Source organism: Urocitellus parryii, chromosome 2 (genome assembly GCF_045843805.1).
Source record: "Urocitellus parryii isolate mUroPar1 chromosome 2, mUroPar1.hap1, whole genome shotgun sequence".
NCBI classification, from domain to species: Eukaryota; Metazoa; Chordata; class Mammalia; order Rodentia; family Sciuridae; genus Urocitellus; species Urocitellus parryii.
In genome coordinates this window covers 80,036,960-80,274,317 of record NC_135532.1, presented here as the reverse complement: position 1 = coordinate 80,274,317, position 237,358 = coordinate 80,036,960, and the positions used below count along the sequence as shown (strand labels likewise).

Genomic DNA, 237,358 nt, shown 5'->3' with positions numbered 1-237,358 from the left:
AGATGACCAAATGATGGTACCTAAGTTATTATGCAATGTCTCCTGGAGCCACTACACTAGTCTGTGAACCGTGGAAGCCCGTTTTCAGTGTAATCCCCGAAAATAATTTTTTTGGTCACCCTATAAAATTGTCCTCAGATGATACCTATGTGGGAAATCTCACCCCCCACCACTTTGTCTTCAATAATTAATTTTTTATTATGTCTTAAGAGGTGTAACTGGGAGATGTAGACATAATCTAAGAAACTGGTAATTAATGCGTTTTAAAAATTAAGCGTTTGGGGAGATACTCTCCATGGGTGTCTCTCGTTTTTGCACGTCTTGTGAACAGAAGTCCTAATGGCTTTTTTTTTATTATTATTGGTTGTTCAAAACCTTACAGAGTTCTTGACATATCATATTTCAAATATTAGTTTCAAGTGAGTTATGAACTCCCATTTTTACCCCAAATACAGATTGCAGAATCACATCGGTTACACATTCACATTTTTACATAATGCCATACTAGTAACTGTTGTATTCTGCTACCTTTCCTATCCTCTACTATCCCCCTCCCCCCCATCTTCTCTTTCTATCCCATCTACTGTAATTCATTTCTCTCCTTGTTTTTTCTTCCAATTCCCCTCACAACCTCTTTTATGTAGTTTTTTATAACAATGAGGCTTTTGTTCTGGACTCTTGTGATGGTTAATTTTATCTGTCAAATGAGCTAGTCTGTGGTATCTGCAGAGTGATTCAATTCCTTAAATTAAAGTTCTGTGTAAATATGCATACTGTTGGTTCTGTTTCTGTGGAGAATCCTAATATAACCATCTTTTCAAGGACATTTGTATAGTGAACAGCTTTAGAACACCGAAATAAGTACTTCCCTTCAGAACAAAAAGCAGGATTATTGCGGTATAACAAAGATAATCCCTCCTCCTCCCCCACTGCCCAAAGGCTTAGCCAGTTGGTTTACAGTCCATTATAGAATATTAATATTTCTTAAACTTGGGGTTTTCTCAGCAAAACACAAACCCACTGCATGCACAGTGGGCACCTGGGCTTCCCCCATGGTATTGTGGTCCTGGTATGTGGTGAGAGGCAGGGGATAGGAGGATAGCAGAACCAAAGGGAATATGGAAACTCACACTGCTTGCTATGCTGCAATGAATAAAGTCCTTTGTCTTTGATCCAGGTGTTTTCTGCCAAAATTCATGAAACTGTTTGGCTAGCTTGTTAGCTTGCAGGTAGGGTGACATTGTACACAATTATCAATAGTATCTAGCTACATAGCTTGAAGCAGATGTTTAATAAATGTGTGCTGAATTAGTGAATGCTGTAGAAGCCTTCTTTCAGGTTACTGTACTTTAATATGTAGAGACAATTTTCATTTTCTTTAGGTCTCCAGGCTGTAAACTTACAGCTCCCTCAATTTTTTCATTGAAAACACATTCAAGTTGGTTTTCTTAGTTGTTCTTTAAGCATGATACAGTAACTTACACAGGGAGTGGTCAGGCATCTTCACTTGAAATGGTGTAATGGACCATTTCATGGTCCTATTAATGCCAGACAAAATGTTAGGTTCACATATCTTGTATTACTAAAATATAAACTCTATAGAAAACAGAGATTTTTGTCTTTTTTGTTCTACACTGTATATCTAGTACTTTAAAAAGTGCCTGAAACATTATGTAAAAATGTGGATGTGTAACCGAAGTGATTCTGCAATCTGTATTTGGGGTAAAAATGGGAGTTCATAACCCACTTGAATCTAATGTATGAAATATGATATGTCAAGAGCTTTGTAATGTTTTGAACAACCAATAAAAAAATAATACTGGAATTAATATACTAGATGGACAAAAAAAAAAGAGAATATTATGCTAAGTGAAATAAGCCAATCCTCCCCCAAACCAAAGGCCTAATGTTTTCTCTGATAAGCAGCTACTGGTGGGAATAGGGAAGAATGAAGAAACTTTGGATTGTGCAGAGGGGACTGAGGGGAGGGGTGGGGCGGTGGGGATGGGAAGGACAGCTGAATGAGACAGACATTATTACTTTATATACATGTATGATTACACTACTGGTGTGATTCAGCCCCATGTACAGCCAGAGGAATGAGAAATTATGCTCCATTTGTGTACTACGTGTCAAAATTCATTCTACTATCAATGTATAACTAATTAGAGCAAATTTTAAAAAATAAAATAAATTTTAAAACCTTGAAAAAAAATAAAAAAATAAAAAGTGCCTGAAAATAGTTGATCTCCTACAATTATTTGTTGAATGAACTGTCAGGCTTGTAATTAGTTAAATACAATGTTCGAAGTTAATGGGTCAAGCAACAGTTTGGCCTGAATAAAAGCTAGTGTCATTTATTAATATGGAGAAGAGTTAGAGGAGAAGCAGATTTGAGAGATAAAATTAGTTTTGAACACACTGGGTTTCAGATGCCTGTAAAATATGATACTCAAATAGAGATGTTGAACAGCCAACTGCATGTAAAGTTACAAAGCTCAGAGAATAAATTCCATCTGGAAACATACATTTGGAATTCACTAAAACAGATGGATTTGAAGCCTGGGGGTGTGTGTGATTGGTTGCAAGGGAGGAGAATATAGAGGGATTTTTAAAATGAACCTAGAACTGAGACTCGGAAAATAATATTGAAAGACTTTGTAGAAGAGGAATCCCTAATAATTCTCTTTTAACGGTTGGACATATTGAAGCAAAGTCAGGAAAGTGAAAGCAATGGAAGCTACCGGAAATAAATGTGTGAAACAGGAGGGAGTGGCTGAGTTTGTTGAATGCTGTTGAAAGGTCAGTAATTAAACCAAATACCTATTCTGTTGATTTAGCAAGAGGTCTTCAAGTGAAAGAGTGCCTGCACTGAGTTGACTGGAAATTGGGCATTGTATTAGACCATTTTGTGTTACTAAAATGAAATATGTGAGGCAAGCTAACTTTACATAGAAAATAGTTTTATTTTACCAATAGTTTTGGAAGCCTGGAAGTTCAAACAGCTTAGCTTTGGCTTTTACAAGGGATCCCTGATAAATGGCAGGAATGTGAGCGAGAATGAGAAATCACATCATCAAATAGGAAGCCAGAAAGGCTGCATAGACCAGGCTTAGGCCTTTATAACCATCCTATTGTGAGAACTAACCAGGGTCCTAAGAGTAAAACCTCAATTTCTTCAGGGCACATCCCTAGTGACCTAAGGACCTCCCAATAGATCTACCTATTAGAGATCCCGTACCACCATACTGGGAACCAAGACTCTAACACATGAACCTTAGAAGATAAATCACAGCCAAACCATAGCAGTGATGAAGTAGTGACTGGATATGAAAACTTAAGAAGCATGACTATGAATCTAAAGAAAAAGATAGGGAGTCCATGGGTGGGAAAGTTTTCATTGATTTGTTTTTTAAAAAAGGAAGATAATAGAACATGTTTTAAAGCTAAGGGAGTTGATCCAATAGAAAGAGGCTGAAGATCAAAGAGAGGTGGATAAAAGTGAGGGGAATGGAGGAGTTTCCAGGTTTGAGAAAAGTAGAAAAGGTCTAGAATAAGCAAATAAAAGGAGAACATGTTAGGTAAAGAAAAGTAGAAACATTTCCTAGTAAGTTTGGGTGCTTGACACCAATGAGCATGAATTTACAGTAATGCTCATCTGCTCTGTTGTCTGATACTCTGACTCCTTTTCTTTATAGCACCTGCAGTAGGTACAGACATGGAAAAGGCAGATAGTAGAATTTATTCAGGGTTGAAATTTGTTGGGCAGTTGCAAAGAAAGGGCAGACGGGAAAGGGAGTTATATGACAGATGTGAAATTTAATGCAAATAATAAAATAACTGAATTAAATTGGAGCTAGTGAATGGGAAGGAAGTGAAGGAGTTGGCTTAAAAATACCGAGGTTAGAAGAACAGTCAAAATAGGATGACTTTAATAAACTAGAGAGGAGGCTTGCTGAATTAGTGATGATGGAAATGGTAGAATTTTAGGTGGCATCTAGATCCAAGGTTTGAAGAGGACATGGTCTAGAGGAAGTCACTTGAGATTAAGGGTCTGAAGTTTGAAATCACTGGGATAAGTGGGAAGGTGCACTATGAGCTAGGTGGCAAACACTAAGGGTGAGCAAGGGGGAAGTTAGAAGATGTTTTAAATCTCAGATGGTATGAGAGTCATAGTTGCAGAAGGTTTGCAAGAGAGTGGAGAAGTCAAGAGGACATTATCAATTCTACCTCCTGACTTGAAGATTCTTGAGCTATAAGAGAATAAATTACTCAAGAGGGCTCTGGAGGGAAGCAGTGTCTGTAGAGATGAGCCAGTTTTCTGTGAAAGCACAGAGGTGGGGAGAATAATGGGAAAAGAGGTGGCAGATGTGGGGAATCTAGTCATTACAAAACAGAAATTCTAGTGGACTTCAGGAAGGGTTGACCCAGAGTGTTCTGACCAGAAAGAATTGAAGCCTGAGTGGTGACCAAGGAAAACAGGGATGTGAGCAGAGGTGTTTTTGGTGCTGACAAATCATTCTAATGGCATCTACTATGACCTGAAAGTGAGGCTTAGTGGCTCTGTCAAGAGGTATGACATTTCCTTTATTCATGGCCAGGTGGTGATGCAACTGTGGGTGGTCTGCAGTGGCTAACAGCTAGGACAAGTGGGCACCAGCATGTGGACTTTTATTCAGCAGAGGATAATGGCACTTGGGTGGGTTCAGTCTTGTTTTCTACATGAGGTTAATACTTTCATAGTTTTAGGGTCAGTGTTTTTAAAGGGCTCAACTGTCAGTCATTCATCATTGATAACCAGCTACATTTCCCTCCAATTGTTCTGCCCTTTCCTTCCTCCTATGACCTGGAGGGTATAAGTAACCATCTTTGTTGCTTATTCTGTTACCACGGTGTTTTGACTTCTGTCACTGCTTTCTCTTTACTCTTCCATCTTCCATTTCAATCTCAATCTATTCTGCACACTACCCAAAGTGATTATCCTTAAGTGAAAATCTGGTCACATTATTTTCTGCTCACATTATTTTCTGCTCATATCTCCCCTCTTTCTTGACTTTTGGGCAGTCTAAACTCTATAATGTACCTTAGAAAACTCTTCACAATCTTAAGGACCTATATGGTCTTACTTGGGATTCTTTGTTGCAGCCAAGAAAAATTAATTTTATGCTATCATAAGCAGAAAAGGAATTTTTTTTTTTAAAAAAGATATAAAGTAACTCATTGAATTGTCAAGAGAGGCTAAGAAACAAGGTTTGGAAAAACAACAGAAGCTCAGGAAGGTAACCAAATTGTGTTACAGCAATGGCCTGCTTCAGTTATGGAAATCAACACTCTCAGTTTGTTCACCCTACTTCACCTGCTGCTGCCCAACTTTCCCACTTGATGCCTGCCGTCCTGCCATTTGGACATTTGTTACTACACAGCTATATTCCATGCTTCTGGTACCTTCTGGACACTGGATTTCTCCATAGGTAAGCTATTTGTCTCCCTGCTGTCTTTGTCTCCCTCCCATCCTGTCCTTTATCTCTCTCCCCTTCAAGTCACAGTGCTATAAGGAAGGATGTACTGGCATGTTTAGGTCAAGACACCATTTCTATAAACCAGAGCGCTCGAAGACAGGTATCTACTGCCCTTTAGCTTCTTCTCACCTATTTAGGGATTCTCCTGAAATGGGAAGGGGCTTTAGATGTTGCACATCTCAAAATGACAAATGTGGGGCTTGGGTTGTAACTTAGTGGTAGAGTGCTTGCCTGGCATGTGTGAGGCAGTGGGTTAACAGCTCAGTACCACATAAAAACAAATAAATAATATAAAGTTATTGTGTCCATCTACAACTAAAAAAGTATATTTTTAAAAAATGACAAATGTGCATGACACCTCCCCATTGCTCTCCTCATTTGGACACTCAGCCCCATCATACTTGAGGTCTTTGAAGTCAGAGGAAAGAACCATGACCTCTCTTACCTCCAGGCTTTCACAATACTAATTTCTTGTCCTAAAATGTGCAGTTCCCTTAGCTTGGCCCTTTCTCCTGGTGGTCTTCCCTAATCCCTGCTTCATTAGTTTGCTTGGGCTTCATTATACACTACTATGGGCGGGGGGGCTTAAACAACAGAAATTTATTTTCTCACAGTTTTACAGCCTGAAAGTCCAGGATGAAGGTGTCAGCAAGTTTGGTTTCTTCTGAGGCCTTTCTTCTTGTTGCCTCTTTACATGGCTGTGCCTCTGTGCAGTGCGCCCTGGTGTCTCTGTGTGTTCTCATCGTCTCTTCTTGTAAGAACCCCAGTGCCATTGGTTTAGGGGCCAACTTAAGGGTCTCATTTTAACTTACTTATCATAGTCTCCTTTCATCTGTGGTTTTGCTTTCTGCAGTTTAAATTACCTTTAGTCAACTGGAGTATGAAAATATTACTGTAGAGCAAAGAGAAATTAATATGTTTTGAGAGAGACCATCTTCACATAACTTTCGTTACACTGTATTGTTATTGTTGTTTTATATTATAGTTACTGTTGTTAATCTCTTACTGTGCCTAATTTACAAATTAGACTTTATAATATGGATAGGAAAAACATATATGTATATATACATATACATATATACATGGTGGTAAGTCTTAGAATGTATCTATCATGAATAGAAGGGACTTACTATACTCTTTAAAGGCCTTATCGCCAAATACAGTCATATGCTGAAGTACCAAGGGTCAGGGCTTTCGATATGAATTTTGGGATGATGGATGTCAGTTCATAACACCTAGTTCATGTTAAATCCTGTATGTTCTTATAGCATGTTGGTCTTCTACTATAATGATACACAATACAGTGTCATCATCATTATTTATCCATTACAGTTTGCTCAAGTGGACCACAAGTTGCTGCTCACTACTGGTGCTAGAGTTTGATTATGGAATGTCCCCCAAAGGCCCATGTGTTAAAGGTTTGGTCTCCAGCCCATGGCACTACTGGGAGGTGATGGAAACATTAAGACATGGGGCCTAGGAGGAGGTTTTGGGTCATTGGGAATGGGCCCTGAAGCAAAGAGTGGGATCTCAGCTCCTTCCTCTTCCTCTCTCTTTCACATCCAAGTGAGCAGCTTGCTCTGTCCCACATTTCTACCATGTTATGCTGCCTCACCATAGACCCAAAGGCAATCAGGGCAACCAACTATATACTGACTGAAACCTCCAAAATTATGAGCCATAATAAACTTTTCCGGTTTGTAAATTGTTTGTCTCAGGTATTTTTTCCAGTAACAAACTGAATTTCCAACATGTAGCATGGCAAAAACTTGGGTTAATGTAATATGTAAGTTTTAGCCACTATGAAAACCATCCACCTATTCTGCCCCCTAAAATACTATGAAATTCAATGATTTCCTGTTAAATATTTAAATTATCATATTTTTAGAACTAAAAGTTAAAAACAAATTAGCCTGAAAATGCCAAATGAATTGGTTTTTTTGTCTTTCAAATAACTGAAACCAGTGCTTTCTTTGGGGCTAAAATTTTTTCTTATACTTGTTATTAGGATAATCCTTACTCAATGTGAAAATATAACCACTGAAGTTCTAAACTCCTTGTTTATTTTAATGTTAGTCTGATGCCCACCTGTATTTACTACTTCAGTGTTTTGTCACAGACTCTCTGCCGCAAACTGCCCGGCCCCGGGCCGGCTGAGTCCCGCTCCTGCTGCCGAGCACTGCCTGCGGCACCCCTGCTGAGCGATCCCCTGCTGAGCTGTCAGTGCACGCGGGCTTGCAATCTTGCAACCCGGTTGGGCACAAAAACACAAGCCAGTCAAACTGAGACAAAGTTTTATTTAGAGAGAGGCCGTGTGCGTTCCCTAACAGGTGGGTCCGCCACGTGTGTGTCTACCTGAGCCGGGGGGGTTTCCACTTCCCCCGGAACACCCTCCTACCATCCTTTTCCAACCAATGGGAACTCTCCCATTACAAGAGTGACATGAGTAACCTGAGTCCTGAAATTGGGCCCAGCTGGACAGCATGAGTCCAATTACCATATGAATGTGAATTGCTGGCTAGCAGTCAATAAAATCCAAAGGTGCCTGTATCAATATTTTTGCTGTGGCTCCTAACATCTGCCCCCTACTGTTTAAATAAACAACAGGCAAATGTGGCTAGGGACCGTGCCTGTTAGGTATGTCCAATTCACATATGGTTCTTACCCGTCATGGGAAAACTGACCTTATTGCGTCAGTCTCCTGGCTTAGGTTGATACCACTGTAACCGAATCATACCCGTCACTGACTACCGGTCCAGTATATAGCCATACCTGTGTAATAGGCCTATGCACCAGTGGGGGGGTGAGGTTCTTGCCTCACCTCTGTTGGCCCCCAAATTTAACCTTGGTGCCAGTGGGGGGGTGAGGTTCTTGCCTCACCTCTGTTGGCCCCCAAATTTAGACCATCACTAGCAGAAGGGAGAAAGACGCAGAATTGCCACGACACCAAGCCAATTGAAGGCTCCTATGGAAACACTGGTGACACATCGGCTAAGATATTTAGCACTACCAGTTCGCTGTATCAACAAATAGAACACAATGCATACAGGTGATACATAGTCCAGACAAGTTGTGTAAGCAGTTCAAAGTGGAGGAGTCTATCAATATGTCCATTTCCTCCCAAGGTAAATTAAGTCCTTGATTGAGCAGTTCAAATTGGAGGAGTCTATCAATATGTCCATTTCCTCCCAAAGTAAATTAAGTCCTTGATTGAGCAGTCTTATTGAGTTATTTTGATTGATGTATCAATTTATATAGTTTATAGTGATAGCTATCATAAAAGTTGTAGTTTGGTCTTAGTCTTCACCGGCACTGGGATGGAGATGGGAATTATGGCCATGTTGCTAAAGAGACATTATCCTGAACAGAATTATGAAATATAATGAAAAGGAAAGGTGAAAGTAAACAAACATATCTGTTAACCACCTTTAAAAACAAAATTTAATAACAGCTGTTTACCTAAAGTAAAATAAACCATATAAGTCACGTGACTAAATTTTTTTTTTTTTTTGAATACTTGTATCTATATATACATGAGCGCTCCTTATAAATGAAATATGGACATACACACATACAACACAAAACAGCATACATAACATAGAACATATAAGACAATAGTAAATAAAGGCCTTGTAGCTATAGCTAGGTGAAATCTCCATTGCAATGTTTAAAAACTTTACAGTTAAAAAAAAATAAATAAATAAATAAAACACAGTCAAAAAAATAAAACTGATCAGAAAAACATTAACCTAGGTTTGTATGAGCTTAAAAAATAAGGTAAAATAAAATAAAATAAAATAGAACTTTATGATGTGGGAAAAATGCAAATAATAAAATAGATATTGAAAAAGGCACCGTGGTAAATCACTGTCGCAGATGCAAGAATAGCCAGGCTGGAACTCTGGATATCAGCTGTTATGGATTTGAGTCAAATCATCTTCTTTTTCTGTAGAAATTGTTTTAGTTAATCTCTCTGGAATCCAAATTGGTTGCTGTTCCTCCTGTGGAAAAACACAGACGGAGCCCCGACTCCAGACTATTACTGGGTCCGGACCTTTCCATTGTCCTGTTAGAATATCTTTCCAAAGTACCTTAGGCTTATGTACATTTTTCGGATACATATGTCTTTCCGCAGCACTAAGTCCTGATGAATCCAAATTTAGAAAGTTTAGAGTAAAAAGGGTTATTTTAAGTTTATCTTTGGGGGATATATACCCCTTACTAATTCCCTCCCTTTGCTTTAATAAGTACATTTTTATAGTTTGATGAGCTCTTTCAACTATGCCTTGTCCCTGTGGGTTGTATGGGATTCCTGTTATATGAGTAATGCCAAATGATGAGCAAAATTGTTTAAAAGACTTGGAGATGTAACCAGGACCGTTATCGGTTTTTAACTGTTTAGGAACACCCACAGTGGCAAAATTTTGTAAGCAATGAGCTATAACATCTTTAGTTTTTTCTCCGGGATGAAGGGAGCCCATCAAAAATCCAGAAGAAGTATCAACTGTAACATGTAAATATTTTAATTTTCCAAATTCTGGCAAGTGTGTGACGTCCATCTGCCAAATATGGTTAGGTATCAGTCCTCTAGGATTGACTCCAAGATTAACTTGTGGCAAAAATGTCACACAATTTTGACATTGTTTTATTATATGTCTGGCTTGTTCTTTAGTTATTTTAAAACGTTTTTGTAAAGTATTAGCATTGACATGGAACCTTTTATGAAAATTTATAGCTTCTTCTATTGTGGAGAAAATATGTATATCATGTGTAGTTTTATCTGCTAGTTCATTACCCAAACTAAGGGCTCCAGGCAATCCTGTATGTGCTCTGATATGTCCTATAAAGAATGGATCCTTTCTATCCCAGATTAGACTTTGTATAGCAGAGAACAAAGAGAAAACAGTAGAGGAAGGAGAAATCCTACCAGCATCTTCAAGAGATACGATAGCATTAACTACATACTGACTATCAGAAAATAAATTAAATGTAGAATCTTTGAACATCATAAAAGCTTGCAATACTGCATTGAGCTCTACCTTTTGAGCTGATTGTTTGGGTACTAAAAATGTAAAAGTTTGATCAGGAGTAACTACTGCTGCTGTACCATTATTTGACCCATCAGTGAATATATTTGGAGCATTTATGATAGGGGTTTTTCTTGTCATTTTTGGAAAAACTACAGGATGCTTAGACCAAAAGGACAACAAAGGATTAGATGGCAAGTGATTATCAAATGCAACACTAGATTTACACATGATTATTGCCCAAGTATTTAACTCATTAGCTAACTCATCAATTTGATCCATAGTATATGGAGTAATAATTTTATTGGGAGAAATCCCAAACACTCCTTTTGCTGCTTTTATTCCTTTGAGTATTAATTGCCCTACAGCCTCAGGATATCTAGTAAGAATAGTATTAGGAGAATAAGATAAATGTATCCATAATAATGGACCTTCTTGCCAAAATACCCCTGTAGGAATATTTTTTGTCGGTAATACAATAAATAATAAAGGCAAACTTATATCAATTCTATCCAAATGCATATTTTCCATATATGTTTCAATGATTTTTAATGCCTTTCTAGCTTCAGGCGTTAACATGCGGGGTGAATTTGGATCTGATGGACCTTTTAAAATATCAAATAAAGGTCCTAATTCTCCTGTTGGTATGCCTAGATAAGGCCTTATCCAATTTATATCTCCCAATAACTTTTGAAAGTCATTAAGTGATTTGAGTTGATCTACTCGTATTTGAATTTTTGGTGGACGGACCATGGTTGAGGATAATAGAACTCCTAAATAATTAATTGGAAGATTTAATTGTACTTTATCTATTGCTATTTCTAGATTATAATTTTTTAATAAGTTTGTAAGCGTGGCATAACATTCTAGCAATGTGTTTTTATCTTTATGTGCCATTAACACATCATCCATATAGTGAAATATCTGTAGTTCAGGGTTTTGATTTCTAAGTGGCTGGATTGCTTTATCAACATAAATTTGGCACAAAGTTGGGCTGTTAGCCATCCCTTGAGGGAGTACTTTCCATTCATATCTCTGATCAGGACCTTCATGATTCAGTGCAGGGATAGTAAATGCAAAATGTGGACTATCCTCGGGGTGAATTGGAATTGAGAAGAAACAATCCTTAATATCTATAGCTAGAACATGCCACGTTTTTGGTAAAGCAGACAGTTGGGGAATCCCTGATTGAGCAGGTCCCATAATAACCATCTCATTATTAATGGCTCTTAAATCTTGTAATAATCTCCATTTACCAGATTTCTTTTTAATAACAAAAATGGGAGTATTATGGGGAGATACGGAAGGTTGTATATGTCCTTCCGCTAATTGCTGTTTGACCAGATCATGGGCTACTTGTATCTTTTCTTTAGTTAGGGGCCACTGAGGAACCCACACTGGTCTTTCTGATTTCCAAGTAATTTTGATTGTCTCAGTGGCCCTTTTTGAAAACCCAATCCATGTTTATCTATCTCTTGATCTACTTGAATTGGTGCTGTTATATCTTGTTCTTGATCTCTTAATCTCTTTTCTTTTTTAAAGCCTTGTTTTGCCCTAGTAGTGGGCGCGTTAGGATTGACGTTATTTGTTAATGTCAATCCTAATTGATCTAGGACGTCTCGTCCCCATAAATTTATGGGGAGATGGTCCAATACATAGGGCTGTATAGTTCCTTCACATCCTTCAGGATCCCTCCAATCTAATACCATTGCACTTCTATGGGGATTAGTTGCCACTCCTAGGCCTCTAAGCGTTTGGGTCGCTTGCTGTAATGGCCAATGCTTAGGCCATTCCTGGCGAGATATGATGCTGAGGTCAGCGCCTGTGTCCAGCAGTCCATTAAAATCATGCCCTTGAATATTTAATTTTAGCATAGGGCGAGAATCTAAATTTAAAGATAGCATAGCCCAATCTACACCTGTGGAGCCTAATCCCTTGGAACCTCTTTCTACATTACAACTGGAAAATTTATCATGTAGGCTTGGTATTATTAATAACTGTGCTATTCTATCTCCTGATGAAATTACTGATATACCTCTTGGAGAACTAGCTATGATTTTTATTTCACCCTCATAATCGGGATCAATTACCCCAGGACTTATCATAAGTCCTTTAAGTGTAGAAGAACTGCGTCCTAATAATAAGCCTACTGTTCCCTGGGGAAGAGGTCCTTTTACTCCTGTGGGAATGATTTGAACTCCCATCTCTGGAGTTAATACTGCTCTGGCAGAGGCACAGATGTCCAACCCTGCGCTCCCTCTAGTCTGTCTGATGAGGGATCTGATGGATAATGCGTCCTGGGCACCACCTTGATGGTGCTGCTGGGTTCCTCCATTGCCCCGTATATTTGTGGTTTTGGGCCCCGGGGCATTGGGCCCTCCAATTCGTTTTTTGACAACGGGGCCTGATGCCTTTCTCCACGATATCGTGGGTAGACACTTGGTCTTTGTCCATTTTTTGATAACGGAATACCCTCTATGGTGGTTTGAGAATGGCATTCATTAGCCCAATGTCTTCCTCTATGGCATCGTGGGCAAATACCCGGGATTCTACTCTTTTGATACCTAGCTTTGTTAAACCCTCCTCCTATGGGGCAATTTCTTTTAAAATGCCCTTCTTGATTGCAATTATAGCATGTTTTTGGCTTGGTACTTAAAGCCTGTTTTACTTCAGCTGCCATGACTTGTCCTTGTTCATTAATGTCTCTACATAATTTAATATATGTGTTTAAATCTTCCTGTTTCCACGGTCTAATGACCTCTTTGCAGCAACGATTTGCTTGATCGTAAGCCAGCTGTTTTATAAATGGCATTGCCTGTTCTGTATTTTCAAATGTCTCAGAGGCTGCTTCAATAAGTCTAGCTACAAAGTCAGCGTAGGGCTCATTAACTCCTTGTATTATCTTAGATAGTTGACCTTGAAAATCCCCTTGTCCCTTCAAAGTTTTCCATGCCTTAATTGCATTTATAGCGATCTGAGCGTATACGCCAGGATCATATCTGAGCTGATGCATCTGCTCTTGAAAATCTTCTTTTCCCAGTAACATCTTCAGGTCTCGTTCAGGGTAACCTGCTTCTGCATTTCGCCTAGCTGTCTCCTTGCAAAATTCTTCATTGGCAATTTTCCATAATAAATACTGTCCTCTATTTAGCACAGAATTACACACGTTAGCCCAATCTGCTGGTGTTAAATTCCAGCCGGTAATAGATTCGACCATACTGACTGTGAAGGGAGCGGCCGGGCCGTAGGCTGCTACAGCTTCCTTTAATTGCTTTATTATTTTGAAATCTAAGGCACGGTAAACTCGTTCTTTTTCTTCTCCCTGCTCAACTACAGGGCATGCTAGTTTTTGGGGTCCTGCCTCAGGATTCCGTTCATCATCTATGGAGGCAGGTAAAGCTGTTGGTTGAACTATGCCCTCTGGTGGTGGAACGGAGTTAGTAGCAGCCTCCCTATCTGATGACCGTTTTTTCCCTGAGCTTGCCTTGTTCAAATTTTCTTCTATCTGACTAGCTTGAGAGACCTTTTGTTTTGCTTGACCTAATATGTTTTCTGCCATGGCCTGGACCTCTAACAATTTACTTAACAGTTTTTCGGTTTGTTTTTTACTAGATTCTAATCTACTATAAAGGTAACGTAACCCAATAAGATAGGATAGAAGAAAGCCAAAACAGAATGAAACAGAAACGGAGAGGAGGAAAATGATTATGTCAATTTTCTCTCTCTCAGGGCCGAATAACTTCAAACCTTGAGCTAGCCATTTATCCCAACTGGTCTGGAAAAATTGTAAGGCTAGAGAGCCTGAAATAAGAGCAGAATAAATCAAAACAGAAATACCCATTCTGTCGCCTTTCCTTAGGGGCGAGCGATATTACTCACCTTTAAGTTTTGGGCGTTCCCAGTACAGGGCCACCAAAATGCCGCAAACTGCCCGGCCCCGGGCCGGCTGAGTCCCGCTCCTGCTGCCGAGCACTGCCTGCGGCACCCCTGCTGAGCGATCCCCTGCTGAGCTGTCAGTGCACGCGGGCTTGCAATCTTGCAACCCGGTTGGGCACAAAAACACAAGCCAGTCAAACTGAGACAAAGTTTTATTTAGAGAGAGGCCGTGTGCGTTCCCTAACAGGTGGGTCCGCCACGTGTGTGTCTACCTGAGCCGGGGGGGTTTCCACTTCCCCCGGAACACCCTCCTACCATCCTTTTCCAACCAATGGGAACTCTCCCATTACAAGAGTGACATGAGTAACCTGAGTCCTGAAATTGGGCCCAGCTGGACAGCATGAGTCCAATTACCATATGAATGTGAATTGCTGGCTAGCAGTCAATAAAATCCAAAGGTGCCTGTATCAATATTTTTGCTGTGGCTCCTAACACTCTCTTTGTGATGAAATGTATAAAATTAGGCATGAGTAGGCCTAATTTTACATATTCTATATCAAATGTACTGTTCTTTCTACCTTCAGAGCCCCTAAATGAGATTCATTTCCTTAATAGAAAAAATATTGTTTTCCCAACTGGTACCAGTAAAGACCAGAAAAATCACCTTTGTGGCCTTTGGCCAGGATCTTCAGGTCCTAAGTTGGTAATAAAGTGAACTCACACTTTAACCCAAAGTATTATACTTTGAGCTCAGATTTACAAAATGTTTTACTTGCAAGTTACAAATTAACTTGAGCCTACCAGTAATTTCAATCTGTTATAAAATAAATGGACATTGAACTGCAATTACTCTAATGAAATGGTCACACCATAAAAAACACAGCCACTAGCTAGTTGAAATTAATAGGTAATATATAATCAGGCATGAGGTGTTGTAAGCTGTAGTCAAAATATCACATGCCCCAATGGCAGCATAGCATATAAACACAAACAAGAGTTTTATCTAAATGATTCTATTTTATGTAAAGGGAGTAACTCACTGAAGTCTAACCATTTATTGTATAGCATATTGTTTGCCAAAGATGAATTAGTCAAGTAAGTCAAGTCATAGATAATGACTAAGGATCATTCAAGATTGAAAAAGACAGGCTACGGGGGGGCTGGGGTTGTGGCTCAGCAGTAGAGTGCTTACCTAGCGCATTTGAGGCTCTGGGTTCGATCCTCAGCACCACATAAAAATAAATAAATAAAGGTATTGGGTCCAACACAACTAAAAAATAAATATTAAAAAAGAAAAGAAAAAGACAGTCTAGGGGTATATAGCTCAGTTGGTAGAGTGCTTGCTTTGCATGTACAAGGCCCTGGGTACAATCCACAGCATCAAAAAAAAAAAAAAAAAAAAGAAAAAAGAAAGAAATAAAGAAAAGAAAAAGAAAAAATTGAAAAAGGTAAGCTCTCAGCTCTCAGCCAGGTAAGGTGTCACATGCTTGTAACCCAGCTACTTGGGAGGCTGAGGCAGGAGGATTGCAAATTTGAGGCCAGCTTGGGCAACTTAGAAAGATCCTGATTCAAAGTAAAATTTAAACAAGGGCAGAGGATGTAGCTCAGTGGTAAAGTACCTTGGCTTCAATACCCAGTAATAAAGAAAAGAAAAAAAAAAAGGCAAGCTCTGGTCCTAATGGCAAGATAACCCAACTCAATGGTACATATAAAAATACAATTATTGATATCAAATACAAATTACCACAATATGCTCCTTACACAGCCAGTGCAAAGAAGTCCATTGCTTTTTCCTGGACTTTGTTTTTTAAATCTTGATTTTTGTCCTGAATCTTTGTTCCCACTTAAATTCAGTTCCCAAATGCCCCATTCATGCTTCTAATCTTATCATTAGCAAAAATTCTTATTGTCTACCACAAAGAGCCCAATAATTAAATTAACTTGCATAAACATTTGGAGTTATCCACATATTTATCTTAACTTTCTCTCTCTCTCTCTCTCTCTCTCTCTCTCTCTCTCTCTCTCTCTCTCTCTCTCTCGTACCAGGGATTGAACCCAGGGACGATTAAATATGGAGCCACATCATCAGCTCTCTTAAAAAATATTTTATTTAGATAACAGGGTCTTGCTGAGTTGCTTAGGGCCTTGCTGAGTTGCTAAGGCTGGCTTTGAACTCTCAATCTTCCTGCCTCAGCCTCTCAAACAGCTGGGATTACAAGAGTACCCCTAGCTCATTTTCTGTTTTATTTGTCACCCCAAATGGTAATTTTTCAGTAAAAAATTAAAAAAAATAAAAATTAAAAAAACACCATTGCAGAGGTGTTTCTAGTGATTCTGTTGAATTTGTCACTTTTTATAAGCAAACTTCAGTCCCTAATCCTGACCATTTTGCCATAATTTTGCAGGTCTGTGCTCAGTCTGCATTTGAAGCTCTCTCTCTGTTTAACTTCACTTGCCTTTCTCACCTTATTTGCTTCTATTAAGGAGAAATAAAGTCTCTGTCAGCAAAGATGAATTTCTGAGAAAAGTTTCAGTATCAAGAAAGAAACCTGATCCAAACCAGAGGTTCAGCTCTGGGGATGAGACTCTGGAATTTCTGATTTCTGCTAGGAATGCAGAGAAGTCTGACTTTTGGAGATATCAGGACCAATTGAGAAGCCATTATGTAAGTGTTTTTGTTCTTTTACTTCTTCTCTTCTTTCTCAGAGCTCGGGTTGGAACCCAGGGCTTTGAGCATGCTCAGCACACTTTCCCGTTGGGCAATACCCCAGACCCACATGAGTAAGTTTCTGTGGTTTGTTGGGAGGCATTGGGTCTATGGACGTAAAGTGCTTGTTTCAGTAGCATTGTGCCTAAATTGTCCTCACTGATTCAGGATTATGCTACCCTAGAGTCATTTCTGAAGACTGCCTGCCTCCTGTTCTCAGGTAACATCATCATCACTAATATTCTCATCATAAGCCTCTAGTGAAAGGTTCCATGGTGTTTATATTTCCCAATATTCTCCATGGATGTGTAGGATAAATTTTCTCTTTCAACTCAACTTTTTCAATGAGACACACACACACACACACACACACACACACACACACACACTGATCTTTAGTTTTCTCCTTGCCAGTCTTGGACTGTTGCTGTGTGACTCTTGTGGAAACCAAACTAAGACAGGTTTATCTGTATGTATACTTATTTAAATAATAAGTAGACCATTGTGGAGATGTAGGTCTCCTTATGTTAAAAATCCTACCACTACAGAAATTCAAGATGTATGCCCAGCAGTTGGACAGTATTCCTTGAGGTCACTCAGAAATGTTTTATGCAACAGAAATGATGCACCTAAAAACAAGGACACAATAAAACAGGAGGTAGCAACCCAAGTTTACATCAAAGAGGGAGGTAAAAATGGAAACGATTTGGTATGAATATCAAGTATATGGTACTTACTGTAAGAGACATGAATGGAGGATTCTTCTGTATCTGAGGGCACAGAAGCTTTTTTGTTTGCATTTCACTGAACTGTGAACTTTTGTGCTTTTCCCATCTTCATCATCAGAGTTGAGAATGAAACACATTTACATCAGACGTTTGCATCTAGCTTTTATACAGTATAAAAGAAAGAATTCCTCTTTGTCTTTCACTGAAGAGATTTTAGGAAAATTTTTTTCTGGTTCTGAGGATCCAACTCAGTGACACACCTGCTAATCACTCAGTCTTCTGAGCTATACCCCAGCCCAAGAATATTTTTAAACAAACAAAAGACTCTACCCTCGATTATTTGAAATCTTGTATTGCTTTGTCTTTAGTGTAAGTATGTTTAAGGTAGGATTAGTAACATTTGAAATACACATTTTTGTTTATCTTTTAAGTTAATGAAATATAAATTTTAAACTGGTAAAAATAATTGAAGTTTTTTTTTTTTTAAAGGCTTCTCAATGAAATGATAAGTTTGGAGGAGTACTCAGCCTTGACTCAAGGAAGGAAGTGAATTCATTCTCCTTCACCACTGGGGTTCTTTCATGGAAAAACAGAAAGATTAGGCAAGGAAAGCTTGCTTTTCTAAGCCAGGGACTTTGATTCTCCTTTCCCTATTGCCACTTAATTATCATGTGACTTTTGGCAAGTGTTTTTCTTCTCTAAGATGTTGTCATTTATGAAAAGAAGGATTGGCTTGGTCTCTTCCAACTCTGACTGCCTTTTTTATTTTCAGTACTAAGGATTGAACCCAGAACCTCCCACATGCTACATCCCCAGCTCTTGTTTAAATTTTATTTTGAGGTAGGGTCTCACTAAGGTGTCCGGGCTGACTTCAACTTGACAATTCTACTGCCTCATCCTTCCAAGTAACTGGGATAAGAAACGTGCCACTATGCCCTGCCTCTAAATATTTTGGAGTATTTGATCTCATCTAATTTCTCTTCACTTTCAGAAGAACTACTCTACGCTAGCATTTTATTGTCTGCTAATTTGATGGATGTTCACAGTGAAAGGGATTTTAACAATTGTTAAAGGGAATTTCCTTAGTATGTATTTATATTTTAGTTCGGGCTGAAAGCAAGATGTTTCTTTCCACAAATCTCTCACTTTTAAGAACCAGTGCGGATGTGCTAGATTTAAGGTAACTGATCTGTATTCAGTGTGAAAGTAGCTTACTAATTAAAACAGAGGAGATTGGGGCACAGGGAAAAATAAAAGTGGAAAAACACTCTCTACTGAATGTTCAGACCACTTTTATAGGTAGAAAACAGTAAAAGCTGACCTATGGTGCCCTCTAATTGCTGTCCATGTGGCCCTGCAAGAGCTTGGAGCAGAGCGAGGCCCAATGGAAGGGTTTCTTCTAACGGAGACACACTCTGTCCCTTCATGAGCCTCACACACTGCACTGTTGTTTTCAGCTGAGGCTTTTGCTCTGCCCCAAGCCTGTTTCTGAAAGGGCAGTCTGTGCAGTGTATGTGCAAAGTGACTTTCCAACTCTCTGGCTTTCCTTTTTCTGCTTTCAGAAGAACTTGCTTATAAAAAGCCTTATTCCCTAGTATAACATGTCCATTTTTTTCTACTTGCTTAAGTCAGTAATTAAATTGGTTTTATAATAACAGATGTGAATTTAGCTTTTCAACTTGAAAGTCAGATTGGTGAAGGCTGGAATGTGGTTTGGAAAGAAACCAGTATGTCCTTTCCAACCTACACCCCTCGTTGTTCGGCATCCAAAATCACCAAAAACTAAGAATATTCAAAGAGCCAAAGGAATATTGTACAAAGATGTTTGATGATAAGAATCAGTGAAGTTGGACTGGGAGTGTAGCTCTGCGGCAGATCACTTGCTTAGCATGGGCAAGACCCAGGGTTTAATGCTCAGTGCCAAATAAAGAAAAACATAAACCAGTGAAATTAAGTGCATATTACTACTTTGCAGCACAAATGATCTTGTCAGCTGTATATACAGCTCTAAAAGGAACATGTTAACTTATTCTTTCATCTATCCATTTATTTATTTGGAGGAGTTTCTCCAACAGATATGCCAGAAATAAGGCAATCCTGGCAGATGGAAGAACATGTATAAGCTGTGCTGCCTAACATGGTTTCTACTAGTCACAGATGGCTATTTCAAAATAAATTTAAATTAAATCAGATTAAAAATTTAGTTCCTCAGTCATATGAACAATATTCAAAGTGCTCAATAGCCACACGGGGATAGTGGCTAATGTATTAGAGATTGTGGTATAGAACATTTCCATTATCACAGAAAGTTCTATTGGACAGTACTGCAAGGTTGGAGAGAGTATTAAAATCATCCAGTTTTACCACCACTTGTAGGTTTGAATAGACTCTTTGTATGCTCCAAATCATGATTTGAAGTATCATTAATGCCATGATAATATTTTTTTAAAGATAGGTGAGGTAATTTCTTCTAAATAGCTATTACATATCAAGGTAAAATGTTGGGGAATGAATTAATGTTATAATTGCATGCATTTTCAAAATTTTTCTTGGGGCTGGGTTTGTGGCTCAGTGGGAGAGCACTTGCCTAGCATGTGTGAGGCGCTGGGTTCAATCCTCAGCACCAGATAAATATAAATAAATAAAATAAAGGTTTTGTGTTCATCTACAACCAAAAGTATCTATTTATTTTTCTGTTGAAGAACTAGATATCACTTCTCTGAAATATTGTTGGTCTCCCAATTTATTCTGATAGAATGAACTTCTTTATGATAGGGCAAAGTGGGAATGGTTTGCCAGAATGGTAGGTGTCTCAGTCTATTTTGTGTTGCTGTAACAGAACACCCGAGACTGAATAATTCATAAAGAATAGAAGTCTATTTGGCTCATTGTTCTGGAGGCTAGGAAGTCCAAGATTGACAGGCTGTATATGGTGAGGACCTTTTTGCTATATCATCCCACAGTGGAAGGTGGAAGGGGAAAAGAGGATGAGATTGGGTTGGGGTTGTAGCTCAGTGGTAGACCACTTGCCTAGCCTGTGTGAGGCACTGGGTTGAATCCTCAGCACTACATAAAATAAATAAATAAACAAGTAAAACAAAGATATTGTGTCCATCCCAAATGAAAAAAAAATTTAAAAAGAGGATGAGAGTGAGTGAGAAAGGGGCCAAGCTTATTCTTTCATCAGGAACTCACACTGGTGATAACTAATCCACTCCCACAATATTAGCATTTATCCATTCCACGAGAGTTCTGCTCTCATGCACTAATCACCTTTCAAAGATCTCAGCTCTTGACACCCGTGCATTGGAGATTGTTTCTAACACATGAACTTTGGGGGACATATTCAAACCATAGCAGTAGGCTTTTCTCTTTTTGAGATGGTTCATTTCCTTTGAGAATCATCATCCTCTATTTTTTAGAACCAAGGCTTAAATATAAAATGAACTATGAGTAAAGGCAATAATAATGTCTTTTTTTCTTTGCAATTGTGTCTATCTATTCATAACTTTGAAAGGGTTATCTAAGTATTTTCTCAGAAACCCCAGTTAAGAGAATCAAAGAAGGTTGGGGATGTAGCTCATTGGTAAGGCATGTACTTTGCATACTTGAGGACCTGGATTCAATCCCCAACATGGAAAAAAAAAAGTCAAAGGTGATGATGTGAATTTATTACATGATTATAGATTTAGCTTATCAACTTCTGCTTTTTGCAGATTTCAGATTCAGGATCTTCATTACCAATTCTCTTGCTCATTTTATTAACCTCAGAATCCAAACCTAGACCTAGATAAAACTCATGGGTGACTTCTTCTTTAACTAAAATCAAAAATAGAAAGAATCTACAGTAATTATAAATGGTTATCTTTAAAAAAAATTTTTAGTTGAAGTTGGACACAATATCTTTATTTTTTAAATTTATTTTTATGTGGTGCTGAGGCTCAAACCCAGCGCCTCACCCATGCTAGGCAAGTGCTCTACCGCTGAGCCACAACCCCAGCTCCATAAATGGTTATTTTTAAAAATAAATTTTCTGACAAGGAGCTACCATCTCTCTGAACATCATTATATTCAAGCACATCAATTTGCCTAGACAATATACTAAACACAGCTTCTGTCTTATATAGTTATATAGGTTGTGCACTCCACAAGGACACACATCTAAGGGGGTCCTATTCCTATCATAAGCATCATAGATTTGGTACTTATAACGATAATAAAAACACTTTTCCAGAAGATGGCAGTAAAGTATCTTATTTTTTTTCTTTTAAAAATAAAAACAAGACAGTTTTCTGCAGATTGGGTTTTACAGTGTCTTGGTGAGGAAGTACCTTTTACTGATTTACACAAACGTATGTTAAGGGCTACCACTGGCTCTAGGGCCTATAAAATTCAAATCCTAATTACTAGCGAAAGTGAGCCAATGTACCTTAATAGGTACAGAAAAGGAAAAGAGGATTATCCATGATCTATATTGAAATTCTGGCTTCTAAAACACTGACTCTTTATTAATATAATAACAATATCAATATGTGTTATATAGTCTCTTGATTCATTCAGGATGCTATAACACAATATTGTAGAGTGGGTTATTACAAGGTGGCCAGCACCTTTCCAGGGTAATTTTTTCTGCTCAGAAGGGGATAAGCCACCTGAGAAAAATATAGTCTGAAGTAATTAGTGAAGGAATAAGAAACAAAGTCAAAGATTATGTTTTAAAAGCAGAGTGCCTGATAGATTCTTCCAGTTCTGATAGGAGCTGGAACAGAACAGTTAAAAAATGGCTCCAATCTTTTATTTAAGGGAAAGCATCAAAAGCAGGGATAAGTCTCAGTGGATGGAGTCTTGTTTCATGGTGTCTTGCAGTCAACAGGTTGATTGGAATCTTGACAAACCACACCCATCTCGGAGAGGCAGTGTTGCTGTGTGGTTGCCGCAGGTCACCCCATCTCCTGTGCTGTGTGGGACCTTTTGGCAGAGCTGAATAGGAGCTCACGTGTATCTGGGCAGTCTCACCAGCAGGATTGCCTCTGGAAATTCCCAGAGACCATATTTTCCTATTAAATGGCTATATGCTGGTTTGTTCCATACATAGTTCATGGATGGCTGTTGACAGTGGGTGGCTTATATATATATATATATATAGACATTTATTTCTCACAGTTACTGAAGCTGGGAAGTCCAAGATTAAGGCGTAGGTAGATTCAGTGACTGGTGAGAGTTGGCTTCCTAGACAACTGTTTTCTCACTGTCTCCTCCCATGTCAGGAAGAGTGAAGGGTATTTCTGTGGCCTCTTTTAAAAGGGCCCAATAATAAAAGTTTCATTCCTGAGGACTCTGCCCCCTGTGGCCTAATCACATCCCAGAAGCCCCACTCTCTAATGATATCATGTTGAGAGGTAGGGTTTCAATATACAAATGGAGGGGGAGACATAAGATTTCAGTCTGTTGCATGCAGTAAAAATAATACAGTCAACCCAAGGTATCTATAGGGGATTTGTTCAGGACCCATGCAGATACCAAAATCTGCAGATGCTCAAGTTACTTAAATGGAGCAGATTTGTATAAAACTTATACACATCCTCCTATATACTTTACACCACATATATATTACATATAATATCTCGTACAATGTAAATGCTGTATAAATTCTGTACGTGTTTGGAACAGACTCAATTTAAATATATATATATATATATATATATATATATATATATATATATATATATATATTAAATCTGTGGTTGAATCTATGTATATGGAACCCAGGGATGTGAAGGGCTAACTATATGGTATAATTCAAGCTTCCCTGGGTCTTGTGGAACCATGGGTTCTAATGTGGTTAAGGTATATAGGAGGAATTCTTCAGGTTTAAGGAACATCTGTCTGGCTTGCCAGAATATACACATGTTTCCCACCTCCAAAGCAAATATATCCAACTGACTATTTTTTTTTCTTTTTTCTTTTTGGTACCAGGGATTGAATCTGGGGTGCTTAAATACTGAGCCATATCCCCAGTCCTTTATTATATTTTATTTAGAGACAGGTCTTGTTGACTTGCTTAGGGCCTCGCTCATTTGCTGAGGCTGGCTTTGAACTCATGATCCTCCTGCCTCAGCCTCTGGAGCCACTGGGATTACAGGCATGTACCACTATGCCTAGCATGACTACCATTTTAAGGAGCAAAAGCTTGTCGCGTATTTAAGGTATTTAATCCCTCATTCAGAACTGAATGTTCTTTCTGGCTTGGGAAACTGAGTGAATGAGAATTCTACAGTTTTTCCTTGTGGAACAGTTTCACAGCAATAATAGTTCTTTCCTTCCTCTACCACCTTCCCCAGGATTGGGGACTGAATCCAGGGCACTTTGCCACAAAGCTACATCCCCAGCCCTTTTTCTTTTTTATTTTAGGACAGTTTTGCTCTGTTCCCAGTCTGGCCTTGAGCTTGTGATCCTCTTGCCTCAGCCTCCTGAGTTATTGGGGTTACAGGCCTCTGTCACCTCAGTCAACATTTTTTTTAATGTTTCATTCATTTCAGAAATTGTTATTTTCCTTCCTTTTTCTTTTCTCTCTTCCGTCCCTCCTTTCTTTTTAAGTGAAATAAATATCAGCAGGGGATGGATGTTGAGAAAGCATTTTGTAAAGTGCTATATTAGTATACAGTGCTCCTCATGATATTTTAAAGGATGCCAAGAAGTGGCAGAGTGGAGAAGGTCATAGGATCAGGATGTTTAGACAGGAGATGAGAATAGAGAGGGACAGCAATGTGTGACTGAGTGGTTTTATGAAATAGTTCTTTATATCCCCACAATGCCTTTGGGTATCCCTGGAAACTTTGAGCTTTCCAGTTTATCTTTTGAGAAATACTCCTTAAGCTTAGGATAAATATAAAATTCAGGATATTTTAACTTGAAAGAAAAGTCTGGTCCAAGGTTTACCAGTCAAGTGGCCCTCATTATCTTTGTCCTCTGAAAGTCTGAGAGCAACCATCTGTTATTGTATTGTTCATGATGTTATTATATTGTGTATTGTGTGCATATATGAATATGTAACAACAAATCCCATCAGTATGTTCAACTATAATGCACCAATAAAAAATGTGGGGAAAAAATAAGTGTAACATTAATCTGCTTTACATAGTGCAAGAAGGTTCTAGGCAGGGTTAAATGAGAGTCTGCATGTGCAAGACTGCAGTGCACAAATAATTACCCAACATGTAATATGGGCCCAGCACATTTTAAAATGGATTTGAAGTGGTTCAGCATTAGAACATGTGCTTAACTTATACAAGGCCCTCCATTCCATCCCCAGCACCCCACCCATGAAAAGGATTTTATCAGTTAGGGTTTATAGTAACACATTAAGTGGGAACTCATGCCCATTTTACTACAGAAGAAACTGTTGATGAATTAATTAACTTGCCTAAGATCATATAACTTGTAAAAGGTGAATTCGAATTTAAATTCTCTAGAACCCACATTTTAACCACTGGGATACTCTGCCTTTCTGATACTGACTTGTACACTGTTACCTGTATAGTGTGAAGTTAAATTGGGAATTATGGCTCATACTCTAAGATGAGACATTGGTTGTAAAAATGACTTACCAGACCAGGGTGCATTTCTCTCTTTCTTTTTTGCATTTTTGTTAAAGTAGATACACAAGAATATTTTAGAACTCTTTGATCCGGTGCTGGTAAAGGGTAAAGGATGGAGAGTTGTCACTTAAAGATGTGTAGAGAGATTTGAGAACTGCTGTCATGTTCTACTCCACCCCATAGAGACTGTGCAGGCACTCATTCCATAACCTTAAGTCTAGAGGCAAAGAGGCTTAAATGGACATTCAGGAAATGAGATTTGGGAGACAAAGGCTTAGTGTTTCCTGCCTATAAAATCTGAAGAGCAGGAAAACTGGAGGGGAAAAAAATGGATTGAAAAACTGCTTGGTTAGCAAAGCCGGGAGATTGTTGTTATGTTGGAATCAGCCAAAACTCAGAATTTGTTTCTTATGAACACAGATGCAGACCAGGTGGGAGAAAGAGCTGCTGAAACCATTTGACTGCAGAGCAAGAGGACTCTGGAAGATCAATAAGAGGCTGCATAGAGAAGACAGGAAACCTTGCCCTGAGGGCTGGGCAGGCAGAGGAGCAGAATGGATCGTCCCCGGTCTTGGGAGTTACAGTCCAAATGGCTGAGAGGGACTTTTCTGAAGATTCCATGAAAGTGCTCAAGAGAGAATGTTTGCTTTAAATATCCATGAGGTCCAGAAATCATGAAGTCATCTTACAACAGAACCAGTGGAGTGAGAATCATCTGCTCCTTTCTGTCCTCTAACCCCCAAGAGAGTAGGAGGACAGTGAGTGAGTGGTGACAAGATGTGAATGAGAAAGAACCTACCACTTTCAAACATCTCCCTCCAACTGCTGTGGGCTGGGAAAGGAAGATTTAACTATCCAATTAAGACTGTATTTGTAATTTACATAACTCCTAGCCTTTTATTCTCTTTTTTTTTTAATTTTTTTTTTATTGGTCGTTCATAACATTACATAGTTCTTAATACATCATATTACACGGTTTGATTCAAGTGGATTATGAACTCCCGCTTTTACCCCGTATACAAATTGCTGTATCACATCAGTTACCCTTCCATTGATTGACATATTGCCTTTCTAGTGTCTGATGTATTCTGCTGTCTGTCCTATTGTCTACTATCCCCCCTCCCCTCCCCTCCCCTCCCCTCCCCTTTTCTCTCTCTACCCCTTCTACTGTAAATCATGTCTTCCATTTGTATTCTCTTGACTTACCCCTCCTTACCTCTTATATGACATTTTGTATAACCCTGAGGATCGCCTTCCATTTCCATGCAATTTCCCTTCTCACTCCCTTTCCCTCCCACCTCTCATCCCTGTTTACTGTAAATATTCTTCTCAAGCTCTTCGTCCCTACCCTGTCCTTGTTTACACCCCTTATATCAAAGGAGTCATTTGGTATTTGTTTTTTAAAGATTGACTAGCTTCACTTAGCATAATCTGCTCTAATGCCATCCATTTCCCTCCAAATTCTATAATTTTGTCATTTTTTAATGCAGAGTAATACTCCATAGTGTATAAATGCCACATTTTTTTTATCCATTCATCTATTGAAGGGCATCTAGGCTGGTTCCACAGTCTTGCTATCGTGAATTGAGCTGCTATGAACATCGATGTAGCAGTGTCCCTGTAGCATGCTCTTGTTAGGGCTTTAGGGAATAGACCGAGAAGGGGAATAGCTGGGTCAAATGGTGGTTCCATTCCCAGCTTTCCGAGAAATCTCCATACTGCTTTCCAAATTGGCTGCACCAATTTGCAGTCCCACCAGCAATGAACAAGAGTGCCCTTTTCCCCGCATCCTCTCCAGCACTTATTGTTGTTTGACTTCCTAATGGCTGCCAGTCTTACTGGAGTGAGATGGTATCTTAGGGTAGTTTTGATTTGCATTTCTCTGACTGCTAGCGATGGTGAGCATTTTTTCATGTACTTGTTGATTGATTGCATGTCCTCCTCTGAGAAGTGTCTGTTCAGGTCCTTGGCCCATTTATTGATTGGGTTATTTGTTATCTTATTGTCTAATTTTTTGAGTTCTTTGTATATTCTGGTTATTAGGGCTCTATCTGAAGTGTGTGGAGTAAAGATTTGTTCCCAGGATGTAGGCTCCCTGTTTATCTCTCTTATTGTTTCTTTTGCTGAGAAAAAACTTTTTAGTTTGAGTAAGTCCCATTTGTTGATTCTATTTGTTAACTCTAGCGCTATGGGTGTCCTATTGAGGAATTTGGAGCCCGATCCCACAGCGTGTAGATCATAACCAACTTTTTCTTCTATCAGAAGCCGTGTCTCTGATTTAATATCAAGCTCCTTGATCCATTTTGAGTTAACTTTTGTGCACGGCGAGAGATAGGGATTCAGATTCATTTTGGTGCAAATGGATTTCCAGTTTTCCCAGCACCATTTGTTGAAGATGCTATCCTTCCTCCATTGCATGCTTTTAGCCCCTTTATCAAAAATAAGATAGTTGTAGTTTTGTGGATTGGTTACTGTGTCCTCTATTCTGTACCATTGGTCCACCCGCCTGTTTTGGTACCAGTACCATGCTGTTTTTGTTACTATTGCTCTGTAGTATAGTTTGAAGTCTGGTATCTCTATACCGCCTGATTCACACTTCCTGCTTAGTATTGTTTTTGCTATTCTGGGTCTTTTATTATTCCATATGAATTTCATGATTCTTTTATCTATTTCTACAAGATATGCTGTTGGGATTTTGATTGGCATTGCATTGAACTTATAGAGAACTTTTGGTAATATCGCCATTTTGATGATGTTAGTTCTGCCTATCCATGAGCAGGGTATGTTTTTCCATCTTCTAAGGTCTTCTTCTATGTCTTTCTTTAGGGTTCTGTAATTTTCATTGTATAAATCTTTCACCTCTTTTGTTAGGTTGATTCCCAAGTATTTTATTTTTTGGGGGGATATTGTGAATGGAGTAGTTGTCCTCATTTCCGTTTCAGAGGATTTGTCGCTGATATACAGGAATGCCTTTGATTTATGCGTGTTGATCTTATATCCTGCCACTTTGCTGAATTCATTTATTAGCTCTAATAGCTTCTTTGTAGACCCTTTTGGGTCTGCTAGGTATAGAATCATATCATCTGCAAATAGTGATAATTTAAGTTCTTCTTTTCCTATTTTTATGCCTTTAATTTCTTTTGACTGTCTAATTGCTCTGGCCAGTGTTTCGAGGACTATGTTGAACAGAAGTGGTGATAGAGGGCATCCCTGTCTTGTACCAGATCTTAGAGGGAATGCCTTCAATTTTTCTCCATTCAGAATGATGCTGGCCTGTGGCTTATCATAGATTGCTTTTACAATGTTGAGGTATGATCCTGTTATCCCTAATTTTTCTAGCGTTTTGAACATAAAGGGATGCTGTACTTTGTCGAATGCTTTTTCTGCATCTATTGAGATGATCATATGGTTCTTATTTTTAAGTCTATTGATGTGGTGAATAACATTTATTGATTTCCGTATATTAAACCAGCCTTGCATCCCAGGGATGAATCCTACTTGATCATGATGTATAATTTTTTTGATATGTATTTGAATCCGATTCGCCAGAATTTTATTGAGGATTTTTGCGTCAAGGTTCATTAGAGATATTGGTCTGTAGTTTTCCTTCTTTGATGTGTCTTTGTCTGGTTTCGGAATCAGGGTGATGTTGGCCTCGTAGAATGAATTTGGAAGTTCTCCCTCTTTTTCTATTTCCTGAAATAGCTTGAAAAGTATTGGTGTTAGTTCCTCTTTAAAGGTTTTGTAAAACTCTGCTGTATACCCATCCGGTCCTGGGCTTTTCTTAGTTGGTAGTCTTTTGATGGTTTCTTCTATTTCCTCTATTGTTATTGGTCTGTTTAGGTTGTCTATATCCTCCTGGCTCAATCTGGGCAGATCATAGGACTCAAGGAATTTATCTATGCCTTCACTATCTTCTATTTTATTGGAGTATAAGGATTCAAAGTAATTTCTGATTATCTTCTGTATTTCTGAAGTGTCTGTTGTGATATTGCCTTTTTCATCCCGTATGCTAGTAATTTGGGTTCTCTCTCTTCTTCTCTTCGTTAGCATGGCTAAGGGTCTGTCAATTTTATTTATTTTTTCAAAGAACCAGCTTTTAGTTTTGTCAATTTTTTCAATTGTTTCTTTTGTTTCAATTTCATTAATTTCAGCTCTGATTTTAATTATTTCTTGCCTTCTACTTCTTTTGCTGTTGTTTTGCTCTTCTTTTTCTAGGATTTTGAGATGAAGTATGAGATCATTTATTTGTTGGTTTTTTCTTTTTTTGAGGAATGAACTCCAAGCAATGAATTTTCCTCTTAGAACTGCTTTCAATGTGTCCCATAGATTCCGATATGTTGTGTCTGTGTTTTCATTTAACTCTAGGAATTTTTAAATTTCCTCCTTGATGTCTTCTAAAACCCATTGATCACTCAGCAACCTATTGTTCATTCTCCAGGTGATGCTTGCTTTTTCCTTTCTTCTTTTATCATTGATTTTCAGTTTCATTCCATTATGATCAGATAAGATGCATGGTATTATCTCTACCCCTTTGTATTGTCTAAGAGTTGCCCTGTGACATAGTATATGGTCTATTTTTGAGAAGGTTCCATGTGCTGCTGAGAAAAAAGTGTAGCTACTTGATGTTGGGTGGTATAGTCTATATATGTCAATTAAGTCTAGGTTGTTAATTGTGTTATTGAGTTCTATAGTTTCCTTATTTAACTTTTGTTTGGAAGATCTGTCCAGTGGTGAGAGAGGTGTGTTGAAGTCTCCCATGATTATTGTATGTTGGTCTATTAGACTCTTGAACTTGAGAAGAGTTTGCTTGATGAACACAGCTGCACCATTATTTGGGGCATATATATTTATGATTGTTATGTCTTGTTGGTGTATGGTTCCCTTGAGCAGTATGAAGTGTCCTTCTATATCCCTTTTGATTAGCTTTGGCTTGAAATCTATTTTATTAGATATGAGTATGGACACTCCTGCTTGTTTCCGCGGTCCATATGAGTGATATGATTTTTCCCAACCTTTCACCTTCAGTCTATGTATATCTTTTCCTATCAAATGCGTCTCCTGTAGACAGCATATTGTTGGGTCTTGTTTTTTGATCCATTCTACTAGCCTGTGTCTCTTAATTGGTGAGTTTAAGCCATTAACATTTAGGGTTATTATTGAGATATGGTTTGTTCTTCTATCCATATTTGTTTACTGATGTTACTAAACCTGATTTGTTATCCTCTTTGACTACTTTCCCCCCTTTACTGTCCTACCTCCCATTGTTGGTTTTCAATGTTGCTTTCCATTTCCTCTTCCTGTAATGTTTTGCCAAGAATTTTTTGAAGAGATGGTTTTCTAGCTGCGAATTCTTTTAAGTTTTGTTTATTGTGGAAGGTTTTAATTTCATCTTCTAACCTGAAGCTTAATTTCGCAGGATACACGATTCTTGGTTGGAGCCCATTGTCTTTCAGTGTTTGAAATATGTTATTCCAGGATCTTCTAGCTTTCAGAGTCTGTGTTGAGAGATCAGCTGTTATCCTGATTGGTTTACCCCTAAATGTAATCTGCTTTCTTTCTCTTGCAGCTTTTAAAATTCTCTCCTTATTCTGTATGTTGGACATCTTCATTATAATGTGTCTAGGTGTGGATCTCTTATGATTTTGCACATTCGGCGTCCTGTAGGCTTCTAGGATTTGGGATTCTGTCTCAATCTTCAATTCTGGGAAGTTTTCTCGTATTATTTCACTGAATAGACTGTTTATTCCTTTGGAATGGAGCTCTGTGCCTTCCTGTATCCCAATGACTCTTAAATTTGGTCTTTTGATATTGTCCCATAATTCTTGGATGTTCTGCTCATGGTTTCTTAGCAGACTTGCTGAGCTGTCTATGTTCTTTTCCAGTTGAAATACTTTGTCTTCATTGTCTGATGTTCTCTCTTCTAAGTGATCTACTCTGCTGGTAGTATTCTCAATTGAGTTTTTAAGTTGGTTTATTGTTTCCTGCATTTCTAGAATTTCAATTTGTTTGTTTTTTATTACCTCTATCTCCCTGTGAAATTGATCTTTTACTTCCTGGATTTGTTTGTCAATGTGATCTTTCATTGTCTGATTTTGCTGTCTCATGTCTTCCTTGAGACTCCAGATCATCTGAAGCATATATATCCTGAACTCTTTATCTGATATTCCATCTGTTGCAGCTATTACCTCTTCTAAAGTTGAGTTGACCTGCATTGCTTGTGGTCCTTTCTTTCCTTGTCTTTTCATACTGCTCGCGTTTCTTTCTGCTTGGTGCAACTGTTGTGTTTTGAAATTTACCCCCTATTTATTTATGTTGCTCTTGTATACTTGAAAAGTCTCCCTTGCAGGTGCGGGCGGCGGCTGTGCCCCTACTCCAATTGGGGTGACGTGTCTACCACGCTGGCGGCTCTCTGGGCCTGTTCCGGGAGTGGAAGGCGGCTCTGCTCTGTCCCTATTCCAATTGGGGTGTTGTGACTACAATGCTGGCAGGTCGCTGGGCCTGTTCCGGGCGTGGGCGGTGGGCTTGGCTGGCGGGATTCCACCTAATGGCAGTCCCTAACCTCCCTGCTTGCTAATTAATGGCTTCTCTGAGGCACCACGCCTTCTGTAGCTGCGGGGCAGGCCGCGTGAATCAGTTGGCCTGGATCTCCGGGGTCCTGCTGCTGGCTGTTTTGATGTTGCAAGCTGTTGGAGAGTGGTGGTGTATTCTTCAGCTTTCCCGGATGGTGGCCGCTGACTGCCTGGATGGAGTGTCCGCTGTTTTGATGTTGCACTCTGAAGGAGAGTGGCGGTGTATCCTTCAGCTTTCCCGGATGGTGGCCGCTGACTGCCTCGGTGGAGTGTCCGCTGTGGGGGATGGGACTGTACCGCTTCCTTCCCCTTCTGAGATCCCGTGCTCGGCCCAAGGGTCCGTGTGGGCTTGGCTGGTGGGATTCCACCTAATGGCCTTCCCTAACCTCCCTGCTTGCCAATTAATGGCTTCACTGAGGCGCCACGCCTTCTGTAGCCGCAGGGCAGGCCACGCGAATCAGTTGGCCTGGATCTCCGGGGCCCTGCTGCAGGCTGCTGGGATCCCTGGCACTCTATCACTTTGATTTTTTCTGCTTGCCCCTCCCCCAGCGCTGGCTAGCCAGGTTTCCTTTTGGCTGCTACTGGGAGGAGGGGTTGGAGGTCAGGTGTCTCTGGTTTCCCCCTAGTCTGTATGGAGGCTCAGCTTGATACTCCCTCTCCCGGCAAGCCTAGGAGAGATTTTATGCGAATTCCCGCTGTCTGGGGGGTGAGCTGAATGACACCGACCTGTTTTGATGTCGCACTCTGAAGGAGAGTGGCGGTGTATCCTTCAGCTTTCCCGGATGGTGGCCGCTGACTGCCTCGGCGGAGTGTCCCTAGCCTTTTATTCTCTATCTCACTCCCAAAAATGATCAGAAAAATCCAAGGATATTTACAATCCAACAGATATTTACCAGAGGCTGAATATATCAGGGTCTTGATCTTGAACTTGCAGAATGTTCTGGAGGCTGAGAAGTTCAAGGTCAAGTGGTACTGAGAAAGGTCTTTTTGCTACACCAATATCTCATGGCAGGAAGATGGAAGATGGGGAGAAAGAAGGAGAGGAGGAAGGGAGGAAATAAGGAGGAGGAAGAGAAAGGAAAAGAGAATAGGGGAGGGATGATTATTTTGCCTTTGTTTTTTGAGGTTTTGATTTTTTTTTTTTTAATATGAGGTCTTGCTGTGTTGCCCTCTCTAGTACTGAACTTTAATGCTCAAGTGATCCTGCAGTTTCAGCATCTCAAGTAACTGGGACAACAGATGCATGTCATTGTGCCCAGTTTGTTCGTTATTCTGAATTTTATTTCATCTCATCTTGTTTGGACTATAACTTTCTTTTTCCTTTTCCTGCCTGTCATCTTTCTGTTTCATATTCTTCCTTGGGGTTCATGGTTTCAGATTTGTATTCTATTGAGTAGGGGGTGCAGTAGACCAATTTAACACCTTGAGATTAAGTTGGAATGCATGCTCTGATCTGCCCAGCATCAATATCAAACTGAGATAGTAAACAAAATAAAAGGATGATATGTTCCTTCTCTTGCTTTTGGAAATAAGCAGAAGAAAGCTTTCAGAAGCCTCATTAAAGAGTAAACCTATTATGTGCTTAGTAAGGGAAAATAAGACATGAGCTTTAACCTTAAGAATTTTACTACTTGATTGAAGACTAAACTTTAAGCACTTCTTAACAAAGTGAGTTGCACAATAATACATTGAGTGAATAAATGACTAATGAATTTGAGGGCTGTACCATACAGGGCTGACAGTAAGCTCAGAGAAAAGAGCAGCTATCATGAATAAAATAGTCATAGCTGCAGAGAGGAAGTGGGGCTGGGCTATTTAAAAGGAGAGGTAATTTCAGATCATTTGTGGTGAATACAGCATAGGTTTTGGAGTAGATATAGGTCAGTAGAATTATCTGAACACCTGAAATATCACCTTCTGTAAGAGGCCTTTCCCAAACACTTTTTTTTCAAAAAACATCTTCCTCACCTCCATCGTTCTCAGTACTCTTATCCTGCTTTATTTCCTACATAGCATGCATAATGACTATAATGATCATTATATATCATGCTATTTCTTTGTCTACTGTTTAGTTTCTCTGTCTTTCACTAGAATATAAATTCCATAAAATTAGAGGTCTTTATCTGTCTTGGTTACCACATTGTCCCCCAGCTGAACTGTCTAATACTGTAACCACTAGCTATATGTGGGTATTTATTTATCAAATCCCCCCTCAAAACAGAAAACAAACAAACCTAACCCAGAAAATAAAAAGTGTTGGTGAGCATGTGGGGAAATGTAAATCCTTATGCATTCCTATTAGGAATGGAAAATTATACATAGCAACCACTATGGAAAACAATATGACAGTTCCTCAAAATATAAAAGATAGAATTACTATATGACCCATCAATTCCATTTTGGGTATATACCCACAATAACTAAAAGCAGAAGAGTCTCAAAGAGATATTCATACATTCATGTCCACAGCTGCATTATTCACAGTGGCAACTCAAATTATAAATAAATGGATAGCAAAATGTGGTGTTTCCATATCATAGAATATTATTCAGCCTTAAAAAGTTCAGCCCTTTTTCTTTCATTCACATCTACCTGCTGGCCATTCTCTTTCTATCATGACTTTTAAAAGGTACTCACCAGGAGCTGAGCAGAAGCAGGGCTATGTTTTTGAACTTCCTAGCCTCCAGAACCATGGGGGTCAAACAAACCTTTCTTCTTTGTTTTCCTTTTTGTTCATTTGAGGGGTGGGGAGAGAGAGAGAGAGAGAGAGAGAGAGAGAGAGAGAGAGAGAGAGAAAGAGAGAGAGAGAAGGCAAGTACACTACCACTGAGTTTCAACCCAGGTCTATAACTTTTTTTAAAATTAATTACCCAGTCTCAGGCTCAGGTGTACTATTATAGCAACAACAACTAAAGCACATCTTTTAAGTATCTAATATAAAGCTTTAGGAGAATAAAAAGTTGGTAATGTTTAATGTTTGAGAAATTCAGCCTCAGAAACAGTCTTATAACTACTATTTAAATTAAAATCTTAACTACTGTTATAAATGTATAACTGAGGGAGGCTGGGGATCTAATTTAGTAGTGAAGTGTGTGCTTAGCATGATCAAGGGTTTGGGTTCAATCCCCAGCACCACCATCCCAAAATGTATAGTTGAGAAACTGATTTGGACAATATTTTAAGATGAGATCTTCCTAATTTCCTGTATAGTTTTGGAACATTTAAAAGAACTTAAGGAGCACATTAGGATGATTTCATTTATTAGATTTATAAAACATTTAGTATTTGGGGGAGTTTTGTGAAGTCCAACTAGTTAGAAACACAGAGGAAATAAAATACAATATATTTATAAATGCAGTTTTAAAATACTGTAAAAATGTTTAATTAATTTCATAAACTCAAAGACCTCTTAAAAGTGATTGTTATTTTTTTCCCTGTACTTTAAAAAATTGATCCAAGGAAAAATGTTGACATTGAAACTCCAACAAATTGAATAATAATCCTTAAATAAAAAGTAAACTCCTAAGTCACCTTTTCTATGTACTAAAACAAGCTCACATTCCTATCACTGGTGGAAAACTGGGATTAGCCTGAAGATAAGGTCTCAAGCTTTGGAGATTGCCTTTAAGATAGAGATAGCTGCAAATCTCTTTGATCACAAAGTGCTGCTTCCTCTAGCCGAAGCAGAGCAGGGTAGAAATAGTCAGGACCTTATAGCAAAGTGGAGGCATTGAACCAGGGTCCAGGCTGCCTCCCCACTACAGGCACTCAGGGTGAGAGTTATATCCAGCTCACTATTATCCAGCCTCAAGAACCAGCACACTTAGGAATGAAGTCCAAGTGAAGACCTGAAGAAATGAGTTAACATCATTTTACTCTGTACCCTTGGTTATTCACGGGTCAGAAAAAGGCCCCAGCACAGTGGAGGTCCAGGTGAAATGAGCTATTACTGAATCCCATTGGTTTGGCTATGACTGAGTCTACAATCTGTAAATACTTCTTTCTTTCAGTAATCGGTATGGGCATAAGAGAATATCAGGGAGGTTTGTGTGAGAGCCCGAGATATAGGGGTTGGGACACAAAGAACTTAGCTTGGTGACCGTTCTCATCTGGCCTGAGTCTTTGTGAGAGGAACTGTAGGTGAAAGCTGGGGGAGGGATGTTCTTGGAGCTCCAGGGTGCAGGGGGCTAATCTCAACTAGGCTTTAGTGCCCGCATGACAAAGCCTGAAAATGAGAGCATTGGAGGAGGTGAATGCGCCTTCTAGTTCCACAAAGAACGTATAATTAAGCAATACTTTGGGTCCCTGAGGGCTTCTGGCACTTTTTTTTGACTTGAAGATTTTTTTTTTTTCCAATTGTGAGTTTGAAGATGTTCCACATTGAGGTCTGATTGTCAAGCTCCTCTCTGGCAGGAGTGGCCAATAAGGGACCTTCAAGAGGCAGGTGTCAAGGAGAAGGAGTCATAAAAGATCCCATGTGTCATGTGGGCCAAGGCAAGTCAGTTAAATTTGAGTCCTTCCTATTTATTTAATCAGCTTTGCACCCATCATTTTATGAGGCCCAGGGAAGCTTGAATTATAATAACAATAATTCACATTAGTGAATGAAGCAATTTTACCTCCTTATCTCATGGAAACCTCACAATCTTTTAACTATCATTTTCCTCATTTTGCAGATGAGAAAACAGGAAGCTAAATGAGGTAAGTTTAACAACTTTCATTTATTTAACACTCATTCATTAAATATTTGTTGAACATATCCTATGTAACAGCACTATCCAAGAGAACCTTCTCTGGTGGTGGAAATGTTTAATATCTGTATTGCCTGCTATAGTTGGATTATTTATTTATTTATTTATTTATTTATTTATTTTTTGGGTGGTAGTGCTGGGGAATTAAATCTAAGGCATCACACATGCTAGGTAAGGGCTCTACCATTGAACTCTATCCCCGGGCTTAGAGGTTGGATCTTCAATGTCCTTCAAATGTCCATTTCAAGACTTTGTCCCCAGCCTGTGGTGGGACCTTTGTGGGGAGGGAGCTACAAAGGAAGTTAGGTCATTGTAGGCATGCCGTTTAAAGGAGATATTGGAACACTGGCCCCTTGTATTCCTCTTTCTTTGTTTCTCAGCCTCCATGAGTTGAACAGGCCTCCTCTACCATATACCCTTGCCAGATATACCATGCCACCACAGGCCCAAAGCAACAAGGCCAAGCAATCATGGGCTGAAACTTATGAAACCATGAGCCAAAATAAACCTTTCATCTCTTTAAGTTGATCATCTCTAGCATTTTGTCTGAATGACAGACAGCTGACTAATACATTGTCCAATACGATAGCCACTAACCCACATGAATAGTAGCATTTGAAATACATCTGAAGTGACTGAGGAAATTGATTTTTATTTTATTTAACTTTAGTTAGTTCTAATTTAAATAAATACCCACATATAGCTAGTGGTTACAGTATTAGACAGTTCAGCTGGGGACAATGTGGTAACCAAGACAGATAAAGACCTCTAATTTTATGGAATTTATATTCTAGTGAAAGACAGAGAAACTAAACAGTAGACAAAGAAATAGCATGATATATAATGATCATTATAGTCATTATGCATGCTATGTAGGAAATTTTTGAGTTTGAGAATTCCTTACATATTCCTATACAAGTCATGCAACAAATACATAATTTGAAAAATTTTTTTAAATTATATATATATATATATTTATTTGTTGATGGATCTTTATTTTATTCATTTTTTATAAGCAGTGCTGAGAATCAAACTCAGTACTTCACACATGCTAGGCAAGTGCTCTACCACTGAGCCACAACCCCTGCCTGAAAATATTTTTTCCAAGTTTGTAGCTTCTATTTTCATTCTTTTAGAATTGTCTTTGAAAATGCAAAAGTTCTTATTTTTGATGAAATCTAATTTATCAACTTTTTCTTTTATTTGTTATGCTTTTATTTATTATCACATCTAAACAGATCTTTGCCTGAGTTAAGGTCACAAAAATGCCTCTTATGTTTCATTTTAGATGTTTTCTAGTTTTATGTTTTACATTTTGGTCTATGATACATTTTGAACAAGTTTTTGTATATGGTAAAAGATAACAGTTAATCTGCTTATTATTGCCTATGCATGTCCCATTACTCCAAGATCATTTGTTGAAAAAACTAGCCTGTTTTCATGGAATTGTCTTTGTGTCTGCTATTATGGTTTAGATATGAGATCTCCCTCAAAAGCTCACATGTGAAACAAAGCAAGAATTTTCAGAGGTGAAATGATGAGATGAGAGGAATGACTTAGTGGATTAATCCACAAATATAGATTAACTAGGGGTTGGCTATAGGTAGGGTGTGACTTTGGGGTTTATATTTTCGTCCTTGGTGAGTGGATCATACGCTCCCTACTTCCCCCTCTCCCTCTCTCCTTCCGGGCTCTCATGTCCTGAGCTGCTTTCCTTCCCCATGCTTTTCTGCCATGATATTCTGCCTCACTCTGTGCCCAGAACTATGGAGTTGGACAATTATGGACAGAACTTCTGAAATTATGAGTCAAAATAAATTTTCCTCCTCAAGTTGGTCTTGTCTGGTCATTCTTGTCTGGTCTTTTGGTCACAGTGACACAAAGCTGTCTAAAACACTGTTTTGGGCTGAGGTTGTGATTCAGTTGTGATTCACATGCCTAGCATGTGTGAGGCACTGTATTCAATTCTCAGCACCACATACAAATAAATAAATAAAATAAAAGTCCATCAACAAGTAAAAAAATGTTTAAGAAAAAAAAAGCTATCTTAATCAGCTCTGGCTGATTCCATGAACTTGTGAACAACAGATATTTATTTCTCATAGTTCTGGAGGCCGGAAGTCTGAGTGTTAGTAAGGTTTGGGTCTGGTGGAGCCCTATTCTAGATGGGAGAAGAGGTGGAAAGAGGGCAAGACAACTCCCTAAGGTCCCTTTTTATAAGTGCATTAATCCCATTTATAAGGATGGACCTTATGGTTAATAACCTCCTAAAGCCAACACACTGAAAGTTCCAGCATATAAACTTTGCAATACTTCATTGAAAATCAGTAGACCATATGCCTGTGGTCCACTTATGGACTCCGTTTTTTCCATTGGTGTATATATGTTTACTGTTCTAATTTGACAAAATACCAAAAACGTTACATTTATCATCTTAACCAGTTTAAAGCATATAGTTCAGTAGTTTCGAGTACATTCATGTTAATGTGCAACTATCACTACTATTCAACTCCAGAATTTTTTTTTTCAACTTTGGAAGGAAACTCCTGTTTCCTCTTACTGCTACTCTCAATACTTCACTTCTGAAAATGGATTTTTCCCCCTATAATAGTTTAATTTAATTCTTCAGGAGACACCTAATGACTGTTGTACAATTTGACTTGATTCTTACACCAAGTGCCTGGAGTTAGTACAAATCCCCATAGATTAAGGTGACGTCCCCAAGATTGACTCCACTCATTTCAGACACCAATTGTAAGTGGTGAGACCGACACCTTCTGTCAAAATTGGGTATGAATTGGAAGTTCCCATGACCTCCTCTTTAAGTTCAATAGTTTACTATAACTGGTTATAGAACTCAGGAAAATACTTTATATGCTGTAACCTATTAATTATAAAGAATATATTAAAGGGTACAAATAGCAGCTTGATGATGAAATACATAGGGTGAATCTGATTGGGTCCTAATTACAGGATCCTCTGTATGTGCTGCATCTTTTGGGGTGTGCCACTCACCTGTCATATGGTTGCATTCTTGTCCATCAACTGGGAAATTTGCGGAACCCCATCCTTTTGAATTTTTGGAAGCTTTATTATATAGGTATGGGTGATTAAATCATCAGCCATTGGTGATTAAATCAATTTCCATTCTCTCTCACTCTCTCCAGGAAATAGGGTGGGGTGAGGTTGAAAGTTCTAATTCTCTACATACTCCAGAAAGCAGTATGGAGATTCCTCAGAAAACTTTGAATGAAACTACCATTTGACTCAGTTATTCTACTCTTTGGTATATACCCACAGGACTTAAAATCAGAATACAACAGTGTCGCAGCCACATCAATTTTTATAGCAGTTCAATCACAATAGCTAACCTATGGAACCAACCTAAGTGCCCTTCAACAGATAAATAGATAAAGAAAATGTGATATATAAAGAAATAATAATAAAGAGGAGACAGATTACAGATGCCGAGGCAGGAAAGTGACAGAGTGGCTCTTTGTCCAAGTGGCCATGTTTATTTATACCAATAGGTTACATTAGGTTATTAATACCTTAACTACATTATTGTTTAGAGTATCAGTAAGGTTGTTTATTTTGTAGTTAATTTTACAGTTATAATACGTAATGTTAAGAGATTTGTGTAGTTTTTAAGAAAGCCCATTGTTTGAAGTTACTGTTAGGCAGGCAGATTTGCTCACCAGGGGAACACTTCCCTGTACATTTTCATGGTCAGAATCCCTACAATATAGGGGCTGGGGTTGTGGCTCAGTGGTAGAGCGCTTGTCTTGCATGTGTGAGGCACTGGGTTCAATTCTCAGCACCACATAAATAAATAAATAAATAAATAAATAAATAAAATAAAGGTACTCTGTTATGTCCACCAAAAAAAGTTTTTAAATGTGATACATACATACACACACATGTATATATAATGAAATATTGCTCAGCCATAAAGAATAATGAAATTATGGCATTTGCTAATAAATAGATGAAACTGGAGACTATCATGCCCAATCCCCCCAAAACCAAAAGCCAAATGTTCTTTCTGATATGCAGATGCTAACTCACAAGAGGCAGGGGGTGGAGGGTGGGGCGTCATGGAGAATAGAAGTTCACTGCAGTAGACAAAGGTGAAAGAAGGGAAGGGAAGGAGGATGGGAATAGAAAAGACAGTAGAATGAATCAGACATAACTTTCCTATGTTCATATACAAATACACGAAGTGTTAACTCCACGTGATGTACAACTACAAAAATGGGAAGTTATACTCCATGTATGTATGATATGTCAAAATACGATCTACTGTCATGTATAACTAAAAAGAACAAATAAAAAATGTTTTAAAAAAGAAAACTTCTGACTCTGTAACCCATGATGGTTTCTTCTGGTCAGTAGCCTCTTCCTCGGGCCTTTCCCAAAAGTCATGTCATTAACATAAACTCGGTTGTAGATGAAAGGGGCTTGTAAGATGCACTTTTCACCTTTGTAGTTCTTATCATTTGGGAAATATCAAGGGTTTTTGGATCTCTGGCCAGAAATAGTAGACAAAGACCAAATAAAGTACTACCCAGTATTAGTTCACTTTCTATTGGTGCAACAAAAAAACCTGAAGCTGTATACTATGCAAAGGAAGGAGACTTATTACCTCAACAGTTTTGGAGGCTGAAGGTCCAAGACTGCAGGGGGTCCATATGTTTGGCCTCTTGTGGGGCCCCATTGGCTGCATCACAACATGATGGAGGAATGAGAAGGAAAATAGCTGCATGCAGAAGGAGCCAAGCATGGCAGGTGGCCTCCATTTGTAACAACCTACTCTTGTGATAAATAACTAGGATCCTTCAAGAACCATATGAATCTCTTCTGCGGGTGATGCCCTTGTTAGTCAGCTTTTCATCACTGGAACAAAATATCTGAGAAAATCAAGTTAGAGGAGAAAATATTTATTTTGTCTTCTAGTTTCAGATCACTGTCAGCCAACTCCATTGTTTTGGGGCCTTTGGTGAGGCAGAACATCATGACAGAAGGGCATGGCGTGGTGGAGAAAAGGTACTCACCTCATGGCAGCTGAGAAGCAGAGAACAAGGAAATGACTGAGGACGAGATGCACCTTTTCAGGGATCTAGTTTCCCCAATGATCTACTTCCTCCAACTAGTTCCTACTCCCTACAGTTTCTACCACCTCCAAATAAAGCCACTATGAACCCATCAATGGATTAACTGATTGATGAAGTTAGAGCCCTCTCCATCCAGTCACTTTCCAGGAGCATTGTTGCACTGGGGACCAAGCCTTCAACAAGTAGCCTTTGGGGGACATTTCAGAACCAAACCATAGCAGCCCCTTGGGACCTCATCACTTCCCACTAGGTCCCATCTCTTAAAGTTTCCACAAACACTGCCCCAGAGATCCAAGCTTCAAGCCTATGAATCTTTGAGGGGCAAATCACATTCAAAACATAGCCCCCTCCCTTACCCTCAGGATATCTTCTGAAACTCCCAGTGGATGCCTGAAACTACAGATAGTACCGAACCCTATATATACTATGTTTTTTCCTATCATACCTATGATAAAATTTAATTTACAAATTAGTCACAATAAGAAAATAGTGGTTGACTACACATAATCTAAACTATAAAAGCAAAATTGTGGATACGGGGGAACTACTCTACATATTTCTTATTATATCACAATAGCACAAAACTGAAACTTTCTACTCCTTAAATGGTAATTCTCTATTTCCCCTTACTCCAAGACTTATGTCTATTTTATTTTTTATATCACACTGTTTTGATGACTTTACTTTATAGAAGTCTTGAAATCAGCTTGAATTCTCCTAAATTTATTCTTTTCCAAAATTTTTTTATTCCTTTAATATTGGAATTTGTTCTAGAGTGCAGTTAACTTGGAATTAGATTGGTCTTTTTGAGGCTTGCTTTTAATCTTTTTCAGGGTGATTCTGGGAGAATTTTCCCACTACTAATGCACGATTTCTGAGGATTTTACTGATGTCCTCTGTATTATGAGGTCTTCCCACTTTGGCTGATGGGAACACAGATCTCCTCAGCCTATGTGAGTTCTGAGGATTATTCTACTCCTTTCTTGGACCACATATGGAAGCTAAAAACTTGAGGGGCCTCTTTTCCAGAGGCCTGGAACATGTTCTCCTCTGTGCATCATCTTCTTCTTTGGTACTATGTCCTGCAAATTCTGCTCATTTTGCTTTTGTTCCTGTTACTCCCTCTTGGTCTTAAGCAGATATTCTTTGAAAATTCCATAATCTTTTTTTTTTTTCCTTTGGTGGTTCTGGGTATTGAACTCAGGGGTGTTTTACCACTGAACTACATCCCCACCCCTTTTTATTTTTTATTTTGAAGCAAAATCTCACTAAGTTGTAGAGGCTGTTCTTGAACTTGCAGTCTTTTTGCCTCAGCCTCCTGAGTCACTGGGATTACAGGTGTGCACCACCATGTCCAGCTAAATACCATAATCTTTAAAACCCTTTCTCATAGATAGATATTTACCATGGAATCAATTAGAAGCTATATGGAAATAATGTTGTCCATCTTCCTCTCCTTTTGCATTTCTGTACAATAAGATTGGCCTCTAGGATTGGCCAAAAGGCACATACATTTTAAATTTTGAAATATCAACAACTGTGAGCAGTCTTTTCACTTAATTGCAAGCTACAAAAGGTTAATTTTCTATAGTTCTGTGGATGCTGACAGAAGAAATGAAATGCCTGGGTTAGAAATTGAAGAACTTTTGACTTATATTGAAACAATAGCCAGTATGTTGGCATACTTACAAAGGATTTTTTCTTAAAATTTTATTTCATTTTAATGTTTTTTGAAACAGGATCTTGCTTTGTTTCCCAGGCTGGCCTCCAACTCCTAGGCTCAGGAGATCTTCCTGCTTCAGCCTGGGGCTACAGCCATATACTATAGGACCTGGCTTTTTACAGGGTTCTTGAGGCTTCAATTCCTATAGTGTTACATGCAGGGATGAATGACCCCTGCATTTGCAATGGGTAAAGGCTCAAAACAAGCAGGGCATGGTGATACATGCCTGTAATCCCAGCACTTTGGAGGCTGAGACAGGAGGATTGCGAGTTCAAAGCCAGCCTCAGCAAAAGTGAGGCACTAAGCAACTCAGTGAAACCCTGTCTCTAAATAAAAAATACAAAAAAAAAAAAAAATAGGGTTGAGAATGTGGCTCAGTAGTCAAGTGCCCCTGAGTTCAATCCCTGGTACTGCCCCCTCAAATAAAAGGCTCAAAAATTTTTGTAGTTTATTTGTTTTTCTAATTTTTTTGAGATGGTGTTTTGCCATACTGGCCTCAAACCCAAGTAGCGGATACATGTAGGCATGACTAGGCCCCTGAGGGCCCAGTGCTTTTTGAGCAAACAACAAACTTTATAATGAGCAGCAACCCCACCCCTAGTAGTGAGCAGTCACAGGGTATTCACTGTGTGCATAGCTTCAGAAACTGCTCAGCATCAGGAGATGGAAGCCTTAGAGTCTGGTACAACTCAATCAGAACACCAGAGATGCCCAAGGGCAGTAGCTGCCAGTTTTCCCAACAATATACTATGACAATTCCTCTAGAAAGACTATGCCAATTTAAGCCTGCCTTAAATTTTGGGAAAGAATTGTAGCTCTGAAATACTTCATTGTCATTCGAAAAGGGGTCTGAGAGAAGAAGAGGATCTCAACTCAATCCTGTTTCTTGGCTTATGCCACAGAAAGGAATTTTAGGATGTGTTAGAAGAGACACAAACACAGGTTTATTTAAGAAAGCAAAGATATTTATTTAGGAAAGCAAACAATAAAGCAGAAAACACAAAGAGAGGGGTGTGTCACTCCATAGTGAGAAATACTTTGAGTGAAATGCCCTGTTGGGGTCTTGGCTCTTCCTTTAAAGAAAATTTATAAATAGCGAATGTGGGAAATGTGTGTGAGTTGACCTCAGTCTAGGGAGCTTAGTTTACTTTGTGGTACCCGGGATTGAACCCAAGGGTGCTTAACCACTGGGCCACATCCCTAGCTTCCCTCATCCCCTTTTAAATTTCTTATTTTGAGACAGGGTCTCACTAGGTTGCTTAAAGCCTCACTAAGTTGCCAAGGCTGGCTTACCAACCTGTGATTCTTGTGACTCAGCCTTTTGAGGATTAGAGGCCTATGCTACTAGGCCTGGCAGTAAGCTTAATTTTCTTAAAAAGCACAGGGTGAATCATAGTGGTCTGGTTTTTCAGGATCTCTTGGTTGATGTCATCCAGTCAACACACAATGTTTGGAATATACCCAAATCATAACTCTCTAACTATATTTTCTCTTTGCTTTATTTAGTCTAAAGAAAATATGCTATAAAAACTAGTAATTTATGTAGGCATTAATCATCTGGATTCACAATACTCTAAGAGTCAAAGACTTTTTATGAATTCAGGCTTGGGGAAAAACAGGCTTGGGGAGTAAAGGTGAGGATGTACATGGAGCTTAGATTTACAATTATAATTTTTTTTTTTTTTTACCTTCCCTGTCTCTTTTCTACCTATCCTTTAGCCAGTTTCATGGGTGAAAGTTGACTTATTGTTGTGTTACTTTTCATTTTTGTTTAATGAAGTTGAATATCTTTTCATATGTTTATTGAAAGTTTGTGAGATTGTTCTTTAAAACCTAATCTCTCTGAGACTTCCATTTCTGTGTTTTCACTTGGGGAAAACAAACTGAAGAAAGACCTCTATTCATCATCTGAACCTGTCAGTGTTGGTCACATTTCCAGCTAGAGTGCTGCCTAATCATTTTTCAACTGGAGGACCGTGGCATTTCCCCTTTCACTTGGGCTGTGTGGACACAAACTTTTGTCATGCAACGTAAGATGCCCTTTCCCGTCATCTGTGCCCGGCTCCAAAAAGAGCCAGGCTTCAGGGCATTAAGAGAGTTCCTTTTTCTTACACATAAACCAAGTTGGCCTCTGGAAGGAGGAAGTACATTTCATAGTCGCCAGTGCACAATATAAGGAATTCAAATATGTCCTCCCGTTTCGCAGAGAAACATATCTGGAGTTTCCCTTTTCTGCTCTCCCAAAGTTCTGGAGCCTCAGAACTTGGAAGCAGAATGAATCACTGGTGTAAACCCAGTGTGTATGTACTGAAAAGGTGGCTACTAGCCTCAAATGGGAAATACTCGCGAACGTTTCTTTAGGATGCTTGAGTGGTCTAGTCCTGTGCCAGCCTGGCAGTCTCTTTCCGTGGACACTGGTTTCACCGTGCACAGTTAGAAACTACAAAATGAACCAATTACTCGCATCAGAAGTGTCTGCTCTTTCCGCTTTCGGTCCTGCGCTCTGGCGTGTTCCTGGGTAATGCCAAGGAATATCCATTTAATAAATGGTGCTCACAACGTAAACGCTCGGTCAGCAGCCGGACAGCTGGAGTCAGCAGCGCCCCCCGGGGCGCTAGGCAGAGGGCTGTGTAGCCCAGTGGGGGCCACCGCACCGCCGGCCCCGCCCGCAGCCTCGGTGCCACCCCACCAGCGCGTGCGCAGCCAATGGGCGCGGGGCACGCCTCCAACCCCACGGCGCCGGGACCTGCCACCCAGCTCCGCGCAGGACAGCCCCGCCCGTGATTTGGTCTTCGCGCTCGCTGTGACCGTCCCTGGCCCCGTTAGGCTCTTGGCCATGGCGTCTTCAGCGGCCGGCGGGGTGGTGATTGTTGGCAGGTAAAGGGTGCCGAAGTGTCGTGCTGTTAACGATGGAGCCTGGGGAGGCGCTGGGGACGCGCTCTCCCGCGTTTGGGCCCACGCGTCGCGTCCATCCGGGTGGGCACCCTCCCTGCGAACGGTGGGGTGCGCCAACTTCCCGCCCTCCCAGGGGCTCTTAGCCCTCGTCTCTCTTCACGGAGCTGACTAGGCTGGGAAAGCGTCTGGGTCAGCGGCGGTGTCAGGTAGAGGCACCCTGCAGAGTGCTAATGTGAAACTTGGTGCTGATTTACCTGAAGGGTCCGAAAGCTGACAGAGCAGGCTGCGATGGCAGTGCAGTTCCTGGGATCCACCAAATGATGCCGGGCCTACCAGCTAGTCCAATAGGCGCGCAAGGCATTGAGCATAAGGAAAATAAATTTTGGCAATAATCCTGCGATAACTGTAATGTTATTCAGTTTTTGAATGAGAAAACGGAAATGAAGCAGTTTGCCCAAGGTCATAGTAAAAGATGAGAGTAGCCCAGAAAGGAGGGTTCAGATGCATGCTTGTCAAGGCGGCCTGCAGGGTGCATTCCTGTCTGCTAGGAGGTAATTGGAAGCCCGAACAGCGAACGCACCTGAACACACCTGGCGCATGAATTGGCGTTTCTGAGGGTGAAGGCCTCATCGGTTTAACAAATAGATTTCTGGTGTGTGCTCCCACGCCCACTTTCTTTTCTTTTTTAAGTTAAGAAGGGGAGGCATATTATATATAACTTTCCATTGGCTAGCTTTCCTTAGCAAGTCTATAAACGTGAAAATACAAACTACAGATGTAATCAAATGTTTTGGTAGTTGTTTTAAAGTAAAAAGTAATAGATAAAACTAGATGCATGCTTATGATCCTAGCTACTTGGGAGGTTGGGGTGAGGGGAGGATTGCTTGAGCTTAGGAATTCAAGGGCAGTTTGGGCAACATAGCAAGACCCTATCTCAAAAAAAAAAAAAGTTGAAAAATTTTATAGCACGTTTTATTCAACATAGTATCTTTAAAGTGTTATTATTTAAACAAGTATTAAATTTTATAAATGAAATAGTTTACTTTTTTAACATTGTTTTCAAAATCCAGCATATATTTAATACTTTCAGTGCATATGTTTTAGTCAGCTTTTTTTGTTTGTTTGTTTGTTTTTTGTTTAAGCCACTGCAACGGAAAGACCTAACAGGAACAATTTTAGAAGAAGAAAAGTTAAATATGGTTTTAGAGCTCTCATCTATAGACAACCAGCTCCATTGCTCTAGCCCCACATGAGGCAGAACCTCATAGTGGAAAGGTATAGTGGAGGAAAGCAGATCAGAACATGGTAATCAGGAAGAAGAGAGAGCTCTCACTCACCAGAGATAAAATTTAAATCCCAAAAGCCTGCATGCCCCAATGACCAACCTTCTCCAGTCATACCCTACCTGCCTACAGTTAATCCCTATCAATGGATTAATGCACTGACAAGGTTAAAGCTTTCATAACCCAATCATTTCACCTGTAAACTTTCTGCATTGTCTCACACATAAGCTTTGGGGCCACTTCATACCTAAACCATAACAGATGGAGCTTAACATTCCCTATGACTAATGGCAATCACACTAGACAAGGTTGGTTTAAGCAATGATAGAATCTTTATTAAGAAAGCAGATATTTAAAAAAAACTTTCTTCTCCCCTCATTTTGTGAAGACTCCTTTAAAAAGTACTTATAGGGCAGGTAGCCTGAGTGGCAAAGTACTTGCCTAGTAGGCATGAGGCCCAGGGTTCTGTTCTGTTAGGGTAGCTTGCACAAATATCCAGGAGAGACATACCTCTGAGTCAAGCAAAAGTTTATTGACAGAGAATATCAGCCAGGCTGCCCTTCTGCAAGGTGCAGCAGTCTGCTGAAAAAACTTCTTAACTATATAGTCATGCACAATGAAGTAGTTAAAAAAATAACCCATCTGGTCCTGTGATTATCACATGGTGTCTTTGTTGTGGTTTGGGTAGTTAGGGACTCTTTGGGGCTGAATGAGAAGGTCAGGCTTGGGTGGGCTTTTCAAAATGGAGTTACTTTGGCCTAAGGACCTAACAGCTTCTATGCCTAGCACTGCAAAACAAAAAACTTCTAATTATTTTCAAAATGCAGGTCAAGCTGTGAGAGGAGGTTTGCTTAATGAGACCAAACTGTGGAAAGTCTTTGACCTTTAGCTGTTGTAGGCCAATCAAGGGTCTCCACTTTTCTAACTTTGTGTAGCCTGAGGCTTACTTCATCCCCTTGCCTGACACCTCCTGTTTCCTTTGATACTTTCACCATGTGGCTGACCTGGGATGTAATAGAACCTAGTACAGAGAGTGGTCTGGTGCCACGCAGGTGAAGGCTTTTACAGCTTGAGATGAGATGGGCCATTTTGTGGGGTTGCATTGTTTTCTTAAATGAAAAAGTGGAAAAAAAGATACTTTTATTTTAGAAAATATCCTTATGGATTACATCATACATATATGCATAATACAAAAATGCTAAATATATAACTCAATGAATTATCACAGAGTGAATATACTGCTGAAACCCCCATGGTGAAAATGTTCTTCAGTCTGAAGTTAGACTCTGTTAAGGATTTCTTTTGTGGTTAAATAATTTATGATAATAGTGACAGGAAAGAAAAGTCTTTAAAGGTGATTACTGACTGGTCAGTTGGAGACAAGCATGAATGTTCATTGGGCTATAGACATCCCTTCGTATCCATGGGAGATTGGCTCCAAGGTTCCTGAGGATGACGATACCAAATCTGCTCATGTTCAAGTCCTTTATATAAAATAGTGTTGGATTTACATAGAACCTATACAACCTTCCTGTACAGATAACTTATAATACTTGATACAATATAAATGCTATGTAAATAGTTGTTATTGATTGGGGACACAACTCAATCATAGAGTATTTGTCTAACATGCTCAGAGCTTCAGGTGAGATCCCCAGCACCCCAAGAAAAGAATAAAAAGTTGTTATGTTGTATTTTTTTGGGGTAAAATTGGGAGTTCATAACCCACTTCAATCTAATGTATGAAATATGATATGTCAAGAGCTTTGTAATGTTGTGAACAACCAATAAAAATTAAAAAAAAAGAAAAAAAAAGAAAATAACAGTAAGAAAAAAAGTCTGTACATGTTCAATATTGATGCAATTTTTCCCTGAATATTTCAATCCATAGGTATGGATGGCTGTCTGTATATTCTTGGTAGTCACTATCACATTTTGATAGTGAGCACTTGAACTTGTCTAGCTTTAGTACTGCTGATTTCCTGAGTTTTAACATTTATTTGACTTTAATTCTAATGTAAATAGCTACATGTGGCTAGAGTATACTGTATTTATCAGTACATGTCTAGAATCCTGAGAGTGTCACTAATAATTCACATGTATATAATATGCACATTTTATATTAATTACAAAAGGTTTCATATTATAGAAGAATATGGAGTAAATGGGGATATAATATCCTATTCCTTTATCCAGAGCTCCAGTGAAAGTGATTTTAATTGTGTGTGCAACAAATGGCTTCACATAAGATACTTTGTAATAAGATGGTGACCTTCTCTGTGACCCCTTTAATGTACTTGAGGCTTAGCTCAAGTGAGTATTGTGTGAGAGCTTTGAAGCTTGGCAAGCACTTCTGTGGCATTAGAGGATTTTCAAGTCTATACAAGGCATGCCAGGGTCTTCCCTTCACCAGTTTGGGCCAGTTCTAACAGAAGCTGTTAGTCTCTGCTGTGAGACATCTCCTATGTTCACAGTGCCACTGTATAGATGGGAGATGGAGTAGGGAGAATACTTCTGGATCCTACCCTAAGACTGCTCTTGAAGGCCCCCTGCCACCAAACTGCTTTTAGGTTTGAGACAAGCTTGCCCTCCCCTCTCTGCTCTCATGTGTTCCATCTGTTGGAGTGCTAATAACTTAGTCTGCTACTGTTTCATGGATGCTGGCTGAGGACATCAGTCTTCTGGATCAGTGACAAAGGACTTCACTAATCGTGGTGTAGCAGGTGGCTTTGAGTATCATATAGACATACTTTATTGTGCTTTTCTTTATTGTTCTTCACAGATATTGTTTTAAGCAATAAAATGTCTTTTAATTAAGGGATATACATTGGGTTTTTTTTTTTTTTTAGACACAATGTAAGACTGAAGTAAACACAACCTCTTTTTTTGTGTCTGGTGGTGGGGATTTAACCCAGGGCCTTGAGCATTTTAGGCAAGTGCTCTACCACTGAGCCACATCTTCCTAAACATAACTTTGAAATGGGAAACTCATGTGACTTGCTTTATTGTGAAATTAGCTTATTTGTGGTGGTCTGGGACTGAACCTATAATATCTCTGAAGTATGCCTATATTTTCATTGGTTTCCCTTCTCTTAGAATCACATAGGGGTGCATGAAGGGCCTGTGTGGATTTCAAGAGAATACTGAGTTTAGGGACACCTACATTTTATAGTAAGCAATAAACGATTCTGCTCTTTGTCCTCTCTCAAGGTTTCTTGCTACATATATAACTCTGAGAAGTAGTCCTGGTGAAGAATGGCCAGAGCCTTGTAGTCTTAGCATACCCAGCAAGACATGTAAGAGCTCATGGAAGAAGTCTTCCAATACCGAATCCTTGGCTCTGTCTACACATCCCCTTGACACCTCTGAAATGGAGGATATATTGCTGCTATGGCATTTATTAGATTAGGACCTGATGCCTGCTTCACATTTTCAGGAGCTTTCAATTTAGAGAAACCCTAGAGAACTTTTTTGATTTGTCTTTGAATTGTCTGAGGAGTACTCAGGACAGCTTGTGGATGAAATGCAACTTGATTTTGATATTATAAGTAGAATTTGAAAATTTCAGGATTGGGGGCTGGGGATGGGGCTCAAGTGGTAGCGCACTTGCCTGGCATGTGTGTGGCCCGGGTTCAATCCTCAGCACCACATACCAACAAAGATGTTGTGTCCACCGAAAACTGAAAAATGAATATTAAAAATTAAAAAAAAAGAAAGTTAAAAAAAAGAAAATTTCAGGATTGGAAGAGAGGTGGGGCCCAATCCACACATTCAATGAACATTTGATGTCATTGTCTCTGCCCGTGATTATCCTGCTTCTGTTTGGGTACCTTTAGTTTCAAGGATTTTTTCTGTCTCAGTGTTTGATTACGGGGACTGACTTTTCCTGGCCAACAGCAAGCATCAGTATAAGACTCAAGCAATGGAAATAGGTGCAGTAACCCCAAATCAGCCTTGTGCTTCCTCAAGCTTATCAGTTTCCCTTACCCAGAGGATCAGACCCTTCAACATGAAAATATATAGTTTTTCTTCTAAATTGATCCCATTTCTCGCCCTGGTTACCACCACATTTTCTGTCTAAACTTAGTAAAATGATCTGTATTCTGTCTCCAGTTTCTTTCTTCCCATTATCTATCTCTTGACTTTGTACTATGGAAAAATTTCAAACCATATTAAAGTTGAGAATAATATAGTGAACCCTTATGTACCTGTACCCTGCCCCCAACATCAACAGTTACTAACACAGAGGTAATCTAGTTTCTTTTATACTCTCCTCTCTGGATTCTTTTGAAATAAATTCCAGACATATCATTTCATCTATGACTATATCAGCATGTATATCTAAAGGTACAGACTCTTTTACAAATACATAATAGCAATGCTATCATCATAGGCAAAATTTTAACAGAATTCCTTAACATCTTTAAGCATTTCCTCTGCATTCAAAATTTCCCTTATTATCTTTTAACACCTAGTTTGATTGATTCAGATGCCAAATAAGGCCCACATGTTATATTTGATGCTATTGTTTATTGATGTTTTTAAGCTATAGATTTCTCAGCTCTCTTTTTTTTAATATTTATTTTTTAGTTATAGCTGGACAAAATTTCTTTATTTTTATGTGGTGCTGAGGATTGAACCCAGTGCCTCACGCATGCTAGACGAGCATGCTAGGCAAGTGCTCTGCCTCTGAGCCACAACCACAGCCCCATCTCATCCCTCTTTTTTAAAAACAAGTTTATTGAAGTTTATTTGTTGAAGAACATGAATCATTTGTCCTGTATAATCTTCCATGTAGGATGTGAAAAGTAAAAGAATTGAGGATGATGCTAAGTTATTTTTGGAGAGCAAGAAAGGATGAAGGTGTCATTAATTCTATAGGAAAAGATTTTAAGAGAGATAATCAGGAGTTCAATATAGGGTATTTTAATTATGAGATGTTTAACAAATAGATCAAGCAAAACAACAGAGTAAAGTCTTTAGTTCAGGGCCAACGTCTGGGCTGGAATAAGAATGTGGGGTATTTAGTAGTGCAAGACGTGAGATCTCTAAGAAACAGAGACTTAGGACACTCCAACTTTAATGGGGAAAGATAACCCAGTGAGATTTTGTTGAATGTGTCCCTATAGTGTTATTTACCATGTTCCTCTATTTTTCATTCTTGAGACTGGAGTTAGATCCAGGGGTTCATTTTATCTTTCACCCACCTAAGGCAAGCTTTCCTTGCCATCAGGTCACAAAAAGTTCTCTTATCATGGTTTCCCACTCCCATTCATCCTGCTAAACCCAATAGCCAATTCTCAGTCCAAATTCTACTTGATTACTGGGTTTTGACCCAGATGGACAATCTCTTCTCCTTGAGGCTCTCTTCACTTCCTAACCCTCTCATCTGGTTATCTGTCCCCATTAAATTGGAGTGTCCTAAGTCTCCATTCCTTAGAGATCTCACATATCACACATGACTAAATACCCCACATTCATGTTCCAGCCCAGATACTGGCCCTGAACTGAGGACTTTATCCAGTTGTTTTGCTTGATCTATTTGTTAGACATCTCACAATTAAAATACCCTATATTGAACTCCTGAATGTCTCCTAAAATCTTCTCCTATAGAATTAATGACATCTTCATCCTTTCTTGCTCTCCAAAAATAACTTGGCATCATCCTCAATTCTTTCAGTTTTCATACCCTACATGGAACCCACTAGCAATTCTTTTTGGCTATACCTTGAATATATTATATATTCAAAACTCAGATAACCACCAATCTTCTGCTTCTGTCTTCTTCCAACCTACCGTCATATCCTGCAACAGGCTCTGGACTCTGAACTGGTCTTTTTATTTCCATCTTTGCCTTTCTTCAGTACATATGCTGCTTGACTTACAATGGGGTCATAATCCAATGAACCATCATAAGGTGAAAATATCAGAAGTGTAAAATGCACTTACTACTTCCAGCCTACTAAACCTCATAACATAGCAGCACAGCACTGTAGACTGTTGGTTGTTTCCCTCTTGTGATCACGGGACTGATTGGTAATTGCTGCCACCCAGCATCATGAAAGAGGTTTGGACTTTTTTTTTCCCAGGCACTAGCCTGGGAAGAGATCCAAATTCAGACTTCCAAGTTTGATTTCAACTGAATGCCTTTTGCTTTTGTACCATCACAAAGTCAAGCCATCATAAATCGTGTATTTTTAAGAAAACAACTAGAAAGTTCCTTTTAAAACTTAAATCAATTCATGTCTTTCATATAAAACATTCTGTCAGTACTCATCTCATACATATGAGTAAATATCTAAATCCCTCTATGGTCTCTGAGACACTATGTATGTAACCAGTTCACCTTCCCTTCCAACCTTTGGACTTCATCCCTTACCCGCCTTCTCCTTCCACCTCCACTGCAGCTGCCCATCAGACTTAGTCATTCTCTCCCTGCCAAGAACACTTTTCTTACAGATATACTCATGGCTTGGCCCTTTACCTTCTTCAACTCTGCTAAAATGTTACCTTGCCAGTGAGTCATTCCCTGGTAGTGCTTATAAAATTTCTCTGCCTCCCAGTTTCTACTTCCTACTTTTATCCCTCTTGTCATTTTCTTTTTTTCCCTTAGCACTTTTACTTATTTACAATAAACTAGGCTTACAGCCCACTCTAAGCTCCTGGCATCCGGCTATAGAATAGTGCCTGACACATAGTAGGCACTCTTTACCTAGCTCCGGAGTAAATCACTGTTGCCTTCATCTTCACTCCATGGGAAGAGCTTGCTGACCATTATCTAGTGTTTGTCATTAAGGCATGTCAGCGTTTTTGTTGTCAACAACTAACATTTATCAAGCTGTACAATGTGCCAGGAATACAAAGGTGAGCAAGATAGTTCCCAGTGCATAGAGCTTACCTTATTGAATGAACAAAAAACAAGTTCATATTGTGGACAAGTGTTGCTTTGCCCCCACTTCCCTGTACAAAACTTACTGTGATTTTTACTCATGCACTTAGATATCCTTTATGAAATATCTAACAATTCACAACGAAAAAGAGGAGTGTTCAATCTCCCAGACCTGGAGATTAAGATGGAAGTGAGATCTTGCACTGGTCATTTTCTCCCTGTATCTTCATTCAGTCCTACATATGCCTATACATGTCCTGCTTCACCCAGCTTCCCTACATTAATATGGTACAATGTGTTACAATTAACGAACCATTACATTATCACCCACTAATAGTGTTTATTAATAGTTAATTAAAAGTAATATCTTTTTAAATTCTGATCTCCATAGTTTTTACCTGATGTCCTTTTTCTGTTCCAGGATGCCAAATCACATTTACAGTTTTCTCTCTATAAACTTGAGTTCCACATCTGTTGATTCAACCAACCATGGATTGATAATATTTGCAAAAAAAAATTGTGCCTACACTGAACATGTAACAATAACATTCCTTGTCATTGTTTTCTAAACAATATAGTATAACAACTATTTACATAGCATTCACATTGTGTTAAGTATTATAAGTCATCTAGAGATGATTCCTGAAGATGCACATAGATTGTATGAAAATATTATTCCATTTTTTGTAAGGAATTTGAGCATTCTCTGAGCTGGGAGAAAGGGATCCTAGAACCTATCCCTCATTCATACCAAGTGACATCTGTACTTGTCATTTCCCTTTTGACTCCTCTGTGACATTTCCTTAGACTTTCCTTGCTTTTGATGACCTTGACAGTTTTGAGGAATACTAGTCATGTAGTTGTCGAATGTCCCTCTGTTGAGATTTGCCTAATATTTTTCTCATGACTAAGCTGGGGTTGTGGTAGGAAGACCACAGAAGTAAATTTTCATTCTCATCACATATCAAGGTATCACAACATACTTTCATTATGATTCATTGCTGTTGATATTAACCTTGACCACCTGGCTGAGCTAGTGGTTCAGTTTCCTCCACGGCTAAGTTATTCTTTTGTTTCCTCTTTCCATACTGTACTCTTGGGAAAGAAGTTGGTTTGCATAGGGTGGAAAATGATGTTCCATTTCTCTGAGGACAGTGTAGCTAAATATATTATTTGGAATTCTTCCGCAAGGGAAATGTGACTTTTCTAACATTTATTTATTTATTCAAACATTTATTTTTATCAGTATGAACTTTTGAATATTCTATAGTTTGTATTATAATAAAAAAAACTGGCTCAATTTATTCCAGTTTTAGCCATTGGGAGCTCTTCTAGTGGTTTCTTGTATCCCTTTGATGTATCTTATCAATGTAGATTTTTTTTGTTTTTGTTTTTTAACATTTACTTGCTGGTGCTACAGACTGCTCCAGGCTTATCTTATATGGCTCAGCTCTAGAATTTGTCATTTCTTCAAGGAGTACTGCTTTCTTTTATTGGAGAATAGTATTAGAAATCAAGAATTGGACTCTAGATGTGTTCTGTACATTTGTCTTTAACCCTTTGAACAATCCCATATGTGCTCTTTATGATTCTTTTATCTTTTTATTTTCCAATAAGTCTGAAGCAGTGGGTGAAGAGTAGGGGTTAAGTGTAAGGACTCAAGAGACCTCTTGGCTTCATCTCTTAGCTCCAGCATGGATAAGTAATTCTTCTGTGCCTCAGAGGAAATAATGATAGTACATACATTGTAAGGTGTTATAAAGACTAAGAGAGGTAAGACCTGAGTGTTTAATGGTGCCGGCACCTAAATCCATACTCATGCTGTTGTGGTGGCAGTTAATTATTTGAAGACGACAGCAAATACACTCATCTTTCTACATTTATGGGAGATTGATTCTAGGACGCCCATGGTAACAAAATCTGCATATGTTCAAGTTGTTTTTATACAGTGGTATAATACTTACATAAAACCTAAATGAATTTAAATGCCTAGTAAAATGTAATGTAACTTGTGGTTGTACAGCATTGTTTAGAGAATAATGAGAAGAAAAATGTCTACATGTTTAGTACAGATGTAGTTTTCTTTTTTTTTTTTTTCCTCTAAGTATTTTCAATCCGTGGTTGGTTGAATCCTCAGATGTAGAACCTAGGGATACAATGGCTGGCTGTATTCTCTCTCTTGTTCAAGTTAGGTGACTTGCCTAAGACAGTGGTCAAATGGGGGTTCAACTAAGGACCTTTTGCCTCATGTCACCCTGCTACCTCCCGACTGTAATTTTTTGTTTCAGTGCACGAGTACATGATGAATACTTGACATACCGCCACATTCCCTGTGGAATACTGATCTTGGCACTTGTGTTGGGGGCTCAGGAGTTCCTGGGTAGAAACAGATAACATTTTAAACAAATACAGTTATCAAGATGTGCACTTTAAAGAGATTTATCAAATATTGTAGGAATGGGGTGCTGTATAATTTTGAAAAGTTTCTTCTGGATTAAGAATGAAAAGATGTTCAGTTATTAAATTAATTTTAATCATTTCTTAATTTTCTCTCCCCGTAGTGGACTCATTGGACGAAGCTGGGCTATGTTGTTTGCCAGTGGAGGCTTCGAGGTGAAACTCTATGATATTGAGCAAGAACAGATAACAAATGCCCTGGAAAACATCAGGTAGGCGAGCTGACGCTTTCTGGGAGGAGTTGGAATGGTCCTGTTTCTTTTAGCTGGTCTTGTTTATCAGATTCTCAAGGTTATAAATATCTGTGATTGTACATTTTTCATTTGATAACAGCTTTTGGAGTGCCTCTGAACCAACAGAGGTCAGGTGTAAAGTGGCTAGAATGTGAAGTTAGACTGGAAAGGAGACTTCCATTGTTAGGAAAGGCCCATTCAGATTGAAAAGATTTAAGAGGGGGGGGGGAAGAGGAGCTGAATGTAAATGTCAGGACTTAATCCCAATTGAGTTGGGGACTTCCTTACTATGTCACACAGGGGTAGAGAGCTGGGACTTTTTCCTGTTCCCTCTATAGGATAAGCCAGGGTCCAGCAGGTCAGAGCTTCATGGGCATTACCTTTTAGGAACAGAGATTCTAAGCATTGTTTTGACCTATTGATCTAAAAATGGTGGTAGGCCCCAGATGAAAACATCCTGAATTTTAATTAGGGTTTAAAACTCAGGTGAGAGGACAGAACTGTAGTCACTCTTGTGGGTGCTAGTAATTGTGACAACTGTACTAGTTAAAGGCATGAGAGTGGATGAACTTACCAAAAACTGAGGACTGAGTTCGAGGAGTAGAAGTCACAGTGGGCAGAAGAAGTATAGGAACCAAAGACAAAGGCCAAGAATAAGGGAGGTCAAAGATACAGGAACCAAACTAATGCAACCTGCCAGGAGAACTCCCTCGCTGCTTGGCTCATCTCCCTGCGATGACCTTCACTGAATGAATCTGACCATTTCAGACATAGTTTGGTTTAGCTAGTTATTATCCCTCTTTTTAGGATATTTATGAATATGTAACTTGAATTTGCCTTTTTGTGTAACCAAAATATGCTTGCTTTATCTAAGGTTACCTTTGAAAAGATTAATGTACGACATGATATCAGGTTATAAGAATTAAGAAATCATATATGCTGCCCGGCTTTATTGTGTTACAGACTCAGAACCTGAACCCAGAGAAGTACCTTCTTTTTAAAAAAATATTTATTTTTTAGTCATAGGTGGACACAGTGTCTTTATTTTATATTTATGTGATGCTGAGGATTGAACCCAGTGCCTCACACATGCTAGGCGAGTGCTCTACCTCTGAGCCACAATCAGCCTGAGAAGTACCTTCTTATGTATAGTTATAAAGAGTCCATGCCAAGATAAAATACCAATCCAAAAAATAAAAATCAGACAAACAAAAACCAAAAAGTAAAGCAGCCAGCACAAAACCACTCACACAAACTACTGTTTTGGAAGGAAAGTTGCTTGGCATTTCAGTGCCTATTACTTGTCAGGGATGTGCTATTTACTAGGGATATGTAGGCAGATGATGTATACATAGCCATGGAACTTACATCCTAGTAATCCTTTTTGTTCTGTTTTGAGGCACTGGGAATCAAACCCAGGACCTCGTATGTACTAGACAAGCGATTTACCACTGAGCCACATCCCCTACCCATACTCAATAATCTCAATCTTAAAATAAACTCTAGGAGACATGTTATTGCCATAATTTTATGAGAAAATATAGGTTATATGAGAGATTAGGAACCTGTTCCATAGACATAGGATTCACTCTAAGACATGATTCCAGCCCTGGTCTGTCTGACTTCAAAGACATGTTAAGCATCTTCAACATCCATTTATACCATATGCTTTATAGAGATTCTTCAAACAATACTTTTAATATAATATTTGGCACATGCAAAAGAATAGATCATGTAAATAAGTTTAGGAAGAAGAATAATGAAATAATTATCCATGACCCTCCACCCAACTTAAAATTTAGAACATTACCAATACCTTGTATGTACCTTTTGGATCTCATCCCTCTGACCTCCTATCAGAGGTAAAAAATATTATTTATTTGTATTTACCATTTTCCTTGTCCTAAAAACACTTATATACATGTCTCTCAATAACAAACTGTTTAGTTTTGCTTTCTTTTGTGTTTTATATGAATATTGCTGAGATCCACCCAAGTTTTTGCTTATAGCTCTAGTGCATGTATTTTTACTGCTATACCATATTCTGTTGTGTGCATTTTCTATAAATTTTTTGTTTGTTATCCTCTTGGAATATTATAGCTTTTCCAAGTTTAGGCTATTGTAAATAATGTTAACTATTAATATTCTTATATTTTTGTATATTCTATGTTTCTTATTATTTTTCTTGTATATTCTGTGTTTCCTAATGTATAAGTGCAGGAGTTTCTATAAGTACATACCTAGCAGGGAGACTACTGGGTCTGTTTTACCTGAAGGAGTTCTGATAACCTAGATATCGGACCATCTCTTTCTACCTTCATTTTTTTTATGTTATAGTAGTATCTTTATTGACTTGGAAAGACATTTATGCTGTATCTTCTTTTGGGGAGGGGTATGAATTCTTATTTTTCCACTTGTACAGATTGCAGTATCACATTGGTTGTACAGCCATGTTTATACATACAGCCACACTAGTGTCTACCTTCATTTTTAAAAACTTTTATTTCACATTTTCTCTCTCCCTATGTACACAGTTGTTACACTGTATTACTTAGGGAAATTTATACCATGACAAGGAAAATGTATGTGTTCAGTGACAGGCAAAAAAATTTTTTTTTCCAGTTACTTTCCATCTGCAGTTGATTGAGTTCAAGGTTGCAGAATCCACAGCAGGGAGGAACAACTAGGCTTTGTTAAATTCGTCTTTGAATTTTGCATTAAGTATATAAGAACTTTATAAGCTCCCATTAAGAAATGGTTAGTTGGTGAAACTGCTTGTGCCTTGTATACTTGGGTGAAAACCCTGGCTTTTCTGTAGGCCTGGACTTGATACTGTTTTTTTGGTGATGCTGTTTGCGGTTGATGGGTCTGAAGCTGATCGACATTAGATTAAGCCCAGTGTTGGAGAGAGGGTAACCTAGGGAAGAGGAGACCAGGAGTCTCTCCTTAAGCCAGGCTTTAAGCAACCCCATGTGGCCTCCAGGCCAAGACTGGGTAAGCTTTTTTTTTTTTTTTTTTTAGAAAGCAGGTAGTAAACCTGTTAGGCTTGGGGGGGAGGGTCACATGGTCTCTACCTCAACTTCTGATTGTGGAGTAAAAGCACTCAGAGATAATCTCTAAACAAATAGGTCTGGCTGTATCCAAATAAAACTTTATGAGTTAATATTGACCTTAGGAATTCATTTACTCTTCATATGTCACAAATTATTATTATTATTTTGTTTTTCCTTTAAGAATTTAAAAATGCAAAAACCACCCTCTTTTTATAGGCCATAGGAAAACAGGTGGAGAACCAGACTTTTCTTGCAGGCTAATAGGCTTTTCAGTTCTATTATCATTTCATCTTATGCTTTGTCAGTTCGGTTTTAACTCACTTGTAACTAAGGGAAAGCCAAAGGTTCCTAATTGAAAAGTTATTTGTTTTATTTCTTGGTATATTTGTATGTTAGGCTTTATTTTTTAGGTGTATCATTAAAGGTTTTTGTTATTTTTAAAGACCTTTCAGGTATCACAGAGTACATGATAGGTTGTGGGAAAGGTTTTTTTTGTTGTTGTTGTTTGTTTGTTTTACCCCCTTTTTTCAGAGCTGAGGATGGAAACCAGGGCCTCATACTTGCTAGGTAAGTGGTGTATCACTGAGCCATACACCCAAACCCCTGTTTTGCTTTTAAAACCTGATTTAAGGCTTATATAGTATTCTACTACTTTGCTTAGTTAAGAACTGTTTCTTAATATTTCTAGTGCTCAATTAGAGTAAACTTTTAGATATCTGTAAAATATTTGAACCAGAAAAACCAAAACAATTATTACTATATCAGCCATGTTGTAGAAGGAGCAAAAGTACTGAATTCCTGTGCATATATAACTCTTTCCTCAAGAAAAGGGCCTTATTTATTTACTTTTTTATAACTCACATTTGAGTTTAATTGGCTTAAATATGTAGAACTGGTTGTACTTCTTTGGTAGGGATCTTATGTTATCTTGTGACCCACTACCTTTCTCCTCAAATTATAGTTAGCAAATACCTTCAGGGAAATCAGATTGAGTTGTATTGTATTGCACCCTTAGAGAACATTGAATTTTCAGTTTTTGACTTTTAAGCAAAGCTACCTGCTTTCCTCTTTGAATCACATGATTATCAAATGAGCCATTTCTGTATGGAGAGATCAAGTTGAGAAGACAGAGATCAAACCACAGTTTTGTGAATATTTTGGTCAATGTGATGAGTTCTGTAATTCAAAAACATTTTTTTTTCAGACACAAAATATTATCACTGCTTTTCTCAGTAAACAAACTGTGTCATCCTGCAGGTTACTGATAACTATGAGCCAATAATCACATTATGCCGGTGGTCTTGGATATTAAAGAACTGAAGGTTAAAATGTCTCTGACTACATGTTGGGCCAAAAGAATGTAAGGTGGACCAAATTTATCCTTTTGTCAAGCAGTATAGTAGTCTCCCCTTATCTGTGGGGGTATATCCCAAGACCCCTAGTGGATGTGAGATTAACAATAACTATTAGTAAAATAGAATAAACATAACAAAATACTGTAATAAAAATTGGGTGAATGTGGTTTCCCTTGAAGGAGTGAAGATGAGTATTAATATTTTGGATCACTGTTGACTCTGGGTAATGGTAACCACAGAACACAGATCTTCAGATAAGGGAGGACAATTGTATAAATGATGTATCCTCAGGGGTTGAATGAACTGGAAAAAAAAAAGTTTGTGGCCAATGGACATCTTTCCTGACACCCTGTTTTGTGGTCTCTGTCCACTACTATGGGTGGTGGTGCCATTAGGACAGAGCCCGTGCATTCTATTCTCAGTGCCCTTGATAGGAGGTATTGGATGTCACAAGATTTGTGTACTAGCTATTATTAATGCAAAAGCAATGTGCACACTTATGGTTACCATAGCCTGGGATATTATAGGTTCTAGCCCAATAATTGTTTTAGCTGAATTATGGTGACATTTTGTAGAGTCTCAAAAGGTAATTCTCCTGGCCATCTGTCCCACCCTTGTGGTTTTGTTTACTTCTCATATTCTGATTCTTCTTAACATTTTATCGCAGAGAATATCATGTAGTTGAAATTTCAGTACTTCTAGAAAATCCTATGGATGTTAGACCTATTAAAAATGAATCTTCTTAACTAGAAATGATACCTCTTGATTCTGAACTTATAAAAATGAATTTAACTTAGGGAAGTTGATTTTTTAAAAATATTAAGATGTTAGAAGAGTAGGGAAATTATTGTCACAACTCGTACCATGCCAAGGGATCTCAGTGAATTAAAAAATTTAAGAAGCTGTCATCCAAGACTAATCTTCCCCTAATAGGAGAGCTCAATGAGAAACTTAAAACTTGGCATGTTTACATCTCTCACTGGAAGGGTATCTTGACTGTGGAAAACCGTATTAGCAGATGCTTCACTACTTGGTCTTTATTTTCCACTGTGTGCCCAGTACTTGGCACCTATTAAGTCTCATGACAGAATTTCAGAGGATAAAAGAAGAATTTTAGGGAGAAAAACAGGAATCAGGTAAACAAAGACCTAATATGACAGAGTATTTTACTTCATATGGTTTGGAGAGGGTCTCATGTCCACATAGCAGATGGGCCATACGCTCTCAAGGGACCAGGACACCCTGGCAGAGGCCATGTGAACATCTCAGTGACCAACTACCCCCACTCCAGGGAGGAACAAGCTGCCTTATCTGACTTGAGTCCCAATCTGACATTGCTGTCTTTGGGAATCCCTACACTTCTATCCCAGTTTCTCTCCTGGAGTCACTCCAGTGTCTGTAGATGGCAGCTGTGGTACTTAGATCTGTTTAAAAATGACTCAGCTTTTTACGTTGGGGAGTTAATATACGACCAGAATGATCTCTGAAACAGGGTAGCTGCCCTGTACTCTGCTGCTTAAGTAACTGAACTTGTTCATGAACTCAGGCATTGCCAATGCCTGGATCTTTTGTTTTTAATTTGCTGTTCTTTGCTCTGTCCTGATCTGAACTTTATTTTGAACTCTGTTTGAATCTGGCTGGATTCTTCTGGATTAGTCTGTTCTCTTCTCTTGATTTGAAACTTACTTTTATTTTTCCCACATACCTTGGGTGGATCACAAAATGACCACAAACGGCTCCCCTCTCTGTCTGCCAACCCCCTGGCAATGTGGTTTTTCTTCTCTTACCCCCAACTCCAACCTGGCTATGGGCTTGCACTGGCCCAGGGGACATTAGGAAATGTGACTCATCAGGGAACTGAAAATATCCCATGTTTTGAGACATCCCACTTCCTGTTAGGAACCCTTCTTCCCATCCCCATCCTGTCCATCAGCTCAGCCAGCTAGAGGTGTCAGCCCAAGCTGGCCAGCACTTAGCAGCAGCACCAACTGCCAGACAAATAAATGAAGCCAGCCTAGGCCATCGGTCACAAACCAACCTTCGTCTGACAGCAGCCACATAATTAAGCCCAGGCAGAATTATTAACCCCAAGGATTGTGACAGTGGTAACTGATACAAAGAACCTTGACAGAATTCCTGAGGTTAGGAACTATCACCACTGGTTCTAGGATTTGAGAGCTTCCTTTTTGTCTTTTCATAGCCATCCTGCTGACAGAGGAGTTCCACTTTTGTGGGAAATGATGCAGGGCTTTTGATCCCAGTTGCTGCCTGAAAGGAACATGCCACAAATAAAGTTTTATTGAAACACAGTCATGCCTATTTGTTTACAGATTGTCTACGGCTGCTTTTAGTCCACAATAAGTAGGTATGGCCAAGACTGTATGACCCACAAAACCTAAAATACTTACAGTTAGGGGAAATAGGGCAGTGATAAATGAGTAATAGTGAACATACTCTGAGAATTCAGGAAAAGTTGAATAGTTCCAGCCAAACTGATCATGAATGTATAGAAAAGACAAAATTTGAACATGGACTTTGCAGATAAAATCCCAAGGGTGATGAAAACACATCAGGTAGAAGAAAAATAAGGGAAATGAAACAATTATTTGAATTGTCTAATGACAGCTGAATGGGAGCAGGATCTGTGAGCACAGAGCTAAGTTCACTTCTATATGCTGGCAACACACAGTTAGGAAACAATAAAAAATTTACAGATGTAACAAATGTAAGCAATCTAGGTATAATTATAAGAAAAACATAGAAGACATACATGGAGAAATTTCTTTCAATTTGATTGAGAGACAGTAAAGAAAACCTAAGTAAATGGAGAGGCAATACCCTATGCTTGGGCAAGAGCCTGTCACTTGCTAGTTTAATTACTGAAAAGTAGGGTGTAGGGGGGCGGTTGATGAAACCTATTGAGAATGAAAAGTTCAGGAGTAATCTGAGTTCACGGCAATGGGCTGTGGGTTCAGCCAGGTCATTCACCTTGATTTATCTGTGTGTTCACAGATCCTGCTTTCACTTGGCTGTCATTAGGACAGTTCAAATGATTGCTTCATTTCTCTTATTTATTTTTCTTCCAAAACCAGAAATAACTTTGCTTTATCTGACTTGTAAAAGTCATATATGCTAATTGTATATTAAAAAACTTGCAGAGGGCTAGGGATGTATCTCAGTGTCGTGCCTGTATAACCTGTGTGAGGCCTTGGGTTCTATCCCCAGAATTGCAAAACATACAAGACAAAATGAAAAAACAAAACAAAACAAAAACAACAACAAAACATTTGGGGAAGAGGTCAGAATACTTTGATTTTTCTCTAAATGGTAGGATTATAAGTGACTTTTGCTAGACAAAAGGATGCATGCTTCTGACATGACCTTGTTGCTTCCTTGTACGTGAACACCCACACATTGACAGTAAGTTAGGGCTGTGAAGGATGTGGGCTTAATGGTGTGAATCCTGTCTCATCACTGTCTTTGTCTTAGTCTGTTTTGTGTTGTTATAACATAATACATGAGATGGGGTACTTCTACAAAGAAAAGAGGTTTATTCAGCTCACAATTTTAGAGGCTGAAAGTCTGGTTGGACAGTCCCATCTGCTTAGGCTTTGGTGAAGGCTTTCTGGCTGTGTCTCAAGGAGTGATGATGTCATGTGGTGGGAGCACTCCAGCACAAGAGGGAGGTATGTATCACATGATGAGACAGGAAGCAAAAGCAAACAACAAACAACAACAACAACAACAACAACAAAAACAACCCCCCAAACAAACAAAATCTCAACAAAACAAAAAAAGGGGAGAGGTCAGGCTTTTTCTTTTATAACAACCTGCTCTCATGAGAACTAAGTCACTCCTGTGAGACCTAGCTTATTTCCCTAGACCAGCATTAATTCCTTCACAAGGTGCTCAGTCACCTCCCAATAGGCCCCACCTTCCAATAGGCCCCACCTCTTAAAGGTCCCATAGCCTCAATACTGCCACACTGGGGATCAAGCCTCCAGCACAGGAATCTTTAGGGAACTAACTGCATCCAAACTCTTCTCCCTGTGAGATGTCTGACAATGACAAACAAGAAACCAAAGTACCACTTTTATGGACTTGGCTTATGGACTTGGACAGTGCTTGATGATCTGGTGCAAACTTTGGTAAATGATTGCCTTGAGGCTTAAGCAGACCTGTCCTCCCATTTTTCCTAGCCCTCCAAATCCCTATGTTACCGCTGTCCTGGAAGGAGGGACTTCTAGGTGCCCACTAGAAAAAGGGGAGAAGGCAGGAGGGCAGGAGGGCAGGACTGCTGCCACAGTTAGACCCACAGCCCTCCTCTGGGGCCGATGGAGGCAGCTGACTTTCTATAGCATACTTCAGTTTAGATGCCTCACCAAGGACATTTCAGATTCTGAAGGTAGAGTGTACTGGGCAGGTAACAGTGTGAATAATTTGATGGGATAAAACCCGAGCAAACTGTAGATAGTCTTTGGTGGAAGGCATTGAAGATTTTAAAAAGTTATGGTGCTGTCAAACAAAGCAGGTCAGGGGTTAATTGTTTTTAGAAACTTTGATACTCTGCCCTTTTCCCCAAACTTCGAAATTTTTAATGTGATATTTAGTGTTCATATGCTGCCCCACCACAGTGAATGTACCTCGCTGGCATGATAGGGATCAGAACAGGAGCTGGGAAGTAACAGCACCAACATCATCAAAGTAGATAACGTGACACAGATGTCCCCTGCAGAAGAGATGCTTGGCCTTGTCCTTTTCTCATTCTGCTACTTGCCTCTGATATTCTAGGGTTTTTGTGACTGGGGACCAAGCAGACTCATTTCCTCAAGGTTAATCTTACCTAGTGCTCTACATCTCTCTCTTTTTCCCTAAAGGAAATCTTTAGCTTCCTTGGATTCTCACACCTTATGGAATAGGTGTGGGGCAAAATACTTGCCAAAAATTCCCTTGGGAATTCATTATAGACTGACCCTGAGATTTCTAAAAGAAATGTAAACCATGACTTTTATTCCCCCAGGAGCTTGTGTAATCTGTGTAACCATTACTGTAAATGGGAAGTTGTCAATAAATTATGAAAAGAAATGAGGGGTGCAGGGCCAGCAGGGTCAGTGTGGTGGCTGCTGGGATACTGGTTTGTAAGATTACTCTGGGAGCAGAGGAGAGGAGGATGGGAGGGAACAGGCATGAGCTATGATAAGTGCCACATGTCTGTGTGTACTGAGCATTGGTCATTTTTCTTGAGTGAGCATTCACTGGATTACTGCAAGCCTTCAGTTAATTTTCTAGAGTTCTAAAAGTTGAACTTGAAAGTTTTTGTCCCTATGTTCTCTTTACTTTTATGGAGGGGTGGGGTTTTAAAGGTCCTTGTTTTGCCATTCCAGAGATGCTTCTCAGCTCTGGATTATTTTTTAAACAAATCCCAGACACATCTCTATACAGTTTTCTGATGCCACACAACAGAATTAGGTAGGCCCCCCACCCCCATCTCCCTTGAAGGACCATGGAGAAAGATATAACCTCCAAAGTCAAACTCACCAATCAGATAGATTCTTCCTCCTGTCCAGGAGAGGAATGAAGGGGTGGAGTAAGAGGCAGGTGTGGTCTTCCAGCAGATGTTTATCTGGGAGAATAACAAGATAAAAGGTGTTTCCATCTAAGAGTTTCAACTTAATGGTATCATTACATTGCAGGAATAATTAGCATTAGGTGAAGAAATAAAAATCGAAGAAAAACATTCTGCATGGCAAGAAGCAACCATGTTGTGGAAAGAAATAGTATGTAAAGGAAGGTAGCATGGATAGAGTAGTTAATTTAGACTGTGGGAAACAAGGCAGGAAAATTTGGATGCAGAGTTTAAAGGATGGTGAGATTGTGTGCTTGTTCAAAGAAAAAACAGGCCAGTCAAGAAAAAGCCATAGAAGACGATCATGGAAGAAATGAGATTCAGAGCTAAATGAAAGTGTCAACTTTAGAATAGAAGGAGGCTTTTTTTTTTTTTTTTAATAGGTATCCGGGATTGAACTCAGAGGTACTGGACCACCGAGCCACATCTCTCCAGCCCTATTTTGTATTTTATTTTAGAGACAGCGTCTCATTGAGTTGCTTAGCACCTCTCTGTTGCTGAGGGTGGCTTTGAACCCACGATCCTCCTGTCTCAGCCTCCTGAGCCTGGGGGGTTACAGGCATGTGCCCCCATACCCAGCCAGAAGGAGCCTCTTTATTATCTAACATCCTTGTCTCGGTTGTATTTTAATGCTGAATTGATAATGATTTAAGATATGCATCTAAGTTTTGGTTCATGTATTCAATTTGAACTCTTATTCCTCTCTGTGTTTTTTTTTTTTTCTTAACGAACTTTCTTAATTTTAGGTGATAGGCCAGAGTTGTTTTACCTCCCTGTCCCAAGAGTTAGTTTTCTGCCAGAGACATGGAAGAAAAGAGGCCATACAACATTGTAGATAGAGTATTAGAACTACTGTGAGATAGGAGGTTCTCTGGATGTGCTAAAAACCTGGACTGTTACACAGGTCGAATTTCCCTTAACTGAAATTCTTGGAATTCAGAATTTTTGGATTTTGGAATATTTATATGTAATGAGATATTTGGGGATGGGACTCAAAAGTTCAAAATATGAAATCCATTTATGTTTCATTTACATCTTATACACATAGCCTGAAGGTGTTTTATATAGTATTCTAAATGATTTTTGTGCGTGAAACAAAGTTTCATGGTGTGAAATTTTACGTGTGTCGCATTATGGCCGTACCCAAAGTTTTTTTGTTTTGTTTTTGCAATGCTAAGTATTTTGCATCGTAGGATTTCGCTGACCTCTAGCGGTAGAATTGGTACATTGCAGCCATTTTCTAGCACAAACGTTTAGCAAACAAAAATTACAGATTCCCTCCAAAACCAAAAAACAAAACATAAGATGCTAGCATCAATGTGCATACTCTTTTGGAGGTAGAATAAATTAGAACAATCATTATCGAGAATGGTCTGGAAATGGAACTATCATATAATCCAGCTATCCCACTTTTGAGTATACATTAATAGGAAACAAAATCAGCATACTAAAGAGATAACCTGCATATCCATGTTTATTGTGGAATTATTCAAAAGAGCTAGGATATGGAATCAACCTAGGTGGACATCAACAGATGAACAGATAAGAAAGTGAAGTATTTATACATGATGGATTATTATTCAGCCATAAATAAGAGTGAAATTATGTTATTACAGCAAAATGGATGGAACTGGAGGATAGTTTGTTAAATGAATAAACCAGATATGGAAAGACAAATATTTCATGTTTTATCTCATTTATGGACAAATGCTGACCGGTATGTAAAACAGAGGTCACTAGAGATTGGGAAAGGGAGAGAAAGGTGGGAAAAGGTGATTGGATGTGATCAGTGTGCACTGTATGCATGAATGGAAGTAATACACTGAACCCCATTAATATGAACAATTGGTCATGTTAATAAGATAAATAAATAAATCCCAGTTGATAGGCATATATTTTCCAAGTGATTATGTATATCTTCTACAAAAGCTCAAGACAAAAGATCTTCTAAAATACTCAATCAAAAATTGGAATTAATCTACCCGTGACAAAATATTGTCAATGACTGGATTTGATGAATGGTAGATATATTTTCTGTACTCAGAATATGAGGGCTCTGTCTGGACATGTCTGAAAGCCCCTATGAAGCGTGCATTTGATTTTTCCCTTGGGACACTATTCAGCAGGGTCCTGAAGTTTGCAGCCATTTCATGGGTCGATTTGTAACCATGTCTCTTGGCTCACGTTCAAATTTGTCTCTGTTCTACCCATGTCCTGCACAGTGGAGGGAGGGACTTGAGGCCAAATCATTTCTGTAGAATCTTTATCCTGAGCATGATCTGCAGGAGGCCAGTGTTTGTGGCTACTTCTTCCTACTGCTTTATTTCTCCACATAACTCCTCCTGACTCCATGGGGATGATCCTGGGAGGAACTAAGAATTAAGAGACTCTGGTACCCATTTACTTATCTAATCTAACTCAGAGATTTTGGAAGCCTAAAGTTTGCTTTGGATTAATTAAAAGGTTTGAAAACACAGGACTGGTGTCCAAAAACTTGGAGCAAGCATTTTTGAGCACTTTAGACCCTCAGACCTAATTTCCTAAAGGATGAAGTGGTTACCAGGCTTAGACATTTAAAGATGCTCTGTGGGTCTGGAGGTATAGCTCAGTGGTAAAGCGCTTGCATGAATCCCTGGGTTACATCCCCAGTTCTGCATAAATAAATAAAACAAGTAAAAATAAAAATAAAGATGCTATATGAGTTCAATAGAAAGATGGTTTTGTGTTATGGGGGTGGCAGCTCAAAGAACTTTGTGTTTTATATACTTAAAAAATGACAGCAAATGTGGCAGGATTAATGATGGTTAGTTCTGAATGGTATAAATATGGAGATGTTTCTTTCAATCTTTTTAGTTCTTAAAATTATAAACAGAAAATAGTTCTAGCAGAGCAATGGGTACTGTATTATATCTTTCACTACTCTGCAACACAGCTCTTAGAGTTAAGCCAAGTGCATTTTTGTTTGGTAGCCACAAGCAGCTCTTCAGAGATGTGAGTGTTTTAATTCTGGTTGTGTTTATGGGCAATGTGGTTGACTTTCACCCGTGTTGTGGATTCCTAGACTTGGCCATTGCTGTAGGTCTGATGTATATAAATTGTATGCGTAGTTCAAAGCTGAGTAATTCAACTAGGAGCCCATCCAATCTCCTAATAAAGTAGGTTCTAGGCCCTTTTGAGTCATAAAGGATGGAGGTACTCTGGTTTTCTCTCTCCGTGAGCACTGATTGTGAGGCTCCATGAGGGAGAGAGGAGGACATCTGCATGGCAGAAGTGGGACATTGTTCAGGGGACACCCAAGTTGTGATAGTCAGATGATGGCTCTGGCAATGTGCTGTGGTTCTGAGGGTGGTTGTTTCACGAGCAGGTCATTTTCTAAATTCCTGCCTTATAAGGTCCACCTTTGTGGTGACTTCAGTACTGACTCGCTGGGTTTATATTTCCAGTGAGCACAGGGTGGGTCTCCCTACATTGTCACATGCCCAGTTGCCAGATGTCTGGTGGGACTATAGAATCTGACTTTGGGATAGCTGTCATCTTGGGCCTAGTCTGTGGAAGCTCATCAGGGACCCAACATGGCAAGCCTGTTAGTAATGAATTCCTGAAAGGAGACCGTTTTCCAGGTATAGAGGCACACCTCAAAGAGAAAAGAGGAGCCCCATAGCCTAAGTACAAGATCAACAGTCTGGACCAGAGGGTTAACAGCATTCTTAAGGGAGGAAATACATGTGGACTCCTCTCTCGGTGTTCTCCTTATTACATTCCTTAGTACATTGGGTACCTTAAATTTTCAGATCTTAATCCAATAGGTTATGCTGATTAGCTCTATAAGTAAATTTCATTGACAGGGTTTCCTTTTCTTTTTTTTTTCAGCATAGGTAGTTTATTGTATGTTTCTTTTAGAAGTTGATTTTTAAAAAATAATGTATAGAAATGAATATCTTAAAACTGCATAAATATGTTATACCAAGTTACCTATCAATCCACAAAATCAAAAGCAACTGCCAAGCTGAATAATAAATTACAAAGAAATAATAATTCTGGCTTATTCAGGAATGTGCAGTGTTTTCAAAGCTCTTAACAGTTATCCACTAATACAAATCTCTAAAGCTGAACTTAGAGTTGGAAGATGATTTTAACAGTAACATAATTTTAACCTATTTACATTCATTTTAATATATGACTTAGATGTTTATTCTGTGTCACAATGGTGCTTTCAAGTATTTGCAATTTACAGTTTCAGTTTGTACCTATATAATTCACTAACATGAGGGACAGTTCTTCCTGTTACAAACTATCCCTGAGAATAAAAATAAAACTCCATCCTACATTAGAACTTAAAACAGATTAATGCAACATGGTTTTTAATATTTAGCCATTTTCTAAATATCAGCATGTAAATTTGCCTATTTAATACATGACATCTACAATTTTATTCACTGAGAAATTCTGCATTAATTTTATTCAACCATCTTTATCACCTTATCCTAAAAATTTCTTGACTTGCTGTTTCTGTTTCAGTGAATTCCAAACTGTGTGTATAGTATTTTTTTTTTTTTTGAGAAGAGGAAGGAAGCAAGGTGATAAATACACTGTAAACAGAAAACAGTTCCCCCCAAATTAAACCTTTATAAAACTTTTCTCTTTATTTCTATACTATTTAACACTTTTTAAAAGTCAGTTACAGCGTTTCATCTTTAACAGTAAACACATATATTACTGGAGGGTCAGTCTGCCCCACCTTTCTGGGACCTAAAATTCTGAGTGTGTGAACAGAAGAGTAAAATACTTCAACATTAAATTACCAAGTGTATAACTGTTATATGATTTGACTGGACTAGTTAAAGCATATAGAAACATACAATTCAGTAGGTGTTTGGTGATTTTGCTTTTAGGGGTAGATTGTCAAAAAACAAAGAGTAACAAATGAAGCAACAAAAAAGTTTTGTTTCCCATCTTAAAGCGGGAGGGCAGTGGATCACAGGGCAGTGTAATCCTCTGAAATCCATTTGACCTATCACTTCAGGTCCAAGATGAAATTTGGGATTTTTTTGAATAGACCCTATTCTTTCCTGGAGTATCAAACTGATTGGTAGTTGTATCTCCAAGTACAATCAGACCTTAACAGTCTGTTGAATGAAATATTAGTAAAATCGAAAAGAAGAGACTAAATTTCAAATTAGAATAAAAATCTACTCAGTTTTCAAATCACTGACTAACACGACAACAGATTTGGCTTAATCACTCCTGTACACGCTGACACCCACAGATGCCCCAGTCACTGATTTGCTCTGCAACAAAAGGCCATATAATCAGAGATGACATTCTCCAAGCCCAACTTTAAATAGATTTTAAAAAGTCACTTCTAATTTTTACAGAAATTGTTTCTTCAAAAACTATTTTCTCTCATTCCCTCATCTCCTAAACTAAAAGATGTATACTGTGTTGTTTTGTTGTAATTTCTCAACCTAAATCTGAACCCTCAAAATCGATTCCAGGCAGAAACTCTTTGTAAATTAAAATCAAAAGCAAAAATAGAAAAATTATATTTTATATATTATATGTGTGTGTATACACACACACACGTATGTATTAATACTGATTGGAATCCTCTAGCATTTTAAAATCACTTTAGAGATGAATTTTGGGATTTTATTCTCCACAACTCCAAAATCCATAATTTAAGGACATAATTTATTTCCTTCCTAGCTACCCACTCCCCTCTAGAACAGTTCAAGTTTAATAGAAAGAGAGCAAGTTTTTGAATAGTTTTGTTTTTTTGATTTCTTTGGTGATCTGGGTGGTATATGTTGCTCTTTGCCATTATGTCAAGTCACTCCCTGAGGTATAGCCCTATGGCTAAACTGGTGTCTCTAGTCCCTGATTTTTCCAGCAAACGTTCCCCTGGGAATGGTATTGCCTTGGAAGCCAGAATATCCTTACTAGCCCTTGCTTCTGGCTTCTCATGTGATTTCTCAATGGACTTCTCAGGAGCTCCAGTCTCTTCATTTTTGGTGGGAGATACAACTTTGGAACAAAGTTCCCGTAGTGGCCGAACAAGAACTGAAACTGGCTCTCAGGGAGGTTCTGGCACACTTCAGCATGACTTTTCAAGGTTCCTGTAGGGTTACAGCTCCAGATGCGTTTATGTTACTATAACTTGGTGAAGCAGTACTTGCCTGTGATGTCTTTGCAGTGCTTGGGGGAAGAAATTGGGATAGTCATCTGATTGAGAACAATCTTCTGAACAGCGAAATCTTCTATTAGATCCTTTTCTTGCTGAGTTGTGCTTAATGCAGGAAGCTCAGCTGTACATGGAGGACTGGAACTCAAGATATTGAGTTGCTGCGCAGAAGTGCAATCTGTTTGCTCATCCTCTGCAGGCACTGGGGGATGAACTCTCAAGTCTTCATTATCCTTTCTTTAATGACAAACATTCTATTCTCCAAAACGAATTCACCTGGCATTCTTTTCTTTCTCTCCTTCCTTCCTTCCTTCTCTCTTTCTCTCCTTCCTTCCTTCCTTCTTTTCTTTTCTTTTCTTTTCTTTTCTTTTCTTTCTGATTCAACTCAGGCACACTCGGCCACTTAGCCATATCCCCAGCCCTATTTTGTATTTTATTTACAGACAGGGTCTCACTAAGTTGCTTAGTGTCTCACTTTTGCTGGGGCTGGCTTTGAACTCTTGATTCTCCTGCCTCAGCCTCTTAAGCTACTGAGATTCAGGCGTGTGCCACCATGCGTGGCTTAAATAAGTCTTACGTTTAAGGCTAGTTTTCTTTATTTTTAAATTAAATTAAATTACCATCTCACTCCAGTAAGATTGGCAGCCATCAGGAAGTCAAACAACAACAAGTGCTGGAGAGGATGTGGGGAAAAGGGTACTCTTGTACATTGCTGGTGGGACTGCAAATTGGTTCAGCCAATTTGGAAAGCAGTATGGAGATTCCTGGGAAAGCTGGGAATGGAACCACCATTTGACCCAGTTATTGCCCTTCTTGGTCTATTCCCTGAAGACCTTAAGAGAGCGTACTACAGGGATACTGCCACATCGATGTTCATAGCAGCACAATTCACAATAGCTAGACTGTGGAACCAACCCAGATGCCCTTCAATGGATGAATGGATTAAAAAAATGTGGCAGTTATACACCATGGAGTATTACGCAGCTCTAAAAAATGACAATTTCATGGAATTTGCAGGGAAATGAATGGCACTAGAGCAGATTATGCTTAGTGAAGCCAGCCAATCCCTAAAAAACAAATACCAAATGTCTTCTTTGATATAATGAGAGCAACTAAGAATAGAGCAGGGAGAGAGAGCAGGAAGAAAAGATTGATATTAAACAGAGACACGAGATGGGAGGGAAAGAGAGAGAAAAGGGGAATTGCATGGAAATGGAAAGAGACCCTCATTGTTATAAAAAACTACATAAAAGAGGTTGTGAGGGGAATTGGAAGAAAAAACAAGGAGAGAAATGAATTACAGTAGATGGGATAGAGAGAGAAGATGGGAGGGGAGGGGAGGGGGGATAGTAGAGGATAGGAAAGGTAGCAGAAAACAACAGTTACTAATAGGGCATTATGTAAAAAGGTGAATGTGTAACTGATGTGATTCTGCAATCTGTATTTTGGGTAAAAATGGGAGTTCATAACTCACTTGAAACTAATGTCTGAAATATGATATGTCAAGAGCCATGTAAGGTTTTGAACAACCAATAAAAAAATAAATTAAATTAATTTTTTTTTTTTTTACTGGGGATTGAACTTAGGGGCACTTGATCACTGAGCTACCACCTGGCTTTCTTGATGAACTTCCAGGTAATGGAGGAAAATTTGAAGCTAGTAAGTCAAACTTTGTTTTTTTGAGTCTTTGTTTCAACTGTTGAAGGATGGGGTCTTGGGATTCTGTCATCTTGTGGTCTTTGACCTCTGGAAACAGTTCTTCTGCTCCTACCATAGTCCCCATTCTGTTGCATCTGTAAAACAGGAGTCTCCTTGGGAAGGTGAGTTTGCTCCTGATGCCCTGGTACTGGAGGGTTATGCCATCCGGGTGGAAAGTTCCTTGAACTAGATCTATTCAATGGTCCATCCTCAAATGACACAGAGCCCTCTGTTGAATCTTCTGAACCACTGGATGACCTAAAATGAGGCTTCACATGATTCTTTTTTGGAAGGGTCGACCAACATCACAGCAGCAGCATTTGTTTTATAAGATCCTGGTGAATTAAAGCCATTCACAAACTACCACTGGGAAAGGAAGCTAGTGGTGTTTCAAAGTAAGGTGCAGGACTTGGAGACCAAGACTGAGGCACAATACTATAGACTGAGTACTGTTGGTGAGGATTATATACAGGCTGCATAAAGACTGGTGAGGCATACTGTGCTGAAGTTTGAATACATACTAGAATCAATAACCATTCTTAGCAAAAAAGGTATTGATGGCCCTTATCTTTGTCATGATTGACTTGCCCTGAAATGTTATAACTTAAGTATTTGAAAGTCTGTTGTGCATCTGTGTCTGGCTGAAAAGTGATATACCAGTTGCTATTATGTGCAAGCTCACAGCTTATCACTTTGGGGAATTTTTCACTTTTAAGCAAAGCTTTCACTTCCTCTACTGGTGTTATTTCAGGAATCTCTCTAAGAATCACAATACAACACTAATGACTTGGTCTCACCTTCTCACCCTTCTCATCAACTTGTACTATAGGAGAAGATCTCAACACTTTAAGATCAGGATTTGTGGTCAACTTTTTAAAAAAATCTCTTTTCTGTTGGCAATTGTCCAGTTGGGATGAACTGATCACTATCCATCTGGGCTATCAAACAATGATCCTTTGACAAGTTTTCTTGTGAAAAACAGAATTCTAATGTTTTCTTTAGACATTCTTTTAGGTCTTCTGTAGAAATTGCTGAACTACCTTCTCCAGAAACATGTATTTGGCAACTCAGTTGTTCAGGTCCTAACATCATTTCATCAGTTGATTCAATGCCTGTAGTGTTTCTTGTGGTTTCACAAGATGGAGAATATATTACTTCATGTTCCTTACACATACCTTTTGAAAGCTCGCATCTCCTTCAGGATGAGACCCTGATGTGCTGCTGTTTCACGCCAAGGGCTTTCAGTTCCTTGAGTAGCATCAGGAGTTCTAGGAGGAATTTCTTGCCATACTCTTTGGCATTAGATTTAAACCAGTTCCTTTAGGTGTAACCTGCTTCTCCCTCCACCATCCCCCATGTTCTCTCCTCCCTCCTAGATTGTGCCTCCCTCCTGACCCTTTTCTCCATCCGACTCCACCCGCCCCCCCCCCACCTGTTTGCCTCCTTTAGGAGGTCCATATGGGACCAGGGTTTCCTTTCCTTTCTTTTTTTCCCTACTTTTCTTTTTTCAAATGAGAGAGACAGTGTGACTCAGTAGAAAGCATAAGGAAGAAGTTGTTCTTATTAATTATGACTTAAAAGACAAAGGCAGAGGTCTGGTATCAGCCGCATCATGCTTCTAACAGGTCTGGCCCTTGGGAAACTCTGTACCATCCTGGATATTTGATTTGGGCACCAAAATGAATGGGCAGGACTAAAAAAAATACAAAAAGAAGCATTTTTCTTTATTTTGATACCTTAATAGATATCTTTAGTTATTTTAAAGGCAAAATTGATTCAAAGGTGAACTCATGCATTATTCATATTCTTTTTTTTCAAGTGGCAAAATGGGACTTCAAAAGAGTAGGCCTTAGCATTGATATCCCTAAAAATCAGTAATGTTTTCCTTCTCTATATACATGAAAAAGAACCATGACGTAATTAGTTAATCATGTGATAAACTGATCTGTGTAGTACGTATCATAGTCACATTGAATAACTTATCATCATTATTAAAATGAAGTTGAATATTTTCCTGTTCTTGTGAGTGTAAAATATGCACAGCATCTAGGAATACAGGATTTAAAAGTGGTGGTTGAGAGTTCTGTTTCTGTCAACATGGCAAATGTCAATATGGTAAGTCTCTTGAAAATTTTTTTCACTTCAAGATGCTGAAGAATATTGGGTAACTGTGTGTCTTTGAGGCTTTTAAGAGTCATGCAGAGCTAATGGTAGCTAATAATATTTTTTTCCACATATTTGCTGACCATTTGTATTTATTATTTTGAGAACTGTCTATTCAGGTCATTTCCCCAACTTAGAAAGAGGAAAGGTTTATTCTGGCTTGCTTTCAGAGGTTTCAGTCTGATTGATCCCCTTGCTTTGGGCCTGAGGCAGTACAGTACATCATGGTGGTAGCACATGGTGGAGGAAGCTCATTCACCTCAGGGCAGGTGGGTAGCAAAAGAGAGGGGTAGGGGTTAGGTTCCCATTATCCCCTTTGAGGGAACGTCCCCAGTGACCAAAGACCTCTACCTTAAATGTTGAACATAAGCAACCTGTGAGAGCATGGTCCTTTGACAAGGTCATTCTTAACTATGATGGGATGAGACAAAAAGACTGCTTCATAAATTTGTCTAAAAAAGAACAGCTGAAAACAAGATCACTGTGCGACCCACAAATACTGAGCATCTCTTTCTTGGCTAAAATGAGTGCCCACTTCTCTTGAAATCATTATAGCTTTGTCTTTAGTGTACTTTCCTTTCCATCTGGGTAAGATCTATTGAGATACCCAATCTTCTAACTGCCCTCACTTTTTATAGCATCTCAATTAGTGAGTTCTACTTCTGAGACTTCCTCCAAACCACCCAAGCAAAGCCTGAATCCTTTGATAAGTTCCCTCTATTACCTTCTTTCTAGATCCCGTGGCTCCCCTGCTGTTCCAGTATAGGTGTGCTCCTGTTGGCTTTAAAAATTTTTTTTTTTGGTTGTTAATGGATCTTTGTTCTTTTATATGTGGTGCTGAGAATCAAACCCAGTGTCCCACACCTGCCAGACAAGCGCTCTACCAATGAGCCACAACCCCAGTCCTCCTGTTGGCTTTAACTGTAGGATATCAACAGCTTAAAGATTAAAACTGTCACGAGAAGACAAGTACCACATAAAAAAATCTCACTCATATGTGGAATTTACAAGGTCAATTTCAGAAGTTGCCACTAGGGTGTTGGTTTCAGGAGGCTGGGGAGAGCAGGAGGGAAGGAGGGATGGGAAGAAACTGGTCCAAAGGTACTAAGTTATAGTTAGAGCGGAGTTAGAAGTCCTGGATGTGCTATTAAACAGCATGGGTATGCCCATTGAATGGTAACTCCCCATTCTCTCTAGCCCCCTGGCAACCATCATTCCACTTTATGTCTCCATGAATTTGGTTGCTCTTGGTACCTTATATAAATGTAATAACCCAATTTTTGTCCTTTTGTGTCTGATTTATTTCATCTAATTTGTGTAATATCACCCAGGTTCATCCACATTGTAGCAAGTGTCAGAACTCCCTTCTTCTTTAAGTCTGAAAAATACTCCATTGTGTGTATCACAATATCTTGGTTTTGTATTCATCTATCAATGGACCCTTAAGTTGCTTTCAACTCTTGGCTATTGTGAATAGTGCTTCTGTGAACATGGGTGTATAAAAATCTCTAAAAATCTGCTTTCAATTCCTTTGGGTATATACCTGGAAATGGAATTGCTGAATCATGTGGTGATCCTATTTTTAATTTTTTGAGACTCTCTGGACTGTTCTCTATAGCAGCTACTCCATTTACAATCTCACCAACAGTGTACTAGGGTCCCAGTTTCTCCACATCCTCACCAGCCCTTGTTATTTTCCTTTTTTGACAGCCATCCTAATGGGTGAGGTGGTATCTCATTGTGACTCTGATTTACATTCCTGATGACTAGTGTTGTTGAGCTTTATTTTTATATTGGGTTTTGATTACAGTGACCACTCTCTACTTCTTTCCAGAAAGGAGTTGAAGATGCTGGAGCAGTCTGATTCTCTGAAAGGTTCTCTAAGCGCAGAACAGCAGCTGTCACTCATCAGTGGCTGCTCCAACATTGCAGAAGCAGTAGAGGGCGCCATGCACATTCAGGTGAGTTAAGGACACTGGCAACCCGGGTCTGCAGAGTCCCAGGAGAACTTAAAACCTCTCCAGAATGGAGGAACTTTGGGGAGGGAGTAGAAGGAAGGAGCAGGGGGCAGGAAAGATGGTGGAACCAGACAGACATCATTACCCTAGGTACATGTATGACGACATGAATGGTGTAACTCTATCTTGTGTACAACCAGAGAAATAAAAAATTGTACTCCATTTGTGTTCTATGAATTGAAATGCATTCTGCTGTCATGTATAACAAATTAGAGTAAATAAATAAATAAATTAATTAAAAAACCTCTCTGGAAGAACAAAGAAAAATAATAGGCAGTGAAAGGCATGAATATTTTGTAACTTTAAAATCAGAATACTGTTTATGTGACAGCAAACAGGTCATCAAAACTTCCCTTGTACAGATTCTCATCAAACTAGCATGATAATGCTAACCTTACAGATATTACAATTTTGAGCTAAACTAGGTATTCTGAACTGCTAACACTGTTTTATCAGCCTTTTAAATGACAGATTATATTCTTGTTTTCATGCATAATGAAGTAAACCCTTTAAAGAAATCCTCTCAAAAAAAAATCTTTCATTTGCATTTATCGTTTCCAACAACTTCACTTAAAAAAATAGTCCTCACAGGCACTGATTGTTCCTTAGCTGAAAGAGTCTGGAGAGAGGAAGCAGTCCCTTCAGGTAGAGCTGGGGCAGCCTCAGGGGCTGGGTGAGGTGACCTATCTCTCCTGTAGCTCAAGTGCCTACAGGTAGATCCTGCCCATGTTTAAGAACCTGAGGTCTAACATTATCTTTTGAAAGGTCATACTTAAATTGCTACAGAGTTTAGGTAATTATTCCAGATACCCCTTTTCTATATTTTGTGTTCTGAGATTTGCACATATCATGTTGTTTCCATGATGATATTCTAACTGAGAATTTGGGAACAAACCAAAAAGGCTGCATGTGTTTTATAGTCAGCTGTTGCTCTGAGATTCAGATCACGTACAGAAGATGGAGGTTCTAGGTCTTTGTGGCTCTCAAGTTTCTCCAGTTCCTTTAACAAACGTGTATCAAAACAGAGCATAAGGAGAGGATCATTTTTCAATTCCTTTTCTCTTTCTTGTATACAACAGACTGCTCTTATCCTTTGTTTATTTTCTGTAGTTTTAGTCACCTGTGGTCAATAGTAGTCCAAAAGTATTTGGAGGTGGGGGAGGAGAGAGAGACAGACAAAAAGAGACTGACACACTCCACATGCACATAATTGATTACAGTATGTTGTTATAATTGTTCTGTTTTTATTAGTTATTGGTATTAATCTCTTACTGTGCTACTTTATAAATTAAACTTTGTCATAGGTGTATATATATATATAGGATAAACATAGTAGGTACAGGGTTTGGTGCTGTGGTTTCAGGCATTTACTGGGGGGCTTGGAACATGTCCGGTGTGGATGAGGGGGCTAGTATGTTTGTCCCTATCTCTTGATATAATTAGGGTTGTATGAAGTTTAGGTGCTATAGGGGATCAGAGGGCTCCTGTGGTGAGCCTTCAGATGTCCTGTTTCATGGGTGCGTGTGGTAGGAGGACTTGCTTCTGGAGAACACAGAAGCTTTCCATGCCTGGTCTGGGAAGAGAAGCGTCTTCACCTGGATTTAGTTTTTGAGGACAGTGTATGCTTCTTATATTGGTTCTACCAGGGAGGGTCTTGTTGCTCTTTGTAGTGGCTAGGATGGGTTTCTCCTGTCATGGCATGTATAGTTCACATATGGGTTGGGTGGGCTTGCAGTCAGTTGTGACATTTGCACTTAGCATAGGTGTGACTTTGGCAAGTTTTTTTTTTTTTAACTTCTAAATTCCATTTCTTCATCAGTAAAATGAGGATGATTCCTTGAGCTCTGGAGAATTTCCATCTGGGCTCATACTTAAGGTGACTATCCTGAAGGCAAGGTTTCATTTTCCCAACGAGATGTTTAAGAACTACTTTTATGATTAATTTGATGTAGTTGTCCCTCAGTATGTTGAGAGGATTGGTTCCAGGAACCTTATTGATATCAAAATCTGTGAATGCTCAAGTCTATCATATAAAATAGTGTAGTATTTGCATTGTAGATATGCACATCCTTTCCTATACTTCAAATTGTCTCTAGATGACTTATAATGCCTAATATGATGTAAATGTTATGTACGTAGTTGTTATACTATATTGTTTATGGAATAAATATAAAGAAAAAAGTCTGTACATGTTCAATCAGATGCAATTGTAACAGGGACTTAGAGAGGCTGCCTTTGCTAAAAGCAGTGACTCTTCATTTGGGTCCATTCATACCCAGTGGGTAATGAAAGCAGGATAAAGCTTGACAATCTCTGCCTTCATTTTTGTCTGTCTCCTTTATTACCTTAAACTTTGGTTCAGGTCCCTCCCCAGCTCTGCGTGTAGACGTGTTAATCATTTAAGTAGTGTTCATCTAAAAACTGGTAATACAAGAGTTATCAGCCCTAAATTTACCTAACCTATTTCATCCCCCTTCAAGACTGTAGGATTTGCAGTCACCCATTTCAGATCCCTGGAATGACACTAGAAGTCTTTAGCCATTGTCCTGTACCTTCCAGGAAATCACCCCATGATGAGACTGCTCCCCATTGCCTAAGCTGAAGCAGTCATCTCATGGCAGCTGAATTGCCCCCTTCCAGAATCACAGGCCTGATAAACATCCCGAGCAACAGGTGGAAATTATCCCCCTCAAGCAAAATAAGGACTTCTCTGGAGTTTCCTTGCAGAACCAGAACCGAAATAACGATCAACTGACCCACAGTTTGACCAAGAGCGCTTCATTATGCATATCTCACCCCGTACACCAGTTCTTTCTCTGTTTAAACTCAAGCTTCTTTCAGCATGGTGAAGAAAGGGCTTAGATGCTGGATCTTGCTTTGCCTTTCCAGTGTGGCCATATTGATTAAAGTTCTTATCCTGCTTTTTACAAATATAGCATTTTACAAAATCAGCATTTTACAAATATATGTTTAACAGTCATAGAATGTGATCTGCAATATGAATATGTAATAAATTTTTTGTAATATTTCTTGTTTCTCATTTCACAAAATTTTTTAGTTCAGACTCTGGCATCTTTAACTCCTACGTGTTCATCTTCATTAGCGTTTCTTCTTTTTTTTTCTTTTTTTTATTGGTTGTTCAAAACATTACAAAGCTCTTGACATATCATATTTCATACATTAGATTCAAGTGGGTTATGAACTCCCATTTTTACCCCAAATACAGATTGCAGAATCATATCGGTTACACTTCCACATTTTTACATAATGCCCTATTTGTAACTGTTGTATTCTGCTACCTTTCCTATCCTCTACTATCCTCCCTCCCCTCCCCTCCCATCTTTTCTCTCTACCTCATCTACCGTAATTCATTTCTCTCCTTGTTTATTTTCCCATTCCCCTAACAACCTCTTATATGTAATTTTGTATAACAATGAGGGTCAGCGTTTCTTCTTAAGTTTCTCTAACTAGTTTCCCAGAGCATATCATTGGTATTGATTTCTTACTGTGCCTACTTTATAAATTAAACTTTATCATAGGTGTGTATATATAGGATAAACATAGTGTGTGTTTTTAAGAGGTTCAATAGGCTCATAGTGTGTTTGAGGTTCAATAGGAAGAGTTTTTTTGAATCCATCTGTAATATTGGAAATTTCTCTCTAGCCTCAATGACTAATTCTCAAACATTTAGTTATTTTACCTCCTGTAGTGGGATACTTGTGGCTCTACAACATGATAACTTGCTGTGTTGTCTGTTTTAAATGTTTAAAGTCATTTTAATAAAGCTTATTCACAAATTTTCTAGCACTAGCACTAAAGTTATGCCTCAGGGAATAATGAACATATTTATGTTCAGTTTTTTTTTTTTTTTAATGAGTCTTGCTGTGTTTCCCAGACAGATTTCAAACTCTTTGGCTCAAGCAATCTTCCTGCCTCTGTCTCTCCAGTGCTGGGACTAAAGTAACATGTTCAACATTTTTTTGCCTGGAATATGTTAAACATTTTTGTTTTCCCTTTCCATTTTTGAAATATAGTCTATCAGATGATTTCTATGCAGATCTGAAACTAGAATGATTGAATTAGTTCAAGCTAATGTGTCTTTATTAAATACTATATTGTTTTTCAAAACATAAAGAATTCTCCATAATATGAGAACTTATAATGACTTGGATATAAGGCGAATCTTTCTTCTAAGGGATAATTTTAGCTAGGTGCAGTGGCTCACACCTGTAATCCCAATGACTTGAGAGGCTGAGGCAGGAGGATTGCAAGTTTTAGGCCAGCCTGGGCAACTTAGTGAGACCCTGCTTCAAAATAAAAAAAAAAAAAATTAAAAACTACTGGAAATGTAGTTCAGTGGCAAAGCTTCCTGGGGTTCAATCTCTAATACTAAAAGCAAACAACAACAAAAGGGGTAATTTTAGAGAGGACATATTCTACCTTATAAAAAAAAAGTGCTTAGCACAGTATTTGACACATAGAAAATGCTCGATAAATGGCAATTGTTTTATAAATTGGCCCTTTGTATAGAATTTTGGTAAGCAAATGATAGGGAGCAATACATGATATTTTATGCATAGTAGGTACTGAAAATTGTTGTTTAGTTAAGGTCTGTCTCTATTTTATAGGTCAAATGAATGTATTTACATGTTGAGCAGCCTCTATTATACAGAGCACTGAGCCAAGCAGTAGGAGAAGAAAATAGAGAAAGATGATCAAATTCTGCTAACTTTAATTCCTGTAAGAGATTGCATTCTTCAGAAATTCTTCCCCCTTGCTGGGTGTGGTGGTGCACACCTGTCCTGTAATCCCAGCTACTCAGGAGGCTGAGGAAGGAGGATCACAAAGTTTGAACCAAAATGTTTCAGAGTCAATGGTTGAAAATAAAAGTTTATTTGGAACTTTATATTGAACAAAAGAAAAAGTTTATTTATTTTTGGTACTGGAAATTGAACCCAGGGGTGCTTTACCACTAAGCCTCATCCCTAGCCTTTTTCTTTATTTTTTATTTTGAGACAAGGTCTTGCTAAGTTGTTGAGACTGATTGAACTTGACATCTTCTTGCCTCAGCCTGCCAAGTTTCTGGGATTACAGGGGTGGACCACTATACCTGGATAACCTGGGCAATTTCACAGGACCCTGTTTGAAATGAAATGACGTGAAATAAAAAAAAATAAAATAAAAAAGAAATTGTTCCTCTAGTGTCATGGAGAGGAATGGGGGAAGGGAATAGTTCTGACCTACAAGATTGGGAAAGTTTAAGAAGGTAGGATTTGAACTTGCTTTGGCTTTTTGACAGGTGAATTTTGGAGAGTTGTGTTTCAGAAAGACATGAACAGGTGCCTGGAACATACACACAGTATGGGGGGTGGGAAGGCTGAGATTCAGGACCAATGGAGAGGAGAAAAAAAGGCTAGAAATAAAAGAATGCCAATTTGGGATGCTTTGAATGCTGACCTGAAGAGTTTGTTAGATGAAATGAGTTAATATTTCTAGAGTTATTAGAGTAATGCATGACACATAGAAACACTATTTGTTTCCTGAAATAAAAAGTTTGGATTTCAATCTGTATCCTGATTAGAATCCTCCAAGGAAAGTGTCAGTAGGAGACTGAAGCTAAGCAGAAGGAAAGATGGATATGACCAAAAAGAATTGGAGATATCACTTTTATTAGATGACTGATTCTCTTGGGTATGTATATACAATTTTTATATATGATTAATTTGATAGTCCAAATTTTGTAACTAGTTTATACTGGCTTCTTGTCTTATGTTTGTCAAACAGTAAAATAAATAAAGCCCCAAAGAGAACCTAGTGATATATCACATATTTAAAAAATTATGTTAGTGTTTCTAATAATTCAGGAATGTTAAAGATATTTCTTAAAGAATCAAACATCTCTATTATAAAGGAAGCTTAGGCCTATTATTCCAAAAAATTTTAATAATTTGGTTATGTATTTCTATTTCTCCTGTTTATTTTTTCTTCCTTTAATATATTTGAGATTATACTATGAATAGAATTTTGTATCATGACTTTTATTTAAAACTGATTTGCTCAAGACTGTATTGATAGAAAAAGTATAATTTTTAGATTTAAAAAAATATCTTGAGGGGCTGGGGTTGTGGCTCAGGAATAAAGCGCTTGCCTAGTACGGGTGAGGCCCTGGGTTAAATCCCCAGCACCACATAAAAATAAATAAGTAAAATAAAGGTATTGTGTCCAACTACAACTAAAAAATAAATATTAAAAAAATCTTGCTATTTATTTTATCACTGATGTCAAATCTGAAGAACCTTTCATGTAAGAATGCCATTAAAGCTGAAATTCCAAAAACCCTTGGCTTTCTACTTACGTGGCCCCATGGCACTTTACAATCTTAGTGCTCATAGAATTTTTTTTTTAGATACTGGGGATTGAATTCAGGGCCTGACACATGGTAGGCAAGCACTCTACCACTGAACTCCATCCCCAGCCCCCTGAAGGCTTCTTAGGACTATACCCTCTTATCAGTTCTCACAACTTGTTTTCTGATTTATACAAGGAAAAATTCTGGTAGAAAAATTCCTCTAGGTTACTTGGAAACAGTAGTGTTACTTTAGGGATTTGTTCAAAAGTAGAAGGCAGAGTGTAAGGATAACCCCGTGCCCCCAACACCCCCCCCCCAAGATAGCTTGTCATAAGTTCTTCAACTAAAAATAATCCCACTGTAGGATTTGCTTAGTCCTGGCAGGTTAAAGCCCCAGCAATGTGAGTGTAATTCTCCCCTGGAGATTTTCTTCTAATAACCCCAGAGGGCAGAGCATGGGTCATAAGGTTTCTTAACACTCTGGTGAAATGTGGGAGTATGCAAGAAGGAAACTTGAATTTCTAGAACTTTAGTGCAATTTTGAAATCAAATCTTGCCTGGCAAGAAAATCTACTGTGACGGAAAAATAAGTTTATTCTCAAAGGCCTGTCTAAAAGCATTGACTTTTAAAGAACATTAAGGCCCATTAGTTGTGAAATGGAGGCATTATCTAATCTCTGGAACTCAAGACTTGAGATCACAGCAACTGGTAGGAGCCTTTGTGGGAATGGTTTTTTGGAGTTATAAAGTTTACATGGAGTTTCCTGCCACAAAATCAGGACTACAGCAATCTAGAAATAAAAGTCATATTATCCATACAAATGATCGGAATTTGCATCTAAATTTCACTTTCACAGTTTGGAAAATGCTAGTCTTTCTGATCAGGGCTTTCAGACACTGTTAGGAATTACAAGAAACTGTATTCATAAATAGCACCATTTTCAAAATATATGTGTCCTTTGAATAATAGAAGCTTAGTGGATATTCATTTGGTCTTAGTCACTGAGGCTTACAGTAAACCTTTTGGAAGGGATGGGGCAGGGGTAAGGGAGCGGGGTGGTTCACGTAGCCTAGGTTATGGAATGGCGAGTGCTGAGAACATACAGGTGTGGGCATGAAGACTGGCATTTCACTTTTCCTATTGTGTGGGTTTTAAATTTTTTTTTCAAAAAATCAGATTTACTAAGGTATAATTTATACGATAAAATACATATGTTTCAGTGTTTAATGCTATTTGTGTTTGACAAATGCATATGTTCCTTGGTACTTTTGTGTGTTTCATCTATGGATCCAAGCAACCATGAATCAAAAATATTTAGAAAAAAATTACATCTGTACTCAACAAGTGCAGATGTTTTCCCCCTGTGGTTATTCCCTAAACAGTATAGTATAGCAGCTATTTCCATTGCATTAGAGATGATTTAAAGCCTGTGAAAGGATGTGTGTAAGTTCTATGCAAATATTATTTTGTATACAAATCTAGAGCATCTGTGGATTTTGGTATTTGATATTTGTGTAGCTGTATGACAGTGTCTGTCCATTTACCAGTTGAAGAGCTGTTAGCTTGTGTCCCATTTATAGCAATTATGTATGAAGTTGGAATAAACATGGGAATACATTTGTTTTTATTTCTCTTGGGTAAGTACCAAAGAGTGGAATTGCTAGGTCATATGGCAAGTACATGTTCATCTTTTAAGAAGCTACAGAACTACTTCCTAAAATGGCTATAACATTTTGCATTTCCATAAACAATAACAAAGTGACAGTTTTTTACATCCTTGTCAGTCCTTCATTTTTTCAGGGTGAGTTTTCTTATCCCATTCTAATTTTGTGTAAAAATGTATCTTATTGTGGTTTTAATTTGCATTTTCCTAGTGATGATATCAAATATCTATTCCTGTGTTTATTTGCCAACCACATAATTGTCTTTGGTGTAGTGTCCACACCTTTTGCTTACTGTTTAAAAAGTGATTATTTCTTATTGAGTTTTAAGACTTCTTCATATATCATGGATAAAAATCCTTTGTTATGTATTTTGCAAACATTTTTCCTCAATGTTTTTCTTTTCTTTCTTTTTTTTAAAAATAATTGATGTTGGTTTCTTTCATTGTTGTTTTTTATTTATTTTTATGTGGTGCTGAGGATCGAATCCAGAGTCTCATACATGCGAGGCGAGCACTCTACCACTGAGCCACAACCCCAGCCCCTGTTTTTATTTTCTTAACAATGACTTTTAAAAAGCAACAGTTTTATAATTTGTTGATGCCCAATTTAAATTTTTTTCTCTTTTGAATTATGCATTTTTCTTCCGATCTCTGGAATCCTTATCTAACCCAGAAAGATTTTTCTCTTATTTTCTTCTAGAGATTAAAGTCATAAATTTGGATTTTATATAGGGTAAAAGGCCATTCAGTTTTTCCTGTATCATTTTTTGAAAAGGCTATCATTTTTCCATTGAAATGTCTTGAACCCTTATCAAAAATCAGTTGGTAATATATTTGAGGCTTATTTATAGACTGAGCTACATGTCTATAATATTTTGTTCATAGAAAATTTTGAAATCAGATTCTCCAAATTTGATCTTTTTCAAAATCATTATGGCTATTCTAGTTCCTTTGTTTTGCATTTTAGAACCAGCTTGTCAGTTTTGGGAAAAAAAATCCTACTGAGATTTTGGTGGTACCTATAGATCAATTTGGGCATGAATGTATGAGTGTACCTTTTCCCTCACCCCCTTGCCAACACTTACTGTTGTTTGTATTCTTAATAGATGCCATTCTGACTGGAGTGAGATGATACCTTAGAGTAGTTTTGATTTGCATTTCTCTAATTGCTAGAGATGTTGAACATTTTTTTCATATATTTGTTGATTGATATTTTCTTCTGAGAAGTGTCTGTCCATTTATTGATTGGGTTGTTTTTTGGTGTTAAGTGTTTTGAGTTCTTTATATATCCTGGAGATTAGTGCTCTATCTGAGGTGCGAGTGGTAAAGATTTTTTCCCATTCTGTAGGCTCTCTCATCATGTTATTGATTGTTTCCTTTGCTGAAGAGAAGTTTTTTAGTTTGATAGATTACATAGTTTCTGACCGAAGTTTGCTTTAATTATTATCTTTACTCTCCTGTATATAATTTATCCTTTTTCCTCTGCCTCATGTCAAGATGTTCATATCTTTGGTGTTCAGCAATTTGAATGTGATGTGAGCGTGTGTGTGTATGTTGTGTTTGGTATTTGTCCTGCTTGGTGTTTTCTGATACTCTTGTTTTGTAGTTTTGTTTATTTGGAAATATCTTCTCCTAATGGGTCTTTAAATATTTTTCTGCCTCATTTTCTCTTCTCCTGAGATTGCAAATTCATACATATTTGAATATTTTGTGTTTGCATGCTTTGGATTTCTCCCTTTTTTTCCTTTCTCTATTCTTTGTTTTTCAGTTGGGTAATTTCTACTGACAGTTTCACTGAAGCTTTCCTCACTTCTGTAGAGTCTACCTGTCTGTGTTTTCATTGCTGTATAATACAATATCCCCAAACTTAATGACTTAGTGCAACAATAAACACCTAGAACATTCGGAATACCTTGGCTGAGTGGCTCTGTTTTCAGTCCTTCTTGACATTGATATTTGCTAGGACTGCTATTATCCAAGGCTTGGTTGGGCCCAAAGGGATCATTTTCAAGATGCATCATTTGCATACTGTCAAATTAATGGATAGTAGATTATGGTTCCATTCCTGGTGGGTCTCTTCATAAGTCTTTTGAATGTCTTCATGCCATGGTTGCAGATGAGTGATCTCAGAGAGCACATGGCAAACGCTATAACATCTTTCATGATTATGTCTCAGAAGTCACACATCATTGTTGCTACAGGTTCCTGTAAATTGTGCAAGTCCAGCCTATTCAGTGTGCGTGAGGATGTACAAAGGCATGAATTCCAGGAGGCAAGGACATTGGGGCCATCTTGGAGGCTGGCCATCATGCTATCAAAGGAAGTTTTATCTTTGTTATTGTCATTTTTATTTGACTTTTTCTTATAGGATACACCTCTCTGATGAAATTCCCCATTTGTTCACTTTGCCACTAGAACATTTAATATATCTATTCATAGCCATTTTAAATTCCTGGATATAATGCATATAATACTATATGCATTATCCCTGAATCTAATTTTGTTCATTGCTTTGTTTCCTGACATGGGATAGTTTTTCTTCCTTTCTTGTGTTATAATTTTTCAGGGCATGTTGCATGTTTTTTTTTTTTTTCCCAGTAGGTGGTTGGTATGGAAGATTGAATCAATCTAATCAAAAAGTCAGCTGCCCTTGTGTTTTGTGGTTTCCATGTTTACCTTAGGTTCACCACTAGTTTCAAAGGCTTCTGCATTATCTGTACTTTGGGGAGACGGGATTGCTGGAGTCTCCTCAATGTTCCTGCTTCCTCAGCTTCTAGTCTCACCTTTCCCCCTGTGCCACAGATAGGATCTTTTCCATCTTTTCTCCCTCTCCAGACAGAGGGTGCTGCTCTTTGTTGGCCTAGCTCCTGTCTTTGGCAGTCTCAGAATGCCCTGACCTCTGCGGTGGAGCCTTCTTAGTGATCCTGCCTTCCCTCCCCATGGCAGACGAGTTCTACCTTGTTGTTGGGTAAGTCTTGTACAACAGGGAGCCTCATGCCTCTTCCTCAGTGTTTAGATTTCAGGGCTGGATTTATCAACCAGGCACTATTGACGCTTTGAGCAGGTAATTCTTTGTCATGGGAGCTTTCTTGTGCATTATAGGATGTTGAGGAGCATCCCTGACCCATCAGTTGCCAATAGCACCCTTGTCTTGTTTCCCTAATAACAACCAAAATATCTTTTGACCTTGTCCAATGAACCCTGCCTGGGACCAGTCCTCTAATGATATTGGTATAGATATGATTCTGGACTTTGGGCATTTTCTGTCCCTCCCTCAGGGTGGAGGGTTTTTTCCTTCTGTCCTTTCTCCCGTGCAGTGAGTCTTCACCCATGCCCTGGTGGGGGAGGATAGAGTTCATTACCCCTCCTTAAGGCTTCTGCTCAGTGAGGGAGATGGGCTGGTGGCTTTGTGCTTCTCCCATAGCAGTGGTCACTTTGTTCCAGACCATCTGCACCACTGCCTTCGAGGATGCTGGCTGCTGTCCTCCTGTGTCCCAGATTTTTTGGGAACCCCTGCTAGAAAAGAGGCTTAATGAGTGTGAACTCTACTTAGTATCTGGGTCCCCTAGTGATTCTGTGCCCTCACACTAGCCACACTCAGCCTTCGGTGATCTGTTAAACATTTCAGCCAGCTTCTTGTCTGCCCGCTTGGTGCCTGATGAATCTTTCCCAGGTGATCTGCTGCAGGTGACCCACTCATCTGTCCTTCCCTTGGATTTCAGGTTGCAATGGTTCCCCCTTATCCGTGGTTCTTCTTTTTGTTTTCAGCTACTCACGGTCAACCAGTCTGAAAATATTAATATTTATATTGACTTTTTCAAGAGTGAGACCACACACATTCACATAATTTTTATTACAGTATATTGTTATGACTTTTCACTGTACCTAATTTATAATTAAACTTAAATTTATGCTTAGTAATATCATGACCATTTTTTCACATCCTTACATATTGTTCTACCTATGTATTTCTATAGGTTGGGAAATTGTTTACATGTATATCTTACAGTTATTAGCTAAATTGAATGATTATTAGCTAATATTCCATTTACAGTTGAATATTAATGCTTAGGAAATAAAATAGTTTTAACATATTGAGATCATATTTACAGTTTAAAGTCTAAAAAAATTAAGACAATATATGCATAGTATATGTTGGCCTCTGAAAGTTGTGTGTTCAAATAACTTAAGGGGAACCCATTAGACTGAAGTGGTTCCAGCACCTTGGATTCCTATTGAAGCAAAATGAAACAATTTTAGCCAATCATGAAGGGCCATCGAGCATCAGTTGTAATCCAAATAGTCAACTGCTCAAACTTTAACTGATCAACTGATCAGATTATACACACTCACACACACAGACACACACAGACATACACAGACACACTCTGTTCTACATTCATTCTGTAAAAGATTTCCCTTCAAACTCCTCCGGCACAGCCTTGAATCTCTTTTGCTTTGGTGCCGTTTGACTCATGAATTGCTGTTTGCTCAAATAAACTGTTAAAAATATTAATGTGCCTCAGTTTAATCTTTTAAAGTGTTAATAAAGCTTACTGTAATGCAAGGGTAAGCAAATTTTTCCTTTAAAGGGCTGGATAGTAAATACTTTAGGCTTAGAGAGGTGCTTTGAAATATGCAGTCTCTTTTGCATATTTTTATTTGTTTTTGTTTGTGTTTTATAGTCTTTTAAAGATATTAAAACCATTGATAACTTGTGGACTGTACAAAAATGTTGGGCATGGAAAGGCTTTGATCCAGGGTCCATGGTTTGCTGAACGCCTCTGTAGAACGTTGGAAGACATTTTGTTCCCCAGTATTCTCTTTACTCTGCCATGTCCTCAACAACCCTCCCCAATTTACCCCTTTTAGTATAGATTGTCCTTCAAGTAAGTATAAGCTCTGGAATTCAGGTCTCAGCTGTACCAATAAAGAGTGGCCTTTGGCTGGAAACTAACATCTCTGTTCTTCAATTGTATCCTCTATAAAATGAAGATAATGATACCTATCTCATCATGATGTTGTGAGAATTATCCTTTCAGTTACCAAGAATGTTCTTGAGAACTTATTATAATCATCCCTAAGCGTCTCTGGGAGATTGGCTCCAAGACTCTGCAGACACCAAAATTCGAGAATGCTCAAGTCCTTTACATAGAATGGCATATCCCCATATCTGCATAGAACTTACTTATATTCTCCCATATTTATTAAATCCTCTCTAGATCACGTTTAATAGCTAATATCATGTGTGTGCAATATAAGTAGTAGTTATAATATTGACAAAATGACAAGAAAAGTCTTTTATGCTGGCAGTTGAATCCAGTGCTCTACCCCCAAGCTACATCCCCAGCCCTTGAATACTTTTGATCTGTGGTCGGTTGAATCTACTGATGGGAAGTTTAGGGACATGTGATTATATGTGTCAGTCTCTATTAGATATTGGGGTATACTTGTCTCATGAAGCCCATAGTCCAATGTAAGGTATATATTGGTTAGAGTATTTTTGGTTGCAAGTAACAAATTGCTTTAGGGAAAAAGTATTTTTTTTAAGTTATTTTGGCTTTCTTTGTTTCTTTCCCCTCTCTCTTTTTTTCCCATATGTAACTGAAAAATACAGGGATAGGCCTGGCTTCTGCAGAGCCTAGATTCTATGCTCAGATGGTTTGCCTTGGAAATTCTTCCCAGTGCTAGGCATTGCTTTCTTCTTTGGTAGATTGCCACGATTAGGTGTTCAGAAGACAAATGACAGCTCCAAACTAAGCCATCAGAAAGACCTTCCCACTCCCTTATTTATTTATTTATTGTACCAGGGATTGAACCCAGGGGTGCTTTACCACTGAGCCACATCTCTGCCCCCACTTTTAAATATTTTTTTAATTGTAGTTGAACACAATACCTTTATTTTTAAATTTATTTTTATGTGTGCTGAGGATTGAACCCAGAGCTTCCCACGTTGCTAGGCGAGCGCTCTACTGATGAGCAAAACCCCAGCCCTCCCTGGCCCTTTTTTAATATTTTATTTTGAGACAGAGTCTTGCTTAGGGCCTCACTGAGTTGCTGAGGCTGGCTTTGAACTTGTGATCCTCCTGCCTCAGCCTCCTAAGCCACTGAGATTGCAAGTGTACACCACCACTCCCTGACTGCTTCCCCGTTTTACTGAGGCATAGTTGACAAATACAAAGAACATTTCCTTCTAACATCCATATTAAAAGTTCTGAAATTAACTCTCTCCTCTGACTTGTACCCCTATCCTGGTTGCTCAGGGCATAGGAAGTATTACTCTGTTGGCCAGGATTTGATCTGCTCCCATCCCTGGGAACAGGGTCAGCCCCATCTGAGTAGCATGTACCAAATTAGAAGAATGGGAAGCTGAATAATGGGCAAACAAAAATATGCCACTAGAAACTTAACCAGAGCAGCACACAGGTCTATAATCATTAACTGTAATATTTGCAAGGAAGGTAAAATTCTATAATGGTGGTCCATGGAGCCCTGATCCGGTTGGAATGTGGATAGGAAAAGAGGCTCTGGCACAGGGATAGCAGATACATCATTTGCTCACTTACATGTAGCCATTTTAAAGGAATTAATGTTTTATTTAAATCCATTTTAAAGGACTTACTGATCTGTCATGGAAAAGGAATACCTATATTTTGGCTGTAGAATCCCCCTTTAAACCCATGCAAAGTAAAAGGAGTAATTTGATTGGAAAGGAAAGGTCTTAGTAACATACATATAGAACTTTAATTTCTCCCTTTTAAAAATAGTCTGAACCAATTAAAACAACAACAACAACAACAAATCTGAGAAGAAACCAAACAAGGTATTATTCATGGAAATGTGTATGTTTGGGCTGTGAAAACATGTACTGTGATCTAGTAAATAGTTGGTGGAGGGACTGATTTTCTTTAGCTAAAGGAAAATGTAAAAACATTTGTAACTATTTGACTTTTTGTGGGGATTGGCAGCCCTGCCTACTGAGTATTTTGCTTTGTTACTTGAGATAATCTAGTAAATCCATAAAAAGAGGAAGAGAGTGATCTCTTAGATAATATGATTAAATATAGGATTTAGTCGAATGTCACAACAAAGCAGCAAACTATCTCCCCTGGGCCTTGCCTTCCAAGTTCTTCATGCTGAATTTTGATTCCTTGAGATCCTTTTGATTACTGGGTGAAGCTTAATTTTCTTAGCCATGTCCTTCATGTATCTTTTGTTTTGCTTGACCCTCTACAATTTTATTTCCTCCAGATTTAGGAATAGGTCTGGTCTACAAAGACCTAGTGGAACGGATGTGTGCAGGATATGTCCAAGGAGGTAGGAGGGCACTTCTCTGGTTAGAAAGTGTGGAAATTAAAAAGAAACATCAGAAAAAGTATCTCCAAGTATTGTGAATTTATTAGGAAATGAGAAAAAGGATTATAATCCAGAACACACACTTTGGTAAGTCACAGGTTCTTCTAAAGAAGGAAGGGGTAGGAAGAGGAAGATTTCATTAGCAAAAGGGATGAATTCCTGTAAGCTATGTGGATAGTTGGATATAAAGTTCATTGGTCTTAGAGAAGCAGGAATTGATGGCAGTTTATAGGTGGAGGTGATACTAGGAGAGCATCTGGTCTGAATTGTTGCAGTCTTACAGAATGTTAAACTTTGTCATTACAGAATCTTTTTTTAAATTTTTTTTATTTATTTTTTTATTGGTTGTTCAAAACATTACAAAGCTCTTGACATATCATATTTCATACATTAGATTCAAGTGGGTTATGAACTCCCATTTTTACCCCAAATACAGATTGCGGAATCACATCGGTTACACATCCACATTTTTACATAATGCCATATTAGTAACTGTTGTATTCTGCTACCTTTCCTATCCCCTACTATCCCCCCTCCCCTCCCCTCCCATCTTCTCTCTCTACCCCGTCTACTGTAGTTCATTTCTCTCCTTGTTTATTTTCCCATTCCCCTCGCAACCTCTTATGTGTGATTTTGTATAACAATGTGGGTCTCCCTCCATTACCATGCAATTTTCCTTTTCTCTCCCTTTCCCTCCCACCTAGTGTATCTGTTTAATGTTGATCTTTTCTTCCTGCTCTTCCTCCTTGCTCTGTTCTTGGTTGTTCTCATTATATCAAAGAAGACATTTGGTATTTGTTTTTTAGGGATTGGCTAGCTTCACTAAGCATAATCTGCTCTAGTGACATCCATTTCCCTGCAAATTCCATGATTTTGTCACTTTTTAGTGCTGCGTAATATTCCATGGTGTATAAATGCCACATTTTTTTTTTATCAATTCATCTATTGAAGGGCATCTGGGTTGGTTCCACAGTCTAGCAATTGTGAATTGTGCCGCTATGAACATCGATGTGGCAGTATCCCTGTAGTAAGCTCTTTTAAGGTCTTCAGGGAATAGTCTTAGAAGGGCAATAGCTGGGTCAAATGGTGGTTCCATTCCCAGCTTTCCCAGGAATCTCCATACTGCTTTCCAAATTGGCCGCACTAGTTTGCAGTCCCACCAGCAATGTAGAAGAGTACCCTTTTCCCCACATCCTCGCCAGCACTTGTTGTTGTTTGACTTCATAGTGGCTGCCAATCTTACTGGAGTGAGATGGTATCTTAGGGTGGTTTTGATTTGCATTTCTCTGACTGCTAGAGATGGTGAGCATTTTTTCATGTACTTGTTGATTGATTGTATGTCCTCCTCTGAGAAGTGTCTGTTCAGGTCTTTGGCCCATTTGTTGATTGGGTTATTTGTTTTCTTATTGTTTAATTTTTTGAGTTCTTTGTATACTCTGGATATTAGGGCTCTATCTGAGGTGTGAGGAGTAAAAATTTGTTCCCATGATGTAGGCTTCCTATTTACCTCTCTTATTGTTTCTCTTGCTGAGAAAAAACTTTTCAGTTTAAGTAAGTCCCATTTATTGATTCTTGTTATTAACTCTTGTGCTATGGGTGTCCTGTTAAGGAATTTGGAACCCGACCCCACAATATGTAGATCGGAGCCAACTTTTTCTTCTATCAGTCTCTGATTTGATATCTAGCTCCTTGATCCACTTTGAGTTAACTTTTGTGCATGGCGAGAGGAGGGGATTCAGATTCATTTTGTTGCAAATGGATTTCCAGTTTTCCCAGCACCATTTGTTGAAGATGCTATCCTTCCTCCATCGCATGCTTTTAGCTCCTTTATCAAATATAAGATAGTTGTAGCTTTGTGGATTAGTCTCTGTGTCCTCTATTCTGTACCATTGGTCCACCCGCCTGTTTTGGTACCAGTACCATGCTGTCTTTGTTACTATTGCTCTGTAATATAGTTTGAAATCTGGTATCACTATACCGCCTGATTCACGCTTCCTGCTTAGAATTGCTTTTGCTATTCTGGGTCTTTTATTTTTCCATATGAATTTCATGATTGCTTTATCTATTTCTACAAGAAATGCCTTTGGGATTTTGATTGGTATTGCATTAAACCTATAGAGAACTTTTGGTAATATCGCCATTTTGATGATGTTAGTTCTGCCTATCCATGAACAGGGTATATTTTTCCATCTTCTAAGATCTTCTTCTACTTCTCTCTTTAGGGTTTTGTAGTTTTCATTGTATAGATCTTTCACCTCTTTTGTTAGGTTGATTCCCAAGTATTTTATTTTTTTTGAGGATATTGTGAATGGAGTGTTTTTCCTCATTTCCATTTCAGAAGTTTTGTCGCTGATATACAGAAATGTCTTTGATTTATGCGTGTTAATTTTATATCCTGCCACTTTGCTGAATTCATTTATTAGTTCTAATAGTTTTTTTGTAGACCCTTTTGGTTCTTCTAGGTATAGAATCATGTCATCCGCAAATAGTGATAATTTAAGTTCTTCTTTTCCTATTTTTATGCCTTTAATTTCTTTCGTCTGTCTAATTGCTCTGGCCAGTGTTTTGAGAACTATATTGAATAGAAGTGGTGATAGAGGGCATCCCTGTCTTGTTCCATATTTTAGAGGGAATGCCTTCAATTTTTCTCCATTGAGAATGATGCTAGCCTGAGGCTTGGCATAAATAGCTTTTACAATGTCGAGGAAAGTTCCTGTTATCCCTATTTTTCTAGTGTTTTGAACATAAAGGGATGCTGTACTTTGTCGAATGCTTTTTCTGCGTCTATTGAGATGATCATATGGTTCTTATCTTTAAGTCGATTGATGTGGTGAATAACATTTATTGATTTCCATATATTGAACCATCCTTGCATCCCAGGGATGAATCCTACTTGATCATGGTGTACAATTTTTTTGATGTGCCTTTGTATCCGATTCGCCAGAATTTTATTGAGGATTTTTGCATCTAGGTTCATTAGAGATATTGGTCTGTAGTTTTCTTTCTTTGAGGTGTCTTTGTCTGGTTTCGGAATCAGGGTGATGTTGGCCTCATAGAATGAATTTGGCAGAGCTCCCTCTTTTTCTATTTCCTGAAATAACTTGAAGATTATTGGTATTAATTCTTCTTTAAAGGTTTTGTAAAACTCCGCTGTATACCCATCCGGTCCTGGGCTTTTCTTGGTTGGAAGTCTTTTGATTGCTTCTTCTATTTCATCTATTGATATTGGTCTGTTTAAGTTGTGGGTATCCTCCTGACTCAGTCTGGGCAAATCATGACTTAAGGAATTTATCGATGTCTTCACTATCCTCTATTTTATTGGAATATAGGTTTTCAAAATAATTTCTAATTGTCTTCTGTATTTCTGTAGTGTCTGTTGTAATATTGCCTTTTTCATCCCGTATGTTAGTAATTTGAGTTCTCTCTCTTCTTCTCTTCGTTAGCATGGCTAGGGGTCTGTCGATCTTATTTATTTTTTCAAAGAACCAACTTTTAGTTTTGTTAATTTTTTCAATAGTTTCTTTTGTTTCAATTTCATTGATTTCCGCTCTGATTTTAATTATTTCTTGCCTTCTGCTACATTTGCTGTTGTTTTGCTCTTCCTTTTCTAGGTCTTTGAGATGGAGTGTGAGCTCATTTATTTGTTGGTTTTTCCTTTTTTTTTGAGGTATGACCTCCAGGCGATGAATTTCCCTCTTAAAACTGCTTTCATTGTGTCCCATAGATTCCGATATGTTGTGTCTGTATTTTCATTTATCTCTAAGAATTTTTTGATTTCCTCCTTTATGTCTTCTGTAACCCATTGATCATTCAGTAACATATTGTTCATTTTCCATGTGATGTAGGATTCTTCCTTTCTTCTTTTATCATTGATTTCCATTTTCATTGCATTATGATCAGATAAAATGCATGGTATTATCTCCACCCCTGTATATTTACTGAGGGATGCCCTATGGCTTAATATATGGTCTATTTTTGAGAAGGATCCATGTGCTGTTGAAAAAAAAGTATAGCCACTTGATGTTGGATGATATATTCTATATATGTCAGTTAAGTCTAGGTTGTTGATTGTGATATTGAGTTCTATAGTTTCTTTATTCAACTTTTGTTTGGAAGATCTGTCCAATGGTGAGAGAGGTGTGTTGAAGTCACCCATAATTATTGTATTGTGGTCTATTTGATTCTTGAACTTGAGGAGAATTTCTTTCATGAACGTCGCAGCACCATTATTTGGTGCATAAATATTGATAATTGTTATGTCTTGTTGGTGAATGGTTCCTTTTAACAGTATATAATGACCTTCCTTATCCCTTTTGATTAATTTAGTCTTGAAGTCGATTTTATTCGATATGAGGATGGCCACTCCTGCCTGCTTACAAGGACCGTGTGCGTGGTATATTTTTTCCCAACCTTTCACCTTCAGCCTGTGTATGTCTTTTCCAATCAGATGTGTCTCTTGGAGGCAGCATATTGTTGGATTTGTTTTTTTAATCCATGTTACCAGTCTATGTCGCTTTATTGGAGAGTTTAAGCCATTAACGTTTAGAGTTACTATTGATGTATGGTTTGTACTTCCAGCCATGTTTGATTATTTATCTTCTTTTAGTTTGTTTCTCCAAGATTAGCTTTCTCCCCGCCCTCTGACTTTATAGAGGCACTTCCCACTGATGGTTTTGGTTATTGTTTTTCATTTCTTCCTCATGTAATGTTTTGCTCAAGATGCTTTGCAATGCTGGTTTTCTGGCTATGAATTCTTTTAGCTTTTGTTTATCCTGAAAGATTTTTATTTCGTTGTCGTACCTGAAGCTTAATTTTGCTGGATACAAAATTCTTGGTTGGCATCCATTGTCTTTCAGTGTTTGAAATACGTTGTCCCAGGATCTTCTCTCTTTCAGTGTCTGTGATGAAAAATCCGTTGTTAACCTTATTGGTTTACCCGTAAATGTAATCTGCCTCTTTTCTCTTGTAGCTTTTAGTATTTTCTCTTTGTTCTGTATGTTGGATATCTTCATAACAATGTGTCTTGGCGTTGGTCTACTGTGATTTTGTGTGCTCGGTGTCCTGTATGCATCTACAATTTGTATATCTGTTTCCTTTTTTATTTCTGGAAAGTTTTCTGTGATTATTTCATTCAGCAGGTTACTCATTCCCTTGGTATTAATCTCTGTGCCTTCTTCTATCCTGATGACTCGTAAGTTTGGTTTTTTTATGTTATCCCAAATCTCTTGGATGTTTTTCTCGTGGTTTTTTTACCAGCCTCTCTGAGTTGGCTAGACTCCTTTCAAGATGATATATTTTGTCTTCATTATCTGACGTTCTGGCTTCTACTTGCTCCACTCTGTTGGTGATACTCTCGATTGAGCTTTTAATTTGGTTTATCGTTTCCTTCATTTCTAGAATTATTGTTTGATTTTTTTTAATAATCTCTATCTCCTGATAAAGATGCTTAACTTCTTCTTTTATCTGTTTATGTAATTCATTTTCAATGTGATCTTTAAGGTTCCTTTCCATCTGTCTAAGGTGTTCCATGAGTTCTTTATATGGCCATTTTTCTGATGACTCTAGGTCCTCCTGTATATTTAGGCTGTCCTTCATTGTTTGTACTCCTTTTCTTCCTTGCTTTTTTATGCTCATGTTACTTCTTGTTCTGTTTGACTGCTGAGTTACTGTTTACTCTTATAGATTTATTTGATGCTTGGGAGGAAAGATATTAGAAGGGAAGGGAAGAAGTCACTAAAGAGAATGAGTGTAGGCAGGTAGAATTCAGGAAAGGGGAAGTAAGAAAATTGAAAAGAAATGAAAAGACAGAAGAAAAAAGTGAAAAGAAAGAAAGAAAAAATGAAAAAATAAAAATTTAAAACAAACAAAAAATTATAATGATAATAAAAAATGGAAATTAAAGTTTAAAACATAATAGTAACCATAATAGAATAAAAAGAATTAAAAAATTGAAACCATTAATAAGCAAGTTAAAGAACAACAACTACATCAACAACAAAAAGTAAAAATAAAATTAAAAAAGTACTAATAATAATCATTAAAAAAATAATAATAAATGCAGTCATAGAGCTCGATTAACTTCTCTTCCAGTAGGTGGAGCTATGCCCACTGGGCCAGGCTTCTCTTCTTGATAGGTGGGAACCAATCACTGTGTCTCAGCTCTTCTTCCCAGACTGTGCGGGTCTCCAATCCTGAGTGCCTAGGGCCTTCTCTTGTGGTTCCTCAATCCAGGCCCCGCTCACCTGTGATGCTTACCACAATACTGGCTACACGCTGGGTCTGCTGCTCCTGGGAGCTCTGTTTTCATGGATGCCTGGCCACACCCTTTCTGTTTGCATCCCTCAGACCCTAAGTTTGTATGGCTTGGGGCTGAGGGCCCCCAGCGAACTTGTTTGCCCTCAGGTAGCAACTCCCCTGGTAGCTGGTGCAAGGGACCTCTGTTGTCAGCACTGGTGGAAGCAATAGCCGGGAGTTCTGCGCTGCAGGTCCCATGTCCCTCCTGATTCCCTGGGTCCGGCTATGGTGCTCAGTTGGCTTTTACCTCTGTGAGTTCAGGTGGGCCAACTAGTTATTTCAGTGGGATCGTTAGTGCTGAGACACGAGAAGCAGGCGAACCAGAGCTTGAATGCAGCTGATTCGTGCTCAGTGTGTTTTCTGAGGGGCCCAGGCTGTGCGCCCTAGCTCCACGTCAGCTCAACTTTGCCTAGTGATCCTGAGCAAGCAGGCTTTAGATAATTTACAGCTCCCTATGTCCACACAATTGAAGAGGTCAGAGACTTGATCTCTCCACGCCTGCCGCCATGTTAGACCACCTCAATGATATTCATGTTACCCTTACAGTTTCCTGGCATAAGCAAGATCTTGGGATTATACAAACTGCTGCTTCTGTTTCCAGTCCAGTTTTCTAGAACTGAAACCCTGCTGCCGTCGTCTCCACCTCTGGGCCGCGCTCAGGCGCCGCGCTTGGGCGCCGCGCTTGTCTGCGGCCTTAGCAGTGCCGCTGGGACCTCCATCGCTCCTCGGCTAGGTGCCTGGCTCCCGGGGTCCAAGCGGCTGCCGCCGCGGCTCTCCGGCCCCCACCTCTGGAGCATGGGTCCCCTCTCAGGGGGATGCCGAACGACCCCAGAACAGGCTCTGCTCAAAGGTGCAGCAGGGAACAAGCAACCGTGGTCTCTCGCGGCGCTCGAGGTCGTGGTCCTGCCTTCAGAGGATAGGACTCGGCACGCAGCCCAGTTCCAGTCTCTAGGTGCGGCAGCTGGACCATGTAGACAGAGCCATTAAGACAGCATGCAGAAAGCAAATGGCGGCTCCCGCGGAGTGGATTTTCCGCCCCGAAACCACAGCCCAGCCAACAATCCCACTCCACTAACTCTCCCTGTATAGAAAATATTCAAAAAAAAAAAAAAAAAGGAGGGAGTGTACTGAGCTTTCTTTGACTCAGGTACTTACAATCCACTGCTGATTACGCATTCAGCTTCTCTGCCGGGAGCGAAGTGAAAGAGGCAGCAGATGGGCGCAAAGCGCCCGCGGCTCTGAGCAGAAAAACGTCTCTCTTTCAATTTCTTTGTTTTTTCTGCTGCTTGGCAAGGTGGTCCGCTACAGATTAATGGTGAAAGGTGCTCTAACAAGCTGCGTGAAATCTCGATTAAAGCCGCTGCTCAGAGCCCCACGCTCAGCACTTCAGCGACCCCCAGTACGCAGCGGCCATCCTCATTACAGAATCTTAAGATAAACTTTGTGCAGAAGTCTGTGCATACCTGGGAGGCCAGCAGAGCATGAGTGTGAAGGACTTTCTATTGGGGCTTTTAAGAAAGTCCTTGAGACAGTTGTTATCTTAGATAGGCAGAACATGATCTCCCTACCTTATTATTATTTCTTTTTGTGGTGCTGGGGACTGAACCCAGGACCTTATGCAAACTAGATAAGTGTTCTACCCCTGAGCTAAACTCCCAGCCCAGCACACATATTTAATGCTTGGAAAACAGCAAATGTGTTAGTAACTAGAACATTTATTTCTAGCTAAAGAAATTAATGTGTGTTTTCACTTTTTGCTGTTGGTGATAGGTGGTCATTATTGACTGAGACCATTAGACACTGTGGACTATACCAAATTCATCATGGAGCCTGCCTTTTAAAGGCATGTGAGAGAATCTGTCTGGGAATTTAATACTGATTAAAAAAAAAAAAAGGAACACTGGGGAGAAACTCTATGCTGGTACAAGTCCAGGGGACCCTGGTGTTCGGGTGTGTGCTGTGGAAAGTGTGCATCCCACTATTGTTTGTTTGCTTTTCCTGGCTCCCAGGGCTTCCCACTGCTCACCTATTGCTTTGGCGCCCAGTTTGCTGACTTGGCACTGCCTTGGTTGTTTATTTTCATTTGAAAGTTTTCAGAGACTTATTGCCCAGTGTATCTATTTGAACCACGGTGGGTGGGGGAATCAAAAAAAGCTTCTTTTGAGTTGGTGACTTTCACCTTTTAGGAGTGGGGCTGGGCCTTCCTGTCATTTAGAAACCCTGGCCATTAGCAAGTGTGGAGTTGCACATTTGGATATGTCTGGGGTATGGGTGGCAGTTACTGTCATTTTGGCAAAGGGGACAGCTACATCCCATGTCTTTTGAGTGAGTGTGAGTGAGGTGGGGAGATGATACCCCAGTTTGCCCTTGACCATGCCAGGTAATGCCATGTGCACAGTGCAGATAATACAGGCCAGGTTGGGGATTTTCTGCAAAATACCTGTTTCCTTATATCTTTTCCACTGACTGAGCACATTTACACAAGCCTTCCTTTAATAGGATCCTTGCTTGTGGTTAGTTCACATGCTATAGGGACTTGCCTGAGGGCTTTTATATTTTCTTGCTTTGCTTTTTTTTTTTTGTACTAACTAATGAACCCAGGGGTGCTTAACCACTGAGTTACATCCTCAGCCCTTTTAAAAATATTTTATTTAGAGACAGGGCCTTGCTGAGTTGCTAAGTGCCTTCATAAGTTACTAAGGGTGGCTTTGAACTGATGATCCTCTTGTCTCAGTCTCTTGAGCTGCTGGGATTACAGGCATGTGCCACCACACCCAGCTTGCTTGGCTTTTAAGTTTTAATGAATGCCCTATCTTGCCATCTATTGGTAAGTGGTAGATGGAGATCTCTCCCCTCCTAGAGTCCTGATTTCTCCCCATAACTCCGAGGCTTGCTATACATGCTATACTCGGCATGCTATACAACCCAGTGTGACTCCCCTGTGTACCCAGACTCCTCCAGGAGCAGCATGGCTCTTCTTTTATCCTTACCAATGACTCACTGCTGATGGTAACCAGAGTAGTCCATCCCTCACCATTTACTAGGCCCTGCATAATGTGTTATATGCTTATGATCCAATTCAGTCCTCACTGTGACTATGTAAAGTGGTTCTTGTTCTCTTATTTATTCTGTTCCTATCTGTCCCACCCGCCCCACCACAAAAAATTGTCACCTTTATACCTACAAAGGTATTTTTGATTGTTTTGTTTACTGTTGTTTTCTCAGCACTGAAGATAGAACCTGGCATATGACAGGGATCTCATAAGCATTTGCTGGTGGCTGAATGGATTATCTGTTCACAAATGAGAAGATGAAGCCCAATACTCAGGAACCCATGAAGAGTACATGGTGGAAACAGTCTTTGCACTCAAGCCTTTAGGATGCCAGTTGGAGCCTTTATCTCCACTACCCCTTCCAGGGAAAGGAGAGATGGGAAAGGATGTAGTGGGGCCTAGGAATACTGAGGGACCCTTTCCTGGCCCTTTCTTTCTCCTGTGTGGGTCTCTGTTTTTCCCCCAGCCACTTAGCCCAGTGCTAGCTGCCCTGGCTTCCAGGTAGAATTTTTGACTTGTCACTTTGTGAATAGACACTGTGAGAGGATTTTGCTGCCTCCTGCCTCCTTGTTCTCTGTTGGAACAAGAAGCAGCTGGAGAAGACGGACCAGGGGTCTCAGCTGAAGCAAGATAACGTAGGAAGCTTTCCCTCTCAAGGTTGGTAGTTGAGTCTGCTGAAACAGATAGATTAATAGGAGAAAAGGCATACAAGTTTATTGATGCACACATGTGCATGGGAGCCACATAAAACATGAAAGTCACAGAAAGAATCATGTGGGTGAAGCTTAAATATCACAGGAAGTGGGAAATGAAGGAGCCTGGAGGCAATTTCAGATGGGTAGTAAATGATTTTCAGGAGAAACAAATGAACCTAAAGAATAGACTGGGGCCTGGGATAGGGTTCCTTTTAGCAGGGAGAGGTGGTGACAAATTACAAAAAGGTAAGGAACAGAGCTGCACCAAAGCTGTTTTCTTGCTGTGGGAGCTGCCTTCAGAAGAATAGGTGAAAACATGACTCTTTCCTGGTTATTCGATGAGATTCCTAGGGGAGAGAATTTAAGTTAATTGCTTTTCTTTTGGAAGAGTTTCCTTCAGTCAGATAAGCAAACTTCAGAGAGATCTCCTTGTACTTGAAGGAGAAACAAGGGAAGGTTGGAGAGACCTTGGTTACGAGGCAGCTTCTAAGCCCTTTCAGCTTCCTTTAATTCTAAGTGTGCAGAATGTCAAGGCACCGTACTTTGAGGTATCATTTTCTAAGCTCAAATAGCTTTATACCCCAGCCTGTGGGAGCTGAATAATGCACTCTCAAAGTTGAGAAGATGAAGGTTGTTGAAGCCAAGCTGTCTCCTTCCCTTTACTGAAAGGACAGGAAGTTAGGCAAGCCTAGGCAGGAGAGTTTCTTCTGCAAACCTCTCTTGTCTGGGGTGTTGGCTGTGAGTGGTTTGGGAGAGGCCGAGAGGGTTGTGTGTATGTCCCTCTCCTGGCACAGCTGAGCCACAGCTACTCCTGGTCTCAGCAGCTTAGGGTTCCCTGTAGCATCTGAGAGACAAGAACTACTTATTTCTTTCCAAGTGTAAATTTCTCTTGTTGTTTCCTCAAACCAACCCTTGATATCCTTGGCTTGGCTGTGGAGAAATATTACTAATTAAGTCACTTCTATGAATGGGAATTTCATGCAATGACTATGTGTAATGCCAAATATGGCTAGACTGGCTCGTGGCAAATCTTTTTGGATTGCCACATAGAACTTTTTGTGTGCTTATTGCTTTATTAAAGTCATTGCTTGTGGAACATGTACTGTCCTTATAACTCAGATATTAGAAGAAAGTTCACAGCTCATGTCTTGTGCAGTCTGGGGAGAGGGAGGTTAGGTGGGCGCTGTTAAGACCCTGCGCTGGACTTGAGGTGTGCTCTGAGATACCGAGTGAGCACTTTAAAAGCCACTGTTATGACTGAAAGTGAAAAGAATTGTGAAAAATACATTCATCGCCTTAAAACTCTGACTATTATTTGTCTTTAAGTAGAGCAGTTTTCAGTAGTTACAGTTGACATCCAGCTGCTGTGCTTTGTAGAGTGTAGGACCAAATATTTGTCCTTTTCTATTTGTACCAAATATTTTTGTTCAGTGTCTGCTTTCCCCTCACCCACAAGTAGGGAACCCCCTTCTTTAGAGATTAAGAAATGGAAGCTAATACCTTTTATTAATAGCCATGATGGCTGATCCACACAAAAAAATTACCCTGCTATTTATACTCAATTAACTTGGTATATTTTTGGTACTTTCCTGAGAAGATGTTAGACTAGGTGAGAGTCATTGTTTTATTATATAAACAGTAATAAAATGATAAATAAAAAATGAGCTCTTTTGAGTCTCGTCACCCTCACATATTACCTTTTTATGGTTTTCTTATTTTCTTTCTAATCTTTGTAGAATTTTAAGGAAAGTTTTATAGCATGCTTCCCCAGCCCCACCTTAACCAGGGTCCTGTTCTATGGCATATTTGTTCTTTTATAACAGAGATCATGTTATTGTGCTGGGAAGGAGGCTCTGCAGGTCCTGGGACAGTGACCTTGGCATCCAGTCACACTCTTTATTTCACCATGAGCTTTGACCCCTCATACAGGCTCGATCCCTAAGAAAACAAGGACTCTTGTTAGCTCTTTCAGTTTAAGATCAGCTCAGAGGCCTCAGGCTGATACCAGGAGCTGCATTTGGGAATGTACAACTTTAAAATATATGCATTTTGTTTGTTTGATGGAATGATTCATTGAGGTTCAAAAGTATGGAAATGACGACATAAATTATACCTTCTAGTGGTTCCTTAAAATCCTCTATGCTCTGGCAACAGTGCCAATGATAGACAACTGTGAAGCTTTGCTGTTTCCTCAATTCCAAGGCCTAGTGTCCACTGCTGTATATCACTGTTGTTTTTTTTTTTGCATTGTGGAGCAAAAATAGTGAGAGGAAAGTGAAATATTTCTTATTTTTATATTTCAACTGAAAGTGGAAAAACAAGAATTATATTAAAGACAATTTTTACTCCCTTAATTCACTTACTCCCTTAATTCACTTGCTTCCTCTATGAAAAATGTAGACACTTGAGTTTGCTCCCTGCCACTTTCCCAGGGAGCCTGGGTCTGGGCACCACCAAATCTGAACATCCTGACAGCAAGGAGAGGTCTAGGGGAGAGTCCCACTAGGGGTTTCACCTCTTAAATGCTAAGAACACAGTGGGCTCCCTTTGTTGCCCAGTCTCCTCCGCCTTCCCCTACCTTACCTGACCCCAGCCAAAGTGCTGAGATTTCCTGGGTTTCCACATTTTCCCCAACAAGTCAGGATCCACATGCTCTACTGTCTGATTGGGACTGGGAGACCCAGAAAGTATTCTAGTACAGTCACCATGAATATATATATCAGTTTCCTTTTCTTCGCTGAATGGTCTACCTAAGTGAGCCAAAAACATGCCTTGGAGGAACCCATTCTGTCCTTAGCACCTCAGAATCCCCTCTTTAGATGTGCAGGCAGCTGTCGGGAAGGGAGCTTTGTCTCCTGACTCTAACTTGCCACCCTCTTACTTTTGGAGGTAGATCACTGCCAACTCTATTATAGGAAGTTTAGAAAACACTAATTTTTCTCACCTATAAAATGGAGATAATATTAGATACCACCCCATAAGGCTGTAGGGAGGAGGAAATAGTGATTACATGTTCAGTGTTTAGAAGAATACGTATGTATAATAAGTGTTAGCTATGAATGTCATCGTTACTAATAGGAATGGGAAGGAGCACCAAGTGCACTGGTTTTTCTAATATAGGTTGAGCATCTCTAATCCCAAAATCCCCAAATCTAAAATGCTTCAAAATCCAAATCTCGAATTTTCTGAAATCTGAGATTTTGGAGCATTTCACATTTTTGGATTTTCAGATTAGAGATGCTATGCAAATATTCCAAACCCTAAAAAACTCTGAAATCTGAAATACTTCTGATCCCAAGCATTTAGAATAAGAGATATTCAACCTATGGAGCCACTACTATCAGTTTTGGATTTCTTTTGTCTTTTTAAATTACATTTAAAAATTTGTATGCAGTTGTCACCAAACAGAACAAATTATTGAAGCGTTCCATGTTGCTCTAAAATTTTTGTGACCATTTTTGTATTGGCCATATATATTCTTTCACAGTATTTACCCAAACTTATACAACCATTCCAGTACTGTGTTACATTTGGCTTGGTATTATTTCACAATTATGACACCTTTTGATGTCTGTATATTGACTTTTGGACCAGATGATATGAGCTCTTGTTTGGGGGAAAAAAAAAAAGACTCTTTAATTTTGCTTTCCAAAAGAGTATGTGTGTGTGAGATAGTTTTATTGTTTTAGTCTTAAGGTTCTGGGAGAAATGACGTTTGGAGTTTAAATGTAACCATTCAAAATGCTTTCCTCTCTCTTTCTGTTCTTATCTGTTAGTAAGAACAATGAATTGGTTTTTTGTGTCAGTCTCTGGAAAAGTAGAAAATCCCCAGGGGGCTGGCCGATGCCACTGCTCATGTGGTACCGAGCCTGTGGAGGGCTGGACACAGTCCACTGTGGTTTTCAGTCCCGGCCTCCGGGGATCTTGACTTGCTCTTACCTTCCACTTGGCAGCTGCCTGGGCTCTGTGGAGGCATACATCTGCATACTAGAGTAGACCCGTGCTTCAGCCTGCACTTGAACTTGCATTCAGAGCTGAGTCTGAGTGGTGGGAGCAGGAGAGGTTTTTCAAGTGCCAGAAGGGACATCCTAATGCCTCTCCGGAAGCCTTTCTCTTCCATTTTGCCACGACTTTGATTTTGGCCACAATGGACTGCTGAATGTATTTCTGTTCTTGGGATAGAGGAAGAGACTTCATTACTAGGGAAGATGGTTTTAGCTATCTTCCCAGACTCAGGCTATCTTGTCCATAGTCTTTTTAAGGACCATTAGGTGTAAAAGATGAAATTCGATCCTAAACTTCCACGATATTGCTTTGTCCTCTTGTTGTGCTTTGAACATGGTTTGTCCCCTCTGAAACTCCTGTTGAAATTTAATCCCCCTTATGAGATATTAAGGAGCGGGACCTCTAAGAGGTGATTAGGGTTCAGGCCTTCGGAGTAGACGAATCCATTTATGTGATTAATGGGTTCACGGAATGTCCCAAGAGTGGATCTGCTGTAAGAGTGGGCTTAGCTAGGTCTCTCATACACTCCACCTCTCACTGTGTGTTGACTGTGCTGCTTTGGACTTTGCCAGGAAGAGGGCCATCACCAGATGCAGCCCCTCCACCTTGGACCAGACTATGAGCTAAGATAAAACACTTTCCTTTAACTTAGCCAGTCTATGGTATTGTTATTAGCCACAAGACAGATGAATATGCCCGCCAATGTTCATTTTACCTTGCTTTTGTGTTCCGTTTGGGATAAAGGAGTCACTTCAGCTTCAGGAAGTGGCCTTCACTGGTCTACGCCCATCAGGGGATCCACTGCCTTGTCAGCAACAGCCATCTCTCCTCTGGAACCAAGTCTCGGTACGAGGAAGAACAAATGGCTCAGCCCAGACCTTGACAAGTTTCGTGGTACTCTGGGTTCTTTTTTCTCCTAAGAAAGCCATGGAAGAAACAAAACATTGTCATGCTTGGCCATGAGGACAAGGAATGGTGCAGCCATTTTGCTCTCAGTCTGCAGATGACACAGATATAAGAAGGAGTACCTAGCTAATCAAAGTCTCAGCCACTGTGTGAACTGACCCCTGAGTCTCACCCCACTTCTGGCCTTTCTTCGATGTGAGCCAAATCATTTCTTTGTTGATTAAGGCAGGTTGAATTAGGTGTTTGATTACTTCTAGCTGAAAACATCCTGACTGGTAAATATGATAAATTACATGTTGACCCAGACTTGAACTTTTGAAAAGGCTTCCTGGTACTTTCAAAACCTGATTGTAGGTTTGGAGGTATAAAAAACATTGCTTGTTTTGTCCGAAGGTTCATATAAAGAAGATTAAAGTTGTATTTATAAAGGACTGTTGGGCCTGGACTTGAATGACGTAAATAAAGGAATTGAAAATAAAGCTTCTAAATTTGAACGTGACTTTCTCCTTAACATCTTACTATATATGTTTTATCTCTTGAAGGAAATAACATATGTGTTTTAAGACTTTTGCAACTAATTTTAGGCACAGGGCTCTCAAAAACTTTCAGAAAGTAAATTGTGTTTTTTTTTTTTATCTCTGGCAGACAAATTTTTAAAAAATATTATATTGTATGTAATTTCCTTCTGTAATAATACCCCCTTTGGAAATCATAACTTACTGGTATGATTTGGATATAGTTTGAGTGTATCCCTAAAGTGTTCATGCATTGGGTGGGGACTTCGTCCCCTGTGTGGTGATATTGGGAGGTGGTGGGCTTTTTAAGAGGTAGAGATGAGTGGGTGGTCCTTAGGGTAGGGGGTGATCTGTGCTTCTAAGGGATTAAGGAAGCTCTCATGAACAGTGATCCTGATCCATGAGTCACTCTCTGGCTTCCTGTTTTGATGTGATCTATTCTTCCTTCCTCAAATATTCCTGCTATTTACTATAGTGCTCTTGCCAGAGTCAGCACTATGTTGCTTTGACTTTCAACTCCTCAAAGGGAGCTTAAAACCTCTTTTCTTTATAAAGTTAGGTTGTCTCAAGCATCTTGTTATAGTAATGAAAAGTGGATAATAAACTTAATAAACTTATCTTGCTAAACATAACTTCATATTAAAGCACTTTGTGTACTTGTTTACATGTAATAATAACATGAATATTTAAGTAAGACCACCATATGTGAAATTAAAACATTTCTTTTGAATGGGCATTAAAAATAATGTAATACTTTGAATACTGATTTTAGTTATTTTACTTAATTTGAACCGAACTTTATTTAGCTACAAATACCCACTGACCTATTTCTTTTCTGACATGTCAGATAAATCAGGGACAATGTAATTCTAAGTAAATGCAGATTTGTGAATTGCCTCTAATATAACAGTGACATTCCATAATTTTTTTTTTAGTTGGAGATGGATACACAATATCTTTATTTATTTATATGTGGTGCTAAGGATCGAACCCAGTGCCTTATACATGCCAGGCAAGTGCACTACCGCTGAGCTACAGCCCCAGCCCACAACTTTTTAACTATCACTTCTAAAAACATATGGTAACTATCCACACTTACTTGAATTTCTAAGTCTTTTTAAAAATTTTATTCTTTAGGTTATACATGACAGTAGAATGTATTTTTTTTAGTTGTAGATGGACACAATAATTTTATTTTGTTTATTTAATTTGTTTATGTGGTGCTGAGACTCAAACCCAGTGCCTCACACATACTAGGCAAGTGCTCTACCACTGAGCCACAACCCCAGCCCCAGTAGAATGTATTTTGACATATTATATAGAAGTGGAGTATAACTTCCTATTCTCGTGGTTGTACATGATGTGAAGTTACACTGGTCGAGTATTCACATATGAAGATAGGAAAGTTACGTCCGATTCATTCTACTGTGGTAGACAGCTTTGTTGAGAAACCTGACTGGGTATGAAATAAGAATAGGGATGCTGTCCATAGGCTAGAGCTTGCAGTTCACACTCTGCATTTTTTTTACATCCCATTAAAGCTTCCAGAAGCCCTGGATTTAGGTCTGTGATTCATAGAACACTAGAAATTGGGAAAAACAGTACAGGGAGAAGGTGATATTGGTGTTCCTAGAAAGATGCTTTAGCAGCTAACTTCTTTTTTACTCCATTGATGGAGTGAATCCTTCCAGTGGTCTTGGTTTATACTGCAGTTAGTTGAATGGCTAAGGCATGACTTCAGCCTAAAGTAAGTTTTGAGGAGAAACTGGAATCAAAGAATGCTCACAGATTACAAAACTGGAAAATGATAGACATCTTTAGCTCCTTTTACAAAATTTAAATAGTTAACATGTTTCGTTGTAGATAAAAGAGAACCAACCACCCTCTCAGAGGTGATGTCTGTCTTTCCAGGTATTTTAAAGGTGGGCCTTGTAGCATTTAAAATGATTCCTTTTAGACATATAAAAAGATACAGAATAATATAACGAAGATCCCTGAATATCTACCCAATTTAAAGGGAAAAAAAGCCCAAACTTCACAAATACAGTTCTCTATTGTAGCTCTCCTTTGCCCCCAAGACATTGATGTATGAAATTTATCATTTACTGCATGTAGGAGTTGATCAAGTCTGGGGCCTTGCATGTGCTAGGTAAGTGCTCTAATACTGAGCTATGCCCCCACCCCAGGTGTAATTTTACTACATGTAATAATGTGTAGTGATTTTGAACTTTAAATGTTTTCTTTTTGAGTGATCTTTTCTTCCACTTGTCTTCCATCATTGCTATGTTTAAAACATATATTCTACAATTTATGTATCTGTTCCTCTGTTAATAGATGTTTAAACATTATCAATAATGTTTAATTACAAAGATTGCTGCTTGGGGCTGGGGTTGTGGCTCAGTGGTAGCACACTTGCCTAGCATGTGTGAGGCACTGGATTCGATTCTTAGCACCACATATAAACAAATAAAATAAAGATCCATCAACAACTAAAAAATAATTTTAAAAACTGAATGCTGCAGTGAGTATTCTTATGTATATCTTCTTATGTTCATGTGCATAATTAGGGTATGTGATTAAGCACAGACCCTCTGTCTTGTATATCAAGTGCAATTTCGACCTCACAATGTGAATGTGTGTATATGCACACACACACACACACACAGTTTTCCAGAGTAGTATACGAAAATTCTAAACAGAATTTTCTGAGAACATTTAAATTTTTGCCAGTCTGATCATTATGCAGTGCTAACTCATGACTTTAATTTGAATATCCTTGATTACTGAAGAGGTTTAATATTTTGGCTTCTTTTTCTTTCTTTACGGCGCCTGTTTTATACCTTTAAATGGGCACATTTAAATGGTTTTTAACTTTTCTTTAATTGACTTATAGCAATTCTTTTTAAATTTTATATTCTAAATCCTATGTTTTAATATTTGACCATATAAAAACTGCAAGCTGTTTGCTTTGTTTATGGTGTCTTTTTACACACATATTTTTTTAAATTTCAAAATAGTCAAATTTTTCAATCTTTTATCTCTGTGCTTTATTTTTATTTAGTTGTAAATGAACACAATATCCTTATTTTATTTATTTATTTATTTTTATGTGGTGCTGAGGATCGAACCCAGGGCCTCATGCATGCAAGTGCTCTACCACTGAGCTACAACCCCAGCTGTATCTCTGTGCTTTTTAATACATTTTAAAAGAATTCCTTGCCCCCAGACATTTCGATGTTTATGGAAGCACAATTCACAATAGCTAAATTGTGAAACCAACCCAGATACCCTTCAGTAGATGAATGAATAGGGAAACTTTGGTATATACAATGAAACATTACTCGGCATTAAAAGAGGAATAAAATCATGGAATCTGTAGGTAAATGGATGGAGTTGGAGACTATAATGCTAAGTGAAGTTAGCCAATCCTCCCAAACCAAAGGCTGAATGTTTTCTTTGATATGAGGATGCTGACTCATAATGGCAATGGGGGTGGGGGAACATGGAAGGAATGGAAGAACTTTAGATAGGGCAAAGAGGAGGGAGGGCGGTGTGGGGGGGTAATGGGGGTATGGGGGTAGGAATGATGGTGGAATGAGTTAAACATCATTACCCTAAGTACATGTATGAGGACATGAATGGTGTGAAAAATACTTTGTGTACAACCAGTGACTTGAAAAATTGTGCTCTATATGTGTAATATGAAAGGAATTGCATTCTGTCATCATGTATAACAAATTAGAATAAATAAATAATTTAATAAAGAAAAAAAAAGTGTGTGGGGGAAAGAATTCCTTGTCCCCTCTACAGAAGGGGCATCTTTGCTGGGCTATACCTATACCTATAGCTTTGCTTGGCATGTCATGTCATGGCTCCTGGTATTCTGGTAAACTCCATGGACTGATGCCAGGTCTTTGCTGAGAAGAGGATATTCAAAATAACGCTGCAAAATAGGGAGTTGTAGGAATATGCCCTCTTAGAAACTGTAAAACTGCAACGTGATTGGTACCTGCCTCTGTTTTCTCTGACTCTTGGTCAGGGATTGTTATTTTCTTCCAAGGCCCAACAATGCTATTCTCTAACTGCTTGCTTGTGACTCTTTCTTTTCATAAGAGAGAAAATGAAACCCAACCTCCAGGTTACTCCTGAGGAGTTCCTAGGAACTTTTTTACCCAAGCCCATCCCCAGAAAACCTTTGACACCTCTGTGTTTTGGTTCCTTGCTAAATCACTCCATGTTTGTTTCTCTGATGTTCAAGGGTGCAAAGAGGTCGAGTGACTTGCCTGAGACCACGCAGCAGGCCAGCAGGGAGTGGGGCGTAGTTGTGGGTTTTCGTGACTCCCATATTAGGTTTTGGTTTCATTCAAGCAGTATCCTGCTGTGAAACTTTGTTTATGTGTCCTTTAAGCCACTAAGCTTAGTGAAAAGTCGGGGGTATTTGGAAGTCTGATATTCTTTAAGTTGTGGATATTGTTCAGCCTTAAAATGTTTGTCAGGGAATATTAAAGAACTCACTGTGCTTTTCTACATAGCCTATTAAGTTGTTGGTACAGGTTGAACATACCCTAATCCGAAAATCTAAAATGCAGAATTCTCCAAACCCCCCCCCCCCAAAAAAAAAAAACTTTTTGAGTGCTTGCATGATGCCACAAATGGAAAATTCCACACTATGAAACTTCATTTTTTTTTACATTTTTTAATTTGTTTTAATTAGTTACACTTGACAGTACAATGACCTTGACATATCATATATTTGAATCAGATGGGATATAATTTCTCATTATTCATTTTTATGAACAAAATTATTAAAAACCTTGTAGAGAACTACCTTTAGCTATGCATAGAAAATGTGTGTTAGCTTTCTTTTTTTTTTTTTTTTTAAGAGACAGGAGAGAGAGAGAGAGAGAGAGAGAGAGAGAGAGAGAGAGAGAGAGAGAGAATTTTTAATATTTATTTTTTAGTTCTCGGCGGACACAACATCTTTGTTGGTATGTGGTGCTGAGGATCGAACCCGGGCCGCACGCATGCCAGGCGAGCACGCTACCGCTTGAGCCACATCCCCAGCCCCGTGTGTTAGCTTTCTGTCAGTGTGACAAAATACTGAGGATAATCAACTTAGCAGGAGGAAAGGTTTATTTTGGCTAATTATTTTAGTCTCTGCTCACTTAGCCCTGTTGCTTTGGGCCTGTGGTGGCACAGTCCATCATGGTGGGAATATGTAGCAGAGGAAACCTGTTCACCTCATAGCAGTCAGGAAGCAAAAATAGAGACAGGAAGGGGCTGGAGTCCCAATATCCCCTTCAAGGGCATGTGCCCAGTGACCTAACTCCCCCCACTAGGTCCTACCTTCTGAAGATTCCACCACTTCCCAATAGTGCCACAGGCTGGGGACCAAGATTTGAACACAGTGCCTTTGAGGGACTTTGCAGATCCAAACTATAGTGAGGTATATATGCAACATAAATGAATTTTATGTTTAGACTTGTGTTCCATCCCCAGGATATCTCATTATGCATCTAGAAATATTCCCAAATCTAAAAAAAAACAAAAAAACAAAAACCACAAAACCAAACCCAAAATACTTCTGCTCCCAAGAATTTTAAATAAGGGCTTCTCAACCTGCATATCTTTCCTTTCTTGTTTTAAAATTTGTTCTTTTTAATTATACATGACAGTAGAGGACATCTTGACATACTTATACAAATGTGGAGTACATCTTATTCTAATTAGGATCCCAGTCTTGTGCTTGTACATGATGCGGAGTTTCACTTGGTGTATTCATATATGAACATAGGAAAGTTATGTCAGATCCACTCCACTGTCTTTCCTATTCCTGTCTCCCCTCACTTCCCTTTATTCTCCTTTGTCTAATCCAATGAACTTCAATTTTCTCCTCCCTGCCTTGTTGTGTGTTAGCATCTACATATCAGAAAGAAACAGTCAACCTTTGCTTTTTTTTAGGATTGGCTTATTTCACTTAGCAAATAAGAATAAATTTAACATGAAATAAACATTAAAATGCTTTTTTATTGATTAAAGGATTCCTATGAAGGGACTTCATAGTCCCAATGATGTTGGACTGAAAGCATTATAATAGTTGCTTTGAAAAAGGTGAAGAAGTTTTCTTTCATGACTCTGGTGAACATGTCTGTGCATTGGGAATTTTTGTCCTAAAGGAATGCTATTATATTCTTGAAAAGCTATCTGGGCTTTCTTCACATGAAGAGAGCTCTAGAACAAAAGTGACAAGTCTGCACCAGAGTAAAGCACCTCTGGTAAGACGGTGCTAAGCAAAATCAGACAGTGAATGGCAGATTGGAAGAACATATATTGCAATGAAATATATTTCAAGAGGCTGATTACAGAAAGAACTGCTACCAATCAAGAAGCCCATTGTTAAAAAGCCACACAATGTCAATGACTGGTTCATTCACACAAAATATATGCAAGGTCAAAAATGGTGAAAGTCTATAAGTATTTTTTGCCTTAACAAAGTGGAAAAATCAAAGATAGATAAAACAACCTTGGTGAGTGTGTATTTGGACTCTCTTCATGGCTGTGCATAATTAGTCCAGCAGGGATTAGGACTGATTCCCCCCTCTGTCAGCTTCCTAGGGCTGCCATGACAGATTACTACTTAAAATAAATAATGAAAATGAATTATCTCAGTTCTTGAGGCTACATACTGTAAATCAAGGTGTCAGCAGAGACATACGCCTGCTACAGGTTAAAGAAGAATTCCTCCTGCCCCATCTGGCTTCTGGTGTGACCATCAGTCTTTGCATTATGGGGTTTACTGTGACAACATTCTAATTTCTGCCTCTGCCTTTGTGAGATCTCCTTTCCTGTGTGTTTCCTCTATGCCCAAATCTCCCTCTCTTTTCTCTTATAAAGTTATCAGTCATTGGGTTTAGGGCCCACTCTAAAACCATAATCCCATGGTTCCTCTATAAAATCTTAATTTGATTTTATTCACATGACACTATATCTAAATAAAGTACATTGGCAGAAATCAAGGGTAAAGTCTTAAGTATAGTTTGAAGGGCTCACAGAACCCCATTTGTTTTAAATGGACTCTCACTGTAATTCCAGCCTTAGAATTCTGCCCTATAGAAATAGTCTCCATTTTCACAAGAGCATACATTCTAGGATGTTTATTACAGCATTATTTGTAATGATAAAAACCTGAAATTAACTTAAATGTTTTTTAAAAGGAGAGTAGGAAGCTATGAGATATTCATGTGCTGGTATATTACATAATTTTTAAGAAAGAGGTAGTTCCATCAGTACTATTTAGAAAAAAATGCTACTGTAAGGCAAGAGAACACATTGTAGATTTCTCTCTGTATCTCCGTGTTGGTCTTACTAATATGTTATTGTTTTGTAAGTCTGGACCAACTATGTACGTATTACCTCTACTACCAATAATAGATAATAGAATAAGAACAAGGACCAGCTCTTGTGATGCTCTTGACTGGCTTTGTAAGAGGCTTACTTTGTAGAATATGTTCAGAAGTTTTCTCTTTCTGCTCTGAAATACTGATATGATATGGAAATTATATGCCTTTTCAAGGTATGTTAATACTCATTTTTCCTACCTTCTGTCTTATTTTTCACTAATTTTGAAAAAATTCAAAACCAGAAAAGTATAGAGAATGATTTCCACTCATACACCCACAACTCCTCTTCCTCCTTTTCCTCTTCCTCCTCTTCTTGAAGTACTAGGGATTGAATCCAGGGGCACTCTACCACTGAGCTTTATCTCCAGCCCTTTTTATTTTTTTATTTTGAGACAGGGTCTTGTCAAGTTGTCCAGGCTGGACTCAAACTTGCAATTCTCCTGCTTCAGTCTCTCTAGTTGCTGGGATTACAGGTGTGTACCATCACACTTGGTATTTGTTTTTTTTCCTTGAATCTTTCCTTTATTTATTTGAACAAAACACTGTAAATATAATAAATTCCCAGTGGACCCCCTCCCCATTGTTATTTCTCTTTCTTCCTTCTCCTTGAAGGTCACCATTACCACAAATTTGAATTAAAAGATAGGGAAGTGCCAAACTTTTTCAAGGAAAGGGTAGGTATAGGCTCTCAATTTAGCAAGCACCTGGGTAACTTTTGCCTTTAAGAAATGCTCACCCTCTTTGGAAATAAATGGGGTCTGAGGTCCTTTTAATATCTGACTCAAAAAGTGGATTGATAAAATGCTACCTGTTGGAGACTGAGGAAAAATGCTCATTCAACATATGTTATTGAGATTTTTATACTTGTTGGCTTCCTTCAGAGTGACATACAAGAAGGGATCTTATATTTTTTTTCCCTTGAGTAAAATCAAGTACTTCATGTCTTAATTAAACTTCACTTGGAGTGAGCCATTCATACTACAATAATGGGAAAGTAGCAGATTGCAAGCTCATATGTATAAGGAAAAACACTTGGAAAAAAACACAAGTGTCCATGATTAATATCTCTTAGAGGTGAAATCTGAATGAGATTTTTCTAAAATTTTAACAGTGAACATATTTTACTTTTGTAGAGATAAAGCATACTTGATTTTTAAGAAACTTCATGTGCAGGTAGCTGGCAGGTATGCCTGACATGTGGCTCATTGCAGTGCTGGCTGCAGAAGAGCTGGGGAATGCAGTCATCCAGTTGGAGGACTGGACAGACGTGGCTGAAGGGCCCACTCCTGTTTCTACCTTAGTTCTAGGGGCCTTGTGAAATTCTCATTTACAAAGTGTGGATAATATATGATTTGTGTTAGTCAACTTTCTGTTACTGAAACACCTGAGATAAATCAACTTATAAAGAAGAAAGATTTATTTTGATTCAGTTTACAAATTTCAGTCCATGCTTAGTTGGCCTGTTGCCTTTGGGCCTGTAGCAAGGCAGCACATCATGGGGGAATCATGTGGTAGAGGGAGCTGCCTACTTTACAGCATCTAGGAAGCCAAGAGGAAGAGACCTTCATCCCACAATCCACTCTGAGCGCATGCCCCCAGTTACCTAAAACTTCCCCCCCCCCCCGCCCACCTTTTAGAGGTTCCCCACTTCCCAATATCATTATAGGCTGGGGGCCAAGTGTTCACCACATGGGCCTTTGGGGGACATTTCAGAACCAAACCATAAGATGATTCTTCTAAGAATTAAATAGGAAGGTATATAAAGTAATTACTGCATACCAGGTACTCTTTGCTTGGAATATTGGTAATGATAATTTTACCAGCGTTTTTACTTATGTCTTTTCATATGTAAGTACAATTTAGGCACCTTTGACTAAATTTCTAATTATGAATACTACATTTCCTACAAATATTAGAAAAACCACCTCATAAATGTATTACTTTAGGAAGGAATAAACCCAGTAACTGCCTCTAGTTCACCAGAATTAAGTGAACTGCCAAACTTGAGACTCCCTTGAAATGAGAGCCTTGGATTTAGACAGTAGCTACAGGCCTAAACAAAGACAAGTGGATTTAATGTGTGATCTCTTTTTGAAAATATGGCCAAGAGTGAAACAACTACTTAGTTATTATTTTAAATGTAGGCTGTTAAATGGCTTGTGCTGGTATGTAATGGCTTACCAGAAGATGGAGGCTGCCAAGAAAATATTCATATTGGCAAGTCACTGAAAATATTCTCTTCCTAAGAGTACTGGCTGGATTCCAGAACTTTCTCTAGGGCAGTGCTCAAACCTGTCATCGTTTATTTTGTTGCTTTGTTTTCAAGCAACAGATTTGGTCATTGCTTTTATTTTGTGAGCGTTGAAAGCATTCCCTAATATCCACCTACTCAAAGATAGTCATCTGTATCCTGAGTCTCTAAAGGATTTCATAGGCAGCACTGTCTGCCAGTTTATGTGAGCCAAATGCTTGGGAATCATCCTCAGCTGCAGACCCCCCACATCCAACCTGCCACCATGGAATGATTCTACTTCCTGGACCAGTTCTGGATTCAGTTCTTCTTTCTCTCCTTTGCCATTGCTTTAGATTTTCTAAATGGACATTCTGATCAGTCCTCCACTATTTCAAACCTTTACATCATTTCCTCCTATTGACAGGATGCAGGGCTTGCTCCTTGGTGGGGTACTCTTATCAAACCCTTTGGGAACCCCGTGTCCCTCTCACCTCATCTCTTTCACTCTTACTTCCCACAGAATATGACACTGCAGAGTCCAGTGAGCGTGCCTGTGCTTGGGGACTCTGCCTTATTCTTTTACATACGTTAGTTGTTACCTACATTTCCCAGGAGGAAGGAATGTGTTCTTGGAGGCCTTCCTTTTACAAATCCATTTATTAAATATTAGTAAGTGGCTTTTATACACCATCCTGTACTAAAAAACAAAACCAAAACCTGCTCTCCTTAGAGACTTGGAGAAGGTCTATTATTGTGTTCACATACTTTTAAAACAGTCAGATTCTGTTCCATCACTGAACTCTGTCCACAATCCTATAATGGATGGATCTTGCTATGTTGTGGTAGTTTGTTTACCTGGATGTTTCTCTACCTGATACTGAGACGCTTGAGGACAAGCGTATGTCCACTTGGTGGTAGTAATACCCACATTTTCTTTCACTTTTTTTTTTTTTTTTTGAGGGGGAACATCTTGTTTCTGCCTGGTTTTGGACTGGGGACTTTCATGTGTGAGGTGAAAGTGATAACCACTACACTACAGAGACCAACTTTATACCCACATTTTCCCTATGTGTCAAGGAAGATGTCTAAAGAAATATGGGTATCCAGAACTTCCAAGTCTTCTTTAGTAAAGAGTGAACATACAAAGATCATAAACTTTATTAGTAGGGAAATTAAAAATAAAACACCAGCAGACTGTGAAGGTCAAGACAGTGGCTACCCTTGATGGTGGTGGGCAGTGCATGTCTGCATGAGGCAGGGGCGCACTGGTGTTCAGGAAAGGATTCTGTGCTGGTCCCACAGCGCGTCCACTTTATGAAAATGCATAGAGCTATATGCTCATTGTACGCTTTCCTATATGTATATAACCCTTCAATAAATTATTGAATTACTGATCTCTTAGAAAAGAACAGCTGCTTATTATTTTTACCTCTGACATTGGCAAAGATTAAAGAGCTAACACCAATTGTGGATGAAGACATGGTGAAATGGATATTCTAATAGTCCTTAGGAGGGTAAATTGGTAGACACCAATTATTATTATTGGTAGTCACTTTCTGATATTTGAATTATAGCTAAAAATTCTTTGCCTAATAACCAGCTTAATGCTTCACATATTTTCTTCTATATTTTATCCTATAAATGTATAATTTTTAAATTTTGCACTCACAACTGATTCACTTGAATTAATGAGTCCTTGATCTCATTAACTCAGTATTACCTTGGGCAACGTGAGTAACTGTTCTAGGTCTATTAGTTTTCCAGTCTCTAAAATGAGGACCACATTCAGTATTGGTACATTTAAGGTGGTTCTCAAAGCTTTGTGTATAGCACACAAGTAAAGTGGAATGATTTACTGTCCTTGGTCGGGGGATTGATTATCCAGTCCTTGTCTTTAGTTTTCACTGTATAGATAGTTTAAGAAGAGTTGGATCATGATAAAGAATCATTTGTTCCCTTTCTCTCTGTTCTCCATTGTAAAGCTTAAAGATTTGAAACAATGTCTGGCAAAAAAAGTATCTCTTAAATATTATCTATCCAGAATTGTCCTGAGGCCATTCCTTTCTAAAATCAGAAGGCACAATCCCAGAAAAGGACCAGTTTGTCTCTTCATTTTATTAACAGTCATAGAGCAAAAGTTTTTAGTTTCAGTAATCTATTTTATCAGGTTTTTTTTTGCTTTCTGATATTTGAATTATAGCTAAAAATTCTTTGCCTAATGACCAGCTTAATGCTGCACATATTTTCTCTATATTTTATCCTGTAAATTTATAATTTTTAAATTTTACATTCACAACTGATTCACTTGAATTAATTTCATGTAAGGTATAAGGTATAAATCAAATTTCATTTCTTTTTGTTTTTTCCACTGACTTGTCTTTGCATCTTTGTCAAAAAAATAAAGTCAACTGACTAGTTTGTGTGTATTTCTCTTATCTCTCTTTATATCAGACTGATCCATGTGTCATTGTAACAGTATATTCCAAAACTACTTTCTTTCAATTGGTACAAGTCAGTCTTGAAATTAGATAATGTGTCATCCAAATTTGTTATTTCTCAAATTTTTTTTGACTAATTCTGGCTTCTTTGTATTTTCATTTTTTAAATGTAAAATGTAAAATTTAAATTTATCTTATAAATGTGTGTATATTATATGTATATTGTGTATTGTGTGTGTGTGTTAGTGTGTGTGTGTGTGTGTGTGTGTGTGTTAGTATGGGGGATTGAACCCTGGGCCTCACACATGCTAGGTAAGCACTTTCTACCATGGAGCCATATCCCCAACCCAACTGATACAAAAAAATACGAAAATTTTACATATTTATGAGGTGACATGTTTAGATATATGTATACACTTGTGTAAGCTTTAGTCAGGATAAACAAATGTATCGGGACTTTTTATATAACTTTTAGAAATAAGCCTCTTGTTATCTATAAAATAAACTCCTTGGATTTTTATTGGCATTTCAATGTGTGAGTAGATCAAATTGAGGACAACTGACATCTTGAGTATTCCAATTCATGAACATGATACACTTGTCCCTTGGTATGTATGTAGGGTTGGTTCTAGGATTCCTGCAGATACCAAAATCTGCAGATGTTCAAGTTCCTTATATAAAATGGTGTAGTATTTACATAAAACTCACATATGTCCTCCATTATACTTTAAATTATCTTTAGACTACTTATAATACCTAATACAATGTAAATGGTTAGTATTCTGTATTAGGGAATAATAATAAGAAAATTCTGTAAATGTTTAGTACAGATGCATTTTTATTTCTGAATATTTTCAATCTGTGGCTGTGTGAGTCCATGGATGTGGAACCCACAGATGTGGTGGGTCAGCTATGTAGTATAGCTTTCCACTCTCCTTAGGTCTCCTTTGACTTGTTTCATGAGTGTTTTGTAGTTTTCAGAATACAGATACTTAAGATATTTTATTAGATTTATGCCTAAATAATTCATTTTGTTTGTGCTATTGTACATGATGTTTAATTTTTTAAAACTTTTATTACTTATGGCTACTATATAGAATTACAATTGGGTTTTTATATTGACCTAATTGGCCTGTTTTCTGCAGTATTGCTGAACTCTGTAGTCCTATTTTTTAAAAAAATATTCTTTAGTTGTAGATGGACATAATACCTTTATTTTTATTTATTTATTTTTATGTGGTGCTGAGGATTGAACCCAGTGCCTCACACGTGCCAGGCAAGTGCTCTACCACTGGACTACAACCCCAGCCTCCTTGGGGGTTTTTCATAGATTCTTTGGAGTTTTCTATGTAAATATTTATGTCTTATGTGGATAGAGACAGTTTATTTTTAAATCTATATGCTTTTAACATCTTTTCCTTGCCTTAATGCACTGGCTGGTACATCCAATATGTGAAATAAACTGGTAAGACAGGACATGTTGCCTTGTTTCCAACCTTAAGGGGAAAACTTTCAGTCTTTCACCATTAAGTATAATGTTTGAATAGGATTTTATGACTCATTTTAAAGGAATTCCTTTCTATTCTTGATTTCAAAGAGTTCTGACTTTTAATATCATGAATGGATATTGAATTTTGTCATATTATTTTTTTATATCTCCTGGGATGATCACGTGATTATTCTTTTTAAATCTGTTTATAGCATGATTTACAACTGATTGATTTTAAAAGTCTGAGCCAACCTTGCATTCTTGGGATAAAATCTAGTTGGTCATGATGTAGTTTTCTTTTTGTTGAGAATTTTTGCATCTGTTTTCAAGATGGATATTGTGATTTTCTTGTAATGTCTTTGGTATTTTGGTATTAGGATGGTTCTGGTTTCATAAAATGAATTGGGAATTGCTTTCTCCTCATCAGTTTTCTGAAAGAGATTGTGTATATTTGGTAGTAGTTCTTTTTAAATGCAAAATTGGGCAGTGAAACCTTCTGAGGCTGGAGTTTTCTATGCTGGCAGGTTTTAGACTACAAATTTAATTTCTTTATTACTTACAAACTAATAAAGCTTTCTATCAAGTAATCAGTCCATGTGATCTAAGTTGTAGGATTTCTTGGTATAAAGAATTGTTCCTAATACCCCTTTGTTATTCTTTTTTTTTAATTTTATTTTTTAGTTGTAGATGGACACAATATCTTTATTTTATTTTTATGTGGTGCTGAGGATCGAACCCAGGGCCTCGCCCATGCTAGGCGAGCACTCTACCACTGAGCCACGATCCCAGCCCCGCCTTATTAGTCTTTTAATGACTATGGGATATGTCCCCTCTTTCATTTCTGATATTGGCAGTTTGTGTCTTTCTTCATGTGGTCAGTCTGCCTCGAAATTTACCCATTCTATTGTCCCCACATCAAGGTCCCAGCTTGAATTTTTTAAAAAAATTTCTCTATCATTTCTCTGCTTTCAGTTTCATTCATTATTCCCTTCCTTCTCCTTTCTTTTCTTCTTTCTTTCTTTTCTTTTTTTGTGGAGCTAGGGATTGAACTCAGGTCCTTGTGCATGCAAGACAAGCACTCTTCCAACTGAGTTATATCCCCAGCCCTCCTTCTGCTTTTTAAAAAAATATTTAATTTACTTTCATTTTTCCAGATTTTTAAGGTAAAGACTTGAATTAAAGATTTGAGGTCTTTCTTCTTCCTTACTATAAACACACAAGACTATAAATTCCTCTCAGTGCTGCTTTAGTTGAAATCAATTATTTTGTATGTCTTTTTTTTCATTTTAATCAGATTCAAAATATTCTAATTTTAATGAGATTTCCACTTTGACCCTGGATTATTCAGAAGTGTCTTATTTAATTCTAAATATTTGGGGACTCCCCAATCATTCTGATATATATTTATACTTTAATTAAATTATGGCCAGAGAACATACTTGTATGATTTCTGTTCTTTTAAATTTGAGGCCAGAATATGATCTGTCTTGGTGAATATTCCATTGTGCACTGGAAAAAGTATATATTCTTCTGTTGTTAGGGGAGTGCTCTATAAAGTCAAGTAGATCAAGTTGGCTGATAATGTTATTCAGATCTGCTATAATTTTATTGATTTTTTTTGTCGTCTTGTTCCTAGGGATATTTTTGAGGTCTCCAGCAGAAATTGTGTATTTGTCTATTTCTCTTTTCAGTTCTTGGTTTTTACTTCACATATTTTTTTTTAATTGTGAATCTGTGTTTATCCAACATATTTATTTTTTAAAGCAGCTTTAGTTTCCCAGCAAAATTAAGAAGGTAAAGAGATTTCTGATAAACTCCCTGTTCCCATAGATGCATAACCTCTTCCATTATCAACATCCCTAACCAGAGTGATTGGTCTGCCTTGAAGTTTATCAATTTAATTACCACTCCCCCCAAAAAACCCCAGCATCAACATTACTGATTTTCTCTACTGTTTTTTTTGTTGTCCATTTCATATGTTTTGTTTCCTGTCTTCTGCTTGTACCTCTTGTTACAATTGATGAACTTCATTGATACATCATAATCATCCACCAGTTAATTATAGTTTATGTTGGGATTCACTCTTGATGGTAGGTATCCTATGGTTTGGATAAATGCATATTGATATGTATCAATAATTATAATATCACACTGAATATTTTCACTGCCCTAAAAATTATCTGTGCCCTGACTATTCATCTCTTACCCCTAACTTTATGTATTTTGTAGTTTTATTGATAGGTACATAAACACTTAGGATTGTCATATCTTTTTGCACTACTGAACCTATCATTGTATTTGATCCTCTTTATCTCTGGTAGTATTTATTGTTCTTAGGTCTTTTTCAGCTGTTAATATAACTACTTTCAGTGTCTTTATAGTGTTTACAAGGAATATTTTGTATTATTTTGTTTTTCATTGCTATAATAAAATACCTGAAACTGAGAACCTTATAAAGAAAAACCATTTATTTAGTTTGCAAGTTTTGGAGTCTGAAAGTCCAAACAGAATTATATTGACCTTCTTGACTATGTCATGTCATGGTGGGTAGCAACGTGGCAGGAGTGTGTACAAGAAGGAGAAAGATCAATCACATGGAAAAAGACAGGAAGCTAAAGAGAAACCAGAAAAGGATCACATTTACTCTTTTATAACAAACCTCTCTTGAGACCTAACCATTGGGAGCATCCCTTATAACTGATGTAGTTCTCATGGGAGTGCCCCCAATGACCCAATTACTTTGTACTAGACTACACCACTTGCCATGTTCTACAATCTCCTAAATGTGTCCACACCAAACCCTTCAGAGACAAACTACATCCAAACCATAGTAGTTTTCCTATTCTTTTACTTTGAGCCTAAGACTATATATTTAAAAGATTTTTTTTCTCTAGGGAGTCTTACCTTTCTTATTCTATCAAAAACCTCTGCCTTTTCATTGATGTATTTAGACCATAGATATGTAATATTATTATTGATACAGATGGCTTATGTATAAAATCTTAACTGTTTTTTATTTATCTTTCTGTTCTTTGTTTCTTTTCACTGCATTCATGTTAATTAAACATTTCCATTATTCTCTTTTATCATTACTTTTCATTCATTATTTATGCTTTTTTTAAAAAAAACCTTTACTAGTGTTTAAAGTATGCATCTTTAATCAATCAGAGATCGCCTTCTAATATTTCTATACTACTTCACATTATTAGTATTATTACTGCACTGGGGATTGAACCCAGGGGAACCCTATTACTGAACTATACCCCAGGATCTTTTACTTTTTATTTTGAGACAGGGTCTCGCTAAGTTGCTGAGGATGGCCTTGAACTTGGAATCCTCTTGCCTCAGCCTCCTGAGGAGCTGGGATTTCAGGCATGCATCGTTGCACCTTGCTCCTTCACATTCTTTGTGCTATCATTATATTATGTTTACTTTTACATGTGAATTTATAATGCACTTTTACTATTTTTGGTTTGGTTAGTTGGTTATATTTTAGAGCAATTGACAACATGAAAACATTTGTTTTACCTTCAGTTATTCTATTTCTAGTGTTCCTTATTTCTTTGTATAGATCCACTTTTCTGTCTAGTATCTTTTTCATTCTGCCTATAGACTTCCTTATGGATGCATTAGATATGCTAAAAATGAATTCCCTAAGTTGTTTTCCCCAGACACATTTTTTCTTTATTATTGAAAGTTATTTTTACTGGGTATAGAGTTCTAAATTGACAAATTCTTCTTTCTTTCATCCCTTAAAGATGTCACACCAATTTTATCTATCTTGCATTATTTCCAACAAAAAGTCTATTGTAATTCTTACCTTTGTTCTATAAGAACACGTGTGATCCCTCCCCTCCCCCGCCAACTGCCTTCAATATTTCTCTTTGTCTTCTTTTCTCAATAATATCAATATAATATATCTAGGTGTGTAGGAGTTTTATGGAAGGGCTGGGCAATACTTCATGTCCTCTGAGCTTCTTGGGTCTGGGATTTGTTACTTTCATTAGTTTTACAATATCCTTAATTTTTTACAATATCTTAATTTTTCACCTGTTCCATTCTCTGTCTCTTCTCCTGGGATCCCAATTACACATATGTTAGATCATTTGGTATTTTTGCTGGAGCTCTTGGGTGCTCTGTTCTTTTCAGGCTTTCTGCTCTTTGTTTTTCATTTTGCATGATTTCAACTGACAATCTAACATTTAAGTTGATAGATTCTTTCCTAAACTTCATGTCGTGTATGGATGATCTGGTTAAAGACATTCTTTATCTTTACTTCTTTGTTTTTCCATTTTAGCATTCTCTTTGGTACTTTCTTATAGTTTCTATTTCTGTACTGAAATTACTCCCATGAATTTGTATATTGTCCGCATTTTTCATTAGTGCCTTTAGCATATTAATCATAGCTATTTAAAATTTGCTGTCAGATTATTTTAATACCTGAGTCATATTTAAGTCTGATTCTAATTGACCATTATTCTTCTGGGTATGAGTTGTCCTTTCTTGTCTTTTTCTATGCCTCACAACTTTTGTGTCTTGGAAGCTAGCCATCTTGAGTAGGAGAGTAGATGCTGAGGTCAACAGTTTTTAGTGTCTGGTAACTGGCACACCTCTCCTTCTGCTAGACTTTCATTGTGGGGATTTGAGTTAATCTAGTTAGTAGTTGGGCAGGGTTTAAGTCTTGCAGTTGCTGTGGTCACTGTTGTTGGGTTAAAGGCTTCCAATTCCTCTGGTAACATTGGGTGCTTAAGATAAGGATTGGTTATCCAGAGGATCTTGTGGGATTTCCCCCCTCTATATGTAGTCCAACCTCAGTCTTTTTAAATATCTTTATTTTTTAGTTGTAGATGGATAATACCTTTATTTATTTATCTTTATGTGGCGCTGAGGCTTGAACCCAGTGCCTTACACATACTAGGCGAGTGCTCTACCACTGAGCCTGAGTCCCAGCCCCCCAACCTCAGTTTTCATTCTTCCCTCTGTATGTACTCACAGAGGGTCTCATTCCATTTCTTGTTCTGTCCTCCCTTCTCCCAGAACTATGCTTTTGTTACTTGCTACTTAATACTTCTCAGTCTAGGGAGGGTTCTGGTTTAGTCTTAGGCTGAGGTAGGCTTTCTGTCCCTGGGGCTTAGAGGAGGACCTCCTAGGTGCTCCTGGATCTCCCTGGGGTGGGCAGCATCTTTTAATGCTCCTCCCCCAGGGATAAGGGATTTTAATTCAACTTCTTTTATTTTAATTTGGTAATGGAAGTTTTGGGGTTACAGTCTCCAGTCTCTTCAGTATATTAAAACATATTCATATCACACATGGAAAAGCCAGATGTTGGGTTGATCCTTAATGTTACAAAGAACCACAGTCATGTTTCCCTTAGTTTTTTATTTGGACAATCAAACTTGAAGGAATTTATGTCCATTGACAGTAGTCCTAAGTGGTTTGGGAAATTGGTGGGCCTCCTTCTGTAATAGAAAGTTTTTCTGTCAGGCTGTCTTGTGGCCAGGAGTAATTTTGTTGGTCTGTCCTCAGCACCAAAAGCTGTTGCAATGTGAAACATTTTAGCCACAGATTAATTTTTTTCCTGGCATATGTATAGGCCTAAAAAGTTTTCAAACTAGATTATAAATGGTTTTGCTATGAAGGAAAGATTCCTTTCTTTTTAGTACTTAGTTAATTTTTATCTGGCTTATCCTGGGAGTGTCAAGGGATTTTCTTGACACTGTTCTTGGATTAACAAATGGACAGATGTGTGGAACTTATTAGGCAGTTCAATTGGTTCTGTCTTGAGCTCACTTTCCAGAGATCTTTAGCCAAGACTATTATTCAAGTGGATACAATGGCGAGGTACATATTGCTATATACTAAACTGCTTTGAGGGTGCAAACAGAATACAAGGTTAAAATGGCTGGAAGGCAGAGCTAGTGTCTCCCTGTGGGGTAAAGGGCAGGCAGTTTTGCTTGTAGTCAGTTATTAATTCTAAGCTCAGGTTCCTCTGCTGTTATACAAACCCCGAATCTACCTGGGCTCCTTTGCATCACCCCCACAGGACTTGAGGTGAGGAATACTAGTGTGAATGGGAAACTCATGTTGCTCCATATCCTGTTTGTGAAACAGTCCATTGTCTCCAACCCAAAGTCTCAGAGTTTCTTCCAGCACCCATGAAACTGCAGGTTAACTGCAGGTAGGGCAGAATCTCAGATCCTTCATAGTTTTTGAAAATTGTCCAGCTTGAAGAGAAAACCCAGGAAAATAGAGGGAAAATATCACTTTTCATATTATCATTCAAAGGTCATAATTTTGTATACTGCTTTCCATTCTTCCAAATATGCTCAGCTCTCTTATCTTTGGATTCACAGCCAAGGATTCACCTGACTGCAGGTTAAAAATATTAGGAGGAAAAATGAAGTCTGTATCAAACATGTCCAAACTTTTTTCTATCATTATTCCCTAAGCAATACAGTATAACAACTGTTGACATTGCATTGACAATGTATTAGATACTATAAGTAATCTAGAGATGATTTAAAGTGTACAGGAATATGTATGTAGGTTCTATGCAAATACTACGTCATTTTATTTAACAGACTTGAGCATCTATGGATATCAGTATCTGTGGACAGTCCTGGAACCAATCCCCCATGGATACTGAGGGTTACTATGCATTTTAACACAAGTTTCATCTTTATAAAAATCATATCCTGCTTTCAAAAATCAATAGTATTCTGATTCTACAAGCAATTCAAGATAATTGTAGAAAAATGGAAAATTTAGTAAGAATATTTATTCGTATGCTTAATGCCCAGAGATGGAGTCTCTACTATTATATTGTGTATCTGCTTCTAATATTTTATATACTTTTAAAGAAAAATATAATATTTTTTTCACCTAACATTGTATCTTATGTACATTCCCATTCTGTTAAATATTGAATACTCTTTCTTGCTTTAGTGAATACAGTATCTCATTTTCTGGATGCCCATGTTATCATCTGGACATCATTTGGATGTCCATATAATCAACTTAAAATAATTCTTTTAATCAATTTTGGAAATTATCTCTTTTTTGTTTCTGTTTCATTCTCATTCATGCATTCATGTTCTCTCAGGATTGCACTTTTATATTAGAAATTTTTAACATTTCTAAGTGTTTCTTAGGATCTTTCCTGTATTTTTCATTCCTATAAAATTTTTTTTAGTCATAGATGGACACAATACTTTCATTTTATTTATTTAGTTTTATGTGGGATTGAGGATCGGATGCAGTACCTCACACATGCTAGGCAAATGCACTACCACTGAGCCACAACCTCAACCCCTTGTCTCTCCATTCTTCAGTCTGGATATTTTATTTTGATTTATCTTTCAGTTTATTAGTATTTCTTCAGCTAAGTCTAATGTGATTTTAAATTCATCCTTTAAATTAATTTTTTTAGTTACTGAATTTTCATTTGATTCTTTTTATAGTTTTATTATATGCTGATATTGTTTTATATCTTTTAGTTCCTTAAACGTATTAATGGTTATTTCATGTCTGATAACATACTTATCTGGATGTCCTATGGGTCTCTTTCTGAAGTCTGTTTTTTCTCTTGGTTTTCAGTCATGTCTTCCCTAATACTTATTTTGTTTCTTTGTTTAAGTGTGAGACATTGCCTATGAAAAACCAAGGCTCTGATTGATGCTCTCTTTCTCCAGAGACCATTTACTGGAAGGCAGGTGGGCTAGGAACAGTGCTCCCTAATTTAATCATGGATGAGACTGGGCTCAGACCTTATAAGGACAGATCTGTTCCTTGTTACTGTTTTTCCTAGGATAAAGCTCATGAATGTCCCAACTGAAAGACTGGAACAACTCCCCCAATACTCTATGTTAAAAACTCTGCTTATTATTTCAGATGAACATTTCAGTCTGCATCTTTGAAATGAGAAATTGCCTCAAAGGGAAAAATGAAGCCCAGTGTAAGGCTTATTCATCTTTGGGTTTCCCTACTACTCAGGTATTGGCTCTGCAATTTTTCACTGCTTTGGTTGCTTTCCAGTACCTTCAAACAGATTTATTTTTACATTTTTAGTTTTTTCAGTTTTTCTCAGCAGAAATATTTATCCATAACAGTCTAGTTCATCATTGCCAAACAGAGAACTCTGTCTATAAGTAATTTATTATAATATACTACTACATACAGTGCTTGGCCCTGGGGTGTGGTGGTAAATAAGACTTTTGGAGATGTTTATATTCCTTATGTTATTATCAGTGTTTTTTCCTCCCAGTAATTCAACTTGAGTAATTTGTGATGCTAGAAAACTTATAAATGTTGGTAGTATTAAGTCTGACCAGAGATATGCATGGAAGTCTGCTTTGGTGTTGTATTTTTATTTATTTTTTAAAAATTTCTTACATACATGACAATAGTGGAATGCATTACAATCATAAGTATCCATTCACAACACCGTTTTTCATAACTCTGTATATAAAGTATGTTCACGGCAAATTATGCCATTATACATGAGCTCTCTTATTATTATTATTTTCATTACAATTGTCTTTTTATTTTTCCTATTTTTGTTATAGCACATGTTGCCAGCCCTGTTATAGTTACTTGCATTTGTGTCTATTATCTGTGCACACCCCCCCCCCCCCGCCCACCACTCCTATCTCAAGCACACTGCACCTATTTGGTCTGTTTACCTGGTGAAGTTCCTTGCCAAGGCCAATTCCTTAATGGATGTTTTGAATTCACATGTTAGTGCTAAGGTCGGGGCCCTGTTGGTCTATTTTGGACTTCAACTTCCTAAGGTCCCCTCAGTGGATCCACTTCATGTATTACCATCATCATGATTCCAAAAATACTCTTCAACATTCTTCTAAAGGGACAGGTGCTAATACCAAGGCTTCCAATAGTCAACTTGATTCTGAAGAAACGTAGAGTGAAAGAACAGACTTTGTGTCCAAGATTGGCTGGGATTACCTCATGGGATGAAGGCAGGGATATATCTTGTTTTCTTTCTTTCTTTTTTTTTTTTTTTGACTGTCCCCATCACATTGTTTTCTTTCCTATAGCCAGAGTTAGACATTTCCTCTAAAATGATGTAGTTAATAGTGGAAAGTAGGTAATTAAAGTGATCAAACCTTTCATTGATTAATTCATTAATTGATTCAACAAGTGTTTACTGAGTGCTTTGTGACACTTTTCTTGGAACTGAAAAACAGACATAAATAAAGGATAAAAATATAATTTACATCTTTGAGTCTTTGAGTTTTGTTTTATAGTATTTTGATATTTATCTAAATGAAACTTTTTCCCCCTCCATATCAGTTCTAAAGATGAGTAGTATTCTGCTAATAGATTTTGTTTTTGTTTTTGTGGTTCTGATGCTTGAACCCAGGGCCTCGTGCATGCTAGCCAAATGCTCTACCACTGAGCAACACCCCAAGCCTTTTGCTGATATATTTATCTTTTCCCATCAAGTAAAATGTAGTCTTTTAAAATACAGAAATATAAGATATCTCCTTCTCCAATCTTGGAATATGCACCCTAGTATATCCTAGATGTGGTCATACTCTTATTGGTAGGTGGTGGGGTGGTGATGGCTTTGTGATATCATTAAGTGTAGCTGGTAAAAATTTATTATTTGTCATTAGAATGCTAAAAATTAATATTACTTGTAAACTTTTATTGCATAAATAGAGTATATAAACATTTTACAAAATAATGAGACTTACTAGTATAGGTAGAGGATTGGAATCATGGTATTACTTTCCTGTAAATCACTAAATTAATGGAATATTTAAGATTATACTTTCTATATTGGCAAATTTATATGCCATCCGGCACTAGAAGTGGTGACCAGATTAGGTAATTGTGAAGTATCCTTATGAAGATGATCTGAGAAGGAGAAATAGATGTGTGAGTTGTGCATAGACAGCTAGGTCAGTGACTTAAGCCATGGGCTTGGTTGAGATTTTATAGAGACAGAAGATGGTAGTGGTGAAAGAAGAGAGCCTGAGCCTGAATTTTGTGGAACTCTAATTCTTAATTGTTAGTTAAAAGACACTATTCCAGAGATTTGTCAGTCTTATTAGTTAGTCCCTTTAAAGAACAAATTTTGGTTTTGATCAACTGAATTTGGCCTATCCTCTGTATTATTGATTTCGGCTCTTCATTATTCTCTTTTTATTTCTTTGGATTTATAATGTTCTGATTTCTTAAATTAGATACTTGGTTTTACTTATTTAAAGAAAATATTTGCAGTATAAATCTCTCTTAATGAACGTATCACTTTTATGTATAACTATAATGACCAATTTAAAAATAAGTCAATAAAAAGATTTCATTACAGATTTCTACAGGTTTCAAATATAAGAAAAGCACATAAACTATCCATAATCAATTTAAACATAGAAAATTAGGTAACTGTGTAAAATATTTATATTGCAGTTTTTAGAAATAAATTTTTTTTGGGGGGGTAAAAGTATCTGACTTTCTTCAGCAACTATGAAAATGACTATGAGTAATTTTATTAACTATTACAATCAAGAGCTCATGAAGGACAATAAATGTTTCTACTGTGGAATTATTACTAAAATTTAAAAAATAAAAATGACATGAAAAAGGAATGCTTTACATGAACTCCACAAATTTTCATAAGGAATATTTTTGTTATTGTCCAGTTATAAGCATATTTTAATTTCCATAGGATTTCATTTCATTCATGAACTATTTAGAAGCTATTTTAAATTTCCAAGTCTATGGGATAATTTTTGTTTATTGATTTGTCTTAATTGCATTTTGTTTAGAGAACATTGTATAATATGAATCTTCTGAAATTATTGCAGCCTTCGTCATTATCTAGTATAATCACCTTTAAATGTTTTTATTTGTACATTATAGTTATACATACTGGTAAAGTTTCTTTGGACATCCTCATAAATACATATCATGTAATTTGCTCCATTTCAATCCCTAGTACTTCCCTGTTTCCTTCCCTTTTCCCTTCCCCTGATCCCTTTTCTCTATTGGTCTTCCTGTTCTTTATTTCTTTTAAAAACTGGTGCATTATAGTTATACAAAAAAGTGGAATTCATTGTGATGTATTCATACATGCATATAGCATAATTTCGTCAATTTTAAGTACTTTCCCTTTTCCATCCTTCCTCATTTCCCTTTGATCTCCTTCATCTATTTCACTGTTCTACTTTCTATTTTCATGAGAATCCCCTGTTTTTAATTTCCATTTTTTCTTTCTAGCTTCTGCATATGAGAGAGAACATTCAACCATTGATTTTCTGAGTCTGCCTTATTTCACTTAGCACGATATTTCCCAGTTCCATCTGTTTACCAGCAAATGACATAACTTCATTCTTCTTTATGGAGAAAACTCCACTGTGTGTATATATTCTATTTTTTTTTAATCCACTGTGTGTATATATCCTATTTTTTTAATCTGTTGATGGGCACTTAGGCTGGCTCTATAACTTGGTTATTGTGAACTGCATTGGTATAAATATTGGTTTTCACGTATCATCACAGTATGCTGATTTTAGTTCTTTTGGACAAATACCAAGGAGTGGGATAGCTAGGTCATATGTATGGTTTCATTCCCAGTCCTTTGAGCAATGTCCATACTGCTTTCCACATTCGTTATACTAATTCACAGTCCCGCCAACAATGCATGAATATACCTTTTCCCCCACATCCTCACCAACAATTAATGTTATTTGTATTCTTGATGATTACCATTCTAACTGGAATGAGATGAAATCTCAGTGTTGTTTTTAACTTGTATTTCCCTGATTGACAAGAACGTTGAACATTTTTTCACATATTTGTTGGCCATTTGTATTTCTTCTTTTGAGAAATGTCTATTTAGATAATTTGCCTATTTATTGATTGAGTTTTTTTGGTGTTAAGTTTTTGAGTTCTTTATATATTTTGAATATTAATCCCTTGTCTAAAAAGTAGTTAGCAAAGATTTTCTCCCATTCTGTAGGTTTTCTCTTCATACTCTTGTTTCCTTTACTGTACAGAGCTTTATAATTTGAGGTCATCCCACTTATTGATTCTTGGTTTTATTTCTTGAGCTTTAGAACTCTTATTAAGGAGTTGGTACCTGAGCCAATATGTTGGAGTGTTGACTGAATGTTTTCTTCCAATAGTTATAGTTTTGTTGGTCTAATTGGTAGGTCTTTGGTCCACTTTGAGTTGATTTTTGTGCAGGGTAAGAGACAAGGATCTAGTTTCACTCTTCTACATATAGACATCCAGTTCCTTGCATCTTATCTGATAATAATGGCATGAAATTAGAAATCAATGACAAGATAAAAATGAGAAACAATTTAACACATAGAGATTAAATTTGATATTTTTGAACAAGGTATGAATAATAGAAACAATTGGGAGAAATAAAAAAATTCTTATAAAGAGGCTGATTCATAGTGGGATAGGGAGAGGGAGCATGGGAAGAATAGTCAAACTCTATATGGGGCAGAGGGGTTGGAGGAAAAGGGAGGGGGCATGGGGTTATTAATGATGGTGGAATGTGATGATCATTATTATCCAAAGTACAGGTATGAAGATATGAATTGTTGTGAATATACTTTGTATACAACCAGAGATATGAAAAATTATGCTCTATGTGTGTAATAAGAATTGTAATGCATTCTGTTGTCATATATAAATAAAAAACATAATGGAAGATGGAAGCAAAAATAAAATAAAATAAAATAAAATAATTCTTAGGAACAAACGAGAACAGAGCTACAACCAGTCAAAATCTCTGGCACTCTATGAAAGCAGTTCTAAGAGGAAAGTTTATAGCTCTAAATGCCTACACTAAAAACAAACAAACAAACAGAAATATTCCAGATAAACAATCTAATGCTGCATCTCAAGATCCTAGGGAAGCAAGAAAAACCTAATTAAAAAACCAGTAAAATATAGGAAATGATTGAAATCTGAGCTGAAATTAATGAAATTGAGAATCAAAAATTATGTAAAGGATCAATGCAATAAAGAATTGGTTCTTTGAAAAGAAAAACAAGATTGATAAATCCTTAGTCAAACTAACCAAAAGAAAAAGACCCAAATCAACAAAATTGGATCAAAAAATGAGATAGTACCGCAGATATTGCTGAAATCCAGAGGATTATTAGGAGCTATTTTGAAAACTTATATTCCAGTAAGTTGAGAAATCTTGAAGGTGATTTTTTAGACACATAAGAGCTACCCAAATTGAACCAAAAGATTATAGAAAACCTAAACGACCAATATCAAGCAATAAAATTGAAGCAATAATTAAAAGCTTTCCAATGGAGAAAAGCCTGGGATCAGGTAGATTCTCAGCTGAGTTCTACCAGACCATTAAAAAAGAAACAATGCCAATCCTTCTCAAACTATTCAATGAAACAGAAAGAGATGGAAATCTCCCGAGTTCATTCTGTGAAGCCAGTATCAACCTGATAACAAAACCAGATAAAGACACATCAAGGAAATAAAACCATAGACAAATATGCCTGATGAACCTAGATGCAAAACTTCTTAATAAATTATTATCAAGGTGCATTCAAAAATACTTTAAGAAGATATCAAGAATGGATAAATGGATGAGCAAGGGGAGGATCAGTGGAGTGGAAGAGGGATTGGTGGGGAGAGAAAGGGAGGAACAGGGACTGAAATAGAGTGATTCATGTATGAATTGGTCAGAATGAACCCAACTAATATATATAGCTATAATGTGCTAATAGAAAAAAAAAAGTACACTATTTTTCAAGTTGGTTTCACCCAGGGATGCAAGGCTGGATCAACATATGCAAGTGAATATTTTAGACACTTTTGATAAATATTTCACATGTGCTTAAAAAGAATATGTATGTTTCAGTAAATAGTTACAGGCCTCTTGATCTATTCAGTAGTCATTGTTTTTTTTCTTCCCCCCATGTATTTACTGAATTTTTGTATGTTTACACAATTGGTAATCAACAGAGGTGTATTAAAATGTTACATTATAACAGTGGGTTTGTCAGAATGTCCTTTATGATGGCAATTTTTGCTTTCTAGATTTTGTCTTTCTGTATAGCATTCTGGGTAATATCTTTAACTGTATCTTCTAGTTTACTAATTTGTTCTTTAGCTGTGTTTATTCTGTTGCTTAACCTATTAAGTTTTTATTTTTTTCCTACAATGGCTTTCTTTTAATTTTAAGATGTCTGCTTAGTGTTTATTTTTTCTAATCTGCCTTATCTGGGCCTGATCATTTCTTAGTCTATTAGACTCTCCTTTTCTTTAGCTATGTGAGGTTCTTTGTTATCTGATTCTAATCTTTGTTTTCTGTATAGGTGGTTTTATAATTTTGGGTTATGACTTTCTTCCTTGGGGCTCTTACTATATGAAACTAAAGAAAGATATGACCTCTTTTAGCAAGTATTCCTCTAGATTTTTTTTTTTTGGGGGTGTGCATGTGTGTTTCTACCAGGCTTATTGTTACCTGGAAGAAATTGTTGTGTTGTTATGTTGGCTTGGGAGAGTTCAGACCAAGTGTGTAGTTCAACTTTGAACCCTGCACCTGGATGAAATTCAGACTTGTAAATATGAGTTCACATGTTAATTTATCCTTTCTTTGCCCTAAGACCTTTCTGACTGGAGCCCAGATCTATACCAATTTCTCTGTATTCATCCTCAGCAGATAGGCTGTCTTTTTTGTTTAGACTAATCAACTAGTTCAATGAAAATACAGCCTTTTGAAGAGCCAGGATTTACTCTAGGGGTTTTGGTTTTAGTTCCCTGAGTCATGTGGCCTGTGGTTTCAATCCTTTGTGCAGGCATATGTGATGTAGGACAGGAAAGTTGGACACCCAAGGAATTTTTATAAAGCATGTTTATTGGCTGCAGGGTTCAGAGGTACTGTTGCCTAAAAGATTCTCTGAACCTCAAGTCTGGAAATTCTTGGAACTTTATGCCCAAGTAGGAAGGGAGTCTTAGAGATTTACATTTTTGTAGGAGTCTAGAAGAAAGTATTTTTTTTTAAATTTCTTGAGTTCACAGAAAGTGCTTCTTGTCCCATTTTTTTTTTTTAGATTAGTCAGAGGTTTTACAATGAAAGCTGAAGTGACATCATCAAGTCTGCAGCCAAACTTACTTTTTGTAAGACAGAGTAACTTAGTCCTCACAAGAAATAGGAAGTACCATCCCATATTGAATTTTATGTAGCAAGTTTGCTGATATTTGGTTATAAAGCTTTCTGACAAGAAACTTGTATGTTACAAATATATTGCGGGTTTCTGCTTAGTTATGATAAGGGTCTTCTTGGTAGGGGTCTCTGGTCTGCTTCATTCCCCCCCTTTGATGATTGTTACTTAATTACTTAAATCATAGATCATCGTCATCCTCTTGGCTTAAAGCTTTATATAATGGTATAACCTTAGTTGTTGTTCTTTCTTTTAACAGCTGTTTCTATAATAGACCCAATAGTTCCAAGGGGGAGCCAAACATGGGGGAAATAAACAGGTAAATAGCACAATACCTATTATGCCAATTAAGCTTTTGCATCTACCAAGAGTAGAAAACCATAGGAGGTCAAAGGCTGTAACAGTTTGATTAGTAATAATTTCCAGTAGAGTTTGTAAGTGAACAATCCAGTTTAGCAAATAAACTGGAGTTCTATAGCTCCAATTGCCATTATTCCCAGGTAGCAGGACCATAAGTGGCAATAATCTTCTGGGGTAGCAGTCATCTTTCCCCCAAGTTTGTTGACCTAGATTAAGTCCTTTCCCAGTTGATCTCTTTTTACTTGGCTCTAGATCCTCACATAAGGGGATTACTAGATGTTTTCCAGAGACAAATAGTCATTTCAATTATAGTATTCTTCCAGTGGGGCAGGTCCTATATATACATTCATATTTATGTATTTTTTTTATAATCCCCTAATCATAAAAGATTGACTTGACATATAGTTCACATGATTTCTACCATTGGGTCAGGGGTAGGGTAGAGCCCCCAAGATTATCAAAGGAAACCAAACTAAGTGATAGACCAATATTTTGGTTAAACACACTATAAGTTAACAAAGCCAAACTAACAGCACCAATCAAACCCTAGAAAACCTATATGAGCAAGATAAAAACTATAAGTGAAATTTTGTTGCCAAGAGGAATTACTATTGTCAAACCTGTATAAAAATAAAACACAGAGAGAATTATATATATGGCTAGAAGTAAGGGGTGTACATGCATTACAGAATAAGAACTACCTTATAGGATAAAAGGGTCCATTTGTCCTGGTGATAAGTTTATCTTGCACCCTGTGTTGATCAGCCAGCCCCCAAGCAGGGCTGTTGTTTCTTTAAGCTTTGGCCTTGTGCAGGTCAGTCAGCTTCCAGAGTGACTAGAGCAGGGCTGTTGTCCTTCTGATCCTCAAACTTCTCTGATGTTTCCTTCCTCTGGATGGTTAACCGAAGGGGTGCAATGGGGTCTAGAGTGCATTTCCAGCCCATGGCTCTGGGCTTGATCCTGGTGTAATGAATCTAGGAACCTAACTTCTACTGCAGTTGGAGTGGATAAAATAACAGTGAAAGGGTTCTTCCAAAGAGATTTCAGGGGTTGAATATTCTATTCTTTGACCCAGATTGAGTCTCCAAGCTTGAAGGAGTGTGCATCTGTGGTCAGATTTACAAATTTACTGGCAACTTTTCCCTGACTCATTGGTTGAGAGTCTGTAAGGTTTTCCTTAAAGCTAGAAGCTGTTGTCTCAATGTTAATTTTCCTATTTCCTTTAAGTCTCTCTGTAATCCCCTGATAAGTAGCAGAGGCCTCTCATATATTATCTCATAAGGAGAGAATCTAGTCCTCTTAGTGGGAGTGGGTCTAATCCTCAACAGTATAATAGGGAGGAGTTTGTCCCATGCAGGTGAATTTCCTGACACAGTTTACCTAATTGAGCCTTTAAAGTCTTATTCATCCTTTCTACTTTGCCAGAACTCTGTGGCCTGTAGGTACTATATAACTTTCATCTGATTTTTAAATTCTTGGCCAATAAGTATATCATTCCTGCCACAAAAACTGGTCTGTTGTTTGAATCAGCGGTTATTAGGATGCCAAATCCGGGAATAATTTCCTAGAGAAGCACCCTGGCTACCTCTTGAGCCTTTTCAGTGTGGGTTGGAAAGGTTTCTATCTAGCCAGGATAAAAGTACGCAAAAACCAAAAGACTCAGAACTGTCTCAAGTGCTGTTTGGCCAATATGTGTTCCTCTGTGAAACTGCCTGATGAAGGCAGGGCTGGAGTCTCAGGGATGGCTATTTGGCCATCAGAAAATCTCCACCATCCTGTTCTGTATTTTTGTAAGCTGCAAATTTTGTTTACTGGTCTGTTCTTTAGATTCCCTGACCATCCACAGTGTCCCCTTTTGGTGACTCCAGCAATGCATAACTGCAACTTTTCTGAGTGCCCATACTACATCTAGAAGATGCCTTTTCCTCCTGCGTTGATTAGCTCCTTTTCTTCATATAAGTTCTTGTGAACATGCAGAGTGGCAAAGGCATATTTTTGAATCTGTGTAAATATTGACACAGATTTCACTTGTCAATTGGAGTGCTCAGGTCAGAGCGGTAAGTTCTGCCTTTTGTGCTGAAGTTCCCTGAGGCACAGAGTTTGACTCAATGGTGGAGTCCAGAGCAACCACTGTGTATCCAGCAAGATGTATTCGTCTTCTTTGCAACTGCTACCATCTGTGAAGTATTCCACATCAGGGTCCTTGAGGGACTGGTCTGCCAGGTGTGGTCTACTGGAGAACATTTTATCTGTGACCTCAGTGCAGTTGTGATTAGGTTGCCCAGTTCCAGTGCGCAGCAGAGTTGCTGGGTTTAGAGTCCAGATGACTTCAATGTGGATATGTGGATTTTCACATAACATGCTCTGGTATCTGACCATCCTCACATTAGTCAGCCAGTATTGCCAGTACAGTGTTAGTCCCTGTCCCACAGTCAGCTTGTCAACCTGTAACACCAGAAGGGCCGCGACTGCAAGGGCCCATACGCAACATGGCCAGCTTTGATCATAGAATCTAGCTGTTTAGAAAGATAGGCTGCTGGATGGTGCCATGTCCCCAGCATTAGGACTCCTACAGCTTAGACCATGCATGGACATACAGAGAGAAAGGCTTTGTGAGGCCAAGGAGTCCTAGCCCAGGTGCACTGGTGAGTACTTGTTGAATGTCCTCAAAGGCTTTTTTGTTGTGTTGGTTCCCACATCAGAGGATCCTGTTTTCCCCCCTTTGTGGATTCATAGAGGGGTTGGCCATAACTGAAAAGTTAGGGATCCATATACAGCCGAATGGGGCAGCATGAGGAACTCTCAGATCTGGTGGTGGGTAGAAGGGACCAGAGTTGAGCAGACTACCTGTTTGCACTTGGAGCCCAGATGCCATTGTCCCTGAGTCAGATAGAAACCGGGGTACTTGACTCTTTCTTGACAGATTTGGGCTTTGTTCTTTGAGACTTTGTATTCAGTTTCACATAGGAAAGTAAGAAGCGGTTGTGTCCCCTTTACGCAGTTTTCTCAGGTTGCCAGCAATAGATCATCTACATATTGGAGCAATGTGCATCCATATCAAAGGCCAGCATCCATGTCGTTTTGCAGGAAAGGCTTTCAAATCAGAAGCTAGTGCTGTTCCGAAGAAGATGGTTGGTGAGTTTTTGAAGCCCGGTGGCAGCCTGGTTCAGGTCAATTGGCCTTCAATTGGGGGCATTCTGTTTTCCAGTGGCCCTTTAGATGGCAGTAGGCATATCAGTTTAGTTTCAGCCTTGTCCCCAGATATGGTGGTCCTTCTATTCAGATCTTCCTTTGGCCCTGCATTTGGCCCTGATTTTGATATTTGTTTTGACTTGGTCCTGGTGGAACCCCTTTGGGTGACCTCTGGTTTTGTGGTGAGGGCAGCTACAAAGAGACCCATCTCCTCTTCATCTTTTGGTCTGCCTCTCGTTGGGCGTCTTGGTCTCAGTTGATGAACACTGTGGTGGCCACTTCAGTCAGCTTATTGGCATTCTTTTCAGCACAGTCCAGCAAAGGTTTTGGAGTTTTCAGTGAATGTCTATCTGGGCTTGTCTCGTAAAGGCTGTGTTGATCATTTGCTTGTTACATGGTGCCTCAGGATCAAAAAGGAGCCAAGAGTTGGAAGGTTTTATACAGTCATTGGTAGAAATAGCTGAGACTTTCATCAGGCTTTTGGAATACTTCTGATATATCTTGTTCATATTTAGGGCTATTCTTTCCCCTTCTTTTAGGCTGCCTATGAGGGCCTCTTGACATCTCTTTATCGTTAGGAGGTCTTCCTCTTTGTTGGGGTCCCACCCTGGGTATGTGTCAGGGAAATGGGTCTGCGCATAGGCTTGAATGTTACCTTGTGTGTCCGGAGCATGTTCCTTTATCTGTTTTAAAGCTGTTTGGGTCACCTGTCTGCATTCCTCCATCAACCCAGGTGCACTGGGAGGTCTGGATAATGGATTACACCAGATCAATCATGGCCTGGGGCTTCTCCATGTAGGAGGGAGTAAGATATTTCCAATTCAAGAGAGCAGTGAAAGGCTGGCACACAAAAAATGCAGTGTGCCCTTCGGGTGTTTCCCTTCTGGTCAACATAGGCAGGTTCTCTAGTCTCTTGTAGAGGCACCTGGCGATCCCTCATCTGGGTTACGCCTTTGGTCTGGGGACAAGTTTTCTGCCTTGGTCTTGTGGGGTGGAGGAGTCTTTGGCTCTGGGGAAGCCTCTAGCACTGAGGACATCCATAGGAAGGAACAGTCAGTGTGGAGGGGCCACGGTCTGCTGCCTCTGGGGACAAGAAAGCTGAGGGGACAGCCTATTGTCTCAGTGGCCTTGGCAAAGTTGGGTAGAGTGGCACATAGGGTGGTGGGTTCTCTTCTGGCTCACAGGGAAAACTGGCTTCCTTTCTGTCATTTGTCAGATATTTCTCTCTGTTTAGTTCCCTTTAGTTAGATCTTAGAGACTCCTATAGTCTGAGCTAATATCAACTTGGTCTGTCCTTCCAGATAGGCTCCCAACCCAGCGGAATGTTTCTGTATTATTTCTGGCTAGCAGTCAATATATCAATATAAGGGAATTGATATGAGTGTCTAGGGGTTCTGACAACCATTAAAAGGACCTCACCAATGACATTTTTGTCTAAAGGTCTTTCGATGGTTATCCCATATCAAAGGTTGGGAGTTTGCAGAGAATATATAACCTTTGTGGAGTAAGTTTCACTCCATAGTTACTATTAAAACCTTTCTTAAAGTTTTCTAACATAAATTTCAAAAGGCTTATTTTACTTTGTGTACCTCCCATGTTCCATCCTGCATTGGTGTCATACATTAAGGACAAAACTCGCTTCCTCAGAACGTCTCTCGCCATTCCCCCATTGGGGATTTAGGGTCCTCTTAGTCTTGCAGGTCAGTGTCAACCCACAACCTGGAGCTTCCACCTAGATGTTGGTTGGTGGAACTCTACCTCAGACTGTGATGTATCACAAACTGTGGATTGGGACCCTGCATTTGCTTTGGCCCATGGGTTGGAACCCTTCCACTGTCCGTCTCATTCACTCACTTTCACTCAGACGTGGTCAGAGCAAAATTTCTATACTGCCCCAATCCCCCAAATCCCCAAAATTCTAAAACCAAAGAAGGAGTCATGGTTTCCCCTCTGCTCACTGACCCTGAACAGGGACCACTCCCTGAACAGGGTGACTCCCTGGGTTCTTTTCAACTTCAACTCCTTTTGGAGGTTATACAGGGACCCTCAAAAGATTGAAACCTCTCTTCCATCTGCATAGGCCTCTATGGGGAAGTCAGGTGGAATACCACTAATGGACCCAGGACCTGCCTGTTCAGTTGGGCAGTGCTCCAAGTTCCCTATTCCTGGTTCCTGCTCCTCGTGGGTTCCCCTGTGCTTTGGGACTGCCATTGGGGCACTGGGTGAATCATTTTGCCTTCAGGCAAAGAGTCACCTGTGGTGCACCAAGGAGAAGCATTGTCCTTTAAGGTCCAAGGGAAGCCAGACCCCAGAGATGAGAGGCAGAAAGGCCATCTTCACCTCCATGATCCCATCTGGGGTGCCAAATGATGTAAGATAGAAGAGGCTGGACACCCAAAGAATTTTCAGGAAGCAGGTTTATTGGCTGCAGGGTCCAGAGGGGCTAATTACCTGAAAGATTCTTGAGTCTGGAAATTCTCGGAACTTTATACCCAGCAGGGCAGAGCTTGGAGATCTACATTTTTGTAGGAGTCTACATGAAAGTTTTTTTTTTCCCCTTGAGTTCACAGAAAGTGCTTCATGTCCCATGTTTTAGATTAGTGAGAGGTTTTACAACAAAAGCAGAAGTGACATTATCAAGTCTGCGGCCAAACTTAGTTTTTGCAAGACAGAATAACCTAGTCCTTACAAGAAATAGGAAGTCCTAACCCATATTGAGTAGAATTTTTTGCTGATATTTTGTTATAAAGCTTTCTGACAAGAAGAGGAACTTATATGTTACCAATATGTTAGGGGAGCTGGGGTTGTAGCTTAGTGGTAGAGCGCTCACCTTGCATGTGGAAGACTCTGGGTTCAATCCTCAGCACCACATAAAAATAAAATAAAGGTATTGTGTCCACCTACAACTAAAAAAAAAGTATTTTTTAAAAAAACAAATATGTTTGGGGTTTCTGCTTAATTATTATAAGGGTCTTCTTGGTAGGGATCTCTGGTTTATATGAACCAATCCTCATCTCAAACCACTGAAATCTACTCCACATCCCAGTAGCCCCAAATTTGTCTCTAATACTGGCTGCTTTGATTTTAATGGGGTGATTCTCTTGCTTTCCTAAGAGCTCAGCTCTTATTTAAAAGGAGGATTGTTTTATATAGAATTTTCCATTATTTAAACTGAAGGTAAGACAAAGTTTTCTGAGTCATCATATCACTAGAACCAGAAGTCCTCTAGCATACACATACTCTCTCTCTTAATTTTTAAAAAACTTAGCATGAAATTCTCTATCCACCTTTGTTTTTAGGGTCATATGCATTTCCTTCCTTCCTTCCTTTCTTCTTTTTTTTTTTTCCATAGCCACTATGGTACCTATTGGGGAAATCTGGTAAAGGGATATTTTTAGTTGATTCTATCATAGGCCAAAGGTCAACTTTCAGTAAAACACACAAACCAATAAACGATAAACATATATGCATTTATATTAACTCTGTTTTTTAATTTCTCTATTGTCTTTCCTGATGGGAGAAGGTACAATATCAGGACTATTGTTACACAGAGTACATGTCAGTCACAAAGTGTCTGTTTTCCTCTACTCTCTCATGGCAAACAACACTGAGTTCAGATGTGTGCCTGTCGGGGAGGGGATTGGGAGTTCCTTTTACACCAAGCTGTCAGTTCTGTAGCTGTGGACACCAGTTCAGTGTCCTTTTATCTAAGTCAGACTGACACTACCTACTTGGAGGCAGTGTCCAGTCCCCACTTGTTGAGGACTTATTCCTCAAGACTGTTACTCACCCTTACGCTTATGATCACACGTGTCAGGTTGAGCTTTTGATTAATGGCTATAAATCAGGGTTCTTACAGCCCCCTTTTGGGGTTTGATTAACTTGCTTGAACAGCTCACAGAGCTGCTACATTCACTGGGCAAACATATTTACTGGTTTTTTATCGAGGATATTACAAAGGCTACAGATGAAGAGATGCATAGGGTGAGGTGTGGGCGAAGGGATGCAGAGCTTCCATGCCCTCTCTGGGCATGCCGCCCTCCAGGACTCTCCACCTGTTCAGCTATCCAAAAACTCATCTGAACCCCTTCCTTTGGGTTTTTATGAAGACTTCATTGCATAGGCATCATTAAAGCATAAATGACTGTGTCAAAATGTGATGGGACAAGAGGGGTCTGATCTAATGCTAAGAGGCTGGGTGGGGAGATCCATAAAGGTCTGACTGTTTCAGCATTCTGCATGGCTTCTGTGCAACATTCCTCCTCCAGGATCTGGGGCAGGGTCTCTCTGGAATGAGGAGGGTCTTAGGACCTATTATTAAATAAGAGAATTTTTTGTCCAGCTGAAGGCAGGGGAAGATTAGGGTTTCTGTGACTTGCCTTGAGGAAGGAGTCACAACTCCTTCCAGGAACCACAGTCAAAACCAAAAAAAAAAAAAAAGTATCATAACATCACACAGAGCCGTGCCGTAGCATTCCAAGTACATTCCAAAGGGAGATCATTGATTTCACCAAGAGGGTGACCTCACTGTCTTGCCCTCGACTCTGATATTTCCCAGGGATCTTTATAGTGTTGGTGAGGGGAGGCAGTAGGCCATGCAGCTTTACATTGTGCCTGGCCTAGAGCCTTCTGCTTGGTGACTTTCTGAATGCTTTAGAGAACAGGCAGGGGCAATCATATTTCCCAATAATTCACACACAACCCCATGAATGTGTATTCATATTGCCACAGGCCAGAATTATAGCAACACAGAGGGCTAAATTAATTGAATTTGTTATTAGAAGTTCTTGATCCACAGAAAAGATCAAATAAGGATATTAAAGAAAATGAAATTTAATTTCATTTTTAAAGTATTTTTTTAGTTGTAGTTGGACATAATACCTTTACTTAATTTATTTATTTTTAATGTGGTGCTGAGGATCGAACCCAGCATCTTACACATGCTAGGCGAGCAATCTACCGCTGAGCCACAACCCTGGTCCTTAATCTCATTTTTAAAAGAGGAAAACTTTACATAAGCTGAAACAAATGTTTTTTTTTTTTTTTTTTAAGAGAGTAAGAGTTTGGTTCTTTTCTGTGACATAGATAAGGAAGAGAGAGATTCAGTGAATAAAAAAGAAATCAGGAAAAAAGAGGCAAATATAATTTGCTAATAATTATATTTGGATTTTTATGAAGACTAAAGCTAAATAAAACAAATGTGGTTAAAGGATAATTGTATTACTAAAATAATGGAAATAGCCAGAATGTCTTCTTTAAAAAGCCATAAAATTCCTACCTGAAGCTTGTAAATCCAGTTATTCTTGAAAATCTCTATTTTTAGTTTAAGTATTTTCCCTTATTGCAAACTTCTTGTCCCAGCAACTAGAGAGAGTGTATCAATTTAAGATGAGAAAACTGCCTTTAAAATAACTTTTTAAAGCTCTGTTGCATTTTTGCCACTATAGGCATAAATAACTTTACTTCTTGGTTCCTACTGTAGACAGATGGATTAATGAGAATTGCCACATCACAGACTGAGGTCACTGATGGGTATGAGTTAATGTTAATCCATAGACAGAGAAAACGAATTAAATAAAAAAATAACTTGTGTAGTCCTCACAAAGCCTCATTTGTCAACTGGAATTTAATGCTCTTCCTCTTTGATCATAAATAGACCTAGTGTTTGCCAGCTACTGTCACTTACTGAAGTCCCTCAAAACTGACATATTTATTTACCATTTTTCATCTTAAAAATTCATTCCTTACACCTCACTTGAAGAATCTTTCTTCAGTTTTGTGTTTTATGCTATTCCCAGCACTTTGTTTAAAAAAACAAACAAACTCGATTTTTCCTCATGAGAAATATTATAAGTATGGTCAAACTATAGGATAATTGCAGTCTTAAATAGTTTTTTAAATTGTGGGGTTTTTTTTCATGTCAAGCATTTAAGTTCTAAGTAAATGATTTATAAATAGTGCCAAAATATTACTGGAATGAGGATGGGAATAGACACATAGCAGGAGAACAACGAAGCCCATGCCAGGCTCTCCTCCTGTGGGTTTGTGGCAACCCTGAGAAAGGACTGATCTTTAGATTAAAGCAAACAACAATGATCCTTGCAAGTGGAACACCTAAGCCCCAGGAAGTTAATTCCTAAACATACTCGACACAGATTCTTACTTTGAAAAGTTCTCTCTTGATTGCGTGTGGTTTGTCCTAGATGACTGTAGAAATCTGTACATTACTTAAAGTAGTTTACAGAGAAATTCTAGTAGCAATTTTAAAGTGAGAAAGAGACATGGCTAGAAATCTCTACAGTCACATGCAACTTTGAACTTGATTTTTAAGGGGGAAAAAATGAGCTACTGGTTAGGGCAGTGCCATAGATTGCCTGTGATGTTGAAACTAATTTACCCTTTGCCTTTCTTTCTTTCTCTCTCTCTTTAAAAAACATATTATACTACTTCTTCTAGAACAGGAAACCTCCTCCCCTCTTCCTCTCCCTTTTCCCCTCCTCCTGTTCACCTCTTGAGAAGTATGGTCATAACAGTCTATTAATCTGAGAGAATTGAGATTGTACTCTTGGAAGAAACTTGGAAGAGAAGCTGGGGGTGTTAATTAGACAGATTGAAGCAGGAGATTCAGCTGATGTTAGCAGAAAGATAGTGATGTAGATTGCTTTCATCTTCAGCCTAAGCGTGAATTCCCTTCTGCTGCCATGATTACAGCAAGACTTTGGCTCCTCTGTCTTTTCTAGCCATGTCTCTTTCTCACTTTAAAATTGCTACTAGAACTTCTTTGTAAACTACTTTAAGTACAGAAGTCCTTTAATTTGGTTTTTCTTTCTGGAAAACATATTGAAGATTGCTTCCAGATATTTGTCACAAGCAAATGTAGATTTTCTAGTGACAGACTGTCTATTTAAAATGCCTCAGTTGATTGGGGAAAAATCAACAACATTTCCATTTTACTATTCATTTCATACATTTTTAGAAAGTATATGTTGCATAGCAAGTGAATAAATCTTCAAAAGTGCATGTTTACTAGCACTCCCTTCCCTGGGAGTTATCCAGGAAGCTGATTTGCTATGGCTGTTCTGATTTTCCAAAGTAGAATACGTGGGAATTAAATGAAATACCCAGGTGGCTTTTACTACTAAGAAAATCCTAACATTTATGTGTGATCTACTTTTATAACACACACACACACACACACACACACACACACACTTAGAAAAAATTATACCTGTAATACCATCATTCAGTTTCTTTGGGAAGGGCAAAAGGACAGCCAGTGAGACTGAAGAGTGAGTAAGAGGAAGCTCTTTTTGATGTACCACCAATAATTGTAATAAGTGGGAAATTCTGTTGAATTTTACTTCCTAGCGTTTTGTTCTGTTTATCAAAACCTAGGTAGTCTATGGTGGTGTTTGTGCATGACAATATTATTTCTTAAATATCTCTGTCCCTCAAAACAAACAAAAAGCAAACAAGCAAACAAAAACCAGTGCTTCCTCTCCTTTTTAAGAGATGCTGCCAACCTTTAATTAGGCCAAGGCAAGCTGATTATCTGTGGTAGTGATAGTAGTGAGTACCAACATTCACATTTGGTGACTTTCTCTAGAAAGGGCCCCTCAAAGACAGGGTGGAGCTGAGAAGGCATAGACAGTGAATTTTCCAATGCATGCTTTAAGGTAGGCAGTGCAGCTCCATGGGGTCCCATGTAGTGTGGCAGACCAGGGGTACCTGAATAAATAGAAAGTGATGAACTCAGGGTATGACATGGATAGAGGCCCAGCACATCTCATGCAATTGGGTTGCCTTTAGAAACAGCAACAAGAACAACCCAACTTCAAGCCAACGTGCCACTGGAAACCCTTACATAATTGTAGCAGGTTTGGGTTTCCTCTGGTTCAAGTTTTCTTGCCTCTTTGATAATCAGACGATCTGAAGAAAGGCATAGGATTTCAGGGGAGAATCTGCATGACAGGCGTACAATGAAGCCATTCACCACTGCTCTTTTTTATTAGCTTACACGGGATCTACATCATTCTTAGTCTCTGGCTTGGCTACAAGGCTCCATTTAAACTTAACCCAACTTGCAGACTTAACTGATCCAGGAATTACTCAATACGACTAGCCAGCTACTGTAGCTCTTTTTCCTCTTTTGATAAGGGGATTTAACACAATGGGCTTTACAGTTCTTAAATGACTCAGTTTTTTTCTTCTGTCTTTGAGTTGTGGTGCTTATATGACCTTTTGTTCTTAATAAAATTTCACGTGGCTTGATTATATTTTTAAAAAGTATAAACAAATACAATATTGACTCCCTCCCCTTTGAACAAAACTCTTTAAATCATATGTAGATGATATAGAAGTGAAATGAACATTCCAAATATTTACATAGTTGATTTCAATGTTAGATACTACTATGTTATTAAATATTTTATATTATTAAATCAAATTTGAAAAGATTTCCTTTATTTTTAAAGAGTAATTGTGATATAATTTTTAGCAGTATTCCAACTCTGAATTTCTATTGTTGCACACTTCTGGTTAATTTCACTATGATGTTCACCACATTGGACGGTATTTAACATTTAGTGAAGTTAGCCAGGTGGTTAGAGGCCCATGAAATGACCACAGTACCAATATACTTCTGTTTTCTGTCAGGACATTCTTGGTTGTCCCTGAGTAGCTAGGGAAGGGGGAATCCCAACATAAAGGTGGCCAAGAGATGCCACTCACTACCCTTTTTTTTAAGGGTAGTAAGTACCCACACTTTGGATCCACATTTCTCAGAATAGTGGTTCCCAAATATTAGTCAGAAGAGGAATCCTCAGAGTGGTTGGTAACAATGCAGATGCCTGGATGCCACCCCTAGTCATTCTGATTCAGTGGGCCTGAGAATTTGCATTTTTAACAAGAACTCAGTTGATACTGACTGGCAGTTTTTTGGAACATAGTTAGATTAGTGGTGCTAAAGTCACCATGAATGTTGGGAGTCCATGCGTCCTTTCTTAGAGTATCTGTTGCCCCCAGGTGAGCAGGGACCCACCTTGGGTAGGAGTGAACCCCAGTGTGATCCCTTGAGGGGCAGGTGGCAGGAGGGACAGAACAGCTGCAGTCTTTCCAGAGTGTCAGAGCAGCTCACACATCCTCCTCCTGTTCACCTCCACCACAGGACCCCATGGTCCACCTCATCCTGCGTTCCCAGGAACGTGCATCATCCGTGGGTCAACACTGGTTTGTGGGGATGTCATCTCACCCTCACTTAAGCTTTGTGATGACAGTTTCAGAGTGGTTGTTATGTACAATAATGAACCTAAATTTACTTCTCTATCACCCCTCCCTGCCCCTACTAAAGCAATTTTCAGTTGTTAAAACAAAGTTCTTTTTTCAGAATTAGAAATGAATTCTCAAGAAGACTTTTGGGAATCGTGGATGTAACATGTTTGTTCATTTCATGAGAATGAGATTTTTCCTTGAAGATAGGTTGAGCTGATGCTCAGAACAGATAGGGGAAGTAAGTGGTAATGACACTGTTGAGGTTTACAGCCGTTTGCTGGAGGTGCTATTATGGGTTATGTTGTACTATCCACCCCTGTTTAGCTGGCAGACTTTTTCTGATGAGAATTTTCAGTTGGCAGACTTTACCCGCTTCCATTGCTCTTCTCTCTCCTTTCTTCCCCTCCTTTCTTTTCTCCCCTCTCTCGCCCTCCCTCCTTTGTGTGTCTGTTTCTCTTTCTTTCTGTGCAGCTGGGGATCAAACCCAGGGCTTTGTGCCTGCTAGGCAAACACTCTATCACTGAGCTGCGCCCCCCAGGCCCCTGATGGATTTTTTTTTCTTATAAGAATTTTCAGGACTATTCCCTGAAGACCTTAAAAGAGCACACTACAGGGATACTGCCACATTGATGTTCATAGCAGCACAATTCACAATTGCTAGACTGTGGAATCAACCCAGATGCCCTTCAATAGATGAATGGATAAAAAAAATGTGGCATTTATACACCATGGAGTATTACGCAGCACTAAAAAAATGACAAAATCACGGAATTTGCAGGGAAATGGATGGCACTAGAGCAGATTATGCTCAGTGAAGCTAGCCAATCCCTAAAAAACAAATACCAAATGTCTTCTTTGATATAGTGAGAGCAACTAAGAACAGAACAGGGAGGAAGAGCAGGAAGAAAAGATTAACATTAAACAGAGACATGAGGTGGGAGGGAAAGGGAGAAAAAAAGGGAAATTGCATGGAAATGGAGGGAGACGCTCATTGTTATACAAAATTACATATAAGAGGTTGTGAGGGGAATGGGATAACAAACATGGAGGGAAATGAATTACAGTAGATGGGGTAGAGAGAGAAGATGGGAGGGGAGGGGAGGGGGGATAGTAGAGGATAGGAAAGGTAGCAGAATACAACAGCCACTAATATGGCAGTATGTAAAAATATAAATGTGGATGTGTAACCAATGTGATTCTGCAATCTGTATTTGGGGTAAAAATGGGAGTTCATAACCCACTTGATTCTAATGTATGAAATATGAGATATCAAGAGCTTTGTAATGTTGTGAACAACCAATAAAAAAAAAAGAATTTTCAGACCTACACAAAACTAAGAAAGTACAACAAACTCCCGCATATTCATCACTCCCTTTCCAGAGTTCTCAAGATTTCTCACAAATCTTTAACAGCCTTTTCCATTTTTAAATTTTGCTTGTGGTTTTTGTAGGGGATAAAAAAAGTACTCTTCCTCACCTATCACAAGATTCAAGGCTGAGACCCCTGTAACAAAATATGGATTAATAAAAGTACACAATATATTTCTAATAGAATTTTTATATGACATGGGAGCTTTCAGAAATGAAGACACTCATTGCCCTCCCAACCCCCCCAAAACAAACAAACAAACAAAAAAACAGGGAAACCTGTGTATTTTTGTGCTCAGTTTAGATGAAGAGTGGACAGTCCTGTAGAGTGTGACTGGACAAAGAGGGATGTCCTAGTGTTCACAAAGTGGGGGACTCAGCAAGACCTGTTTGTTCAGATTCTTCTGTATGTCCTTGTCTTCAGAGATAAGGACATTCCTTTCCCAGGTACAGAGAGGGCACCTCTGGAATGATCATCTTATGACCTGCCTTAGGGGAAGGCAGAGAACTTTTTACAGTCTGCTTTAGGAGAGAAGGGTGGGAAAAGGTTATGGAGATCGCTCCGCCTCAGTTTCAAATGCCAAGGTACTACACGATGGGGTAGTGTGCCCAGAACACTAGCATTTCCAGATTAATTCACTTTCAGAACGAAGCAAACATACAATGCCTTGCTTGGGGCCTGTGTTTGGCAATCATGAGCTGTCATTAAATGTGTCCTTTCTAGGAATGTGTTCCTGAAAATCTAGACCTGAAGAAGAAGATTTTTGCTCAGCTAGATCGCATTGTCGACGATAGAGTCGTCTTGAGCAGTTCCACCTCTTGCCTGATGCCTTCCAAGCTGTTTGCCGGTTTGGTGCACGTGAAGCAATGTATCGTGGCTCATCCTGTGAGTATTTTAAACCTGGGAGCCAGGTGCGGTGTATGTGCCTGTGGTTCCAGCTACTCAGGACAATGAGGCAGGAGAATCACTCAATCCTAGGAGTTTGAGGCCTGCCTGGGCAACATAGCAGACTCTGTCTCAAAAAAAAAAAAAAAAAATCAGAAATTGGGAGAATTGATTGTATCTCATTCCATTCATTCCATTTTTGGAGGGGGATACAATAAATTCCAACAAATCTACTAGTATTTTAAACTGCTTTATTGGCATATAATTCACATGCCATGCAATCTGCTGATTAAAATCATATAGTTCATTAGTTTTTAGTATATTTAGACTTGTGAAATACTAGCATTTAAAAAAAGAATGTCTAAAAATCCGTTGGATTTTTATCTGTGTGCCTAAGGCGTCAAGGCATAGAATGAGCAATGTTTGAGGTTTTAGCCCCCGAGTAACTCATCATGTAGCTGAGGAGGCTGACAACTAAACAAGTAATTTCACCCCTGAAGTCAAACTGCTATGATAAAAATGCCTATGTTGAGTAGGATTTTGTAGATAAGTAACTTTTCTACTCAACCAATTCAGAATGAGGTCATTTTTGTTTAAGTACAGATCCTGGCCCACTTCTGAGATTGTGAGAGTCAGGTTTGGCTTTAAATCCTTCTTTTCCTATTGTTCCCTTTCACCATCCATTGTAACCTACTAGGCAAACTTCCTTACTATGAGTATGTTATGAGATTGATTGAGTTATGGGTTCCAAATTGGCATGTGAGCACTCAAGGAATCTTTTTTGAGGTTAAGGTATTAATACTGGGAAAGATATAAGGATCACTCAGTGAATGACATTTGAGTCCTGACAGTGAGCTCAGCATGACCTTGGAGAACCAGGGCAGCCTGTTAGAGCAGGAAAGTTAACTTGGCTAAGCCATGATAAATGTGATAGTACATAATGGTGGTCACACCCTTGGTGTCACCCAGTCATCAGAGGTTAAGGGTAGGAAGAAGCTACACAGAGCAGCTGGGCCAGCCTGGATAGGATCTGGTTGGGCTGATGATGGAAAGAGTGTTTGACACTTGGGAACGGCATAAGCAAAGACCCTAGACCAAGAACACACATAGGCATGTAGGATGTTAAGGAGACCAGTATGGCTGAGAGAGCCAACGTACTTGGGGATCAGTAGGAGAAAGTTGGAAGGCTCTAGAATATAGGTTAAGTATCCCTTATCTGAAATGCCTGGGACAAGAACATTCCAAATTTTGAAGTGTTTTAGATTTTGGAATATTTGCATTGACTTTATCAGTTGAGTATGCCTAATCCCCAAAATGCCAAATCTGAAGTGCCTCTAAAACTCAGAACTTTTTAAGCTTCACATTTGTGCTCAAAAAATTTCAGATTTCTCCTAGGCATAGTGATTCACACCTGTAATCACCGTGACTCCATAGGCAGAGAGGCAGGAGAATCACAAGTTTAAGGCCATCATTGGCAAATTACCAAGAACTTGTCTCAAAATAAGAAAAAAAAAAGGGCTGGGGATGTGGCTCAGTGATAGTGCTCCTGAGTTCCATTCCAAGTATCACCAAAAAAAAAAAAAAAGCTTCAGATTTCTGGAGCAAGTTTGAATTTCAGATTTTAGGGTCAGGGATGCTCAACTTATAGTTGGTTTATAGAGAACTGTGTTACTCTGAAGAACTGAATCCAGTGAAGATGGGTCAGAGAGGGGAGCAATGACAGCATAGGACATGTAGCTGAACATGCGAGACAGGGCCTAGGATTGAGTGCAGGGAAATTCCTCTTTTGAGCAACAGCAGTTGAGAGTGGGAGGTACCAGATTTGCTCAGAGAGGTAGATATCCATCAAATTTTATATGCCCAGAAGAGGAACTGCCTGGAATACCACTGAGCTGCTTAGTTACCATGCAAATGTAAGTGAGGTTTGAACCAGGAGGGAGCCTATCTGAAAGCACCCAAATCAAGTCCCACGAAGCCTGTGACATCTTTCCTTCTATGGCATAGATGTGTCCACAAAAGGGCTCTTGGAACCTGTAAGCCACTATTTAGATTGTTAAACTGCTTGCTTCAGTGGAGGGTCTTTGCTTGTTAGAAAATTCCCAATTTCTAACCAGTATTTTTGCTTTTAAATTAGTTTTAAAAAATTAAAAAGAAAATCTAAACTAAATCAAATTGTCCAGAAATTACTTCTTATATTCTTTGACAAGACTTTCCCCACATCTGTTCAATTTTAAACTATCCAATGGGTAAGATTACTCCTGATTCACTTTCTTCTGTGCTACACACAGCAAAATCCTCTGACTAGCAGGATGATCAGTAACTTGAATAATGACATTTTTTCCATCATCCCTATTGTCTCATCCAGGTACTGTTTGCTTTTACTTGTTTAATCGAAGACAAAGAGCATAGTTAAAGCAAATCCAAACCTTATTGCCAAAATTAATCTCTTGTTGCTTTTATGAAGTATTTTTAATCAAAACTAATGTTAATTAAAAGCAAATCAGATAATCCAAGTTAACCATCTTCAGAATTTTATTTCTTCATTTTTCAGTCATTCCACTGGCATCTACGTGAATGGGGGGAAATAATCTTGAATAAGTTGGACAGGTAGTCCTAAGTAATCAAGAACCATCGATAAACTTTGAGGATCCAGAGTTTCCCAGGCCAGAAAGGAGAAGTTGAGTGCCTAGCTCCCATCCTCAGTCCTTCAGGTGTCAGTTATCTTTGTCTGGACAGGAAATAGGATGAAAGAGGAGGCGGCTTCATGCTCCTGAAAGGCCCTGGCAAAAGGGGGACATTCAGCAATTGCAAAAGACTCCATCTCCACCCCAGCACAGAGAAGTCACTAGCCAGCATGTTGTGACATCCACATGTTCTCTCAGGCACCTTTTATAGGAGTTAAAGCACCTTCTGCTCACCTTCCTCAGCACTGGGAGGTGAGTGGAAGGTGCTCACAGGGTAGGCATGTGGTGTCAGTGCAGAGTAGTTTAGTGTGGGCTTCCTAAAGTCAACAAAAGGGGCTGTGGGTGGACATCACACATGAAAGGCCCAGGAAGATGGGTATTAACACAGCCATTCTCTCTATTCTGAACATTCTTCCTTTCATTTTTTTTTTTTTTGTGTGTGTGTGACTTTCTTCATCTACTTCATCTCTCTGAGGTGATGACTCCAGAATTCTGGTGGACAGGAGTTTAGATATAACAGTATGGCTCCTAGGGCATGTTAGTAAAGGACTGTCTGGAAGTTGCATTTCATCTCAAAACCTACTGTTACTTAGAATCTGTGTCAGCCATCAGTCAAAGCAGGAGAGGGTTCTACTGATACTTTAGCCACACTCTACAAAATCTTCCCTTCTTTTTCCTTCCTGAGCTCAGTTTGGGGAGCATGATGGACTGGTGGATGTGATGGAGGTCTCCTTAGCCCCCCAGTGCTCTGCTCTGTGAATGATGCTCTCTGGAAGGGGGCAGCCTGCCTGCAGACAGTACAGCCAGAAAAAGAGGCATTTGTTTTTAGGATGCATGGCCCCAAACATGTATCTGGTCCACCACTGAGCTCCAGTGCTGTCTAGAATTAGATCAGGGCCTGCTTCCTTCTGTAAAGTACCAGGAGGCTCCCCCAGCCGCCTTTGCCCACACTTGTGTCTTTTCTGATGCACCCTTCTGTCTGACACACAAACCATTTGCCCTTGTGTTGGCTGTCATGTACATATTTGGTTTATGGGCTTGCCGCTTGTAAGAGCAGGTGTGTTTCTGTGCATTTCTTTGTATATCTGTATGGTACCGCTTGGTCCAAGCTTGGTGCTGCTGCTGCCCAGAGGATGCCTTTTAGCCCTCTCTGTGAGATGAGAGGACCAACTACAGAAAGTAGCAAAACACAGAGGTATTCAATACTCTCCACCACTCATCTTTAGCCTGCGTTTTCATCCTGGGAAGGAGAAAAGGAATCTGCCCCCTCCTCTGCTGTATGTGGATGAATTGTCAATGGTCTGGCTGTCTCCTGGGAGGGCTGGCTGCCTCTCCTATGGGGCTGACTGGTTCCATGTGCCCAGAGAGGGTGAAGGAAGCCTGTGTTGGCGCGCTGTGCTATCTGCAATCACATGCACCAGGCTCTGTTTCAGATACCCGACAGGAGGAAGAATGCTCCCCTTGTGCCTGGCCCAGCCTAGGCTCCTACAGAGCCTGGCAGCTGCAGCCCCTCTCTGTACCTCCGGCCACGCGCACCCTGCCTGGGCTGAGCACAGGGACCATCCCCGGAAACTTTGGAGAAACTGCCTCCTTTTCTGAGTGTTTGTCTTCCAAATTCCTGGGGGATGTGTCTCCTAGTCTGCCTCGCAGTCTTATAGCAGAAGGGCCCATCAGAAAGGAAAGTGTTGAAGACAGTGTGTTTGTCCCTTAACCTTTCTAAGCAGGAGCCCTTTGACTCACTCCTCTCCTCTCTCTCTATTGCTTGAAACACAAGGGGCCCCATCACTGTTGATAGCTATGCAGTTCTGTGCTCAAATTCTCTTTTCTCTCTTCTTATGAATGCATTTCTTTTTCAAGTGTTTTGTTATTAGATACTGAATCTAAGGCCTTTCCAAAGATACACCCCCTCCCCCACCCAGACCATTTGGGATAGGTGGGCCCAATCAGCCAGAGCAACACTCCCCAGAGCATCTCCTTGACCCTTCTTCTCTCTCCCTCTCCCAAGGTGAATCCTCCATATTATGTCCCACTGGTCGAGCTGGTCCCTCACCCAGAGACGGCCCCTGCAACAATGGACAGAACCCACGCCTTGATGAAGAAGATTGGACAGTCCCCCGTGAGAGTCCTGAAGGAGATTGACGGCTTTGTCCTGAACCGCTTACAGTATGCAATCATCAGTGAGGCCTGGAGGCTGGTGGAGGTGCATGTGCCCTGCCCCCCTACCCCCCACTTTCCACAGTTGAGCAGGACAGCAGAAGTGACTTCCTCAGACACCCTGGGAGCTGGGAAAGTCAAAGGGCACTCGATGCTGCTTGCTCTATTCCAGAGACGCAGGGCAAGCTTTGGAAATCAAATGTCACGTTACAGTTCATTGTCTGTTCAAAAGATTCCTCTCTTACAGTCAGTCATTTGATATCGGGACACGATGAAAGACCTCTCTCCTGCCCTTTCATAGCATTTCCACATAATGACCCGGGTGAGACACACTGCATTTTCCCACAGACTCATGTTTTATCCCCTCACTGAGTGTTAAAATTTTTCAGGAGGAAAAAAAAATGATATTTTGCGCAAGGTAAACTTGTACTCCCTGAAGAAACTCAACTTATTTCAAGAATTTGGAGAAGAAATTAAATAAGCATAAAACTTTTTAGTAATAGGAAATATATATATTATATGTGTTGACCACATCCATCCACTGGTCCTATATTTGTGGACTCAAGTAACCTTGGATCAAAAATATTCAAAAACTAGGTCTGTTTTGAACATGTATAGTTTTTTTCCTTGTAATTATTCCCTCAACAATGAAGTCGAACATCTGTTTATATAGTATTTACATGGAATTACAAATCACTTAGAGATAGTTTAAAGTATGCAGGAGGATGTTTGTAAGTTCTATGCAAATACTATGCCATTTTATATCTGAGACTCAGATTTTGGTATCTGCACAGGTCCTGGAACAGTCCCCCATGGATACTGAGGGACAACTGAACATTGTTTAATAAAAGGTTTTTTACATGTGAGTCCCTACACACCTAGCTGTGTACATTACCATGCCCATTTATGTGAGGATCCATGATCCCTGGCAGGGGAGAGTCAGGCCATCTGGCTTTTGCCTAGCTTCTACATGGATCAAGCAAACTGTGCCCACACCGGTTTCTTAGAACATGGTAGAATATGTAAGGGTTTGCCCAATCCTCAGGCAGGGAGGGCTGTGCTCGGCTTGAACCATCTGCACCTGGCTTGGCCCCTCAGTTCCTTGTTGTGACTTGCAGGGCTGCACACCAAACCTCACCTGAGACAGGAACCAGGAAGCCACCTGTGTCTCAGCTTCCTTGGGTGTTGTTTTTTAGCTTCCCAGCAGTTCCTTCAGATTTCAGCAGAGGTGCATGTTGTACGTGACCCTCCCACTCCTTGCTCCTGGTGTTTGGTCAGATCCCTGAGACATTCATCATCTGACAGCCCCATGCACCTGGCACACAATGGGATCAGTGCTGCAACTCACTGAGTAAATTTGCTTAATGCTCCCACACCTGGAAGGTACAGTGCTGGGATTTCCACTGCTACATTGGCTATTTTAATTTCTTAGTACTTGTAGAATATTCTCAGATATCAGTCAGTGTTAGGGCATTTTAAAGAAACACTGAACTTCAAGTACCCACTTTGAGATCTATTTAAAATATCCCCACTTACCTAGAATAGGACAACAATTTATTTTTTATTTATTTTTTTTTTAAGAGAGAGTGAGAGAGGAGAGAGGAGAGAGAGAGAGAGAGAGAGAGAGAGAGAGAGAGAGAGAGAGAGAAAGAATTTTTAATATTTATTTTTTTTAGTTTTTTTTTTGGCGGACACAACATCTTTGTTGGTATGTGGTGCTGAGGATCGAACCCGGGCCGCATGAATGCCAGGCAGGCGTGCTACCGCTTGAGCCACATCCTCAGCCCAGGACAACAATTTAATGGACCACAAGAAGAGTTCAATACTGTAGTAAAACATCTGCATGGTGGGGCAGCAGTTTAAAATTTTTACTTGCAAGGTATTTTAATGTCTTGCTGTCTCCCATCTGAAAGATGAACTAACTCTAGGAGGAATTTGGAGACTCTGGTCAGAGAACTAGGCAGGAGGCATACACAAAGATTTTTTTAAATTTTTTAATTTTAACAAGAACTGGTTTCAGTTTGGAAGTTCCCAGAAAAATTTTGGTGTCTCCTTTTACTGTTGGAGGAGGGCAGACTGGAGGGGCTGTTGAGTTTGCTGTTTTGGAAGTTCTTGTTGGTTTGTGTTGTCCACCATTCATTGAATTGTCCTGTTTCCATGGGTTCATGGCAGACTGCATATAGTTGTATTATTGGCTTGTAGAATGTTCTCACCCTTAGTTTTCAGGGATGATATAACTCCTGAGAAAGTAAATTCAGCATGTGGCTCTGCATTGCCTGCTATGGGGACTCATGCCTGGAGTCCACATAAGGAAGTAAGTGTTATATCTGACAGGATATAGTTGGTTCCAATATAAGACACAGCCAACAAAAATGAGAAAGTTAAGGAAGTGTGAATAAAACCCAAAGACTTGCTTTTCAGGAAAGTCTAGAAGATAATCTTTTTTTCAAAAACAAAAATGATTTGCAGATAGTTAGGATTAAGGCCGATTTAGAAACTATAGGTGCATCTCTCCAGGATGTGGGGAGGGGTAGGTTGGGAGTATAGCATGGGCAGCTTTCAGCTTCCATGGGGGTAGGTGCACAGAGAAGGGTATGGAAGAAGACTGGGACCTCTGATATTATACCTACTTTGATCATCTGTGCACAGTGGCAGCTCCCTGGCTGGCTATCCAAGAACTCTAGCAGATATGGGAAGACATGTTTACCTACTCCTGAAGCAGCTGCTGATATGGGCTTCTGAGGGTCCACGTGGATGCCTTCTTTTCTGTAAGGCTCCAGGGTTTTGAAACATGCCAGGGCAATGTTTCATCTCAAGGTTGCCCAAGATAAATCTTCTCCATAATTATTGTGCCAGCTTCAGAGTGTCTTTCACTTAGAAGGCAGCAGTGTACCTAGTGTTGTACCCATTAGGTGGATTGATATAAGTATGATTGACTACTGTGTGAATTTCTTGCCAGAAAATCCATGCTGCTTATCTTCAGATTCTGCAAAGCAACAAAGGTTAGAAAATTTATCCAGAGCTACACCCTTCCCTGCTGCAAATCTGCATACGTGCTCTGAGCCAGGTCTAGGTGAGAGTTAAATGACACTCCTCTGACTCACAACTTCGGAGCCAGTTGAACTTGAATTTATGTTTTGGTATTTGTCAACAATTGAATTTGAACTTAGATTTGAGTTTTTCCCAACTTACTTCAAAACTTTTAAAAGCAACTTTAATATCAAAAAGTAGACCTAGGAATAGTTTTATAGTACACATTTAAGTTCATAAGATCCATAAGCCTTGCAGACCCCCTCTACCCTCTGTACTAAGGATGGAACCCAGGGCCTCATGCATGCTGGGCAAACACTCTACCACTGAACTGTACCTCAAGCCCCTTTGCAGAGCTGCTTCTTTTTGCAAGCAAGAACTGGGCTGAGTCCACTTGTAGCCAAAATTGCCTGACACTTGATACTGGACTGCAGAGAACAGAATGAGCTTTCAGATTGGGGAGTTGCCCCTCCAGGACTCCACATGGATGCTGTCTCATTATTTCATAAAGCAAGTTAAAAATGCACAGGGTCTTTTATACTTGACCCAAGCTTGGTGCATCCATCAGTTAGAGCTAGGGTGCTTTTCAAGGTAAGAAAGGTACCAGGTGACTTAGCTAGGGCGTAAAGGGAGTCAGTTAGAAATGGGCCTGTGAGCCTTTGGGAGGAATGTTGTTCTCTGACATCTTTGTGTGAACAGCTCTTAGCAAATCAAACTCAAGTGTGAATTTCCCAGGGTCTGACCCTAAGTTGGGATCTGGGCTCGAGGAGGACAGGCAGTAGGCTTGGATTAAATGAGAGTTTGCATTTCCACCCATCATGGTCTTGTCTTTGTGTTGATGTGGAAGGAGCAGAGGAAGATGCATTGCCGTTCACTCACAGGGAATTACATTGATTGATTAATGTTGAATCAGCCTTGTCCAGAATAAATCTCACTTGCTCATGGTATATCATTCTTTTCTTAAATCTAAGTGTTTGGTTTTAATTGACAATAATTGTGTACACTTATGTGGTACACTATGATGGTTTGATACATGTTTGATACATTTTGGAATAATGATATCAAGCTATCACATCCATCACTTCACACACATCTTTTTGTAATGAGAACGTATGACTTCTATTCTTTTAGCAGTTTTGAAATACATAATACAATGTTAATAGCTATGATCATCATGCTGTACAGTAGGTTTTGAAAACTTATTCCTCTTAATTGAAACTTCATGCCTTGAACAGTGTCTCTACATCCCTCCTCCCTAGGTAACTTACCTTTCTACTCTCTGCTTTATGAGTTCATCTCTTTTATTTGTGTTGGGGGTTTTTTTAACATTTTTTTTTTTTAGTTGTTGATAGAAATTTTCGAACCCAGTGCCTCACACATACTAGGCAAGTGCCCCACCACTGAGCCACAAGCCCAGCCCCTGTGTTTGGTTTTTGGGTACTGGAGATTGAGCCAAGGGGCACATATCCACTGAGTCACATCCCCAGATCATTTTTATTTTGAGACAAGTTCTCACTAAGTTGATCAGGAGCTCACTAAGATACCGAGGCTTGTTTTGAATTTGTGATCCTCCTTCCTTGGCCTCCTGAGCTGCTGGGATTAGACGTGCACCACTGTGCCTGGCAGTTCACCACATGTAAGTGAGATTATATGGTGTTTTTTGTGCCCAGCTTATTTCCTTTAGCATAATGTCCTCCAGGTCTCTACATGTATGCATATGATTGCAGAGACAGAATTTTTTTTTAAGTCTGGATAATAGTCCATCATGAACATATACCACATTTTCTTTATCCATTCATCTACTGATGACACTTAAGTTGATTTGAATCTTGATTATTGTGCATATGCTGCAATGAACATGAGAACACGGATATATTTTCAACATACTGAATTCAGTTCTTTTGGTTATGTGCCCAGAAGTGGGATTGTGGGTTCTATTTTTTAATTTTTTGAGGCACCTCCATCCTGTTCTTCATAATGGCTATATTAATTTACATTCTCACATGGTATGTCATTTGTTTTAGTCATTGCTGGGTTCAATTTGCTTATGTTTTGTTGAGAATTTGTTTGCATCCAAACTCATAGGAGATGTTATCTATAGGGATTTGTTTGTTTGTTTGTTTTTGGTACTATCTTTTTTTTTTTTTTACTTTAATATTAAGGAAGCACTGGCTGCATAAAATGAGTTGGGAAACTTTCTTGTCTTTTCCGGAAGAGATTACACAGATTAATTTTCCTTAATTATTTCTTAATTTATCTTGTTTGGTAGACTTCTGCAGTGAAACCCCATGGCCCTGGAGAATTATTTTTTGGGAACTTTTAAATTAAAAACTCAACTTCTTTAATTACTATAGAACTATTCAGCTTGTCTGTTTCATTTTGATTAAATTTGAATTGGTTCATTTCTTCTAAGGTATTGAATTTATGAGTATAATGTTGCTGGTAGTACTCCTTTTTATCCATTTAATGGATATATGGTCTGTAGTGATATCCTTAGTTTTGTTCCTGAAATTGGTGATTTTTGTCTGTTTTTTTTGTTTTTGTTTTGTTGGGGTTTTTTTGTCATATTGCTAGAAATTTATCAATTTTATTGATTTTTTTTTTAAGAATAACAACTGCATTAGTCAGCTTACATTACTGTAACAAAATACCCAAGATTACCAACTTAAAAAGAGGAAAGGTTTATTTTATTTATTTTTTATCTTTTATTGATTTTAAGGAAAGGTTTATTTTAGCTCACAGTTTTGGAGGTTTCAGACCACAGTTGATGGGTGCTATTGCTTTTGGTCCTATGGCAAGGTAGCATATCACAACAAGAGCATATAGCAGAGGAGGTCCATTCACTTCATACTGGTTGAGTGCAAAAAAGAGGAAGAGCAAGGTGTAGGGTCCTGATACTCCCATATGAGGCCACCTCCAGTGACCAGAAGACCTCCCACTTGGCTTCACCTCTTAAAGGTTCCACCACCTTCCAATAGCAGCAAATTGTGGACTAAGTTTTTACCACATGGGCCTTTGGGGATCATTTAAGATCCAAAGTACAGCAAAAATCTTTTTTATTTCATTGATTTTTTTCTCACTTTTTCCCCTCTGTTTTAAATCTCAGGGACTAACTTAGGGCATATTTGAATCCTGGCAGTCAAGCATCAAACAGAAATTTCAAGGAAGACAGGGGTGGAAGGGAGGACTTCCCATTGTCACATCCATGTGGGGGATCATGAAAGTGACACCAAATTGCAGCATCATTTCTAGATCAGAAAGAGAGGAATAAGAAGCACTATCCTACTATCCTGTCTGATCTTTGTGCATCCTAGGCTATGATATACTGACTTGCCATCACCCATTCACTATCCATCCCTATCCGCACAGCCCTGTCAGCACTTCAGATCTTCTGGAGTAAAATGAGCACCCAGTGTCCAAGGGAATGAAGGATGTAGGGTCTGTTGTATTGTCTCATAGGTGTTTGGTCCCTTTTCTCCTCTTTAGTTTGTCATCAGATTTGAGATAGGGCATCCCTTTGCACACTGGGAAATGCCAGCTAGGCATGTCTGAGTATTGTCTAGTAGCACTTATTCCCCTGAAAAAGTCAGAGTCACTAGGTCATAAGGTCCTGCTGGTCAGGAGTACAATTTCAAGTTCATATTCCTAAGACATTAACACAGTGAGGGAAATTGTGTTATGATGAAAAACCTGGATAAAAGCTGAGTTGTCTATAAATTCTTACCCTGTTGGGATGGATAGGTGGAGGAACAGGAACAGGTGAACAGGAGACAAACGTATACAGATTTATTACCATGCACAGGAAAATCACAGGACAGTGTGTGCCCAATACTTCCATGAGGTTAGGATGCCGAATACCCTTCTTCACAGGAGAGAGGGAAAAGGGGGAATATGGGCCATTTTTGAGGTACAGTAAGTGATTTGTAGAGGAATGAATGGCCTGGGAGACAAATAGTGATCTGTAAACAATCCTCTTTGAAAGCTGACTAGGCACAGGAGACAGATAATAGCTTGTGACAGTCTCTCCAGGTGCAGTCTCTCCATCTTTGTTCCTGTGATGAGTCTAGTTAATGAAAAAATGTGTGTGGGTTGCAGGGAAGAGGGGCTATTGACCAAAGGCAGTTGTTTTCTTCTTTAGCAACCCAGTTTTCAGGCAGATAAGGGAATATCAGAGTGAAGCCTCTTCTGGCATCTACTGATATCCAGGACCAATACCAGGGTAGCATATTGTGAGATGTTCCCTGTGCCCCTTTATCCCTGAGCTGCAGAAATTCAGTTCTTAGCTTTTTGACCTGCCAGGGAGGGTGTAGTCTGCACTATCTGGATAAGACTCCTAGAGATTCAAGAATTTTGTCTGTGAGTTTCATTTCAGACACAAATGTCAACGTTGAAGGAATTATTCCAGTTTATTTATTTTTTTTATTTTTTTTTTATTGGTCGTTCATAACATTACATAGTTCTTAATACATCATATTACACGGTTTGATTCAAGTGGATTATGAACTCCCGCTTTTACCCCGTATACAGATTGCTGTATCACATCAGTTACCCTTCCATTGATTGACATATTGCCTTTCTAGTGTCTGATGTATTCTGCTGTCTGTCCTATTCTCTACTATCCCCCCTCCCCTCCCCTCCCCTCCCCTCCCCTCCCCTCCCCTTTTCTCTCTCTACCCCTTCTACTGTAAATCATTTCTTCCATTTGTATTATCTTGTCTTACCCCTCCTTTCCTCTTATATGACATTTTGTATAACCCTGAGGATCGCCTTCCATTTCCATGCAATTTCCCTTCTCACTCCCTTTCCCTCCCACCTCTCATCCCTGTTTAATGTAAATCTTCTTCTCAAGCTCTTCGTCCCTACCCTGTCCTTGTTTACTCCCCTTATATCAAAGGAGTCATTTGGTATTTGTTTTTTAAAGATTGACTAGCTTCACTTAGCATAATCTGCTCTAATGCCATCCATTTCCCTCCAAATTCTATGATTTTGTCATTTTTTAATGCAGAATAATACTCCATAGTATATAAATGCCACATTTTTTTTTATCCATTCATCTATTGAAGGGCATCTAGGCTGGTTCCACAGTCTTGCTATCGTGAATTGAGCTGCTATGAACATCGATGTAGCAGTGTCCCTGTAGCATGCTCTTGTTAGGGCTTTAGGTAATAGACCGAGAAGAGGAATAGCTGGGTCGAATGGTGGTTCCATTCCCAGCTTTCCGAGAAATCTCCATACTGCTTTCCAAATTGGCTGCACCAATTTGCAGTCCCACCAGCAATGAACAAGAGTGCCCTTTTCCCCGCATCCTCTCCAGCACTTATTGTTGTTTGACTTCCTAATGGCTGCCAGTCTTACTGGAGTGAGATGGTATCTTAGGGTAGTTTTGATTTGCATTTCTCTGACTGCTAGAGATGGTGAGCATTTTTTCATGTACTTGTTGATTGATTGTATGTCCTCCTCTGAGAAGTGTCTGTTCAGGTCCTTGGCCCATTTATTGATTGGGTTATTTGTTATCTTATTGTCTAATTTTTTGAGTTCTTTGTATATTCTGGTTATTAGGGCTCTATCTGAAGTGTGTGGAGTAAAGATTTGTTCCCAGGATGTAGGCTCCCTGTTTATCTCTCTTATTGTTTCTTTTGCTGAGAAAAAACTTTTTAGTTTGAGTAAGTCCCATTTGTTGATTCTATTTGTTAACTCTAGCGCTATGGGTGTCCTATTGAAGAATTTGGAGCCTGATCCCACAGCGTGTAGATCATAACCAACTTTTTCTTCTATCAGATGTCTCTGATTTAATATCAAGCTCCTTGATCCATTTTGAGTTAACTTTTGTGCACGGCGAGAGATAGGGATTCAGATTCATTTTGGTGCAAATGGATTTCCAGTTTTCCCAGCACCATTTGTTGAAGATGCTATCCTTCCTCCATTGCATGCTTTTAGCCCCTTTATCAAATATAAGATAGTTGTAGTTTTGTGGATTGGTTACTGTGTCCTCTATTCTGTACCATTGGTCCACCCGCCTGTTTTGGTACCAGTACCATGCTGTTTTTGTTACTATTGCTCTGTAGTATAGTTTGAAGTCTGGTATCGCTATACCGCCTGATTCACACTTCCTGCTTAGTATTGTTTTTGCTATTCTGGGTCTTTTATTATTCCATATGAATTTCATGATTCTTTTATCGATTTCTACAAGATATGCTGTTGGGATTTTGATTGGCATTGCATTGAACTTATATAGGACTTTTGGTAATATCGCCATTTTGATGATGTTAGTTCTGCCTATCCATGAGCAGGGTATATTTTTCCATCTTCTAAGGTCTTCTTCTATGTCTTTCTTTAGGGTTCTGTAATTTTCATTGTATAAATCTTTCACCTCTTTTGTTAGGTTGATTCCCAAGTATTTTATTTTTTTGGGGGATATTGTGAATGGAGTAGTTGTCCTCATTTCCGTTTCAGAGGATTTGTCGCTGATATACAGGAATGCCTTTGATTTATGCGTGTTGATCTTATATCCTGCCACTTTGCTGAATTCATTTATTAGCTCTAATAGCTTCTTTGTAGACCCTTTTGGGTCTGCTAGGTATAGAATCATATCATCTGTAAATAGTGATAATTTAAGTTCTTCTTTTCCTATTTTTATGCCTTTAATTTCTTTCGTCTGCCTAATTGCTCTAGCCAGTGTTTCGAGGACTATGTTGAACAGAAGTGGTGAGAGAGGGCATCCCTGTCTTGTACCAGATCTTAGAGGGAATGCCTTCAATTTTTCTCCATTCAGAATGATGCTGGCCTGTGGCTTATCATAGATTGCTTTTACAATGTTGAGGTATGATCCAGTTATCCCTAATTTTTCTAGAGTTTTGAACATAAAGGGATGCTGTACTTTGTCGAATGCTTTTTCTGCATCTATCGAGATGATCATATGGTTCTTATTTTTAAGTCTATTGATGTGGTGGATAACATTTATTGATTTCCGTATATTGAACCAACCTTGCATACCGGGGATGAATCCTACTTGATCATGGTGTATAATTTTTTTGATATGTATTTGAATCCGATTCGCCAGAATTTTATTGAGGATTTTTGCATCAAGGTTCATTAGAGATATTGGTCTGTAGTTTTCTTTCTTTGAAGTGTCTTTGTCTGGTTTCGGAATCAGGGTGATGTTGGCCTCGTAGAATGAATTTGGAAGTTCTCCCTCTTTTTCTATTTCCTGAAATAGCTTGAAAAGTATTGGTGTTAGTTCCTCTTTAAAGGTTTTGTAAAACTCTGCTGTATACCCATCCGGTCCTGGGCTTTTCTTAGTTGGTAGTCTTTTGATGGTTTCTTCTATTTCCTCTATTGTTATTGGTCTGTTTAGGTTGTCTATATCCTCCTGGCTCAATCTGGGCAGATCATAAGACTCAAGGAATTTATCTATGCCTTCACTATCTTCTATTTTATTGGAGTATAAGGATTCAAAATAATTTCTGATTATCTTCTGTATTTCTGAAGTGTCTGTTGTGATATTGCCTTTTTCATCCCGTATGCTAGTAATTTGGGTTCTCTCTCTTCTTCTCTTCGTTAGCATGGCTAAGGGTCTGTCAATTTTATTTATTTTTTCAAAGAACCAGCTTTTAGTTTTGTCAATTTTTTCAATTGTTTCTTTTGTTTCAATTTCATTAATTTCAGCTCTGATTTTAATTATTTCTTGCCTTCTACTTCTTTTGCTGTTGTTTTGCTCTTCTTTTTCTAGGATTTTGAGATGAAGTATGAGATCATTTATTTGTTGGTTTTTTCTTTTTTTGAGGAATGAACTCCAAGCAATGAATTTTCCTCTTAGAACTGCTTTCAATGTGTCCCATAGATTCCGATATGTTGTGTCTGTGTTTTCATTTAACTCTAGGAATTTTTTAATTTCCTCCTTGATGTCTTCTAAAACCCATTGATCACTCAGCAACCTATTGTTCATTCTCCAGGTGATGCTTGATTTTTCCTTTCTTCTTTTATCATTGATTTTCAGTTTCATTCCATTATGATCAGATAAGATGCATGGTATTATCTCTACCCCTTTGTATTGTCTAAGAGTTGCCCTGTGACATAGTATATGGTCTATTTTTGAGAAGGTTCCATGTGCTGCTGAGAAAAAAGTGTAGCTACTTGATGTTGGGTGGTATAGTCTATATATGTCAATTAAGTCTAGGTTGTTAATTGTGTTATTGAGTTCTATAGTTTCCTTATTTAACTTTTGTTTGGAAGATCTGTCCAGTGGTGAGAGAGGTGTGTTGAAGTCTCCCATGATTATTGTATGGTGGTCTATTAGACTCTTGAACTTGTGAAGAGTTTGCTTGATGAACACAGCTGCCCCATTATTTGGGGCATATATATTTATGATTGTTATGTCTTGTTGGTGTATGGTTCCCTTGAGCAGTATGAAGTGTCCTTCTTTATCCCTTTTGATTAGCTTTGGCTTGAAATCTATTTTATTAGATATGAGTATGGACACTCCTGCTTGTTTCCGCGGTCCATATGAGTGATATGATTTTTCCCAACCTTTCACCTTCAGTCTATGTATATCTTTTCCTATCAAATGCGTCTCCTGTAGACAGCATATTGTTGGGTCTTGTTTTGTGATCCATTCTACTAGCCTGTGTCTCTTAATTGGTGAGTTTAAGCCATTAACATTTAGGGTTATTATTGAGATATGGTTTGTTCTTCTATCCATATTTGTTTATTGATGTTACTAAACCTGATTTGTTATCCTCTTTGACTACTTTCCCCCCTTTACTGTCCTACCTCCCATTGTTGGTTATCAATGTTATTTTCCATTTCCTCTTCCTGTAATGTTTTGCCAAGGATTTTTTGAAGAGATGGTTTTCTAGCTGCGAATTCTTTTAACTTTTGTTAATCGTGGAAGGTTTTAATTTCATCTTCTAACCTGAAGCTTAATTTCGCCGGATACACGATTCTTGGTTGGAGCCCATTGTCTTTCAGTGTTTGAAATATGTTATTCCAGGATCTTCTAGCTTTCAGAGTCTGTGTTGAGAGATCAGCTGTTATCCTGATTGGTTTACCCCTAAATGTAATCTGCTTTCTTTCTCTTGCAGCTTTTAAAATTCTCTCCTTATTCTGTATGTTGGACATCTTCATTATAATGTGTCTAGGTGTGGATCTCTTATGATTTTGCACATTCGGCGTCCTGTAGGCTTCTAGGATTTGGGATTCTGTCTCATTCTTCAATTCTGGGAAGTTTTCTCGTATTATTTCACTGAATAGACTGTTTATTCCTTTGGAATGGAGCTCTGTGCCTTCCTGTATCCCAATGACTCTTAAATTTGGTCTTTTGATATTGTCCCATAATTCTTGGATGTTCTGCTCATGGTTTCTTAGCAGACTTGCTGAGCTGTCTATGTTCTTTTCCAGCTGAAATACTTTGTCTTCATTGTCTGATGTTCTCTCTTCTAAGTTATCTACTCTGCTGGTAGTATTCTCAATTGAGTTTTTAAGTTAGTTTATTGTTTCCTGTATTTCTAGAATTTCTATTTGTTTGTTTTTTATTACCTCTATCTCCCTGTGAAATTGATCTTTTACTTCCTGGATTTGTTTGTCAATGTGATCTTTCATTGTCTGATTTTGCTGTCTCATGTCTTCCTTGAGACTCCAGATCATCTGAAGCATATATATCCTGAACTCTTTATCTGATATTCCATCTTTTGCAGCTATTACCTCTTCTAAAGTTGAGTTGACCTGCATTGCTTGTGGTCCTTTCTTTCCTTGTCTTTTCATACTGCTCGTGTTTCTTTCTGCTTGGTGCAACTGTTGTGTTTTTGAAATTTACCCCCTATTTATTTATGTTGCTCTTGTATAGTTGGAAAGTCTCCCTTGCAGGGCGGGTAATGGCTGTGCTCCTCCTCTAATTATGGTGGTCTGTCTACCCCGCTGATTGGTCGCAGGTCTGCCCCCGCTGCGGGCACGGGTGGTGGCTTTGCTCTGCCCCCACTCCAATTGTGGTAACATAACTACCACGCCCTGGGGTCGTAGGTCCTGATCTGGATGTGGGTGGCGGCTCTGCTGGGTCCCCACTCCAATTGGTGTGACGTGTCTACCACGCTGGCAGACCTCTAGGCCGGTGGGTCGCAGTTCTGCACAGCCCCCACTCCCAATGGGGGTACCTGACTACCTCTCCAACAGGCCACTGAGCCCCCTCCGGACTCAGGCGGCGACCCTGCTCCACCCCCACTCCAACCAGTGTGACTCGACTGCCTCGGTGTTACGTGTCCCCCACGCTGGCAAGCTACCTGGCCTGACTTGCCAGTGGGCGGCAGGTCTGCCTGCCCTGTTTGCTCAGATAGCAGCTCTGCACAGCCCCTACTCCAAATGAGGTAACTTGACTACCGCGCCTCGGGGTCGCTGGTCCTATTCTAGGCGTGGGCGGCTGCTCTCTTCAGCTCCAGCTGCGTTTGGGATGTCATGATACCACGCCGGCGGGTCACTTGGCCTGCTCTGGGCGCAGGTGGAAGTTCCACTGTGCCCCCACAGCACCCAGCAGGAACCTGATTGAGAAGCAGTCACCGCCGGTTCCCTAGCCTTGGGCCAAAGCAGCTTAGGTAGCCGGAACCCCACCTCTCCGATCTCGATACACTCTCCGCTGGGAGCTGGCTCCAGTGAGCGACCCCCACGGGTTCCCCAACCCCAGGCCAAAAACTGTTCCGGGAGTCAGAACCCAGTCGCCCCAAGCTCAGCGCACGCTCAACTTGGAGCTGGCCTCCACCGGCAGTCTCCGAAGTTTCCTCAGACCTGTGCCAGGTTAGCCCCGGGAACCAGAATCCAGCTGCTCAGTGCCCGGCGCACGCCTTGCCCGGCACGAGCCTCTAGGAATATTCTCCACAAGATCCCCAGTCCAGAGCCTGAGCAAGAAATCTGTCTGCTAGACACAGGCAACTACCAGCCTGAAATCACCTGTTTTATTCCAGTTTAATAAAGTGTGCCTCTAGGGTCATGTAGTCATATTGGCAGATGAAGCTTCTCTGGAAACTTCTTCATGGGCTTCTGTTTAATGTCATTGATGTGATGTTGCAGAAACTAGGAGTCAGCACAGGACACCATGGAGAATCATCTGCTCATCATGGTCACCTCAGTCTGTGTAGTGTTTCAAAATTTGAAAAGTACTTTCCTTTTCATTTCACATGATTTCCAGACATTTTAAAATTAGCTCTTAACAAAGAGAGACACATTGTTATTTTTTCCTTTACATATTTATTTATAAAAAATAAAATCACAGGAACAAAGATGCCCAAGAAGTTAAGTGCCTTGGTCTGCTCTCCACAGACTGGTAGGGAATTCAGACCTGTTCTGCTGCATGTCTGCATTCATGAAATCAGGATGATAACAAGCCTGTTTTTTATGGGGGAAATGATGAGGATTAGGGAGGTTGTGTGTTCAAAGAGCTCAGCCCAATGCCAGGCACAACATTTATAATAATGTTGTTTTTTGAACCCATTATTCTTTTTTGTATGCAACAGCCATCACCAGTAGCACTCTGAGCTGAAATACTTTTTTAGTTGTAGATGGACACAATACCTTTATTTAATTAATTTATTTATTTTTATGTGGTGCTGAGAATTGAACCCAGTGCCTCACACATGCTAGGCAAGCACTCTACCACTGGACCACAACCCCAGCCCTCTTCTTTCTTTATATAAAACAATATTAGTCTGGGCTTCATTTTCTACATTCACACAAATCCCCAGAAGTTTCCTTCTCATAAACCCAGCATTCTGATCAGGAAGCTGTCTCAGTAAGCAGCCTGCATGCTCTGTCCTTTTGGACCATCTGGGTTTTACTGGACATGGGGACTTTGCCTTGGTGACAGAAGAAATAAAACCAAATTAGTTGAGCAAATAAACAGACAAAGCTTTTATGATGGCTTCTACCTGAGAAGAGACACTGCACTGACAGGACAGTGTCAGGCTGACTCTAAGGATAGAAGATAGTTAGTTTTATTCATTTGTGTGAAAGTGTGGTAGAAGCGAGCTAGAGTATAGGAATGTTAATTGGCTGTAGGTACATTTCAAAAGGGGTTTTTTGTTTCCTGGGTGAAAACTTTAACCTTGAAGGAGTTTTCTGGTCATACTGGTGATAATTATCCCATCTCATGTGGATGTGGCACCCTGTGTAAACACGTCTGTCTTGTGATGAGGATGAGTTGGGTAGCTGTTAAGAGAATACACAGGTGGAAGTGAAGAAAACAAATCCTGGCAAATACCAAGTCAAGGGCCCTGAGAATCTTCTGTTTTGCTGACTCCTCAACAGTATGATCCTGTGGGTTGTTTGTCCTTGGAGAGTAACGGTGAGAGTGACCTGGTTTCAATGGTAAATCTGATTTCTAAGGCTGGTAGACCTTTGAGAGTGAGTGAAAGGGTCAGGAGTTAAGGTGGGATAGTGGGGAAGAGTACATGCCATGCTTGCAGTAGCTATGAGTTGAGGCCCAGGAATGCGTTTGCCCTTTGTCCCCATGGTGGTCCCTGACTGTTAGATGGAGAGGCTTTTTCTATAAACCAACCAGGACAGGAGGCGCGTGACATTTGCCAGTTACTCAGACATTTACTCTCTGGAATAACCACAGTACAAATCAAGACTTCTGAGGGGGGGAAACCAGGCAGCAGGGCAGACGAGGCTAAATCCCCTTGTTTTTCAGACTTTGGGGTCAACAAAAGTGAGAGCAGCCTTGTGGCTTGAGGCAGCAGAGGCTTAACAAGAGAAAGCTTGTTCCAGGTAGCCGTCTACAGGCCCTGGAAGGTGGGATGATGCTAGAAATGTTTCTTCAGAGGGAATACTTGGGGAATGCCATGGGGTGCTTTGGGCTGTGGCTCACCTGGAATGTGCCCAGTGGGAAAAAGTTGAGGCTTGAGTAAAATATTTCCACACGGACATGGATGACATCTGCCTGTGTGCTTGGCAAGAAGAGTCATGTAGAGTGATGGGCCGGTATGTAAAGGGAAGTCAGAGGAGCCGAGAAAGACCCAAGCCCCAGCCTGTCACACCACACCCTCAGCTGGAGCGTTTTTCTGATTTTTTTTTAATCCAATTACAAGCTTTTTTTTCTTTAATAATATATAGAGTGAAGTGAAAAAATGATAATAAAAAAAGTGGCTGAGTAAGCCTCCATGGTTGCTTCGAGAGTTCTGGTTTTCTCTCTCAGAGCAGCTCTGAGCTTTACTTCCTCCCAGAAACAACCTTTGTTCCTGGTCTGTTCCTCCTTCCAGGCTCTGCAGGAGGGCTTTCCTCTGCTTCTTGCTCAACTGGCCCCTTGCATGCCCATCCTGCTTTCCTTCCTGCCCATCTGTCTGTTCCTTCTCTTCTGTGTGTCTGCCCACTGTTCCCAGTGCAGGTGCACCAGAGTTGCAACCTCCCACTTCCAATGTGTCTGAAATTACCATGCCTTCCTTTTTTCTTTCTCACCCAGACAAAATCCACCCAGCAAAATATTTCCTAAGTTGTTTTTCTGCCTCTGCTGCATTACTTATTCCATCTCCTGAAAATACAACCCAGGAACTAATAGTCATGGGACTGTGGGAACCTAGGCACACTCACCTCTCCACCTCCTTCACACTCTTGGGACCATTATTCCTTCCGTCCCAAGTATTTGTCTTGCTCATCTCCTAGAGTCAGAGTAGTCAGTGTGTCTGTGGCAGCAAGAGGGTATCATGGGATTTTCTTGGGTTTAACTCTTCTCACTCTCACCTCATGAAGTTTGCTGATGACTGTCCTGGGTTTATAATGTCTGTGTTTTTTCTTAGCTCTATCGCAATAGAATCCATATGCTGCTTCTTAGCCCAGTGATGCAGCAGTACATTTGTTAGGACCATAGAGCTATTAGGGCCAATGTAGCGTCTATTCACTAGGACCAGTTGCTAGCTAACTGAAACCGTTTTCTTTTTGGATTCACATGCAGAGAGCTCCTTGCGCATGACCTGCTATCCTCGGCTCAGAAGCATTAAGAGAAGAGAATGCACTAAAAGGGCATTTCAGGGTTCCCAGAACCATGTCAGAGTCCACATTCGGGAGTCAGGGATTGTCCAGTGTTCAACACTAATCCTGGGAGAGGCTTCATTAAATAGAGAGGTCATTCATAGATGAATGTAATCTGGCATCCTGAAAAGCTCAATGAAATACTTCACAAACTGAGTACTGGCAATGACATATTAAGAGGATATCCACCGTGATCAGGTGGTGTTTTTCCTAGGAATGCAAGGATAGTTCAACATACACAAATTTATAAATATGATAACATCACATTAAGAACATGAAGCATAAACCCATGTGATATCTCAGTAGATGCCAAAAAAAAGCACTTGGCAAAATTCAACATCCCTCCATGATAAAAACTTTAAATGAATTATATGTGGAAGAAATGTGTTCTAATGCAAGAAAGGTCACATATGACAAAACCACAACTAACATAATAACTTATATAGCATATGTCAACTCAAATCTCCACTGAGTAATTATGAAAGAAGGGGCTGGCAGAGACAAGGCTTGTGTTGTGCCCTGTTTTTATTTTGTGGGGAAGGAGTCGGGGCTTATACATTTTGATTCAAATCTCTTTGTAAAAAGTTTTATTCCCAAAGGACACCTCAGTTAAGGTACAGATTGAGCATCCCAATCTAAAATTCAAAGTGCTACAAATTCTGAAACTTTTTGAGAGTCGAGTTCAAAATGTTTCAGATTTCATATTGGCTTTTGGATTTCTGGGTTAGGCATACTCAGCTGCTAAAGTCTGTGCAAATACTCCAAAATCTGAAAACCTCTGAAATCTAAAGTACTTCTGGTCCTCAGCATTTTGGATAAGGGATACTCAGTCTAAACCACTACCTTTGCTGAAAGGTAGTAAACTTACTCACATTCATGCAAAAGAGTGGATTATTTTTGTTGTGTTTGCTTTTAAGGTCAAGGCCTTGCTTCACTTTCTTTCAGACTCTGCAATGCTGCTGTTTTTCTCCCTGGAAGCATTGTCATAACCACAGCATACAGAGAAAAAAGAACACCAGAGAATTATCACTGGAGCCCAAAGAGCTCTGGAACACCCCTTTTACTGGGACAAAGGCTTTCTTTTTTTTCTCTTCCATTTTTTTTGTCTGTTCCCATTTTAAAATTTTGAAGGAAGTTTAAAGAGTAAAATACCTATGCTTGCCCTTCCCCAAATCAAATGGCTTTCCTCTGAGTTTTTGTCTAGTTTTTATTATGAACACTTAGTTTTCATCATTTGTAGTGGTCTCATGATATGTAACTTATTTTAAAAAATTCTTTTGGGGGGCTTGTTTTGAGGTGGCTTCAGGTTTTCTGTGATGATGGTTCTGCCATGACCTCTGCATATGTAGGCTGTTTCCTCTGAAGTCTTTTCATGGAATAATTCCCAGGGGACAGCTTGGCCTATCAGAGAGTAGCATTTTTATGACTTGATAGATGTGGCCAAAATGCCTCCTGGAGGGTGAGACCTGCCTCTTCTGCCACCCACAGGGTGCGTGGGCAGCTCAACCAGAAGGGTCTACTTTGTGTTTCTTACCTTCTTTCTCCCGAGCGCTGGTCTGACTCCTGAGCGTCCTCTCGGAAGGCTCTTGACAGGATGAGTGTTTTATGAGCATGATTCAGTGCCCTGTTGCTTCACTTAAATGTGGTGTTCAATCAACTCTTCTAGAGTTAGCAGAATCTTCCCGAGTCATTCTGTTGGAATGTCTGTGTCCCGCTTCCAAGAAAACTTGTAGGTATTGGCAAGAGGCCGGCTGCTCACAAACCCGACCACAAGCCTGTGAGTAACAGTGGGGTAGCACTTAGCCATCTTTTATTTTCTCCTTATTAAGATCTATTTGCCTCATCTTCTCCATGGTAGAGGCGTGGGTGGGGATGGCTAGGTCAGGTCTTTATTGCTCAAAGCCAGTGGCATATTGCATGGCAAGGAAGCAATGTGTGGCAAAGAGAATAGAAAACAAAAATATGTAAGACTGTATCAGTGGAGGGAACTAACTCATGGTTCTCGGTCATTTCCCACGAGAACCTCATGAATCATTGTGATAGTTCTCAATTTAAATTTCCAGATCTTGAATTCTCTTCCTCTCTAGACTGTTTGCAAGACCTCCAATCATGGGATGTTTCCAAAAGGGACAGTCCAGAACCCTTGGCTCATGTCTTGAGTTTTTCTACACCAGTAACTATTCTCATCTGGCTGACCCTTGAATATTCTGGAGACAGGAAGATTGTCCAAGTTTCCATCTATTCCATCCTTGCTTTCAGTGGAGATTGAGGTGGACCCTATGTAATCCCTTCTCCTTGGACTCTGACCTTGGGTGATACAAAATAAGCCCAGTGCTTCTTTCCTGTCCGCCTTAGGTGACTGAAGATGGCAGAGTGAGTCCCCTCCATCTCACTGTTGTATTTCACTTTCTAAAACTAACCTGAAATAAATCCTTTAGTGACTCTTCACTTTTCTCAGTTAAGGTGATGATTGAGGAGGGTTGGAAGGACTAGTTGGTTCCTGATCCACATTCCCAGGTAGCTCTCTGTTCCTAGTGGTGAGGCTGGTGGTAAAGTTAAAGGAGTATTTGCACAGAAAAGTTTGACAATACAGGAACCAGTGTGTGGAAACAGAGCAAACAAAACACAAGATCAACAACTGGGAATTAGGCAAGGGAAGAGGCATGAAGAAAAATGAGAAAAGCCCATGAAAATGAAGGCATGCAAAATACACATGTATTAAATCAAACAAAAAACAACTAGATATAAGGATGGGATGTTTAGAGAGAAGGAAAAATAATTCCATGTAGCTGGCAGGCCCATAGAGGCAATAGTCACAGGGAATTCATTTATCAAATACTTCAAGTACACCTCAGCCATGCGAGACCCCACCTGTCTTCCCTGTCTTCTAGATCTATCAAAGGACCATATCATGCGTCAGGACATATAAACCTTTTGCCTATTGTTAATAATTTGATATGTCTTTCCCTTTCCTCTCCCCCCACCCCACATAACAAATGAAAGCACTAGATCCTAGATACCTGAAAGTGAGGATCATGCTTTGAATTATGGTCCCCCAAGAGGGTGGGCTTGGCTAGTCAAGAGCACCCAATTGTTTAAACAAAGTTTAGGTGTGGCTGTACAGATTTTGTAGATTAATTGATTTTGAGCAAGGAGATTATCCTCTATAATCTGGGTGGGCTATATCCAATCTGTTGAAAGGCCTTAAAAGCAGAACTGAGATTCCCTGAGAAAGAAGAAATTCCACCTGTGGACTGCAAGGTTAACTCCTGCCCCACAGTAGCCAGTCTGGCCTTATGATGGTTTGTCCTATGGATTTCAGACTCACTGGCCTCATGACCATATAAACTAATTCCTTGAAGTAAATCAATCAAAATCTCTCCCCCTCTCCCTCCCTCCCTCCCTCCCTTCCTCTCTCTTTCTCTCTCTCTTTATTCCCATAATACATGCATTCATAGGTCTCTCTGTATCTGTGGGTTCTGCATTTGTAGATTCAATTTGTAGGTTGAAAATATTCAGAAAAAAATGGCATCTGTACTGAGTATGTATAGACTTTTTTCCTGTTATTATTCCCTAAATAATGCAGTATAACAACTATTTGCATAGCATTTACACTACATTAGTTATTTAGAGGTAATATAAAGTATATAGTCATCTAGAGGTAATATAAAGTATATAGGAGGATATGTGTAGATTTTCTGGAAACACTATACCACTTTATTTAAGGAACTTTAGCATCTATGAAACTTGGTATCTCAGATGGAAGGGCTGTCCTAGAACCAATCTCCCACAGATGCCAAGAGATGATTTGTGTGTGTGTGTGTGTGTGTGTGTGTACGTGCGTGCACATGTATGTCTCCTACCAATTCTGTCTCTCTGATAGAATCCTGACACATTTCTAAATTTTAATTATACTTAAAATATGTACCATAGTAATCAAGAACTTCATTTGGTATCTTGTGTTTTTTTTTTTTTTTTTCCTTCATGGTGATTATCTTGTTACCCTCCCACACAAGCCTGGGCATTATTCCCAGCACCCCGGGTATAAAACCTGTGCCTGGGCCATGTATATATGTCAGTTGATCGTGGTAAATCTCAGATTTTAACTAAAGAAAGTAGAGGCGAGAAGTATTTCAATAAATGGAGTTCCTTTCCACTCTCTATGGGTCCTACTCGCCTGTGATTCTCAGCACATGGTTATAAAAGCCAGGTTTTGAACAGTGATCTTACTGTTCAATTTTCTGTATGAGTTTTTTGGAATCTTTTAACCACTTGGGGCTCTTCCTTTGTACATGTGACTTGAGAATTTTACCACAAAATGAAGGAAGTACTGATAGATGTTAAAACTGACCTGGGGTCAGGTTCCATTATCCAAACAAAAGTGCTGTGCTCCATCTATTTTCCAGGAATCATGTGTCAGTTCAGTGTTTTCAGCATAAGCACTTGTTTCTGCCTATTCTGCACCATGGTTACTTATTGTAATTGTTATGATAATTTTAGGTCACAAATGTCACAAGGCTTTGGGTGGAATTGAACTCAAAAGAGCAAAACTGAGCTGAACTGAAACATATCCTAAATATGAAACCTGTAGTTTAATGCTGAGTGCAATAGGGAGAAACTCAAATGTTTGCCTCAGCAATGTGAAATTTCAGCCGGCAAGAAACTGAATTGAATTGAATTACCTGCAATTATTTTCTTTCTCTGGATTCTGCTTCTTGGTTAAAAATAGACTTTGATAAATCGACTTTAGAAATTCCACAGGGGACACAAAGGAGTAAGGGAATGAAGATAGCTAAAGGTTCTTCACTATTCTAACTTGTTCTACTGATATATAGTGACTAATAAAAAATAGACAGCCTTACTCTAGATGAAATGGGAAGGAGAAGGGAATATTTGGGAATCAGAGGGCATGAAGTTCCCCCAAATGATGATGCTGTTCATATCATCCCTCTCAGGCTTTAGTTGGGGTACAGTAAGTTCAGATGATAGGAATCAAAATTTAACTACTCTTGTGCTGGGGGTGTAGCTCAGTGGTAGAGTGCTTGTCCATCATTCATGAGGCTCTGGATTGGATCCCCCAGTACAAATAAAACTTAACTACTCTGGTAGCTCACCTTTTGTATATTTTGAAATCCTTTAAAGATCAATTCTAAAAATACTAACCCCAATTGTAGAAGAAAAGAGCCAAGCCAAACAGCAGAGCAAGCGTAGAGTGGCTTCCATATTTGCATCCTTCACAGTTTGAAGGCTAAAATGAAAACTTTAGGCTTTTTTGGAATGTTGATCTGAAAACCAAGGCTCAGGGAGGGTCTTCAGGGCCCCACCTGGATGCCTTTCACCTCCTTCCCAAGCCTACAGGGTGCAGGAAAGCACAGCCAAGGCCGTCAGACAGCCTGGGGAGAACCCCAGAGCACTCCTTCCGCCCCAGTGCTGGTCACAGGGAGGGGCAAGCAGGCAAGCAGGAGTGACAGTTCACATCAGATGAGTTACTTGATGGTTCTGGTCATTACCACAGCCACAGGCCTTCTGTGGATTATTTCCTCCTCATTGCGGCCCCTCCCTCCTTACAGCTTAGTTATTAAAAGTGAAAGGAGGTGATACTTGTCAGCATTTGAGTGAACTGGAAAAATTACTTTGCTCTCCTTAGTGGTCCAAATGAACACATGGTAGGATGATTTAGAATGAATAGAAAACCCAATGAGATAACCATTGTTCCCTCCCAGATCAGCAGAAATGTGCAGGTATGATGACATTCAGCATTGGAAAAGACACAGGGAGATGGGAACCCTTCTGACGTGGTGCCAGAGGCAGGCAGTAAACATGATGCAATGCTTTGGGGAACAGCTTGGCATTGTCCAGTAAGGAGCAGGATGAAGAACTACCTGCTGTAGGCTTCAGCAGTTCTATTTGGACATGGGCCAGAGTCATGTACAAGAATATTCTGTCTCCCTATATACAGGAACCGTATATTAGAAACAATCCAGATGCTCATGAGCAGTAGGATGGATAAGTAAACTGATTTATTTTCTTTGTACCAGGAATTGAACTCAGGGGCACTTAACTGCTGAGCCACATCCCCAAGACCCTTTTTATTTTAAGATAGGGTCTTACTAAGTTGCTTAGGGCTTTGCTAAGTGGCTGAGGCTGGCTTTGAACTTGCAATCTTCCTGTCTCAGTGTCTCAAGCCACTGGGATTACAGGTGTGCACTACTACATAGGCATAAACTGTGATTTCTATACATCAACAAGTGTGGACAGATGACAAACTATAGCTATATATAACATAGGGGTGTGTGTGTGTGTGTGTGTGTGTGTGTGTTTTCCCCCACTCTTTCTTTCGGTATTGAGAGTAAAACCCAGGGGCGATCTCCCTCTGAGTCACATCCCTTCTTATTATTTTATTTTATCTTGAGAGGGGGGTCTCAGTAAGTTGCCCAGGCTAGCCTTGAAATTGTGATTCCCCTGCCTCAGCCTCCCAAGTAGCTACGATTATAGGAGTGTACCACCAGACTCAACTGGTGCATCTTTTTTTATTTTGTTTTTGCAACCTAGGGCGTCATGCATGCTGGGTAAGCACTTTGTCACTGAGTTATGCCTCACAGCCCTAGGTACATTTTAAAAACATAATATTTAGAGATAGAAGCAAGTCACTCAAGAATGCATACCATATAATTTCATCAACTAGAAGATTTGACACAGGCAAAACCCAAACTCCCCCGTTGAGGAATGTAAACATAGATGTACAATCTCAAAAACCAAGAGTGGTTATTATTAATGTTAGGATGTTTACCTCCAGGAAGGAGTGGATAGGATGAACTGAGGAAGATGGGTGTGGTGGTTTAAGGGGGTTTCCTTCATACTTATTCTCTACACCATAAACTTGTGCATGTCTTTATATGTTTATGTCTTGCACATGTGCATAGACATCCAACTAGATGGGAAGTGGTTCTTTGAAGTGGAGTTGCTCAGTCAGACATGGCTTGTACTTGCCCCTTGTGGGTGGCTGGGCTATGTCTTCATGTTGGTTCTTTGACTCCATAGTTCTCTCAGATGAACTGGTGGTCCAGACACCCACACAGATGTGAGATCCCCTGTGTGTCTTCCTCAGCAGTGGAGATGTGGGTGGTGGTGGTAGGGTATTGCAAATCCCCCACCCATCCGCTGTCTTGGAATTCTGGGAAGTGTCAAGTCCCAGCAGCCCCCAATGACAGGGGGTGCTCCAGTCTCTGGGGCCCCAGACCTACTCAGGATGATTAGAGGGCAAAGGGTGCTACCCTAGACCATGGGCCACCAAGGACTACTACAAAACCTCAGAACCTTCCCTTAAACTGACAAAGGCTTTCTTCTCAAGTAGAACCTCAGACAACTCTTTCAGGAAAAGGCAAAGGATTACCCATAACCCACAGTGAAGGGAATGTGCCTGGTGGGCTGCTTGCCTGAACCTATCACTGAGAGTCAGGTGTATTCTAGTGTGTGGATATGCCTCTTGGACACAGGAACCAGACCCACAGCCAAGGGCTGGCAGGGACCAGCAAAGCTGTCAGTAGAAAAGGTAGCATGGTCAGTGGTCTCTTAAGATGGCAGACCCTACAGTGCTCTGTCTGTGAAAGAAACTACTCAGGAAAGAAGACCCAGAGCTGCTGATTCCATAGTAATGCTACTAATCTGACCCCTGAAGATTTAGGGGAAAATGTTAATTTCTCTCACGTTGAAATGCCCAAGGTACAAAGATTCTTGGTGGGAGTGAAAGGGCAGTGAATTGCTGGATCATGCAGATATTTATTTATGCATCCCTGCCTGGTTCCTAAAGTCATTGTAGGCAGCAGCTGTATGAAGAATGAGCCAAGAAATACACTGGTTGCTTGCACATCTAAGCTAAGCATACAACAACTCGCCTCTTGCTTTGCAATTAACATTTGCAGAAGATTCTAGGGCCCCACCTTGGTGAACAAACCCTTAGTTCTAAACTGAATTTCATCAAATAATGACATTTCTTATAAACTCATTAAAAGCAGAACAAGGCCAGACTTGCAGGCAGGTAAAACCTGAAGCACCTTCCAGTTCTTTGGATGGCACTTACCTTATTCCTCACCTCCTAGGCAAATATCCAGAAAGTCTGTCTTGCCCTTCTCCTCTGATACTTAGTCCTCATTCTTCCCTTGCCCTTCACCCTCTCCCTTCTCTAAAGCACATGGTCCATTGGCTGTAGGGTGTGGATGATGATCATACAGATTGATTGCTGGTATGGAATAAGTGAATGGGTATTTCAGGATTGTGTGTGTGTGTGTGTGTGTGTGTGTATCCTTTCCAGAGAACTCATCCCTGTGCTGTCCCCTTTTCCCCATGTAGGAAGGAGTAGTGACTCCCTGCGACCTGGACCTTGTCATGTCAGATGGGCTGGGCATGCGATATGCATTCATTGGACCCTTGGAAACCATGCACCTCAATGCAGAAGGTACGCATCCAGGTCTAGGATGGGAATTTTGTGCTGTTGAGTATTTCCATGGGTTTTATGAACAGTTGAATTTTGCTGCTTCTCTTCCTCTTCCTCCTCCTCCCAAACCCCTGCTCCCAACAATTGAATAGAAACAGTGGCATCTGTGGGAGACAATGACCATTCCTGGTAATTCACAGATCTGGGCTGGGACGGGGAGCACTGTGCACTGAGATGTAAATCCACATGAAATCTGGGAACCACAGGGCTTTGAGTGGTGAAGACCACTTGGGTGGAAACTAAGAGAGGGACATGATGTGATAGGGACTTTGCTATGGAAGAAAAAGTGGTATTTTTCTAAGGTGATAGAATTTTTTACAAAGACAAGAAAAAAAATGGTGAAAAAGATGAAAAAATAGGAGTACAAACAACCCAGAGGAGCCTCTACTAGAGGTATCTTCTGCCTAAACATGGGGGGGCTACAGGTGTATTTCCCTTCCAGAAGGCTGCAGAGCCATGAGGCTGCCACAGGGCAGGACCTAGGATAGGCATATAGAAAACGGGCAGGCCAGATGTCTGCCCTGAAGCTGACTTCAGAACCCTGGGGGCGGGGAGGGGGGGAGTCCTTACAGCTTGTGATCTGAAGGACAAGAATGAATTCTATCAACAAGATTTGAAAACAACCAATAAAACCTATATGAAATTAAAATTCATTAAAAAAGCTACTTATCAAATCTGAAAATAAGCCACCTAGATGTTGTGGCTATCTCTTGGTATTAAAATGAGAAGTAACTTTTATTTTTGCTTTTCTTGTGTTGTCATAAATTTATACAATAGCTATGTATGACTTCAACAGAGAGAGGGAATATTGTATGCAGCTTCATGGTCTAGATTTAGCAAAGGACATTGAGAAACTGGGGCTTGTCCAGGAAAAGGTGACCAGAGCTGTTGTGCTGGGGCTTAACCAGGAAAAGGTGACCAGAGCTGTACCTGCATGTGTGTTCCTGTCTTTTGAAGGGGTAGAATCAGAATAAAAGACTAGAAATGGCAGGCAGTCAGATTTGAGCTTCCCACCTTGTGCTGGCAGTAACTGGAACCAGCATCCTTGCAGGGACTATGCTGAGTGGGTGAGTTGAGAATTCATGTTTAAATACTGGGAGGACATTCCTGCAGTGAAGTGGGAAGTTCGAGTTGGTGACCTCTTAGAGTCCGTTTGACTTCAGTTCTATAATCACATGATGCTTTGCAATAGTTCAGTCAATTTTCACTACAGTAGTGATGAAATATACTTTCCAATAAATAATTCAAGGCATCTTTACAGGACATATTCTTGTATATAGCAGATGCACATGTGTTTTTGTGAGTGGCCTGGCCATATGTAGCATGCAAAATGCAGTCCAATAGCTTCCTTAAAGTCAAGCATTGCTAAGAGCATCTGAAGGAAAAAAGGGACCTTCCTAGCCATTGGCATGCCAATTTTGTAAAAGGATAACCATCGAACATAGGGAGATAATGTAAAGAATGATATCTTTATACAAGGGAAATAAGTGCAATAATTTTGAAGTATCATTAAAATGGTCTTGGATAATTTCAAATGTTTTTTTTTCAACCAGACTTTATAAGTGGTGAACATATTGAAGCATTTGAAAGGTATACACACACTGTCTGATAACCACCATAATTTCCTTTCTTTTTTTTCTTGTGAAAAATAAGATAATTGAAGTATCATGAGAAATTGATAGGGAGAGAACTGAGAACAGCTTTGAGTCTCAAACAAATAGAAACAGAAGCCAATTACATCAGAAACTCAAGAATCAAGTGGGGTAGCAGACAGGAAGGAGGCCCACAACAATTTTTCAAACAAAGCCGATATGATAAGAAGACCTAATTGGCTTAATATGATAATGGGAGACGGATGTAGTTTTCAACTTCAGAGCATTCCAAAGCCCAGAGTTAGACAGTTATAAGATCTGGCTGGGAACCAATGGAAATGTTCATTATTCTTCATAGTGTCACCCAGAATATATCAAGATTGGAAAGGGGAGGCTTTTTCTGTTTTTTGCTGATATTGTTTTCATAAAGCTAAGCATCTCAGGTGAACGAGAGTTCTTAGTCTTAAAAGCTACCATTTATCTATAACTAGTGCAAATATTTTAGGGATTTGTTTTTAATCTAATAAAATTGTACTTGAAAAACAGGAGGGCAGCATACTTACTCTGCCTTTTTGACTGCTTTTTAAAAGCATCACCCATGAAGTTGACGAGCTTTCAGAATAGTGGTTCTGGCCTGTGGAGCCAGTTGGCTGGTGCTACATTGGCTTTCCCACTTTCTATCTGTGTAATACTGGGTAAGTCAACAAGTTCAGTGCACCTCAGTCTTCCCACCTATAAAATGGAACTGACAACAGTAAGGAATTCCCAGGGATGGGTAACCAGATGAGCCTGGTACAGTGGTGCAAGCCTGTAAGGCCAATGATTCAGAAGGCTGAAGCAGGAGTATCTTAAGTTGAGGCCAGCCTCAGCATTTTAGTTAGACCCTCAGCAATTTAGTTAGACCCTGCCTCAAAAAATAAAAAGGGCTGGGGAAGTAGCTCAGGGGTTTAATCCCTAATACCAAAAGAGAAAGAGGAAGAAGGAAGAAGATGATGAAGAAGTGGGGGGAAGGGAGGGAGAAGAAGAGGGAAAGGGGGAGGAAGGGGAAGAAAGAAGATAAAGAAATAAAGGAAATTAGAAGCACTGAGCTGAGTGGTTGGCACAGATTAGGTCCTTAACAAATGTTGTCTTCATACAGTTTTGTCTTGTTTGCTTAATTTATTGGTCTTCCACTATTTTTGTTTTTAATTATTATTTTCATCCTCCTGAAAATATTTACACAAGCATAAGAGAGAAATACAGAATAAATACGGCTTAGAACTTTTTTTTTTCCCTGTGGAAGAGAGAAATCTCAGAATCAGGTGCCTGGTTTAAATGTCTGGTTTGTTTCTTGGCTGAGTTTTACAGTCCCACTTTGTCCCTGTTGGCTGTTTGGGTCATCCTTGCGTTTTCTTCTTTCTGTGAAAGGACAGTATCTCAGGATTTGGTAATTCCTGGAGTTTACCTCCAGGGTAAGTAAGTGATTGTTTACCATCTTGCCTCATAAATAAATTTCCTCTTTTGTGTAGACACCTATCGTTTTTTTCTTCTTCTTCCTTTTTAAAAATACAATAATCCTGTTTTAAAAATTTTTTTTAGTTGTGGATGGACACAGTATCTTTATTAATTTATGTGGTGCTGAGGATCGAACTCAGTGCCCCATGCATGCAAAGCAAGCACTCTACCACTGAGCCACAACCCTAGCCCCTCTTTTTTTTTTTTTTTTGAGTGGAGGATGCATGTCTGGTGGGTCTGGTCCATTTATGTGGAGCTGTCATTTGCCAATACAAACAGCTGAGCTGATGGGGACCACAGGGGCTTGGTGACACTAAATGGGCCTCAGGTTGGCTCTGCCTCCCTGATCTGGGGTGAGTCCTCACTCAGGTTTGGTAATTTGATCCTGAGAGGAGACATTAGATAATATCACTTGGTGTTTTCGGGCCCTTTTTGATCTGCTTTAATAAGCTCTGTGAAATTCTGTCTCTTAAAAAACAGGTGAATTTACGTAGGTGTGGGTTCATAAACTGGGTGAAAACCAGACTCCTCCAGTGAGGGTAGTAATTGAGCGGTCTCCAAGAAACTGAACACCTAGAGCCGCCTATTTGGCTGCCCAGTATATGTCAGCTGTGTGTAGCTATGTCCCAGATCTTATTCCAGGGCCCACTCCTGCCCCTTAAAGACAAGCAGAAAGGCTTCCTGCCTGGGCAGCTCCAGGTAGTTGGTTCAGAATAACCCACAGCCTCGCCCTAGGAATCTAACAGCTGAAGAATCCCAAGTTCACATGAAAAGCTAAATCTAATCTAATGTGAATCAATTATTTTTTTTCTTTTTTTTTCTCTTTTTCTGAATAAGAAATTTGGTTCAGAGGTCTTTGAAAAGCTAAGTTCTCCAAGGATTTTGGAAGATCGGAGCTCAAGAGAACAGAGGATGTGGAAGCATAGGAAGAAAAATATAGGCGAAGGCTAGATTAAGTAGGAATAGAAGGTGAGGATGAAATAGTGGGATGAAAGGGGGGTTGTGTTGTGCTTTTCTCATTTCTGATGAAATTGGCATTTTAGAGTAATTTCCACTCAATTCTCCTCTCATGGTGTACATAAGCCAAAATTTTGTTGAAAATAAGTAAAAGCCCCCTTTTAGTTTTGTCTAAAGTGGAAGGAGAGATGTTGCAAACTCTAGTAACCATCTTGACGTACTGGGACATTGTTGTTCATGGTAGCCATGATGTGGGTCATTATGAACTCCTTGTATTGGGAGACCCAGGTGAGCCTTGACAGGGTGCTGGGTGCTCTGTGGATGAAGGCGTGGGGGGGGGCACACACACACGTGGTATTGGCCCCTTAGTTTTGCCACAAATATGGGACTCTTCATCTCAAGAGATTGGAGTACATGTCACAGAAAGGGTTTGAAGAAATGAATGTCCCTTTAAACCTTACAAATTTTACAAAAGGCAGTGGGGGGAAGTTCTAGAAAGTCTCTGGGGTATTTGAATGATTTCAGGGATAGTGAAAGGTGAACACTTTTTCAAGGAATGTAAAGTAACTCAGAGACGATATGCGGCACATGAACTGAATCTCCTGGCATTGCTGCTCATGTGGGAGTAGGAGATGGAGTTGATGCCTGAGCGGATCTCGGGGGCTTCTTCCCTCCCTATAAGTGGGTGAATAAGCAGCCACAGCAAATTTTCTGTTAGGGTTTGGATCTTAAATGTCCCTCAGAGGCCCATGTGTGAAATGCTTGGTCACCAGCCTGTGGTGCTGATGGGAGATGGCAGGATCTTTAGGATCTGGGGCCTAGTGGAAGGAAGGGCGGTCACTGACGGGTGTACCCTTGAAGGGGATGTTGGGGCTCAGCCCTGCTTCTCTCTTTGCCTCTTGGCCAGCATGGACTGAACAGCATTGCTCCAACAAACGCTCTACACCATGACAACACTTTCTCACCACAGGGCCAAATCAGCAGAGCCAAATGGCCATGTACTGAAACCTCTAAAACTGTGAGCCAAAATAAACCTTTCCTCTTTTTTTAGGTTGATTCTCTTAGGTATTTTATCACAGTGAGAAAAGCTAATTAGCAAATCATCTCATTTAATATCTTTCCAACTTACTCAATTCTTTTGTCCCTGATTTGTGTTTAGATTTTATCATCTTTTGTTTGAATAAATAAGTAGAAAAAATAAAGTAAATACTTCCTTTGTGAAAGGAAATGAATATATAGCTTGTTTTCTGGTCTCTAGAAACATTAAACCCTCGGAGATTACTGGTCAGTCCTGGAACATTTACAGAAGCTTCCAGAATTCTGAATTGCCAAGTGAATACTTATGTGAAATGAAATAAAACCCCTTCTTTAAAAAATTATCCATCAGTTAATGTAGTTTCTGATGTCAGAAAAGTTGGCAAGTTTGACTATTTTACCCTTCAAAACACTGTCTCTTCTCAGGGACTTTAGCACACTGAGAGAGAAGGAAAATTATTTGAAGCAAACAAAATGGAAACCCAGAGAATTTTGGCTTACACATCAATGCAAGTCAATCAAAATTAAATCCCAAAGAAGCTTTTTATTTGTCTTTTTTTTTAAAATAGTATCTAGCACTAATCTTTTTTTAAAAAAAAAAAATCCTACACAGTTTTCACAGGGTAGGTGAGAGCCAGGCATTAGGGTCTCTGCATTTTCATTTGTACCCTCATTATCTTTTTAGCCCTCATGACCCACTGCTAAGGCTTTGTAGTTTTAAAAGATGTTGGAAATGGGCCTGAGGTCTTAGTGGTTGACCTCAGGTTTAGCAGGCACAAGGCTCTGGGTTTGATGTCCAGCACCACAAAAAAGAAAAAATAAAGAAATGGGGTGAATGATGGAACAGCCAGGACTTAGAGACACCTCAATCTTCAGGATCCTAGGCCTGACTTCTAATACCTCTTGTCTCTAAGCACATGCCGTAGCAGCCCTGGGTGAGGAGGAAGCTGGTGCTGAGTGGACCAGGGCAGGTGCCATGGGTGGACCAGACTTGTGCTATCTTCTCTGTGGATGTCTGATTCTCAAATAGAGCCTTGGCTTTAGTCCACATAGACCCATAGTGATTGTGCTTGTTCCTCCTTATCCTTAAAAGATAAACCTCATCTTTGTTTCTCCACCAAAATTCTAGGGCTACATGTTAGAATCCAAGAAATTGTTCAGCTTTTGGAGGGCTGGGTCAGCTCTGCCTACATGCTTCAGGGCTCAGGCCTACCTGACCAAAGCTTAAGCAAGTGGTATTACAACCTATCTGCATGGTACCTACCACCTCGTAAATGCTTGCTGAAGTGATAATTGAAGTGTAAGTGATAATGACTTATGACCAAGGTGAATGAGACCTTGACTTGAACTTTGACATCTTTGGTTCATAGACAATGTATTTAAGCCCTGCACATAAGTAGCCTTAAGTGATCTGTAGTTGGAAATGTTTTCTGAGAAGTGAGGGCTTACTCTGATATTCAGCAAATCAGTGTGAATATCAGCCAACTGAGTGTCTGTGGGATATGCCAATGAAGGTGACATACCAGGCCCGAGGGACCCAGGATTTTAAGGTTCAAGAGAAAGCACAAGATAATAACTAATGGGAAGGGTCTTCCTTGCCCAGGGCTAACAGGTGATGCATCTCCTACCTCTGTTTTTCTTTATCACCAGGGGAAGAAGAATGTAGCTAACTTGTCCCCAGGCAAAACCCTCTGACCAGGTGTTTCAGTTTGGAGTGGTAGAATATTCTTGCTGATACCATGGATCTTTTTTCATATCATTTCAGGATTTCTAAGCTACTGTGACAGGTACAGTGAAGGCATGAATCGTGTCCTGAAGACTTTTGGACCTGTTCCAGAGTTTTCCAGGGCCACAGTTGAGAAAGTTCATCAGGTATGTAGACTCACTGCAGAAAAGTGGGCTGGCCTTTCCCTTCCCTCCGCCTGGGTTGGAGCTTTTAGCTGGAATCCTGGCCCTTGATTTTTTTTTCTTAATTTTAGTTGTAATACCTTTATTTTATTTATTTTTATGTGATGCTGAGGATAAACCCAGTGCCTCGTGTGTGCTGGGCAAGCGCTCGACCACTGAGCCACAACCCCAGGCCCATTGGACCTTGATTAAAAAAAAAAAAAATACACACACGCACACACACACACACGAATTTAGTTGTAGATAGACATAATACCTTTATTTTATTTATTTAGTTTTATGTGGTGCTGAGGATCAAACCCAGTGCCTCATTCATTCGTGCTAGATGAGTACTCTATCCCTGAGCCCCAACCCCCAAATCAGCCCTTGATTTTTTGTTTTTTTTTTTTTTAGTTGTAGTTGGACACAATACCTTTATTTTATTTATTTATTTATTTTTATGTGGTGCTGAGGCTTGAACCCAATTCCTCTCACGTGCTAGGCGAATGTTCTACCGCTGAGTCACAACCCCAGCCCGCCTCACCCCCCACCCCCAGCCCTTGATTTTGATGGTTCCTTTTTCTTGACTTTGTTCATGTTGCATGCTGTCACTAGAAGACCTTAAGAGCAAGATTTGGAAAGCTTGTGTTGATGGAGGGTTTTCTACGCTTTTTGTCTTTGAAAGCAATGTATGCACAGTTTACATAAATAGGTAAAGCATTTATACTCGTGGCAAAGTATTTCCTCTTCATGCTGCATTTCTTCCTACCGCTTTTCCCCTTGCCAGGCCATGCGCATGAAGGTTCCTGATGACCCAGGGCACCTGGCTGCCAGAAGGCAGTGGAGGGATGACTGCCTCATGAGACTGGCCAAACTGAAGAGTCAGCTGCAGCCCCAGTAAATTTCTTGTAATCTACTGTCACTCCTCCATTAAAAGTTGTGTTCGGGAAAATTAAAAGCACTTGATCCAATTTCTCTAAAGCAATGAGAAGCCCTAAAGATCTAGCACTTACTCCTCTGCATTTAACCACAGATGGCAACAGAGGCCAAATATCTCCCAGTCATATGAAGACATAACCCTGGACTTGGATGTCACAATAGCTCTTTGGCTCTGAGGTGTGGGTTTCCTGCCACCTGGGCAAATAGTCTAAAGATTTTTCACCTTTTCAATGCAATTATATGTGTCTATATTTTACAGCCAGTGATTGTGGTTTCCAGCTATTTTAATCTATTAAAATATTTTTGTAATCATTTTCTAATCCCTTTATGAGTGGTCTGTGGCCCTGCATTTGTGAGACAATTACCTTCATTTTGATGCTTATTCTGAATAAAAGTTTTTGATTCCATAATGACATCCCTTTCTGCATGCTTTTTCCAAGAACAACAGTGTTCAATCTTGATGCTTGGCATATTTTGGAAAAATCACAATGAATGAGTAATAAACAAATACTTTGTTCTGGGTACTTTATCATTCAGTCAAAATCCACCACTTTAGGCCAGGGTTGCCCAAAGTTGGTTCCATAGGGCCCTGTGGTTCTCTGGTCAGATACATTTGAGGAACAATGATTGTCTAGCTCATTGGGACTCCTATTTTGGTAGCAAATGAAAGGATGCAAAGGTCCAAAAAGGATGTCTGTTAATTTTAATCCATCATTCCATTATTTTCTTCAAAAGAATAAAACAGAATTAGTGCTCCAGAGGGATCACATACACAGGGGAGCTTGTCCTGGAGAGGTGTACCCTGGAAAGTTTCAAGAAGTTGGCTTGTGAGCCTGGGTTTGGGTCACAGGTAAGAGTCAGCCGCCCCTCCCAGGAGAGGGAGAGGGTGGGGAAGGGCCCAGTGCTCTGGGAGCGAAGGCAGCTCTCTGTTGCCAGAAAGGAGCTCTGGAGGGAGGCTGGCTGGACCTGATGGTGAACAACCCTAGCGGCTCTGCCAGTAGTTATTCATTCACCCACTCAGACCAAAACAATCTGGGTAGGGTCAGGATCCCAGCAAGTGCCTTCTGTCAGCATGAAGGGACCCGATTGGAAATGGAGCTTGCTGTGGTCCTGGTGAGGGCTATAAAGGCAGGGGATGGATAAAGATGCTAGCAGAGTCAGGCGCCCGTGTTGTGCCAGGTAAGAAAAGAGGAAGGAAATCTGAATGTCCCAGGTATTAAAACTTTACTGAAAAAAAAAAATAATGTGGCAAGATGGGAGGAGGATTTCAGCCTAGAGAGGGCTCCTCCTTCTCTTCATCTGATTAAGCTTCAAGCTCCCCTTCAACTCTTATGACTCAGCCCCTCATTCTTCCTGGCTGCCTACTTTATGGAGCAGCAGGCAAGCCCTTGCATTTCCCTACAGCTTTTGGCTCCCGCCACCCTCCCTGGTCTTGTTTGCTGAATCACTGTGCTATTCTCAGTGCCTCTCTGATTCCGAAGGCTGTGTAGTCCCCCAGATGCAGGCATGGGGCCCTGATGTGAGGGTGCCCTTGTGGGGCAGTGGGGCACACGGGGAACCCCTCACATGGTCTGTCTGGCTCATAGCATCAATGAAGGACTGGCCACAGGGCTATTGGGCCCAGGTATGCAGAGGCAAGGCCCTGGGAGAGCCAGGCAGCCACAGCTAAGGGGCAGTGTGATGGTGCTTTGTGGCAAACAGCTGTGTGGGAGCAAACTCATTTATATCTAAGTTCTTTTTACCCACTTTTGTTGTCAAGCATTTTTGTGTGATTTTTAGGCATGTTCTGAAATAGAGTTGGTCTTCAGTATCTGAGGACTCAATCAACTGAGGATCAAAGATATCCAGGGGGAGAAAGTTCCAGAAAGTCCCAAAAAGTAATATGTACAATTTTTCCTCCTTCTCATTACTCTGTAAGCCACATAGTCTAACAGCTATTTAGACAGCATTTACATTGTCTTATGTATTATAAGTCATCTAGAGATGATTTAGAATATACAGGAGGATATGCTTAGATTCATGCAAATGCTACATTATTTTAAGTAAGGGATTTGACCATCCTTAGATTTTGATGTCCACAGGGATCCTGGAACCAATCCCCCAAAGATACAAAGGGATGATTGTATACAGCTGTGGAAATGCCTCTTGGTCTTGCTTTTAGCAATATATGATGAGGAGTCGTCAAAGAAGAGATGTGATATGAAAATGCTGAGAGATTCTCATCTAAAAGTTGAAAAACAAAATGAGACTTTTCAAACTTGAGAACACATTTGTGGTTTAGGACTCATTTTCAGAAAGATGATTCTGGAAACAACTGGGTAGTCAGAAATTGCTCTGACACGGAGCTGTAAGGAAAGCCAGGGATGTAACAAAAACCCAAGCCATCTTGACTTTTACAGAAAGATCATCAGTCAGAAAAATGAGCAAATCTGCTTGTGAGGAGGCCTTTCTGCTTTTCAGCTTCTTACTGCTAGGGCTGCTACTGATGGGCTTGGTGACTCTGATGAGTTCAGCAACTGTGTAAGTCCATGTTCTTGTTTCCTCATTCATATCCTCTTTCTGTCCAGAGTTTTGTCCAGGACACCACTGTGCACATGATGGTCATGTCTGCCCACCCCTCTGGTCTGTGCTGGTTTCTCAGTCTATCTTGCTTTTCATGACTGTGAGAGTTTTGATGAGTCCCAGCTCCCTGAGGACCCTGTCACCAGTCTGATGTTTTTCCCATGGGGAGACTGGGATCAGGTTTGTGAGTAGGTCAAGTGCCCTTCTCATCACATCCCATCTGGGGCAAGCCATCCCCAGGAGACGTTACTGGGAATATTGATCTTCAGTGCATTCGTTTGCCGGGTGACTATTTAGAAAACTGAACGTTAATTAGAAAAAAATAGCCTACTCCGACATCGTCCTGATGACTTTCTGAATTATTTTCTCGGCATAGCAAAGCTATAAGTGTCCATCCGCACAGTGTAATGCACACTCAGTTCTTCTTCTCGTGTTGGTCTCTGAGTCCAGTTGTCTTTCCAAAGTACCCACAGTGATCCATGTGCACCAGGATCTGTTGTTTCATTCTGCATGCTTAGCTTAGAGATGAGCAGTGGAGTCTAGTTTAAAAGGTCCAGAGACCTTTTTAAATGAAGACTGCACTGTGTGGCTAGGTTTAGCTTATTGAACAAAGACAATGACCCTGTACCCTGAATAAGTGACAACAACCTTGAGACTCTAACCAGTGGCTTAAGAAGGTCTCAAAAGTCTGATATCAATTTGCCAGGAGTAAATGAGAGCATCACCTCCTGTGTTGTAACCTCCCTCACCACAAAACAAGTGGGCTAGTCTTTGGCACGCCACAAGCCTGGTTGGCAGTGATGGCTTTCATATCAGAAACTTGGCTTGACTCCCAGCTTATAATGTTGGAGGTACTGTCACATCATATGCTATGACGGTTCCAGGTGGCAGTGATGTCCATTTGGTGGCATGGGCTTGGTTCTATTTAGTTCTATCAGAGAATAGGCCCTAATCAGGAACCACATTGTCACATTAATAGTCATGATTTGTTTCCACAGTTCCTGGCCCCACAGAGTGTTGTCTGTAGTCTGTGGTTTTCTTCCAAATGGCTCATCAGGTAGCTAGGTCATCCAGGGAAAGTTTGTACATGTGCAGTTGATGAATGACTGGGGGATTTTCTCATGATGATAAAACTTGAAATATTGATATCAGAACCATAATGGCAGTTTTACTAATTTTAAATGGATTAATATAATCATGGGCCAGGCACTGCTGCAAGTCTTAAGGACAGAGAAATAAACAAAACAAGCCAAAAAAAAAAAAAAAAAAAAAAGCCTGTGCTCTTGGACCTTATCTTTAGCTCCAGGGGGGAAAAGAAAACATAAATCAATTGGCAAAGTATAGGCTATATCAGAAGGTAAGTAGTTATGTAGAAAAAAGTAAAGCAGGGCAGAGTGATAGGGAGTACAGGTGATATGTGTTTGTGTATGCATGTGCGTGTGCACAATTTGAAAGAAGTAATTATCGAATGCTTGATGAGAAGAGAACATTTCAGCAGAAAGAAAGTGAGGGAAAAAGCCATGTTGAGATATGCAAAGGCCCTAAGGTAGGATCTGAATTAGGGTGTCCAAGGAGCTGCTAAGGGTCCATGTGACTGAGTGACAGGAGGGAGGGAGGAAGTAGTCAGGGGAGATAGAGTTGAGGCTGGGCCTTGAAAGCCAATTTGAAGACTGATTCTTATACCTTGCAAGGAATATTTCAAGCAGGGTTTTCAAGGCAATCTCTGGCTTGCTTTGAGAAGGGACTATCTGGAGGTCTGGGTAGAGGCAGCTGGGGCTCTCTCGTCATCGTCTCTCTCAGTCAGAGACGACAGCAGAGGTTTTAAGGAGGTGGGTGGCCATGTTTGAGGTAAGAAGTGGCTGGACTCTGGAGCTGTCTTGTAAGTCACTTGGAAAGGCTGGGCTGATAGATTGGGTGGGAGAAGGGGAGAGAAAGGAAGTCCAGGAAGACTGCAAGATCTGTGGCTAGTGCAACCAGAAGAATGGAGAGCTGCCATTTACTGGGATGGGGAAGATGGGTGGGGCAGAGAGCAAGACCCAAGTATACTTAGAAAGTTCTCAGTAGCTTGGATTCTGATCAAGAAGAGTGGTAGATGCTTCTGGGCTGTTATTGTCCACATGTGGCCCCTCTCATCCTCAGGTGCCACCTGCTGAGTGGAATGAGTCAGGCAGGAAGGAAATGCTTTGTCCTGCATGAAAATGATGGAAACAAAACCCTGGGGCAGGGCTCAGTGGTGCATGCCTGTAATCCCAGTGGCTTGGGAGGCTGAGGGAGGATATGAGTTCAAAGCCAGCCTTGGCAATTTAGCGAGGCCCTAAGCAACTCAGCAAGACCCTATCTCAAAGGGCTGGGGATATGGCTCGGTGATTAAGCGCCCCTGGGTTTAATTCATTGTACAAAATAAAAATAAAAATTTTTAAAAACCCCAAAAGCAAACACACACACACACACACACACAACAACAACAACAACAACAACAACAAACAAAAAACCAAAAACCAAAACCACACATAAAACCTCACAAAAATCTAAAATTATAAAACAAAGCCCTGGCTCCCCAGCTCCCCTCCAGATTCTCTTACCATTTTGTCTTCAGAAAGGTGAATACACTGATTTCCTTGCAGTTCCCTGGTCATAAATGCGTTTCAAGCAACAGCTCTATGTTTAGGAATTGTGTAGGGTCTAGGTTATAGCAATGAGTTGACCTGAACCTTGATGAGTGCACTGTCTGAGACAAGAGGGATGGATGAAGAGACAAGCATCAAGATGCAAGTGCAACTATAGACCTATGCACAGGGTGTCCTAGGAGCACATAAGAAGCCCTGACAGCCTGGTGAGGGGACAAGGGATGTCAGTGGGTGTTTCCTAAAGCAAGTGATGTCTGAATTGTTAGAAATAAAGTGAGAGGAAATGAGGCTAGCATAGGCTAATCCTTACCCCCTAGAAGAGCATTAGCTACATAGAAGGCACTAAAGAAATAACTATTGAAAGAAAGAATGAATGAAAGGGGGTTGGAGGAGGAGCTGCATGCAGCAGAATGACCGCATTGTGAACTGGAGTGGCCTGGACCTGCAGATCCAGCTCCTTACAAACATCCTCTTTGTGCATGTTTGGAAGATGCCCTGCACCCACACACTTATGCAGCTGGTTTACTCTCATTTCATTTCATCAGTTTGCCATCATCGTACGCCTCCCTCTGAGAGTAACCTCATGTTCAAGTTCAAGAGACAACTTATTATACACCGATTAAATCACCATGCCGCGTGGCCATCTAACATTTTCTAGTTCTGGTGCCTTCCTCCTACCCTGGCTGACATCCAGAGGGTTTAGTACACAGTCTGTGGGTTGAACTGAAAGGAGGATTACAGTCACTTGGGTTCAGTGTCTGTCAACATGTCATTTTCTCTTTAGATTTTTATCTGTCCTCTTTTGCTTGTATTACCTTCAATTTTGAAAAAATAAAAAAACACAAGCTTGAGGGCTGGGAATGTGGCTCAGTGGTAGAGGGTAAATGTAGCATGCATGAGGCCCTGGGTTCAAACCCTAACACCAGGAAAAAAAAAAAACTGAAACAAAGCTGGAAACTTCTGTAAATATGATGCCAAATATCTTGTATGTAAAAATGGTGCAAATAGCACCATTTGTGAAGCATATGCATGCAGCAAAGATGTCTATAAAAAACAAGCAATTTCCAAATGCGGGTCATGGACATAGAGTGTCAGGCAGGAAGACTGACAAAAAGAACTGAGTCCAAGGACTCTTTGTTTTTCCTCTTTACATCCCTGGCACTAGGCCCTGGGGCTAGTATGTAGCATGTGCTCCATAGTATTTGAGTTTGAGGTCAGGTGAGTGGAGCATGTTTTGCCAGGCAGAGTGGGCACAGTAGGGGGCTGCCCAACTGCAGTACCATGGAGGTTCAACCTGCCCACTGAGTTTATAGATGGCATGAAAAGGTGTTTTGTCAAGTGGTAAAAATTGATCACAGTGGGGCTTCTTATAGAAAGAAGACACATATCTATCTCCCAGGACCTTTAAAATAGGTCAGTCCATAGCAGCACAATTCACAATAGCTAAACTGTGGAACCAACATAGATGCCCTTCAATAGATGAATGGATAAAAAAAAAATGTGGCATATATACACAATGGAATATTACTCAGCAATAAAAGATAATAAAATCATGGCATTTGCAGGTAAATGGATGGAGTTAGAGAAGATAATGCTAAGTGAAGTTAGCCAATCCCAAAAAACCAAATGCCGAATGTTTTCTTTGATATAAGGAGGCTGATTCATGGTGGGATAGGGAGAGGGAACATGGGATGAATGGATGAACTCTAGATAGGGCAGAAGGGTGGGAGGGGAAAGAAGGGGGCATGGGGTTAGAAATGATAGTGGAATATGATAATCATTATTATCCAAAGTACATGTATGAAGACACGAATTGGTGTGAATATACTATGTATACAACCAGAGATATGAAAAATTGGTGCTCTAAGTATGTAATAAAATCATAATGCATTCCGCTGTCATATATAAATTTAAAAAAGAGTTTCTTATTCAGGAATTCTCAAATGTTATAAAGCTATAGAATAACAAAAAAAATATCAGTTAATGTTTTTCCTTAACTTTCCACAAAAATAAAAGGATATTATCTGATCATATAAGATACTCCCCAACCAATAAAAAATAATGGCCAATCAAAAAATAAAAAAAAAAGGTCAGTCCAGATCTATATAATCTCGAAAGAGGATCTGGATCTATCAAGAACAAAACATATGCATATTTACATGGAAAACACCTGGAAGAAAGGATATCAAAATGTTAAGCTTGCTCATTTTGGTTGGTTCTAATTTTCTTCTTCAAGATTTTCTTTATCTTCTATTTTTCACCATAAACATATTATTTTTACATTTAAAACCTTGATGCTTTTAATTTTGAATTCTCTCTGCTGTGAGGATGACCAAGTAGCCATCAAGTCCAGAGTATAGAGGAGATAACTTCTGGCACCCTCTACCAATTTGTTTCACGTTTGATAGGTCTCAGCATTGATAACATGTCCAATGGTCCAATAGACCTGGAGTCTGTTGTATGCCACAGACAGCCCAAGCATCTTGGTGTACAGAGGTGTGGGTCTCGTCACAAGATCTGATTGCACATCTGCTAACTCATCATCTTTTTTTTTCTTTCATTTTCCCCATTCTCTTTTTAAAAATTTGTTCTAATTAGTTATATATGATAGTAGAATGCATTTTGACACATCATACATAATTGGAGTATAACTTCTCATTCTTTGTATATGATATAAGTTATACCAATTGTATAATCATATATGCACATACAGTAATAATGTCCAATTCATTCTACTATCCTTTCTCCCTCCCTTCACTCTCCTCTGTCTAATCCAAAGTACCTCTATTCTTCCCTAGCTCCTCACCCCTTATTGTGAATTAGCATCTTCATATCTTTGGTTCTTTAGAATTGGCTTATTTTGCTGAGCATGATATTCTCCAGCTCCATCTATTTACTGGCAAATGCCATAATTTTATTCTTCTTTAAGGCTGAGTAATATTTGTTGTTTTTCTATGCCATATTTTCTTTATCCATTCATCTGTGAAGGGCACCTAGGTTGGTTCCATGGTTTAGCTATTATAAGTTGAGCTGCTTAAATATAAACATTGATGTGGCTGCATAGGTATAATATGCTGATTTTAAGTCCTTTGGGTATAAACCATGGAGCGGGAAAACTGTCAAAATGGTTGCATTCTAGTTTTCTGAGGAATCTCCATACTGCTTTCCATACTGGTTGCATCAATTTGCAGTCCCACCAGTAATGTATGAGTGTATCTTTTTCCACATTCTTACCAACATTTATTGTTGCTTGTATTCTTGATGATTGCCATTCTGACTGGACTGAGACGGAATCTCAGTGTAGTTTTGATTTGCATTTCTCTAATTGAGGTTGAACTTTTTTTTCATATATTTGTTGATCAATTGTATTCCTTCTTCTGTGAAGTTTCTGTTCAGTTCCTTAGTTCCTATTTATTGATTGGTTATTTGGTTTTTTGGTGTTAAGTTTTTTGAGTTTTTTATGTATATTCTGGAGATTAATGCTCTATCTGACCTCATTTAGTTAGTGTGTGTGTGGTAAAGATTTTTTTCTCAATCTGTAGGATTTCTCTTCATGTTATTGTTTTCTTTGCTGTGAAGAAGCTTTTTAGTTTGATTCCATCCCATTCTTTGATTCTTGATTTTACTTCTTGGGCTTTGGGAGTCTTATTAAGGAAGTCAGTTCCTACGCCTACATGGTAGAGATTTCAGCCTACTTTTTCTTCTATTAGGCACAGGATCTCTGTTCTAGAACCTAAGTCATTGATCCACTTTAATCTGTGCTAACTCATCATCTTACTACCACCATCACCACATACCATCATCACCACCACCATCACTACCCTAACAATCACCTTGGCCATCATGTATTCTTTAACAGATACTGAGGTTCTGCTGCCCCAGTTTCTAGGGAAAGTGTGGAATAGCATTAGGTTTCTTCTTTCATGGAATTTTTGTTCTAATGATGGAGGTAGTAAATAAGAATAACTAAATAGATAAACCAGTGAAATATTGGAAAGTGATCGGTGCTGATCAGAGAGTCTAATCCATGGTGTGAAATCCATGGTGTGGTAGTTTGGGTTAGGAATGTCGCCCCAAGAATTGTGTGTTGAAGGCTTGGTCTCCAGTGCAGCCATGTTCAGAGGCAGGGGTTTGGGGAAGTGATTGGATTGCAAGGGCCCTGACCCCGTCGGTGGATCCACCCACTGAGGGATTTAGCACTGCATGGACTATTGGGAGGTGGTGGAAACCCTAGGAAGTAGAACCAGTTTGGGGGAAGTGGGTCTGTGCGGGTGTGCCTTTGGGAACTCCACCTTGTCCCTGACTCCTTCCTCTCTCCCTCCGCTTCCTGGCTGCCATGAGGTAAGCAGCTCTCCTCCAGCACAGCCTTCTGCCATGATGTCCTGCCTCACCTCGGACCCAACGAAATGGAGTCAGATAACCGTGGACTGAAACCTCTGAAACCATGAGCCAAAATAAATCTCTCCTCTTCCAAGTTGTTATTCTCAGGTGTTCTGTCTCCATGACAAAAAGCTGACTGACGCCATCGGGAAGACCTCTTTTGGATGTGAACACCAAGGAGGATCCAGCCCTGTGCCACTCTGAGAAAGCACATTGCAGCTAGAGCCCAGGCTGGGAAGGGACAATCTCAGTAGGAACAGGAGCAGCCAGAAGGCAGCATGAGTATGGGGAGAACAAATGGAGGGAAGGTTAGAGAGGAAGATAGGGCTAGCTTTTATATATATATATATATATATATATATATATGTACTGGGGATTGAACTCAGGGGCACTCAACTACTGAGCCACACCCCCAGCCCTATTTTGTATTTATTTACAGACAGGGTCTCACTGAGTTGCTGAGTGCCTCACTTTTGCTGAGGCTGGCTTTGAACTTGCCATCCTCCTGTCTCAGCCTCCTGAGCCACTGGGATTACAGGCCTGCACCACCACACCCAGCTCATGTGGGTTTTCTTATATTCTCCTTCATTTTAGAATTTAATTTAAGTGCCCTGGAAATGGTAAGTAAATTGCCTTTGTTGTTGTTGTTTTGGGGTAACAAGGATTGAACTCAGGGGCACTTGACCATTGAGCCACATCCCCAGTCCTTTTTTATTTAGAGACAGGGTCTTACTGAGTTGCTCAGAGCCTCATCGTTGCTAAGGGTGGCTTTGAACTCTCAATCCTCCTGCTTCAGCCTCCTGAGACACTGGTATTATAGGTGTGTGCCACCACGGCCGAATGTGAATTGCATTTTGAAAAGATCACAGTCTATTGTGTGGAGTCAGACATCAGCAAAGTTTTCCTGTAAAGGACCAGATCGTAAACATTTTCATATGTGGGTCATACTGTGTCTCTGGTGACACAATAACACAAGGCTCCCTTGTAGCCTGAGAGCAGCCACAGGTAATGCCTGTGAATGAATGTGGGCACGTGCCAGTAAAACTTGTTTTGGGACAATGAAATTTGAAGTTCATACAATTTCTGTACATCATGAAATCTCCTTTTGATTTTTCTCCCTACCCATTCAAGTGTGAAGCACAATCTTAGCTCACTGGATGTGCAGGCAGGCAGCAAGTGGAATGGACTCAAGGGAGGCAGGTGGGGCCCAGGGAGGAGGTCAGAGGTGCAGTGTTCCAGGCCAGATGCTGGTGGAATGGAGTCAGCGCACAAAGGTGATGCACATGGAGGAAGAGACAATAGGAGACGCTGGTGATTCCCATGTGTGTGTGAGAGGGTGGAGTGAAACACCTTGTAGAGCCTTTGTCATCCAAGTCACAGACCAGACCTGTGTGCTGTCACTGTGCAGCATTTGGAGAGGGTGAAAGTTTAAACGACTCCCTTGAGCTTTATGACAAACCAGAGCTTCTGGCCTGCAGGAGTTAGACCACCAGGGACACACTGGGGCTGGTCATCCTTGTGTAGTGTGACACTTAGTTCAAGCAAGTCCTATTCTTCTCATCACACACCTGGGATCGGATGAGAGAACACAGTTCCATCAGTTCCCCTCTAAGTCAGGAGCAGAGAGATGGTCCCCTTCCAAAGAGTGGGAAATAGGCTGCTGCCCAAGAGACACAAGATCATGGGCTCCATGAAAAGGACTGAAAATAAATATTATCCAGCTCCTAGTGACTGGGATGGTTCTGAGAAGCAGCAGGACATAGCATTTAAGAGCTTGGGCTGAACTCAGATCCTGGGGTGGCCTTATCATTCAGTGGCCCTGTGCCAGTTAACCTTGGGACTCAGTTCCTGTGATCTTGTACTTGATGGTGTTGGAGTGAGAGAAGGATAGTGTCTTTGTTACAGTGTCTGGGCTCATGACCTGGTAAGGAGCAGTTATGGATAGTGGGTTAACCACAGAGCCCCAGAAGTGGGAGAACACCCTGGGAGGTATGGAGCTCCCCAGTACATGGCGGTGAGGTGGGCATTTCCCATCTTGGTTCATGCTGGCAGGGGCACTCACTGTGTGCACATCCTTGTCCAAGCAGGGTTTCCCCTGGGGAGCATGTGTGGACCCTTCATGTCTCTCAGGATCCAATAAAGGATGCCAAAGAGTGAACGAGACTCCAAGTAAGGACGCCAGCAGTCTCTGCCCACCGATGAAGTGGTGTAGCTGTGAATTTATTGTTATTTAATAAGTTATGGCACTGAGGAAAGACACAGCCCTGTTTGGTCTGTGTTAATGACACAGTTTGCTCAGGAAAGCTGACACTAGACAAAGGGTGTAAAAAAGAAAGAGAAATTCTGATTGTGACTTCCATCGAAGACCTTAGCCTGCTTGAACTGCTGCAAATAAGAACCACAGACTGGATGATGGAATCGGCGTTTATTTCTCATAGTGCTAGGGACTGGGAGTCAGAGTTTTCTACAGTTAAATTCAATGAAGTTAGAAGCCACACCTTTGCTTTAAGGCAAATGGAGAATGTATAAACCACCTTGCCTTTAAACACGACCTGCCCAAGGCTGTGCACAGGTGGGACTCCAGGGTCCCAAAGACACCTGGCACTCTGTTTGAACATCCTTCCTGTCCTTCAAAGCACATCAGCAGAGGAACCCAGGAGGTCAGTAGAGGGGACAAAAGCCAGGTTCTTGTAACCGGGCATCCGTCAAGTTCATGGTGGTGACCCTTTGTGTTCTTCCTTGATGAAAAGATCCTCAAACCTGAAAGGAGGCTGCGGTGAGCCTTCTTCTGTTCCCTTCACTTTGTCCTTGGCATTTCTACCTTTTTTAGACATTGAGGCCCAGAGTTTTGAGTCACTACCTTCCCTCCAACCCCCAGCACACTGACTTGGAATTCACTTTCCCATCCAGCATTTCCGCTCCATCTGCCCCTCAGTGTGCTCTGGCCCTGCAGCTCCCACAGCAGAACCCTGGGAACGGGTGTGTTGGGGTGGGGGGGGGGGGTTCTAGTCAGCCAGGCCTCTGGGACTCTGGCCCTTCTTTTTCACCCATGAGGATCTGAAATGATTCTTTTACCTTGGTTGGAAAAATTGCTCTTTAATTTTGTGTCCTTGAATAAACCATGCTACTTTTTCTGGGTTGTTTTGTTGTTGTTTGTTTGTTTGGGTTTTCACCTGAATACTTCCCCAAATAACTCCACTTCTCCTCTCTGTACTTGACTGTAGAAAAATTATACCAAAATTTGTCTCCTATGACTCAGTGCTCTGGTGAGGATTAATATTCAAGAGGTCCCCGTGGAGAGGGAATCGTGGATAGAAAAGGTTTCTCTGTGGCACTTTGCATTTTTCTGTAAAGGCTAGTTTACTTGCTCAAATTGTGAGAGGAGAAATCCAAGGCTCTCAGGTGGGGTCCACAACCCCTTCTTAGAGGCAGTCTTGCATTTGGGATGGCTTGAGCAAGAGGAGGCTCCTGGTACATGCTCTGCTGAGTGGATGTAAAGGCAGAGAAGGTAACGCTTTCCCTTGTCTCATCGTGTCCAAGCCGTGCTCAAACTTTCAGGTATCACCTCCTCCTGGAAGCCCACCTATTACTTTGAAATTCTGCTAGAACTTACAGGCTTCATGTCTTTTATTTTGCCCAGAAATCATGGTATTCATCAACTTCCCCAGGGGACTGCAAATTCTTTGAGGGTGGTGAAAGTGTCTGATTCATCTTCGTATTCCACCATAGAATCTATCACAAAGTAGGTTCTCAATGCAGACTTGTTATATAAACCAACGAATGGGTCTCATTGCTGCTTCTGGTCACTTCTAGTAAGGACTGTCTAGGTAAATTTGGAACAAGCGTCTCCTGAGGACAGATTAGAAAGATGACTATATAAAATCATAAGACATAGAAAAATTGAAACAAGACAGGAAATACTGGGCTACAAGCTGAAGAAAACCAGAAAGGACATACATTTAACAAGGAAGCTGCTGAACCACTGGACCAGGTCGAAACAACTTGGGAGCCAGCAGTAAGCGGGTCTCACTGACCAAAGATGGAAGGATATCGGCGTACATAAGAAAAATAACTGCAATGCTTAAAAGGATGATTAATGTGTTAGCATTCTTGAGTTTATAATGATAGTAATAAATTTCAAAGCTTCGTTGGTTACCTTTTTTTTTTTAAGAGAGAGTGAGAGAGGAGAGAGAGAGAGAGAATTTTTAATATTTATTGTTTAGTTCTTGGCAGACACAGCATCTTTGTTGGTATGTGGTGCTGAGGATCGAACCCGGGTCACATGCATGCCAGGCGAGCGCGCTACCGCTTGAGCCACATCCCCAGCCCCGTTGGTTACCTTTAGGACAGTTACAGACAAACTCATTATTCTGAAACCTAGCAAATAAGGGAAAGAGTTTAAACATTTAGCCTGCTTTTCTTATATGAAGCATGCCTCAGGGTAACCAGGTTAAGGAGGGTACATTTTCTCTATTTCTTTCAAAATAATAAATTAAGAGTGATAGGCAGGAGCCTGGGGTGTAACTCAGCAGTAGAGCACATTCTTAGCACATGCAAGGACCTGAATTCAATCCCTAGAACCAAAAAAATAAAAAATAAATAAGTAAAACAAATCAAAATAAAAAGAATGATGGAATTAAATATCATTTTACCAAAAAAATATCCTATACACAAATAGATGTAAGCAATGATGAGGAGGGACCCACTTGCATCACACCCTCCCAAACCAATCAGTACAGATTTTGCAGTCATTAAAAAGTTAAGAAAATATTATGAGGAATGTATAATATGATAACAAACTAGAACATTTGGGGAAAAAAAACAGTTTCCTAAAAAAACATTTTATTGAAATTTAAAACACACACCACACACACACACACACACACACACACACACACACACCAAGATGGTTCTCTTAATGATTAAAAAAAACTGACTCAGTCATCAAAAATTTTCCCAAATGAGAAAGACCAGACCTGGATGAGTTTTAGGGGAATCATATCAACATTCATGAAAGGATTAATTTCAATCTTATATAAACCTTTCTGGTACAATTTTATAAGGTTAGATAACATTCATACCAAAACCTGGTAAAAACAGTCTGAGAAAATAAAGTTTTCTGCCAATCCCAGCATGAAAATATTAGTAAACCAAAGCAGTGCTACAAGAAAAGGGTAATACACCATGATCAAATTGATTTTATGCCACAGATGTAAGATTAGTTAATATTAGAAAATCAACATGTATGATTTACCATTGTTTTAGTCCATTTTATGTTGCTTTAACAAAGTGCTAGAGACTAGGTAATTTTTAAAGAATGGAAGTTTATTTGGCCCACTGTTCTGGAGGCTGAGAAGTCTAAGAGTATGGTGTCAGCATCTGGTGAGGGCTTTCCTACTGCATCATAACATGTTGGAGCATATCACAGGGGAGAAAGAGTAAATGTACCAGCTTGGGTCTCTCTCTCTCTCTCTCTCTCTCTCTCTCTCTCTCTCTCTCTCTCTCTCTCTCTCTTTTCTCTAGCTCCATACTGGGAACTCTGCCCTCATGAACTTCATCTAAGTCCTCATCTCTGAAAGGCCCCATTTACAAATACCATTAATGCATTAATTTGGGGATTAAGATTCAAACGCATGGATTTTTTCAAACTATAGTAACCACCTAAGCACTTACAAGAGGAATAAAATCCTTTTGATTGTTGCAGAAATGTATTTAATAAAATTATTTTTAGCAAAGAAGGAGTAGACAAGAACTTACATTAAGAGATCCTCAAAAATCCAGAGCAAGTATCCTACAACAGGGTTGTTATGGTTTAGATGTGCAGTGTCCCCCAAAAGCTCACGTGAGACAATGCAAGAAAGTTCCGAGAAGAAATAATTGGGTTGTGAGAGCCTTAATCCATTCACTCAATTAATCCCCTGATGGCATTTACCGAGCGATAACTGGAGGAGGTGGGGTATAGGGGGCATGGCTTTGGGGCATATATTTGTACCTGGTGAGTGGAGTTTCAATCTCTGCTTTCTGATCATCATGTGAGCTGCTTCCCTCTGCCACACTCTTCCTCCACGATGTTTAGTCTCACCCTGAGCCTGGAGGAATGGAGTCTGATGTCTATGGATTGAGACCTCTGAAACCATAAACTTTACTTCTCTAAAATTGTTTTGGTTAGATCTTTGAGTCACAGCAGCAAAACAAGGGTGATGTGTGGGAAGCATTCCTTCTGAAATTTATGAAGAGACAAGACCATTACATTTTCCTATCCAGTGACCCTAACAAATACAATTAGTTAAGAGGAACAAATAAGAGATATCAGAAGTAGAACAGAAAAAAGAAAAACTTCACTATTTACACAGACCATGATTCTCTATATAGAAAAATATTAAGAATTTATAGAGATATTTTTATCTATTTACCTTCTGTATTTTTGCAGTGTTGGTAATTGAACTAGGACCTTGTGCATGCTAGGCAAATGCACTACCATGAAGCCTCATCCCCAGCCATATAGATACATTTTTAGAATTGATATGAATGTTTAGTAAGTTTGATGGATATAAAACAAATCATTTCATACTTATGTAAACATCCATAAATGGACAATTAAACGGAAAATAAATTATTTGTCATAGCATTGATAAAAAGGGTGAAGTTTCTAGGAAAAGCAAAATTAGTGAATTACCTCTATTGTTACAATTATAGGCCATTCCTGACAGATATTAAAGATCTTAATATATGGCCATGTAGGCTATGTCCATGTGGTAAAAATGAACATAGCCTACATGGCCATATGTCTGTTATCCCTATGTTAGTCAGCTCTCATCACTATAAGACCTAAGCTAACTCAACTTATGAAGAGAAAAGGTTTATTTTGGAGGTTTCATCTATGATAAATTGGCCCTATTACTATTAGGTCTGTGGTAAGACAGTGCACCATGGTGGGGAACATGTGGCACCTCAGGTCATGTCCAGGAAGTGAAAAAAGAGAGAGTAAGAGACTGGGGTCCTGTAGTCCCCTTCGAGGGCATGCCCCCAACTACCTAACTTCCTCTCCTACAATCCCATATCTACAGGTTCCACCACCTCTCAATAGTGCCACTGAGGGATCTGACTTTAACACATGGGCCTTTAAGGGACAGTCCAAATCCAAAATAGAGCACTCTTCAAATCCCTGTTACAGACTTGATGCCATCCCCCAATGTGTGTGTGTGTGTTTGTGTGTGTATAGCTGGATAAGTTGTTTAAAAATTTATTCAGAGATGCAAAGGGAAAGAAAAGCCAAGGAATTCTTATTAAAAATCAAAAGATAGGATTTGCTCAACCACATACCAAGATTTATTATAACTTTGTGAAAATAGTATAGTTTTGGCACAAAGATAAATCACTGGAACATAATAAGGGGTCTAGAAACAAACTGAAGCAGACAGAGACAACTTGATTTCTAGTAAAGATTACATAAAGAAATGAGTGTCTGGGTATCTACATGGAAAAAAGGGTGAATTTTTCCCCCTGTCATACACAAAACTAGTTAGGGTAGGCTATAGATCTCAGTGTGAAAGAAAAACAACAAAGTATTGAGAAGGAAATATGGGCTTGGGTATAACTCACTAGTAGATTTTATATACTTACTACTCAGAGGAGATCTTTCGATCTTCAGGATAACAAGCTTCTTAATCAAGATACCAAAAGCTTTAACAATAAAGAAAAAGACTCATGGAGCTGGGCAGTGATCCCAATCTCCTCACAACACAGAAAGGAGGCAGTGAAAGAAAAACTGACCCAAAAGAACACCAGAACACCGCTACAAGTTTATACCTCAATTAGAGAAACTGTGGAGAACAGCATCAACAAGTTTTTCCTTTTTCATAAATTTGAATAGTACATGGTTTTTCTCTGAAGTGACTGTAGTAAATACAGTTCAGTGACAAAGTGGTGTTGGTTCCGGGAAAGGCAGAGGTCACACATTGAGTTAAAGTATCAGTACCTGGATGTTTACCCAGTCCAGGGCTCCTAGGAGAAAGAAGGTTAAGAAATAGTTTCTTGCATAAAAGAAGTACTAAAATGGTACTAGATGAGTAATAAGAAGAGGTATAGGATGGTCAAATTGATCATACAAGTGATATGAAAAAGCAAAGGAATAAACCACTCAAAATAGCCCATGACACTTCAATAAGAGACTCCACTGACAGCACAGTGGACAAAACGTCAGATAAAGTTCATAGTTAAAATGTTCAACAAGTTAAAAACATGATGTAAGAGGTGGAATGAGAGAAACGAAAAGACTATTTCAAAAAGGAGAGAGAGAGAGAGAGAGAGAGAGAGAGAGAGAGAGAGAGAGATTGTGAAAAGAAAACAAATGAAAATCCTGGAAATGAAAGACTCAATAAGTCAAATTAAAAATTCAATGGAAAGCATCACAATAGATTAGACTACTTTGAAGATCAATTTTGATCCCTTGAAGACAAAGTATATAATCTTGAAAATAAAGTTGACCATAAAGAAAAGATGTTAAGAGACCAGGACCAGAATATTTAAGAAATTTGTAAAAACATCAAGAGACCAAATTTAAGAATCACTCAGGTAAATGAAGGCTCTGAAATACAAACTAAAAGGGATATACAATCTTTTTATTGAAATAATATTAAAAAATTTCCAAATGTTAGGAATGAGATGGAATATTCAAATATAAGAGGCATATAGAACTCCAAGCAAGCAAGATCAAGAAAGATCTCCAAGACATATTAGAATGAAATGCCTAACATACAAAATAAGGATAGAATTTTAAAAGCTGCAAGAGAAAAATGGCAGGTCACAATTAGAGATAAACTAATTCAGATTTTCAACCCAGACCCTAAAGCCAGGAGAGCTTGAGATAATATATACCAAGCTCTGAAAGAAAATGAGAACCAACCGAGATCATTATACCCAGCAAAATTGTTCTTCAAATTGACGATGAAATAAAAACCTTCCATGATAAGGAAAAACTAAAAGAATTCATAACCACAAAGCCTGTACTACAAAATGACAAATGGATAGCAGAAGAAATTGGGAAGAAATAAAAAAATTCTAAGAAAAAAATGAGAATAATGATACAATATGTCAAAATTTCTGGGATAGCATGAAAACAGTTCTAAGAGGAAAACTGATAGCACTGAGTTCATACATTTAAAAAAATAAGATACCAAATAAATAATCTAAAATGATACCTCAAGTCCTCAGAAAAAGAAGAACAAAATCCAAACCAATAGAAGAGAGGAAATTAATAAAGTCAGAGCCAAAATAAATGAAATTGAGAGTTGAAAACCAACATAAAGGATCAATGAAACAAAGAGTTGGTTTTTTGAAAGAAAAAACAAGATTGATAAACTCTTAGCTAAACTATCCAAAATACTAGAATTGAAAAAATTAGACATGAAAAAAGAAATATCATCACAGACACTAATCATTAGAAACTATTGTGAAAATTTATACTCCAATAAGCTACATAATCGTGGAGATATTGACAGATTTCTTGAGACATATGACCTATTCAAATGAATCACAAGGATATAGAAAACTTAAATAGATTAATACTAAGAAATAAAATTGAAGCCAGGATCAAAAGTCTTCCAACAAAGAAAAGCCCTGGGCTGGATGGATTCTCAACTGAATTCTACCAGACCTTTAAACAAGAACTAATACTAATTCTCCTCAAAATATTACATGAAATAGAAAAGAAGGTAACACTGCTAAGCTCATTCCATGAATCCAATATCACCCTGATACCAGAATCAAAGACATCAAGGAAAAAACCTTCAGACAAGGGCTGGGGTTGTGGCTCAGTGGTACAGCACTTGCCTAGCATGTGTGAGGCAGTGGGTTTAATTCTCAGCACAACATAAAAATCAATAAATAAAATAAAGGAATTGTGTCCATCTACAACTAAAAATATTTTAATAAAAAACTTCAGGTAAACATCCTCAATGAACATAGATGCAAAAATTCTTAATAAAATATTGGCAAACCATATTTAACAAAGCACATTATGAAAATAGTACACCATGATCAAGTGGGATTCATTCCAGGGAGGCAAGGTTGATTCAACATTTGCAAATCAATAAATGTAATTTATCACATAAATAGTGTTAAGGACAAGAATTATTATGGGAATGGTGGTGCATGCCTGTAATCCAGCAACTCAGGAGGCTGAGGTAGGAGGATTGCAAGTTCGAGGCTGGCAATTTAGTGAGGCCTTAAGAAACTTAACAAGACCCTGTCTCAAAATATAATTTAAAAAGGCTGGGGAAGTGGCTCAGTGGTTAAGTGCCCCTGGTTTAAATCCTGGTACCAAAAAAAAATTTAAAAAAATTAAAAAGACAAGATTCACATGGTTATCTCCCTAGAAAAAGCATTTGGCAAAGTCCAGCACTCATTCATGTTTAAAGCACTAGAGAAACTAGGGAAAGAAGGAACCTACCTCATTTCTCTCCTTGTTTATTTTTACAGTAGATGGGGTAGAGAGAGAAGATGTAAGGGAAGGAGAGGGGGGATAGTAGGGGATAGGAAAGGTAGCAGAATACAACAATTACTAATAGGGCATTATGTAAAATTGTGGATGTGTAACTGACGTGATTCTGCAATCTGCATTTGGGGTAAAATTGGGAGTTCATAACCCACTTCAATCTAATGTATGATATATGATATGTCAAGAGCTTTGAAATGTTGTGAACAACCAATAAATAAATAAATAAATAAATAAAAAATAAAAAGAACAAATGAAAAATTAAAAATAAAATAAAATAAAATAATTCTTGTTATGTGATGGGAAAATTGTCATTTGTATAAAATTCAGAAAGATATCTTGTTTAAGAACAATATATTGAAATGTAAATGCATTTTAAATAAAACTTAAGCAAATTGGCAAATAAAATTAAAGCAGATAACAAAAAAAAAAGAAGGAACCTACCTCAACATTATAAAGGTTGTGTATGACAAACCCAAGGCCAACATCATACTGAATGGAGAAAAATGGGAACTGTTTCCTTTAAGAACAGGAACAAGACAAGGATGCCCACTCTCTCCACTCTGATTCAACATAGTCCTTGAAACTCTAGCCAGAGCAATCAGGCAAGAGAAGGAAATAAAAGGACTACAAAGAAGAGGTCTGTTTGTTGATAACAGGATCTTACATTTAGAAGATCCCCAAAATTCCACCAGATTTCTAGAGCTGATAAACAAATTTAGCAAAAATACAAGATCAACATACATAAATCAATTGCTTTCCTATACTCCAATAATGCATATGATGAAAAAGAAATTAGGAAAACTATCCCATTCATAAAAACCTTAAGAGAATAAGATAATATACTTGGGAATTAATCTAATGAAGGTGGTAAAGAACCTCTGCAATTAAAACTATAGAAAATGGAAAAAAAAGTAATTGAAGAATACCTTAGAAGATGGAAAGACCTTCCATGTTCTTGAATTGACAGAGTTAATATTGTCAACATGGCCATACCACCAAAAGCATTATACGGATTCAATGAAATCCTCATCAAAATACCAATGACATTCTTTACAGGAATTCATTAAAAACTGAGAGACCCTAAATAAACAAAATAATCCTGAGCAAAAAGAGCAATGCTGGAGACATCATACACCGGACCTCAAACTATACTACAGAGGTATAGTAACATAAACAGCATGGTATCGGCACCAAAATGGACATGAAGACCAATCAAACAGAATAGAAGACACAGAGACAAACCCACACAGATACAGTCATCTGCTCCTTCAAAGGTGCCGAAAAACCTGTGTTGGAGAAAAGACAGTGTTTCTAAACAAATGATACTGGGGCAATTAGATAGCCACATGTAGAAGAATGGAACTTGACCCCATCTCTCACTCTGCACTAAAGACAGCTCAAAATGAATCAAGACCTAAAAATTATACCAGAAACTCTGCAACTGCCAGAATAAAAAGGTTAGGCCCAATATTTCAATATATTGGCACATACAGCAACTTCCTTAACAAGACTCCTAAAGCTCAAGAAATAAAACCAAAATCTAATCAAATTGAAAAAAAATTTTTACACAGCAAAGAAAACAATGAAGAGCATGAATATAGAACCTATGGAATGAAATATCTTTGTCACCTCTGCCTCAGATATGATATTAGTATCCAGGATATATAAAGAACTCAAAAAATTTAACACCAAAACCACAAATAACCCAATTAATAAAAAGGCAGAAGAAATAAGCAAACAATTCTCAAAAGAAGAAATAGTCAACAAATATATGAAAAAATGATCAACGCGTAATAATTGGGGAAATGCAAATCAAAACTACATTGAGATTTCATCTTACTCCAGTAAGATTGGCAATTATTAAGAATACAAATAATAATAAATGTTGGCAAAGATGTGGGGGGAAAGGAACACTCATACATTGCTGATGAAACTGCAAATTAATGCAATCTCTTTGAAAGCAATATGGAGATTCCTCAAAAAAATAGAAATGCGGGGGCTGGGGTTGTGGCTCAGTGGTAGAGTGCTTACCTACCCTGGGTTTGATCTTTAGCACCACATAAATATAAAATAAAGATATTGTGTCCACCTAAAACAAAAAAAAATATTAAAAAAATAGAAATAGAACCACCCTATATCCCAGTATCCCACTGATCAGTGTATAGCCAAGATCTAAAATCAACATACTATAAGGATACAGCACATTTCACAATAGCCAAGCCATGTAACTTACAATCTAGGTGTCCATCAACAGATGAATGGATAAAGAAAATGTAATTATGGCATTTGCTGGTAAGTAGATGGAACTGGGGAACATCATACTAACCAGATGCAGAAAGTCAAAGGTCAAGTATTTTCTCTGATATGCAAAAGCTAGTCCAAAATAAGGAAGAAGAAAAATAAAAAAGAAAGAAAAAAAGGGGGGAAGGAATTCCATCAAAATCAAGGAAAAATCAGTGGAGAGAAGAAGGAGATCAAGGGGGAGGAAGGGAGGACAGGATAAGAGAAGAACAGTGGAATGCATCTGAACTAACTTCTATGCACATATTCTATGTACATTCTATGTACTCTTCTTCACCTGTCTTCCTCTTTCTCTTTCTGAATAGTGCATTTTTGTGAGAGTAAATGGAGCTCTTTTTAAAACCTTGAGTCATATCTTGTATACCACAATGAATCTCACCATATATATATTCACAAGGCACTCATTTTAAAAAAACTATAAATAAACAGTAAGATCAGTAAAGGGAACAGGAGGAAGGAGAAGAGGAGGGAAAGGAAGGTACCTGGGACTGAATTAGAGCAAATTATAGTCCATGCTTGTATAATTATGTTAAAATGAACCTAATACTATGCATAACTGAAAGGAGCTAATAAAAAATAAAAAAGACTCAATGAGCTTGATTATGTTAACATTTTGAAATTCTATCAGGATGTATCAGAGAGAGAGTAAAAAGACAAACCCCAAATTGTAAATTATTTACAGTTAAAACAACTGACACAGGACTTGTACTCAGAATTCTATAAATAACTTCTGTAAGTCATCTTATCTAGAAGGGGAGTGCATCTACAGAATCACTGTCCCGTCTCTTGACCTGGGTGGTAGATTCCTAGCTGTGTTTACTTTTCAGGTTTTAGTTACACTAAATAGGCATTTATGTTTTGTGGACTTTTCTGTGTGTTATAATTCACACGAAAATGAAAAGCAATTTCAAATGTACATAAAATAGAAAGAATCTCATGACCATCTCTGTGTACACCCTCATTTGATACCTAACTTGAATAATTATTGACATTTCTGAGTGTCCTTACTCTTCTTCACCTGCCTTTCTCTTTCTCTTTCTGAATAGTGCATTTTTGTGAGAGTAAATGGAACTCTTTTTAAAACTTTGAGTTATATCTTGTTACATTGACCATAGAAAGACTTAGCCAATTGAACCTGTTTCAAAATTTGGTATTTACAGAGTTCAGAGACCTTCCACTATGACGCATCACTTTAGAAGGGAAGTAAGCCAGACTCAGAAAGTCAAAGGTCAAATGTTTTCTCTGATAAGTAGAAACCAGCACAAAACAAGGGGCGGGGCGGGGGAGAGCAGAACAGTGGGGTGACTCTAACCTAACTTTCCTATGTACATATATGAATATGCCACAGTGAATCTCACTGTCGTGTACATCTATAAGACACTTCATAAGACAAAAAAACAAAAACCAAACAAACTAAAAGTAAATAGATTAGAGAGAAGGGAACAGTGGGAAGGAAGTACTGGGGAGTGAATAAGAACAAATTATATTTCGTGCCTTTATAATTATGTCAGAATGGATCCTGATATTAGTGTAAATAACAAGAACCAATAAAAAGAAGGAAAAAAGATGTACTAAAAAAAGAAGAGAAATATTTATTATAAAGAAGTATTTATTTATTGGTCTTCTATCTGAAAATGAATGTCCATGTGTTTTGCTAAGAAAATGATCTGAACAAAGTGAGAAAGTTCACCTTTTACAAAAAAGATTATATTTGATATTAGTTGATTTTTGCAAATTCAACCAATAATTCTTGTACAATATCAAGAATTGAGAAAACCGTTTCTGATATAATGTAGGAAAATTCAATCTGTCTAAACTAGGCATCCTTCCAAGTATTTGGGCCACTGTTATTATTGTTCTTAGAATAATAATAACAAGCTTTTAGAAAAATGCTTATTCCACTCAAATATTCTCTACAGCTGAGTAAATTCCTCCCTGCTGGATACTTTGGGAAGGTGCTTAACTCTTTCAGGCAGATGAGGTAATATTTTATTCTATTTTATAAATAATTGATTCTTTTTGGTGGTAGGAGATACTGGGCATTGAACCCAGAGGTATCCACTGAGCTACATTCACAGCCTTTTTTATTTTTTATTTTGAGACAGGGTCTCACTAAATTGCTTAGGGCCTTCCTAAATTGCTGAGACTGGCCTCAAACTTGCAATCCTCCTGCCTCAGCCTCCTACGCTGCTGGGATTACAGGAGTGTGCCACTGTTCCTGACTTCAAAATTTCTTTATATTTAATGACACCCCCTCTCTCTTCAACCACTCAGAAGTAGCTTAATAGAACAACTTTTCCAATCTATAGTGGAAAGAACTCCCTGCTTGTAATGAGGGGTTCATCAGATTGGAAAAAAGCATATTTTGATAATACCTGACATTTTTCTACAAAGAATGCCTTAAATTGTAGTACCTAAAGTTAAATTATATTATCTAAAGTTATTTTTTTTCTAGTTTAACAGAGTATCAGTTGCATTACAACATTAGCTTTGATCCTAAATGCAGCATTGTCTTACCTGTCTTTACAATTGAAAACAAAGTGGGATGTTATAGAAGATATGTATCTCAACATATCTCTTCTTTAAAAATAACATATGACTTGTTCTGGAAAGTATTCATTCACAAATCTCTTCTCATTCTGTACCATAGCACAACCATGACCACCCCTTCATCAGATCATAAATTATAGACTACTGTAGTTAGAAGAAATTTCAAAGGTAAGAATACTATTCTATGATGAATAGTGCTTTACAATGTTATCATCTAGGATACAATGTCTCTTTTCCATTACCATTCCTACTTTACAAATGGAACCAAGATGTGCATCATAGGGATAGTATGTGATAGAGCTTTAATCTAATCTCTGGTTTCTTTGCTTCCATCTTAGTCCATTTTCCATTTCTATAATAAAATACCTGAGGCTGGCTCTTATCAAGAAAAGAAGTTTATTTAGCCCACAGTTTTGGAAGCTCAAGAGCATGGCCTGGCTTCTACTTAGTTCTGAAGAAGATCTCATGGCAAATGGCATTACAGTAGTGGGAGTGTATGCAAAAAGAAGAGATCATAGAGCAAGTCAGGAACTCAAAGAGCCGAGAGGACCAGACTGGGTGCTTTATAACAACCCTCTTCAACTCTCTTCAAGAACCTTCCAAAAGCAGTGTCCTCAATGACCTATTTACCTTGCATTAAACTCCTTGAAGGTTTATCATCTCTCAATATCACCACATGGGGACCAAGTTTCCAACACATGAACCTTTGGGGGACACACCAAAATCATAAAACCCCTAATAATAGTAATATTTACTATTATTGAACACCTACTATGTTGTGACACCATGATGGGGCATTTTGTGCATTATTCTTTGATCCATAAGAATGAGGTACCGGCTGTGGCTGTGGCTCAGCAGTAGTGCAATTGCCTGGCATGTGAGAGGCACTGGGTTCGATTCTCAGCACCAAGTATGAATAAATAAAAAATAAAGGTCTATCAACAACTACAAAAATATTTTTTTAAAAAAGAATGAGGTACTGTCATGATCAGTTTACAGACGAGATCATAACCTAGAACCCAGGTCTTCAAAGCCAGTTTTCTAACCCCACTCCCTGTTGTTTCCTGACCTTCTCCTCACTTTTAGAAAAAATACAAATTGTTTCCATTATAAATAACCAGGCAGCCCAAGGGAGGGTTAGCAGCAAAGCATTGAAGAACTCTCAGAATAGTGTCCAGTGTTCTCAAGTTGTCTTTTACTTACAAATAAACTAATCAAAAATTGGCTTTCTCCTTTCTCTCAGTGAAGCCTGGATTTCTGTGAACATATTCTTCACTAGGAACAGGTAACATCCCAGTAACTCATTCTTTTTTTAAAAAAAAATATTTTTATTAAATTCCTAGCTTTTAGGAATTTCTTTCAGAAATTCAGTGTCTCTTTTACTGTAGATACAACATTCTTAGCCAGATTCCTAAAATCAAGCCTTGTCAAGTAAAAGACGGTGAGATCAGGAAAGACTGAATTGATGTAGCATCAGAATTTGTTTCAACATAGCTAGTTCAAAGACGACTGGATTTAAGTCGGCTGTAGAATTTTTAAAAGGATAAACATTTTTTGAAATTCGTGTTCCTACTCTGGAAATTGCCATACTTTGTTTTAATAGAACTTTATATTTTAGTTCTCACCAATACGTTCATTAAAGGAACCATTCTCAGCATCATGGGGATAAGTTGTTGGAAAGATGGTTTTGATCGAGGATCAAAACTAAAAAAGCTTTGCACATCATAAGATTATTAAGATTGTAGCTTTCTTAGGAACTGAGGCATCACCATGACTGTAAGGATGAACTCAGTGGACAAATCTTCAGAGAAAAGCATCCCCACCCATGGCACTATCTGCCTTTTGTTGCAGGCAGAGTTTGCCAGATAGGTTTTGTAGTCCAGGTATAATTGAGTTTGGCAGGAATAGAGCTTGGTAGGGCAGTTACACTCCAAATGTAAGTCTTCCTGCCGAAACACATGATATGAAATGTGGCTGTGAAAGATCAGAAATGAATGCTCTAGACCGTAAGTGACTTCATGTTGTTGGGTGTGGTAGCCACACCTGCCAGTGATTTGGGAGGATGAGGCAGGAGGATCGCAAATTCGAAGCTGGCCTGGGCAACTTAATGAGACCCTGTCTCAAAATAAAAAATAGAAGTCTTGGGATGTGGCTAAATTGTAGAGTGCCCCTGGGTTCAATTCCCAATATGCAAAAAACAAACAAACAAATGAAAATCTTTGTGTTTCAAGAAACAGTACAGCAAAGGAATCCCTTGGTGGGGGTTCATGTCTAGTTTAAACTCAGAGCTTTGGCAACTGGGTTAGATTCCTAGGACTGCCGTCACGGATGACCTAAAACTGGGTGGCTTAAAGCAATAGACTGATTCTCTCACAACCCTGGGGACCAGACATACAAGATCAGGTGTCAGCAGGACACACATGAGCTCTAGGGAAGAATCCTTGATGCTTCTGGCTTCTGGAAGCTCCAGGTGTCCTTGGCCTGTGGAAGGATCACTCTGTCTGTCCTCAGTCTTCACATGGCCTTCTGTCTCTCTAATCTCCGTCCACCTCACTCTTATAAGGATGCCTGTCTTTGGATTTAAAGTCCACTAGGTAATCCAGGGTGATCTCATTAAGTACACCTGCAATGATCCTTTTCCCAAAGGTCACACTCACAGGTTCTGAAGATTAGGACATGAACATTTATTTGGGGAAGCCAATACTTAACCCAGTACAGTTTCAGACAAACTTGAGCACAGGTTCTGCTTTGCCACCTATGGAACTGTGTGATTACCAGCTTACAGATGTATTGCCTCTGTATGGCTCAGTTTCCTTGGGTGTAAAATGGAGATATTGCTAGGACGTGCATTCTAGAACTGCGAGTGGAGGCATTCGGCACCTAAGGGAGTTGCATCTTAGAGATTATTATCATCCTTACACAATCTGTGTATTATTCGATTGTAAAAAAAACATTTTGTTTTCAAATTTTTGATAAGTTGAATGGTCTTAATCACCAATTTATGGCAAGGCAGCTGTGAAATGTTTTATATACTTTTTTTTTTTCTGTAGTTGCCCTATCAACCTTTCAGAATAGGCCATATTATCCTCATTGCCCCAGGGTAAAGTTGTGGCCCTGAGACGTTGGGCAACTTGTTAGAAATCTAGAAAAATAGCACCTTGGAATACTTTCATTTTCAAACCATTGGTGACTTGAAGCTGCCGGGGAAGCAGTCATGCAACAAATTCTAAGGCCAGACTGTCAGACTTCCTCCCAGATAGGTGACACCTGAAGCCAGAATCTGCCCAGAAAGATCCCCAGAGAGGAGGATGGTGTCCTTTAACTTCTAGTGCCCCACACAGAGCATCCCCTGATAGTTGCTGGGTGACCCCAGCACAAACCTGGGGTATCAGGTGGGCTCCAGATGGACTGAGAGGTCCAATTTGGATGAGGGTTTCTTTGCACTAGGATCAATGGGGGCCCATAACTCACTCCTGGTGGGAGCAGGTGAAGACCAGCCTATGGACATTGGGGAGCCCCAAACCCATGCTAAGTAGACACAAGCTGGAGGGTGTATGGGTAATTAGAAGTTTGTTGCATAAAATTTGATATCAATATTCATTATTTTCTCTGATTCTCTCCTACATGTTCATTATAGAAAATCTGGATTATTTTCATACAATAAAGTATGAGTAATACAGAGTAAAAAATCTCACTGCTTCCAGATAACCAATGTACATGTGGTATCTTTCTTTCTGGTGTGTGTGTGTGTGTGTGTGCAATACATGTGTGTTTTTTTCTTTCAAACTGAAATAAGCACTAGGTTCACTGCATATTAAAATTTGAAAAAGCCTTAATGTCCATTAAGAGGAGAATGGATAAAATAATACATTCATAAAATGGAATGCTACTTAGTAATAAAAAGAAACAAATTACTAATATATGTAGTAAACTGCTGAGACATTATGTTGAGAGGAAGTAGCCAAATAGAAGAATATGAGTACTATGTGATTATGTTTATATGAAACTAAAGAACACATAAGAACAATCTATAGTGATAGAAATCATAACAATAGTTGTATTGACTGGGGAGGGATTTTCAGAGGTTAATTATAAACATTTTAAACAAAAGTATAAAGAAATGTTCTATATCTTGATTTAGCTTGTAGTTAAAAGACTGTATACATTTTTCAAAATTTATCTAACTAAACACTTAGGATCTGAGGCCTTTTACTATATTTTATAATATACGTTAATTTAAAAATAGAAAACCAAAGAAGGAAGGGTTAGTATCTCTGTCATAAGGTAGATTGGATTGGCTAAACATATTTTGTAGAATTACTGCATCACTGTTCATGAGGGATATTGGTATATAGGTTTGTTTTTGTTTTCTTTTTTGTAATATTTTTGTCTGCTTTTGTAATACTGGCCTCATAGGCTAAAACAGGAAATTGTCCTCCTCTTTGGTCTTCTGAGACAGTTTGTATAGAACTAGTATTTTTTCTTCCTTAAATGTTTGGTATAACTCACCCTGGAAGCCATGCAGGCCTAGAGTCTTCATAGTGGGAAGGTTTTTTTAAATGAACAATTCAGTCTCTTTAATAAGAAATCGATTCTTTCTTTTTTTTTTTTTTGAGGTAGCTTTGACAGTTTGCCCTTTTCAAGAGATTTGCTCATCTCCCTTAAGCTCTCCAATTCATTGGCATAAAGTTGTTCATAATATTCCCTTATTATACTCGAAAGTTCTGTAGAATCCATAATAATACTATCTCTCTAATTCCTGCTGTTATACGTTGTTTCTTTGCTCCTTTTCCTGTATCATTCTGGCTAGAGGGTTATTTGTTTTTATTGATTTCATTAAATAATCAGATTCGGGTTTTATTGATTTTCTTTACAGTTTTTCTGTTGTTGTCATCAATTTTCAGTGTGAGCTTTATTAATTTCCTGTGTTCCACTTACTTCAGGTTTAACTTGCTTTTCTTTTTCTACTTTCCTAAGATGAAAGTCATATAGGAAAGCTGTGTTCCACTGTGGTAAGGTCCGCTCCAGGAGCTCAGATTTTTGACTGTCTCTCAGCCCTGCAAGGTGTCTGAGAATTGCTTTGAGGACAACTCCCTGTTGGTTCTTTCTCTTGTAATTTTGCTTTGACTGGCCTTGTGGAGTGGCACTCTATTCACTTTCTGTATAGTATTCAGCCTAATACTTAAGGTCTCTTCTACATAGATGTCTACATCTTTGGCTCTGAGCTCCCTCCTCATGAAAGGATGCCCTGCAACTTGGAGCTGCCCCCAATCTCTCTGAACCCCAACCACTATCTTCTCAGTTCATTCAGACTGTGATCCTCCTAAGCCATTCAATGAGATGACGTGTGATTCTAGGCAGAAAGCTGTAGCAACCTTGTTTGTTTCTTTTCTGAGGTCACAGTCTTGAGCTGACTGTCATTCAATGTGCAAAAACATTTGCCAAATGATTTGTACAGTTTTCTCTTTGCTTATCCCAAGATGACAAATTGGGAAAGTTATCCTATCATAGCAGGAAAAAGAAGTTCAGTTCACTTGCATCTAATATAATTAATGATAGAGTTGAATATAAGTTGACCTCCTTTCCAGTTCTCTATTTGTCCTATTAATACTCCTTTCTGGCCTTCTTTCCATTTATTCAAGTCATTTTTATTATTCTGCTTCCTTAGTGGACTTTCAATCTGTTTCATATATTTTAATGGTTGCTCTACAGATTACACTATCTACTCTCAAATTAATATTAAGTTGATATTATGCCACTTCATGGACAAGAACCTAATAACATCATAATTTTATTTACCACCCCAGACCTTTGTGCTCTACTTGTCATATATTCTAACTTCTACATATAAACCCTGCAATAAATAAATACACTTTTATTATGTTTGTACTTTAAAGATGATAGTCTCTTAATGAACTGTAGAAAAACAACCTTTTTTATATACCCATAGACTTACCATTTGTAGAGATTTTCAGTCTTTCTTGTGTAGACTCAGACTTATTATATCTGGAATAACTTCCCTTTGGCCCAAAGAATTTCTTTAGCATTGTATGCAGTTAGGATTTACTAGTAATGAATTCTCTCAGTTTTTGTTTATCTTAATATGTCTTTATTTTACCTGCATTTTAAAGGGCAGAGAATTCTAGATTGGTATTGAGTTTTTTTCCCCTCCCAGCATTTTAAAAAGGTTTTTCAAAGGTGTTCCTTTGGTGGGGATGCTAGCCGTCATTATTTTGCATTATTTCGTCATTTCCCTGAATATAATGTGGCTTTTTTTTTTCTGGCGAGTTTTGTTTTCAATTTTCTTTCTTTTCATTTTTCATAAGTTTGACAATAGGATATGTCCTATTGTGTTTATCATGCTTGGGGGTTGCTGAGCTTCTTGGATTTGGAGTTGTCTCATCTCAATTTGGGGGGAAAATGACAATTATCTCATTAGGTATTTCTTCTATGCCATTTTCTGCCCTCTCCTCTGGGCCTCCAGTTGTGTATATGTTAGACCAACTCTATGTTATTGTTCCACAGGACTCAGATGTTCTTTTCAGTTCTTTGTGCTTTGCAAAGTGGATGACGTCTATTGACATTTGTGAACCTTGTGTCTGCTGTGTGGAGTCTTCGGTGAAGTTTAGCCAATTAACTTTTCCATCTACCACTGTATTTTTCTAGTTTAGAATTTACATTTGTTTCCTTTTTTTAGCATTTCTGTTTCTCTATTGTGATGATCTTTTTGCCCCTTCTTCCATCCCTTCTTGTAAACTCCCAATGTATTTATAATAGCTGATTTAAATTGCTTGTCTAGTAAATTCAGGTTATTGATACATCTGTTGCTATCATCTTGATTATGGGTCTCATTTCCTGTTTTTGTTTTTAGCCTGTCTATTGTCTTTTTTTAAAAAAGTTATTATGGTTTAGGGAGTTGTAGATACATTGTAGAGATCTCAAATTATATTATTTTCCTCTAAAATGTGCTAGAAAGCACTTAAATTGCTTGTGGATCCTGTCATCTTGTGAAAGCTCAGTTTTAGCCTTTGCTATTTTGGTTCTGTCATTATCCTGGGTCATAACCTTTAGTCTTGGGACGTGGTTCTTACTCCTAAGATGTGGTTTTTCAGGAAGAGCCTGTAGTGTTTACCAGATCTAAGTAGAATTTGAACTTGGAATCATGTACTCAATACCTGCTCCCAAGTTGCTGTTTTCTGCTGGGCTCCTAGGCATCTCTTCATGCACATGCACTATTCATAAATTAGCCAAGGATTAAAGGGGAGTTTTACTCTGATTTTGTGATTTCCGCCTCTATTCATTCTGCTTTCTGAAATGTTTTTTCTTCTATTTTCTACTCAATTGGCAGCTCTGAACTTTAACCTCTGTCTCTTTAGCACAATATATGGATGCTCTCTGCTGCAGCTGGATAGTGTCCTTGAGGCAAAGCTGGTTAAATGTGGAACTCATGAGCATGATTCTCTTTTCTCAAGGAAGAAGGCTCTGCCTGTTTTGGGTGGATCTTCTATAATGTCAAACTTGGATTTATATTCTGACCACAGTTTGAAATTGTTATTAGCAGCACACTTAGTCCAAGACAAGCTATTCTTTCATGACTGAAATCAATCCATATAAGGAGCTTCAAAAATTCTAGAAGTTGAGTTCTACCACAGACCAAGCATATTCCTGGGTATGGAAACCAAGCAGCAATATTTCTTAAAAACAAAAACAAAACTCTAGGTAGTTTCTGTGAGGATCCAAAGTAGCAACTAGCAGTGTTTGCCAAGTCCTTATTATATCAGCACTTTTTATTAATTATTTTATTAATTCTATGGTAGCATTATTATTTACATCCAAGAAAACTAAAACCTTAGGTATATGTTGAGTGCATAATTTAATGTTATCCAATTTGTTTTAAAGTTAAGATTTGAATGCAGCCAGTCTGACTTCAGACTTCAACTTAAATGTTATGCTTTATTGAAAGGTTTTGGGGAAAACAGGTTCACAAAGAAGACCATAAATTTTGTTTTGTATGAATAATATTCCATCATATTGCCATAAAAATTCCCTGTACTGTTGGATAGTTAGATGTTGTCTATAGTCTTACTATTATAAACTCCTTTGCATGGACTACAAAGGTAGGTAAATCTCTAATTGTTGATTTAGGGTAGGTTATTTAGAAGAGGAAGTTTTGATCTGTAGATAGGAACTTTAAAAATTCTTGGCTCAGATTGGCTCACTGGGTAATAAAACAATGGGATTGTTTTTATTGAACTCTCCTATCTGGACTTGAATATTTGATTTTTATTGTATCTTTCTAGTGATTATCATTTATTGAGCCTTCTATCTTTCCTTGGGATGTGCTTGGTCCATTTGTCTGTTGGGTTCCTGTTTAGGGACAGTGACTACTAGAGAAGGAGAGGGGATGTCACTGTCCACGTTGCACAGACATGCCTGTCGTGGAGTGAAACAGGTATGTCTACCGCTGAAGCTGAGTCACAGCCACTGCCCAGTTGTCTCTTACACCACCTAAGAGTTTCCTTGCTGTGTTTACCTTTTCAAAATTACCTTTCCATGATTCCTTGCCATGTTTACCTTTGAAGTGATTTGTGAAGGTTGATGGAGAAATAAAATGAGTTTGTTTTTTAAAAAAACCAAACATGTGACACCCTTTCTGGATGGACTGCCTTTTTGTTTAATGGTGAAAGGGCAGGGACAGAGAGGTGAACATATGGAAGGAGATGCTAGAGTCTGATTTGGCTGGAGCAGAATCCAGAGAAGTCAATTGATGTTCTTAACTTTTTCTTTTTCAAAAAATAAAAGACATTTTAAATGGCTGATATCTTGGTATTTGCAAATATTTTCAAAGCATTGTTGCAAATAGAAAATACAGTATATATGGAGGCAAAATACACACAACACTACAATGCAATGTCCTGGGTTTTTCTTTATGTAGAATACCCTTTTCTGAAGAATTATAATAGTGAATCAGCATTTCCTCTAAGGCATAGCAGTGTTGCATGGAAAATTTAAAGTCATGCTTGAAGTTAGTACTTTTGACGTTAAATCCAGAAACTATTGAACAATCAAAGTAACTTCCTGACTTCCAAGATGAGTATGCTAAAACCAAATAAAAATGAATCTTGTTTAATATTATTATGATATATGCTAAATCTCAGAACCAATTTCTGTCTAGTCCACATGAAAACCTGCCACTTGAGGAGAGAGCATCCTGCACGGGATTGATTCTGAAGACTTTGTTTTGTGTTAACCAATTAATTGGGATTCAATGAAATGCACACATTTTAAGAACATGCTTCAGTGATTTTTTTTAATGTGTTCACCCTTATGACCACCTTTCCAATCCAGATATAGATAATTTCCTTCACAATGGGAGGTTCACTTGGGCTGTCTGCACAGAATTCCTCCTCCCCCCAGCCCCAGACCTGATTTCCATCACGAGAGGTGAGTTCTGCCAATTCTAGAACTTCATGCAAATGGAGTCATATGGTATGAACTCTTTTGTGTCTGGCTTCTTTTGCTTTCCTCATAATGTTTTTGAAACGGTGTCAGGAGGGTTTGTTTTGTTTTGTTTTTAATTGCTGAGCAATTAAAATAAATAAATAGTTTCCATTGTGTGAATGTTCCAGTTTCTTCATTTGCCTGTTGATGTCCACTTGGATTGTTATTTTCCTCCCCGACAAAGTGGTGGCTTTTTAAAATAAAGCTTCTGTGAACATTTGCATACATATTTTTTGTGAAAATATGTTTTTATTTCTATGTCTAGAAATGGAATTGATGAGTCGTAATTGTACTAGTCAGTTTTTTATCACTGTGACAAAATACTTGAGATAAACAACTTATAAAGAGGGAAGGTTTACAGTTTCAGAGGTTTCAGTCTATGTTTGGGCCTGGGATAAAGTAGTACATCACAGTTTAGAATGTATGGTAGAGGAAACTGCTTACCTCATTGCTGGGAAACAAAGAGACAAAGAGGGGTTGGGCCCCAATCTCTCCTTCAAGGGCCTACCCCTATTGACCTAACTTCCTTTCACTAGGCCCACCTGCCAATAGCACCACAAGCTGGGGACCAAGCCTTCAACATGTGGGCAACACCATAGAAATATTGTAAGTCTATGTCTAACTTCATGAGAGAAGACCAGTCTAATTTTTCAATGTTGTTATGCCTTTTTTTATTCTATCAGCATCTTTGTCAGAATTCAATATAGTTGATCTTTTCACTTTTAGCCATCCTACTGAATATGAAGAGAGCTTAATGTGTAACTTTAACTTTTGGGATAATGTTGAATATTTTTCCTGTGCTTTTGGCCATACATGAAATTCTGATTTTGAAATTCCAATTTTAAACAGATTGCTTATTATCACAGATTTATAGGAGTTTGCATTTTGCATAGAATTCCTTTGGAAGATAATGTGTAACTACAAATATTTTCTCTCAGTCTTTGGCTTATCTCATTTTCTTAATAGCTTCTGGAAGAGCCTTTCTTTATTTATTATCTGGGTTTAGCTTTTCTATGTTTGTAGTTGACCAGTTTATATCTGGATTTAACTTTTCTATGTTTGTCAACTACGACAACTCTAGGACTTTTAGGAAGTATACAAAAGCCATGATGGTCAGGAAATCTTGGTCTTTCCTCTACCCCATGACATCTTGTCATTTTAATTAAGTCAGGATCTGGGATTACATACCTGTAATCCCAGCAACTTGGGAGACTGAGGCAGGAGGATTTCAAGTTCAAGGGCAACATCAGCAATTTAGTGAGGCCCTAAGCAACTTGTTGGGACCTTGTCTCAAAATTTAAAAACAAATAAAAAAGAGTTGGGGATGTGGCTCTGTGGTAAAGTGCCCCTGGGCTCAATCCCCAGTACAAAAGTTTCAAAATAAATTAATTAATTAAGCCAATGCAGAGCTGTGGATTATCTATTATACTACTTTTTTGGAGGGAAGAAACTTTCCTGCTTTGGGCAGCTTGTGACTTATTTGCAACTGCTTTGTATTTACTGAGACTGAAATATGTAAAAACTACCTGTAAAAACCATGTGTAGGGATGGGACTTTAATTGGGAAGGCGAAAAGAGGATATGACTCAGATGAAACCTAAGAATTCACATCAACAGAAAACCAACTTTTTCCTTCATATCAAACCCTGAGCCAAGTAGAGAAGACTGCAATTGCCACCTATTTTGTGACTCAGTAGTAATCCTTCCAAGTACACAAATGCCTGATTTGGTCGAGGTGTATCCTGAAGTTCTCACATCATCCACGGGACAATTTTGGATATGTAACATTTTTACTAAACTACCTAACTCTACATAGCCTCAAGGATCATTCTTATACCTCAAATACCAGAACTGAATAAATCATGGAGAAAACTTACCTTATTACTTTTCTGAAAAAATGTCATCTCCCTAGCAAGGGTCTTTTTCTTGAATAACCAATTAATAGCTCCTCTCTGGTTATTGTCTATCCTTTGGATTTTAATATTTGGGGACACTCCTAAGTGCTTTCATCACATTTTGTTTCAATGAATCACACATAGGGTTTGAAAAACAGCTATGTATGCAAGTAAGAATTTGCATAGAGGCCGGGGGTGCAGCTCAGTGGTAGAGCACTTGCCTAATGGGGTAAGGTACTGGGTTCCATCTCTAGCACCGAAGGCTGGGGGTGGGATGTGCATAGAAAAGGTAGGAATGAGCAGTTAATAGAAACAGATTTTTTTAAAGTTGGCTCTTTTATCTCAAATTCATGGTGAATCACAATTTTATCCTCATGAATTTAAATCAATGATGGGCTGGATGGACAAAAGGACTAGTGGATCTGGTTCTTCTCTTGTACTTAGCCTGCACGAGGAACCCAGACCTAGGCACAAAATTATCCCAAGCTTCAGTCATCTCACTATTGTGCAACTCTATTTTTATTTCAGTGTTCTCAATGTGTTTTTATTGTACATATTTCAGTCGTACTTTCTTCAGCGACACCACACTGACTTTTCTAGGGAAAGTATTTTCTGTTGAAATGCAGAACAGACCTCGATGATTTTGAGCAAAGTTGGGTTTAGGTTAGAAATAGATGTCCAACACTCATTGAACTCTGTTTCCCTTCTGCTTTGGTTTGGGTGTGGTTTGTCCCCGCCACAACTCATGTTGAGTGTTGGTCTCCTAAGTGGTTGTCTTGAGAGGTGGTAAGGCCTTTAAGAGGCAAGAGGGCTCCACCTTCATGAAAGGATTAATGTAGTTTCCCTGAGAGTGGGCTGGTTATTGTGAGAATGAGTCTGACACTTTCCCTCTTCTCTCTCACACACATGCTCCCAACATACTATGCCATCTGCCGTGAGGCTTTCATCAGATGCTGGCCCATGCCTTTGGATCCCCAGAACTGTGACCTAAATAACCTTTTTTTCTTTAACTAATTCAGCCTCAGGTACTTTGTCGTAACAATAGAAAATGGACTAAGCCATCTTTTCTTTCTTTCTTCCAGGTGTGAGAAGAGTGATCTTGGGAAACTGCTGAAGCTTCCTAATAGTTTTTGTCTCTCTTCTCTGAACCCATCAATCAGCACATAAGCGTGGCTTCACCATCCACATAGTTAGCCTGGTCTCCCTTTGATAGTGGTTAAGATCATGTCTGCCAGGACTGACTGCCTTTATGGCTGCCTCATCAATCTCCCTAAAGAGGAAGCAAAGGAGAACTCAACTTCAAGATGTTGAAGGAAGGCCCTCTTAGCCAACTCTTATTTGTTTTGGAAAAGCACAGAAACAAGAAGTTTGCATTCACGCCAACTCTAATTAATTCCTGCAGTCAAGCCCAAACCACATGTTAGGTGTCTCGTCTCCGGTCTTCATGCTTCATGCATCACTTGCTTCACTTCAGCTGTTTACCTGAGAGGTGCAGGCCAATCATGTCTCCACAGAGCAGACGGAGCCCTTGAGGTGAGACCCAAGGCCCTGGGCTGGATGGGGCAATTTCTCAGGCTCATTTGCAGCATTATTAGGGAGTGAGAACTTCTACTCAGCAGCAGTTACGAGTAAAGATCATAGCACCTTTTCCTGCACATTAACTGCTCTTATCTTGAGTTCAGCAAATCATGCACACACAGAGACAGGGCTGGTATTATTATCCTTTTTGTAACATAGGAAACAGACTTTCCTGGGTATAAGAACTGAACAACTTTTCTGATTTTTAGCACTGAGCTACAAAACTGTCAGGAATACAAAAAGAGCAATGGATTTGATCCCATTTCTTTCTACAGGACTCTGGATCTAACTGGAGTTCAAGATTATTATACAGGGCTCAATTAGAGGGTGATCAATGACCTTTCACACTAAACTTACATACTCACTAAGGCCTTTGGATGAGGTGATAAGGACATGGTGCTCAGGTAGACAGAGGCCTCACGAGGACGGTACAGTGGGATTCTTCAATAAGTCTTGTATTTTGAAGGCTGAGTGAGGCTCTACTAAATAAAGGCAGTGAGGAGGACGTCAGTTGAGAGTACTTGGATGGGAGTAGAATATAGACACGCCTATGTCTCTGCGAGATAGTCAGTCCAGGCTGCCAGAGAGAAGTGGTGAGACAGGACTGCCATGGCTCCTGAGTCTGGGAACCGGTCTGAAGGTCTCTATGGCCTCCCTGACCTACAGGGGCCCAAGCATAGAGATGTGCCCTGGGGTTAGCATTCATTCCACTTTTCCTCCTGTTTTGTAGAAACCAGATGAGAAACTCTCCATTTCCAGACTTGCTGCAGTTAGGGACCTGAGTATGACTCATGTTCTGCTGAACCCTCAAGTGAGAAGTGGGAGGCCTCAGGGGGGCAGAGGTGGCAGCCCTGCTGCTCCAGCTGAGCAGAGTTTGCTGAGTGGAGGTCCCAAGCCGAGCCAGTAAATAAAAGGGAGCAGAGAAGTGGGCTCCAGGGTGTCCACTTGCTGCTGCAGATGGAAGCAGGTGGGATTTGGTTGTGGGACCAGGGGAGAAGCTTGACTCCTGATCAGACGGAGGCAGAGATTAGGTGGTTCTGGGGTTGGAAGTTTCCAGATCCAGGGAGGGACAGCAGCTTTTTTGGTGGCCTCGTTCTGAGGTCTGGCTTCGGGAGATATTTCTGAACCTTGAGTCTGTTTCTTTAACCCTCACATAATACAGGTCAAGTGAGCATCCCTAATCTGAAAATCGGAAATTGGAAATGTTCCAAAATGAGACTTTTTGAGTGTCAACAAGACACAGCAAGTAGAAAATTCCACATCTGACCTCATCATGGTTGCAGTCAAACTTCAGGTGCACTAAGATATTGCAAAAAATTACCTCAGGCTGTGTGTATAGGTGAATATGAAACGTAAGTGGATTTCATGTTATGACATGGGTACCCTTCCAAAGAGATCTCATTGTATGTATGCGAATATTGCAAACATTTTTTAAAAATCCAAAATCTGAAACACTTGTGTGCGGTACTAAGCATTTTAGATAAGGTATACTCAACCTGTACTGTTAGCTCTGACTATCCTGTAGTGATTCTCTTTTGGCTAAAACCTACCTACTGTGGATTCATTTTCTGTGACTAGACCCCTCACTGAAGTCGCCTCATGATTGTCTTACACAAATATGTGATCAAAAATATTTGTCAAAATGTGATCACACATATTTTGGGCAATTGAGGATAAATGAAGTCCTAGATGGTACATGTTGCTTGGGAAGGAAAAGCCATTTTAGTCACATGTTCCTGATTGGATTCATCATGGGATCCAAGCCCTGACCACCTTGGCTAAGACCCCCGCATACTCAGATGGGCCTTGCAGGTGCGTGATCTGGAGCTCTCGTGGAATCAAAGGATGATCTGCCCACTCTTGATTTCTCATGACTGGTTTAGGCCAAGACAATTATACACACCTCAGAAGGCACCCTCCTTGGAGGGATGGAAGAGCCACCTCCTTCTGGTAACTAGCCATATCTATTACACTTACCTAATCACAGAAGAAATCACTTTCATTCTCACTCTATCTCTACCTGTGCACCTGTGCACAGCTGCGTTTGACACCACCCCTGCCACTCAGCAGCATCACCGGAATTGTGCAGTGGGGCTGGGTGAGGACATCATGATACTTAAAGAACATTCCACAGCACAGGGAACATGATGGCTATCTTTAAACACTCGAGGGGTTATCTCCATTATGCCTCCCACTTTATACATAGTAGGTTTCCAATTCTTGCTGAAACAAATTGTAAGTTAAAGTCTCCTTACCACAGTTGCTGCCCTAGTCAGAGTGTCCTTAAGGCTCTTGGTCTGGACTGTGGCAGTAGCCTCTCACGGTCTCCAGCCTCTCTTCCCCACCATCTCTTAGGAATATGGACAATCATGGCACTGTTCTGCTCATGACCTTCAACACCCTGCAGTGGCCCACAGAGGAAAGCAGGATCTCCTTTGATCTCAGCCTCCTTCTCTATTTGCCTCCACTCATTGTTCCTACCACTACAAACACCTGTACCTAATGTCCCAGACCTCCAGGCCAAATTCCTTTCCTTCTTCCCTAGGCCTCCACGGTGTATTATTTTTAGTGTTTTGTAGAATTGATCACTGTTTGGGATCTGTCTACACCTTTAGGCTATAAGCTCCCTGCAGCCAGGACCATCTCTCCAAATATCTCTCACAAAGCACATTATATGAAATAGGTGTGTTGAAAAGTGAGCCCCATGTTCCTCTAGTTAGCAGAACAGGATCACAGGAAGCTGGGGACAAATGCAACCTTAATTTTTAAAAATCTCACCTTTGTCTTTTTCTTTGATCATTTGATTTATAAACATTGGCATCCTAAGTTGGAAAATCTATCTCATCTCACCAAATAGACTTTCTCTGTTTAAGGTACTTGCCAGCCCGCGGTCCTGGATATTATAAAAAGAGTCTCTTTAATTTCAGTTCTGTGATCTACAACTACTTGGCTCTCTGCGTGAATCACACATCCAGAGGTGATGAAGTGACCATCCTCAGGTGGGTCACCTCAAGGGACACTCTGTGAACTCAGCCCAGAGGCTCCTAATCTTTGCTGTGTATTTAAAAAATCCCCGGCAAGCTTAAAAAATCTGAAGCCCAGGTCACACCAGTTGTTATGGGGTGGGAATCAGGCAACAGTATTTTTTTGAGACCTCCAGATGATCTCTTGTGCAGAAAGATTTGAGAACAACTGGCAGATGAATGGATGAATTCTCTAATGGCAGAGAATTTAGTGGGACCACCTGTGTGAAATTGGAAGTGGAAACAGCTGTACGAGGAGCCAGCATATTCCAGAGGTCAGATGATGTATGGAGGCTCAAATCATAATGGACCAGCAGGGCCTGTGTGTCCTTTGGTCGGTGGAAGGGGGAGGTCTGAGGGCTCGGTATGGGGAAGAAGAGACCACCCAGAAAGCAGACCAGTTGGAGGTGGGTAGAAACCAAGTGTTTCTCAGGTGTCTGAATGTGGCCCATATGTGAACCAATCATTCTTTCTTTGTGTCTGGGATCATCCTGCCTGATACTAGGAGAAACATAGAGCTGCCCAGTGGAGTGAGATTTGATCTCTGCCTCTCAGGGGGGTAATTAAGATAATAAGTGGAAGGCAAACCAATGATTTACTTTCAGGTAATGTGCCAGGAACAAAGGATTCCAAAGTTAACAAATAATTACAGTCCTTGGGAATCTCTTAGATTGGTGGGAGAGGAAAAACGTGTAAATAAATAGTAGTACAATGTGACAACACAACTGGAAAAGTTAGTATATTCATGCTCAGGCAGTGGCAAAAATAAATGTGAGCTTCATAAAGGCTTGCTGGGATGAACCAGAAATTGTGCTGCACACTTCTCATGCCCCTTTGTGTATTCTACAAGGAGGAGGTTGCAGTTCAGAGGCTGCATAACTTGCTAAAATCTTATAGCTCATTAGAGGTGGAGGTGGGATCTGAACCTAGCTTTATCTGTCTCTGAACAGAAGGGCTCATCTGCCATCTGCCACTCTCTTGCCTCCTCCTGCAATATCTAAGCCGAGAGGTGTGTCCACCAGTTCATGGAAGGTTCCAGAAGGAAGGCAAGCTTTGATGTACTCTACAAGGCCCTGAGTAGAAGGATGATTTCTGGAAGAAAGACAGTGAGGATGGGAATTGCATCTGACTCATTTACTGACAATCCTGGTGTCTGGTGCAGGGTAGGAAATGGATGTGCAGTTGGTTGAGTAAATGGAAAGGGAGTCCACAGGACTAACACAGCAAGGAGTAATCTAAGAACTATAAGTTACTCCATTGCAGGTGGGAATTCCAGTTTGGGGGTGCTGGAGTCTAGGTTCAACTGGTCAGGGCCATAACGTTCCTGGCTTATGTGGGCCCCAACAAGTACAGGTTTTGTCATATAAGTGAATAGGCTACACTGTGGGGGCTTAGGTAGAGGGATGACATGTCATTGCTAGCATTTTAGATAGACCACCCTGATATCTGATTGAACTGAAGGGAATCAGAATGGGGGTTGGGGTGCGACAGGTGACTCATTAGGAGCAGAGCCCCAGGCCAACCCGGGACTTTCCTTAGACTAATGAGAGAGAAAGAAACTTTTGTCTTCTTTAAATTTCTGTGTTCTTGGGTCTCTTTATTATAGCAACTTAGCTTTGTACCTTGACTAATAAAGTCCTTTGTCACACAAAAAAAAATTAAAAAGAGAGAGAGAGAAAGAGAAGATTTAGTTACACCCTGGGCTTCACCAAGGCAGAGCAGAGGGGACAGAGCAGGATAAGGGAGATGTAGTGTAGGAGTCAACAAGGGTAGGGTTTTTATCTTGCTCATCAGTATATCTCTAGTACATAGAAGAGAATCTGGCATGTAGAAGGTGTTCAGGAACAGTGCACAATTCATCACTCCAATTCAGAGCATGGAAGAGACTGGGTCACATTTCTAGAATATTCAGATATAACCATACTTGTGAAAATTGGTGACATGGCCCCTCATTTAAAAGGAAACCTAATAGACCCCATTTAAAAAAAAAACCATAAATCTGTACACCTATGTTAACTGCAGCATGATACCCAACGGCTCAAAAATGGAAATAACTCATGTATCCATCATCAGACAAATGAATACACTCAACTGGCATATCCACACAACAGAATATTATTCAGCCTTAAAAAGGAGTGAAGTACAAGGCACAATATAAAGCACCATTCTGTAAAGGGAAAGAAGCCAGATCCTAAAGCCCACATACTATATGATTCCATTTGTATGAAATGCCCAGAAAAAAACAAATTCATAGAGACAGAAAATAGATTAATGGTTGCCAGGGGCTGGGACAGGGGTGATGTGTACAGAGTTTCTTTTTTTGGAGTCATGAAAATATTCTGAAATTAGGTGGTGGCAATGGTGGCACAACTCCATGAATATCTGAAAATCCTAAGTGGTACACTTTAAAAGGATGAGTTTTAAGGCAAGTGATGTATATCTGAATAAAGCTCTTATTTAAAAACAAGGTGAAAATCCTTTTTTATGGTTAAAATTATGTGAACTGATTCTCTTTGATGGCAAGGGGAAACATGTCCTCAGCTTTCTTTTCTGTTACATTCAGGGCTTGTGTCCTGGTGGCTTTTAGTAACTGGGTATAGGCAGAGAGCGCAAAGGGTCAGTTCCCTGTGGTCTCTTCCATCTTCGGAAGGCAGACAGCATGTCACTGGAGTGGGACAAGTCACCACCTAGGGAGGGGAGGTTCCCAAAGGCACACTTTATTCTTGCATAGCCAGCCCTTCACCATTGGGGACTTAGCACCCACTGAGCACCTCATGATTTTTTGAGTCTGTAACCTCAGCGGGTTTCGTTGCCTTGTGATATGGATGCTGATGGGTGACTCTCAGCAACCATGGTAACTACAATTCTCTGAATGATCCTCTTTCCATCTGTGAAATGAGAGGTCCTGTAAGATGCTCCTGCCCAGCTGCACAAGACTCTGAGTCTGAGAATCGGAGGCTGCTGAGACGTCCCTCAGCAGTGGGCAATGGCCACCAGGGGGGGGGGTGCACATTGCACCAGGTCCCTGCAGTGGCTGCAGACTGGTTTTGGACTTGGTAAACCTGCTGGGGCAAAATCGTCTCCCCCGGGGAGCCCAGCTCATGCCAACCTTCTGGGATACCTGAGTCATGGTCTAGTTCATAGGTGTGATCTCGGCCAGTGGATTTGTCATCTACTGTCTCTGCTGTGTCAGGAAAATTGTCACAAAAGACCTCTGGCCACATCAGCCAGGCCAGAGCCTGCGGGTACACTCTAGCATCACCCAAACGATGCCTAGGCAGGAGTTCTTGGAATTAGCCCACAGGAAAAAAAAAAAAAAGGAGTTCTTGGAATTAGCCTACAGGGAAAAAAAAAAAAAAAAGACGGTAGTGTCCTGGTTTTGGCTGGGTGGTACATCATGTCAAGTTGGATCTCAGCAGAGAGTGAGAGGACACACTGAAGGAGGGAGAACCAGCTAGGTCTCAGTAGAGCACAAATAGAATGAAACAGACACTAAGCACCATTGTTAGTGTGGGGAAAAAATGCTCACAAGTTCCCTCCAGCTAACTTCTTCTTTTTTTTTTTTGGTACAGGGATTGAACCCAGGTGTGCTTAATCACTGAGCCACATCCTTAGCACTCCTACTTTTTTTTTTTTTTTTTAATTCTGAAACTGGATCTCACTGAGTTGCTTAGGGCATTGCTAAATTGCTGAGTCTGATTTTGAACTCATGATCCTTCTGCCTCAGCCTCCCGAGACATCAGGATTACAGGCATGTGCCACCATGTCCTGTTAATTTACTATTTCTTTATTCGGTCTTTTTCTATTAAAAAAATTAAACATGCCCATAGGTTTCAAAGTATCAGTATGATCTGAAACTTGAAAGTCATCTTCTCTTTTCTTCTCTTCCTTCTTGCTGGTAGCTAACATCCACAGTGACTTCACAATCAAATCTGGTCAGATTCTTTATCCAGGAGCAAAGACAACTCATCTGTCTCTTATACGGTTGATTATAAAAATGGTCGTAGGAACCAGGTGTAGTGGCACACACCTGTAATCCCAGTGGCTTGGGAGACTGAGG

The 237,358-nt window shown here is 39.3% G+C and overlaps 1 protein-coding gene and 1 pseudogene across 1 annotated transcript; one reads left to right on the top strand and one right to left on the bottom strand.

The window, feature by feature from the left end:
• Positions 1 to 46,382: 46,382 nt before the first annotated feature.
• On the top strand, positions 46,383 to 192,746 carry Cryl1 (crystallin lambda 1). The gene is made up of 8 exons (XM_026394923.2): positions 46,383 to 46,492; positions 57,244 to 57,351; positions 79,283 to 79,409; positions 153,953 to 154,114; positions 158,804 to 158,998; positions 184,336 to 184,441; positions 191,324 to 191,430; positions 192,233 to 192,746. Exons 1-8 carry the CDS (start codon positions 46,452 to 46,454, stop codon positions 192,344 to 192,346), a joined length of 960 nt encoding a protein of 319 aa, XP_026250708.1. The 5' UTR covers positions 46,383 to 46,451; the 3' UTR covers positions 192,347 to 192,746.
• On the bottom strand, positions 73,127 to 77,198 carry LOC113187199 (la-related protein 4-like; annotated as a pseudogene).
• Positions 192,747 to 237,358: the final 44,612 nt, after the last annotated feature.

Bases quoted from the DNA above. Each gene is read 5' to 3' on its own strand.
- Cryl1 (XM_026394923.2), top strand. From the start codon at position 46,452: ATGGCGTCTTCAGCGGCCGGCGGGGTGGTGATTGTTGGCAG. The intron at 57,352-79,282 runs GTAGGCGAGCTG...ACTTCTTTCCAG, and splicing joins AATGCCCTGGAAAACATCAG to AAAGGAGTTGAAGATGCTGG. The intron at 191,431-192,232 runs GTATGTAGACTC...TCCCCTTGCCAG, and splicing joins CAGTTGAGAAAGTTCATCAG to GCCATGCGCATGAAGGTTCC.